This window comes from Erythrolamprus reginae, chromosome 1 (assembly GCF_031021105.1).
Source record: "Erythrolamprus reginae isolate rEryReg1 chromosome 1, rEryReg1.hap1, whole genome shotgun sequence".
Taxonomy (NCBI): domain Eukaryota; kingdom Metazoa; phylum Chordata; class Lepidosauria; order Squamata; family Dipsadidae; genus Erythrolamprus; species Erythrolamprus reginae.
Window position 1 is genome coordinate 215124322 of NC_091950.1, and position 288358 is coordinate 215412679.

The 288358-nt window shown below is 40.2% G+C and overlaps 1 protein-coding gene and 1 long non-coding RNA gene across 2 annotated transcripts; one reads left to right on the forward strand and one right to left on the reverse strand.

Annotated features, from left to right (window-relative positions):
• The first annotated feature begins 18411 nt into the window (after positions 1–18411).
• On the forward strand, positions 18412–206802 carry CPS1 (carbamoyl-phosphate synthase 1). Its single transcript, XM_070737805.1, has 38 exons — positions 18412–18537; positions 35011–35120; positions 47197–47341; positions 47923–48012; positions 48392–48448; positions 49352–49444; positions 57969–58058; positions 60177–60305; positions 63064–63170; positions 64988–65129; positions 66809–66886; positions 77590–77688; positions 79144–79239; positions 80866–81055; positions 81967–82124; positions 85379–85507; positions 88063–88207; positions 89982–90192; positions 91600–91798; positions 102389–102565; positions 108493–108611; positions 134529–134670; positions 149211–149276; positions 150634–150697; positions 151620–151801; positions 153615–153809; positions 154192–154259; positions 161064–161139; positions 168680–168757; positions 170320–170427; positions 172354–172443; positions 174257–174427; positions 178915–178989; positions 183107–183205; positions 199057–199116; positions 202203–202315; positions 202996–203125; positions 206480–206802. The coding sequence occupies exons 1-38, from the start codon at positions 18412–18414 to the stop codon at positions 206576–206578; spliced, it is 4506 nt and encodes a 1501-aa protein (XP_070593906.1). The 3' UTR covers positions 206579–206802.
• Positions 179296–193868, reverse strand: LOC139160191 (uncharacterized). The gene is made up of 3 exons (XR_011557896.1): positions 193719–193868; positions 190906–190988; positions 179296–179349 (listed from the first exon to the last, which is right to left on the reverse strand). It is a non-coding gene; the product is annotated as an uncharacterized lncRNA (long non-coding RNA).
• Positions 206803–288358: the final 81556 nt, after the last annotated feature.

Here is a 288358-nt window from a genome sequence, read left to right on the forward strand (position 1 = left end):
CGGGGGTCTTCTAGTCCAGGGGTCTGCAGCTTGGACCCGTTTCCCACAGAAAAGAAAACATCGGGAGCCACAAAACCTGGGTGAGCATGGCCAACTCAACATTACTCATTTCTAACCCAGTCACATGATTCCCCAGCCATGCCTACCCAGCCATGCCTACCCAGCTGGTCATTAGAACAGACAACTACTTGTTAAAAATCATTGGGAGCCACAAACCCCTTTTGATACTCCTCTCCCCCTCCCTCTCTATATCTCTCTCTCTGTGTGTGTGTGTGTCTACCTCCTCTCCCTCTCTATCTTCCCCTCTCTGTATTTCTCTCTGTATCTGTCTCTCCTGCTATCTTTCCCCCTCTCTTTGTATCTCTCACTGTCTGTCTCTCCTTGTATTTCTCTCCCCCCTCTAATTCTGATATGCACAGTGCACTTCACAATGGGGGAGATCAGGTCCTCTCCTCCTGGAGCCCATTATGACATGGAGCCACAATGCGACCTTGTCCCACTTGCCCCTAGCAAAAGGATGTGGCTTACAGCTCCGAGCCCAAAGTGGGTGAGGGCTGCCTTGAACCAAATGTGGCCTGAAAACAAATTTAGGGACAATTTGCTCTTGCACTAAGGTTCCCTCCATCTCTTGCCATGACCCCTCTCTGCACCCCCCCCCCCCGGCATCTCTTCAGCTGAGTGTGGTAGGCACGAGTTCCAGCCCAAGCAGCAGGAGGCAAAGGCTGCCTTGAACACAAATGTGGCACGAAGGCAAGTACAGGGCCACTTCGCTCCTGCATTAAAGCTCTATTGATGCTTCGCCTTCTCTTCCCTCTATTGCAAACCCCTTACTGGCTGTGGCAGAGCTGAGAGGATGGATACAAGTGGGTAAAGTCTCCTCAAGTGAGTGGACGGGCTCAGCAAAAGCACAGAAAATGTACACACAGGGCAGGTGGCCACTCGCTTGAGGATGGTCTCCCTGCCTGTGCACACCCTCCTGGCTCCTCCACAGCTGGCCAAGGTATCATGAGAGGAGAAGGAGCGGGAGGAGGAAGAGGGTCACATGAAGGGCAGCCTCCACCATGGCTTGTGCTTGTTCCTCAGCCAACGCAGATTTCCAAAAGGTTGCCAAGAAAAAAATAAAATGAGTAGCGAAGAACCTCAAGGAGAGCTCACTGGATTTCTGAGAGAAAAGAGACACAGAGACAGAGACAGAGAGAGATACAGCGATACATACACACACAAAACTTCCTCCAGGCGGTGAAAGTTTCTGTGCAGGTTTAAAGCCACATCTGGGTGGTGCGGTCCCATCCCCTTTCTGTTGTCCCCTCCTCCCAGATCCTATTCCCAACCCTCCAGCCCTCGTGATAGTCAGTTGCAGCTGGGTTGGCCAGTGTGCCAGGGTAGAAAGCATGTTGTGCACTTCCTCAGGACATGCCCAGCACAAACAACAGCTGGAAGAAGCTCCAGCATGAATGAGGCACCAGAGAATCAGCTCCAATTGCTTCTCCAACCCCTGCCATTGCCCTTACCTTCTCAGGCTAGGCAAGGAGTGACTGGGAGAGGAGGGTGAGGGGTGTGTGTAGCTTTCTCTTTCTTTCTTTCTTTCTTTCTTTCTTTCTTTCTTTCTCTTTCTTTCTTTCTTTCTTTCTCCCTCCCTCTTTCTCTCTCTTCCTTTCTTCATCTCTCTCTCTCCATCTCTCTTTCTCCCTTCCTTCCTCTCCTTTTCTCTCTCTCTTCCTTCCCTTTATCTTTCTTTCTCTCTCCCTCCTTCCCTCCCCCTCTCTTTCTCTCTTCCTCCCTCCCTTTCTATTTATATTTGTCTCTCTCTCTCTTTCTCTCTTTCTTTCTTTCTCTTCCTTCCTCTTTCTACTCTCTCTTTCTCTCCCTCTCCCTCCCTTTCTATTTCTCTCTCTCTCCCGCCTCCTTCCTTCCTTCCTTCCTTCCTTCTGTCCCTCTCACTTTTCCCCTCCTCTATTACTCCTTCTTTTTCTCTCCCCTCTCCTTACCTTCCTCTCACTCTTGTTTCTCTCCCTTCCTTCCTCTCCTTTTCTCTCTCTTCCTCCCTCCCTTTCTCTCTCCCTCCCTTTCTCTATTTCTCTCCCCCTCTTTCTTTTTCTTTCTCTATCCTCCATTCTCTTTTTCTCTCTCTTACTGTCTTCCTTCCTCCCTGTCTCTTTCTCTTTCTTTCTTTCTCTCTCCCTTCTTCCCTCCCTCTTGCTCTGTTTCTCACTCTCTTCCTCCCTCCCTCCCTTTCTCTCTATTTCTCTCTCTTCCTTTCTTCTCTCTCTCCCTCTCTCTGTCGCTGGCACGCATCTGTGTTGCCTCTCTCACCTGCTTCCGAGGCGATGCCGACACAGAGTCACAGGCAGAGTGCGTTTAGTTGCTCCATTGGCGGTGCCGGGGTGAAGGCCCTTCGGGGAGAAAAAATCCCAGGCAGAGACAGGCCCATCTTCATTTGCTGGGCCAGCTGCTGGCCGGATGGAGAGGACAGGTTTTCCCACCCAGCGCAAATGCTGCTCCATCTGCCAGCCCTCAAGCACAGCAGACAGGCTGTCAGAGGAGGAGGGGGAAAATGTCTCTGCTATTCTTCCCTTTCCTTTTCCTCCCCTTTGCTATCGCTGCCAACGGGAAGGTGTCGAGCCAGAGGCGAGGAGCAAGCACGAGTAGAAGAGGAAGAGGAGGGGAAGCAAGCAAATAAAAAGAAAGAAAGAAAAACAAAAGAGAGGGGGAGAAAGGCGAGAAGAGACACCTGAGGGGTTAATTGATGGCTGTGGGAGGCTGAGTGGGTGAAGAGCAAAAAGTTGTGGGGCCGGGGAAAGGCAGCCACAGGTGACGGGGTGGGGCTTGCTGGCGAGTGGAGCTGAGCTAGTGACAGAGGGAGTTGGGCGAGTCGAACGCTTCAGCCATGCCACCCGGGGAGAAGGAAACTTCGCTCTGTGCTTGGAAGAAGGAAAATTAGCTTCCACGCTGCCCAAAATCGGCTGATGCGGTGATCCAGCAATCTCCAGCCAGCGGCTTGTTTTTAAAAATTGGGACTTTTTAAAAGTGCCACAGGATGTGGGACAAATTGCTAAAAAGCGTGACTGTCCCGCTAAAAGTGGGACATCTGGTCACCTTATTCTATGTAGAACTGCTTTCAGTAAACCACCATGGAGGCAAACACTGTATAAATCACTGTGACCAAGTTATTCCTATGACGGAACAAATCACATTGACAAAGCAGCTAAAGCTGGGAAAAACACTCCTTGCTTTGGAAGTTATTTGACCCCCCATGAATAAATGTCGATCTAGGATTACCTTGGATTACATGGTTGCTTTATCTGCTTATGTGGGTAGATGAAGCAACCACATAGTCCAGGTTGCTTCATCCATAAGTACAATGTCATCTAGAACAAGAAAATTCATGGACAGAGTCATCTATCCAAAGTGTTTCTTTTAAATGCTCAATCTAGAAGGCCTGTTAATCTTGGACCCAAATATAAATCAGTGGATCAGGTATTGGGACCATCTACATTGGCACAGCAAGTGTAGCACGCCGTGTAAAACACCTGAGATCCAGAGACATTTGCTGAACTATTGCAAACTATCCAGCATGTTATTAGTAGATACAATCAATGTTTATTCTAATCTCAAAGTTCACATAGTCTGCAGTATGTATCTCTTAAGAGAGGTTATAATGAAATTGTGGGGCTAAAAAGAAAATATTTCACTTCATCACAAAAATTCCATTGACTTCATACAAATAGCTTATTAAAGGCTGTTTGTGTGAACTGTCACTGTTATCAGACATTTTTAAATGGAGAATTAGAAATTATTAGTAGTGATTATTAAAAATTATTTTGCATGCAAATAATGGCCTCTGTGGTGGAGGAAGAAAAGTTTATATTGCACTCCAGATGGAGTATAGATGTTTCCAGGCTGATCCTAACACTAATGTTGCAGATCTCTTCGTTTTTTCCCTTTTCAGTGGTGTTCTTTGAGATAAAAAGATGAAATAAATAGTTTGGAAAATATGGGGCAGTGCCAAATGGAAAATGACAATGCTTGGATCGCCCATAAAACTGTGAACCTGGAAATGATATAATAATAATAATAATAATAATAATAATAATAATTTATTAGATTTGTATGCCGCCCCTCTCCGAAGACTGATGATATGATAGTAGTGTGTAGAAATGTTCTATATCTTGGACACTGAATTGAAGAATGCATAAAAACTAAGATATGCCTTGCTTTGGATTTCAACTATAGCATAGTTAGAAAAGCTAATCAAGATGACTAAACCATTATATGGTTTGTTTGGTTTTAGATTAGCATAGTGTTTTATTAACAATGGTTTATAGCATATAAATGAGCTATAATTGAGTGCTTTTTGTGAAGGCTTTTTCACCCAATTGTTGTGAAAGAGCTCAGCTAGTCAATCAATCCAACAAGAATTGCTCTCTGAAAAGGCTTTGTTTGTCTTGAGCAATGTCTTTGTATAATCCAGGACTTCTTTAGTTCATGGATCGCCTTCATGAAATTTAAGATGGTTCATCAATCCCCAAACATTATATGACAATAATTTAATAAATAGTACTTTAAATAGTAGTACTATAAATAATAACACCATTGACTCCATGGGTAGACCCATTAACATTTGGGGTCAATACTGATCACTTTGGAGTACCCAGTCTCAAATTATGTTATATACAGACTCTCATTTATTTATCTCAGTATCATGGACTGGCTAAAACTAGCTTTGCAGCTATTTCTTAGAAGAAAAAGAAGACCCAGTAATGTTAAGAAAACAACATTACTGGTATGAGCCTGTGTAAAGATTATTTATTTCTTTGTTTGTCAAACATGTATAGGTTAGTAGTAGTTTGTACAAACAACATAAGTAAAAAGAAACAATAAAAGAGGACAATAGGACAGTAGGACAGGGATGATAGGCACAGTGGTACGCTTATGCACACCTCTTACAGACCTCTTAGAAATGGGGAGAGGTCAACTGTAGATAGTCTAAGGTTAAAGTTTTTGGGGTTGGGGAATAAATCACAGAGCCATGTAGTGCATTCCAGGAATTGATCACTCTATTGCTGAAGTTGTATTTTCTGTAGTCGAGTTTGGAGCAGTTTACATTTAGTTTGAATCTATTATGTACTTATGTATTGATTTGATTGAAGGTGATGTAGTCATTAACAGGAAGGACAATTTGGTATATAATTTTATGAACTACATTTAGATCAGATCAGAGGCAACGTAGTTGTAAATTGTCTAATCCCAGTATTTCAAATTTGATGGAATAAGGTGTTTTGTTGCAAGCGGAGGAGTGAAGGACTCTTCTTGTGAAATATTTCTGGGCTCTCTCGATTGTATTAATGTCTGATATGCAATGTGGGTTCCAGACAGGTGTGCTGTATTCTAGAATTGGTCTAACAAATGTTTTGTAAATTCTGGTTAGCAGTGTAATATTGCCAGAGAAGAAGCTATGTAAGATTACACTAACAACTCTTAGTGCCATTTTGGCAATGTTGTTACAGTGGGGTCTAGCACTTAGGTTGCTGGGTATGAGTACGCCAAGATTTTTGACAGAGGGTCATCTACAAGTTTGTTTCCTCCAAGTTTGTATTTTGTATTCTGATTCTTTTTACCAATGTGTAAGACAGAGCATTTGTTGGTTGAGATTTAAAGTTGCCAGTTTGACCATTCTGCTACATGTTCAAGGTCTTTTTGAAGGGTAGCAGCATTGTCAGTGATATTAAATATTTTAATATCATCAGCAAAGAGAATGCAATTGCTTATAATGTGATTACAAAGATCTTTACGTAGAGTATGAAGAATGTTGATCCTAGAATATTGCCTTGAGGGACCCTGCTATTGACAGGAGCAGGATTTGATATGACACTTCCTATTTTGACCACTTGTCTGTTAGACAGGAACGCGGTTATCCAATCGTAGGGGTACAGAGATGCCATAGGATTTTAATTTCAGAAGTAATTTCTCATGTACTACTGAATCAAAGGCTTTACAAAAGTCTATATAAATTGTATCTATTGTTTTACCCTGATCAAGTTGAGTAGTCCATATGTTTTTGCAGTGTAGGAGTTTTAAATTACAGGATAATATTTTCCTGAAACCAAATTGTTTGTTGGAGAGTAGGTTATTAGTTTCTAAGTGGACGGAAATGGATTGGTTTATGATTGATTCCATGACTTTGTAGGTGACATAACCCAAAGAGATTGGTCTGTAATTTTCAATATTACTTAGATCTCCTTTTTTGAAGATAGGGATGACTGTGGCTAGTCACCATAGGGTGAGTAAAATTATGCTTAAAAGTTCAGCCAAAATTGGGGAGAGCTTTTTAAAGAAGTATGCACCTAGTCCATCAGGTCCAATAGATAGAGATGGTTTTAAGTTGTGTAATGCCTTTCTAAATTAATCTTCCATATAACTGATTTGTGTTAGATTGTTGAAGTTGATTGTGGTATGACTAGGAAATATTGGGCATAAGCCATTGCTGTTTACAAAGATTGTACTGAAGAATGTGTTAAAGAGGTTGGCTTTAATTGTTTCATTGTTATAGTCTTTACCATTCCATCCTTTAAGGGGTGGGATGGATCTTGAGTCTTTAAGTTGGTTGTTTACAATGTTATAGAAGTGTGGACTTTGTGCATAGAAGGTTTACTTCTTGATTGATGTGATAATTGGTGCATTCAGTCTTTATTTGGTGACACAAATTTTGTAGCAGCCTTTAAAGTTTGCAACATAGCCTGTTTTATTTTTTCACCAAAGAGACCTTCTTTTGGTTTGGAGCTTCCTTATTTTTATGGGTAATTTATTTTACTTGGTTTTGTTGATTAGTAGTGGTACATATAATTTAATGACTCTTTGGGTTTCGAGCAAAAATATATTGTAGTAGTAGTCTTTGGCAGTATTACAACCAGAGAATAGTACATGCCAATTAAGAGATAAGAGGTTGGCATCTATGATATCATAGCTGGCTTTTAAAAAGTTGTAATTGTGGTTTCTGTAGGGACATACAGTGGTACCTCAAGATACGAACCCCTCGTCTTACGAACAACTCGTGATACGAACCCGGGGTTCAGAAAAATTTTGCCTCTTCTTACGAACTTTTTTTGAGTTACGAACCGGCATTTGGAGACAGCTGGGAAGCCGCGCGGCTATTTTAAAAGGTGACAGCCGGGCGGTGGGGCTTCCCAGCAGCCTCCCGAACGCCGGTTCGTAACTCGAAAAAAGTTCGTAAGAAGAGGCAAAATTTTTCTGAACCCCGGGTTCGGTTCGGGAGGTTGCTGGGAAGCCCTCCAGCCCGGCTGTGACCTTTTAAAACAGCCGCGTGGCTTCCCAGCTGTCTCCGAACGCCGAACGCGGAAGTTCGGCTTTGGCGTTCGGCTTCGGGAGACAGCTGGGAAGCCGTGCGGCTGTTTTAAAAGGTCACAGCCGCGCTGGGGGGCTTTCCAGCACCCCCCCGAACCCTGAACTTTTGCCGAACGTCCGGGTTCAGGGTTTGGGGGGGTGCTGGGAAGCCCCCCAGACCGGCTGTGATCTTTTAAAACAGCTGCGCGGCTTCCCAGCACCCCCCGAACCCCGAACCCGGAAGTTCGGCAAAAGTTCGGGGTTGGGGGGGTGCTGGGAAGCCCCGCCGCCCGGCTGTCACCTTTTAAAACAAGGTGACAGCCGGGCGGCAGCGGTTTTTTTTGCGGTTTTTTGTTTTGGTTGCACGAATTAATTGACTTTATATTCCTATGGGAATATATTCTTTATATTCCTATGGGAAACAATGTTTCGTCTTACGAACCTTTCGTCTTACGAACCTCCCCCTGGAACCAATTAGGTTCGTAAGACGAGGTTTGACTGTATATTGAAATAATGCTATGGTCACTGTTGGAAAAGGGTTCTTTTATTTATAGTCTGTAAATTGAGTGTAAACTGTTACAGAATATGAGATCAAGACAATTGTTGAGTCTAGTATTGTCTGTACTAGTTGATCTAACCCTAGATTGGTAATAGCATTGTAAAGGGTTGAACATATGGGTTCAGTTGTACATTTGTTTAGGGTCCAGTTTATATGAGGTAGGTTTAGGTCACCAAGAAATATAATAGGATGTGGATATTAGGCTGCCCTCGTTAGTAATGAGGTTAGCTTATTTGCATATGTGATGTTGTAATCAGTTCACAGATGATAGTTTCTGGAAGATCAAATTCATTTTTAACTTGCACCTTTTTTAGGTTCAGTGATTTCTTATAGAAGATTGCAACTCCACCTCTACACGTTTTGTGATCAGATTGGTAAACATGATAGTTTCTTACTGTGATAATGGAGTTGGGGAGCATTTAGCCATGTTTTGCAGATAAATATAATATCATATTTAGCAATTTTTAGTAAGAGAAGAAGTTCAGATATTTTGTTAAGGATGTTTCCTGAATTCATTAGTTTGCATTTAAGATTAGCAGTGGTTGATATTGTGGACGTAAGGGGTATGCATACCTAGTTTTGGTTTATGAGGGGTTGCTACCTAGGTAAAAGCCAGATTTCACACTGGGACAATTTAATTGATTATGCCTATGGAGTATTTCTTAAGATATATGTTTGTTTTAGGACAGTGATAATTTTTATTTTGAAACGGATCTCAGTCAACGATTGCTTACAATTTTTTAAAAATACTACCAACAAAACACTAAAAACAATTCTTTTAAAAATAAAAAGAATTATGTAATTTAGTACGATAAAAATGACATGGTAAACATTTATAATTTGTTATAAACGGTGGTGCAGCAGCTTAATGATGCTGGAATTGTCAGCCAGGAATTATCTGTGTTTCAGCAGTTCAAACCTAATTCCATGAGATAGAGTGAGCTCCCATCACTTGATTCTTAGCTCCTTCTCACCCAGCAGTTTGAAAGCATGCAATATTATGAGTAGATAATGCCCGGCCAGCGACTCACCCTCCGGCCCAGATTTGCAACAGGGCCAGGGCCGGGATCTCGTGAGATTTCACGAGATCCCGGCCCTGCCTGTTCATCGGCCATGGCCGATGATGTTGCCAGGGGCAGAGCCTGCCAGCCCTGTAAAAAGGGCTGTGCAAGCTCGGGGTCTCCTTTTCGCCCCTGACAACGAGCAGGTGAACACCCACCCACCCTCCCTATCTTTCAGTGTGCTAATGGGGTCACCCTTAGGGGGCCGAATAGGAATTTTTGGCGGTCTCGGTATTTTCTGCGACCGTTTTTTCCACCTATTCCACACTGCAATGCGGGATGGAAGGTTAGGGAGTGCTTCGCTCCCCGATTAGTTCTAATTGGCTTACCTCTGGTCATTGGGTTGACAGGTTATGGGTGGAAATTGGGAGGTATTTAGCAACTGCGTGTTCTCCGTTGGGCATCTTTGGGGATGATTGGCAGACTCTTTTTTTTTTTTTAATTATTTTAATTGATTTTTAACAATTTTTATATCACACAACATAAAAACAGTGCATAGTGAATTGTGCCCACCACCCCGACACACACACATACCCCACCACCAAATTGGGGGTGTTTCTTGTATAGTCCACTTAACCCAAGAGCAATATATCTGTTTACATATTATAGAGTGATTCCAATTTATTTCTTGTAGCTTGGTCTCGGATTCTGCTCGTCATATATCGTCTTACCCTGTCCCACCATCCCATCAGCTGTCCCAACTCAGTTTCATTATCCGAATTTATCCTTTTTTCCATAATTTCAAATTGAATATGGTCCACCATGTACCTATACCAATTTTGCATTGTCCATTTTGTCTCATCCTTCCAACCCAAAACTATTACTGTCTGAGCGCTTTCTATTGCTGCTTTTTTTATTTCTCTAAATTCTCCCATCACATTGCTTTTTACTAGTACTGCCATTTCCTTAGTGATTGTCCATTGTATATTTAGCATTCTATTGATATCCTCTTTCACTTTTTGCCAAAATTCCTGCACTATCGGGCATTCCCAAAACATATGCATAAACACTCCTTTGTCTTGACTCCCATGCCAACAATTCCCCCTGACATTCTGCTGAAAATGTGCGAATTGAACAGGAGTAAAATACCACTTATGTAATATTTTCCTTCTCATTTCCCTGATTCTTGTACAGTGATCCCTCTATTATCGCGAGGGTTCCGTTCCAAGACCCCTTGCGATAATCGATTTTTCGCGATGTAGGGTTGCGGAAGTAAAAACACCATCTGCGCATGCGCGCCCTTTTTTTTCTATGGCCGCGCATGCGTAGATGGTGGAGTTTGCGTTCCCCGCCGCCCACGCGAAGGGGAAACCCCGATTCGGCTCCTCGCTGCTGCTGCGCTACCGAGCAGATCAGCTGCTGGGCGGCTGAAGGAACCTTTCCTGGGTCTTCCCCCTCTTGCTGGCGGGCGGGCGAGCGGCGGGCATCAGCGAGGAGCCGGGGTTTCCCCTTTGCGTGGGCGGCCGGGAAGACCCAGGTTGGGAGTTCGGGGGGGTGCTGGGAAGCCCCCCAGGCCGGCTGTGACCTTTTAAAACAGCCGCGCCGCTTCCCAGCTGAGTCCTGAAGCCAAACGCGGAAGTTCGCCTTTGGCGTTTGGCTTCAGGACTCAGCTGGGAAGCAGCGCGGCTGTTTTAAAAGGTCGCAGCCGGCCTGGGGGGCTTCCCAGCACCCCCCCAAACCCGGGGTTCGGGGGGGTGCTGGGAAGCCCCCCAGGCCGGCTGCGACCTTTTAAAACAGCCGCGCCGCTTCCCAGCTGAGCCCTGAAGCCAAACGCGGAAGTTCGCCTTTGGCGTTTGGCTTCAGGACTCAGCTGGGAAGCGGCGCGGCTGTTTTAAAAGGTCGCAGCCGGCCTGGGGGGCTTCGGGGGGTGCTGGGAAGCCCCCCAGGCCGGCTGCGACCTTTTAAAACAGCCGCGCCGCTTCCCAGCTGACTCCCGAAGCCAAACGCGGAAGTGGGGTTTTTTTAATTAATATTTTTTTTTAATCGCGATATAGCGTTTCGCGAAGCTCGAGATCGCGAAACTCGAGGGATCACTGTATTTTTAATTTTCCTTATATCTTCCACTATATTTTCCATTTCTTGTACCTCTACTGGTATCTCATTTTGCCACCATTTAGTCAATCCCCTTCTGACTGCACTAGCAATTTGTATATATTAGTTGCTTGCGCCTTTATCCCCTCACTTTTTTCTCTTATTATTTTCTCTAACCCTGTCTCCTCCCTCCATAATACTTCTTTATTCTCCCTTTCATTAAGATATTTACATATTGCATTTATTTGTAGCCACCTTCCCTTACCTAAGCACCATTCTACACGATTTCTACTTGGCCTGCCATCCTTCTCATATAACTGTTCTATCTTAGTTATCCCTCTTCCCTTCAACTCTCCTATAACCCTATTTAAGTTAGTTTCATTTTCTCTATTTATTGCATAAAGCGATGACAGTTTAGATTTATATAATCCTATTTTCCCCTGCCGTTTTTTCCAAATTTCCATAGTCCCTTTCATTGGGCCTATTAATTTACCTAAGTCACTCCTATTCCACTTTCTAAAAATTAATTCTCTATTGTTCATCCCGTTTATCTGTTTTACCAATTTCGCCCATTTATTTTCACCTAATTGCAACTCCATTAACCTTTCCATTTGAAAAGCTTCCCTATACAGCTCCAAACATGGAACTCCCCATCCCCCCTCTTTTTCATTCGCAATTAACCACTTTTTTCTTATTCTTGGTCTCTTCTTCAATCCAATAATTTAGTTTTTTGTCCCACTCTTTAACCTTACATGCCGATAGCCTCCCCGACAGCACCTGAAATAGGTACATCATCTTGGGAGCTATCATCATTTTTAAAGCTCTTATTTTAGAGAGTCTCCTTAGCCTTTTCTCTTTCCAGCTCATCTGTTTCAACATTTCCCTCCATATTAATCTATAATTAATCTCTTCAATTTTCACTGGGTTTTTCAATAACCAAATTCCCAAATATTTTATTTTTTAAAGTCCTAATTTCAACCCTGATTCTTTCCTGATTTCTATCTGTTCTCTTGGATCTGTATTTAAACACATAATCTCTGATTTTTCCATATTAACTGACAGTCCCGATTCCTGCTTAAACTCTTGTAAAATATTTATTATACCTTTAATCATCTCCATCGGGGTCTGGGTCAATATAATTGCATCGTCTGCAAATAAATTTATTTTCATTTCTAATTCCCCTATTCTATATCCTGCCCAAGTGTTATCTTGTCTTATCTTATTAGCTAAGATCTCTATTGCTATTACAAATAATTTAGGAGATAAAGGGCATCCCTGCTTGGTGCCGTTTAATATTTTAATACTCTGCGTTCTTTGTCCATTCACTCTTATATACGCTTCATTTCCTTTATAAATCTCTTTTATAGTTTCACAAAATTTCCCCCCCATATTTAGTTCATTACATAATTTATATAAATAGCTATGGTTAACTTTATCGAACGCTTTATAAACATCTAATTTCAAAATTCCCAATTTCCTTTTAGTAGCGGTAGCATGGTGCATCACATTCATTACATTTCTAATTGGTTCACTTATTTTCCTTCCCTTCATGAATCCATATTGATCCTCTTCAATTATTTTTGGTAAAATATTTTCTAATCTATTTGCCAGTATTTTCATAAATACTTTATAATCCTGATTTGCCAAACTAATCGGACGGTAAGACCCAGGCTCTCTTAAATCTCGACCCATCTTCGGAATGGTAACAATTTCTGAAAGCTTCCATGTCTGCGGGATATCACGATTTAACAATATATTATTGAACAATTTCCCCAAATGCGGCAACAACACATAGAAACATAGAAACATAGAAGTCTGACGGCAGAAAAAGACCCCATGGTCCATCTAGTCTGCCCTTATACTATTTTCTGTATTTTATCTTAGGATGGATATATGTTTATCCCAGGCATGTTTAAATTCAGTTACTGTGGATTTATCTACCACGTCTGCTGGAAGTTTGTTCCAAGGATCTACTACTCTTTCAGTAAAATAATATTTTCTCATGTTGCTTTTGATCTTTCCCCCACATTCACATAAGTTTTATAGAATTCCCCTGTAAACCCATCCGGGCCCAGTGCTTTGGCTTGTTTTAACCCTTTAATTACTCTAGCAATTTCATCTTGTGTAATTTCTGCATTCAAAATTTGTTTATCTTCTTCACTTACTATTTTCCCAACCTTGAGGACTCCTATCTTCAATTGCTCCTCTTTATACAAATCTTCATAATATTCCTCATTATCTCCTCTAACTGGTCATTACCATATCTAACCACTCCACTAGTGTCCCTCAATGCTAAAATACATGATTTTTCTTTCCTCTTCTTCAGGTATCTCGCCATTTGCTGCATTGATCTTGTCCCCCAGCTCTGTATTTTTTGTTGCATCATCATTCTCATCTTGTTCCATTTGATCTCATCATACACCATCAATTGTTTCTTTTTCAATTTCAATAAACTATTCCAATCTCTACTTTTAGTTAATCTTAACTGCTCTTGTATAAAATCTATTTCCCTTATCTTCCTTTCCCTCTCTCTACCCCACCTCTTCCTAATATCTGCTTCCATACATATACATTGTCCCCTCATGAAGGCCTTACATGCATCCCACGCAATTGATTGTTTAATACCACTCACATCATTAATTCTAAAATATTCAGATAACTCTGTTTGCAATTTCTCTTTATCTTGTTCCCTAGCAGTTACAACTGCATTATATCTCCAAATTCTTTGATTACGTTCCTGACCTATTTCCAATTCTGCCAATAATGGGGCACGATCTGATATCCAAATACTGTACTTTTAATATCTACTTTTTAAACTTGTATATTGCCCCCCCTATCCATTAATATGTAGTCTATGCAGTTAAATGTATGATATCTTGCTGAATAATATGTAGCTCTGTTTAAAATATCTGCATGAAGATCCACCATATTAAGTCTGTTTAAATGTAACATCCTGCTATTTGCAGTCCCATTTGTTAATTGCATATTAAAATCTCCTGCCAAAAAAGTTGAGCCCTCCATAAAATTATCTAACTTCCTCTTAGTATTTATTATAAATTGTTTTGTTTTCACATTTGGGGCATAAATTGCTGCTAATGTCAGCTTCTTTTGATTTATTTTCCCTTTAACAAATATCGACCTTCCTTCTCTGTCTTTCTGAATTCCAACCTCTTCAAAATTAACCCTCTGATGAATCAGAATAGCTGTACCTCGGCTATTTTGTGTTCCTCTAGATTCAAACACTCATTTCCAATTTCTATCATTAATCAATTTATCCCTTCCTCCCCGTCTTTTATGTGTTTCTGTCAAAATCATAATATCCACCTTATATTGCTTAGCCATCCTTAATATCCTAAAATGCTTCAAATCCGATCCCAAACCATTCACATTTAAAACCATTATCTTACACTCCATCATAATCCAAAATCACCCTTTTCCCCTCTTGTTTTGCCCTTGGTTTATTTTTTAACCCCCCCCAACGTGCCTCCCCCCGTGCTCCCCCCACCAAGTGAGGAGAAGGCAAGAAAAGTCCTTGCCCGTTCATGAGGCACATTATCTTGATTGCGTTCTCACTCAACTAGCTCCTCTTTCAACCCTTTTTAATTGTAATAAAGAGAAATCTTCTCCCCCCTCCTTTCTCCTTTAAATAATTCCTTCTTTAATTTTAACTTCTTTAACCCCCTTTTTCTCCCCCTTAGACTTCCTCCACTGAATAACAAATATACAGGAATTCCAAGGCATCTCCAAGAAAGGGAACCCCCCCCCCAAATAATAATAATAATAATTTTCTTTTCTTTTCTCCCCTCCTCCCTTTTTTTTCTTTTTTTCCACAACAAGACAAGGAGACCAAACAACATCACTTTCTGGCTCTCTTCTGACGCAGAGCCCGTATTTTTCTCTGCTCCTTTCTGATAGCCTCCACCTGCCCGGTTAACTCCTTTAGCAGCTCTTCCCTTCGTCTTTCCTCATTGTCTGGGGTACTCCGACCGTCAAAAGCCTCTTCTCCTTCATGTGCTAGTGCTCAGTTTCATCAAACTTAATCCCCAGTTGATCCAATAAAGCCTTTCCCTCCTCCAATGAACGTGCTCTGTACATTTTATTTTCCTGGAATACCACGATAGCCACTGGGTAGCCCCAGCTAAATCTGGTTCCGCTTTGATATAAACGGCTTGCAATTGGTTTCAAAACAGCTCTCGCTCTCAGAGTTTCCCAGGAAAGATCCCTCAGAACCCTTATCTCATTTCCATCTTGTTTAAGGCTCGTAGAAGTCTTTAAAGATTTATAAATCATCTCTGCTTTTTTTTCACTGAGGAAAGCCACAACAATGTCTCTTTGCCTCCCGTCTCTTCTTGGTGCCACCCAGTGAACTCGCAATAAATCATCCAAGCTGACTTGTACGCCTGGCTGTTTATTTAACCAAGCACAGACTACTTCTGTTAATTTTGAATCAGAGGCAGAATCCATTCTGAACCCACGCAGACGCAAATTCCTTCTTCTCTGACGGTCCTCCAGATTAGCAATTCTATCATTCATTTGTTTTATTATTCCATCGTGATCCTTCACTTGTTTTTCAACTTTCTGTATCTTTCCAGCAGAGGATTCCTCCTCCTTTTTAATTTGCTTTACTTCTGAAGTCAGATCACCCATTGTAGTTTCTACTTTAATAAATCTCTGCTCAAATCCAGAACAAATGTCCAGCAATTTATCCAGTTTTTTTTCAATGTTCACTAAGCTGGAAGCGTCTTCTTTTTTCCCTCCCTCCGCCATTTTAAGATTTAATGTACTCACTTATCACTTCCTTGTTACAGCGAAAGCACCTCCGTCTTTGCTTGAAATTGTAAATCTTCAAATTCTCTTTGATGTCCGTAGATTCCTGTACCTCCTATTTTTTTCCTAAGAAGGATTTATAGTATTTTTAAGGGAGAGAAATCCCTTTACATTATATATTAGTTCGGCGCCAGAGGTGAAGCGAGTAAAATCCAAGTCCGCACATGCGTAATCTCCCATTGGCAGACTCTCTCCAAGGGCTCATGGTGCCTTTAATTCGATCTGAGCAATTGGGGAGAACCTGCCTTTGGGTCCCGCCTATTTCAATCCCCTTTCAGGGATTGGACGGCAAGACCTCCCACATGCATGGCATGGCTGGGATTCAGGTGAAGGCGTGGCCCCTTCACCTGGATCAGCATGGAGCTACGCCCATATGTTGCCCCGGAAGTTTTTATGTCGTCATTTCCGCCCCAGAAATAACTCAGTTGACCTCTGTAGGTCCATGTTAGATTGAATTAAATTAATTATAATTTAATTAATAAAAATGACCCAGTTTTAAATCCAGCTCTGTGTCCGCGTCGTTATTCCACCTCTGCTTCAAATGGGTACCACTTAGGTGGGAAAAACCTAGCTGCGTTCACATGTTCTTTAAGACCACAATAAGAATTTATAAGACTACAAGACCAAGCTTGTAGTTGCTAAGTTATCATTGGACCATTTTGTTTAATTTGTGTGAAATTAAATTGATCCTGCACAGAGAACACCCATCTGTCAAAGTCTCTTGAATATAAGCAGCTGAGAGTTATGAGCTAAAGGCAAATGATGAAGAAGGGCTAAACTGCAAGAGGAGAGCCCTTAGAAGTAAGTCTATTTGTAAGATGGTCCTTCCTGCTTTAAGCAGCTGTAATGAGCCACAACTGAGTTTCTGTGGAGGCATTTTTTATTTGAAAGAAATCTCATACTGAAAGAGCATCTACATTAGCCAGTTGACGTAGTAGTCTCTTCTTGGTTCATCTTCTAGGCCATGTGGTGTTACGTGACATTTTGCATGTTTTTCTCCTTTACAGAGCTGGCCTAAGTGTAACATGTCTGGCCCACGGACTGTCAGTTTGACACCCCTGTTCTAGACTCTGTAAATTGTCTCTTCCAGTTATGAGGCATTCCTATAGGGAATGATCATGGACCTAGTCTCATTACTTCTTTTATGTCCTATTGATTACATTTTATACCAGTAAGACCTTAACATCGTCTTTACCCCTCTGACCCTCTTATGCTGTATGTTAGTATTTTTCATGCATGAAAAAGGACAGTTATTTGCTTTGTTCCACTCCCTGAAGAAATCTATCAACTTTCACATGTGAACATATATGTGCTTTAAAGCATGAAAATGATACAGCCAATTTCTCTATTTAATGTTTAAATGCAGATCATACTATGGACCAGTGTTGAATATGTTATACAAAAATATATTGAAATGCTCAGTTTCCAGGAAAGCTCAATATACTTTTCTTCTTGAATTAGCCATTAACTATACAGTTTTTCTTGCTGGATATTGTCAGGTAAATGGTTAGCTCTGCATTTAGTTGTAAGCAAAAGTTACTAAAGTGTTTGAGGAATTTGTCCAATTAAGCACAAACTAAATATGCCTCAGTTATTACATTATTACCGAAGAGTACTGAGCTTTGTATTGTTATGAGGTTATAACAAGAAACTCCATAACAGCTTTTTTATCATTCCCTTTGGCCAATAAACACAATTCCAGTACTTATGTAGGAATGCAAAATTATAAACTCAGGGAAATGTTTGATATAGGGAGTTAAGCTGATGAAAAGCAAGTTTTGTCATTCCTCTCATTGGCGCAGCTCAGATTTATATTGTGCAGTTACTGTATTGTATTCAGGCTATTTGTGACTTCCCATGTTTTCACATTGCTACTTCCATTTTGAAAAATCTCTTTTCTCCTACTCAAACCCCCCATAATTTCTTAAGATGAAAAATAAGGACTGTGCATGTCTTTTTATTGGTAACCAGTGATGGGTTCTAAATCCCATCACGCAGAAGCATCCGGGATTGGTGGGTGGAGTTTCCCACTGCCGCTGCTACCGGTTTGTAGAACCGTATCATACCGGTAGCAATCCACTGCTGTTGGTAACTTGGAACCTGTGTCAAGTTAATATGTAATCTATTTTTCTAAACATAATTAGAATTAATCTGATTAAGTCTTGAATTAAATGTAAATAGAAAGTGGATATTGGGTTAATAGCTTGAATCCTTGAAATGCTGATTCTTAGACAAGATATTCCCCAAATTTGCAAATTTGATGTATCAATAGAACTCAGCAAGAATTATGTGATTTTTACATCTTAATAAATTGTAGCTGAAGAAAGCTGATACAACACTCCTCTGCATCTTTACCTAATTTCCAGCAGTTGGTGCTTGTTTCATACCTGTTCTAGGATTCACCTTTTCTCTATCTATTTCTGTAAGGATTGTGCTGGACCCTCCTTTAAGGAGGAGCAAGGAAGGTGGAGTCAACTTTTTTTAATGAAAGATTGAATAAAAACACAAAGTAATACATTTGAGTTTTTAACATTGTTTCTGTGCACACTTGTATATAATCCATCCTGGAAAAAAATAATCACTTTCCTCAAGATGACAAGAATGCTGAGAAGCTACAAAATTGTGAAAACTTTGAAAGGACGATTTGGTGGTGTCCATGGAGCCATTCATCATAATCAGTACTTTTCAAGAATTGGTATCCGGTCACTCTCTGTGAAGGTAATTCCAACTTCTCATTAAAACATTTGACCAATTCTTTCTCTCAATGCAGAGAAATTCTTGGCTGCAGATAATTTTTCTTAAAGCAAGCAGAAGAAAATTATTGAGCAAAAATAGGTTTCCAACTTCTGATTTATTAGACTGTTGGCTGCAGATATATTGACTTTACAAATACTAGCGTGTACCCTGAGTTTTAAATTATAGATTAAATTATTTTGAAAGGTGAAGGTTCACAGGTCCTGTTTAAATGTATAAAACTATGTACGGTAATCTGGACATACTGATGTTGAGATAACTGTTTTTAACAATAGGTTTAAAGTTAATATGGAATTATTAGACATAAAAGATTATATTTATGAAGTTTTTATACATTCATACTCTATCTAATACTGGAAAATATGATTGTAGAGTTTGCATTTTTTTTCTGGTAGAACCTGGATGTTCAATTCAGGATATTACTATGAGGATGTTCTATGGACAGCACTGAGAGTTTGGTAATTAGGAGTATATTGAGACAATTGGCAAACTATAGTTCTAGGGTATGACCTCACATATAATCATTTATATAATGAGTATTTATGAGATAATATGACCAATATGAAATTGTGAAATTTAGTAATTGGATTAGTGGGAATGTTAAACTTATTTTTGCTTTGGGTTATTCCACTTCCATTTTATAAAAGTCTTTCTCAAGTCGGTTAATAAGCATACCTATTTTTTCTATTATCTCAACCTTGCTGATAAATTTAGTCCAGGATTGAAGTCTCACTCTTTTCTTTATCATCCTCATCCTTGTAGCCAGCACTAACTGAGGCCCTGAGGTAAGATGCTTGTGTAATCCCATTATTGATTTTCTAAATCATCCTTCTCAGATGGATTACCTGTCTCAGGGCTAACTTCTACCTTTGTTCTTACACATAGTCAGAAAACAGTTTAAAAACCATAATACTTGGAGTTGTTGTTTGCAAAGCACTTTATTTCTTTTTAAGGGAACTAATATATTCCCCCATTTCCTTTGAGTAGTGAAAAGATTTTGGGCATAATGCTTATCTGCTTCCCTTTGGAAAAAAAAGCACTAGAAGCTTGTGGTATTTTAAAAAAGGGCTCCGGTCCTTGGGAATCAATCCCCCCCCCCCCTGAGATTTGCATGGCTCTCATTCTCCCAGCCTTTTGGAAGACACTGAGGACACATCTTCAGACCCTGATAAGACGGAGTGGCTGTGGGTTTTGCCTCCCAAGGACAATTCCTTCTGTCCGTCCATTACCCTGGGGGGGGGGGAATTATTGCCCCCCTCGGAGAGGGTCCGCAACTTGGGCATCCTCCTCGATCCACACCTGACATTGGAACATAATCTTTCGGCTCTGGTGAGGAGGGCGTTTGCACAGGTTCCCCTGGTGCACCAGTTGCGGCCCTATTTGGATAGGGAGTCATTGCTCACAGTCGCTCATGCCCTCATCACCTTGAGGTACGATTATGGCAACACTCTCTACATGGGGCTACTTTGAAAAGTGTTCGGAAAATTCAGATCGGCTGCGAGAGCCATTGTGGGGTTGCCTAGATTCGCCCACGTCTCTCCAACACTCCATGGCTTGCATTGGCTGCTGATCAGTTTCTGGTCACAATTCAAAGTGTTGGTAATGACCTATAAAGACCTACATGGCATCGGACCAGAATATCTCCGGGATCGTCTTCTGCCGCACAAATCCCAGCGGCCGATAAGGTCCCATAGAGTTGGCCTTCTCCGGGTCCTGTCAACTAAACAATGTCGTCTGGTGGGCCCCAGGGGAAGAGCCTTCTCTGTGGCGGCCCCGGCCCTCTGGAGTCAACTCCCCCCAGAGATCAAAACTGCCCCCACCCTCCTTGCCTTTCGTAAATTACTCAAGACCCACCTTTTCCTCCAGGCATGGGGGAATTGAGATATCTTCCCTGGGCTTATATAGTTTATGTATGGTATGCTTGTATTGTATGTTTTTTAATTGATGGGTTTTTAAATATATATTTTCTTTTAATATTAGATTTGCTAATACTGTTATTATTGTTATACTGTTATTATACTGTTATTATTGCTGTTGTGTATACTGTTATTATTGCTGTTGTGAGCCACCCCAAGTCTGCAGAGAGGGGCGGCATACAAATCTAATATATTATTATTATCATCATCATCATCGTCATCATCATCTTTGCCGGGAGACTTGGGGCTGTCGAGCATAGATATTCTCTTCCAGCCCACGCTATGACTGAGATATGGATGAATGTGATTGAATGGTTTTAAGACATCGGTTTTTAGGATTACTTACATTGGTTTTAGTGCACTTAACGGGTTTAGATTTTGAATTGTCTAGTTTTAACTTTGATTTCTAGTCTAGTTTTAACTTTGAATTAGCTATGTTTATGTACAGTGATCCCCCGCTCGTTGCGAGGGTTCCGTTCCAGGACCCCCCGCAACGAGCGGGTTTTCGCGAAGTAGCGCTGCGGAAGTAAAAACACCATCTGCGCATGTGCAGATGGTGTTTTTAACTTCCGCAGCGCTAGCGAGGAGCCGAAGATTGGGGGCGGCGCGGCTGTTTTAAAACGTCGCCGCCGACATGGGGGGCTCGCTAGCACCCCCCCGAACCCCCAACCCGGGTTTGGGGGGGGTGCTAGCAAGCCCCCCATGTCGGCGGGGACGTTTTAAAACACCCACGCGGCTTTCCAATGGGTCCCGAAGACAAACGCGGAAGTTTGACGTTTGTCTTCGGGACTCATTGGAAAGCTCCGATCGTTTTAAAACAGTTGCGCCGTTCTCCGCTGACTCCTGGCGAACTTCCCCGCTTTAGCAGTCAGCGGAGAACGGCGCGCCTGCTTTAAAACGATCGGAGCTTTCCAATGAGTCCCGAAGACAAACGTCAAACTTCCGCGTTTGTCTTCGGGACTCATTGGAAAGCCGCGCGGGTGTTTTAAAACGTTGCCGCCGACATGGGGGGCTTGCTAGCACCCCCCCAAACCCAGTTCCTCTGTAGAACTGTATCAGCAGCTCCTTGGGCAGTTTGAGCTTCCTGAGCTGGCGCAGAAAGAACACTCTTTGTTGTGATTTTTTGATGATGTTTTTGATGTTAGGTGACCATTTTAGGTCTTGAGATATGATAGAACCTAGGAATTTGAAGGTCTCTACTGTTGATACTGTGTTGTCTAGTATTGTGAGAGGTGGAAGGATGGAAGGGTTTCTCCTAAAGTCTACCACTATTTCTACGGTTTTGAGTGTGATCAGTTCTAGATTGTTCTGGTCACACCACAAGGTTTGTTGTTCAACCTCCCATCTGTAGGCGGATTCATCATTGTCTCAAATGAGTGCGATCACTGTTGTATTGTCTGCAAACTTCAGTAGTTTAACAGATGGATCATTTTAGATGCAGTCATTAGTGTATAGAGAGAAGAGAAGTGGTGAGAATACAGTCTTATTTACAAACATATACATGGCAACCAATGTTAATGATGTAAGTTAATTTGACAGTTCCCTATCAGGTTTTCAGAGACACAGCCTGGCTCCCTAGTGCTCCTAAAGTTTATTTTATTCCTGTTTCTTCTTTTAGTTTGTTTCCTTATTTTTTTTACAGACTAGATTGCACCATCTTAGCTCAGAGAAAGATAGCAATGGAAAAACCATGTCCCTACCCAAATATTTTCTAAAAATTCTCAAATGCTCAGCAATATCTATCTGTGATTGCAATTTCAAAGGATAGTTTTAAAATCATATATGAAATGGACTAACAGAACTAGATGTGTTGGCAACAGGTATAGTAATTTTAATTACTGCTATTCTAAGGAGCAATGATAAAGAAATTACCATTACATAAATTCTCTTTATCTTTCACAAGAGAGGATCATAATTATATGATCTTGCTTAGTACAATTATTGGTAATAATTGCTGTTAAGTATCTAAATCCATCTGAGATCTGTTCAGTAGTTTTGTGAAGTCATTTTTATATTTCTTTATAAAATGAATAATACCAAATGATTTAATAAAATTGACTTCTGATCCCACGCTGTGTGAAATATATTCAGTCTGAATTGTAATAGAATAAATCTCTAGGATTTGAAGCAAAATCAAAACCACATTTATTGCATTACATTCTTTCATTTAAAAATACATATTTCATATTCCCTGATAATTTTATGATGAGGCTGAAATAAGAAAACAGGCATGATTGTTTTAACTCCATTTTTATCAATTAATATTATTTCTAGAGCCAAGCAGGAGTATTATGTTTAGATTCCTTTTCCAGATGCAACCATTTTGGAAAGTTGTTCTATCAAATATTTTAATAACACTCAAAGAGAATAAAACAAGCTGTCTTTTAAAGTTAACTTTTATGTTTGAAACGAGTGAAATAAGGAAAGGATAAGAGCAGGAACAGAAAAGGAGCTATTGGATAGAGATGAAAGAGGTAAAAAGGTCAGTCAGTGGGCTGACCTTGCTTTTCCTACTCAAGCATCTGAAAAGGGCAGTAGAGACTTTAAGCAAAGGAGAGGGGGTGGGAGAAAAGGGTCCATATTGAAAAGAGGGATTATTGGAAAAGACCTCTTTCCCATATGTCAACCACTTGTCAAATGTTAATCAGTTAGGGAAAAGTAGGTAGCAGTGCCAGGTCTCAATTACTAATGGGAGGGTGAGATGAAATGACAGTTGCTGTAGGCAAGAGGGATCAGAAAATTTAAATGTGTCCATCTCAATGGAAAGAGACGACGGGAGAGGAGAAACAAACCACTGCCTACATAAAAACTGTTAGTGGGGGCTTGTAGAATTAAGATGCTATTCTTGAAAAAATTATACAGACAGGAAGAAGCATCCTAATCTCTAGTAACAGTTCCAATAAATGTATACTTTACTCAGTACTTCTAATAAGTACATTCTCATTGGTCATTGGTACACTTTCTTTTAGACAAGCCTGAGAGAAACTCTTAGTTCTTCTTGATTTGTAGGTCTTCAAAACTCATTGTTAGAACATTGGAAGTGGCTTTATTTGTTCTAATACTTCCTCTTTGTTTCCTCATTAAAGGAACCTTAATCAATCAATAATGATCTGGTATTGTTCTTCTATTCCAATTAGACAGCAGAAAGTTAATCATTATTAACAGGAAGAAGTGACTCAAAAGATTCAAGAGGGAAAGTCTCATTTGCATTTTCATGCAAAAAGGTGTGCTATTATATGTGCTCCCAGTACATTTATTTTTAAGATTTGTAAAGTGTAGATAAAATTATCCTGATATTGTTATTTTGACTTCCACTCATAGTCTATAAGAGATTGAAACCATTGCCCCAGAAGAGTATTAATTTAAGATTTTTTTGGTTTTAGACTACATTTTTTAAAAGTCAAGCATGAGAAACCTATTGTCTAAAGACTAAGAGAGGGGCGGCATACAAATTTAATAAATAAATAAATAAAATAAGCCATAGGTTCTTTCCACATGGAAAGGGGGCGGAGAGGGAAAACACCATAGTAAATGAGCCGCCATATTCCTATGCTCTGTGTTGTATTCATATTGCTGACATTAATTTTAAATAATGTAATTTAAAAATTTACAAGAAATGATAAGGATTGTATAACAGTAATAAGAGTACTCTTTTCTTAGCCCATATTACAATATAAATATTAGTGCATATGCCAATTTCATATGCAAAGATGAGCAGCTCAGTTCATCAAACATGATTGTACAGAAGACATTCCTGCCATGTGGAAACCACCACCATAGCCAATATAATTTGTTTTTTATATATTTTTTTATAATAATTAAGACCACATGCATTAAAAAAACAGCAGCATATCAACTGAGGGACTCATAAGGTCTTGTATGGTAAGGAAAAATAATTGCTTCAGCAATGCTGCATAAACAAGTCTGTTCTTAAATAATGATGCTAAATCAGAAACATGAAAGCATTTGCTTGTCTAGAAATATGCTAAGATGCTGTGCAAGGCCCTTTGGGCAATGTAGTAATAGGATCAAATAATGCAACCTTTTGCTTGTTGACACCAATCAGAATTTTATAATACACTTGTACATTTAGATTGTAGTTATTCAAAATAACTACTATTGATTTCAAAGGGATTTTCTCCGGGGAATAGTGCTGCTAACTCAGAAGAAAGATTTAGAAATTAAATCAGTGTAATTTTCATATGTATGAAAGGAGGGCATAAGAGGGAGACTCTGGTCATGTGAAGGTCACTGTCGATGAAAGTGAGTGGATTGAAATGGGAGCTTTCAAAATGTAAGGCCAATTTCTGATTCACTAGATCAAAGATATAATCTGAGGCTGCATGGAACTTGTGAAAATGATAGCTACAGACTCTGGAATTTCCAAAGTTTGCTACTTGATCACAGTATTGAATGTGACAGACTGGGAAAATAATAATATACTGGAGAGAAATTGAATTAACTGAATTATAATAATTAAATATAAATGTTATGCAAAATCACGTGATAATTTTTTTTTGCCTTGGTGTTTTGTTTTGTTTTTGCTATTGCTTTTGGCAATGTAGCTCCTGGCCTGCTTCTCAAAGATTTGCAACTCTTGGCCAGAATTTTGCACTTTGCCTTAGAGCACATAGAGCAAGAAAAATTGTGGTTCTTAGTGTTAGAACAATGCAGGATTACTCAATGTAGTAATGCAGATTTTGCCTATAGATGTTTCATGTTTTAATTCCTTAAGGAATTAAGGAAGGTCTTTGATTAAGAACCTGCAAATTGAGAAATTATTGTTTTTTCATTATTTTTTTATCCCATCTTTATTTTTATAAATAACTCAAGGCAATGTTTGAGGTTGGACTTGATGACCTGTAAGATCCCTTTCAACTCAAACAAACAAACAAACAAACAAACAAACAAACAAGCAAACAAACAAACAAACATGATAATACTCCTCCTATTTTCCCAAAACAATCACCACATGAGAAAGTGATGCTCCAAGGTCACCCAGCTGCCTTAAGCGGAACTAGAATTCCCACTCTCCTAATTTCTAACCTATAGCCATTCTTCCCAATGGAATATATCTCCCTGTCTTGCTTTTGGACAGATTAAATGAAGTCAAGCCAAGGAATGAGGTGAGAACATAAGCTTCTCTAGAAGCTGACATATACGTGTCAAACACATTATGAAACCTTTCAACAAAAAATAAGCACTGTAAATACCTAAAGGGTTTGTGCTTGTTGTAAATATGTGGCAGTCTCATCTTTGGCCAGGTGGAGATTTTTAATTTTATCTTTCCAAATCACATTAAAAAAAACCTCATGTGATTCATAAATAAATATATGATTCATGAGTACAAATGTGAAGCCATACCAAGGGAAGAAGGTTTTAAAAGTTTTATTCTATTGCTATAATGAATCAAAAAAGCAAAGTAAAACAGCAAACTACAAAATGCATATGTGCATATACAGCCCAAATAAATTCATTATATGATGCAGCCTCCTTATTGTAGTTTATACACCATAATCTGCCATACTGTCTAATGTGGCTTGGCAAATATCATTGGCCCAAAGCCAACATCTGGCTTCTGTGCCTAAAGGAGGACTGGAACCTCCGCCTTTCCACTCTTAGTGTAGCACGTCAACTTCTACACTAGGGATGTCAAACTCGCAGATAGTAATGGGTTCCTATGGGCAGTGTTCCCTCTAATTTTTTTTGGGGGTGGGCGGAAAAGTATAGTGTCTGAGCGGCAGTCCCTTCGGGACTGGGCGGCACTCTTTCCCTCTCACTCTTTCCCTCTCGGCTTCTGGGCAGGTTTCAAAAACTCTGAGTTGATGATGATTTTTAAGTGAGCCATTGCTCACTGCTCAGCTTAGAGGGAACTATGCCTATGGGTACAGTCAGGTATGCAGAACCGGTAGAAAAAATTTGAACTTTTTTCTTTTTTTCCCCTTTTGGGCTCTGGGTATGTTTTTCCTATCACAGTAAATGAGGTTGAATGTGTATAATTTTAGCAGAGCTGTGCATGTGTTTGTGTATGTACATACCTATACAGTTTATATAGTAGATAATGTATATTTTTGTGTGCCTGTGCGTAATATGTATGCACACATATGGCATATATACATAGAAATAAATAGCATACTTTGGATCTTCAGTAATAGTATATAGATAGGGAAATTGTATCTCTTTCAGGCGAGAAGAAGCCAGGCACCCTAACCCAAACCTTGATGTGAGTGATGACAAGTTGGCCCCCTTTAAACCAGTCACAAGACCTTTAAGCCACCCCCGGTCACATGATTATCAAGCCACTCCCATCTGGTCACATGGCCAGCAAGCCACACCCACAAAAGAAGCCACGCCCACAGTGAGGTAATTTTTTTTGCAGCCCTTCACTGCTCACAGCCCATGGGCTGGATGTGTCACATGCTGCCCATCCCCACCCCCATTTTAGTGAAGGGGAAAAAAGTCATATATCACGTTACGAGATGCTGTCAGTTTGACATCAGTGTTCTATATTATACTGGCTCTCGTATATGTATGTCCAAGCAAGGTACCACTCCCACGGTTCCACTCCCAATAAACAATATCAATATACAATCTTCATGCAGCAGCAGCTAATTATGTAATTCATTTTTTCTTCAACTTTTTTACAGAGATGATATTTGCTATCTTAAGGCTCAAATCTGGCTATGTATGCATTTGTTCTTAAGGCTTTGTCTTGCGCAGCTGGAATTAGCCCTTCTGTCTCTTATTTCAACTTTTTCATTCTTAACCAATGCCAGGTCTTGTTATTTGCTTTGCCTGCTAGGTTTTTTTAAAAAATGTACTGGCATGCAATACTTGCTGTATCTCTTTTCTGTTCATTATTTTATAGGTCTGTTTGGTTTCCTGTGGTTATATCTACCATTCTATCTCCAGGTTGGACAGAATCCCAATGTCAGCAATCTTAAATTTGCAACATACATTTTAAAATTTCAGATTAATCATCATATACATTGACCAGGATGAGGCTCAAGAAATGTCACACAATTATTTCCTGCACCAGCCATTGTCTTTTTGCAAAGTGTCAATATGGTCTGCATTTTTAGCAACAACATTTATTACTAAATGTCTGTAGAGATTCTCCATTGCATCTGGAAGGAGAGTCCAACATGGGTATTACTCCAATCCTATTGGTAGAGACTGAGTTAAAATTTACATATTAATTAAGCACCGCCCCCTCTGCTCTCCCCATGAGCCAGTTTTTAAAACTCAGTCACAGAGTAGAGACATGCTGAGTTTTTGGGCTAGATTAAAATATCTAGGAAATGTGTAAATAAACTGTTTGTTACCGTTTTAATCCTTTTTCTCTTGTCTTTCAGATGTGAAGCTTGAAGAGGATCAGACGGTCTGGGGTCTCTGCCCTCAGCGGGCACCACCCCCAACGACTCTCCTTAGGGGTCTTGCCTTCCCCCAGTGGGAACACCCCAGAGAGGAGCACCCAGCCTGGGGGTCCCTGGCCTCCGAGGCCATACCGTGGCTGTCAGCCGAAGGTGGGGGGGTCCACCCCCCCCCACTGGAAGGCTTGAAGGCGACTCGCGCGCAAGTGGGAGACGAGCGCCTCACAGCTGACGGAGAAGTCAGACCGGCGAGCGCTAAGGAAGCCACTGACGAAGCCGCAGCCGCCGAAACCGCCGCAGCCGACAGGAACGCGGCGTGGATTACAGCGGGGACGTCAGGAACCCTCCGGAGAGCCTGGAAGCGGCGAAACGGTCCCCATGAAGGGCGGGACCTGTAAACAGCCCGGAAAGCCATGGAGGCTGGGCAGCGCCATGTTGGGAGCGGCCGGAGCGGTGAGGCGTCTTTGGGCGCCAAACAGCTGGCTGGGCGGCAAAACTAAGCGCGAACGGGCTGGGAAGCCCTAGTGCACAGGCGCAGGTCCTGGGAGGCTGCGGGCGCCATTTTTCGGGGCAATACTGACCAGGCTGGCGAGAATCTAAGCCACCGGAGGTCAGAAGCAGCACAAGCCTGTAATTGTGACCAACTATTTGTGAGTACAATGGAGGAGCACCAAGCCAAAGAGCTTCCAAGTTCTCCTGCCCCCTCTAAGGATAAGGCAAAGGGGAAGCCCAAGGAGAAGGCTAAATCACATTCATCTGCCTCTTCTTCCTCCATTAAGGAGGCTGAGAAGCGCATCAAGGCGCTAGAGAAAAAGCTGGAAGCTGCATTACAATCTTCCCCAGCGGAGCTCCCCCCAGCTCAGAGACAATCATCTGAACCCAGGTCACCCCTAATGACCTTTGGGCCTACAGGGGCTGCAGCAGAGGGTGACTGGTCACCAGACAGGCAGTTCCTGCCCCTGCCCCAAGCCATGCCCTCACCCAGCACATCCTGGGCTACCCCTGAATCTGCGGGACATGCGGGAAGAAGTTCCCAAGGACCAGCGGCCACGTTTACCCCTACAGCAGCGGGCTTGCGATCCCAGCCCGGGGCGTGGCAGAATTTGCCCCCAGACTTGCAGGACTTTATTGTCAACGCATACTCACAGGGCATGGCTCCGGGGGCTCACCAGTATGGAAGACAGCAAGGTTCATGGTCGGCACCGCCCCCCTCGGGTTTGGGGTCCCTGTTAGAAGAGCAGGATCAGTTTGAGGACAGTGAACCGGAGTATGGCCTCTCCGAGGACGAGACAGCCCCAGAACAGACACCCACAGTAGGTCTGTTTAAACCGGCACTCTTCAGAACCCTGCTATATAAGGCCAAGCAGGTAATGAACCTTCCTGGCTCAGCTAAGACAACAGAGACCGCTGAGCCGGAGCAGACTTCAGCCTCACTGCTCGAGGAACCTCAACCCGAGTCCGACCATTTCCCTGCTTCAGGCATTTTTGTGAAGGGCTTAAAGAGACCTTGGCAACAACCGGCAGCCGCACAAGGGCCTTCCAACCTTGAGAGGCGATTCTATACCTTCGACGAGGAGGTGGAAAAGTTGCTCGAATTCCCCCCAATCGACCAACCGGTAGTCACGCTTGTCTCCAGCGCATTGGTTCCCTCCGAAGCCGGGGAATGCCTGAGACCGGAGGAGAGGAAAGCGGAGACATTGCTACGTAAAGCGCACCAGATCTCTGGCTGGGGGTTCAGGTCGGCGGCATCTGCCTCGTTCATCAATCGAGCATCACTAATGTGGATCAAGGAGATGCAATCTCGCCTGGGGCCTGAGGATGGTCGCCTCCGTCAGGACTTAAGTAAGTTGTTGGCGGCGATGGAATTTTCGGCAGACGCCACCCTACACGCGGCCAAATTTTCCGCTCAAAGCATGGCAACCACATTATCATCACGCCGCCTCTTGTGGTTGAGAAACTGGCAGGCAGATCTTAAGTCTAAGTGGCGCCTGGCCTCCGGTCCCTTCCAGGGCTCCACACTCTTCGGGGACTTGTTGGAAAAGGTCCTAGTGGAGGACAAGGACAAGAGGAAGGTCCTTCCTAGAGCTAACAGACGACCAGACAGGAGGTTCACACCTTATTCAAGGCGTCAGTCCTTTCGCTGGGACTCTTCTATGGGACCCAATCAGAACCAGCGCCCCTTCTCCCAGGGGCAGTACAATCAGCAGCCCTATAGGAGCGACCGAAGCTCCTTTCAGGACAGGCCGAGGGGCTATCAGCAGTCCAGACGGCCATTTCGTGGCAATTCCCAGAGAGGGTTTAAACGCATGAAATGACTTAGCCGGCCATCAGCCCATAGGGGGAAAACTGCAAAGCTTCGGCGAGGTCTGGCAGGCGACTTCCTCCGACAGATGGGCTCTGGCCACAGTTACACAAGGGCTCAGGCTGGAATTCTTTCAACCACCTTCCAGCCGTTTTATACGCTGCCCAGTAATAAAGGACTTTCAAAAGAGACTACAATTGCACAGGGAAATTACGCATCTGCTAGACATCCAAGCCATAGAACTAGTTCTGCAGCAGGAGGAAAGAAAGGGGTTCTATTCTATGATTTTCATCGTTCCCAAAGCCTCAGGAGGCTGCAGGTTGATCCTCAACCTGAAGCAACTGAACCTCTTCATAAGATACAGGAGGTTCAGGATGCACTCGCTGCAGACCATTCTCGCCTCCATCCGGAAACAGGACACTTTAACATCCATAGACCTCAAGGAGGCATACTTGCATGTTCCTATTCATCCGGAACATCGCAGGTTTCTCCGATTTTATACCGACGGAAGACATTACCAATACAGAGCCATGCCGTTCGGCCTGTCATCGGCCCCAAGAACGTTTACGAAGCTCTTGGACGTATTGACTGCCAGTTTAAGAGCAAGATCCATCAGACTCATGGCCTACCTGGATGATATAATCATTTTGTCCAGGTCCAAGCTAGCAGCAGAGAGAGATCTCAACGAGACAATTCATACGCTGGAACTCCATGGCTTCACAGTCAATGTGGAAAAAAGCCAACTGTTACCTACTACCAGGCTTCTACACCTAGGAGCGATTATAGACACTCAGGAGGGCACGGTGTCACTCTCACAAGAGAGGCAAGACAACATCAGACACTTGATATCCAGTATTCAGCGGGGGCCAGTCCCACTTTCACTGCTGTCAAAGATACTGGGAACACTAGTGTCAGCCATTGGCATTGTCCCCTGGGCCAGGTTCCATATCAGAACACTGCAGTGGTTCCTGCTTCCGGCTCAAAGGTCCAAGGTGAGCCATTGTCACAGACAGGTATACTTGCCCCAGAGGGTCAGGGAATCCTTGAGATGGTGGACATCCGCCGCAATCAGCAGAGGATCTCCCTTCCAGATAAGGGATCAAGTCATCCTGACCACCGATGCCAGTCTTACCGGATGGGGCGCCCACCTTGGAGCTCACATGGCTCAAGGCCTGTGGACGGAGGAGGACCTCACGTCGGTCAACATAAACTTTCTGGAACTAAGAGCAGTGTTCTTAGCGCTACAGACATTTGCACCTCTGGTTCATCAGCAGCACATGTTGGTGCTCACGGACAATGTGGCGACCAGAGCTCACTTGAACCACCAAGGGGGCACAAGGTCGCAGCGTCTCATGGAGGAGACAAAGGCACTATTCCGCTGGGCCAAACAGCATCTGTGGTCCTTAACAGCGGAACACATCGCGGGGATCAGCAATACACAAGTGGACTGGCTGAGCCGGTCCACCTTGGATCAGTCAGAGTGGAGGCTGGACCCGGCACTCTTTCATCAGGCAACGAGGTGGTTTGGCCTTCCGCTGGTAGACCTTTTCGCCAGCTCACAGAACACCCAGCTTCCAAGTTTCTACATACGGTTCCCACAGCTAGGGGCGGAGGAAGTCAACGCTCTCCGAACGCCCTGGCCGCCAGGACTGCTCTATGCATTTCCACCAACAAATCTTATACCACGAGTAGTGGAGAAACTCCTGCGAGAGAAAGCGGAGGTGTTGCTAGTGGCTCCACACTGGCCTCGATGACCGTGGTTCTCCGACTTCATGGAACTGTCGGTGTCGACACCTTGGAGAATTCCGGACCAATTGATATCCCTCAGTCAGGGGGAACTTCATCACCCAGATCCCCAGTGGCTCCAACTGACCGTTTGGCACTTGAACAGGTCAGGCTACGGGGATTGAAGATACCAGAGAAGGTCATCGACACTATGCAAGCTGCGAGGCGTCCATCTACTTCTCGGGTTTACCAGACGACATGGGCGGCCTTTTGCAGTTTTTGCAACAAACAAAACATCAATATTGGACAGGCTTCGGTCATCACAGTTCTGGAGTTCTTACAAACCGTTCTTGACAAAGGGCTAGCGCCCAACACGCTAAAATGACATGTGGCGGCCCTTGCAACCATGATACGAGTGGAGGGAGTCCGTTCCTTGGCTTACCATCCTTGGGTGAAGGATTTTCTACGGGGAGCATCGAATCAACACTCTCCACCGATTCGGAGGTTTCCATCATGGGACCTTCCGTTGGTTCTCAGGGCCTTGACAAAACCACCATTTGAGCCCTTGAGATCTATACCTTTGCGACTACTGTCACTTAAAACGGCCTTCCTAGTGGCTATTACGTCGGCCCGGAGAGTGTCAGAGTTAGCTGCCTTGTCGGTACGCCCTGACCTCTGTATCTTTTATCCAGACCGGGTGGTGCTAAGGTTGGATCCTTCCTTTGTACCGAAGGTGAACTCAGAGTTTCATAGGAAACAGGAATTGATTCTGCCAGATTTTTGCACCCACGGCAGCCACCCGTCGGAATTGAGGTGGCACAAAATCGATGTACGCCGTGCGGTCAAGATTTACATTAGACGCACAGAAACCTTTCAAAAGATGGAAAAACTGTTCGTTTCCTTTGCATCAGACAAAGAGGGACTTGGAGTTTCATCGGTTTCCATTAGTCGTTGGATCAGGGACTGTATTGCGGAGGCATACAGGGCTCGTAACCATCCGGTGCCGACAGGAGTGACTGCTCACTCAATGAGGAGTGCGGCGACCTCAGTGGCCTGGGCTACCCAGGCGTCCATAGATGACATCTGCAGGGCTGCAACATGGTTGGCACCGTCGACTTTCATACAACATTATAAGTTGGACTCCTTTGCTTCAGCAGAGGCGGCATTTGGGAGACGTGTTTTACAACGTGTTTGTGTTTCTCCAACGTCCCTGACAAGACCTTCTCCCTCCCACGGGCCGTAAATCTCTGGTATATCCCATGTTGGACTCTCCTTCCAGATGCAATGGAGAAGAACCATTGTACCTACCTGAACGGTCTTCTCAGTGCACTGGAAGGAGAGTCCAAACCCACCCGGTACAGTTATGGGTGCAGGGACGCCGGAGTGGACAGTTAGTCAGTTTGGTTGTTACAATAAAACATGGTTATCCTCTTACTATGGTTCTTCGTTTTTAAAACTGGCTCATGGGGAGAGCAGAGGGGGCGGTGCTTAATTAATATGTAAATTTTAACTCAGTCTCTACCAATAGGATTGGAGTAATACCCATGTTGGACTCTCCTTCCAGTGCACTGAGAAGACCGTTCAGGTAGGTACAACAGTTCTTCTCAGTCATCCAGGGCATGGTTGTCCCATAGGTGCTTTTTCAGAAGGCAACTGGACTTTCTTATTTTTTTTGAGGGGGGGGAGATGTTTTGCTTCTCATCCAAGAAGCTTCTTCAGCTCTGACAGGATCAGGATCTTTGTTCATGTTTCTCCTTTTTTCTCTGGAAAACCATTCCTAACATAAAAAATGTCATTAAAAAAAGCACAATAAAGAATGTTCTTTCTGCGCCAACTCAGAAAGCTCAAACTGACCAAGGAACTGCTGATACAGTTCTACATATGATACAATTCTGCCAATCTGTCTTCCATTGAGGACCTGTACATGAGTCAAAAAGAGGGCTGTGAAAATATCTACAGACGCTTCACATCCTGAACACAAACTGCTTCAACTCCTATCCTCAAAATGACACTATAGGGCCCTGTACACCAGAAAAACTAGACACAAGAGCAGTTTTTTCCTAAGTGCCACCATTCTACTAAACAAATAATTCCCTCAACAGTAAATCTATTTCCCAAGTCTGCACTACTAGTAATCTTCTCATCTCCTCCCACAAATGACATTATGACTCTAACTTTGTTGCTTGTATCCTTACGATTTATATTGACTGGTTCCTAATATGATTTGATTGGCTATATGCATCCAGTCTATCATTAAGCATTGTATCTTATGATTCTTGACAAACTTATCTTTTTAAATGTACAATGAGAGTATCCCCCCCCCGCACAAATTCCTTGTGTGTCCATCACACTTGGCCAATAAAAAATTCTATACTATTCTATTCTATTCTATTCCATTCCATTTTAATTTGGGATGAACACCCTTTGAATGGTGTGGGGATAGAAATGGATTTCCAGAGGGAAAAAACTCTGCGTACTACAGAAACCAGGAGCACTACTCAGGTGACCCTGAAGACACAGATAAATATCCAAATGCTTCTACGATCCTCTAGAAGGATGCAGATGACCAATTGCCTGTAAGAAATATGAATCCTTCCATTCCCCACCATCCTGTCAGGGCTGAAGAAGCTTCCAGGATGAGAAGTAAAACATCTTCAAAGAAAAAACAAGGAAGTCCAATTATTTCCTAAAGAAGCGCCTTTGGGACAATATTTATTATTCTATTACAAACAACCTTGCAGCATTTGTTATATTATTTAGGATTTATTGTTTTCAGTGTTGCCTGTATTGTATTATTGTTTATTTGAACAAATCTCATATTTCACGTGAGGAAGATTTTTTTATTTTATTTTTTAAAGTTGGCATAATGGAATCCAAACTGAATTTTGTTAAGGTATACTTAACGAATTTTATGTGCTACATTGACTTTTACTGGTATATGCTATTGTTAAAATAGGATTACCCCCCTCATCTAACTGTAAAATATAACACAGCAACAAAGTCTTCCATTTTCAGCTCATTTACAGATGATACAATTATAAAAAGTAGAATGGTATCACTTAGAAGTAATTATACATAGGTGGATAAAGAAATGCTGATTATCACAGGCTTTTTCCTCTAGACACAGACTGCCAGTTTGGTGTTGGAAGATGGTACTAGGATGAGAGGCTACTCTTTTGGGCACCCATCCTCTACAGCTGGAGAAGTTGTATTCAACACTGGTCTTGCTGGGTAAGAGCACATACCGTAATCTGTTTGTCATATTACCAGGATAATAAAATTGTATCCGCGGGGCTAGCCGTTCTGGAGGAAAAAGAGATCGCTGCTTAATAGCGATCCCTTGTTCCGGTCCCGTGAGCTCAAACTGGAGCCCTGGTGACGAGTGTAATCCGGGCCCTGGGCTCAAGCTGCTGCTACTCAATGCCAGATCGGTCGTGAATAAAGCTCTCCTCATCCGGGATCTGATCCTGGATGAGGAGGCCGATCTGGCATGTGTTACTGAAACCTGGCTGGGCCCAGAGGGAGGGGTGCCTCTCTCGGAAATATGTCCAGCTGGGTTTCAGATATGGCACCAGCCTCGACCCCAGGGAAGGGGGGGAGGAGTGGCTATTGTAGCCAGGGAGAGCCTCCATCTGCGTAGACTCGTTGCTCCTGAGATCGCGGGTTGTGAGTCACTCCTTGTGAAGTTGGACTTAGGGGTTCAGGTGGGCTTGTTACTCACGTACCTGCCTCCCAGCTGCGTGTCAACAGCCCTGCCTGTGCTGCTCAAAGAGGTGGCCGGGCTGGCGGTGGAGTTCCCCGGACTCATTGTCCTGGGGGACTTCAATCTGCCGTCGCTCGGCGGTTCCTCAGGATTAGCACAGGAGTTCATGGCCACCATGACAGCCATGGACCTGACTCAAGTAGTTCAGGGTCCGACTCACGAGGGTGGACACACACCCGATATGGTATTCCTCTCGGAGCAATTGAATAGTGGTCTGAGACTAAGGGGCTTAGAAGCATTGCCTTTGTCATGGTCAGACCATTTTCTACTGCGGCTTAACTTCCTGGCTCCAATCCTCCCCCGCAAGGAGGCGGAACCGATTAGGAGGTTCCGCCCCAGACGCCTAATGGACCCTGAGGGCTTTCAGAAGGCGCTTGGGGTTTTACCAGACTCGCTCGTCCACAGCTCAGCAGAGTCTCTTGCTGAGGCCTGGAACAAGGCTGCAGCGGAGGCTCTTGACCGAATTGCGCCACTGCGACCTTTCTGTGGCACTAGACCCCGTAGAGCTCCATGGTTCAACGAGGAGCTCCGGGAGTTGAAACGCCAGAAGAGACGTCTAGAGAAGCGATGGAGGAAGAGTAAGTCCGAATCCGACCGAACACTTGTAAGAGCTTTTATTAAGACTTACAAAGTGGCGCTCAAGGCGGCAAGATGCGCGTACCATGCCGCCTTGATTGCATCAGTGGAATCCCGCCCGGCTGCCCTGTTTAGGGTGACCCGCTCCCTTCTAAATCGGGGGGAGGTGGGGAACCCTTGCAGGGCAGTGCTGAGGAATTTAACTCGTTTTTCGCTGATAAAGTCGCTCGGATCCGAGCTGAACTCAACTCCAATTGCATAGCAGTATCGGCTGACAATGAGTCAGTTGAGGTGACTGGGGCTAAACGTCTTTGTCCATCTGTCTGGGAGGAGTTTGACTTGGTGACACCTGATGAAGTGGACAAGGCCATTGGAGCTGTGAGTTCTGCCACCTGCTTACTGGATCTGTGTCCCTCTTGGTTGGTTTCGGCCAGTCGAGAGGTGACACGGAGCTGGGTCCAGGAGATTGTCACCGCCTCCTTGGGGAGGGGGTCCTTCCCGGCTCCTTATAAGGAGGCGGTTGTGCGCCCCCTCCTCAAGAAGCCCTCCCTGGACCCAGCCGTGCTTAATAACTACCGTCCAGTCTCCAACCTTCCCTTTATGGGGAAGGTTGTTAAGAAGGTGGTGGCGCTCCAACTCCAGTGGTCCTTGGAAGAAGCCGATTATCTAGGGCCTCAACAGTCGGGTTTCAGGCCCGGTTACAGCACGGAAACTGCTTTGGTCGCGTTGATGGATGATCTCTGGCGGGCCCGGGACAGGGGCTTGTCCTCTGTCCTGGTGCTTCTTGACCTCTCAGCGGCTTTCGATACCATCGACCATGGTATCCTTCCGCGCCGACTGGAGGGGTTGGGAGTGGGAGGCACTGTTCTCCAGTGGTTCTCCTCCTACCTCTCCGGTCGGTCGCAGTCGGTGTTAGTGGGGGGTCAGAGGTCGACTCCGAGGTCTCTCCCTTGTGGGGTGCCTCAGGGGTCGGTCCTCTCCCCCCTGCTATTTAATATCTACATGAAACCGCTGGGTGAGATCATCCAAGGGCATGGGGTGAGGTATCATCAATATGCGGATGATACCCAGTTGTACATCTCCACCCCATGTCCAGTCAGCGAAGCAGTGGAAGTGATGTGCCGGTGCCTGGAGGCTGTTGGGGACTGGATGGGTGTCAACAAACTCAAACTCAATCCAGACAAGACGGAGTGGCTGTGGGTGTTGCCTCCCAAGGACAATTCCATCTGTCCATCCATTACCCTGGGGGGGAGAACTACTGACCCCCTCAGAGAGGGTGCGCAACTTGGGCGTTCTCCTCGACCCACAGCTGACATTGGAACATCATCTTTCGGCTGTGGCGAGGAGGGCGTTTGCCCAGGTTCGCCTGGTGCACCAGTTGCGGCCCTATTTGGACAGGGAGTCGTTACTCACAGTCACTCATGCCCTTATCACCTCGAGGTTCGATTACTGCAACGCTCTCTACATGGGGCTACCTTTGAAAAGTGTTCGGAAACTTCAGATCGTGCAGAACGCAGCCGCGAGAGCCATCGTGGGGCTTCCCAGATTCGCCCACGTTTCTACAACACTCCGTGGCCTGCATTGGCTGCCGATCAGTTTCCGGTCACAATTCAAAGTGTTGGTCATGACCTTTAAAGCCCTACATGGCATTGGACCAGAATACCTCCGGAACCGCCTACTACCGCACGAATCCCAGCGGCCGATAAGGTCCCACAGAGTCGGCCTTCTCCGGGTCCCGTCGACTAAACAATGTCGTCTGGCGGGCCCCAGGGGAAGAGCCTTCTCTGTGGCGGCCCCGGCCCTCTGGAATCAACTCCCCCCGGAGATTAGAACTGCTCCCACCCTCCTTGTCTTCCGTAAACTACTTAAGACCCATCTATACCGCCAGGCATGGGGGATTTGAGACACCTTTCCCCCAGGCTTATTATAATTTATGTTTGGTATGTATGTGTTGTTTGGTTTTTTAAATTGATAGGGTTTTTAGTTTTTTCTTAATATTAGATTTGTGCCTGTACAATATTGTTTTATCGCTTGTTGTGAGCCGCCCCGAGTCTTCGGAGAGGGGCGGCATACAAATCTAATAAATTATTATTATTATTATTAATTATTATTATTAGAATGCTTCCCACCCAAAAGTTTGGCAATTCTTTCTTGTTTTTTACTCTTGAATTCTATGTGATCTCAATTGTCCCTAGTTCAGTTTGGTAAATCTGTCTCCCTCCTCTCTAATTTCTCTATGAACCAAAACTACATCTGGACTTAAATAGCCAGAAAAAAAGAGACAATGCAGATGGCTTCCATAAATAGAAGTGGGAGTTTAAACCAGTCTGTTGTTGCTCTCTCCTCTAGAAATACTTCTGGAAGCCCTATGACAGTGATGGCAAACATTTTTTCCTCGTATGCCAAAAGAACGTGAGTGCGCACTACAGTGGAACCTCGACATACGAGCAGCTCTACTTACGAGCTACTCGAGATAAGAGCTGGGAGGGGAGCGACATTTTTGTTCGCCTCCCGAGCTCACATTCGGGATACGAGCGCCAAGGAGCTGTCTCCTGAAGCCGAAAGCTAACTTCCGCGTTCGGCTTCAGGAGACAGCTCCTTGGCGCTCGTATCCCGCGTGTTTTAAAAGGTTTCAGCCGGCCTGGGGGGCTGGGGGGGGGCTGGCAAGCCTTTTAAAACACGCGCGCCGCTTCGCAGCTGTCTCCTGAAGCCGGAACGCTAACTTCCACGTTCGGCTTCAGGAGACAGCTGCAAAGCGGCGCGCGTGTTTTAAAACGTGGCAGCTGGCCTGGGGGGCTCGGGGGCTTCCCCCCAAGCCCCCCAGGCCGGCTGTGATGTTTTAAAACACGCGCGCCGCTTTGCAGCTGTCTCCTGAAGCCGGAACGCTAACTTCCGCGTTCGCTGCACTAAACAGTAAAAAAGCTGTTTGGCTACGGGGTGGATTCTCCCTTCTTAACCGGGCAGTTGCAGCTTCTTTCTGTTTAGCGCAGCGTTCAAGCGCTAAACAGCAAAAAATCGGCAACTGCCCGGGTAAGAAGGGAGAATCCACCCCGTAGCCAAACGGCTTTTTTACTGTTTAGCGCTAGAACGCTGCGCTAAAGAGTAAAAAAGCCGTTTGGCTACGGGGTGGATTCTCCCTTCTTAACCGGGCAGTTGCAGCTTCTTTCTGTTTAGCGCAGCGTTCGAGCGCTAAACAGCAAAAAATCGGCAACTGCCCGGTTAAGAAGGGAGAATCCACCCCGTAGCCAAACGGCTTTTTTACTGTTTAGCGCAGCGTTCTAGCGCTAAAGAGTAAAAAAAGCCGTTTGGCTACGGGGTGGATTCTCCCTTCTTAACCGGGCAGTTGCAGCTTCTTTCTGTTTAGCGCTCGAACGCTGCGCTAAACAGAAAGAAGCTGCAACTGCCCGGTTAAGAAGGGAGAATCCACCCCGTAGCCAAACAGCTTTTTTACTGTTTAGCGCAGCGTTCGAGCGCTAAACAGAAAGAAGCTGCAACTGCCCGGTTAAGAAGGGAGAATCCACCCCGTAGCCAAACGGCTTTTTTACTGTTTAGCGCAGCGTTCCAGGCCGGCTCTGACGTTTTAAAACACGCTCGCCACTTCGCAGCTGTCTCCTGAAGCCGGAACGCTAACTTCCGCGTTCGGTTTCAGAAGACAGCTGCAAAGCGGTGCGCGTGTTTTAAAATGTGGCAGCCGGCCTGGGAGGCTCGGGGGCTTCCCCCCGAGCCCCCCAGGCCGGCTCTGACGTTTTAAAACACGCGCGCCGCTTTGCAGCTGTCTTCTGAAGCCGTAACGCGGAAGTTAGCATTCCGGCTTCAGAAGACAGCTGCGAAGTGGCGCGCGTGTTTTAAAATGTCAGAGCCGGCCTGGGGGGCTCGGGGGGAAGCCCCCGAGCCCCCCAGGCCGGCTCTGACGTTTTAAAACACGCGTGCCGCTTTGCAGCTGTCTTCTGAAGCCGGAATGCTAACTTCCGCGTTCCGGCTTCAGAAGACAGCTGCAAAGCGGCGCGCGTGTTTTAAAACATGGCAGCCAGCCTGGGGGGCTCGAGGGCTTCCCCCCGAGCCCCCCAGGCCGGCTCTGACATTTTAAAACACGCGCGCCGCTTTGCAGCTGTCTTCTGAAACCGAACGCGGAAGTTAGCGTTCCGGCTTCAGAAGACAGCTGCGAAGCGGCGCGCGTGTTTTAAAATGTCAGAGCCGGCCTGGGGGGCTCGGGGGCTTCCCCCGAGCCCCCCAGGCCGGCTCTGACGTTTTAAAACACGCGCACCGCTTTGCAGCTGTCTCTGAACGCTAACTTCCGCGTTCGACGGCAGCGGGTTTTTTTGTTGTTGCACGGATTAATTGACTTTACATTGTTTCCTATGGGAAACAATGTTTCGTCATACGAGCGTTCTGACTTACGAGCCTCCTTCTGGAACCAATTAGTCTCGTAAGTCGGGGTTCTACTGTATCGTGCATGTGTGAGTGCCCACATCCATAATTCAATGCCTGGGCCTGGCGAAAACAGCTTTCCTCGTCCCTCTGGAGGCCAGAAACGTCCTGTTTCCCAACTTCTGATTGGCCCAGTAGGCTTGTGTATCCCCCTCCCCAGGCTCCAAAGGCTTCCTTGGACCCAGGGGAGGGTAAAAACGCCCTCCCCCGTCCCCCAGGGGTTCTGTGGAAGCCAAAAATGCCCTCCCAGAGCCTCTGTGCAAGCCAAAAATCAGCTGGCTGGTATATACATGGATGTTGGAGCTGAGCTAGGGCAACTGCTCATGTACCAGCAAATATGGCTCTGTGTGCCACCTGTGGCATCTGTGCCATAGGTTCGCCATCACTGTCCTATGGTTAACTTTCCATGTTTTATTAAACCTCATCCACAAACATTATGTTTGTTAGGAGAACTTGTCACATTTTCTCCAAAGAGGGATAAAATATCCCATTAAGCTTATAGCAGCAGCTTCTGGTGATTTATTCACTTTTCTTTCATCTTTTCTGTATGAGAAGTTTGGAGAGTTGTCTGCTCAAATTACTACTCAAAAATGGCTTGACTTTCTTTCCAATTTCCTAATGAGAGGCTAGAGCAGACCTGGGCAAAGTGCGGCCCGGGGGCTGGATGTGGTCCGCCCGTTGTCTGTGACCGGCCCGTGGAGGTAGGAAGGAAGGAAGGAGGGAGGGAAGGAAGGAAGGAAGGAAGGAAGGAGAAATGAAGGAAGGAAGGAAGGAGAAATGGAGGGAGGAAGGAAGGAGAAATGGAGGGAGGAAGGAAGGAGAAGTGGAGGGAGGAAGGAAGGAAGGAAGGAGAAATTCTCTTTCCATGCCCTTTTGCAAAGGTCCAATAAATTTTTTAATTGTTCATTGTTTTCATTGGCCTTTCCAAGAAATTTAAAGCAACCCCCCCACCCCACCTCTCGGGGGGGGGGGGGGCGGGAAGGGAGGAGGAAGAAGAAAAGGAATCCAAAGCTACTTTCAGGCAAAGCTTCCACTATGTTTTCTCAACTGACAATGTAGGTCAGTTGAAGAGAGGCACCTGAAAGGAATATTTTGAAAGAGAAGTAAAGAATGCCCAAAAGCAGAAATAAAAGACAGAGAAAATCAGAGAGACAGAAGCTTCTTTCCATCTGGAGAAGGAAGGAAGGAAGGAAGGAATGAGAAATGGAGGGAACAAGGAAGGAAGGAAGGAAGGAAGGAAGGAAGGTGTAGGCAATTAATTTATAATTATAATATAAATATAATAATATAATATAATATAATTAATATAATAATATAATATAATCACTCATGCCCTCATCACCTCGAGGCTCGACTACTGTAACGCTCTCTACATGGGGCTACCTTTGAAAAGTGTTCGGAAACTTCAGATCGTGCAGAATGCAGCTGCGAGAGCAATCATGGGCTTCCCTAAATATGCCCATGTCACACCAACACTCCGCAGTCTGCATTGGTTGCCAATCATTTTCCGGTCACAATTCAAAGTGTTGGTTATGACCTATAAAGCCCTTCATGGCACTGGACCACATTATCTCAGGGACCGCCTTCTGCCGCATGAATCCCAGTGACCAGTTAGGTCCCACAGAGTGGGTCTTCTCCGGGTCCCGTCAACTAAACAATGCCACTTGGCGGGACCCAGGAAAAGAGCCTTCTCTGTGGCAGCCCCGGCCCTCTGGAACCAACTCCCCCCAGAGATTAGAATTGCCCCCACCATCCTTGCCTTTCGTAAGCTACTTAAAACCCACCTCTGCCGCCAGGCATGGGAGAATTAAGACTTCTTCTCCCCCTAGGCCGTTACAATTGTATGCATGATATGTTTCTATGTATGTTTGGTTTTATATATTAAGGGGTTTTAATTTGCTTTTAGTATTGGATTATTATTGTATATTATTCATGATTGTTGTTAGCAGCCCCGAGTTTTCGGAGAGGGGCAGCATATAAATCCAATAAAACTTGAAACTATCAAACTATTTTTCATATCAACAATCCTAAACCACCCCCTGAAAAAATGGATAAAAGGGGAAGGAATATGTTTTTCATAGCATTTAGCAGGTTGCCCCCTTACTGCTCTTCATCCAGGTTTATCTGATTATCTGATTTAGCTGCTGTGAAGCAAACTCCTTTCCTCAGCACTTTGCTCTAAAACATTCTCTCCCCAGCTGCTCTTCACCAGACCCAGAGATTAGGGCTGCCCCGACCCTCCTTGCCTTTCGAAAGGTCCTGAAAACCCACTTATGTCGCCAGGCATGGGGAAACTGATATGCCCCTTAGCTACTATGTTTTTTTATGTATGTTTTTTTAGGTTGTTTTTTATAATAAGGGTTTGAAATTCTTCTTTTAACATTAGATTTTTACATTATGTATTGTTGTTGTGAGCCGCTCCGAGTCCTCGGAGAGCGGCGGCATACAAATCTAAATAATAATAATAATAATAATAATAATAATAATAATAATAATAATAATAATAATAATTAAAATAAAGGTGGGATACAAATAAATAAAAAATAAAAATATTCAAAACATATTTACGGTTTCTTCCACCTTTAAATGATGTATGTTCAATTCTGGCCAACTTTTTTATTTCCCTATCTTTCCCTATCTAATGCTTTAGAAATATTTAATCTGATAGATAGGTTCCCCCATCTGGAACAGATCTTTGGAAATACTGCAATTTAAGAGAACCCAAACCATTTGATCAGTTTGGGAAGATAATTAAAACATTACTGCCACATTCTGTACAAACTGCTTTGTTATCAGTGAAATCATCACACCATAGAAAGAGCCTTCAGTACTCTCACTGGAATCAATAGCAGTAACATTAAAATATATAAATTTGGTTGCAAGGTTTTGCATCTGAAAATAATTATTTGTGCTTCTTTGACATGCTAAATACCAGTTCTTTTAATATACCTGCCAGCTCGCAACTGCTTCATATAGATCAGAATGATGGAGAGCACTACTAATTTTTCTACCGTGATAGATGATGGGTAATATATTTTGCTGCATCACCACTGCCAAGTTGCACCAGAAGGATTAATTTCCCTTCAAGATGATGGTATATTGGCAGAAATGTTGTTTGCAAACTATGCACGAGCTTGTTTTCAAATGCATTTGCTTCTCTGCTCCCCAAAATGGATCTCAGTTTCACACAGCTTCTCATGAACCATTCACTGTATTCAGAATATGTCTCATAAGAATCAATATCAGAGTTCCAGAAATTATAATAAAGTATATCCTGTCAATTTGGAGCTTGCATGAGCTGTTGAAAAGCATCTTTGGCACAATATAAATCCTGTGCTACACTTAGTCCACAACTTACAATTTGGGTTCTTGGCAACTGGGTTGTATTTATGATGGTTGCAACATTCTGGGGCCATTTGTGATCTTCCCAGCCAGCTTCCAACAAGCACAGTCAATGGGAAAAGGCAGATTTGTTTAATGACTGCATGAGTCACTTAACAACTGCAGTGATTCACTTGATAATGAGAAAAAAAATTGAACATGAACAAGGGCAGGCCACTAATTTCAGCCCTACTGGAACATGCTGGGAGTGCGCCTTGGGCGCACCCCTGTTCCTGGTGCGTAATTCAGCTTCTGCGCATGCCCACGTGCGGTTTTTTTTGCTTCCATGCATGCGATCAGCAAAACAAGGTAAGAGAGTTACCCACCATGCCGCGAGCCACCGCCATGCCGCCAGCCGCCACCACGCCCCTCGCCCTTGCTCCCCCATCACTTGCCATACTGCGCCCCTCACCCCTGCTTACCTGATCACCTCCTGCAGATGCCATGGTACAGGGAGCAGGCTGGGTGGCTCCAATTCTGGCTGTGCAGCCTGCTCTATGCTCTCCCATGCCGCAGGCTACGTGGCTGGAGCTGGGGCAGGGCACTTTTGCTGCTGGCCGCAACTGCTGCTCTAGGCACGGCAGTGAGATTTGGCTGCTGCCCATTTGCAGCAGCCAAAATCTCTTTCTGGCAGCAAAAATTGCCGGTTTCTTTGCTTCCGGGCATGCATGGAAGCAAAAAACTGGTAATTTTTTAACCAGAATCGCTCTGACTGCAAACACTACTGAAGTGGGCCTACATGCTCCGTTTTCCCTGGAGGAACGGGTGTTTTGCCCGTTCCGCCTGCGGCTCATGGCTGAGCATGACTCACTTTACAACTGCCTTGCTTAGCAATGGAAATTTTGGTCCCAGTTGTGACTGTAAGTTGAGGATTACCTGTATTGAGGCCGCATAGAATAAATGTAATGTAGCTGAACATAACAGGTATTAATACCAAGGCTAGAGCATCTTCCCCATTAGGAAAAACATAGAAACTGTAGTATAGAGAGGTATGTGGTCCAGGTATAAATTATAAAACCACATTTATTCAAATAGATATGCTTGATCTATTAGTCAATTCCAACAGACTCCTTGTGAGATTTCCTTGTTGGATGTGAACCAAAACCAATATACTTCAAATAACTCTTAAATAACTACAGAACTGGCTGCAGTTATTAAAGAACATGAAAAATGTGCCTGATAACCCACCCACTAGTATTTTGCCAATATGGTTACAAGCCACAAGCTTAGGAACAAGTTATAATACTTTAGGCACTGTGTTTCTCTACAATCTTAAGATAATCAACATTCAGAAAATATTTAGCCACTCTTTTGGGTCAGACACAGAAAAAAAGCTGATCTTCCCTGTATATAAAGAGACTTACTGTCTTTTTTAATACTGGATTTCATAGTACAGTATATCAATTCAGGGAGATCAGGGATGGGTTTATTTATTTGATTTTTTTGATTTTTTAGACTCAGGGCAGCTTACAACATGTTGGCAATAGTACTTTTTAACAGAGCCAGCATATTGAAAATTGCCCCCACAATCCGGGTCCTCATTTTACCCACCTCGGAAGGATGGAAGGCTGAGTCAACCTTGAGCCAGTGATGAAATCTGAACCTCTGACCTGAAGATCTACAGTCAGCTTCAGTGGCCTGCAGTACTGCACGCTACCTCCTGCGCCACCTCGGCTCTTCCTCGACTCTACCTGCTGCGCCACCTTGGGTTCTAACTTAACTCACTTCTGGGTTGCTTCCTCCTGTGCTGTGTGGCTGCATGCACATTGTACTTTGTGCATGTGCATGCGCAATACCCAAAGCTTGCAAAAAATGGGGGAAAAGCCAAAAACAAGATGGTGGCACATGTGCAATACCAGAAATTTGGCTTCTGCACATGGTCAGAAGAGGGAAAAAATCAGCATCCCCCCCAAAAATATTTATTTTCAAATCCTCTCCCCAAAAAGATGGTGAAATCTACAGACCGGCACCGACAGAGCTGGCTCCATGATATCACCAGCAGTTTGTTACCGGGGCTATAGAACCAGTGCAAAGTGGGAGCAACTTATCTCTGAGGAAAATACAAAAAATCATTGATAGGTATATTATATTGTTGGAATGAGTGGCATATAAATACAACAAACAAACAAACAAACAAGTATTCTGTAATGAGTTTTGCTTGACTGAAATACTTTTCTGAAATATAGTAAGAAGACTGAAAGTAGAAATGCAACCATACCTTTATTACAATAACTCTTGGCCCAGTGGCTATAATTAATAAAAAAGCATTCACACATAATAGGAGACCAGGTCTGCAGTAATAATTTTTGTAGTTCAAAGTTAGGAATTTTCCCTTAACTTCAACAGTATTACTTTATTATAAGCCTCCAGGGTTACAAAAATAATTCATTAAAACTAAGGACCTAATTTGTTTTAGTCGTTGGCAAAATCTGCATATCAAAAATTACAAAATCATAGTCTGACATATTTCATACCAATTGTTTAATCTGACACATAATTTCTTTCAATTGATTTATACATTTAATTGTTGATATCAGCCCACTACCACCCTGGATTAGTTAAAGTGTTTTCCCGTGTGCAATAATCCATCTTTTCACAGGGAAGTCTACATTCCATAAAAATGCCTCTTGCAGTTTGCTGATATTTGAGAAATAATATGGCACTTCAATTATATATAATTTAAATAACAATGAAATAATATCTATTTAGCCCGTGTAAATCATCCTGAAAAATGCTGGTGCCTTTACAAAGACACCAAGAATACTTCATTTTTGAGTACTGTGATATATATTCATATAAAAATGAAGTTTATGAGTTGGAGGGGAACATTTCTTAGTAGCTATCACTTGTACAAAATGTTGTATCAGACTGAATGGGAATTTCCCCCTTCAAATCTTTAAGTATATATTATTTATAGACAACTAATTGACTAAAATTTCTTTCATCAGTCAATTTATCATAATTGCAAAAATGGCAATATTTAACTTCCCTTCTTCAATTGGAAAAAAAGTGTTAATATTCCCAGTAAAATCAACAGTTCGTCAAAACCGTTGATCTGATTTCTTATATTCTGTCATCCAGCCTGCTGATCTGACAGGGAGTATTAATTTTGTGTGGATTTTAATCTGGAAAAATAATTTCCTATTGTGCTAAATCCAGATACACTGAAAGTCTGACTGACCCCAGCTACCATGGACAGATCCTCACACTGGTCAATCCCATCATAGGAAATGGTGGTGTCCCTGACACAGCTGCTTCAGATGAAATTGGCCTCAAGAGATATTTGGAGTCTGATGGCATAAAGGTAAGCAACAACAACAACAACAGCAAAAGCAACAATAATTCCCTAATGCCTCATTCAAAACCACCTTGTTTTATTTAAACAAAAATTCCTGATGGTGCCAATAGTGGAGTGCATTACAAATAGTCTTTGACTTGCAATCATTCATTTAGTGACTGTTGAACATTACAACAGCATTAAAAATGACTTATGACTGTTTTTCACAGTTATAACCATTGCAGCTTCCCCAAAGGTCACATGGTCAAAATTCTGACACTTGGCAATTTATTATAGTTGCTGTGTCTTGAGTCATTTGATCAACTTTTGTAACCTTTTGATAAGCACAACCAAGGGAGATGCCAGATTCACTTAACAACCATGTTGCTAACTTAACATTGCTTTTGCAAATGCAGCTTCACACGATTGTGTGCTTGCCTGCTGCTTGTGTGGCCTGGGCCCCAACAGGCCACAGGCCAGTACTGGGAGTTAGGGACCCCTACTATAGAACACGCCCTTAGTAAAACAGACTTAAAACTAACTCTTTACTGCTAAGCATTATTTTAAAACACTTTTAAAATAGTTCTAGAGTCACATTGTCTTCATAGGTTTCAGGCCTGCTGGTGCTGGACTACAGCAATGAATACAGTCACTGGCGGGCAGTCAAGACTCTGGCTGAATGGCTGAAAGAAGAAAAGGTGAGGTAGAATATATTTCCTATGGAAAATATTTTTATAATGTTAATAGTGATTTGTGTTTTACTGTATTGTAGAAATTCTTATTAGAAATTCTTATTTACTAGATTACAAAAACATTCTGAAAACTGTGCACTTCAGTAGACTTTTTGTAGGGTTTTTCTTAAAACAAAAAAAAAATCAGAGTTTTTAATCATTTTCTTTCTCTTTACATCAGTGGGGAAGAACATAGCTTAATATTACAACTTAGTCTTCTAGCATTTGTTTTATATTTATATTATATTTGTAATAAATGCATTAATTTCCATAATCAGATGGAACTACCAGAAGTTTCTATTTTTAATTTTTAATATGCTAGCTTTTGTTTGTTTCCCCCCCCCAGATACCAGCTCTTTATGGGATTGACACCAGGATGCTTTCTAAAATAATTCGAGACAAGGTAGAGAAAACCAAGTAATTGAAAAGTCCCTGTAGATGGCTGTTATAACAAAACTTTCCAAATTATTTTTGGATAAATGAAAACTACAAACTAGTTCCCAAACCTTTGTATTACTATAATTGTGATATTCTCTAAGTGGATATTAAACTAAAAAGCAAAATAATAAGGTTGACAAGAGAAAATGTTTTTTTTTCTATTGACACTTTTCCTGAACTAAATTATCAAGTTGCTTTTTTCCTGAAACCATGAAATCCCTAGATTAAAACAAATGCTTCAAAATATCAAACTGAAATGATTTAGCACATGAAAATAACAATCATAAACTTCCTTCAAATATGAAGTAAACCATACCCAGAAGGTTTAATATTAAATTTCAAAATGGTTCTTGCTTAGTTTAAGACGAGTTGAACTCTTTCACCTATATCCACCTATATAGAAATAAGTGGGCTTTTGAATAGAATTCAAGGCAAATAAATTTTTTCTTCTCTTAAAAGGGTGGGCAAATGGAATCATAGATCTGATAAGCGTCATAGGTCTATCCCCCAACTTTTCCCAAAATAATCTGTGGCAGATTACTTCTGCTCCTTTTTCAGTTGTCTTTAATTTTTATATAGAAAGATTAAGTAAGGCAACTATTTTGGCTTTTAATAGATTTTGGGTGCTCCACATGAGCACCTTTTGCTGACTTGGAACCAGGTTTGGACTATTGCAATTTCTTTATGCTGAATAATTTTGAGAATTTTTTTTCTCCCATTTATGGGAGGCTGAGACAAAGGTGATGTTTTCTTTGCAATGCAGAGTCCCACAGAATTGCGTTGGAAGTTTGGGAAGTAGAAAAATAGTGGTATGAAAATGTCCTTTGTCCTTAGATACCTGATAACAATATTTTTTTTAATTGAACAGGGAACTATTCTTGGCAAGATTGAATTTGAGGGTCAGCCTGTGGAATTTTTGGATCCAAATAAGAAAAACTTAATTGCTGAAGTATCAACAAAGGTAAAGATTCCATTCTCAATTGAAACATTGTAGCAGTACAGCAGTTCCTTCTGTTGTCCTACATTTGATTATCATGAATTCAGTATTGGGCTGCCCCCGGTACAACTGGGATCGCTGTTCCAGTAGCGGAAATGGGGCTGTCCGTGCAGCTCCATCACAGGTGGCCATGCACATGCCGTGCATGCATGTGGCCGGCAAGACCCCAGTGAAAATTGCCGGGTTTTTTGTTTCTGCGCATGCGTGGAAGCAAAGAAATTGGTGATTTTTGCTGAAATCTCACTGCGCGAGGGATGTGTGTGTGAGATTTCGGTTGCTGCACAGGCACAGCAGCTGAATCTCACTACAGCGCCTAGAGCAGCAGAGCCCCAGCCAGCAGCAACAGCAGCAGCCCCAATCTCCGGCCACGCGGCCTGCTCTGCACTCTCCTGCACCATGCCTACCTCTTGGAATGAGGAAGGGGGGACAGTCGGATGTGTGCCTGAGAGCCCCAACCAGCAGCAACAGTGGCTGCAGCACCACTGAGCTCCAGCCAACTGGCCTGCTCCCCGCACCGCAGAAGAGGCTGAAGGAGCAAGCAAGTGGCGGTGGCCTCTTCCCAAAGATAGGGAAAAAAGAGAACAGGCGGTGGGGATGCGGTGGGAAACCAAGAGGAATGGGGGCAGGGGCAGCCAGAATGAGCAGCAGGTACGCAGAGGGGAAACTTTTGCATTGGGGGTGGGGATGGCCAGAGGTCTCTTACCTGTGCAGGTGGGGGGCCAGGAGGGAAGAGAAGGCTCTTCTGCTCCCCTCTTGCCCTCCAAGCAGCAGAAGCAGCCATCGTTTGTTGTTTTTTGGCTTTTTTTTTGTTTCTGCACATACCCGGAAGCAAAAAAATGCCAAAAATTGATGAAATCTCACACACGTGTGTTTCCTCATGCAAGAGTCGGCTTCTGTGCATGCAGAATCTTATGCGAAGAGTGTGCATGTGCACTTTGCACACACATGCTCACAACATCTTACTGATCATGATGAAAATTTTGAAAGCTGGGTATAAGTTCTCATCATCAGTTTGTGATCCTTTTTTTCCTCTGAAATGAATTATCTTCATCCTGGAAGTGGGGGAGAATTTCTTCAAGTTTCTTGATAACTGGGCTGTGAAAGGAAGATGTCACAGGGAACTTTTTTTACTATTACTACACAATTATAAAACTGTTGAGAGTGGGGAGTAAACCTTTTGAATCAGAGGCTTTTGTCTTTGTTATAATGGACCATTTTCTATTGTATTTATTGACTTTTGTTTGAAAAGAAATATAATAGTTTTTATTCATGTCCTGCATCGAATTGAATGTCTTACTGAATACCATACCCAGTAATGGGCAGCCAAAATTTTTACTGCCACACTGTGGGTGTGGCTTATTTTGTGGGTGTGGCTTAATGGTCATGTGACTGGGTAGGAGTGGCGTGTCAGCCATGTGATTGAGTGGGAGTGGCTTGAACGATCATCATTCAAGTGAACTGTTAAGTCCTCAACTTACAACCTTACCAGTGTCGCTCGCTGGGGTGACAATTTGCTTCGTTTTCCCCTGCGGTCTCCTTCCTGTGTCGCCCCCCTGGCTCAGGCTGGGTAGCTAGGCGAATGGGTGCTGCCAGAAGCATAAATGCTGTCAGCACTGCTTCCACCATGCCTTCTGCTTGCACCTCATGCAGGAGACTGGAGTGGAGCCAGGCAGGAGAGAGGGAAGCTCGTCCAAGGCCAGGAAGGAGGAAAGAGGAAAAAAGCAAGGAACGCAGATGCAGCAGCAGCAGCAGCAGGGAAAAAAAGGAGAGCCAAACCTAGACCAGTAATCCAGGAAGTGACAGCTGCCGATCAGCTGGAGCTGCGTACACATCTTCATTTCCACCAGTGGAACTGCGTTCCACCCTGTCCTGCCTGCTCCACCCCTGGCCATACCCATGGTTTTATATACTACAAACCCAGAGTGGCTTATTTGCCCAAGCCTCTACAAAATGTATCACATGAGTAATACTACTTTGGTTACATTTGTTACAGTGAAAAGAGCCAAATCTTACTTTCAAAAATAGTCTGTTGTTTTTAAAAATAAAATGAAACTTTACTAAAACCTTCACTTCTGAAAACTATTACTCTAGACTCCTTTGAATTGTGCAACCATTGAAGTCAATGTAAAACTAAGTAAATGAGAGAATTTATAGGACAAAAGGAAATTCAAATGGATTCATTGACTTATTTGTTGCTTTTATAAGGGTCTTCCAGATATTTCTATAGTATCTGTTTAACATAAGCTAAGCAGTTTATGATTATGAAATATTTATGTTGGTGCTGATCTGATGATTTTACTTGTCTTATCTCAGCTGCAATTATGTGTTTATTGTTAAGTTATTGTTTATGGAATTTTTAATTGTTATTAGTCATCCAGAGTCATGGTTTTGAATGGTGTGCCATATAAACTGAAATAAATAAATAAATAAATAAATAAATAAATAAATAAGCAAGCAAGCAAGCAAGCAAGCAAGCAAGTAGCTAGCTCCTAAGGAAAATAGCTAGCTCCTAAGAAAAATCAGTCTTATGCATGAATTTATGGAGGATATGATTTAGTTATATCTATTCATGCACCTGTTTAGAAGACTGATCTAGCATGGGAAAAGAACTTATACCTGCTGAAATATTTAGTAAATAAACAATCTTGTGTGGATTTTGGAGTAATGAAACATGTCAAAAACTAAAAGATAATGTTGTTATATTAGTTTTGGAACTACAAATATTAATTATGTTTGCATAAAGGTATGGACTTATTAAAACCTTCAAAAATCACTACAAAAACCAACACAATTTTGTTTGTTTATTTATTGCAATAATTTATATTCAAATTTGCCTTGTCCTAGGACTGCTACTACTAATTACAATTTTGTGTGAACTATTCCCTATTATGTTAAGTTAGAAAAAGACAACATGGCAAAAGGGAGGCTTATTGCCAAGGTCTGTCCTGCCAAGTATAATGAGATAAACATTTTACAGAAGGTAAAGAATGGCACAGTACAAATTTATAGATACAGATCCAAAATCTGAAATAATTGCTGATTTTTATTCCAACCTATAAGATTATTAATTTCCCAATTAAATAATCTAAAATTAATTAGGGCTCTGAACTCATATTGAAAAATTTTCAATTATCCTGAATTAGAACAAATCCTGTTCTCATGGCTCGTCGGCGACTTACCCAGCCGGCGGTGTTTGCAGCGTGGACAGGAGAAGGAGGCTGCCATTGTGGGCGGAGCCTGCGGCCCCACGTCGGCACCGGGGGCCGCAGTGATGTCATCGGGGTGCGCGCGGCACCGATTGGCTGAGGGGCGATGAGGGAGGCAGCCCTATATAAGGGGCTGCCTCGTGGTGCCGTTCCTCTTTGCCCGGCTTTTGGGTCACCCGCCCACCCTCCCTCTGTTACAGGGTGCATATGATGGGTCACCCCTCGGGGGGCCGAGTAGGAATTTTTGGCAGTCACAATGAATTACTGTGACTGTTTTTTCGCCTACTCTACTCTGTGCGTGGGAGTGTGGTTAGGGGGTGTACTCACCAACTAGAGCCCCCCCCCAAGGCCGATAGGGGGCGGAAATGGGCGTAAGCAGCAACTGTGTGATCTCCTTTAGGGGCACCTCTAGTGAGGTGAGGGGCGATCTCCGTCTCGGATTACAGGGCTCGACCGGCTTGGGTGTGGGGATGGTATCACTCCTGGGGCTCGCTGGCTGGGGCTTACCAGAGACCAGGGGCGAGCCATCCCACACGCCATGAGGGCGTGGCATGGGGCAGGGGGCAGGTGTAAGTTTACCAATCCCCTACGCCCAGGCAAGGAGCTTTCGCCCGAGAGTTGCTCAGATGAGGTTGTTTGAAATTTAACTCCGCCCCCATTTGATTTATGCACCCCTGCAGGTCATGTGGTTTAATTGGTTAAGTAGTTAATTTAGATTTGGTTTAATAAAGTGACCCCATTATACCCAACCATCTGTATCCGACTGTTACTCCGCCTGCGCCGCAATAATTTCCCTTTCAATTCAGTATACTCCATGCAGCAAAATCCTTCATATAAGTGAACAGTAAGATGTAACTGTGTGATACATTTTGAATTATCGTGACAAAAATTAAAGTAGCCCCTAACTGTTCTGAAAAAAATGCAGATCTATACAATAAGTATAAATGTTTGTGACATAGAATTCTATTTTTTCAAAGTGAAGTAAATACAGCTGTGTGAAACAGAAGTATAATATCAATTATACATTTTAAAAAACAAACTGGGATAATAAGCTGGTTTCTTTGACATTTCCAGTTACACATATGTCATTTGTGAGGCCATATGGTTTAGTTCCCATAATCTTCAAAAAGCTTGACTTTGGTACTACTGATAAAAACCCCATTCAAGAACATTCAATCTGAGTCTTCAGTTATAGATTTATATTGAACCTGAAATGTGCCGGTTCATATAATTTTAAAGCTAAATCTCTTTCTCCTTTTTCTCCCAAATAACTTGACATCTCCTCATATTGGTTTTTAACCTTAAGGCTATTGTACTCAGAGATGAACATGTTGGAATGAGTGAAATTCAAAGAATATTGGACAGAAAAGAGGCTCTGTTCACCCAGTAGGATATACCATACATCTGAGGGAATGAATTTAATGTTTCCGCAAGTAGCTGGCTGGATTATTTTCACAATTGTATGTAGAACTGATTTCTTTTACCAGGTAAATGAGTATTCTAACAGTATCATTTAAAAATAATTAAAGGGTATAAGATGAAAAGAAGACTCTTTGAGATCTAAAAATATGTTCCAGTTTTAACTATTTCACAGAATTGGATGCTGCTGATAATCTGTGCTAGTGCAAAGAATGAGTGCCAAAAAGACACTGAAAAAAGCAGGTGTAGATGTGAGATGAAAAGAACTCCCATGATCTCATTATCTTTACAACTTTATTTTATAGAGTTATAAAGTAGCATCACAAATAAAGCTGACAATTAACCGAGCTATTCAATTATAGCACACAATGATCTTTGTTGTTTATATTTAGAGTTTAGAATTATAAGGCTGCCCAGCCCAGCACTTCCTCCATCAAGAAATACTTTTCATATAAACCAGCTTATGATAACATTTAAATTTTTTTATTATCAATAATAGGTTAGAGGAATGATAGTATTTTTAAAGAGGCAATAGGCAGCTCTTGTCAGAATATATTGAAACTGTAACAAATTATTTAATTTTCCTTCTTTCTTTTTCTGCATTTTCAGAGTCTGGGGACTAGAGTAAATTTAATAATTTCCTTGACATTTCAAAGGACTGAGGTTATTTCCACAGAGTATCAATGAAGGTCAGGATAGAAGTGATAGAGGCTTGCTTGTGTCTTTTTTTCCTTTTAATCTGGTTATCCATATATGAAGTTTGAAAAGTTTATGTCAAACAGTATAAACAGTTCAGAAGTAATAAATCTTAGTGCTTTCTGTTCTTTTGTATTATGTGGTAGTTGTCCTTTGCTAAGTAACATTTGAAAAAAGGAATGCTGTGTAGTATCTTCTTGAACTTACATTAAAGGCATCTCTTGGAAGTTCATGATATTACTGGTCTAAGTCCATTTGTGTCATTTCCTGCACATCAAGGAAGTAGAGATTTCAGCCAAAGATGTACAGAAAATGTAAATTATGTAAGAATTGTCACAGTAAGATGTCTCTTCTTTCTTCATAATAGGAACTATAAAGGTATGGGTCTGTAGTTGTCTAGGAATCATTGGAGACTTTCTCTGGCTTGGCATTCCAGATATGTTGGAAATTGAAGGGACTGAGAAGATCTGTATTGTATGGTTCAATAGACTTCTGGATGAGGCCCAAAATTTAAATTGCAGAGAGGACTTTACTAGTTCACATGTTCTCTTTAGGTTTGCTTCTTTCTTTTCCTCTGAGAAGCTTCTATTTTTCTCCAGAATAGTGGTAATTCACCTGTGAAATGATTCTGTTAAGAGATTATCATCTTTTCATGAAGCCTTCCAGCTGTGAAATATCAGTGTGCCAAAAGAGCCTGATTAAAAGGGGGTTATTAAACAGATAAAAATACTTTGCTCAGCAGTAGATCAGACATGGACTTTGGGAAATGTGCACTTAAAATCTCAGATGTCTTAGTCCAATGGATTTGATGATGATGAAGAATGCTGTTTTGCTTATTGCTAGAACAGAAACAAAATATAGACAGCCTTAAGAACTACCAATAACTTGTCAATTGATCTATATCAATGTGGGGACAGTAAGGGTGAACATTGAGCATATGATGGATAATTTTGCACAAATTTTCTGAAAGAATTCTATTTATAACCACATGAACATGGTTAGAACCAGTAGGACCAATAGGAATGAAAACAGAATAGGATAAAATGAATTCCCTTTTACTTTTCTCCTAATGGTAGAAGATAGCCACTCAGCAAAATTAATATTGGGCAGTAGATTCAGAAAAGATTTTCAAAGAAATGTGTGTTTGTGTGTATTTTGCACATTATGTAATTTCCATGAAAGTCTCCTATAGAAGATGTAATGAAATGATGGCTCTTACGGGTATGTATGTATTCATTCATTCATTCATTCATTCACTCACTCACTCACTCACTCACTCACTCACTTACTTATTCACTCACTCACTCACTCACTCACTCACTCACTCACTCACTCACGCAGTACCGGTAGCAAAATTTTGATTTTTTTTCCCCCTCTCTTTTTCCCTTCTGGGCTCTGGGTATGTTTTTCCTATCTCAGTAAATGAGGTTGAATGTGTATAATTTTAGAAGAGCTGTGCGTGCGTGTGTGTACATATATTTTATATAGTAGATAATTGGGTGCGCTACTGTCCGGACGGTGCGGAACGCAGTGGGGTAGTGAAAATGGAACTCCACCCCAGAGCACTCAGTTTGCACTGAAAGATGTTGAAACAAAATGCATAAGCCATGCCCACAGTGTGGTAGTAAAAAATTTGGTAGCCCATCACTGGATAGATGGCTCTTTTATAGTCTGGTGATGTCAACCAGATATCTTGAATTACATACTCTGTTATCTGTAGCAAATATACCTACTTTGTTTGGAGTCAAGAAATGTTCTAACTGAGCATAAAGTGGATGGGTTGTTACTAAGGTAAAAAGTGTAAAAAGCATTTTCATTAAGGTAACTATATACTGTATGTACTATGCATTTTATTCTCTTAACCTGCTCTGGAAAGAGGAAGTGGTAACTCACATAAATTAAATTAAATGTAAAAATGGTATGTATACATATCTGAAAGGGTTTAGAGTAGAGGATATAGGGAACCTTCAGGTCCTACTCGTGAAATGGATCTGCATAGCCATTCCAGTGAAGACAAATCGAGTGGAGATGGCTCCTCATTCTTAACCAATAGGATGGTACTTTCATTATCCATGCTAAAAACAGAAGACAGCAGTTTAAAATATTAAAATATGACATTCCCCATGTAGGGTGGGTTCTGGATTCTGCTACTGCTGGTTTGCTCAAAGATGCGCTGAATGGGCATGCGTGCTTTGCACACTGTGCACAAAGATGAGCAGTAGCTTCTGCACATGTGCGAAGCAAAGAAACCAGCTTGGAATTGTAGCAGGCCTGGGTCGCTGCCATTTCCAGCGATCCAGGCCGCCAAGTTACTAACAATTCTATAGAACCAGTCTGAACCAGTAGGAAACCACCTCTGTCTCAGTAATTACATATATCTTAGGGGAATTTCACAAACTGAATCATTAGGTAATAAAATGAAGAAAATATTGGAGAAGTTGCTGGGGAAATCACTTCTGTTTCTCATGATAGCTTCTGCTGCTTCTAATACTATTACTGGTTCTCTTTCTCCATGTCCTCTTCTCTTTTGTGCCAAAGAGGCTACAGGGATGATACTAATTGGAACCATACAGATATGAACCCTAGAAGAAGACAATAGCAAATCATTACAGTATTGTTTGTCAAATTCAACTAAAGGAAGAGATTAGCTTACACCTCTATCTATACCTGTGTGTATAAAGGACCTCTCAATATGATTGTAGCATGAACTGCATCCCCATACAATGGGGCATCTTTCTTCAGGCTGAGAAAGCCTACATTCTTCCAATATTTGAATTAAGGCTTCATTGCTATGTAAGCTTCTCAATAGAAGAGAACCATAATATGTATTACATTGTAGAATATGAAGATTTTCATGAAGTACCGTACTAATTTTCAATAAAAACAAAAAGCCCAAATAAATTCAGGAGCAATTCAGGTACAGAAAAAAATCATCAAATGCTTCAAAATAATATTGATTCTATCCTAACCTGTTTATTTGTTCATCTGATTTATACAGCTATCCTTCTCACAAATGTGACTCTGGGTGGCATAAACAACCAGTCTAATCAATTAAACGACAATTAAAAAAGAGTTTGATTTAGTGTGAGTTATCTATACCTGATGCAAATCTCTAGTTAACAAATAAGCATACAATAATGTTTTTCTTTTTCCTAATATATATGAAGGAGGTCAGAATATATGGCAAAGGAAATCCAATCAAAATTGTAGCTGTGGATTGTGGATTGAAGCACAATGCTGTTCGTTTGCTTGTAAAGGTAAATCAACATGTTCCTTTAAAAAAAATTGACTCCTTTTCTATGTATCTGTGGTTTATTAGTTTGTTCAGGACTAACTGGAAAGCTCAGCGTGTTAATTTCTCAAAGGGCATCTTATTGAAGTTGCAGCTATCTGAAATACTGACTGACACATTAAATTCTTATTGGAGTTGCTTGAATGTGTGTGTATTTGTATGTACATATGGACACATGGACACATTAATGGGGAGGAAAAGGCTCTTTCTCAGGATGGACTACCATATTGAAAAAGCCAACAACTGCGACCACTCCAGAGATGTGATCCACTTATCTGAGGGGCTCATACTTATATATAATGTGTTTTCACTTACTTTTGTCGTGAAAACAACCTTGCAAGATTAATTTATTTTAAGGACTTCATTTTAAATACATTACCGCTAGACCTTCTTCAGTGACTGCCTTAGACAATGACTGTTCGCAGTTACAATGGTGATGAAGTAGTAGATCCTTGGAACAAACTTCCAGCAGACGTGGTTGGGAAATCCACAGTAACTGAATTTAAACATGCCTGGGATAAACATATATCCATTGCAAGATAAAATACAGGAAATAGTAAAAGGGCAGACTAGATGGACCATGAGGTCTTTTTCTGCCGTCAGTCTTCTATGAAACAAATATTTAGTTTCAAAATCAACTTTGATACCAAACCTTTTATTGATGACCTCTGCAGGCCTGCAAAGCAAAAGAAAACTGGAGTAAAATCATGTGCACAGTCACAGTTTTACTTAGGTACTGTTTGCCTAATCACTTGCTAGTCCCAATTGTGGTCACTAAATGAGAACAACCTTTATTTAAAAACAATTAAATATACATTAAACCCATATTAAATAAGAACTACCTCTTTGTATATAGTTATTGTAACCTCTACCTCTAGTATACAATTAATCAATAATTCTTTATGGAGAAATGCCCTAGTAGTGGGATACTATTTTTGGCTATCTCTGAAAGTGAATATTACATTCAGTTATTTATACTTCACTTTCAGAGACAACCATAGTGTTTAAGAATAGAAAAAACTTTCCTTTTTCCATTTGCTTGCATATAGCCCCACCAAATCTAACCTGGCTATATTGGAGTGGGTTTTCTCATATTCAGACTCACAAATGTATCCTATTAGCCAGTAATGGGCAGCCAAAATTTTTACTGCCACACTGTGGGTGTGGCTTATTTTGTGGGTGTGGCTTAATGGTAATGTGACTGGGTAAGAGTGGCTTGCTGACCATGTGACCAGGTGGGATTGGCTTGAATGATCATCATTGTTCAAGAGAACTGTTAAGTCCTCACCTTACAACCTTACCAGTATTGTTCACCTGGGTGACAACTTGCTTTGCGTTTCCCACGCTCCCCTTCCTAGGTCGCCCCCCCCGCCTCAGGCTAAATAGCTAGGCGAATGGGTGCTGCCAGAAGCATAAATGCTGCCAGTGCTTCTTCCACCCACGCCTTCTGCTTGCACCTCAGGCAGGAGGTGGCAGCGTGAAACTGGAGGGGGGCCAGTCAGAAGAGAGGGAACTCATCTGAGGCCACAAAGGAGGAAAGAGGAAAAAAGCAAGGAGTGCAGACGCAGCAGTAGCAACAGGGAAAAAAAACAAGAGCTGAGCCGAGACCAGTAATCCAGGAAGTGACAGTGGCTGATCAGCTCTAGCTGCGCATGCAGCTTCATTTCCACCGGTGGAACTGTGTTCCACCCCGTCCTGCCTGCTGCCCACCCCTGCTATTAGCTGCATTGCATATAATACAGAGCCAGGGTGGTACAGCAGGTAGAGTAATGTACTGCAGGCCACTGAAGCTGACTGTAGATCTGAAGGTCAGCGGTTCAAATCTCATCACCGGCTCGAGGTTGACTCAGCCTTCCATCCTTCCGAGGTGGGTAAAATGAGGACCCAAATTGTGGGGGGCAATAGGCTGGCTCTGTTAAAAAGTGCTATTGCTAACATGTTGTAAGCCACCCTGAGTCTAAGGAGAAGGGCGGCATAAAAATCGAATAAATAAATAAATAAATAAATAAATAAATAAATAAATAAATAAATCTAGTTAATTGCATAACAACCTTTGATGCTGTCCATCCTCTTTTGTTGTCAGAGAGGTGCTGAAGTTCATTTAGTGCCTTGGAATCACGATTTTACCTCACTGGACTATGATGGACTTTTCATTTCTGGTGGCCCTGGTGATCCAACCCAAGCACCAGAATTAATTGAAAATGTCAGGAAGGTAAAATGTATATATTGGAATAAATGTTTTTGTTACAATGCTGTTGACTTAGATTACCCTTGGTTTGTTTCCTTGTTTGCATTTCATTAAAATATTACCCTTGAAATAAAGTTGAAGAACATGATGGATTAGAATAAAGCACTATAAAAGGAGTCATGAAGGCAAGTCATTAGAGGCATCCAGAAAAAAAAAGATTTCAATTAAGGGAGAAGAAATCGACTGATACAAAATGGAAAATAGTTTAACTGAAAGAATTCAAGAATATTTATTTATTTATTTATTTATTTATTTATTTATTTATTTATTTATTTATTTATTTATTTATTTAGTTAGTTAGTTAGTTAGTTAGTTAGTTAGTTAGTTAGTCCAATACATAATACACATTGAAGAGAATAGATATGTAATAATATAAATAAAGAAAAGAATAGTAGAAAAGATATAAAAGTATAGGTGAACATATTTGAAAGGAAGAAAAGATAAATGAGATAAGGAGAGACAATTGGACAGGGGACGGAAGGCACACTGGTGCACTTATGCATGCCCCTTACTGACCTCTAAGGAACCTGGAGAGGTCAATCATGGATAGTCTAAGGGAAAAATGATGAGGCTTAGGGGTTGACACTACTGAGTCAGGTAATGAGTTCCACACTTCAACAACTCGGTTGCTGAAGTCATATTTTTTACAGTCAAGTTTGGAGCGGTTAATATTAAGTTTGAATCTGTTGCGCGCTCTTGTGTTGTTGCAATTGAAGCTGAAGTAGTCATTGACAGGTAGAACGTTGTGGGCAATACTTAGATCGTGTTTTAGGTGACGTAGTTCTAAGCTTTCTAGACCTAGGATTGATAGTCTGCTTTTGTAGGGTATTCTGTTTCAAGTGGAGGAGTGAAGGGCTCTTCTGGTGAAGTATCTTTGGACATTTTCAAGGGTGTTGATGTCCGAGATTTGGTATGGGTTCCAGACAGATGAACTGTATTCAAGGATGGGTCTGGCAAAAGTTTTGTAGGCTCTGGTGAGTAGTGTGAGATTGCCAGAGCAGAAGCTGCGTAGGATCAGGTTAACAACTCTAGAAGCCTTTTTGGCGATATTGTTGCAGTGGGCTTTGGCACTTAGATCATTTGATATTAGTATTCCAAGGTCTTTTAGTATCTGACAATAATATACACAAAACTTTCTCTCAAAATTGTGTGTTATTATAAAAAAAGGTTTTAGAAAGAAGATAGAAAGGAATATAACTGAGAATCAGTCTGTTTTGGATACAATTTAAAAATGGCAGCCTACATTAATGATATGGACAAAAATGTTACACGGTATTTAGAAATTAAACCAGCTGATGTTTTAATAGCTAAAAGTAACAAATAAGTTACAAGACTGACTTGGATGTGTGTAGAGTTAAACTCAGAAGAATGACTTGGACTTGGAAAGAATAAATTGGACTTACAAAGGAGATGTGTAATGAAAGAATTCCTGAGAAAAGATCCTAGAGCCCACTGCAACAACATTGCCAAAAAGGCTTTAAGAGTTGTTAACCTAATCCTTCACAGCTTCTTCTCTGGTAATTTTGAACTGCTAACAAGATCTTACAAAACATTTGTCAGACCAATCCTAGAATACAGCTCACCTGTATGGAACCCACATTGCATATCTGACATCAACACAATTGAGAGAGTCCGGAAATATTTCACAAGAAGAGTCCTTCACTCCTCACAGCAAAATGCCTTACTCCACCAGACTTGAAATTCTTGGTTTAGACAAATTACAACTCCTTTGTGTCCGTTCCGACTTAATTATAGTTCATAAAATCATATACCAAAATGTTCTACCTGTTAACGACTACTTCACCTTCAACCGCAACAACACATGAGCACGAAATCGATTTAAACTAAATGTCAACCGCTCCAAACTTGACTGCAAAAAATACGACTTCTGCAACAGAGTAATCAATGCCTGGAATGCACTACCTAATTCTGTGGTTTCTACTCCTAATCCCAAAACCTTTAGCCTTAGACTATCTACAATTGACCTCTTCCCCTTTCTAAGAGGTCTGTAAGGGGCATGCATAAGCGCACCACTGTGCCTACAGTCCCTGTCCTATTGTCTTCTTTTGTTACTTTTTATCATTACTTATCTAATGTTTTATTTGTACAAATTACCACTCTATAATTGTTTGACAAAATAAATAAATAATAAATTAATAAATAAATAAACCAGGAAATAAAATGCAAAACAATAGAAATGTACGTGAAAGCAGGGTGATTCAAATATGTAGCACTAATACGACAAAACAATGCAAGCTCTAATTTGAATGGTTAAATAGCATATTAATTGATACTGCACTATGATTGCTTATAATCTAACAATACGCATATGCATTTTTTATATGTCAAATTTTCAGACCCTACTTCAATAGTGGTGGGGAGCACAAGAACTAGCCCATTTCAAATTAGGATTGCTTGCTCTGCTGCTTTTACAGAACTCTGCATGGAAATTCATGAAACCAGTAGTCTTCTTTAAGGCAGATTTTCTGCATCTCTTTGAACTAAAAAAGGTGTCCTGGTGCAATTTCTCTTTCCATAGTTATTAAATAGGTACAAATTACTGTCAGAGAAGAAGCTGGCACTATCATTTTAAAAAGGGGATTGTTTAGAAAACAATTTAAAATACTGTCTATAACCAGAAAGAGGGGTGGGTTTTTTTTTGTTATCTCTGCAGGTGAAAGCTCATTTTTAGTCATTTTTGATAGCAGTCTTTTCTGTCTAGGTTCTTAAAAATGATCGCCAGGAACCTTTGCTTGGAACCAGTATGGGGAATCTCATTACTGGATTGGCAGCTGGGGCAATATCCTACAAAATGAAAATGGCAAACAGGTATGAGACATATGTATGCACAGATTCAGGAACCAAGAGGCAGGAGTGTTTTTAATGATCATCCAACACCAATCTTTTGGAGAGAAACTCAGTCAAAGTATTCCATATTTACTAAAAAGCAATTTATGTACCTTATGAGAATCATGCTTTTTGCTACTTATTGTACATTCAGTTTCTTCTAAAGTTGATGTCTGGTCTACGCTTGCTATTCTTTTATGTTACAGGGAGTCCTCAATTAACAATTGTAATTGGGAATATGAATTCCATTGCTAAATGAGGCAGTTGTAAGGCTTAATGTCACAGGATTGTGTTTCAATTGTAGTTGTTAGGTGAAACCAGTGAAGGGCTATCAAAAATTTTACTACCACACTGTGGAGGTGGCTTATGCAGGATGCCCTGCATTTTTCCTTCAACATATTTCAGTGTAAATTGGATGCTCAGGGGTGGAGCTCCATTTTCACTTACCCCATTGCATCCCCCCCCCCGTCCAGGCAGTAGCCCACCCTTGACATGTCCCATTTGCCAAAAAAAATTCCACAATCTCCAAAAAAATTGCCCCCAACAATCTGGGTCCTGATTTTACTCACCTCGGAAGGTTGGAAGGTTGGAAGGTTGAGTCAACCTTGAGCCTGTGGAGAGATTTGAACTGCTGAACTACAGGTAGTTAGCTGAAGTAGCCTGCAGTGCTAACCACTCTGCCATCCCCAGCTCTTCTACCATACAGTAACGTCTACCCTGTCCTATTTCCATTAGTGCAGTAGCCATCACAACAATTTCCCCCTTCACTGCTAAAAAGCAAATAATCATGTAATAGTCATCTAGTGAAGAAGTTGCTATAATTTCAGATTTCAGTTGGCCGTGGGAGATAAAAGTAACAGAGATTACAAAGACACTGAATGACCAGAGTATAAATTGGAGAAATAATTTTATTTTAGGTTTAACATTTTTCCTGCAGAGCAGTAGCAGTAGCAGTAGCAAACAATAGAATTTCTGGCCTTTAAATGTGATTAAATATAGTGTTCTGCTGCAGAAAAATGACCCTGCATATTTATTCTATTCTATTTCTCATTCAACTTACTGAAATGAAAATTCCTTTCAACAATTTATTTCGAAAGAAAACATGGAAAAGTTCTCAGATGTGAAATGTGGTGTTCTTGTTCTTTGGTTAACAAAGTCACTACAAGACTCATGTGCTCTCCTGTTTCTCAGCAAGCAGCCATTTCTATAGGGTTATGCAACCGGCTTGCCATTCTTGGAAGAGAAAAAGGAGCTTTTTAACAGGCTGCTGAATAGGAGAGCCAGTTTGGCCTAGTGGTTGCATCAAGTTAGAGGCTAGGCAATTATTAGTTCTACTCATCCTAGGCCCAAAGCCAGGGGGTGACTTTGGGCCAGTCACTCTCTCTCTCTCTCAGGCTTAGGAAGCAGATAAGGGCAAACCATTTTTGAAAATCTCACCAAAAAAACTTCAGGGGTTATCCAGATACTTAGCAGTTACCAGGATTCAACAATGATTGAAAAGGAACCCCCCCACACCCAAGTGTGAGAAACAGAAATGCTTCAGAATGATGGTATTGTGATTTATGTAATCTCATCTTCTTTTACTTCCTCCAATGAAATCATCCCAAAAACTCAAAAGAAAATTGAAAGAATTTCTCAAGCCACTTGAGAATAGGGTAATAAAACAGGCCCTTTGACAAAGGGAAATTGCAAAGCAAAGATTGGCACAGTAGCAGTTAACTGTGGTCATCTTCCCTTGCCTTTCATTCCCCACCTGTGATTTCCTTAACAAACCATTCCTTCTCTCCCTGATTCTTCAGAGGACAGAATCAGCCAGTTGTGAATCTGTTAAATGGACAAGCTTTCATTACTGCTCAGAATCATGGATATGCAATTGATGGCAACTCTCTCCCTTCAGGCTGGAAGCCTCTGTTTGTGAATGCAAATGATCAAACCAATGAGGTAAGGAACCGTTGGCCGCTTTAAGGCTGGCGGAGTTTGCGGTGGCGGCGGGAGCACTAAGGATGCCGGCGGCAGTGGACTGGGAGGGTCGTAGTAGGTGCCCCACAGTATCCCCTGGGATAAAAGGGGTGGAGCACTGCTTGCCTCCCCTTTCTGCTCGATGCCGCTGGCCTGGCTTGCAGGCACCTACCCGCCCTCCCTTTTCCACAGTGTGACTAGTGGTCGCCTACGGGGGCTGAATAGGAATTTTTGGCAGCCATAACACTATTAGATTTCGACTGTTTTTTCACCTACTCCACACTGGTAGCTGGGGAGGGGCCGGTTAGGGGGTGTCCAGCTCCTTATTCTATAGGGTTAGGTCAATTCGGCCAAATTTGGAACTTTTACTAGAGCTCATATCCCTTTGGTCATTGGGAGGTGGTAAGAGGCGGAAAATTGGAAGTAACAGCAACTGTGTGATTTCCTTTGGGCACCTTTTGGAAGGTGATGGGCCCTCCCAGCCAGGATTACAAGGCTGGGCCAGCCCGGATATGGAGGTGAGATGCCCTTGGGGCACATCTCATGCCCAAAGATGACAACTTGGGTGGGTGAGCCTCCCCACATACATGGGCGTGGCAGGGAGCAAGGAGGGGTGTCAAATTTAAGTTCAAGGCCAAGGAGACCCTCGCTTGTTCAGCAGGGGGCTTCGCCCTATAGTTGCTCATAAATGTTTTGAATGGTAGATCCACCCTCTTTTGTTTTACCTCTGCAGGTCCTGAGTTAAATTAATAAATGTGACCAATAAATCTCAGTTGTTTATCCTTGTGCTTACTCCGCGTCCACCACAAGACCCAAGTTTCTCTGGGTATCTGATGTCTGCTCATCAAAGAACAAGCTGGCATCAGTATCAATCCCATGAATTCTTCAAGATTCTTTGCCCACCTCTCTCTGAAATATTTATCTTTAGTGAATTACTGGAAAATTATACTGGAATTATATAGAGAATACAAGGCAATATTTTATAGGGACCAGTCAAAAATCCAAAACAGTATCTAGCCATATGATTTCCTATTCATCTGCATGTATGTTGGAAAGGGAAAGAGGAGAGAGGAGAAATGCTCCTGGGCAGGATGGCAATCCCTCTGTAGTTAGTAAAACTCTTCAGTTGAAATGGAGGCATTTTATAGAGCATGCTTGATGGAAACTGAAGTTGCAGCAAGGCATGGGAAAAGGAAGATGAAGTTATTTCTGTTTCTTTGAAAGTTATTCAAGGTGCAGCCTATTTGCAACTCAGAGGCCTTTTCTGAAAAGCAGCTGGTAGTATTTCTCTTAGTAAACCAGGGTTTATTTTTAGATTCTGGACTCAATATACATAGGCGATTCTCCTATAATAGAAGTAGGATTGGGTAATATTTCTAGTAGGGTTGTATGAATGACAGATTCAAAACCTATGCAAAACTCAATAAAACTTACAGATGCTGTGATGTTCATTTCACGGATGAATCTATTGTAAATGTTCACTAGATTTGCTCATCTGTTTCTTGGACCAGTCTGAAGATGTAATAAATTTCAATTCTCCCTCTAAACTGTATCAAACACTTAGCCTTGACTATAAGTAGGGTTTGCTAAGAAGAGCATTTTAAAATTATTTTTGTTTTCAGGAAGAAGACTAACATTATTACTTATTTTTAATCCTGCAGGGAATTATGCATGAAACCAAGCCAATTTTCACAGTGCAGTTCTATCCAGAAGGCAATCCAGGGCCAACTGACACTGAGGTATTTGATGGGGTAATTAGGAGAAAATAATAATAAAATGGTCAGAACCTTATGCTGAACCTTATGCTGCGACAGTGCCTCCCATCTGAAATCAGATGTTGCTTATTGTGTGCATTCAGCTTCGTTCATAATTAAGAGTGTGAGCCCAGTGTTGCGGCAATGTGAAGGGTACGGTCATGCTTGGTGCCTGAACAAAGCTGGTTCAAAATATTTTGCATAGCATCCTTATCTAACATCAGGATGTAAATCTATGCATATTTAAAAAATCAGGTAGCACCATTCTATTATTTCAGAATACTGGTGTAGAAACATTTCTGCTACATGGACTACTGCAATGCTCTCTACTTGGGGTTGCCCTTGAAGACCACTTTGACAATCCAACTTTTCCAAAGTAAAGCAGTGTAAGCAGTGATGGGCATACCTTGATATTTTATGAATCACAAAGGTTGCTATTTTGTTTCTGGGTGTGGTTCAAGCTGCTGGCTAATACCTATAAAGCATATGGTGTGGTTGTTTAAGAGACCACCTGTCTTCTATAGCATATGCCTGGTTGAATCGATCTGGTAGAGTTGGCATACTATGGGTTCCTTCGATTGAAAAATGTCATCTCTCAGCAGGCCCCGGAATCATGCCTTCTCTGTCCAATTAACAATAGCATTCGGATCTCGACATTCCATTTTTCTATACCACACATTCAAAAAAATTTATGTTTGCAATGTTTTGCTGCTGTTGTCTTATCATATACACAGTCTAATTAAGAGTCCATTTTTTCTGGTGCATGCATTTCATAGGCAATTCTTCAATAACAGTCACATGACCATAGTCATTTTTAAAAAGTGTATGCAGATTTATATAATTCCATATATGTGAGACATACTCATCTGAAATTAAAAACTTTTAAGATGATCAATCTTGTTTATATAATCTAAATGGCATTTCCAAATTCCCTTGGCTTTATCTAAATGCCTTAAATTGACAAAAATGGAGTTACTCACTGCCAGGTAGACCATCCTATCTACTTTTTCCCAAGCTCTTTGTTTTGTTCTGTCTCTGTGTGTGATAGATTATGACAAAATGAGGAATGATGCATTTTATCTTAAAAAAAAGGAACCAAGTCTAGATGTAAGAAGTGTGGAGAAAAAGTGTTCTAAAAGGTCTCCATCTTAATTAACCTACTTTAACTAAGGTTGGAAATGTACTCTGAATTTTTTTTCAAGTTTCTGTATTCAGCCCAGCCTAGCAGTAAAGATATTGTCCTGAAATCTGGTCATCTTTAGATTTGCAAGCTATATGCAATTTGGTACTGAATTTCTCTTTTTTTCTGGGTCTAAGAGAATTTCTTGAGACTTCAGGAGAATTTTCTACTTGGATTGCAAGAAGGATGACCATGAAGTATTAGTACCACTCTGTAAAACCCTAGTAAGACTACACCTGGAATATTACATCCAGTTTTGGTCACATTTCCAAAAAGAGCCTTTGGAAAAAATACAGAGAAGAACAACTGGGAAGCAACTTATGAAGAACACTTACAAGAACTGAATATGGCTAGAATAGACAAAAGAAGGACTAGGTATGACTTGTAGTAGTATTCCAGTGTTTGAGGGGCTGCCACAAAGAAGAGGGGGGCAATTTATTTTTCAAAACACCAAAAGGCAAGATGAGAAACAATGGATGGAAACTAATCACGGAGAGAAGCAATCTGGAATTGAGGAGAAACTTCCTAACAGTGAGGACAATTGACCAATGGAACAGCTTGCCTTCAGAAATTGTGGGTGCTTCATCACTAGAGATTTTTAAGAAAAAATCTCCAGTGATGAAGAGCATAGCCACTTGTCTCAAATTGTATAGGACATGAAGATTTCCAAGCTCCCTTTCAGATCTATTCTGATTGATTGATTGATTGATTGATTGATTGATTGAAGCAGAATTCTGGCCTTAACTTTCCCAGTCCTGTAGTAGGTTGGTCATTAACAAGCTAATTACATAATTATAAATGACCAGCTAAGACAGGCCTATAATAGGAAGCAGAGCAGTAGACATTGGAGGAAAGCCACCACCAGCAAGAATGGAAAGAATTGGGGTTGTTTTTACTACCTCAGGCAAACATACGCAGCAGCAAGAGACAAGAGTATTTCAAAAACATAGCACAAATACCAAAATGGAGAGGAATTTCAAAGGTTTGATCAAATGTCAGGTCAGGGGATTAATAGGAATATGGCAACAGCTATGAAGCAACCAATAGCTGGACCAGAAGAATTGTTTACAGCAACCAGCAGCTGTAAGAAAGGGTGTAAATTTTCTATATTGAGCCTGATCCCAGCACACAATGGAGAACTATGAATCCTCATATGAATAGTAGCTTATATGTTCTTCTCCCAGAACCTGATCTTTCTGCTCAGTACAGTCTACTGACTTCATATGTGATTCTACATTTCTCCCAAGGTTTGGATCATAGAAACATAGAAACATAGAAGTCTGACGGCAGAAAAAGACCTCATGGTCCATCTAGTCTGCCCTTATACTATTTTCTGTATTTTATCTTAGGATGGATATATGTTTATCCCAGGCATGTTTAAATTCAGTTACTGTGGATTTATCTACCATGTCTGCTGGAAGTTTGTTCCAAGGATCTACTACTCTTTCAGTAAAATAATATTTTCTCATGTTGCTTTTGATCTTTCCCCCAACTAACTTCAGCTTGTGTCCCCTTGTTCTTGTGTTCACTTTCCTATTAAAAACACTTCCCTCCTGAACCTTATTTAACCCTTTAATATATTTAAATGTTTCGATCATGTCCCCCCTTTTCTTTCTGTCCTCCAGACTATACAGATTGAGTTCATTAAGTCTTTCCTGATATGTTTTATGCTTAAGACCTTCCACCATTCTTGTAGCCTGTCTTTGGACCCGTTCAATTTTGTCAATATCTTTTTGTAGGTGAGGTCTCCAGAACTGAACACAGTATTCCAAATGTGGTCTCACCAGCATTCTATATAGCGGGATCATAATCTCCCTCTTCCTGCTTGTTATACCTCTAGCTATGCAGCCAAGCATCCTACTTGCTTTCCCTACCGCCTGACTGCACTGTTCACCCATTTTGAGACTGTCAGAAATCATTACCCCTAAATCCTTTTCTTTTGAAGTATTTGCTAACACAGAACTGCCAATACAATACTCAGACTGAGGATTCCTTTTCCCCAAGTGCATTATTTTACATTTGGAAACATTAAACTGCAGTTTCCATTGCTTTGACCATTTATCTAGTAAAGCTAAATCATTTACCATATTACAGACCCCTCCAGGAATATCAACCCTATTGCACACTTTAGAGTCATCGGCAAATAGGCAAACTTTCCCTACCAAACCTTCCCCTATGTCACTCACAAACATATTAAAAAGAATAGGACCCAGAACAGACCCTTGTGGCACACCGCTTGTAACCTAACTCTGCTCAGAATACTCGCCATTAGCAATAACTCTCTGATGTCTATGCTTCAGCCAGCTGCAAATCCATTGAACTATCCAGGGATTAAGTCCAATCTTCACTAATTTATCTATCAGCTCTTTATGTGGAACCATATCAAAGGCTTTGCTGAAGTCCAGGTAGGCAATATCCACGGCACCACCTTCATCCAACACCTTTGTGACATAGTCAAAGAAATCAATGAGATTAGTCTGACATGATTTGCCTACAGTAAAGCCATGCTGATTTGGGTCCAATAAGTTATTGTTTTTTAGGTGCTGATTTATCCTCTTTTTGAGTAGAGTCTCCATCATTTTAACTACAACTGATGTCAAGCTAACTGGCCTGTAGTTACCAGCTTCTTCTCTACTGCCCTTCTTGTGAATAGGCACAACACTGGCCATTCTCCAATCCTCAGGAACTTCTCCTGTTAACAAGGATTGGTTAAACAAATCAGTCAGGGGGGTAGTAATGACAGATCTGAGTTCTTTAAGAACTCTGGGGTGGATGCCATCTGGACCCATTGCCTTATTTATCTTTAATCGTTCAAGTTCTTCTAAGACATCGGCTTCTAAGATCACTGGAGCTGAATCCGTACAGCTGGAAGCAATGCTATATCCCTCTATAGTATTATTTTGTACGGTGTCTTTTGAGAAAACTGAACAGAAGTAGCTATTGAAATGGTCAGCGATCTCTTTATTCCCATTAATGCATGTATTATTCCCGGTACTAAGTTTCGTGATGCTGCAGTTTTTCTTCTTCTTATCACTATTATATCTGAAGAAGGTTTTATCCCCCTTCTTTACAGATTTGGCAATTTCTTCCTCTTTTGAGGCTTTAGCAGCATATATTATCTGTTTCGCCTCCTTCTGTCTCATTTTATACACCTCCCTATCAGCTATACTTCCAGACTCTTTATACCTCCTATAGGCAGCCTTTTTTTCATTGACTATAGCCCTTACATCATTGCTAAACCATAGCGGTTTCTTCTTCCTTTTACCTTTAGTTATTTGTCTTACATACAGTCCAGTGGCTTTTAAGATGGCCTTTTTTAATACAGTCCACTGGGTGCTCGCTCCTGCCATTTTATCCCTCCCCTTTAATTCATTTTCTAAATATTCCCCCATTGCATTAAAATTTGTTTTTCTGAAATCCAATACTTTGGTTGCATTATAGGATTGCTCACAATTAGTTTTTACATCAAACCACAAACATAGATGGTCACTGCATCCTAAATTTTCTCCCACCTTGACATCTGAAACCCAATTCCCATTCGTAAAAACTAAATCTAGAATATTCTCCCCTCTAATTGGTGTCTTAACCAGCTCTGCCAGAGCTGCTCCTGTAAAGGCCTCTACTATATTCTTACTTTTGCATGTAAGGGCACTGGGGATATTCCAGTCAACATCAGGCATGTTGAAATCACCCATAACCACAATATCTCCCTTTACTGCCATTTGGGTAATTTCATCCACCATCTTGTTGTCATATTCCTCGGATTGCCCTGGAGGCCTATAGATCACCCCAATTCTAATGACAGAACCTTCTTTATTTTGCATGCAAATCCAGAGAGTCTCTAGATCTTGACATGTATTGTGAATTAGTGTTGTTTTTAGACTTTCTTTAATATAAATGGCTACTCCACCTCCCCTTCTCTCTATTCTATCCTTCCTATACAGTGTATATCCTGGTATGGATATTTCCCATTCATTAGAATCCTTAAACCATGTCTCAGTTATGGCAACCAGGTCCAAATTATCTCTATATATTATGGCCATTAATTCACAGAGCTTGTTGCTCAAGCTTCGAGCATTCGTGCACATTACCCGAAGAACATTATTTTCATTATTAGTTTGCCCCTTATCATCAACAACTACATCTATTTCATTTGCAGCTCCCTTTTCATAAGCTTCCAAAAACTGCTTTATCCTCATTGGTCAGGGACAGAAATCACCCACATCAGTTACATCTCTGTCCCCTTTACCTAGTTTAAATGCCTGTCCAAAAAAGTTCTGAATTCCTCACCGAGCACCTGGGTACCTCTGTGTGATGGATGCAAACCATCCCTCTTAAACAACTCCCTATTAGACCACCTACTGACATCATGACTTACATAGCCAAAACCTTCAGCATTACACCACTGCCTTAACCACACATTAAACTCTCTGATACACATTGTTTTATCCTCTTGGCCACAAACCGGTAACACCTCTGAGAAAGTCACTGAATCAGTTATTTTACCCAGCTCCACACTTAGACATTGAAAATCTCTTTTTACTACATTAACATTTCTCTGGGACAAATCATTTGTGCCAAGATGCACCACCACATCAACGTTATTACCTTTACTCACAGCCTCAACAATGTTTGTAATCCGCCTCCTGTCCCTGCTGGCAGTGGCCCCTGGGAGACACCTCAGCACCTTCACCACATCCTTGCTCTGTCCCAAATCAACACCTCTAACAGTCGAATCACCCACAAGATCCAGACCAGAGTCTGGTTACTTGACCTGGCAAGGCAGGAATTGGTTTCATACTATCAGGGCTACTAAAGTTCATACCTCCTGAGGAATGTGCCTCCTTCTCATACCCAGCTGTGTCTAAAAAAGTATTTTAAGCCAGAGCCAAGAAAGAAGTGGAGACTTTACTGATTCTCATTTTTCAAAGTCATTAGCTTTATTTTACAATCTTCTCTTATTTCAATCCTTATTTTTCTTTATAGAACTTTGCATAATTATTTAAGTTTGGGAGCCCAACCCTATTGGGGGTTTGGGCATTCTGTGTGTTTAGAATAGAATAACAAAGTTGGAAGGGGCCTTGGAGGTCTTCTAGTCCAATCCCTTGCTTAGACAGGAAATTCTATACCATTTCAGTTATCCAACATCTTTTTAAAAACTTCCAGTGTCGGAGCATTCACAACATCTGGAGGCAAATTGTTCCACTGATTAATTGCTCTAACTTTCAGGAAATTTCTCCTTAGTTCTAAGTGGCTTCTCTCCCATTGCTTCTTGTCCTACCCTCAGGTGCTTTGAGCATAGCTTGACTCCCTCTTCTTTGTGGCAGTCCCTGAGACATTGGAACACTGCTATCATGTTTTCCCTAATCCTTCTTTTCATTAAACTAGACATAACCAGTTCTTGCAACTGTTCTTCAAATGTTTTAGCCTTAGGTCCCCTAATCTTCTTCGTTCCTCTTCTCTGCACTCTTTCTAGATTCTTTACATCATGGTGACCAAAACTGAATGCAGTATTCCAAGGGTTGCCTTACAAAGGCATTATAAAGTGGTATTAACACTTCACGTGATCTTAATTCTATCCCTGTGTTTATGCAGACTAGAACTGAGTGCACATGTAAACAATACCAAGAGCAAGAATATGATCTGAGCAACTATTTCAAAGTGCTATAGTGGACCTATCACATTGCATCATATTAACTACAAAGGATTGGGTGGAACATGTGGCCTACTCCTGTTCTGATTAGAGGTGGGACATTTTTATTTTCTACATCAAGGCCCAGGAAAAAGTAGGTCACTTCAGCAGTTGGACTCAAGACAGCTTTGCAAAGAAGTTCAATTTGCCATTGTGCACAATCCTACAGTTTATACGGCCGCTGCTGATGACTATGCCCTGAATGCTGGATCAGAGCAGGAAATGCAAGCCAGTGTGGACACATTTGTAGCAGCGAGACAACTTTGGTCTCCTTATCAGCTAGCTCCAAAAGCCAAATACCAAGAGCCCACCATCACAGTGAAGGTACAAAAGCTGCAAACAGTGGACCAATTTACATACATTTGACAGCACTCTCTCCCATGCAGTGACAATGACCAAGGCAAGCTCTGCATTTGGCAGGCTACTAGCCAACATGTGGGACTGTCATGGAATATACTTTGTTGCAAAGCTCAAAGTCTACCGAGCATTAATACTAACTACCTGATATATGCCAGTGAGACTTGGACTGTATACAGGAGACATGCTAGGCAATTGAACCACTTCCACATGACCTGCCTCCATAGAATTCTGAGGATCTGGTGGCAGGATAAGGTGGCAGACAGAGAAGTCCTCTCCAGAGCAGGCCTGCCATCAGTTCACACCCTGATGATGAAAGCCGAGAGACCCTGGGCAGGCCATGTTGCTAGGATGCCAGACCATCGCATCCCTAATCAGCTATTCTATGGTGAGCTGTCTAAAGGAAAGCAATCACACATGGGACAAAGGAAGCAATACAAAGACATGTTGAAAGCCTCCTTCAAGTTCCTCCATATTGACACCACCTCCTGGGAAGCCCTGGCACAAGATCGACCAACATGGAACATGCTGATCCAACAAGGCTGCCAGACATCTGAGGACAAAGAACATTCATAGCAGAAGAGAAGCAAGCACTCCGCAAAGCCAGAGCTGCAAATGCTGTGACAATGGTGCCCAAACATGTCTCCCCAACATGTGGCAGAACATTTCGTGCCCTTATAGGCCTTACCAGACACATGTGGACACATTGTGGGCAGCCCACCTTAGATATCAAGGTCCTCTTTGAACACAATGGACGAACATCATACTTATACCTATTATCTTGTATATGTTTGACAAACAAAATAAATAAAATAAATAATCACAGTTTACAAGACTAAAATCAATGATTAAATTCTATAGTTCAATGTGTGGAAGTAGAATGGGGGTCCCAATTATTGATCTTTGTGAAAGAAATGTGGTATATTTCTTACTATATTTCTTTCTCCTTGAAAAGACCTATTACTTTTCAAATGCATTTTGAATAACTTTTCTTTATTGAAGTTGTAGAATTATGCAAATGAATTCACCTGCACATTTTCTTGTTCTCATATTTGAAAATGAAGCTTAATCCCCTGCCTATGATTTGTCCTGGTAATCCCACGAGCAATATGTTGAGTAATTTGGTGAGTGTAATAAGAAAACAGCTTCAGAATGTACAAGAAAGGTAAAAAATGGACCTAATAGTATTCACTGGAGTTATTGTATTCAAAAGACATTTTAGAAAAAATTGCATTTTAATTGCTTACTGGCTTTCTCACTTTACTGAAAAAAAGATTGACATTTATCAAAGACAAGGAATAAATGTGTTCAATGGAACAGAAAAAAACCTTTATAAATGTTGAGCTAATCCTCTAGTCTGAATTTGGGAATCTCTTTTAGACTGAAACTTTATATGATACTAGTAAAAGAGAAACATTAGTATAGGGGACGGAAGGCACTCTGGTGAACTTATGCACCAGATTTCTCTTCATCCATCACTCTTCTCTGCAACCCTCAAACTCAACTGTTTCCTCCACATTTAGAAATGCGAATTAGACATACTTTCTATCTATGGTAACAGTCTCTGTGATTGTTACTAAACTAAGAAGAACAGGCAAGTGGGAGTAAAGAACTGAACAAGGAAGCAGACCTGGAAAATTTGTGAAGCATTTCTGACTACCTTGACATCTAGATAGAAGAAAAGAAGTGAGAAAGTTATCTCCTGAAACAAAGATCTTGAATTCTTAAGGCTAACTGAAGCCACCTGCCTAGGAAGACCTATGGAAAATTAGTTCCTAAAACAAAACGGAATGGAAACGGAGGAATGACAAATACAAGGAGAAGAAAACCTACCTTCAAAACAAAATATATAGACCCAATCACCACTTTTTGCAAGATGCTCAAGAAAAGGAACTCAGTGAACTAAAATACTATTCACTGAAAGAGATTCTGGCAGATGCATTCACTAAGCCTTTACTCTAAGATTGGTATGACATCCCTCAATAAATTATGAGAATTGTGATTGGTGTATGAGTCAGTGAAATCCAGGGATACCAAATTTTCAGGGCACTTTATGATTTTTCTGGACACAGGTAGGACATAGTTAGCTAGGTTCCACACTTTATCTATCCCTGTAATATGTATCTTTTAAAATTAACATTATTTCTATCATAAAGCACGGTTTACTAATTCTTGATCAGATACTATTTTCATCCTCAAGAAACTCACTACACGGAGGACTTTAACCTGTGAGAATGAAGTGAATAAATAATGCAGTAAATTGAAGCCTGGGAAATATAACTAGGGAAATTTTTTGCAAGATTTGTAATGGACAACCACATTTCTTATTCAGTTTAAATTTCTGAAGCATATTGTTATTATACCTTTGCAATAAACAAATAAATTAGAAATGGGTAGATTTGGTTCATGATATGAGCAAGCTGATGTTATTGGCCAATAAAATCCCACACAATTGAAATCCACATATATATGAGAGACTATTGTAAATCAGCAGCTGAAGGTCCTAGATGGCACTTAGATTTTAATGGAGATTATATGAGAATGTATATTAAATTTCTTAGGCCCTTGGTTGTTTAATTTGCTTGGGATACAATGCAAAGAATTTATCTATTAATTAAGTTAACTATTAATTAAAGTAATTAGGTTCACAGCCTAATTATCAAGAGAATGCTCATGTTACTAAATAGCAAATTCTGGGGGGATAATTTTGCTGGCTTGTTAGGTTATTTTAGTAAAGACATAACATAATTTATGTGATACACTTTTTTATGTATATTCATTTGTGAAAAACAATATATCATCTGACTTTTTGTCTAACTGTTTGCTTTGATATCCCAAACTGGTCCCAAACTGACCAAAACTCAGGAAGCTTCTTGGATGAGAAGCAAAATGTCTTCAGGGAAAAACAAAATAAGTCCCGTTGCCTTTTGAAAAAAGCAACTTTGGGGCAACCATGTCCTGGATGATTGAGAAACTCCATAGTGTCCAGTGGTTCTCAACCTTTCTAATGCTGTGACCCCTTAATACAATTCCTCATGCTGTGGTGACCCCCAACCATAAGTCTAGTGCCAATTCTCCCAAAAGAGCTTTAAGCTGATTGACAGGAAGGTCAGAGGGACACCCCACTGTAAATGCCTGATTGGTCAGATTATAAAAATATGTTCTAAGGTGCCAGAATAGAAGCTTTAGTTCCTAACACCATGGGAAATTTGTCTTTTCCCATGGTCTTAGGCGACCCCCATAGCCATTTGTTTGCTTTTATGTTAAAATACTTGGGAAAAAATGGTAGGATAAGTAATCTGAAGTAAGATGGTGTACGTGGAAGTAGATAATTGACAAATAATAAAGATTAAATGTAATAGACTGAAACTGCCTCCTGAATGACTTATGTGGGTTTTTTCCTTAAATAATCAATATAGTTCTTTTGAGATGGCTATGCTTCATTGTTTATTTTTCTAGTTCATATTTGATTCATTTATCTCGCTCATCAAGAAGGGAAAAGGTATAAGCATTCCTTCAGTGCTGCCCAAAACCACAGGTGCAACTTCAAGAGTTGAGGTCTGTATGTTATTGTGCTTTATTTTATCTTTATCCGAAATATTAGCCATATTGATTGCTGTTATTGTATGAACTAGATAGAAAAATTACTAGAAATCTGCATAGCCAAAATTCTTTGCTAAAGTTGTCTTGATTTTGTTACACATGAAATTTACATTAACACTAGTTTTGCTCCAAATGATTATTAATATGATGTCTCTTTTGGTACTTCATCTCCTGGAGCTCCTCAGTAAACCAGGAAGCTTTCCTGGATCCACTGCCATGGAGAGGTCACAAAGGCACAATCCAACCCATTCCCTAGATGCCATCTTATTCCAGGCAAACTAGGGATTCAGACGGATTGTGGACAAGGGAGTCAGGTATCTCCCAGAGTTCCTTCTTGAGCCCTTCAGGGACCATTAGGTGTCTGGAGTAAAACCACTTAAGTGGCTCCAACTCCCTGTAGGGGTGGTGGTGGTGTTTGCCCTAAAGTCTAATCTCAGCAGGAAATGATCTGACCATGACAGGGGAGAAAGGTCTATACCCCTTAATTTCAGATCATATCTCCACTGCCCCGAGAGAAACATCATGTTCCCCCTCCCCCCATGGGTCCATAAGAGTTGTTGTAGCTTAGGGTTGAATTGTGAAGTACTTGGTGCTGTCTGAGTTTAGTAGTTCACATGCAGATATTTTGTAACTTAACTAATACCTTCAGTGCTGGAAGGCTTCATTATCTAGTCAGGTAATGAAATGTCTGCAAGCAAGCCACCATGTTCTGACATGAAACAAAATTAATGCTTTGAGGGTGAAATATTTTAATTCCTATTGGATATTTTCCCCCCAAAATGATTTTAACTATAGGAGGATTTTGTCAAGGGACAAAAGAGGGTCTACTTTGGATAATAATGATTGTTATGATGCCTTGACAGACACCACAAGGAATGCTTGCAAGTTTACTATTTGGCTGAATGTGTAGTTTTGCAAATACTTATTTTTCAACTTCAGAATTTTCTTATAATTTCTTGTTTGTTTCAGCAATGCAGCATGCTAGATTATGCTTTGGAGGGCAGAGGCATCCCCTCCTCTAATGAAGTGGTCTAAAGAAGTTTGTAGGGAACTTTCCACCCAAAAAGTACACTGTGTAGCTTTTCTAGATCACTTGAGGTTAGAGCTTCAAGAATTCCCAGCTATCTGACTACCCATAGTGGTGAATAGTATTTGAAATGCTTGAAAACTAACATCCTTCTCATTGCAATTCTATAGCCAACAGGAACAGAGTCAAAGTGGAAGCATCAATTATTCCAACTAGAAAGAAAGAAGTTAGGGCACAGCTTCATTGATTTAGAAAGACTGAGAATGTATGTGCTATTATAACACAAAATAATTGACTGAGATGGACTGCCATAGAAAATGAATGAATGACTGAATGAATGAATGAATGAATGAATGAAAACAGACTTTTCTAATTATTTTAAGGTTTCTAAAGTCCTCATCCTAGGATCTGGTGGTCTGTCTATTGGTCAAGCAGGAGAATTTGATTATTCTGGCTCACAGGCTGTGAAAGCCATGAAGGTAAGAACAAGGACACTGATATGTTGGCATGTGCCATAGCTATTCCTGCTCTTTCAGACAGGAAGATTGTATTCTGCTTTTATCAAATATTTGACACAATACAGAAGCATGACATACTAACTGTCTCTAATATTGATTGAGAATGAACTCTGTACCTCCCCTGAACTTCTAAGTGGACTCCATTATTAATAAGCATGCAATGAAATCATTCACATAAATGATTGAAAATGGTTTACTAGAAATGGTAAAGATAGTGATTGATTGTGAATAAATACATGTTATTATTTTCCAAGTTCAGCTTGGTATCTGTTACTTTGTTTTGAGGATGGAAATGCAAATAATATTTTAAACGATGTAGCAAATGACAGGTAACAGGACTCTGGGTTAACCAGAGCACAAATCACTATATAGGCTAAGTCTACTGAGATACTCAGGGTTTATGCCTGCTGTTACTGTACAATAAACTTCCAGTAATTTTTGTAAAGCAGTAAAAATAAAGTATTTTTGCAGTATTACAACTTCCATCTGCAACTTTGCAGATGGTACCTACCATATTTGCAGAAGCAAGTGACAGACTTTGAAAGCCTTGAATTATTTATGAAATATGATATCTTATAGGAAATAGCTTTATAAATAGGGTAATAATTAGATTTCTCACTGTACATGCATAAGGATAAATGAATCTTTTATCAGTGTTCATGTTTGGATTTTTGCATAACATCTTTCTCATAAAGAGATTAAAATTATAATAGCAGAGTATGAGGTATGGATTACAAAATTTCATTTTTCATTTTTATGTTTGAGAGAGAGAGAGAGAGAGGGAGAGAGGGAGGGAGGGAGAGAGAGAGAGAGAGAGAGAGAGAGAGAGAGAGAGAGAGAGAGAGAGAGAGCCTATCGGATTTCTGGTTAAAAAGAGCCATTCTCCCTTCTGAGAAAATGTGCATGATGCACCCAAGTAAAATATCATTTTCATTTCTAGCTATTTTAATAGGAAAGCTAAAGACTTTTAAATCCAATACCATTTAAATAAGTTTAACATTGTCTAAATATTTTTCTGTTACTTTTGTATGAGTTAAAGGTGTTTTTTATGGGATGTGTCACAAGGGTACTTGTCAGTCACAAAAAATCCTTTCTGCTAATAGTCATCATGGGGTACATTTTTCCCAATTTCAGGAAAACGTGTTCAAAATTGGGAAGCCCTGAATTCTCTAGGCCAATTTCAATGTCTGATTAAAGTGATACTTGGCTGATTCAACAAAAACATTAGTGAGGCCCTAAAATTGGCAAAATGACTGATAGAATTAAAGCTAGTACAGGAAAGGGCTACTTCACTGAGGATATGGTATCTAAAGATAGCAAATCAAAAGGGGAAAATGTATTTTCTTGATAACAAAAATAATCTTACTTCCCTCCCTTCTATTTTCTTGCTTTCTATTTCATCGTTAAGAAATATTCTGTTTTCTATTAATCTTGATAGCGTAACCTCTTTTCTCACTACTAATTAGCTGTCCAAATTTGCTGCTAAATCAGCCTTTCTAGAAATGACACTTATTCTTGGTGTCTTTACCTTTGGCAGCATGTTCTGCACCAGTAATGTAGTCAAGAGTATTTGTTTTGTTTTTCCAGGAAGAAAATGTGAAAACTGTTCTGATGAACCCCAACATTGCATCGGTTCAGACAAATGAAGTTGGCTTAAAGCAGGCTGACACTGTTTATTTTCTTCCAATCACCCCACATTTTGTTACAGAAGTCATCAAAACAGAACGACCAGATGGATTAATTCTTGGCATGGGTGGACAAACTGCTCTGAACTGTGGTAAGTTATGGTATTTCTCTAATGCAGCAGAGAAAATCCTAGGCAGGTAATCCTCAATTTACATCCATTTATTTACCAAATGTTGACTTGGTAAATGTGAAAGACTGACTTACGACTAGCCCTTTGTCCTAAGACTGTTACAAGTGGAACCATGATCAATACTTGGGGCCTTGGAAATTGGCGTGTATTTACAATCTTTGCAGAATTGTTATGTATAGGGTCATATGTGGCCATGAATGTGCGTCAGTTCTATTCCGCTGAATTTTGATTATGATCAGAAGATGAGGATTTCCTGTATCTGTAAGAAAGGGCAACAAAGACCATATGCAAACTATGGGAAAGAAAGAATTTCAAAGAGACGGTGTCTTAATTATGTGGCTGGGAATTCAACTCTTTCTGGAATCCATGTGGTTCTGTTTCTTTGGTTTGCCAGTTTCATGGGCTTGACAGGTTCCACCATTAAAGGAACGCCACCTTCATATACTCTGGCTTAAGCCTTCTTGGGGACTCTTCCTCCCAATTCTATTTACTCTCAGATATCTTGATTACCCACCCATCCTTCGCTACATTTTTAGAGTGATTTTAAAATGTGCTTGTTCAGAAAAGTATTTGGGGATGAGTAAAATCGTGATATCTGGAAAGATGTTTTAGTTATAATTTCATTAACCAATATTTGTTTTTCATTTTCAAACAATTTTATATGTTGCTCAGAATCTCTGGAAATGGAATGTCACATAAATTGTAGAAATAATTAACTCCCACTTTTCTTACATCAGAGCTGAATTGATGCACATTCATGCCAGCTGGCCCTATATGAACCTATATGTAATGGCTAAAAAAATCAGTTGTTAAGGAGAAAAGATTTCCAAACATTTGCGAATGCTAATTGTTCCAATTCATTCTGTGTACAGGAGTGGAGCTGTTTAAACGTGGCATTTTGCAGGAATATGGAGTGAAGGTCCTTGGAACATCAGTTGAATCTATCATGGCTACTGAGGACAGGCAGATGTTTTCAGACAAACTGAATGAAATTAATGAGAAGATTGCTCCTAGCTATGCTGTGGAATCGGTAAATCAAATTTCAAATAATAAATCTGGTGATTGTTTGAAATGGCTGAACTGGTGAATTGTCTAAATGTGGAGGCCATGTCATCTTAACTATGGGGACAGGAGAATTCTCCATTTATCATTGCTCTGAATATATTTTGACTCACAAATATATATGAAGGGAATATATGGCATCACATTTTCTAGGCTATATTTTGAAAGTGTTCCCTTTCAGTCTATCATTTGTCCCACTGTCTTTGCATGAATAATGGTGGTGCTGCAGCAGCAAACTTTGTCTCTTCGAAGACCTTATGAGTTGAAAGACAAGGGTGTCAGCATGTCATACACCCCAGTCTCTGACTTCAACCAGAGAGGGTACTATTTCTTCACACTCCTTCATCACAGGCAGTTCTGGTCAGAGGTAGGACAAGCAGAGAAGAGGCACTGCAGAGCCTATCCCTTCTCTTTTTCATGACCCCAACTCAGTTCTGTCAATGGTAGAGCCAGATAACTTGATTGAGCATTTGCTGTACATTAAATAATGAGGAACTTTAGATCTTAGATCCATTCTGACATTTTACTTGGGGATAATTGTTTTTGAGAAAATAATAATGTTCAAATCTCATCACCGGCTCAAGGTTGACTCAGCTTTCCGTCCTTCCAAGGTGGGTAAAATGAGGATCCGGATTGTGTGGGCAATATGCTGGCTCTGTTAAATAGTGCTATTGCTAACATGTTGTAAGCCGCCCTGGGTCTAAGGAGAAGGGCGGCATAAAAAAAAATCAATCAATCAATCAAACGAACAAACAAACAAGCAAACAAATAAATTTCAATTTCTAATATTATTTAAATGCTAACATGATTTAACAGTTAACTCAGAATAGTTTTTGTCCTACCAAAGTCCACTAAAGCAGTGTTTCCCAACCGGTGTGCCGCGGCACACTGGTGTGCCGCGAGACATGGTCAGGTGTGCCGCGAAGAAATAAGCTCAGCTTCTGGTCTCGCAACTTTTTGCGAAGAGAAAAAAGTTGTGAGACCGGAAGCTGAGCTTGCTTCTTTGCGCCTTCCAAGTTTTCCAGCAGCTGCGGCGCCCCGCCCGGCTGGAGCGTCTCTGTCAGCAGGTGAGCTTTGGGGCTTGGTGGGAGGGCAGCGGCAGCGGGAGGGCGGCGCGCAGCGGGAGGGTGATGACGGCGGCAGCGGCAGCGGGCAGGAGCCATGCCATGGGGCAGTGGCAGGGTGGTCCCTCTCTCTCTCCCCCTCTCTTGCTTTCTATTTCTCTCCCCCCTCTCCCTCTCTCTTTCTCCCAGTAGCCGTGGGGCGACGTCAGGGTGATCAGCTGTGAGGCGGAGCTACGGAACAGAGGAATAGAGGCACCGACGGCGGCGGCTGGAAATGCTGGAATTGCGTGGCTGGCTGGACCAGGACGGAGGCTCAAGCCCCACGTCCATGCCCAGCGCAACGCCAGAAATGTACGGCGTCTAGCCACCGCCGTCTGTGCCTCCGTTCTGGAGCTCCGCTTCACAGCTGATCACCCTGCCGTCGCCCCACGGCTACTGGGAGAAAGAGAGAGGGAGAGAGGGGGGAGAGAAAGAGAAAGCAAGAGAGGGAGAGAGAGAAAGAGAGAGGAAGAGAGGGGGGAGAGAAAGAGAGAGAAAGATATAGCAAGAGAGGGAGAGAGAGAAAGAGAGGGAGAGAGGGGGGAGAGAAAGAGAGAGAAAGAGATAGCAAGAGAGGTAGAGAGAAGAAGAGAGGGGGGGATAGAAAGAGAGAGAAAGAGATAGCAAGAGAGGGAGAGAGAAGGAGAGAGGGAGAGAGGGGGGAGAGAAAGAGATAGCAAGAGAGGGAGAGAGAGAGGGAGAGAGGGGGAGAGAGAGAAAGAGATAGCAAGAGAGGGAGAGAGAGAAAGAGAGAGGGAGAGAGGGGGGAGAGAAAGAAGGAGAGAGAGGGGGTAGAGAAAGAGAGAAAGCAAAAGAGAGAGAGAGAGGAAGAGAGAGCAAGAGAGAGGGAGAGAGAGGGGGGAGAGAAAGAGAGAAAGCAAAAGAGAGAGAGAGAAAGAGAGATAGCAAGAGAGAGAAAGAGAGGGAGAGAGAGGGGGAAGAGAGAAAGAGAGAAAGACAGCAAGAGAGAGAAAGCAAGAGAGAGAGAGAAAGAGGGGGGAAGGAGGGTGAGGGAAAGACAGAGAGAGGGAAGGAGGGCAAAGAAGAGAGGAAGGAAGGGAGAAACAAAGAGAGATGGAGAGAGAGGGGAAAGAAAGAGGAGGGAAGGGAGAGAGAGAGAGAAAGAGGGAGAGAGAAAAATAGAGCGAAAGGGAGGAAGAGAGATATTTTTTGTCTAAACTTTTTTTTACACACACACACCCGCCCCCCCCGCTCAATGTTCCCCAGGATTTTGTAAATGTGAATAATGTGCCGCGGCTCAAAGAAGGTTGGGAAACACTGCACTAAAGATTTTAAAGTAATGAACAATATTGATTATTAGGGTTAGGACAATAAATTTGTTCACACCTAGATAAATCATTCCAATTTTGTCATGACTTTTATTTTCTAATCCCCCTTTTTTAACTGCTAAAAAGAGTTACCCTCTCTCTTTTTTGGAATCTTTCTGCATGCTTGTTTTACTCCTGGGTTAGTAATAGTATTGCAGGTAGAAGTGTTCTGTGTGTGCACTGAGAGCAGATATCAAGCAATGATTTCACAATTATAACGGAAAAGAGATTTATTTAGGGAAAAATAGTCTAGCAGTTAGCTAATGATAATCTACCAGAAGACGAATGAAAGAATCTCTGTGTTATGGATAATATGCATGCGAAGAAAGGCAAAGGCAAGTAAGTAGAAGTTAGCAATTTCTTAGACAAAAAACAGGGGAGAATAATAGAGAAAGAGAGATCAGAAAGTAAATCCTTCAATCTCTACCTACCATTGCCCATTGTGCTCAATTAGTCCTAGGGCAATGAAAAGTCAGTGTCATTGAATCTTGTTATCTATTCCCATGAAGTGTGTACACAGGAATATGTAAAATTGTTCAATGAAATATTTTTATAAAAAATTGCTATGAACAAACTTAGTTTTTACTGATTTTTTTCAGGGAAGTTATTAGAGTAAATTTATCTACCATTGTGTCCTAACTGAACATTAAGTATTAACTTAATCAGCATCCACAGGCCTAATTTATAGCATGTTATGTAGTAATGTATTGATTCTCAAAAGTTTTAGGTTCAGAGAGATTTTCTATATACAGTACTTGTCTTATTTTCTGTTCATTTCTGTATTGTGGCAGATAGAAGATGCTTTGGAAGCAGCAGAAAAAATTGGCTACCCTGTTATGATCCGCTCAGCTTATGCCCTGGGAGGACTAGGATCGGGTTTATGCGTTGATAAGGAACGTCTCCTGGATCTTGCTACCAAGGTATTGTTCTGGTTGTTCTTTGGTAGTATTTTGGTGTCATACCTGAAACTCAGTGATTATCTACCTAGTCACCTGGTTAGCTGCCAAGGGTCACCTTGCAGAGAAGATGGGCAGCATAAACATTTAATAAATGAAATATATAAATCCAAGGTAGAAATCAGGGCACAGCAGGCAGAATCATAAGCCATATGTTGGACAGTGTGTATTTAGTTTCAGTATCTTAATAAGAATATCAAATACCAGCAGTACTTCCATCTGACTATTAGTGTAGATACTCAATATGATATAATATTATACAAATATATAACAATAAAACATGTAAAATTGGAAGTTATTTAAAAATCACTCCTAAGTAATTACAAAGATTTGAATAGAATGTTGTCAAATGATTTTTAAAAAAAATAAATTAATTTACAAAAGAAATTAGCGTTCCATTTTTTTTCTTTTTTAAACTTTATTAAATATATACATTAAAAACAAAAGAGAACAAAAGACAAAAATGTGTATACATATATACTGTATAAACATATAATACATTACAAAGAAAAAAAGAAAATCAAGAAAGAAAGAGCAAATAGTCAATAATGTGTCTATTTAATAGGCCCTGTCCTGTCACCTGTGGGATGGGGTAGCACCAGCAAGCTTAAAAGCAATCAGAAAACAATATGAACAACTGTCTAATAGCTATAGCTATGCTCTACCTATCTTCCTTTTTGAATTTTTGTCTGATGATTCCTAAGAGAAATAATTCAGGTTTTGAGTGGATAGTTAGGTTTTCAATTTTTTAAATTTTTTGCCAGTACAGGTAGTTTCTTGCTTTTACACAGGTCCACCAAACATGGTAATAGGTTCCTATTTCTTTTTTACATTTCCAACACATTGGGGAAAGATTTGGAAACATTTTTGCTAATCGTGCTGGTGGGAGGTGCTAATGATAGTACATTTTGTATAAATTTTCTTTGTAAGAAGTGGCCAATGTTAATTTGTAGTTAATATTCCAATTTTTCCCCCACTCATAGTCCATATATTTTCTAAGCAACTAGCAAAATTAACCTGAAAATTCATTTATCCATTTTCACTTTTTCATATTAACATATTTTATGATAATTAATTAATTAATTAATAAACAATCAGTATCCAATAACATTTAAAATCTTAATATTTTTATTATATTTCTGTTGATAGATAATCTTCTGTAGAATAAAACAAGTATTTCTGCCTAGGGAGTTTATAAAACTTGCTATCTTTGAAAAGTGATGGATCAATCTTCAGAACTGATGGGTTATGTGAAGGATGTCATTGGTTTCTGAAAATATGAACAAGAGGACAAGCTCAATAGATTATGGAAACACTTTCATTCTTTAAAGTTCTCATCCTTTGGAATAGATGAGCTTTCTCAGCTTTGGAAATCTTTGCCTTAACAACAAAAAAATTAGCCATAGGGAGGGCATCTGTCACTGAAAGATGTTAGGATCGTAGCCTGCTTGCAAAGAACGAGAGACATCTTTATTTAGATTATGTATGGGGACACTATTGTGTACTCATGATTATTAGAACCATACTATAAGAATTATTGAAAGGAAGCAGAATAATATAATACATTACAATATTTACATTATAAATAAAATGACACTATTAAGTTTTAGCCTCTGGAAATTTAAAGTCAGAAAGTTAGGTAAAGCATATTTATCATCTGAGTAACCTGATAAGCAGAAACCATCCCAAAGTATATTATTAGGCATTTTATTCTAGTTCAATATGCAAATAGCTGACAGTTGTATTTTTTTCCAATGCTGGCAAAAGGATAATGCTTTCACCATAGACTCCTGGCCAGATTAAGGCTTTGGCTCTCCACCATCTATGGTGACCACCACATTCTGCCTGATGGTAAGGTTAGATTTGAATACAATAAACAGGCTAAATATATCTCATTAACTGGGAAGAAAGCTGATGTTCATTTCCTGATGTTTATCTCTTGCATATTTTTAAATATAAAGTATACTATTGAATATAAAATATCAATTTAAGCTTCAAGGCTGGTCTCTATTGACAGACGTTTCCCTTTGTTTTTGTTCACCTAAAAGCCATCTAAATAGTGACTGATACAGTACCATGAAACTCTAGATTTGGAATGTATTTTGACTAAGAAAACTTATTGTGTTCACTAGTTTCATACAGTAGGTATTCCTTGCTTCATGCTCACTGATTCAGCAATCATTTCAATGGTGCTGAAAGAGCACATCCGTCTGTGCTTCGGAGGACCTATCCACACCACCCCCATGCTCCCTGCAGTAGCCACACACACTCTGAAGTCTTGTTTGTGGCATTCTTGCCATCCTGCAGCATGCACTCACCTATGCTTCATGATGATAAGCAGATTTGTGGAAAATTTGACTTATTTGCATTTTTAATGTAGCCTAGCTCTTCTTGCAAGTCTGTTTTTTAAAATAGAAATGGCCCTTTGACAGCAACTATGTTTCAAGAGTGCTAGGAAATGTTAATTTTTTAGCAGAACTTTAAAACCTGATGACTTTCTCTTCTCTATAATCATCAAGGCATTTGCAATGACTAATCAAATTCTTGTGGAGAAATCAGTGGTAGGATGGAAGGAAATTGAATATGAAGTTGTGAGAGATGCAGCTGACAATTGTATCACTGTCTGCAATATGGAAAATGTTGATGCAATGGGAGTTCATACAGGTATGTTTGCTTAGTTTGTTGTCATATTATTATTTAAAACTTTGTCATTGGATTCTGAAGGCTTAGTTCTAACATCTGTACGACTATAGTATTGATCCAATGTCACTAATTCAGTCTTAACACCAAATGCCCCCTTTAACCTCCAGAACCATCTTTGTCCAGAGATTGCCAGATAGGGATAGGGGAGGGTTGGTTAGTCTTTGAATCATTAAAACAGCCGTGTTGTTTGCAAGCTTGAGCTTTGTTTTGCTTGAGGTATATAAATAAAAGAGCTGCTTTAATTATTATAAAAAAGTATTTTAATGCACTTCCAAATTTTATGAACCAGTTCTTTCACATATTTGGCACAAATCTAGTATGCATCAATAGCTTCAAGGAACCTTGAAAAGATTTGAAATTGTAAGGAATAACTTATTCATCTGAAATGTCATTGCAACAGGTGTGTGTGTGTGTTTGTGTGTATAGGAGCTATGATGTTCCTTCAATATACCAGGGTGATTCGACACAAAAATATGTAACCATTCCCTGGTACAGAGCTGAAGGGATTGGATATTGTAGCCTAGAGGTTAATTCTCTGCCTTACAAGGCAAAGGTTGCAAGTTCAAGTCCCAGTGAGGGTATGGCTAGCTGATGAGGCCAAATAAGGCCAAAATAGATCTATCCTAGTCTCCCTTAATTTTAAAATTCAGCAAAAACATGTATATATATACACACACGCGATTAAGTTTTGTGCTAAACTGAAAAAATCTCTTGAGGAGACTAACAAAATGATTTGTGAGGCTTACAGGGACTCTGTTCTGTCCTACTCACAAGTTTCGAGGTAGTTAAAGGCCTTTAAGGAGGGTTGGGAAGAGGTTCACAATGAACAACGCTCTGGGCGGCCATCAAACATTAAAACCAACAACAATGTGGCTCGTGTTTGACAATTATTGGACTCTGACCGTCGATTGAGTATCAAGATGGTTGCCAGTGAACTGAACTTGACATCTACTGTTGTTTTTGGCATTGTTACTGAAGATTTAGCGATGAGGAAAGTATGCGCGAAGCTTGTGCCCAAGGTGTTGTTAGACGACCAAAAGACCAACCGAGCGAAAGTTTCAAGTGAACTGTTGCAACTTTTGAAGGGAGAACTTTTGAATCTGATTATTTGGACAATGTCATCACTGGTGATGAAATCTGGGTTTCTGAATACCACCCAGAAACAAAACACCAAATCTCTGAGTGGCACACTGACCAGTCCCCCAAATCAGGAGGGCGAAAATGGCCTCCCTAGGCTCTGGAGGCTCTGAGGGCCAGAAATAGGCCAGTTTCTGGCCTTCCTGAACTTCTGGTGGGCCCGTCTTTTGCCCTGAGCCTTCACACGGGCCCTGCACTTACCTGCATTCAAAACAGGCCATGTGGGGGCTCTGGGTGGGGCAAACCAAGAGTGAGATTAGGGGATTCTCCAAACTGCATAGAATCTTAGCTAGAGGTTCCCTGCAAACTCTTAGCAGCCCACCCCTGCTAATAATCCATGTGTGTATGCAAGCATGTGTGTATATTATTTGTACGTTGTCTACTTCCAAAGTCTCAATTTAAATTTTATTTTAAATTGTATCAAATAAATACATTTGCTTCCAGTACATCTATTCCTATGCATTTTAATTCTGTGCATGCTTATTGATAATCTATTTGTTGGCTTAAAATATGTCTCTAGCATTAATACAGACCAAATATTGCACGTTTAGAATAAATCATGACCACTGCTTTCCAATTCTTTTTCATCTTTGATTAGGAGATTCTATTGTGGTAGCTCCCAGCCAGACCCTTTCAAATGAAGAATTACAGATGCTACGGAAATCAACCATCAATGTTGTCCGCCACTTGAACATTGTGGGGGAGTGTAATATCCAGTATGCCTTAAATCCCACCTCTCTGGAGTATTGCATCATTGAAGTTAATGCCCGACTTTCTAGAAGCTCTGCCTTGGCATCGAAGGCCACAGGGTAAGGCTGGAAACAGTAATGGGTGGGCAGCTGCATAAAGGAAGCATTTGAATTGTGTGGGTTTTTTTTTAAAAGCCTTTCGAAATATTTAAATATGTAGCCAAATATATAGTAATTTCAGTTAAATTCACAAAAGCCTTTCTCATATATTTAATACATTTTTAATTCTGTTATGTTAAAATTAATAATTAAGTGAATGGAGAGACTTCTCAAGTCTGCATGCAGCCTTCACCCTCAGGCTGGACACTCTTGCTAGAGCAGCTTGATTATCAGTACGGTATGTCATGCATGTCGGCTTTGATGTCTTTTCTTCAAGGATTCCTTTCTTGCCTGGAGTTAAAATCAAATTCTGTAGGTGTACAAAGTATATTGTAACCTTAAGGGTTTTTTCTTCTTCTTCTTTTCCTCGGGAGTGGAAATGCTGAACACAGCTCAAGTAGACCATACCAGATATTCCCCAGAAATCATGAGGCAGGTAGAAAGATTCTCTAGCCTTGAAGAAATATATTGAGTAAAACAATGTTCTGTCTATCTTGAAGAAAAATATGTTGTCTGGTCTCTATGTGCTTATTGGACCAAACCTAAGCGGTTTGTGCAGCTGCTGTAGGGTTGAATGGGATCAGTATTTCTCAACTTCAGCAAGTTTGTAAGATGTCTGTACTCAGATATATGTACTCCAGTTCCCAGAATTCAAGCTGGTTGAGCAAATGCTAGCTGGGGAATGCTGGGAATTGAAGTTCACACATCTCACAAAGTGGCTGAGGCTGAGAAATACTGAATTAGATGATCCTTGTGATCATTTCCAATTCTACAGTTCTGTGATATGCAAAAAAGCCTTTGATGTGAGCCGGGGTTACACAGCAGGTAGAGTGCTGTACTGCAGGCCAATGTCATTTATATAAATAATTCTTTAAGTGTTCTATAAGTTTTCTACTAATATTTGGATGGTCTGAAAATTGCTGATTTGGGCACAGGGTTGAACTATAAGATCTCCAATACAGGTAATTGTTGACCATGCACTTAATAACCATTCAATGTTACAACGGCATTGGAAAAAGTGACTTATGACCCTTTTTCACACTTACAATCATTACGGCATTTCCATAGTCACATGATCAAAATTCAGATACTTGGCAATTGATTCATATTTAGGACCGTTGCAGTATCCCAGCAAAACCAATGGGGAAGCGAGTGTCATTTTACAATCATATTACAACTGCAGCAATTCATTTAACAACTGTGGCAATAAAGGTCATAAAATGGGGCAAAGATCACTTAATAATTATGTCACTTATCTACAGACATGTAAGGGCTCAGTTATGGTTATAAATTGAGGATTACCTACATATTTTCCAACCTACGATTTTGATTACCTATGAAAATATTTCTTTTTGTTCTTAATGCCAGGTATCCTTTGGCATTTATAGCTGCCAAAATAGCCCTTGGGATCCCACTACCAGAAATTGAGAATGTAGTATCTGGAAAGACCACTGCCTGTTTTGAACCAAGCTTGGATTACATAGTAACGAAGATACCACGCTGGGATCTTGATCGTTTTCCAGGTGCATCCAACAAGATCGGGAGCTCAATGAAGAGTGTGGGTGAGGTGAGTCCAATGCTTTCCTCATTTTCTGAAGAAATAATATTCTTCTCAAAATATTGAGATCAATTGGCAATGTTGAGGATAATGTTGGAAATGGGGAGAGGGAATAAAATGCAATAGTTCAAAATGTTTCTCAGACAAACCCTTTCTCTAGGGTTACTAGTTGTGTAACTCATAACATGAATTAGGACTCTTTTTTTTTATTTGTAGTTCTACCCATTACCCATTGCATTTTGCATTCGACCACAATAAACATCCTCTACCAGCAATAAATAACCCATTTCAGGCTCAGGATTGCTCTTAGTGAACTCCTACCTTAGAAATGTGTGTGTGTGTACTCTCAACAAGTGGGTGAGGCCAAAATAAAAACAAAAATGTATTTAAATATAATTGTATGATTCTCCACAGATTGAATTATTTCTATATCTAGATTACCATTTGGTGACCCTTTGGAAGACAATCTAGATCCATGGTTAGGGAATTGTAAGCTACATGAGGGAATACAACCCTCAAAAATGTTTTAGATAATCTATGTGAGATATCAGTGGTGGGGAAACTTTTAGAAACCAAGTGCCCAAATCAGGTGCAAGCATGCCCAAACTGAAAGGTGCATGCATGCAAGCAGGCGTGTGTGTGGACATGCGTGCGGACATATACGAATGAGTGCATATGCAAGGACGTGCTTGAACATGCACATGCATTAACATGCACATCTGTGAGGACATGCATGAATGTGTTCATAGATGTATGCAAGGACATGTGTGAATGGCTGCATGCATGAGCATGCGTACATGCGCAGCAGAGACCTGAAGACCAGCTGGCCAGCGGGAGGTGGGGTATTCTGACACAGAGGTAAAATCTTTTTCTTTCATGAGCTTCCATTTTGTCGTTTGCAAGAAATCAGAAGTTCATGAAAGAAACTCCATGGAGATGTGACTTGGGGCGATGGCACGCCTGCCAGCAGAGAGGACTGTGTGCCACCTCTGACAAGCGTGCCATAGGTTTGCCATCATGGTGATATAATTATGCTTTAAATAATTATAGCTTTCTTCCACATCAAAGTTTGTGAGATAAGGATTCTTCTTACCTGATTTCTCTCACAAAATTACCAGGGTTCCTAGGAATAGAGAATTACTTTCAAAGTCAAAGTGTGTAATGTAAAAGGTAGAAAAGAAAAATATTAGAATGCCACCCATTATAATTTATAGTGCTCTCAAGGACAGCTTGAGGAAAGGTGACTTAAGCTTTGTGTAGGGAAGAAATACTCTTATTAGTTGTGCCAGAAATAGTGGAAGGATTTCATCACTCTTTGTGCAAATACTGTATCTCTAAAATTCCAAGTTCTCATATTCACTGGTAAAATGGAACAGTTCAAGCCTGTCTGTTTATTGAAACTTATGATAGGAAAAGCTGTTTAATAAAAAGTCAATTCGTTTAGTCTGAGGACTGAATTCTCACTGAGTGTTGCATACATGAAGCAGAGCACAGTCTTCCCTTGTATATACATCCTATTGGCTTTTTCTTCCTCCCGGGATGGGTGCCTTTGTTGATAAGTTGTCATAGGTTATCTATTTGCTTTTAAGAGCTAGAAATGACATTATCTAATTTTACAGTTATTTTGCTGTTAATTTTGGAATGAATTCTTTTAAATAGTTCTTAATATGAATGTTATGCTTGGCTATTAATTCATTTTATGACAAGTTAATGTGCTGAATAATTTTGAGATAAGAAAGGTGACATGAAAGTATAAAGATAAATAGGGGCTCATGCATATGGTAATTTTTATTTAATAACAGTCCATCAAATACATGAATACTTAACAATGAGGACAATGTAGTTTCTTGTTACTTCCATAGATGAGTGAATAGGTTCATGAAATAACTTAGAATAGAGTTGATCTTTCGATAAATGTTTGAATTTTGTGTTATTTCAACTATTTCCAAACTGCTGGGAATTTCAGCATTCTTTAGAAATGCCTCTCAGTTTCTGTACTTTTTAATAAACGTGTAACTGCACATCACACTCATGCTTCATTCTTGAAGGAAGCATATTTTCTGTTCTTTTTTGAAAAAAATTACCTGTTGTTGCCTTTATTTTTCAATGAGAACATTATCATTCAGTCTATATTTCAATAGCCAAAAATTATGACAAGAGAAATACATTTTATTTTTTCAGACTTCCTAAAACTCTTGGGGAGTTTTCATCCTTACAGAGAATATTCAATGAATCTCTTCTGAATTTTACAAGTAAAAAATGGGAAGGATAGTTTTGAAAAAAATGAAATAACAGAACACTGTTGTTTAGATAGTCATGAACGCTTGCTTAGGATTAGATTTTTCCCATTTTCAGACCAAGCGCTTATTCTGAATGTTCTTGCTCTTAACAAGCCAAGTAAGGTTCTTTGCTGCCCTTGCTATTCCTTCTACTTAAACATCCATCCATAGGCATCTATTCCTAACTCTTCAAAATAATGAAGAATATTGTGAATCACAGTACAATGTAACATTATGATGCATGTTTCATCCCTTGTTCCCTGCCTCCACAGACATTGATGTATCTATTTTAGAATTATTAAAATGTATAAACAAAATACATTGAACAGACCTTATCATATATTGGAGTTGTAGCTTGGCTGTTGTTTCTCAAGTTACGATAGTCACAGAAATGTTTAGTGAATTTTCTTCGATACTAGGAAGTATTTGAGAGGACAACTTTCTATTTGATGGCAAGGTATGATGATTTTAGTAAACCTATGTGTGGTATGAGATTTGCTTAATATTTTCACTTTTTATATAGTTGCCATATCTTGAATGGTATAGGCCAGTGATGGCAAATCTATGATATGTGTGCCACAGGTGGCACACAGTGCCATATCTGTCGGCACATGAGCCACTGCCCTAGCTTAGCTCCAGCGCGCATGTGTGTGCCAGCCAGCTCATGCAGAGGCTCTGGAGGGCATAATAATAATAATAATAATAATAATAATAATAATAATAATAATTAATTGGATTTGTATGCCGCCCCTCTCTGTAGATTTTCAGCTTCTGGAGGGCCTTGGGTGGTAAGGGAGGTCATTTTCGCTTTCCCCAGGCTCTAGGGAAGCCTCTGGAGCCTAGGGAGGACGAAAAACGGGCCTACTGGGCTCATCAGAAATCAGGAAATCAGCCATTTCCGGCCTCCAGAGGCCCTGTGTGGGGAGCCAGGGGAGCCGTTTTTGCCCTCCCCAGACATTGAATTATGGGTGTGTGCGATAGTGTAGGTGCATGCACTTTCAGCACCTGAGGAAAAACAGGTTCACCATCACTAGTATAGGGTCTCCTTCTTGAACAGTGGGTTAGATTAGAGGACCTTCAATGTCCCTTCCAACTCTTGTTTTTCTGGCTTCTTAAGACCTTTGCAGAAGGAATACTTTGAATATTAATGATAAAACTAAATATCAAAATTCAATATTGTCAGAATATTTTTAACTTCCACTTTTCTTTTTTCTTCTAATAAAACGTTACATTAAACATAGTAGAAAGAGCATGGCATTTAAAATTTTAATTTAGGATTCTCTGGAGTAATATTGACACATTCATCTGTAAGTTTTAAGAAGAATGGAATGTGACATAACGGGTAATTAACTAATTATCTAACAGTTTTGCAAAATATACTAATTAATAACATATTTGCTTGTAGTCAGATTTTTTCTTAATGGTTATAAAATATATTCTTTGGCTGTACTATTTTGACATTCAAGGCTTTCTTTAGAGCATTAGGGTTTTTGTTTATTTTAAAAACTTCTTTCCCTTCTACCTCCATAGAAAAAAGAAAACTTTGCACAACTCTTTGTTGAGACTAACAATATACTATCTGAACATTAGGTTTACAAAAAAGGGTATGCAAAACATGTTTATGGTGTATAAATGGGTGTGTCAATCATCCAATTAACAGGCACAATAAAAGCAGGCATTTTCAGGAACTTTAAAATCCCAAAAGGAAGTCTTTATTGAGTACATCATTCCGGTACAGAAAAAAGCAAAACCAATTCTAAATTTTCCTGTGCAAACCCTGCATAGTTAAAAATGAGTTTCATCCTCTCGTCCTATGGAATGGGTCATACTGTCCAATTAAGAATTAGCCTTTTGTTTTGATAACAGTCCATGTCTTGGCTGATACCTGCAAAAGTGTCCTTGGCCTCTCATGGCTGAAGATTTTAGCCTCAAAATTTCCTTCCTTCCTCCCAGTTCGTTGGCAAGTTGAAAAGCAATAAGAGTCACAGGAAGCTTAAACATTTTTCAACCTTGACTTTGCCTCATTGAAACAGCCCTTTGATATAAAATGAAACAATGTTGTGTTTCCAATTGTCATAGCACAACTGTGTTGCTTTGATCTGTAATGGGGCTACTGTGACCAATGTTCCCTCTAATGTGCACAGCGCGCTGGGGCGCAGGCAAAAACCAAGCTCTGTTGTGTTTGGGCCTGGGCCAGCTGTTGCCCCCACAGATGGGGGAGACGCGGCACACAGTGACTGTGAAAGCCTGGCTGACAGCCAGGATGCTGCTGCTGACAGCCAGGAAGATGTAGCCGTCAGTCAGGAAGATGAGGCAGAGAGCCAGGACGAATTGGCAGACAGTTCAGGGGAAGGGGCTGGCAATTTGTCAGACAGTTTATCCTCTCTCAGCTCATCTGCAGGACAATACATCAATTTACGCAACTGTAGGGCTTTATAAAGAAGGGATCGCTTTAAGAAGTAGGATAAGCACACCTAGGCTGGGTGTGGTTCCCTTAATGAGGGCTAACAGCATAAAAAGGGAACGGGGCCAAGGCAAACTGTGGCTGATTATCTGGGTGGTTGGTGTGGCGTCGTTTGTTCCTGCTTTGAAGTTCCTGCTCAGCGTTGTGGGAGTTGAACACTCTGGGACAAGCTGCTGCTTTTGGGCTGTGAATATTCAGAGACTCTGGGACTATTTATGCTCCGTGACTTTTGTATTTGTTGGCTTTTCACTGAACTTTGTAGCTGACTGAATTTGCAACAAATCCTCTTTGTTTCTCCTGAAAGTAAGGACCATTTGCTTTAGACTTTTTCCTTTACTGTTTAATACAAGTTTGCTGACTAACTATCCACGTGTGTGTCTGACCTCCTTTTCTGGAACGTTAATCATTGCTTGAGGCCGGTCAGGCAGAACAAGCTCAGTCCAGAGTTTTCCATGCCAGCATGATGGAGCCGGCACCCCGTGGGCTCAAACACCACCCGACTTCTCCAACTCTGTCACTGCGTGCCGCTTCCCCGCGTGGCCTTGACGTCAGCAGGCCCCTGTGCTGCGGGGGGGGGCCATGTGCAAGCTCCTTGCCTCTAGCGCCTCCTCTTCCACCACCTCACTTCCTGAACCTGTTTACAAGGGGCTGGTGGAAGATCCGATGTCGCTTTTGCTCTTTTTTTTGCCTACCTTTAGCAAAAGCGACATCGGGTCTTCCACCAGCCCCTTGTAAATGGGCTCAGGCAGCGGGGCGGTGGAAGAGGAGGTGGTGGAGGCAAGGGGATTGCAAGCGCCCCCCCATGACACAAGGCAAGCATGGCGGTCAGGGCAGCAGGGGCCCCCTGACGTCAAGATCTGCGACCGCCAGCAAAGCCGACCATGGGCTTGATGTCAGGGGGCCCCTGCTGACAGCAACCACCTGGTCACTGTGAAGGAGTCTCAAAAGCCTCCTGAGGGGGTTTAAAGCAGGGCCTGGAAGATTGCCCCCCAACTGCATTTTGAAATGGAGAATCCTGCAGTCAAAAGAGATGCAAGTTGTCCATTGGGAGTGCTGAGACAATGGGAGGAGTTGTGAAACTTTGGAGAGGGGGGTGGGGGTTGGAGAGGGAGGGAGAAGCTTCGGAGAGGGAGGATGAAAAGGCGGGAGGGGCTGGAGCCGAGTGCCTGGCAGCACGTCTCTTCCCCACCCCGTTTCCCTCCAACATGGCCGGGTCCCCCCCTCCCTGTTTTGGAGTCAATGGAATATGCTCTGGGATGATATTTCCTTTATTTCTTTATTGGCCAAGTGTGATTGGACACACAAGGGAGGAGAGAGGAACAAATGAAAGCGTGAAGGGGGGAGAGAGGGAGAGGACGCAGGAATGAGAGAGACCTGGAAGGAGAGAATGAGAGAGAGGGAAAAGAGAGAGAAAGAAAGAAAAGGGAAAGAGAGAAGTGGAGAGGAAGGAAGGAAGGAAGGAAGGAAGGAAGGAAAAATGGAGGGAGGAGGGAGGAAGAATGAAATGAATGGAGGGAAAGAGGGTGGGAGGACTTTTTGGGGGGGGTAATTTTTTTTAATTTTTCTCTCAACATACATTCAAACAATACAGTGTACTATCTGATTTTCCATGAATAAAATGCAATATTTTCTTAGTAACTAATATCAATCATCCCAAAAGTTGCAAAAGTTTTTTTTTTCTAATTTTGTCATCCAGTTACATACATTTTCTTTTAGTTAAATTCCCTCCTTAATGTTCCTTCAAAAAGTACAACACCAATTATTTTTCTAACTTATTAACCAGTATGCCAAAGTGCTAAATTCAATTCAATTTATGCATTAATCCAAATCAGTATCACCTACTGCATATCTTATTATAATCAATACTTCTAACTTTATTAAAAACAGATCAGCAATTCCTAAATTCATATATCTAAATAGAAAAAATAGAGTCTACGGAGAGGGGCGGCATACAAATCTAATAAATAAAAATAATTGAAGTTAAAAACGAGCAAACAAAACAATACTCCAAGCTTAATCAACCCTTCTCAAACTCCAATTTCTTCAATCTGAGCAGAACTTTGAACCAAACCCTTTTCTTTTTTCTTTTTTGTATCCCCTTTTAATCCCCTTTTCCATTTTATTCTTTCTATTCTTCCTTCTAGGAAGAAAGGATTTTGTTAGAAAAATAAAGGGGTTATTGGATCAAACTTTGGACACTTGACAAGTTAGCTATGATGGTGGCCATGTCCCAGAGTTATGTGAACATCTTTTGGGATCTTCTGACATGCAGCTGCAGGGATTCACTTAACGACTGTGGCAAGAAAGGTGGTAAAGTGAGGCAGAACTCACTTAATAACCATCTTACTCAGGAGATAGAAACGTTGGCCTCCATTGAGGTCAGAACAGACGTCGAGGATTATCTGTCTGACCAGTGCACTCTTTTAGAAGCATATCAGCAGATCAGGAGTCCATTTTGAAGCTCCACAGAAAACATCTAGGGGGGAAGGCAGGTTGTCCTCAACTTACAATGGGTTCAAAGTCGCAACGGCCCTGAAAAAAGTGACCTATGCCCCTTTTACACACTTAGGACCTTTGCAGCAGCCCGATGATCGCAGGATCAAAACTTGGCTGCCGTTTCATATTTGTGACCATTGCTGTGTGTTCTGAGGTCATGTGACCCCCTTTTGTTTCTAACCTATCCACGCCCAGGCATGGAAATGTGCCGCTCAGACATTATACTTTTCTGCTCACACCAAAAAAAAATTAGAGGGAACACTGACTGTGACCCTGAATACAGTCCATATTGCCAAACTGAAGCAGGAGATCTAGGTACATGAATCTCATCTCCAGACATGGCTGAGCTGAGGAAGAACCAATTGTTTGCAGGAGCCAAGATGTCTAATTGAGGTGGATCATAACTAGTCAGCACAGATCCAGTCATCTTTCTCTTCCTTTGGGTTCAGTTTGCAGTGTATCAAATATTTCAGGAAAAAGTGTAAAAACAGTATCCATTGGATTCATCAATTGCCAGTTCTAGAGAATTTAATTCTGACACCTGTTTATATCAGGCGCAGAACCTGGGAGAAACATTTATTTCCAAATACGTTTTTTCACTTTTGGCAGCTTTTTAAATAAAACCTCATAGAAAGTGATTTTCGCTAAAGTGGATATATCTAGGAAGTTTCACTCTCCTGGTTTCAGAGCTGGAGATTGTTTTTTTTTTATTACCAAATTCTATTACAGTATGTGGAAATATGACTGCAGTTTTGCTTCCATATCTGTGACATTTTGCTGTATCTATATTTCAAATTTCTTCTAATATGGGTCATATGCATATTCTTCTTTGGAGAAGGGTGAAGGCAGAAGCAATTACTGAAGTTCTGTTGTGGATTAATTTCACATTTATAACCAGTGGACCATTAGCTACATAATTAAGAATACTTTCCTATCTTTTCCTGACTCTGAAAAACTGGTTCCATTTTCCTTTTGCAAATTTCAGAACGAAAACATTTTCAGACTTTGAAATGTCGTTTACTTCTATGCTATATTAAGTAAAACCCAGTCTATTCATGAAATGCTATCATTGAAAAATGTGTAGTGTAATTGCTTTCTTCCAGCATTGAGTGTCTTTGGCTTTTCATATGACTAGACTAGATGGAAGATAAGAACGGAGAACAATATATTTAATTTTCAATGACCCTAGTATTGCTTCCTCTTGGAGTGATAATGTTGGTGGCAGTACATTCTGACATAATTCACACCTTGCATAATTCACACATTGATTTTACCTAGTTCTATTCATGAATCCATGGCTTATTCAACCATTTTTGCTTAAAAATTATAATATGATGTATGAACCCAGCCACTATGTGAAGTCAGATACTATGTGACATGGCAGTGTGGGGAGCTGAGTTACTGTATATTATTAATGTGGTTATTGTGTATGGGGAAGAGGGTTGCTGTTAACTTTTTAACTTAGCCAGGCTGTTGAGCACAGAGCAGGGATGTACTGTATATCAATTGCCCATTTGCATGACTCGTTTACCAGGATGGGGGAATTTTGAGTTTTATGAAGACCCTAATTCAGGAATCTGACTTGTAGCAAGTGCTATAAACACCAGAGAAATCTATCAGGTTTTGGTTAACTCTCTCCAATCTATTGTGGTGTGCACAGTATTTATTGAGTGGTTTAAATTCCCTTCCTTGTTCTAATCAAGCAGAAAGCCAAAGACCTAAGAGAAGTGGTATATCCATTTCCACTTCCTTCTAATATTTGCCTTGTGCAATACCAGGAGCAATTAATAAAAAAGCAAAACAAAACAGAAAAGGGTGATATTGGTCTGCCATGGTGCCAACCCTAATTATGCCAGTGCAGGGTTTTTTATATATATTATTTTATTCTTTATTTTTAAAAAATAAAAAGGAAACCTTTTTTGTAGCTTACAGGATGTAAAAACGATTCATGCTTGACTGTGTCAGTCATCCTGGATCAACTAAGCATGCGTGAACTGCATTTGGAGTGTGATGTTCCCTTCCACGTTTTTAAAAATAGGGCTGAATTTTATCAGAAAAACTGAGGAAAAGTATTAACAATGTCAATCTCAATAAATGTAAGGAACAGAACTTGGTTTGCTCTGTCAGGCGTTCTATAGTTTCACCATAGGCTTTCTATAGTTTTTACCATAGAATCCTCATTAGCTATTATAACAGATTGATTTATTTCAATATTAAAAGGTATGTTGTTATTTTTGTAGTGTTGGTACTAAGATGATAATGATGATGACTTGGATCTTGAAATCGGCCAAGAAATGAAGAGGAACAGAGGAGACAGCAAAACTGTATTTGTTTCTAAATGAAAGTATTCAAAAGCCCTACCTGAGCTGGCTTTTGCTCCCCTGTTCTTTGGATGGAAACTGTATACAGTAGTGAAATGTTTCAACGTTGGTTTGAATTCTCCAAATTAATTAATTGGGGTTGTGGTTGGGTAGCAGAGCATGTCTGAATAAATACAACCAAAGCTACAAACAGGAAATAGAGGTTAAGGCTTCAGGTCCAAAAAAATAAGCAAAGTTTACTAAAAATAAATTTTACATGCTTCCAGAGAAAGCCTGCATCAAATTTATTCATAGTGGGCAAAGGGGAATATGGGAAAAAGGAAATAAGAAACTCTGTCCTGGTAGGAGAAACAGGCGGAAAGTCTTTCCCTTTGGACAGTGATGGCAGGTGTGCCACAGGTGGCATGCGGGGCCATATCTGCTGGCACGCGAACCATTGCCCTGGCTCAGCTCCAATGTGTATGTGTGTTCCAACCAGCTGATTTTTGGCTCACACAGAAGTTCTGGCTTCCACAGAGCCTCCAAGGGGATGGGGGAGGGTGTTTTTACCCTTCCTTGACTCCAGAGAAGCCTTTGGATCCTGGGGAGGGCAAAACACGAATCTACTGGGCCCACCAGAAGTTGGGAAACAGGCCGTTTCGGGCCTCCAGAGGGCCTCTGGGGGCTGGGGAAAGCTGTTTTTGCCCTCCACAAGCATTGAATTATGGGTGTGGGCACTCATGCATGTGCAATAGTGCATGTCCACTCTCTTTCGGCACCCGAGGAAAAAAATGTTCACCATCACTGCCTTAGGAGAAGGAAAGCAGAGATTTGTAGGCCATTTTTATATCTAATATCCTAGTTGGTCAATCAAGTTTTAGATGCAGCCTCAATGTATTAAACTCTATCTCCTTTCTTCAACACATGCATTTTTGCCAGAAGTCATTCTGGCTTATGCTGCTTCTCCTAATTTATTTTTAAGGTGGCAACTTCATTTTTTTCCTTGAGAAATCTGAAAAAGAATTTGTGCATTACCATGTTAATACTTTCTTTATTCTAGGTTATGGCTATTGGACGGACCTTTGAAGAGAGCTTCCAGAAAGCTTTAAGAATGTGCCACCCATCAATTGACGGCTTCACATCAGGCTTGCCAATGAATAAAGACTGGCTTAGGGAGGTGGATCTCAGAAGCGAACTATCTGAAGCCTCCAGTACACGAATGTATGCAGTGGCCAAGGTACTATGAGAAGCAATTGAATTTTCATCTTGTTGGTAGCTAAAAGATGAAGCATTGTTTTAACTGATAGATAGCAGCAAGATAAAGATCAGTACCTTCCATGTTTTTTCCCCTTAAGGTAATGTAATATTCAGTTACAGCATTTTCAGTGTGGCAGAATTCTTGTTTTAAAAGAGCAAATTATTCATGCCAAACAAGAGCTTTGTTGAAATTATCTCATGGTATCAAAATCTCCAGCATTCTTAAGTATTTTTTTTTATGATGATCAAAAACATAGGTAGTCTGGGTGGCAGCCTTTTACATTAAATCCTTAATAATTAAGAAGCAGGAACAACAAATTGTTAATTTTCTTTCTCTGCAATAGACTACTTTTCTGATTCCCCTAAGCTGTTATACAATCTGTTTATAGCACCAACCTAAGAAGAATAGACACTGATTCCTCCAGAATATGGAATTATTCAAATATCTACTATATTCTATTCTGTTTTGACATTTCAGCTTTCCTTACTTGTTAAAATTCATCTAGACAGCTGGAACTTGCTGGTCAGAAATCTTTTAACAATTGTTATGACACTTAAAGAATGAATTATTTATTCCTGTTGGTGCAGTGCCACATTAAGTCCATTTGCTAGGCTTGTCAAAAATCCTTTAACTCTCACTTTTCTCAAAATCCAACATTTGGAGATGGAGAAGGAGTCTTGACACTGTGCTTTGAAAAAATGTAGTTACAATCTTTGAACCATGATGTTACTTTCCTGTATTTAAAAAGAAGTAAAATAGAGATAGGACTAAACAATTGCAGAGTCACATTCAAATCACATGATTCATTACTACATGCTATGTATTTGATGATCCTGATTGTTTCTGACTGCCAACACTAGTGCTGTAGGACTTAGATGTTCATTATACTTCTGGTGTATATCACACTTGACGTAGAGATTTATATGAATGGATGCTCAAATCCCTGCACAAAGAAAACTAGTTTGCTATGAAGAAAATTAGCAAATACTTATTTCTTATTGGGCATAAAGTCTGAATAATTAGAGTCATAGAAACATAGAAGTCTGACGGCAGAAAAAGACCCCATGGTCCATCTAGTCTGCCCTTATACTATTTTCTGTATTTTATCTTAGGATGGATATATGTTTATCCCAGGCATGTTTAAATTCAGTTACTGTGGATTTATCTACCACGTCTGCTGGAAGTTTGTTCCAAGGATCTACTACTCTTTCATTAAAATAATATTTTACCATATTACAGACCCCTCCAGGAATATCAACCCTATTGCACACTTTAGAGTCAATGAAAAAAAAGGCTGCCTATAGGAGGTATAAAGAGTCTGGAAGTATAGCTGATAGGGAGGTATATAAAATGAGACAGAAGGAGGCGAAACAGATAATATATGCTGCTAAAGCCTCAAAAGAGGAAGAAATTGCCAAATCTGTAAAGAAGGGGGATAAAACCTTCTTCAGATATATTAATGATAAGAAGAAGAAAAACTGCGGCATCACGAAGCTTAGTACCGGGAATAATACATGCATTAATGGGAATAAGGAGATCGCTGACCATTTCAATAGCTACTTCTGTTCAGTTTTCTCAAAAGACACCTTACAAAATAATACTATAGAGGGATATAGCATTGCTTCCAGCTGTACGGATTCAGCTCCAGTGATCTTAGAAGCCGATGTCTTAGAAGAACTTGAACGATTAAAGATAAATAAGGCAATGGGTCCAGATGGCATCCACCCCAGAGTTCTTAAAGAACTCAGATCTGTCCTTGCTACCCCCCTGACTGATTTGTTTAACCAATCCTTGTTAACAGGAGAAGTTCCTGGGGATTGGAGAATGGCCAGTGTTGTGCCTATTCACAAGAAGGGCAGTAGAGAAGAAGCTGGTAACTACAGGCCAGTTAGCTTGACATCAGTTGTAGTTAAAATGATGGAGACTCTACTCAAAAAGAGGATAAATCAGCACCTAAAAAACAATAACTTATTAGACCCAAATCAGCATGGCTTTACTGAAGGCAAATCATGTCAGACTAATCTCATTGATTTCTTTGACTATGTCACAAAGGTGTTGGATGAAGGTGGTGCCGTGGATATTGCCTACCTGGACTTCAGCAAAGCCTTTGATACGGTTCCACATAAAGAGCTGATAGATAAATTAGTGAAGATTGGACTTAATCCCTGGATAGTTCAATGGATTTGCAGCTGGCTGAAGCGTAGACATCAGAGAGTTATTGTTAATGGCGAGTATTCTGAGCAGAGTCAGGTTACAAGCGGTGTGCCACAAGGATCTGTTCTGGGTCCTATTCTTTTTAATATATTTGTGAGTGACATAGGGGAAGGTTTGGTAGGGAAGGTTTGCCTATTTGCCGATGACTCTAAAGTGTGCAATAGGGTTGATATTCCTGGAGGCGTCTGTAATATGGTAAATGATTTAGCTTTACTAGATAAATGGTCTAAGCAATGGAAACTGCAGTTTAATGTTTCCAAATGTAAAATAATGCATTTGGGGAAAAGGAATCCTCAATCTGAGTATTGTATTGGCAGTTCAGTGTTGGCAAATACTTCAAAAGAAAAGGATTTAGGGGTAGTGATTTCTGACAGTCTCAAAATGGGTGAACAGTGCAGTCAGGCGGTAGGGAAAGCAAGTAGGATGCTTGGCTGCATAGCTAGAGGTATAACAAGCAGGAAGAGGGAGATTATGATCCCACTATATAGAATGATGGTGAGACCACATTTGGAATACTGTGTTCAGTTCTGGAGACCTCACCTACAAAAAGATATTGACAAAATTGAACGGGTCCAAAGACGGGCTACAAGAATGGTGGAAGGTCTTAAGCATAAAACGTATCAGGAAAGACTTAATGAACTCAATCTGTATAGTCTGGAGGACAGAAGGAAAAGGGGGGACATGATCGAAACATTTAAATATATTAAAGGGTTAAATAAGGTCCAGGAGGGAAGTGTTTTTAATAGGAAAGTGAACACAAGAACAAGGGGACACAATCTGAAGTTACTTGGGGGAAAGATCAAAAGCAACATGAGAAAATATTATTTTACTGAAAGAGTAGTAGATCCTTGGAACAAACTTCCAGCAGATGTGGTAGATAAATCCACAGTAACTGAATTTAAACATGCCTGGGATAAACATATATCCATCCTAAGATAAAATACAGAAAATAGTATAAGGGCAGACTAGATGGACCATGAGGTCTTTTTCTGCCGTCAGACTTCTATGTTTCTATGTTTCTATTAAGTCATATAAATGTATAGATTTTAATAGGCGACTATCTTTTTGTGCACAGATGGTCCATGGTCCTTATTTTCTGGAAAATATTTTTACCTTTTTGTTGGTATCTTAAAATCTAATTCAAAAACTTATAAGTAAGCAACTTTGTATAATTTAAGTAGCTACTATTAATCTTTTTCCTTGATTCCTTTCTCTGGAGAGGGGCGGCATTCAAATCTAATAAAAAATTATTATTATTATTATTATTATTATTATTATTATTATTCAATAAAAAGATGCTTTGTACGGATGCATATGTTTTCTCATTTGAAAGGAACCAAATGCTTCACTGGTCATACAAGATTTCATGACAAAGAAGAGATTGATATCAATAGATTGTTTACACACTTGACTGAGAAGAATGCTGTTGCTGTAGTGCCGAGTAGATAGTAATGTTTCAGTAGGGTCTCCTTAAAAATATAATACCATGATTGTCACATTTGTTTTTCTCAAGGAATATTTCCTACCTTGACAAATATGCCAACATTTTGAATTATCATCACAGAATCATGTCATATGAGGGCAGCTGGGCCATAATAGATCTGTTCACCTTCAGTGTTGCTAAAATACTTCTTTTAGTCTCCAGAAGTGCACTTTATATTGGATTCTTGAAATAGTGAACAAGCTGCCAATAAATAGCAATAGCATTTAGACTTTTATACAGCTTCACAGTGCTTTACAGCCCTTTCTAAGCAGTTTACATAGAATAAGCATATTGCCCTCAGCAATCAGAGTCTTCATTTTACCGACCTTGGAAGGATGGAAGGCTGAGCCTACTGAGATTCGATCTGCCAAACTGCTGGCAGCTGGTGATCAGCAGCTTGCAGTACTGCACACTAACTTCTGCACCACCAACAAAGTTGGTCTTTTGCAATTGATCTTTTTATAAGCAACCACTGGCCTCCCTAGAACTTAATTTGAAAGCTATAGACAATGTGTATTTGAAAATCAGTTTGTGGAAGAAATCTAATTCTAATGAGATTTAAACTGGTTTGAACTGAATTCAACACCGTGACCAAATCAATAGGCCAATGAAATGCAGAGGACCTCAGTAAAGCGTTTGATAAAGTGGACCACAACCTACTACTCTACAAATTGGAAAAAAAGTGGGATAGACTGAGGGGTGGGCTGCTAGCCAGAACACCTAATTGGGCTTGCCTCTGTGGTTCTGGAGGTACTGTGAGTTCGAGCGGAATTATGCTTCTGCGCCCATGCAGGTTGCAAAATTGCGCATGGAGACGCAGATGCGCCCATGTTCTGGTGAGTTTTTTTGCTTCTGCACATGCAGCTAGCAGCCCATCCCTGGATAGACTACAACACAACCAGCTAGATTAACAGCTGGCTGACCAACCACACCCAATGAGTAGTTGTCTCTTTTAGTCCTCAATGGATCCAATTCCACATGGAAAGAAGTAAGCAGTGGGATTTCACAAGGTTGTGTCCTAGGCCCAGTACTCTTCAATATATTTTTAATGACTTAGATGAGGGAATAGAGGGGGAACTAATCAAATTTGCAGACACCAAGCTGGCAGGGGTAGCCAATACCCCAGATGACAGGCTAAAAATACAGAAGGATCTCAATAGACTAGTACTGTGGGCTCAAAATAACAAAATGAAGTTCAGTGTAGAGAAAAGCAAAATCCTATACCTAGGTAAGTAAAACCTAAGACACACATACAAGCTGGGCAAAATCACACTCAGCAGTAGTGATTGTGAGAGAGATCTTGGAGTTTTAGTGGATAACCAACTAAATATGAGCCAGCAATGTGAAGTGGCAACTAAAAAAAGCCAACACAATCTTAAATTACATCAACAGAGGTATACACACTAAGACTAGGAGGCACTAATACCACTCTATAATGCCCTAGTTAGACCACTTTCTGATGGTGAGAGTGATCAACCAGTGGAAGGGCTTGTCAGTGGAGGTTGTGAACACCCCAACACTTGACACTTTCAAAAAGAATTTGGACCGCCATCTATCTGAGGTGGTGTAGAGTCTTCTGCTTGAGCAGAGGTTGGACTAGATGACCTGCAAGATCCCTTCCAACTCTAATAATAAATTTTAAAAACTATTGAATTTAAGAATTCATGGAACCTGCAAATCTTCAAACTAAGGCACAGGAAACATTTTGTTTCAAAAGAAATAGGAAGTTTTTCAACCTATTTATCTAATCTTTACTCCTTACATAATTCCAGTTAAAACTTAAAAATAATAATACAATATTATTAATGAAAGCTATACTGGGCTGCAATTACAATATATAGACCAGTTCATAGAGACTAAAAAAAAGTGAGTTTTTGAACACAAATGAATCTTTTGAACACAAGTTATAACGTCTGGAATTAGGATAAAAAGCATGCATCTTAAAGGAAACTGGAGCACAAATGTATTTTTAACAGAAAAAGTGAAGAACTGTAAATCAGAATTAAACAAGTTCAATTTACAGATGATATGGATTACAGTTAAAAAGTAGTCACTATTTATAAACTGTTACTGAAAGTTTTAGAAAGAGTGATATTTCAGAATAGATTTGAGAAAGAAGTAACTACTAAATATTTTTATTCAATACAGTGTTCAGAAAAAAGTCAGTTAATTCACAAAACCATGACTAATCAACATCCCTTTCTGATAGGCCTTGAACGAAAACTTCCCTGTAGATGATATCCATAGACTTACAGACATTGATAAATGGTTCATCTTTAAAATGCGTAATATCGTGAACACGGAGAAGAACTTAAAAGCACTTGATAGGTAAGTCTATTAAACTTCCTTTTAAAGACAGCTGAGCTGAGTACATTATATTGTATTACTTTAATGTCAGATAATTGCTTCTGTGAAAGTGCTGGTCAGCAAAAAAGGTCTGCATATTCCCTGCCCCCCCCTTTTTACATGGTTAACTGGTGTACTAAGGTTGGTCATGAGAATGCAACCATAAGAACATGGCTCTTGCTGAGTGGGCTGATTGAATTGCTGCTTCACTCTCTCCTCTTATAGTAATCCTCCTATTTGTATTACTCCACTGCCTTCTCTACACGCTATTTGAGATTTAGGTTTTACTCTTGATTTAGTCTTCATTCTGATGCTCTTCCATATTTATGTTTCCAGTAATGGATATTAGTATGGTCAGGGATTTATCAAGGTGTAGTTAAGGTCTTCTGTTGACCCATGGCATCCTATCCTTCGCTTCTCTTGTTTCCTCCTTTAGATGTGTCAGACTGAATCCAAAAAGGCAGGATAAGTGAGAGGGCAGCTTTGGCCCTGCCAAAAAAGATAAATTCATTAATTGAAAGAGGCTCATGTATATTGTATTTGTGGTCTCCAGAATTTCAAGTCTTAGTTATAGTTCAATCTATCATTTATTTTATGTGGTGCCTTCAAGTCTGCCTTATATGGTGCCTTCAAGTCTGACTACTTAGACAAAACCATCCAGTTTTCCTTGGCAGCATTTTCAGAAGTTGCTTGCCATTGCTGCCTTTGTAGGGCTAAGAGTCACCCAGCTGTTCCTAGCCTTTTTGCCTTGACCACTATGTCAAAGAGGATCTCCTATTTATTTATTTGTTAGTTTACTATACAGCATGTTATATAAGACTACTAACTATAAGACTACTTATGACTACTAAGACTACTAAGTCACACCAAAAAATTTAACCCAAGTAAATACTTTTCCAAAATATAATGTCCACCCATTGATCTGTAGCACAATGCTAAAAGTGCTGGATCCAAATTCTAGTCCACTATCAGTATGAAAAGTCTAGCCACTCCTTACTCACTTGAGTCTGGATTGAAAAGATTGAAAATTGAGGTAAAAATATGTGACCTCTTTTATGTACCTTCATTCCCAACCATTAGGATCCTAATTTTTGAATCATATTTCAAAACCAGATGTGCTAAAGATGTAAGATAAAAGACTTGGTGAAGGATGGTAAACTGATTGCATAAACTGACTTCACATAACATTCAGTTAGTCATGCTTACTAGCTTACTGTGTTGATAAACCCAGACCATAAGACCACTGAATTAATGATTCAGTGTAGATATGGCAAATGAGACAGGAGCAGGGTTCCATTGTAGCTGGGGCAGAGGCTAGGGAGCAGGGAGGAGAGACAAGTGTTAGCCAAGGGGAAAAATCACTTCTCTTTTCTCTGCTCCTTGCTACACTGACAGCAGCTGCAGTTTTGCTCAGGGGATCAAGAAATGAAGCTTTGCAGAGGAGGATAGTAGGAGTAGCAGGTTTGTAGTATTTCATGAGTTTGATATTCCCCTGAGCCCAGGAAAACATCTATGGTTGCAGGATAATTCTGTTTTTTTCTGGCAGCCAGAGCAGACATAGCCATGGAAATAGGAGTCATATAGGAGGGAGTGATCCTCTAGTGGGCTTGTAGATAACTGACAATCTTCAAGTTCCTTCTCCATGTGATATAGAAAATTATCTTCTCTTTGGGATGGGAAACATCACTATATTGATAGAGGTCCTGACATGGAGATGAATTCTGCAACATCTTGTGGTTTTTATTAAAATTAGGGAAGCAAAATCATGCCATCCCTCTTTCCCCATCATATGACATGATGGCCTGTTTTTATCATCCTGCCCATCCTGTGCATGTACTCAAGTAAATGACCACTCTAATCTAGGTCAGAGGAGCTGTCTAGATGAGCCCCTACTCTGGTATTTTAATCATCTTGCCAACCTCCTCTTTTGAGACAGTTAAATTGAAGATGTATTTAAATAGAAAATAGTATTTTTCTGAATAGAATAGAATAGAATTCTTTATTGGTCAAGTATGAATGGACACACAAGGAATTTGTCTTTGGTGCATATACTCTCAGTGTACATAAAAGGAAAAAAGTGATAGTCATAGGTTACTAATAAGCAATCAAATCATACTAAGATATAAACAGAACAATATACATCATAAAAATACAGGCAACATGGTTATAGTCATAAGTGGGAGGAGATAGGTAATAGGAAAGATGAGAAGAAGAATAGTAATATAGTCTTAGTAAATAGTTTGATAGTGTTGTGGGAATTAGATATTTAGCAGAGTGATGGCATTCGGGGGGAAAACTATCTAGTTTTTCTAGATAGTGTCTAGTTGTTCTGGCATGCAATGCCCTGTAGCAGGGGTAGGCAAAGTTGGCTCTTCCATGACATGTGGACTTCAACTCCCAGAATTCCTGAGCTAGCATGATTGGCTCAGGGATTCTGGGAGTTAAAGTTCACAAGTCATAGAAGAGCCAACTTTGCCTACCCCTGTCCTATAGCATCATTTTGAGGGTAGATGTTGAAACAATTTATGTCCAGGATGTGAGGGATATTTCCCTTTTTGACTCTTGCAGTATACAGGTCCTCAATGGAAGGCAGGCTGGTAAGCAATCATTTTTCTGCAGTTCTAATTATCTGTTGACATCTGTGCTGTCCTGTTTGGTTGTAGATCCATACCAGACAGTTATCGAGATGCAGATGACAAATTCAAAATTCCTCTCTAGAACTGAATCAGCAACTTTTGGGGAAGTTTGAGCTTTCTGAGTTGCTGCAGAAAGAAAATTCTTTGTTGGGCTTTTTTGGTGACATTTTTGATGTTAGGTATCCATTTTAAGTCTTAAAATATGATAGAACCTAGAAATGTGAAGGTCTCTACTGTTGATACTGTATTGTCTAGTATTGTGAGAGGTGGTAGGATGGGAAGGTTTCACCTAAAATCTACTACCCTTTCTACTGTTTTGAGTATATTTAGTTCAAGATTGTTCCAGTTACACCACAAGCCTAGTTGTTCAACCTTCTGTCTGTATACAGACTCATCGTTGTCTTGAATGAGGCAAATCACTGTTGTATCATGAATACAACAGTATTCAAATACACTGTGAAGCATGAATGCAGAAAATACAATATAGTAGAGAGTGGCAAACTAAAGATTAAGATTGTCAGTCATTGTTCTGCTCTGCTATTGTGATCCATCTTCCCTTCCCTTTTCCTTTCTTGTATTTTAGAAGGTCTTTATTGAATTATTGCCTGCATATTTAGGGCATTTTTCTAGAGATGCCAATAAATTTTGGCAGCCACATGAGGGCACCAGAAACTCACATTCTATCAAATAATTAAATAAATAAATAAATACATTCCACTGTCAGGAAGGAACTTGGCAGAAGATTTGCATTACTGTTATGAAAAAAGGCTTATCATCTAATCTTTGTTCTGCTCCTTTGACAATCTGTACATTTTTAATTGAGTAGTTTTCATTTTACTCAGAAAGTCAGCTGGAGCTTTAGCTAAGCTTAACCAACTATGGAAGAATAGTTAGATGGATAATTTACCATGCACAGATAGCTTGAGTAATTTCTCCTTTAACTTCTATGTTTTGTTACACCGTCTTTCTGATTCCGCTTAAAAGGAAATAGATATATGCATTTAATTATCCATATTTTTGGTAAGTTCCATTTCTTCCAGCCGCCCCGAGTCTTCGGAGAGGGGCGGCATACAAATCTAAATTATTATTATTATTATTATTATTATTATTATTATTATTATTATTATTAATATTATTATTTCGTTGGACACAGTGATTGATTATACTTAGCCTTTTGTATAAACGTGGACTCATAAATAAATCAAAAACAATTTGAGCTGTTTTTATTAATGCCTTTTCCATTGTGCTAGGCTATAAGATACATTTTAAGGAGAAGTAGTAATAATGCTATTTTCTATACAGGCACCAGATGTAAGAAAATGAATGGGCAAGGAATAAAGTACAAGCGTATGCACTAAACTAGGAAGGAGCAACTTAGGAGTGGACAGCCAGTTTGATTATTTTGGTTAACCGCTTTGACTCTCTCCTCAGTTGCTGCTGCTTAAATTCTATAGCACAAATATTATTAGACATTGATGCTTCTATAAACTATTCAGTTGCTTTCACATTTTTGAAAAATAATCTCATTTTGTTACTCACATGGGCTTTATTGGTGCTAGCCGCAAAATCCCACATAAATATTCACAAACACTTCTGAATGCTATTTTTTCCCCTTTCCTTTCCTTTTCTCTTTTTTCATTTCCTTTCCCTTTCTCTTCATTCCTCACTTCCTCCCATATTTGGACATTTTCCTAGCATCTTGGATAGCACTTTTGCATTTAAATTATTGCCAAAGAAAGTTAATGAAATTAACAAATTGTTTTATGGCATTTCTGTGTTACCCTAGTGTCCTGCTGATTTCATTCCAACCTTACCTTCCCAATTTACTTTTGTACTAGGTTTCCTGGAGAACTATTTTCAACATAAAAGTAACTTATTGTAAGATAAACTTTTTTTTAGATATTTTTGCAATGTTGAAATTGCTAGACTAGAGACACAATGGCAACTTCCTTACTGCTTGATCTGCATCTCTGTTATCTGCAACATTCTTGAAATGTCTATAAACCTGGAACATATAACTCTTTTTTTCTTTTTTAATTTTGGCAGCTTGTTTTGTTAGGTAGATAAAGTTAACGAAGAGATTAAATATAATGAAATGAATTACAGTAAGAAGAAAATGAATATTACACATATTATGCATGCTTGGCCTGTGCTATAGATGCTTGTTCAGTTATGGAGTTATAGTTTACAGAAAATTGGCTACTCTCAGGTGGTCCGTTTGAAATCTGTATCTCCTGGACCAAATCTACCCTTATCCACTTATTTTATTTTCTAAGGCAATTATATTCTGGAGGCTCACCAAAATACACAAAGTCATAGATATTGTGTTTATCACCTGTCTGCCACATAAATATACATTTAATTCTATGAATCATATACAGTATGTGTCCCATTAAGAATAAATCTTTACTACTCCCTGGCCATATTGTGGAACAAAATTGTCTTTTATATTTCATGCAACTATTGAACAAACAGAACAAGTATGACACATTTGAATTTCTATCTTAGAAATGTAAGTTTGGTATTACTGCTATACTGTCAGAAAGGTAACATGCAGATTAAGTGATTTTTCCTCCTCCTGAGGGTGTGTGTGTGTATGTATGTATGTATATGTGTATGCATTTAGGATAAGATAAATATATGTTTAGAATAGTTAATGTTTCCTCTCTGAGATTATAATATAAAAAGGGTAAATATATGAAATAATTTGGAAGAGGCAAAGAAAGGGAACAAAGTTTCATTTTCCACGTGAAATGTTTTTTCCTATGAGATGATGGATTCCACCTGAGGTCAACTGAAATGTATTTGGGACTAATGTGTATTTAAGTCATTCTGGACATAGAATCAAGAAAGTATGAATTGGGAAGTTTTATAAGAATTGAATAGAACAGAATGAATAAGCTGGAAGGGACCTTGAAAGTCTTCTAGTCCCACCCCCTTCCTGCTCAAGCAGGAGACCCTATACTATTTCAGATAAGTGATTGTCTAGACCAGTGGTTCCCAACCTTTTTTTTGGCCATGCCTCACTTAAGAATCTCAAATCCTGAGGCCTCCCCTCCCCTGACATATAATATTATTTAAAAAGTGAACAACTCATGCGGAGGAAGCCTAAAAGGCCATTAAGCAGGTTTAAACAAGGTTCTAATTACCCCCATTAAAAATGAAATTGCCACCATGTGGGGTGTGGGCCCCACATTTGAAACCAGGGCTCTAGACTCTTCTTAAAAACTTCCAGTAATGGAGTGCCCATGATTTTCGAAGGCAAGCTGTTCCACTGGTTAATTGTTCTCACTGTTAGGAAGTCTCTCTTTGATTAGTTTCCAAAGATTTGTTGTTCTGCCCTCTGTTGCTTTGGAAAATAAATTGACCCCCTCTTCATTGCGACAGCTTAAAGGAGATTATTTAAAGAAGATATACATTTAAGTCATCTCTAGACATTTTTATCCAGCTCCTGTTTGAAAATCACCAGTACGGTAGGAGTCCATGAATGTAATTGAGAGACAATTCCTCTGCTTAATCAATCCTTACAGGGAAGAATTCCATCCAATATTCTGCCTGAATTTCCTCCAAAATCATATTTCACTTGAAGTCTGTATTTGACACACTTCCCTTTTTAAAAGAGTTTTCCAGTATTGGGAAAGTCTGAATTCTTCTTTCCTAATGCTACTAGCATAGCTGGGGATAGATGCTACCTATTTTCTGTATTCTTTGGACCTCCTTTACAGACCTGATTTCTGAGAATTCTCCCTTGTAAAGCTAGTTTTAAGGGTTTCTGATTGGCTTTCAAAAATATTTGACTATTTTTTCCCATTTTCACTGATAAGAATATTATAATTGGTTGCACAGTCAGTCAGATGTTTAGATTGGATTTAGCATTTTATCTACTTGTTGAGTGGACCTGAGATATATAAATGTTATTGTTTGATGGTGTTAAAGGTATCATCACAAGATGTAAGCTCTTTCAAGTAACATTGCCTTTTGCAATTGACTGATAGTGATTTTGTGAATGCTGATCAATGTGTGCTCTAGTTGTTTTGAAATTGCACCTATTACTATTGGTACTATCTTATCACATTCAGAGAATGGTGGAAGCCTAATAAATCAAGTTCTAACCAAGGACCTAAAAGTTATTAAGGTAGTGTCTGAGAATTATAGGCAGTTTTAGCAGGGTTGGGTTTGTTTTTTTTTTGCAATGTCAGAGTATTTTGGTCCCATAGGTTCAAATGTTCCATATATTGAGGTTTTGTACCAACTCTACCATGTTCCTACACAATGATCTAACTTTCCCTTATTGAATGGTCTAGCTTTATTGCTTTGATTTTGGTGCACTCCCAGATAGGTTGAGAGAGCTAATTGCCAAACTTACATCTCCTGGAAAAGACCTCTCATTTTTGGCTTCATTGGGTTCAGGCTGGGTAGAGAAGATCAACTCAATGTAGCTTTTCCTGGGCACTTCTTTGTGCCATAGTTATGTTGCTAGGATTATTTCTAGTAGTGATTCAGTTAGCAGAGGTATCAGAGGCAGAGGGGTGCAGTGAGATACACAACAATGGCCAGGCAACAGGGAGGGAGGCTGGCACAAAGAAAGGGACATTAGTAGCTTTGTTTCTCTCCCTCTCTTTACTGAGATTGAACTGGTTCCAGTCATGCAGGATTTTAATAAAGCAGTTTGCAGAATTCTGATTGATTCACTGCATTAAAGTGGATTTCTGTTTCTATTCTCAAATTGACTTCAGCGTGGGATTGCTTTTTCAAAGGTTTGCACAACTCTATTCTATATCTTGTTATGTGAGGAGAGGAAACCATTGTGTGTGTGTGTGTGTGTGTGTGTGTGTGTGCTACGAGAATTGCTCCACGAGAAAGAGGTACCAGCTAGATAGAGAAATTGATGCCTGTGTGCAAAAGATTATCAGAGAAAAAGAAGTCAAAATGGGTTGGCCAATTTTATATTTCTGAAGGATTAATAATGCAATTTTCATGTTCTTGTTTTTCCTTATTTTCTCATTTATTAAATAATGTTTGCATGGAGCACTTAAAATGCATACTTGGCTGACTCAAAAGTAAGCAAACATGGCAATGATAGAGGAGAAATCCTCCACTGATTCAAAAAACCATTAGAGTACCAGTTGAATGCCATTGGCACTGACAGTCATCCTGAGTCAATTGCAAAAGGCAGCCTTGCTTGGAGCATTTGCCTATCCCAGGCCCTTGTGAAGGATGCGATGGGTAGATAAAAATACCAAACCCTGTCTAAACATTTGACTGACTCTATGAACAGCCATCATAATATGTTTCTGCTGAACAAATAGTTTTCCAGGGTTTTCAGGACTTCAATAATTTCCCCATGACTAATTTTTATTTATTCATTTATGGCTGGGTTTATCTTTTGATGAAATGACATTATTCCTTATTATCAACAAAAGGATGAGTTTTATACAGGACCTGTCAGTTAGAGGATCCTAATTTACTTACCATATTTTTCAGAGTATAAGATACACTGGAGTATAAGACGCACCTAAATTTTTAGGGAGCAAAAGAAGAAAAAACAATTCTGCCTTTGCCTACCAGCATCAGGATTAGTGGTGTCTTCACTTCCACTCGGATTTTGATAACAAGCAGCACATATATTATCTGTTTAAAACAAAACCTATCACCCTCTGGGCATTTAACTAGAGTGGGTGGAGTGGGGTGGAGTGATTTTCATGGGGGAAAGAAGAAAGACTTGGCACTAAAGGCTCCACTCCTGAGATGCTCCTGTCTTCATACCTATAGCCATAGGCATAGAAAGCCTGGCTTTCTTGCAGCAAGATCCAATAGAAACTCAGCACTTCAATGCTCCTGGATGCTGCCATCTCACAAACACATTGCCAGGCTTCCCAGCTAGCCTCCTGCACCCTTGATACCTTGATTGGAGCTTGATTCCTGAAGCAGGAGGTCAGGATTCATTTGGCAAAGGGGGCATTGCGTGACAGGTGTAAGGCAAGGCAGCTCACTACTTTGCCTGCCCCTTCTCCAGACAACCCAGGCAGAGGGTGGTTGGCTTCTCTCCTCTATACAGGAGATGGATTTGGCCACGAGGAAAGAGAAAACCCTTCCATCTTGCAAGCAGCTTTGGCAGCAGCAGAGTTCTCATGAAGCAAAAAGTGAAATGGAACTCAAATGGCTTTGGAAGTCAAGAGATGTGCTCACTCCCAACCTTGTCCAAACTTTCCTCCCTGATTCTAAAAACTTTGCTTTTGGAAGGCTGCTTTGGATCCCCCCATTCTACAGTCTCTTCCCTCTGCCCAAGCTCCCCCCCTAGCTCTTCCCCACCATGCATAGAGAAATGTGAAGCAGCCAGTGGTGGGGGAGAGGAGAAGTCATGTGGTGGGAGATTCCTCCATAGCGCAGATTACGCTCAATCTACTGGTGCCTTTCCCATTGAGGTGGAGCATGATCGTAAGGGAAGGCATTTCATTGTCCGCTTGAATGACTGCTGTAATAAATGGGTATGTAGGGAAGAGGGTAGCAGATTATCAACCAGGCATGCAGAAGCCAAAAAAATGCATTGCATTTCAGGGGGTGAACAGTTCCAGTTGGCGCTGCCACCCAAAAATTCTTTCCTATCCCAGTTGCCCAGTGCATATTGCAGAACTGTGCACCCTCCTCCTCCTTCTCTGCAGACTCACTTTCTTTTTCCTCCTGGCCAGATTTGTTTCCTGGATCAGGAGCAGAAGCCAACTGCCCTTGGCCTTGTGTTACACCTCTCATGCAATGCCCCTTTGTCAAATGAATTCTGACCTCCCGCTTTGGCAATCAGGCTCCGACTGAGGCAGTAAAGGTGCAGGGGCCTTCAACACCTATGGCTATAGGTAAGAAGATGGGGATGTCTCAGGAGTGGAGCCTTTCATGCAAAGCCCCTGTTCTGCCCCCATGAAAATCATCCCCCACCCCACTCCACCCACTCCAGTGAAATGCCCATTTCACTGGGTTTGTTTTAAACCTCCTAGTGGAAGTGAGGATCCCTGCCTCTTAGAACCACCCAAAAATGTGACATGCAGAGGCCAAAAACCTCTGAAGAATGGGGGTCAGTGGGTAGGTGGGTCTACATTCGGTGTATAAGATGCACCTAAATTTTCACCTTCTTTTGGGGAGTAAAAAAGTGTGTCGTATACTCCAAAAATATGGTAATTCAGCTTAAAAAACAATAACAAAAGGGGAAAGGATGTTCTTATCTTATTTATAGCTACTAGAGACTGGGCAATTAATTCATCTCTTCTTCTGCTTCCCTTAAATTATGCTGTAAATCAGACTGAAGATCAGGTAGCCAGGATTTAGCTGTTCTCACAGGTTTAAAGGACAGAAACTTTGAACTACTGTAATTCTTGTTAAAATATTTTGCAGTACAGTAGTACCTCTACTTACAAACTTAATTTGTTCTGTGACCAGGTTCTTAAGTAGAAAAGTTTGTAAGAAGAAGTAATTTTTCTGATAGGAATCAATGTAAAAGCAAATAATGTGTGTGATTGGGGAAACCACAGGGAGGGTGGAGACCCTGCTTCCTCCCAGGAGATTCCTAGAGAGGCCACACAAAGGCTTTTCCCCACCTTTTCCGGGCCTGTTTCCTCCCAGGAGATTCCTAGAGAGGCCCCACGGAGACGTCTCCCTGCCTTTTCCGGTTACAGTTTCGGTGGCTCGGGTTTGTAAGTGGAAAATGGTTTTGAGAAGAGGCAAAAAAATCTTGAATGCCTGGTTCTTATCTAGAAAAGTTCGTAAGTAGAGGTGTATGTAAGTAGAGGTACCACTGTATTATATAAGTTCCTTGTAGCTGACATTTCCATAGATATTCGTAAATCTGAGGTCTTAGGTCCTTATAGTCGCTCAGTTTAGAAGAAAGGAGCTTGTTCTTTCCATGAAGGCATGCCAAAGATGTCCCTTTGGGTTTTTTTATTTTTGAATAAACTCTGCAATTATTTCAGAGATTAGAATTAATGAAAGAAAAGAAAGCACTTGATAGCAGTCTTCCAGTACTTGAAGGCTGTCACAGAGAAGAGGGGGTTGACCTATTCTCCAAAATACCTGAGGCAGGACAAGAAATAACAGATGGAAGCTTAAGAAAGAGAGATCCAAGCTAAAACTAAAGAGAATTTTCCTAATAGTTAGAAACAATCAGTGAAAGAGCCTGCTTGCAGAACTTGTGGGCACTCCATCACTGGAGGTTTTTAAGAAGAGATTGGACAGCCATTTGTCCAGAATGGTGTGAGGTCTCTTGCTCGAGCATGGTGGTCGGACTAGAAGACCTTCATGGTCCCTTCCAACTCTGTCATTCTACGATTCTATATATACAAGATATTTTTTCAAAGGCTATAAAAGTTTTTAAAAGAGAACTATTCTGTTCTTTTTTCAGTTCAGAACCATTGAAATTTCTCACAATTATGAAAGTAATGTCCATGTCTTCTGCTATAAATAAATTGCAATTGGAGGATCATCTTGTGGCTTGTGGTTTGTGGCTGCTCCAGCAGGTTTTTAAGAAGAAATTGGACAGGGTTTTTTTTGTCTGAAATGGTATAGGATCTCCTGCTTGAATAAGGAGTTGGACTAGAAGATCTCCAATGTCCCTTCCAACTCTGTTATTCTGTTGTAGAGATAAGACAAAGAAGGACTTCAGATGTTTTGTTTTTATGTACAGGGTTATTCAAAAAGAATGAACCAATTTCATGACACAATATTTTATTAAGGAAAATTAATACAAAACTCCAGCCAAGTCACAAGTATTCTACTTACAATCAACCTTTATTTCCTGTTATACAAGTATTCAGTGTGGCCTTTACAACTTAGATAACTCCTCCTTTAAATGGTCACTGACTCATTACATGACGATGCTTGAGAATTGAAGCGATATGTCATGAAATCGGTTCATTATTTTTGAATAACCCTGCATATTGTCATTTTAAATAAAGTATAGAACAAGAATATTATAAAGCAGGGGCTGGTTTCTCCCCCCCCCCCAAGAAATGGAAAAATGCAAACATAGTTAGAAAAATTGAGAACTAATATTTATTTTCCACCTTTGAAACTATAGTCTGTCAGAAGAAGGAAGATCACTTATAAAACATTGTATTTTCAAGTTCTTCGATGTAGTGTAGACAGGCAGAAAGAAAGCTACCAGTGGATATAAATTCACTGCTAAGGATGAGAATATAATCCAAAATATTTTTGAACATTCCATTAATAACAGTTTAAGGCTAACCTTAAGTCAGTTATTTAATCAATAGATTAAAATCCTTTCTATTTCCTATTTTCTGGTTACTTTAAACAAACCTGTAAAGGAGTTGTTTTTGGTGGACTTTCCTGCTGAGAAAGGGGCCTTTCAAAACTGCAAAAATAGCTGATCTGGCAAATGCATTTTAGATCTATGTTTACTCTGTGTCCAGGGAGATGGTTGAGCTGACATAAAATCTATCTGCAGGTAAACAAGTGTGACCAGCCTTTTAAAATACTGCTTTTCAGAGTGATTTTGTATATGTATTGCTGTACAAGTAGAGAGGGAAAAGTTCTTCTTTACCTTAATATCACTGAAAAGTAATTTAATTATATTTATTATTATTATTATTATTATTATTATTATTATTATTATTATTTATTAGATTTGTATGCTGCCCCTCTCCATAGACTCAGGGTGGCTCACAACAATAACAAAGACAATGTAAGAACAAATCTAATAATTAAAAAAACCACGAAAACCCCCATTATTAAAAGCAAGCATAGACACAAACATACCATGTATAAACTGTATAGGCCTGGGGGAGATGTCTCAGTTCCCCCATGCCTGACGGCAGAGATGGGTCTTAAGAACTTTACGAAAGGCAATTAATTTAGATTAATAAGATTAATATTTTATTTCAGATCTAAAAAAATATAGAATAGGGATATTGCTTTTTCTCATTAATTTATTTTAACTTAATTTCAATGTGTGCGTGTGTGTGTTTGTATGTTTATATACTATCTATCTATCTATCTATCTATCTATCTATCTATCTATCTATCTATCTATCTATCTATCATCTATGTAATAGAAAGTCAGTCATGGAGCATTTAAATTCTTCTGTTTTGAAGTTCCTGAAATTAATATTTGCATTTGACTAAACAATGTTGTCTGGCGGGACCCAGGGGAAGAGCCTTCTCTGTGGCAGCCCCGGCCCTCTGGAATCAACTCCCCCCAGAGATTAGAACTGCCCCTCTCTCCTTGCCTTTCGAAAGCTTCTGAAGACCCACCTATGTCGCCAGGCATGGGGAAATTAATCTATCTATCTATCTATCTATCTATCTATCTATCTATCTATCTATCTATCTATCTATCTATCTATCATCTATGTAATAGAAAGTCAGTCATGGAGCATTTAAATTCTTCTGTTTTGAAGTTCCTGAAATTAATATTTGCATTTGACTAAACAATGTTGTCTGGCGGGACCCAGGGAAGAACCTTCTCTGTAGCAGCCCCGGCCCTCTGGAATCAACTCCCCCCAGAGATTAGAACTGCCCCACTCTCCTTGCCTTTCGAAAGCTTCTGAAGACCCACCTATGTCGCCAGGCATGGGGAAATTAATATACCCCTAGCTACTATGGTTTTATGTATGGATTGTTAGGTTGTATTATTGTTTTCCTTGTTATAATGGGGGTTTTAAATTGTTTTTTAATATTAGATTTTTACATGTTGTATTGTTGTTGTGAGCCACCCCGAGTCCTCGGAGAGGGGCGGCATACAAATCTAATATATTATTATTATTATTATTATTATTATTATTATTATTATTATTATTAATTATTATTAGTAGATTATCTTTGCTAAAGCACATCTACAATTCCTATTAGTTGGGTTTCAGCTTCTGTGACAACTATATTTATCAAAACAATATTCACAGACTTATTAAAATAGGTAGGTATATGGAATGATTGTTATGCCAGATTTTTAAAATTTCTAAATGGAAGTTTACTAGATATTTTTATGGGACTTGTATACAGAAGTGTGAAAGGGCAATTTAAAAAATAATGCAGTGCCTTTTGCCCTACGTGCTTTATGTAAAAGTGAAGTGTTGGGGAAACATCTCCCAATGTCCTTTGAAGACAGAATGCCTTATGGAGGACAGGGTCTGATGAGCTCAGCTGGGCCTGTCCCCTCAAAGAATGGACTTGAGAACATATCTTTTTAAATTATTTATTTACTGTCCAGGGAGGGAGGGAGGGAGGGAGAGATCTACAGCAGTCCAAGAACACTTTAACATCACTTTGTGAAATAACTAATAGCACTAGCAAGAGCACTCAGACTTTTTAAATAGTTTACAGAATCAGCATATTCAACAATCTGGGTCCTCATTTTACTTATCCTTAAGCCTAGTGAGGATTGAACTCCTGGCAGTGAGCAGTGAGTTAGCCTGCAATGCTGCTTTCTAACCACTACATAGCCAGGGCTCTAATTAAAAGGAAGGGATAGCTTTGGGAATTTTTTATTAACTTATTAATTAACTTTAAAATCATATTACATAAAGAATTTAAGGATTAGTGCATCGGTTAATTACTTCATTCAGCAATGGTACCAACCAAGATGAACTTTGCTTACCTTTTAACTTTTTTGCTTAATTTAACTTTTTTTCACCAAACAATTTGGTTTAAGAGATTATAGAACTACTTTGGGAAATAAGGATTTTTAAAATGAAACCTTTATTTCTATTTCTAAACTGCACATATTGAAAAAAAATCCTTCAGTATGAAGTTTACAAAGGCACAAAAATTGGAACGAAGATCCCAGATTCAGACTTTGCAAGATGAAAACAGTAGAATGAAAGGAAGATCAAAGGATCATCAATAAATAATTGCTTTTCCAATTGGGTGTCACACTGCTTTGAAAAAAAAATCAATTCTATATCTGCAAATAAGAGAATAAAGTAAGATTCGTCAGAAGGTCCTTGCTGATATTCTTGCCTCTGTATAAAAGAGTCCCATCAGATGGAAATAATTTTAGTTTTAGTTTCAGAGAAGAAACAGCTGTTATGATTGCTATAAGTGTGCGTCTGCTGTTTTACATATTTGGAAAATAACAGGGACTAAGTAAAAGGAGGAGCATGTTTATTTGTCTTAAGGAGAAAATGTATATTTGTCACTTCACTTTTCTCATTTACTACATGGGAGAAATCATGATTCAATTATATCCAAATGATATGATAGAATAATTATTTGGGGATGATATCTCAATCTTGTAAATGTCCTAGGCTCATGTACACAAGTGCGTTCACCTGCACATGTCTGAAATGCATTAACAAAAGGTTTTCCATGTTTGCCAATATGAATATAGTCTTCAATCATATTGCCATTTGTAGCTTTATTTTCTAAGCTATTCATGAACACCTAGATACTTTCTTTTAAATCTGAACTTTAAAAATGGAACAAAGAAAAATATACCCATTGTTTTATTCATTACTGAGATTATTTATCTGAAATTGAGATAATGTTAATGATAGTTGAGATAATTTATTTCAATGGGGGAAACTAATCCAGTGTCTATTCTATCAGCTAAAATTGGTTCCAAATTATTCAGTGATGAGGTGCAATCTAAAATTTAAATATTGTACAAGAGTTACATTACAATGTATGCAAGTTAAGAATATAGATTCTGACTCCATCATATCTGATTAAGATGTGGGATCCTAGGAATGGTGTTTGCTCCCTTCTTGATGAATATTTGAGACATGCTGTGATTCCTATTCATCCTTTACTACCTATGAAAACATGTAAATCTTTTTGCAGGTTACAAACCGAAACATTTTTCCACAGAGTTGAGGAACATAAAGCTTTCAGTATAATGAAGGATAATCTTAGGATAACCATATTTGCATATTAATAACTATTGAAATCTTTGCAATAGGAGTTAGTGGCAGAAGTTTAGCATGTTATATGAAAGAACCATTTCTACACTTATGGGTAAAAAGCAGCCTTGTGTATTCTTTTGTCCTTCCATGTATTGTACAGATACATGTACAGATTACTTGCCGACAAAGTCTACTCTTTGCATTCGAGGGGGGAAGAAGAGGATTGGGCCAATACACATTCACTATAGGAAAAAGTGAGAAACTACTTTTGAAAAGCCAGTTTTATCTACTTGTCAATAAATCACTCAATATATTTTTCTGTGGTGTAGATTATGTGATATTTTGTAACATTTGATAATAATTATTCCTCCCTTAGGTTTAGAAATCTGTTTGACATTTGATTGACAATTGATATATATCAAAGATTTCCCCATGTTTCAAAAAAAATAATTTTGAACTCCAAAATGAACACTTGGTCTTATTGCTATGCACTCAAAAGCTGGATTGGACTTATTATCAGGGGATGTCTTATTTGGGGGAGAAACAGGGTATACAGTATATTTTAAAAGTGTTAAAAATACAAACAAATAATTTTATGACTCAATTCTACCCAATTGTTATTTTACACCCACCCACCCCCATTACTGCAATGGGCCCTGACATAACCTGACAAGCTGTCTTTTAAATAAGATTCCCCTTGAGGAAAATAGTTATCCCTTGTCTCTTTGACACAATGAGACAAACAATATCTGCCCCAATTTCATTATTGTAATTGCTTATTCTAAAGTGTATGAAACATCCGGACCGATTGAGTAAATCCACATGAACCTCTGAGGAACAAGTTTGGCAGGAAGAAGAAAGGCAAGAGAATGCCTTTTTAAAAAACTTTTGTCTATCAGTTATTCAAGTTTTAAAAAATTGAAACTTGAAAGAAAATACTAGATCAGCTGCTGTGATATTATAATTTCTCTTTCCCTCTCTGACTTGGAGATTGGTGCATAAGCAGATGTGCACAGAAAGCAAGAGAAAGAAAATATTATGTGTGGGGTCATGTTTCCAAGAATATAAATTCAGTTCCTAGTATATTTGTTTATATTTGTTTATTATTTAAAGGTATAATATTACCCCTGTTCCAATTGACTCTGGATGATGTATAATTAAAACCGGTATAATATCTATCAAAACAAACTTTAAAAAGGACATTCTGTTGCATAATGTATCCTAGTCAAAATATACATCAATTGAGCATGCCTATCCCAGAGTTTGGGGGAAAAGAAATCATGGATGGGGGGATGGATGGATGAGTAGATGGATGGATGGATGGATGAACATGTATATGCAGAGGTTACATTTCCTGCAAATAATTTCACACTGGCTATTTTTTTGTCTGCTATCCCATGCTTCAAAGGAAGGAGAAAAGCTCTATTTCTGAAATACTGAGATGTTCAAGAATAGATTATTGTAGAATGTTGAAACCTTTCATATTCTTGTAATTGCAAGTATTTTGCCTGATTTATCCATCATTGTTCATGATACAGAGGAAGGGACCAATCACTGCTGCAGCTGCCCATCAGTTTCACCTTCTAGTAAATTCCTGGGTCTGATTAGATTAGACTTGAATAATATGTAGCTCAAGGTTAAACTGTTGAATTTTTGGTGTTCTCTGAGTGTGATTGCTTTTCTTTAGACATTTCATTTCAGGGAGAATGGAATTTGTTGGTTATTCCTATGTAGTAGCTTGCTCTTGCAGTCTTGGTGTGTGTGTGTGTGTGTGTGTGTGTGTGTGTGTGTGTGGCTTCCTCCTTAATTGTTCCTTGATCAAAGTAGAGTTTCTTCTCTGAATGTTTATCTCATGCTGTTTCCTCTTTGTTAGGTTGTTTTAATTAGAAGTTTTAAGTACAGTAGTAAAAGATAATGCAAGTGAAAAAGAAAAGAAGGAAGAAAGTATAAAAGATGAAAAAAGCAAGGAAAAGTAAGTTTAGAAAGAGAAAAGAAAATCTAAGCAATTCCCACTCCTATCACAACAAATATAAACAATCTCACAATCTCTTACCTCCTCTTAATCAATTGGTATAAAGTTCTTCATCTCATAAACTAATTCTCAACTATAGGTGAGTCCAAAAAGCAACATTTTTTCCAATGCAAGTTTCAAAAGTCCAAGCAGGGCCTTTAAATAATGCCATTAGTTAACAAATATAAAACTCATTTCACTCATCAGTCCATATCTCACCTCTTAACTATAAACAAATCCAATATACAACATATTCCAAAAGTGCTTCTCAAAAGGCAACTTTTTTAGTATTTATATTGAAAATGTTTTTCTTTTAAAACAATTCTGAAGAAATGTTTTAAAGAAAAAACTAAGAAATCCCAATTGCTTTTTGAGAGTATCCTTGGGACAACCTGGAGATTGAGAATTTCCACAGACAATATGCAACATCTTTTGCAATCCAGATATCAGCAAGTCCAAAAAAACCCATTCAACATAACAGCAGCCAGTTTAGTCTAGTGCTGTGACGGCAAACTTATGGCACAATATGTCACAGGTGGCACGCAGAACCATATCGGAGGGCACATAAGATGTTGCCTCATGCCAGTTCCAGTGTGCATGCGCGCGCTGGCCAGCTGATTTTTGGTCTTGGGAAAGGCCATTTTGCCTTCTGGATGCGTCAGTGCATTTTCTGAACTTCTGGTTTGCTTGTTGGGCTGTTTTTTGCATTCCAGGGCTTCAGGAAGCTTCCCTAAACACTCTGGAGTGCAAAAAACCCATCACAACGGGCAAACTGGAAGTCCATTTTTCCGAACTTCTGGTTTGCCCATTTGGCAGGTTTTTTTTCAAGTCTCAGGCTTCAGTGGGGCCTGTGTGCATCTGTGAGGATGGGGAAAATTGTGCGCGTGCATGGGGGAGGGGGAGGAAGGGGTGTGAGCACACCCACACACTCCCTTTTGGCACGTGAACCAAAAAGGGTTTGCCATCACTGGTTTAGTGGTTAAGGCACCAGTCTAGAGAACAGGACACTGAGAGTTCTAGATTTTCTAGTCCAACCCCGTGCTCAAGCAAGAGACCCTCACCATGGGAGACAAATGGCTGCCCAATCTTTTCTTAAAACCCTCTGTGATGGAGTAGGAAGGCAAGCCTTCAGAAAACCTTATAAATATACAGCTTAATTTTCTTCTATTAAATATTGAATGCATTTCCAGGCTTGTCATTTTGAAGGTGTCAAATTTCTTTAAAATAATTAATAGGCAATTTGCAACCATGATTAGCAAAGGAAATGCAAACTTAATGTCCTTTGAAGATTTGACTGCAGCTAGATCAGAATGGCAAATTCTCTCATCTCCCCATTCTCTCATCCTCTAGTGTGCATTGCTTTGGAGCAACTGTATGCAACACATACAAACTTACTTCTTGGGCAATCTTACTTATGGTTCTACTTATCAGCTCCTTCTTCTTAGGCACAATCATCAGCTCCAATCATCAGTATGCCATCTTCCTGAGAAAGCCTGCTTCATAAAATTCCAACACTGGCCATTTTCCCTACAGAATTCCAGTTTGTAGTTTCCTCGCAGAACACAAGTATTAAAACAAATGCTTAAAAAAAACAAACCCAAAGGCTTTTTAAAATATAGTTATTCTAAGCACTTGGTTATAGACTTGGGTCATATGTTCCGAGTTTGATAATTGGTCTGTTTTCTGCAGCGCCTCGTCCTCTTCCCTTATTAGTAATAACTTTGTGAAGCCCTTCAGTGTGGTGTGCTCAGTTGCATATTACAGCATGGTTTGGTATTACGCAGGCACCAGTGGATCAGATAAAAATCAGTCAAGCGGAAGAGAAGAGTGTGCTGCAGAGTTCTGGCTCCCCTCAGTAATTGCAATGCACCAAGCATTCCTTGAGTCAGTTAATAGATTTCCTCAGTTCCTCTGTACTACGTGAAAATTTCCTCATTAAGGAGAATTTATTCCATTTCCTTTTATCATTTATTATTGAAGACGAAATGTGAGTGGATGGAGTTTCAGAGATGATAGGGTAGAATTTTAAACAAAACAAAACAACGCCTTGCAGCAATAAAGATCTGTCCTCGAAGATGAAAAGAGAAGGGGGCTGTGAGTGTAAAGGGAATAGTCTGCATTGTTTATAAAGAGGAAAACACAGGAGGATTCTTTTTGTTAGAGACTAAGCAGCACCACCTAACCACTAAATGTTTATTGCAGTGAGTAAAATGCTTGATTGTCTCACTTAAGGACATTTTTTTAAGCCCCAAACTTCAAATCACCCTGTTGGGAGAAAAAAACGGTGCCGAACATATGGATCACTGCCTCTTAGCATTATAAAGGTTTAAATCAGTTACAAGGTGGAAAAAGTGGATTTAGCTTTATTAAGACAGTGACAGGGTGAATATGCTTGTTTATAAAGATGTAGTGAGCATATGCCATGTAAAGTGCCTGTAATAATGTTATGTCAATGGAATTGGTCAAGTTGATCCACCTGTATCGTAGAGCATATTTGGGAAGTGCTTACCTATTCCAAGCAATTAATTTCCAGTTAAGTTAGTGGTATCTTCAACAATGAAAAAGGTTATGTGATCAGAAAATCCTTGGCCTGAGACTGTGGAGAGCGTTTGGATTGCTTCTTAAATGTCTATTTAACTCTAATTTGGATTCTGCATTGCATTAAAACAAAGAAATACATTTTAAAGATATCAACTGCAGCAATGAGCTTTTTACACACTTTGTTCCATTCTTTGGCACTTCTCAGGATAATCGGGTAATACGGTATCAGATCTGGTGGTAGATAATGTAAGCTAATGCCTGGGAGATCTACTTTTTAATTAAAATTAAGGGATTCACCAACTGAAATCTGGTGCAAAAGGGATATACTGTACTTAAAATTACAGTTAGACTTTTGAGGCCAGGGATTTGCTTTGTGTTATCAGATCTAAGTAGAAGTTATAATCCTCAGTAAGCAGACTTTCAAAATAATTGGGAGCAGTGGGGTTATAATTTTGTTGCTCATACTATTAAACAATGAAACACCAAAATTATTTGTGTTTAAAATGTTAATATCTGATCTTTATGTGATTGTATCACATCATAGTTCATTGTTCTAATTTAATACTTTTAGTTTTAGCTGTGAATATTTATCCATCTATTTAACCAAAATAGGGATTGGAAGTGGGAGGTGTAGCCTTTTGCTCACAGCTGGTTGATTGAAGCAGCCTAGAAATCCTGTGAGTAAGTATATACAAAGATACATTAAAATTATTTAGTGTTGACCACTTTCAAATCAAACTTTCCAATGTACCTTGCTCTATCATTTCCCCATCCTCAATAGAGGGTATTCTGAGGTAGATGGAGCTGTAATATGACTGTGCACAAGTTGCTTCTGTCCCAGGTTCTGTTATTTGTTAACAGTGATGTCAAATTAGAAACTTAATCCACAATTAAGCCCAACATTTCTGTGGCTAAGTGACCCAGTTGGTAAGTGATTTTTTTTGCCCCATTCTACAATCTTTCTTACCACAGTTGTTAAGTTAGCAACGTGACTGTTAAATGAATCTAGCTTCCCTGTTGACTTTACTTGTGAGATGCTTGCAAAATATAATCACATTATTCTGGGACACTGCAACTGTCATAAATATGAATTAGTTTGCCAAGCCTCTTTTTTTTTGCCTTTAAAAAAAAAATATTTTTATTGATTTTATAATAACATACACGCAACATATAACAAGTGCTCAGTGATTGTGCCCACCACCAGACAAATATTTGTACCCCACCACCAATCGGGGGTGTTTCTTGTATAAACCATTTTAACCCAAGAGCGAAATATAATATTTACATATTATACAGTGATTCCAACTTGTTTCTTACAACTTGGTCTCGGATTCTACTCGCTATATATTGTCTTACCTTGTCCCATCGTCCCATCAGTTGTCACAAATCAGTTTCATTAATCAAATTCATCCTTTTATCCATAATCTCAAATTGAATGTGGTCCACCATGTACCGGTACCAATTTTGCATTGTCCATTTTGTTGCGTCCTTCGAACCCAAGACTATTACCGCCTGAGCGCTTTCTATCACTGCTTATTTTATTTCTCTGAATTCTCCCATCTCATTACTTTTAACTAATGCTGCCATTCCTTAGTAATTATCCATCTTATATTTAATATCCTATTAATATCCTCTTGCACTTTTTGCCAAAAATTCTGCACTATTGGGCATTCCCAAAACATATGCATAAACATGCCTTTATCTTGGCACCCATGCCAACAAATACCTTTAACATTCTGCTGAAAGTATGCGAGTTGAACGGGTGTGTAATACCATTTATGTAATATTTTCCTTCTCATTTCCCTAACTCTTGTTTTGTTAGTTTTCTTTATATTCTCTACTATATTTTTCATCTCTTGCGCCTCTACTTGTATCTCATTTTTTCACCATTTAGTCAATCCTTGGATCACGTCCTCGTCTGACTGCACTAACATCTTATATATATATATTACTTGCTTGCGCCTTTGTACCCTCACTTTTTTCTCTTATTATTTTCTCTAACTCTATCTCCTCCCTAAATAGTGCTTCATGAATAATGAATATAGTTTGCCAAGCCTCTTCATTTTAATCACACAACCATGTGGAGGCTGCCAAACTTGTAAATGTAAAAAAATAGTCATAAATCACTTTATTCAGTGCCGTTGTAACTTCAAACTGTCACTAAAAGGATGTTTGTAAGTCGAGGATTATCTGCACTTGGGTTATAATATTGGACACAGGTATGAAAGATGGGATTAGTGTTGGGATATCACAATATGCATTTCATTACAGGTATATGTCTATGAAGATTCTCAGTCATCCAGGTCATTGTTGTCTCAAAGGTGCTCCCCCACAAAAGGCAGCTAGACTTTGTTTTTCTTTGAAGACATTTCACTTCTCATCTAAGTCAGAACTAAAGAAGCTTCTTGGTTGATAAGCAAAACATCTTAAAGGAAAACAAACATAAGCACCTTTGGGACATTCATTATAGGTAGTATATATAGGTAGTGTACAGTGAATGAAAATTCTCTTGCATTGAGAATGTTTTATTCTTGAGAATCTATTTGTGGCAGCAAAAAGACAGGAACATAAAACCAAATGTCCTGAGACCATACTTATACCAATGTTAAGTAATGCATCACAATGAACTTTAAACTTACCTTAACAGCTAGTGGTGACCAATTTATATAGTGGTGGTTTTTTTTACTTTACTCATTTGCAAATTGTCATTCTATGTTACTTATAATATAAAGCCATCCAGAGCCATTTTGTAGCAGAGATGGGTAGCATAAAAATATAATAAATACTACTACTACTAATGAGGATGATGTAAGTTTCTAAATTATACTTTAATGATCAATACTTGGGGAATTGAACTTCAAACAGATTTAGAACTAAGTTCCAATCAGTATATGTGTCAATTGTTTTCATTGGGGCAGATTCTTATTAAAATACAGAAGGGAGATAATTCTAAGCATATTAGTCTACATTTGCTTTGTCTGAGTTAAGTGATACTTTCTTAGAAGTAAGGGTGAAATTGCACGTCTTCCAACTTTATCTAGTTTACTACTACTTTTACTAGTGCAAAAGTTGATTTGTCCTATATCACTTCCTTCACACCAAAGAAAAGACAATAGGTTGGTTTCTGTTATCTCTTTCCTTTTCCTCCAGGTTCATGTTACAATACCTGTGTGGTTTTATTTTATACTCCTGCCCATGCCACTTACGCATCATTTTCCATGTCACTAAACATCTACAACTTTATAAAGGAAGTCATTTTTTAATTGCATGTGTAGGAATATCTTACCAAAGGCTTTCATAAGCTTTTCAAGCTCCTTACCATAGATCTAAAGGAGAAAGAAACTGTAAGTAGTGAAGCCTATTTATTTGAAAGTTAAATTTCTAAGCAAAGATCTTCTTAACAAGAAGTATAAATAGCAAAAGAGCTCAAAATCTATGTGAACTTTTTCTTCTTCTTGTTAAAACGACGCTCCAAAACAAAACAAAGCAAAGCAGAACGGGGATAAACAGGAAAACAAAATCAAAATTGCTGATATTTGAACTCTTGTCCATTTTTTAAAAAAAAAATATTTCAGACGAAACAAATCCAATTTTAATATTTATGTAAAAATTGTTTGCACCCCGTCTCAACTCCCTCCCCAACATGATTGTTTTTCCCTGGATGTGCTTCTGTGGTTAATATTTTTCTTAAGATGTGGAACTTAGAAGAATTTCAGTGTAGCTTATCTAATAGAAAAGAACAGGAGAATTATTTCCTCTGGTCTGCGAAATGATGCTATTGTGAATAAAACCAAGAGTACATGATCTTTTTTAGCAGCCTCGTCTCACTATTTGCTCAATTTCAGATTATCTTCTATTACAGGTATCAAATCACAGGTAGTGTTGCCAAGGAAATTTTCTCTCATGGTTATGATTTCTTGTGCCCTATGACTGCCCTATGAATAAACTTTTCTGTCTAGCCTGAGCCCTGGCATTTCTTGGCTGAAGTCCTAAACTGCCTGACCCTACTTAGCTTCTGATCCCAGATAAGAAGAGGCTAGCTGCTAGAGCTATATTATCTGCTATACTGTATCTGCTAAGAACATTTATAAAATACTGAACAGCACAGGCTTTGAAACAAAATGCTATCATATTCTACTGAATATTTTCTTTCATATTAACATAGAGCCATTAATGAGAATTCCTTGAGAACACTTACTTAATCAGAGTTAGATACAGGATTTATTTTTAAAATGTGTACTTTACATGTCTTGTCTATAAGGATATCATGAAAAACTGTATAGTAAACCATGAACTCAAGTCCATAATTTACTACATTAGTAAATCTAAGTTGATTTATATACTCCTGCCATTTGGCATGATTTATTCCTAATACATTTATCTGGCTTCCAGTAATCAATGAATTGTTTCCTAGACAATTGCAGAGGTACTGCTTAATAATTAGTTCTAAAATATTGCCTTGTTTATAGTTTCTCTTTTTTTTGAGGATAGAAACAGAAAGTATCTGTCTCTACCGTTATTCTTACACCTTACCTATTCTACAAGATTTCTTAAAAATTCTTAAAAACGCACCTGTAAGCTCTTTCATCACCCTGAAACTGCTATTTTACTTTTACAGTGATTTTACAATGCAACAGCTGTGCATACTTGAAGTTGGTAACTTACCATAAAATGACAATTTAAATCTAGCAATTATTTCAGACAGAAAGTATGAGAAGGTGGAATCCTTGATTGGTGCAATATCATGAAAGAAACCGAGCACCATTTCAGAAGTTTTCATGGGCCTATTTCATAATAAACTGATGTAATTAGTATACAGTGGTGAGCTGCTACTAGTTCACCCCGGATCGGGTGAACTGGTAGCGGTGGTGGGAGGCTCTGCCCACTCATCCAGATGTCTCTGTGCATGCATAAAAGCACTGTGCATGCAAATACTCCCAATAGCAAACAAGTAATGAAGATAATTGAAACTACCGGTATACAATATTAATATGTTGGTGAATGCACAAGTTGTTCTTATATTGAACGTAAAAATTGTTGGTGAAAAGGAACTTATGAGAAAAGAACTGGATTTTAGCAACTAGGGCATGGGAGTGAGGGTGGGTTATATAAAACTGGACACAGATAATGATATTTTAGGGGAAATCTTTACATATTAGCTTAAGATTAGGTAAAAAAAATAACTAAATACAAATATACGAATGTTTTATTAAGGGGATTTTATACTATTTTTATATCATTTTTATTGATTGTATGCCACCAGAGTCTAAAAGGAGTTGGACGGCTCAAAAATCTAACAAATTAAATTAAATTAACTATTGGGTATAGCTACCATTTATGCTTTTATTTTAAGAGTGCAAACTAAATTTTGTAGTGTAGAATGTTTTATGATGCTTTTTAAAGCTCTATCTTGATGAATAAATCATTAAAATGGATAGTCAATATAATCTTTACCTTTTTGGAATTGAAGAGTATAATATAACAGTGGAATAATTCCTTCCAGAATTGCTTATTTGTGAGAGATACCCCAGGAAACAGTTTTGAATCTCTTGACAAGCTACAGGTCAGACTTGACCTCAGAGAATACTACTTGTATCCCAGATAATTGGATTAGCAGCCAATTATTGTTCTGGATCACATACTTTCTCCAAGGAAACAGCAATATTTTAAGCACTCAGCAGTTTAAGAGAATGGATGGGATTTATTGATAAGAAAATATTTGAGTTTGGTTCCCATTCCCCAACATTTTCTCTGCTTTTCACTTTATTCCATGTACATATCATCCTCCCCTGAGGCTGAAAAATATAGGAGCAGAACATGAAACCTCTATCCATTATGCATTCTTTTTTATGTTTTATGTTGATTACAGTGACTCTGTTCCAGAAGAAAGCCTGAGGAGAGCCAAGCAGATCGGCTTCTCAGATAAGCAGATTGGAAAATGTCTGGGACTGAGTGAAGCTCAGAGCAGGGAATTAAGAATCAAGAAGAACATAATACCTTGGGTGAAACAGGTATAAATGCATACCTATTAACTGCTGCGGTTATTGCTATTTTGCTGTAAACATTGAAGATATAACACAAACTGGAAGTACGTACATTTGAGAATCATTTATATAGTTAACTTCTAATCTCTCAAGAACAGTGTTGCTATTTACAAGAACCGGGTTGCACAGAATGTACTCATACTGCCAAATTGCCCTGTTATGAGAATAGGCTATCAAACATTGCCGGAGAGCAGAAATAGAAGATGACATCCTCTATTCATCTCCAGCATATTGAATGCAACCTCTTGCACAGGAGTCCCCAACCCTTCACTACTGGGCCATGGTCTATTTGCAACTGGACCGTGTGAGCGGTAGGCCAGCACACATTCTTATAGCTCAACTCACATGGGAGGCAAGTCGGCTTGCACATCGGAGGTGGGTTTCAGCAGGTTCTCACCAGTTCTGGAGAACTGGTAACAGAAATTTTGAGTAGTTTGGAGAAACAGTAAATACCACCTGACTGGCCCTGCCCCCATCTATTCTCTGCCTCCCAGTCTACGGAGAGGGGCAGCATACAAATTTAATAAATAATAATAATTGGGAAGCAATGGGGATTTTGCAGTATCCTTACCCTGCCACGCCCACCAAGCCATGCCCACCAACCAACACCATGCCCACAAAACCATGCCCACAGAACTAGCAGTACATTTTTTGAGTCCACCACTGATGCATGTGCACACGCAGCTCAACTTATGCAAGACAAGCTATATGCACACGTGTGTGCACTGGGCCACCCTCACATGAATCAAGATGCACACATGTGCACCAAAACGCCACTCATGCAGCCTGGTTACCCTCTCTTCATCCCAGCTGGGCCGTCAAACTGCAAAGGTTGGGTACTGCTGCTCTAGCAGTTGTTCTCCTGCTTTGCATTTAAGCATTCTGGCTTCTGGCAGCTCAAATGCTTCTGTTCTATTTATCCTCTTCAAGGTGTCTGATTGATTGTCTAATGGGCACAACAGCAGAAACACCCTTTCACAATGATGGCCAACTTTGCAGCTCTCTGATCTTTACTGAAGTTACTATTACCAATTTATTTATTTATTAAGCTTAGGCAACTCTAGATGCTATGCAAACATTTAATAAAAATAGCATATAAAACATTAGAACAATAAAATAGAGGCCATATATTTAAAATTCGGACCATGATGAAGAGCAAAGGAGCACAGGAAGGTGAGTCATATCTCAAATATTAGCCATCTCCACACCTTCATTGGAGCTCAAGCTACTTGGCAGAACCATGAAGGTCAAAAGACTTTGGGGAGCACATTGTTCCAGCAGTCAGAAGCCACAGCAGAAAAAGTCTCTTCTTCTGGACCCCACCAGCCAAAATTCCTTGACTGATGGGGTCCACAAGAGTAGTGTTCTGTAGCAGAATGGTTAGAATATTTGCTTGGCAATCAAGAATCAGTAGTTTGAAATGTTCCAGAAATGATGCTGTGTTTGGCTGCCTGGTTTTTAGTCTGGTTTGCCATTTTGGCCTCTTTACTGAGTCCTTCCTAAGGGCCTGGAAAAGGCAGATGTTGCTGTTTAATAATATTAAAAGTATTCTCATAGAATGAAAGCTGATAAAGTTACCTTTTGCAATTGACTGATGGTGATTTTTGTCCATGCCAAAGGTGCTCCAAATGTTTTGAAATTACAACCAATGCAGCCTTTTATTATTGGTGCTACCTTTGCTTTCTTTTGCCACACTCATTCTACTTCTACTTCTGGGTCTTTATATTTTCTTCAGTTCTCTGTCTTCTATTCGACTGTCTCCAGGTACTGCCCCATCCACTAGGCGGACTTTGTTCTGTCATTGACATTTATTAAGTCTGGGGTGGCAAATGCTTGTCTGTTTTAATTCAAAAATCCAAGAGCTCTTTAATGTCTTCATTTTCTGTTGCAGGTAGTCTTAAACATATGACTGGTCACTTAGTGACCATACAAAATCACAATGGATTCCCCCAAAAGCTACTTACATCCTAGTTTGGAACTTATGACAGGGTGTTGTGTGGCAGAACATGCCTGTTTGAATTCTAAAATCCCAGAGCTCTTTAATGTCTTTATTTCCTGTTGCTTTATCTATTTTGTGGTCCCATCAATTCTTACCAGGAGGCAAACTATATTTCTTGAAGATATTCCTAATGCACCATTGTTGCTACTTTGTCATACCATTATTTGTAGTCAGTCTGTGCAATCTTTTTATAGCAGCCAACAAGGTGGTCTACTGTTTCTTCAGCATTTTTTGCAGAGGTGGCATTTTCTGTCTGTTGCTGTCTTCCCAATTCTGGCTTTTTATGCATTTGTTTTTAAGCCTGGATCCAGTGCAGCCAGAATTAACACTTCTGTCTCTTTCTCTAAGTTTCCTGCTTTCTTCAAGTTTCCAAGCATTGCCAGGTCTTGTGGTTATTTACATATTAAATATGAGCTATTTAATCAATTTTAACAATAAATCTACTAGTTAAAATACTAGTTTTTTTCAAATGTCCCAGAAAAATTTGAGTGATCAGTTCTTGTAGTACTTTTTCATCTAGGTTGCAATTGATAGTAATTAAAAAACAAGCAGTTGTCAAATGTGAGGAAAAATGATGAAATAGGACACTGATGTATTTGTTTTAAAAAGAAAGGGAAATTATAAAAATAGAATGGAATAATATTTATGCTGGTTTCTAAACCAGTAGTCTTTCTCTTGACAGGGCAATATTATAATCACTATAATCACTATTGCCAGTTTTACATTTACATTTTTAATGTTTAGGTTTTTCTATTGTTGCTTTCATCATGTTATAAACCACCCAGAGTCACTTGATGGGTAACATATAAATTTAATAGACAGATGATAGATAGATAGATAGATAGATAGATAGATAGATAGATAGAGAGAGAGAGAGAGAGAGAGAGAGAGAGAGAGAGAGAGAGAGAGAGAGAGAGATATCTTACAGAAGCATCAGTGATTGACAGTGGGTTTTTTTAGAGAAAGATGAGAGAGCAGAAGGAAGGAGACTTGCTCAATAGAAATATTCAGGCTGAATACTTTGTAAACATTTCCCAAAAAAAATTATGTGGTTTAAAGTTCAGCTGTCATGACAACTTAAAGGTAAAGTGTGAAAATGTTCTTAGTCACAGCTCACAGACTATCTTGTGAGCCTTATGAATAAACAAGGTTTCTGTCACATATCTTCTTGGGAGTAGATCTCTAATAAGACAAGTATAGCCTGTGTTCATTCTTTAGAAATGAAAATTGAACTAATTCCTTATGTCCTCAGAGGCTGATTGCCTTTTGTATTGCTTCTTGGTTGTTTCAGATGATACTGTAAATAATATTCAGTCTTCCATTTGGGAACACATGGGACATTTTTGTGGCAGAAAGAAAGAAAAAAATACCCAAGTCTATAATTATCTTAAATGCTTCTCACTTTACTCTTTTTCTATCAGGTTAAAGAAAAGTTCTGAGTTATTAATCTTTCTCATATCTTGTTTCTTATCAGGCCAGATATGACGTGATCTGACTTGCCAAGTTTCAAATGCAACTTTTCTTTAATAACTCTCAGTAATGGATCTACTAATAGCCCTTTCACATTTTTATTTTCACCTAATTTCACAGTAACTGGGAGAGGGATCTTGGAGTTCTAATGGACAATGACTTTAATATGAGCCAACAGTGTGCTGGCAGCTGTCAAAAAACCCCAGTACAATCCAAGGCTGTATTAATAGAGGGATAGAATGAAGATCACACGAAGTGTTAGCATCATTTTATAATGCCTTGGTAAGACTATTCTTGGAATATTGCATCCAGTTTTGGTCACCACAATATAAAAAACCATGCTAAGGCTCTGCAGAGTGTGCAGAGTAATAAAGATGATTAGAGGCTGGGAGCTAAAACATATGAGGAAAGTTTGCAGGGAATGGATTTACTAGTCTACTGAAAAGAAGGACTAGGGGTGCAAAGATAGCATTATTCCAATATTTGAGGGTTGCCGCAAACAAGGGGGTTGACTTATTTTCCAAAGCACCTGAGGATGGACAAGAAGCAATTGATGGAAACTAATCAAGGAGAGAAGCAACCAAGAAATAAGGAGAAATGTTCTGACAGTGCAAATTAGCCAGTCCTCCTCCTCCTCCTCCTCCTCCTCCTCCTCCTCCTCCTCCTCCTCCTCCTCTTCTTCTTCTTCTTCTTCTTCTTCTTCTTCTAACAACAATAGCAACAATAATAATAAACAACTGTACTCTTTGGATATCATGGTTGTTGAGGCCCGAAGAGTACAGTTTATTGATATCGCTGTATCAGGAGATGGCAGAGTCAAAGAAAAGGAACTGGAAAAAATTACAAAATATTGTGACCTGGCCATTGAAACTACACGGATATGGATGAAACATGTAACAGTCCAACCCATTGTTATTGGGGCACTTGGTGCCATGTCCAAGAATTTCACAAAACACATCAAGAAATTGCAGCTTCCTGCAATAACACCAGCAGAACTACAAAAAGCTGTGCTACTCGGAACATCATATATTTTAAGAAGATACATGGTTGATACCTAGAACGCTGGCATTAGCACCAGTCAGTGGTATTTGTGACACATTTTAAACGTTCAATTGACATATTTAAGGAATAAAAGAGATAATAACAATAACAACAATTATAATAATAATTATAATAGCAAAATCTGTATATCAATTGCTTACAGTACTGTGCCTTTTTTCTTGAAAGAAACAATCACCTGCTAATTCCTGCTTCAATTTTTGCCATACAAAGTTTTTGAAGTAGACCCAGAGACAGGGTTCAAACAAATCGGTACTTTTTATTCAGCTCAGAGAACAAGTGACAGCTCAGCAAGGCAAGTGACAATTCAGCGAGTACCGACTGACTCTGCTTGGAGAAACCGCTTCTTTTATACATTTGCGGCTCCCGCCAAAGCAAGAGCCAGCCGCGTCTGAGCCAATCAGGAGCGACTTCCTGCTTCAGCTCAGACAGCGCTGGGAGACGGAATAAACTATTTACAGGAAATACATGGTAGCCATTTCAAGATACAACACCCCTCCCCTCATAGTTGGACACATCCATCACGAAAGCCACGTGACAAAGTCGTCCAATCGGTGGGGTCTCCGTGAAGCTCGCTCTGACCTGCGCAGTTCAATTTCTCCTTCGACACTGACTGTGGAGGATGGCTCGCCGCTGTTCTCCCGGTGCGGCGGACTTGGCCTGGCGGGCCCAACGAAGGCTTCGGAGGAGGAGGATGGCTCGGCGTCGCTGGATGGCTCTCCCTGGCCCGATAAGTCCCTTTGCGTGTCTCTTAATTCGGGCAATGTGTTAAAGTCTGTTGAAGGGGGAGAGTCCATGTCAGCGGGTTGTGGCAATTGATTTTCTGTTCGCTTCCGAATGTGGTCTATGTGTCGTTTCCACAAACGACCATCCTCTAGTTTTACTATATAAGTCTTTGGTGCATTTTGCTTAACAACAATTCCTTTCATCCAGTTTACACTTCCATCAAAACTTTTTACATATACATTTTGTCCCAAGTACATTTCTCTTTCAGGTTTTACACACATTTGATTATTATTAATACAGAATCTTGGGTTCAACCTATCTAGTGGTGACCTTAATTTCCTTCCCATTAATAACTCTGCAGGGCTTACATGTGTGTGCGAGTTAGGGGTGATGTGTTGGGTGAGTAAGAATTGGTCCAAGTTTTGTTGTACATCCCCAGGGCCTGACCTGCGCAATGCCTCCTTTGCCACACGAACGTAACGTTCTGCCAATCCATTAGCCCAAGGCGAGTAAGGCGAGATGAGGGCATGCCTGACCCCTAGGCCATCTAGGAACAATTCGAATTGCCTGGCTGTTAGCTGTGGCCCATTGTCAGACAGTAAGATATCTGGGCAACCATGGGTGGCAAACAGTCTACTCAAAACCTTGATGGTGGCACTTGTGGTTATGTTGTTCATTGCTATTATTTCCACCCATTTGGAGAACGCATCAACCACTATTAAGAAATACTGGGACCCCACTGGACCAGCAAAATCAATGTGGATTCTTGACCAAGGACCAGCAGGCTGCTCCCACTCAGCCGGAGTTGTTTTGGGGGGATTAGGCCGTGACTCTTGGCATGGTTCACACTTCGAAACCCAGCTCTCAATATCAGCATCCAGACCTGGCCACCATAAATGCCCTCTTGCTAGGCTCTTCATCCTGACAATCCCAGGATGGCCCACATGTAACATTTTGAGTACCTTTTCCCTTAGGCTTTTGGGGATGATCACTCTATCTCCCCACAGCAGACAACCCTTTACATAAGATAACTCAAGTCTTTTGGTTTTGAAGTCACACAATTCAGGTTTCACAGAATCATTTTGCCATCCCTTAAGTACACAGTTTACCACTTGTTTAAGGATTTGATCTTGCTGCGTGTGTGCAGCCACCTCTTTGGCCGTGGTTAGTGGGTTATCCTCGAGTTCTATCATTAGTACATCTGTGGAAGGAGCAGGGTCCTCCACTAAGTCTGTTATGGGGCACCTGCTGAGGCCGTCTGCGTGATTGATTTCCTTCCTCCCCTTGTGGGTGAGATCATACTGGTACCCTGAGAGGAAAAGAGCCCATCTGATCAGTCTTGGAGACATAAAAGGCGGAGTGGGCTTGTTGGGGGCTAGCAGACCTAGTAAGGGCTTGTGGTCAGTGACTAATTCAAAACTTCTTCCAAAAATGTAATTGTGAAATTTCTTTACCCCTGCCACTAAAGCTAGAGCCTCTTTGTCTAACTGGCTATAATTCCTCTCTGTGCTGGTCATGGTTCTGGAGAAAAGTGCTATTGGGGCCTCTGTCTTATTAGGCAGAATGTGAGCTAGGACTCCTCCTATGCCGTACGGTGAAGCGTCGCACGTGAGCCTAATGGGTAGTGAAGCACTATATTGGACTACCACACTTTTAGAAGTTAGTAATTGCTTTATTTGGAAAAAGGCTTCACGTTCAGTTTCCCCCCAGGTCCAGCGGGTTTCCTTCTGGAGTAAATGATGTAGAGGCTCTGCTACTGTTGCCTTCTGCTTTAAAAAAACGGAATAAAAATTAAGGAGGCCTAAAAATGCCTGCAGCTCATTCTTATCTCGTGGCTCTGGGGCTTCCCTAATGGCTCTCAGCTTCTCTGTTGTGGGGTGGATACCTTCTTTGTCTACTTTATATCCTAGGAATTCTATACTGTTGGTTCCCCAGACACATTTGTCAGGCTTGATTCTTAAGCCTTTATCCTGTAACCTCTTAAGTACTTCCCTTATTCTTTTGTTTACTTGTTCCTGGTTTTCCCCTGCAATTAAGATGTCATCAAAATATGGGATGGCCCCATTAACCCCTGACAATAGGCGTTCCATAATGCTCTGGAATATCCCTGGGGCTATGCTCACCCCAAACTGTAACCTCGTGCATTTGAAAGCCCCCCTGTGCGTTACGATTGTTTGTGCGTTTGCTGTTTGTTCATCGACCGGAAGCTGCTGGTAAGCCTGCGCGAGGTCGATTTTTGCAAACCTTTTCCCTTCCCCCAGGGAGTGTAGGAGTTGTTGTACCACCGGGATGGGGTAGGGGTGATGTTGGAGGGCCTTATTAAGGGTAGATTTATAGTCAGCGCAAACCCTTAAAGAACCATCTGGCTTCAGAGGCGTAACTATGGGAGTTTCCCATGGCCCTTGTTCCACAGGGACCAAAATACCTTGGCTTATAAGTTTATCAAGTTGCAGGTCTAGTTTGGGGAGAAGCGGAAGGGGGACCCTGCGAGGTTTTAGCCTGACTGGTGGGACCTTGGGGTCAATGGAAAATGATATAGGGGGCCCCTTATACGATCCTAAGGTGGGGCTGAACACTTCGGGGAACTCTTGCACAAAGTTAGGCATATTATCACAGTTTACATTACACACACCCGAAATTTCAATCCCCAAAGGTTCCATCCAAGCCAACCCCAAGAGAGAGTGCTTAGCCCCCGTTACAATAAGCATGGGTAGGGTACATTTGACATTCTTGAATACAATAGGTACATTTGCTGTTCCCAGGACCGAGATTACCCCCCCTTGAAAATCTCTGATCACTAAAGAGGTTTGTTTTAGATCAGATTTAGACAGATTAGGCATATACAGTTTAAACTTCTCCCAAGGCATAATGGTATACCTAGACCCAGTATCAAGCTCCATCGAGCATGGTTGGTTATTTAGTAACAGTGAGATAACAATTTTGGCCCCTTTTTTTGTTGCCGTGTTATTCACGGAAAATTGAGTGTTACCTCTATAGTAGTCGCGGTTAGCGGTTGAGTAGTTCCTTTGACCCGAATAGCGGAACGGTCGATTTTCTCGCGGTTGGGGGGTCTGGTTTTGTGGTCGTTGGTGTTGCGGTGTGGCGAATGTCTCCTCTGGTGCCGTTGCTCTGCATGCGATGGCGATGTGGCCTCAACGGTTGCAGCGGCGGCATGTGGCGTCTCGGAAGGGGCATCGATGGCGCTGGTGGTTTCCCCAGCAGCCCGCGCAGGGGGCTGGGTGAGTAGCTCTGTGGTGTCTCGGCTGGTCTTGTACCAGGAAGCAGTTGTCCCCGTTGTGAGCTGGTTGGCTGGGGTCGTCTGATTCCACGGCGCGGGGAGACGCGGAGTCAATCTTGGCGATGAGTTCTCGCCTTCCGTGTTCTTTTAATTCTCTAGCTGCTGCGTCGGCGGCTTCTGCGGTTTGCGCTAGTTTAATTACGGTTTGTAGAGTCGGCTCGTCTTTGGTGAGGAGTTTGTTCCTCACCGTGGCGCTTCTCATGCCAAAAACCAAGGCATCGGTGAGGCGAGCTTCCGGGTCTTTAAACTTGCATTGTGCAAGCACCGTCCGAAGTCGCGTTGTAAACTGGTTGATTGATTCTGTTTCCTTCTGAGCCATCATAGAGAACTGATGCCGAAAAACCATGGCTGGTTTGGTCGGTTTGAAATGGCTCGCTAACTTGTCTTGTAGGATGTCCCAAGCGACGGTTCTTGCTGGCTGCGGGTCGGTGAGAGTCTGGGCGAGGCCACGGATTTCTGGGCCGCAGTAATTCAGAAAAATAGCCCGTCTGCGATGGGCTTCGGCGTCCTGTATCCCTGCTGCCTCGAAGAAGATCTTGAAGGTAGCCATGTATTCGTCCCAGGACGTTTTTTCGGGGTCGAAGAGTTCTGGAGCCTGGCCGATCTGGACTTTGCTCATGTTGCACGCGATGTTTCTTCCGTCCGTTCGTCGCCAGTGAAGTAGACCCAGAGACAGGTTTCAAACAAATCGGTACTTTTTATTCAGCTCAGAGAACAAGTGACAGCTCAGCAAGGCAAGTGACAATTCAGCGAGTACCGACTGACTCTGCTTGGAGAAACCGCTTCTTTTATACATTTGCGGCTCCCGCCAAAGCAAGAGCCAGCCGCGTCTGAGCCAATCAGGAGCGACTTCCTGCTTCAGCTCAGACAGCGCTGGGAGACGGAATAAACTATTTACAGGAAATACAAGGTAGCCATTTCAAGATACAACAGTTTTGATTCCTGTCCTTTTTAAAATAAGGTTCCCATTTAATTATTGGCCCTGTGAATACTTATCTATAATTATTTCAAGCTACCTCTACCGCAAGCAACAGTTTCACTTCCTGATTAGTCAAATCCAGTCCCTGTTTTCATAAACAGTTTTCTTTAGTACTTACAGTGGACCATTGACATGCTAACTTGTGATTTTATTAAATCTGTCTAGAAACACCAAGACTGAAAGAGAAAAGCAAGTCTTATAGGTATACTGTAGTAGGTATATAGTAGTAGGTTTATATCCTACAAAAAGTAAGACGCCAAAGCCCAGTTAATAGAAGCATTCTGTCATGGAATGTCCTGACTTTGATAGAGGTATTCAAGTGCTCCAGCAGTAGTCTGACTTCACTTCTGATCTATGAAAGGCCTAGTCTGAAGAGTCTGATAAAAAAATCTACCATTGCTGAAATGCTCAGGGCCTATTTTAAGGGTGGACTACTTTTGGTGTACATGGAAGGGCCTGTTTTGAGTTCTGAGTGACAAGAGTCCTTTTCAAGGTCAAAAGGTTTTACATCTATCCAGAAAGCCAGCTTCCTGGCTGACTTTGTCCAGTACTACAAGCCAAGCGGCCTCTTTTCTAGTGGATATGAGACAATTAAGGGCTGTTGGCTATTCTGGAAAGTTACCAAAACACCCTGGGAAAGAGGCAATGGCAAAATACTTCCATAGTGCTGCCAAGAAAATTGTACAAGCACATCTGTTCAATATGCTTGAGGGAGCCTTTATATTTACAAGCAAGTCTAGCTTTTATTTTCAACAACAGAAGTCTCTCCTAGATAATAACTTCCCAGATTCAAACTGAAAGTGGGTGAAAGAATGCATGACTGGAAATAGTTGAAGCTTTCCAAGTAGGCATTCTGTGATTTAGCAACTGATCTAAATTATTTTTAAACCAGCCTTCAGTCTTGGGTAAAGTGACCAGACGTCCCGCTTTTGGTGGGTCAGTCCCGATTTTGAACGATTTGTCCCGCGTCCCGGGGTGTTTTTTAAAAGTCCCTCTTTTTTGAAAGAATGCAGGATCAGCTAGGGAGTGGCGGGAGAAATTTACACGGTTTTTATTTTTTCTTCCTTTTCATTATTCTAAACCACCTGGAGTAGCCTCATGGTGAGACAGGCGGATGATAAATTAACAAATAATACTAATAAATGCATCCCTAACTTTGCCTACGAACCGGCAAATGAAACAGCAGCTTTCCAAAGAGGCACAGAAAGACAAAGATAAAGAGCCAGCCGAGAAGGTGACTGCAGCCAGAGCGGCTTTGGGTTCCAGGCTGGCAGGCAAAAGTGAGCTCGGAAAGCGAAAGAGAAAGTGACAGCAGCGAGGCGGAATCCTTGGGTTTGGAGCTTAGAAGTGACATGGAATGGAGCTCCACCCAGCCACCAGTTTGGAGGCAACAGTTCACTCCAAGCCACCACCTCGTCTCCCTCACCTCCTTGGAATCAGGGCCCTGTCCTTATATGGAATACAGTGAACCCTCGAGTTTCGCGTCCTCAAGGATCGCGAAAGGGCTATTTCGCTAGTTTTCAACCCGGAAGTAAACTCCACCATCTGCGCATGCGTGCCCTTCCACGCATGCGTAGATGGTGGAGTTTCCCCGCCGGGCAGAGGCTTCCCTGGGTCTTCCCCCTCTTGCCCCGGTAAGACCCCAGCGGCGGTGGGCTGGAGCGCGAGCTTGGGGCACCCTAGCTCCGCTTCCCAGCTGGGAAGCGGAGCCGGCAACAGCGTGGGCGGGCGGGCGGCGCGCGCGAGCTTGGGGCAGCCTAGCTCCGCTTCCCAGCTGGGAAGCGGAGCCGGCAACAGCGTGGGCGGGCGGGCGGCACGCGCGAGCTTGGGGCAGCCTAGCTCCGCTTCCCAGCTGGGAAGCGGAGCCGGCAACAGCGTGGGCGGGCGGGCGGCGCGCGCGAGCTTGGGGCAGCCTAGCTCCGCTTCCCAGCTGGGAAGCGGAGCCGGCAACAGCGTGGGCAGGCGGGCGGCGCGCGCGAGCTTGGGGCAGCCTAGCTCTGCTTCCCAGCTGAGCGGATCTGGGGTTTCCCCAAGCGCGCGCGCGTTGCTGGGGCCGCTCCCCAGCTGGGGAGCGGAGCCGGGGTTTCTCCAAGCGCGCGCGCGTTGCTGGGGCCGCTCCCCAGCTGGGAAGCGGCCCCAGCAACGCGCGCGCGCTTGGGGAAACCCCAGATCCGCTCCCCAGCTGGGGAGCGGCCCCAGCAACACGCGCGCGCTTGGAGAACCCCCGGCTTCGCTCCCCAGCTGGGGAGCGGCCCCAGCAACGCGCGCGCGCTTGGGGAAACCCCAGATCCGCTCCCCAGCTGGGGAGCGGCCCCAGCAACGCGCACGCGCGCTTGGAGAACCCCCGGCTTCGCTCCCCAGGAAACCCCAGGCGCGAGCAACGGGGTGGGCGGGCGAAGGGCGGGCGGCGGTGGAAGTAAAAACACCATCTGCACATGCGCAGATGGTGTTTTTACTTCCGCACCGCTACTTCGCGAAAAATCGATCATCGCTTGGGGTCCTGGAACGGAACCCTCGCGATGATCGAGGGTTCACTGTATACCCAAAAGACATGGGGTGGCTTTGAAGTGATCCTGCAAGCCTCCAGACAGCACACCCTGAAATGGGTCCACTCAGGTAGGCAGGGAGGAAAGTCTTTGTATCCCCTGGCCACAAAGGCTTCTGGTTACAGGAGGTTTAGCAAAGCCCGGGGGGCCTTTGATCCTCCTCTAGCTCCTTCACCTGTGGCAAATGGTTGCTTGAAAAAAACGAAGATGGGAGTGTCAACAGACTTGGAGGCAGATGAAGAAAAGTGGGTTGTAAATAAAGAGTTTCTTAACATTTTAATGGGTATTTTTGTTCGTGGCAAAAGTAATGCTAGTTAATTAAATAAGTATTTATTTCCTAGACCAATTTTTTAACCAAGAACAGCCGCCTTCCCCGTCCCCCGGCAATGGTGTCCCACTTTACCTATGTTAAAATCTGGTCACTTTAGTCTTGGGCATACCTAGCAGTACATAGCCATAAATAGTCATCTGGCCTGCTAAATAAAACCAATACAATTCAATATTGTGAACATTGCAGTTGTTAGCCTATAGGATTTGTCTCCTGTGACTTGTCACCAAGGGATTTTTTCCAAGATAGTCAGCTGTCTCTTTACATTGTTTAATAACTGACCATCAGTCTACTTCAGCATGAGATCATTTCACATTCAATCATGCATATTCTTTGTCAAAATAACAATTAACATTAAATAAATTTCACTTAATGAAAGGAAAATTTGCTTCTCCACCACTTTGAACTGAACCTTCTTTAGTTTTAAGCATTGAAGTAAAAAAGATGATCCATTTGTCTTTGTGACCAAAATTTGTGCAAGTCCTTTTGCCTATCATTTTGTAGGATAATATTTTAAGTATTCAGATAATTTTAATATTTTAAGTATTCAGGTTATTTTAATATTTTAAGTGTGCAGGTTCATTCAAGTATTCATGTTGCTGTTCAGTTAAAGGTTAATGAAATCATTCATTCATTCATTAATTCATTCGACTTCTATGCTGCCCACTCCCAATGGACTCAGGGCGGCTTACAACAATATAAAAAAATACAGAACAATATAAAAGAAGTTGAATATTAAAACAATAAAACCTCATTATGAAACCTACAAAGACAACAATAAAATGAATGCTCTCTGTGCTTCTTCTCTCCTTCTTTTAAATAGATCATTGACTTCTCTTGAAGTTATTAGAGGATCCATATACACCTAAAACCTTGTTGTCCAAATACTGTCCCCTTTCTTGCTTTCATTATATTCTGGTCTCATTAAGATGGTGCTCTTGGTTGGCAGCATTGGTGACTGCAGTGTTCCTTGAATGACAAGCATCAATTTATCCTTTGACAAGTCTCTCTCTGACTCTATGTCTGTATGTGTGTCGGGTGGGGGAGGGGAGGAAGAACAAGAGAGGGCAAGGAAGCAAAAGATATTTAAAAAGGAAATTTATAGAGTCAGATAAAGATATTGTCTCTTACAGAGTCAGACTGTGTTCTACACTTTAAGAAGCAAGATGCATATAAAGAGTCAAAAGTTACAGAAGTAATATGGACCCCTGAATAACAAGCTGCAGCTGATCATGGCATAGGTTTAATGTTAAAACCACCTTGACTGCTGAGCATTAGCTTTGTTCACCTTAATTGAGAGCAAACCCCATTGAATAAAGTGAGACTTCCTTTTGAGAAATTAGGAATGTATTTATCTACATGAGGCAAAATGGTAGCTTATTAGGTTAGGTCTGTCCACAGCCTAAGAATGTAGGTTTTTGAAACTTCTAATCCAGATATCAAGAAAATAATTTGAAAGTTTCCTCCATAACTATTAAGCATGATTTTACCATGTGAGAAGCAAAAGAACTTCTGATCCTGCAAAATGAAATATTGTATATCTATGCTCGCAGCTGGAGGGAGCGGGGAATATTCTATTACCTGAAGTGTATAAAGCAGAAGGATGGTGAATGGTTAAACTTACAGCTTTTTTCTGCAGAAAACCCCCCTAGTCTTTCTTTTTGTTTTGATTTAAAATGAGACCAATGCTGCTGTGTGGAGAAGGATCAGCCAACCACATTCCAGGCTTATAGTTGATTCTTTGTCCATATTAGACAGTAACTTTGACTCTTGTCTTATTATTTGAAGACTTTGTTCTTGGGCAAACCTTGGCGGTCTTCACAGCCTCTTCTGCAAACATATTACGGCATATAGGCATCAGCAAGGAGGTAATGAATTTCAGTTAATGCTTAAATTGAAATTATTCGGTTAAAATAATATTTGGCTGATGGTTACTTGTGTTGTGTCAGTAAGTACCTCTACAGAGAGGTCATACACACACACACACACACACACACACACACACACACACCCTGGAGGGAAATAGGACAAGCAAGGAATGGTACTGCAGGAACCTGACAAATAGTTGTTGTTTTCATACTGACAATTCTCCCCTTTTGCAGATTGATACGTTGGCAGGAGAATACCCTGCTGTAACTAATTACCTCTATGTAACTTTCAATGGCCAGGTAAGTGCTGTCATTTATTAGGTTACAGCTATTGTGTATTATGATGTATTTTCTCCCATTAGTATCTACTGACCTTGCAACTCCAATTCATTCACTCTGTAGGCAGTTATAGTTTACAGCAGTTGGCAGAAACATAATCCCATTGGAGTATAGGTGGAAATGTTTTTTCTATTATTTTTATTGAGCAAGTAAAAATATAGCTGGGGGCATTAAAGTCCTGTTGAACAAGAAGAGTAGACAGATAAGGAATGAGAGTTTATCCTTGGCATCACAGTTTTGTCTTCTGTGAATGACTATAATAATATACATTCTTTCTCTTTGCTGTAGATGGCCAAAGAATGATAATGATTAGTTATTATTTATTAAATTTGCCACCCATCTCATTTCAAATTGACTCAGGGAAACTTACAGCCAAGGATCTTAGAGATATAAGTTTTATTTTCTAGTTTGCACTGTGGAAGATTCATTTCTTTGGGAAATTTAATCTCTTATTTGTAGAATCCAATACATTGTAAGTGCAATGGGTGGTTCTGTCCCATCTCATTCCATGCTGGTTATTGACAATGAATTGTATAATGAAAAAAGCTAATTCCCTTGATTTTTGTACAAATGGCTTTGATAAGGATGATTACTTCAAGAATTTGGTAACATTGGAGGAATGGAGCGGAATGGTTTTCAAGTGAATGACAAGAGTTTAGCTGAAGGGATAAATTCCTTACATAAAGATTCTGTAGGTAGTATTCTTTTCCAGGATTACCCTTTTTCTAGCATGCCTCTGAGCCATTAGGCATCCACAAAAAATACTAGAGAACCGTAATGCTAAATGAATCTGGGATTTATGTTTGAAAGAGTTTCAAACCAGTAATTAATTATTTAAGGGAAAGGCAACTGAATAGTGAAAGCAAAAGAAAGAATGGAGGCCATTGTTAGCTAAAGAAGCTGAAAAGGACTAAAGTACTGGAGAATGAAGTACCTACCATCAAAATTAGCAAGATGAATCGTGATAAATTTTCAGCCGAGCATGGCAGAGACAATTAATTTTTATGCAATATTCTTGTAGGCTGAACAGTAATTAGCCTAGCCTGAGTCAAGACCAGATGAAATGGAAATCAGTTAACATGGGTTGTCCCATAGGTCTGTGACAGTGGAGGTCAGAAAGAGAACAGCAGTCAATGACAATAACAGACCAAACACTTCTTTAAAAGGACCCTATACTAAAAATAAATAAAATAACACAAATGTGAACAAATTAAGCCCTTAAAGTTTTATTTTTAGATGAGTAACTATGAGCTAGAAATGTTTTATTCCCATGAGCCCAGAGGATATTGCTGAATTATTTTATTGTATTCTATTTTAGGAACATGATGTAAAATTTGATGACCATGGAATGATGGTGCTGGGCTGTGGACCATATCATATAGGTAAATCTTGCTTCTATAGCTTCTCCACATTTTTTCAACTGAGAAGCTTCATTAGTTGGAACTCTCTTGCGTAATATCTTTTATTTTAGTACTTGAATTCTATATGCCAAATAATTGCCATTTCAGTGTTCTCAAACATTTTGTTTTGTGGGTTTAGAATGAAAGAACCAGATGGAGAACTTTTAATAATATAATTTAGAAATCCAGACAAAGCTTGTACAGAAATAAATCTGTAGGACCATGAAGATATGATGATAGTAAATGGTCAAAGGGTCTTCTCTATCTCTTCACTTTTTCATAGCAATACCCCCTTTTGATTTATCTGTCTTTATACTTTAACAGTCTTGATACTTATATGTATGGCATTAACTTTTATTTCAAATAGTGTTAACTAGTATTACCATTTACTTGGGATTTGAAATGACTAAAAATGCTTTTATATTTCATTGATACGTATACTACATATTTTGAAGGACAGCTTCTCCTGAATCTATATCTGATTTCCTGAACTTAGTGCACAGTACATATATCTATATATGAAACCTGCTTGGAAATTCCACCAAAAATGTGGAGCTCAAATGTAAGACCAGAACCTATAAATATTTTCCACAAACATGGTGAATACCTGGGCAGAAAATATATTTATTCATTATGTTTTAGCTATGGTTTTAGATGAACATTTTCTATTAAGCCTGACCCATCATATGTTAAATTAATTTTAAGAAGCTGCTGTTCAGTGGATTTATTAACTATCCAAAAATTCACAAAGGCACTTCATTTATCAAGGTAATACATATTGTCAATGGATACAGGCGTGATGTTACAGTTGCAAACTTCCGTCCTCTGACCTTGACATAGCATTTGCTTTTTAAACCTCCAGCCTAATGTTATTTGTTAAAAACCCCAACTCTATTTTTGGCAGGAAGTAGTGTGGAGTTTGACTGGTGTGCTGTTTCTTGCATCCGTACCTTGCGTCAGCTCTCCAAGAAGACAGTTGTGGTAAACTGCAACCCAGAGACAGTGAGCACTGATTTTGATGAATGTGACAGGCTTTACTTTGAGGAACTATCGCTTGAGAGGATCTTGGATATCTACCAACATGAGGTAATTCATTTTAAAAATGGTCCAAATATTTTCAATGTAAGGAAGCTCAAGACCTCATAGAATAAGCTAAATCATTTGTCAAATCAAAGTTGTATTTCCTCTTTTAGAAGGGCATTTCTTAAAGTTACTAGTTTTAGATACTGACACCATATTTTACAACAAATAGTTAATCCTAGTAACTGTTCAATAATGAATGCCAAATAAATATATAACTGTGTTTCAAAGATGACATATTGCACAATTCTTATAAGCTAATTTAATTATTTCACAGTTATTTATGGCATAAATTGCCTTGCCCTTGCTGAGCTTAATTTCAACCTGTGACAGTGAAAGCAATTACACACGTGCTTAATTTTATGCTTGAGGACAATAGTGTTGATATGGATGTAATTTTTCAAATGCAAAATATAAACATAAAGACAATCACAGATGCATATATAAGTGGCATTATAATAACTTCATAATAAGTGTTGACTTTTTGTGATAGTCTTAGGGCTCCTTAAGATTATTATATTTTTTAAATGTAAATTGGTGGAAACAAACAAACATTGCCATGTTTTTGAAAGTTTCTCTACACTTGTTTCTTACCTGGTTGATCCTAAAAGGTTACAATGCAGTTCATAATACCTGCTTAGTTTTGTCCTTGTTTTCAGGGAAAACAGTGGAAGAGTTCTCAGCTTAACTATGTAAGAGAGGCCATTTGCAAATAAGTCCAACTGTTTTTTTGAAAAGATAGAGATGGATCATGTACTAAAGATTCATGAATCTTAGTTTCATTAAGAGATGCTTCTATGGTTAAGGGCAGGGGTGGGCAGCAGGCAGGACAGGATGGAACACAGTTCCACCGGTGGAAATGAAGATGTGTGTGCGGCTCCAGCTGATCAGCGGCTGTCACTTCCTGGATTACTGGTCTCGGTTCAGCTCTCCTGTTTCCCCCCTGCTGCTGTGTCTGCGCTCCTTGCTTTTTTCCTCTTTCCTCCTTCCTGACCTCAGACAAGCTTCCCTCTTTCCTGCCCAGCTCCCCTCCAGCCTCACGTGGCCACCTCCAGCCTAAGGTGCAAGCAGAAGCAGCATTTATGCTTCTGGCAGCACCTGTTCGCCTAACTACCCAGCCTAAGGCGGGGGGGGGGGGCAACCCAGGAAGGAGAGTGCGGGAAACACAAAGCAAATTTTCACCCCAGTGAGTGACACTGGTAAGGTTGTAAGTCGAGGATTTAACAGTTCACTTGAATGATGATGATAATTCAAGTCACTCCCACCAGACCACATGGCCGGCAATCACTCCTACCCAGTCGCATGACCATAAAAGCACACCCACAAAATAATCCATACCCACAGTGTGGCAGTAAAAATTTTGGCTGCCCATTACTGGTTAAGGGGATATAAGGATGGATATCATTAAGCCGCCCTAAGTCCGCTTGAAGAAGGGCGACCTATAAATTCAATAGATAGATAGATAGATAGATAGATAGATAGATAGATAGATAGATAGATAGATAGATAGATAGATAGATTCCCGAGCTATCCATACTATTATGGGATCTGTTCAAAAGAAAAATAAGATTTCATCATATTAGCTTACTGCCATCCATTTAGTTGCACTGCTTAGATATACCAAATATGCAGCTGCAACGAGTACCCAATCTTTTTGGACAGACTTTGGTGGGGGGAGGTGAAGGATTCTGCCAAAAGCAAGACAAGTTTCTTCCCTTGCTTCCAAACATTTCAAGAGACCGTCTGTTGGGGAAATGAAATGCTGCAATTGTTAGCAAATTTTGTATGTAACACTTTGTGTTCTCTGGATTGCTCCTAGGCATGTGATGGCTGCATCATCTCTGTAGGAGGGCAGATCCCAAATAACCTAGCTGTGCCACTTTACAGAAATGGAGTTAAAATCATGGGTACCAATCCACTGCAGATTGATCGTGCAGAAGACAGATCTGTATTCTCAGCTGTTCTTGATGAGTTGCAGGTGGCCCAGGCACCCTGGAAAGCAGTCAGTTCTTTGGTAGGTAGATCTATTTGGAAGCTGGGCTAGTCATTAGCTGAAGCCAACATCCATGACATAATTTTATCTGCTTAATTGTAAAGTTGCATTTATTCTTTGGCAATACTGTAATATAAATAAATAACAAAAAGCCTCCTTTTGCATAGGGAGAAATTTCAGCCACTCCAATTTATCAGAGGGTTTCCCTTAAAAAGGTAGAAAGACAGAATTATCAAGAGGATTGCAAGTCATGGGTATGAGCCTTATTGAAATAGCAAATGTTGGAGGATTCAAGTTTTCTGCAGATATATCCAAATGCCTTAATATGAAAATCTTCAGGATGGAGAAGGTTGAGTTTAATGTTACCAGTATTATAAATAAAGTATATTTTCCAATTCTATAGGAAGATGCTGTGGAATTTGCAAAGGCGGTGGGCTACCCTTGCTTGTTGAGACCTTCTTATGTTTTGAGGTAAAGCATGTTCTGTTAGCACAAGTTGAAATTCCTACATTGATTGATTGTATAGATTGTAATACTAAGAGTGCCATACTTAACAGTTTCACCATTCAGCAACTGGACATCTAATTAATGTAGAGACTGGCATATTTGTCCTGATGGTTGCTTTCTTAGGAAATATGCCTTTTAGATTTAACCCTGCTGTTGTGTTTTCATCTACTATACACTTGTACTGTTTTGGGTGTAATGAAATGTAACAATCAGCATGTAGCAAAAAGTAAACAAAATGAAAAAAATCCCATACTCATAGTAAGAACCCCTCAAATGAAGAAAAGTCAAGTTTTAGGAGGATCAAATAATGGTTCTAGTTCCATTTCTGGTGGTGGCTACCCAGATGTTTCTAAAAATTCAATGTGCAGCACATAAAGGCAATCATGCTCTTATACTCTTTGACCCCAGACATATCTGGCATGCAGGGGATGTGATCCAAGGATTGACTAAATAGTGGCAAAATGAGATGCAAGTAGAGGTGCAAGAGATGGAAAATACAGTATAGAATATAAGGAAAATCAAGAATACAAGAGTTAGGAAAATGAGAAGGAAAATATTACATAAGTGGTATTACACACCTGTTCAACTTGCACATTTTCAGCAGAACGTTAAAGGTATCTGTTGGCATGGGTGCCAAAATAAAGGAGTGTTTATGCATATGCTCTGGGAATGCCCAGTGGTGCAGAACTTTTGGCAAAAAGTGCAAGAGGATATTAATAGGATATTAAATATAAGATGGACGATTACTAAGGAAATGGCAGTATTAATAAAAAGTAGTGAGATGGGAGAATACAGAGAAATAAAACAAGCAGCGATAGAAAGCGCTCAGGCGGTAATAGTCTTGGGGTGGAAAGGCGCGACAAAATGGACAATGTAAAATTGGTATAGGTATATGGTGGACCACATTCAATTCAAGATTATGGATAAAAGGATGAATTCGATTAATGAAACTGATTTGCAACAGCTGATGGGGCGATGGGACAAGGTAAGACGATATATGGCGAGTAGGATCCGAGACCAAGGAATAAGAAACAAGTTGGAATCATTCTATAATATGTAAATAAATATTTCACTCTTGGGTTTAAATGATTTATACAAGAAATACCCCCAACTGGTGGTGGGGTATGATTGATTGTCTGGTGGTGGGATCACTGAGCATATGTTATATGTTATATGTTGTGTGTGTGTTCTATATTATAAAAATCAATAAAAATATTAATTAAAAAAAATATCTGGCATGCTAAAGGTCATTTACTCCAAATATAGCTACTTCAGAGAGGGACGTCTTCGGAGAGGGGCGGCATACAAGTCTAATAATAATAATAATAATAATAATAATAATAATAATAATAATAATAGATTAGATTAGATTTATTGGATTTATATGCCGCCCCTCTCCGCAAACTCGGGGCGGCTAAATAATAATAATAATAATAATAATAATAATAATAATAATAATAATAACCATAGGTATTAACATAATTTATCCATAAACGTATGTATGTGTATATTTGTATATACATGGGAGAGAGTTATTGGACAAATTTGTATACATATGATACAATAAACATCTAATGATATTTATTTCCACTCCTTTTTAATTTCCTTCTACCATCTTTGCTTCATTTTTTAGTCCCATTTACCTAGAACTTATTCAGAGCCATTCACTTTCTTGTTCTCTACTCACTTGCTTCACATTTCTCTGAGCAAATCAGTTTACACAAAGGAAGGCCTTTCATGATTGCTACTGACACTATGGTGTATCTGATGGCATGACTGACCAGGCCTTAAGAGCTTATACTGAGAAATTCTGAGGCCTTTTATGGCTTGAAACTCAAGCTGAAAAACAACAGCATCAAATTGGTTCCTATAAATAGTCCAAAAAATCTCTCTTTCCAATGCCAGGAAAGGATGATTTCTTAACTGGAAAATTGAGTTTTGTAGCTTCAAGGCCCTGGAAAGTACTGGCAATAAAATGATCATTCTCTGTAGCTAATGCTTCTACAGATGGGCTTATTTTGTTTATCTGATCAGCAGCTTATTTGATCTCTCAAATATCCATGACTATGTCCATTGCATAACAAGGACATATTGGGACAATATCTATCCTTTCCTGACTCATATAAACTTTACCTCTGGCTACTAATATCTGGAAAAGCAGCACCTTAAATAATAAATATTAATTAAGTTGCATATATAGAGATTCTACATATTATCCCCCTCCCCCAAAAAGGAAGGATTTATTTACAATTTATTATCCTGTTTTAAGGAAGCTGGATCCTACATCAAGTTTGAACCAAGTTTGTAGTTTTTCCAAACCAGAACTTCTATAAAGCAATCTAGGAAGGAACTCTGTCAATTTTGGGCACTTTTTTTTTGTAAAAAGTTTTTTTATTTTTTCACATATGTTCATAAAAATGTCAATGCATATACCTTACAAACATTAGATGTCAAGGTCTTCCTCGAACACGATGGATGAACAACAGCAAACATAAAAAACAGTGTCTAAATCCATGTTCCCAATCGTTTCCATATCCATATTTACACCTTTTTCTTAATAAATTATCAGTCTGCATTCAAATCTCATTTTCTCACTCCCCACATATACTTTCCATCTCTCCCATCTACCTTCCTTCCCCTCTCCCCAACCTTCCTTCTTTCCTCTCTCCTCTCCACCTTTAACCTTTTCCAAAAAAACTATTTCTTCCCTCCCCTTCTTAGCCATTCATTGAGTGATTTCTACTTTAAATAAATTTTTAAAAAAACCTTTTTACTCAACAGACTGTTAATATAGTATTTTAAAAAACCCTTATTTCCTTAGTATTTTTTCCTGTTTTAACATCATCTCAAACATATTTATAATTATCATTCTTAATTTTGGTATATACTTTAATAATAGTGTTTACTAAATCCATGTAGTTCTAATTTCATCATCCAGGTTAAATTATTTTTTATGTTTTGTATTAATTATATTCTTGACCCTAACTACATTCGCTTTCTATCAACCTTGCTCACGAAGGGGCCGCATTGAGAAGATGGCATGCAGTCTGCCACCCAGGCGGCCCCAAGCTCTGTGCTCTCCCACACTACAGGCATCTCTCGGTGCGGCAATGGTGCCCCAAGTAAGTCATGGCTTTGACAAGGCCATAACTTGCTCGGGATGCCATCACCGTGTGCGCCAAGAGATGCCTGCGGCATGGGAGGGCAGAGAGCAGGCAATGCGGTCAGAGCTCGGTGCATGCACGGTTTCTGCTACCGGAAAGACGTTCCCTACCGTAGGGAACAGTCCTACCCCTGCTCTTTGTGGACACTTGCTGTGCTTTCTGTACATTTAATATTATTTTGTTCTTACATTCCTCCTGAGCCTGAATCCTGAAGAACTACCTCTAAATGTCAACAGTCTTCAGCATTCTGGTAATTTATCATAGCATGCTATTAACTCATAAAAAGTGAGGAAAGGAGGAAAAGCCCTTGTGAATGATGATACCTTTGAAACAGCCCTAAGAATGTTCACATTCTCAACCCTCATCTTTCCACTTTCATTTCTTGCTGCCTCTTAGAAACAGGTATATCTACATCATGCTGACAATATTTTGAGTTCGACTATTTGAAAATGACCCCCACCCCATTACTATTTTCTGTCTAATACATGTTGTGGCAACTGCTTTTCTTCCAAGACATAGTTGACAAAAACAAAGAGAGGCAGTGGCAATGAATTGGATTAATGTGCAGGAATATTCTAAATATCCTTCTCCAAAGCTTAATGTAGCGAGGAGCTTATTCATAGATGAGAGGATTAGAAGAGAAATAGTTTGCTGAGCAAGTGCTAATGGGTATTGAAGCTTTCCAATAAGAAAAGTGAACTATCAGTCTGAAGGAGGCAACCCGGATACTGAATGAAGCAGAAAGAATATTTAAGCAGGAAAAGGCAGTTATGCCAGTACTGTAGCTAGGCACTATAAGGATGTGTGCATAAGGCCTTCAACATTCAATTAATTATGAATTAACTTTAAATAATTCAATCACACCCATTTTTAAACTGGTTTTTTACAGTAGTTCAAATATTTCTAAAATGTAAAAGATTAATCTACGGATTATTTAAAATTGTTTTGAAAAGAAATTCTTATCTTCACAAACGTATTTAAAACTCCACACACACCCCTGCTCAATTGTGTTTAGTTCTTGGAAATTACCTGGGTAAACCCTTGCAGTTTTCTTAGCAAGGTTTTCAGAAGTGGCTTGCCATTGTCTACTTCCTAAAGCTGAAAAAAAGTGATTGGCTGAAGTTGGCTTTGTGTCTAAGACGAGACTAGAAAATACTGTCTCCTGGTTTCTAGTTCGATGCCTTAATCATTATACTACTACAAATGACTCATTTGACATGTACCTTTAAACTAAATTTTAATTGGAATTGAAACTATAATTTCCAAATGGACTCCAGATGTACTTAAAAACAGCTTTCTATATTCTTATAAGCATTGTATAAAATATTACTTCTTATGCACATGCTGCAAATAGCTGGGTAAACAAAACAGATCTGCAATGCCAAATCTGTTTTGAATGCCTGTTTTCTTAGCAGACAGTTGGATTTGTTGTCTTGAAGTCAATGATCCACAGCAAGAATTAAATGTGCTCTTTGTTTGCAGTTGATTCCAGTGAGATTTTTCCATGTATTTCCCACCCCCAATGATTTAGAAGTAAACTAGCAGTAGATTTTCCCATCAACAAATTTTATTAAAAGACATAATTATTTGTGAGCTGCAGCAGATTTCATCAGTTGCCTCGGATGTACAAAATGTTATGTTTTTTAATAAAGTTTGTTAGAAAAGATGTTATCAGATTTCTTCTGACTTTTTTGTCACTAAACACCAATATAGCTCTTTTCCCACAAATCTCACAATTATTATATCCTTCTAATGCAGTGGTTCTCAACCATGGGGTTGAACGACCGTTTCACCGGAGTTGCCTAAGACCATGGGAAAAAACAAATTTCCCATGGTGTTAGGAATTAAAGCTTCTATTCTGGCCCCTTGGAACATATTTTTATAATCCGACCAATCAGGCATTTACAGTGTGGATGTCCTTCTGGCTCTCCTTCCAATCAAATGTTCTGTTGGGAGAACTGGCACTAGACTTATGATTGGGGGTCACCACAACATGAAGAACTGTATTAAGGGATCGCGGCATTAGAAAGGTTGAGAACCACTGTTCTAATGTACCCAGGACTTGCTGCCTCCCATACTAGCTGTAAATATACTAAGAATATATGACACGTAGCTAATTCTACCTTACTTAATAGGATTGAATATTGCTGAAATACTATCTGCTAAGTATTTAAAATTCTCAAAAATATAAACATAAACCCCAAATATCACTAATAATAATTTGGGAGGAGATAGCCATCTATATTTAAAATTTAGAAGAAATAATTTTCTTAAGAGTTTAAGGTTTTTGCTAGATATTTTTTCTTCCAGTATACCAAACCTGGTTTATTAATTTGGGTAATTGAAAGGCATTTCAAGATAATTGGTATAAGAAATAAAAAGAATGTGCTTTATCTGCAGAATGACAGATGGAATATGATTCTGAAACAATGCTTTATCTCTGTTCATGAAGTTTCAAATTTGTCCTCTTTACAATTTTAAAAGGAGGAAATTCAACTGAATCCAGGGAAACTTTTTTCTTACATTTTGAGGGATATATATATTCTAGATATATGAAGTCTGCACATTTCCGGATCTATCTTCTTTTTTTTAAAGGCAAAAAACCTATGGAAATTGCATATTTGGCTTGTAAGTTATCTGTCTATCTATTTTCCATAGTTTTTCAGAACCATCTCACCATGTGTTCCAGCTGACAAGACGTCAAATATGAAAATGTGTTGGCAAAACTATGATAATTTATTTTGGCCTTAAATTTTAATAGCACAATTATTTTAAAATTGCATTGACCAGATCTTATGTAAAGCCTCAGTGTCCTTAAGTTAGATCACATTTTACAAAGAAGCATTTCTGGCAAACATCAAATTGTATTTGAAAAGACTGAACAAAGAAGTTTTGCTAGGAAAGTTTTGCTCTCTCAAACTTTAGGATGTGTGGATTTCACTTCCAGAATTTTCCAGCAAGTCTGAGAAACCTTGTTCTAGAACAGTGATGATGAACCTTTTTTTCCTTGGATGCTGAAAGAGCGTGGGTGGGCGCTATCGTGCATGTGTGAGTGGCCACACCCACAATTCAATGCCTGGGGAAGGTGAAAACAGCTTCCAGTGCCCCCTGGAGGTCCTCTGGCAGCCAGAAAAAGGCCTGTTTCCTAACTTCTGGTGAACCCAATTGGCTTGTGTTTTGCTCTCCCCAGGCTCCAGAGGCTTTCCTGCAGCTGGGGGAGGGTAAAAACACCCACTCCCATTCACCCAGAGGCTCTCTGGAAGCCAAAATCACCCTCCCAGAGCCTCTGTGTGAGCCAAAAATCAGCATACTCATGAAGCTGAGCTAGGGCAACAGCTTGCATGCCAGCAGATATGGCTCTGTGTGCCACCTGTGCCATAGGTTTGCCATCAATGTTCTAGAATATCTCTGATGCAGTAGAATGATTCCCAGCTCCCACACACATGCACCATTTTTAAAATTATTCCTTTGGAGTATCTTTCACCCATTCTTACCTTAATGGTAAATAAGGAATAGTATTGCTTTTTGGGGAGTTCTTTCAGCTTTTCAGATCATTAGATATAAGAAATTTTTGTATCTAAAACTGTTTTATCTTTCTTATTAGTGGTTCAGCAATGAATGTAGTACATACAGAGAAAGAAATGAAGAAGTTCTTGGCGGAGGCAACCAGAGTTTCACAGGTATTATACCAAGTTTTTCTTCCTTTCCCACTTGTACAAATAAACTGTTATCTTTTCAATTAAAATATCCTCATTTTTTTGTACATTTGAATACTGATTATTTCAGGATGTGAAGTAGTTTGAGCACAATTAACATAATTATCCATTTCTAATTGATCCATATTGTTCTTGAGTATCTATATTTATTGAGTATTGTATTGCCCTTCTATCTAACTAACTCACAGGAAACAGACCTGATTTATAAATTTTTATTTATATTCTTACTAGCATGTTGGTGGTAAATTCTGGAGGGATCATCATATCTCAATCCAGAGTCATATTCCTGTTCCATATCTGTGCCTCAGGGAAGACTTTAGAAATTCAGCAATAACTTAGCTTCCATTTCTTTTATACACCATTCAATGATGCTGTGTTTCTGCTGAGTTGCTTCTGTAATTGTCACTGACATTGATGTTTTATGTATGATAAAGCTGTAGAATCGGTAGGTAATCCCTTAACATGATTAAGATGTCTAAGGATGCTTACCAGCGTAACCAATCACTAATTACCTGGACATACTGCTTTTGATCTGGCAGAGAAAGCCAAATCAGGCTAGATTATATAACAGTGTATACTACACCCTTTGGGAAATTCTGTGGTGGGGAATAACTGGAAAGAATTGTGAAATGTAAACATCGTCTCCCACTCCCCTCCACCCTGTTCAGAATCTACAGCTAATCCTTTACACAATGGAACAAATGGGATCCAGCTGTAGGACAGGGAGGCAATGTTTTCATTTAGAAACCTAAGAGAACTGCAGTACAAAGGTATTTTGCTTCAGGGTTGGCAGAAAGTTCTAATTCAACTGAACAGACCAACCTATTTTCATCCAGGCAGTCAGTTTTATAGGTTGGTGCTAGTTTGGAAACTTATGGCAGTTTAAAATCTCTTTAGGGAAATAATTGAGGAGAAGCTTGCTGAAGGCTAGACATGATTAGATGATTTGATACTTCTTGTCAGTAGGCACCAAGGAAGAAATGAGCCTCTTTTCTACCAGATTTGGCAAAGTCAACAGTGGACATTGCGAGCAGAGACTCCATAGATTTGGAAGCATTCACTTCAGGGGTAATAAACAAACTAATAAACAAAATCTATATTTCAACCCTGACACCGACGAATATTTAGCACTATTTTAAATATATCTTTATATTTATTTATTTATTATTTATTTATTAATATTAATATTATTTATTATTTATGTTACATTTTATGATAAACCACTTCTGTGTCATTGTGCTTATCTTGTGGAACATCTTTGCATGGAACAGTTCCTGTAGGCCTTTTGCTTGGTGTTAAAGATCCAAATGTTCCCACAAGCATTTGGGCAAGGAGAGGTTAAGCACCCTTCCTTATCTGATTGCATTGTCTTAGTAATTGGAAGATGTATGGCTTTTTAATCCCAGGGATCTTTTAGAGCCATGCTGTTTCTTAAAGTATGATCCTAGGATCCCTTCAAATTCAAATTGTCAGAGTACCACATGTGTACAATGAGATTGGATGAGTCTCCCTTTGTGCACTTCCCAACCCAATACAACTCACAGTGAAAGACACAAAATCCAAACCCAGGATCCTACTAACAAACACACAGTATTACTATGTAAGCTTATTTCACATCGCACCAGCCCCGCAAGTCAATCGTACTGTTGTTATAAAATTATTTTTCCATTCAGAAGTCTGACAGCCCATGGATAAAACGGTTCTTCAGCCTATTTGTACGGCTGCCTATGCTTCTATATCTCCTTCCTGATGGCAGGAGAATAAAGAATAAAGACCTCTGGGGCTCCCCAGAGATTCTTTCATCAACAATCAAAATTATTTGCCAGCCTGCGCTGAAAAATAATACAATATTAAAATAAAATAAAATCATCATAAGAAGTGAATACATCAGTTTCATTTTTATATGGTAAATATTGATAAATATAACCCCCAAAAATAAAAGCTCTTTTTGGATCCTTCAAAATTTTTAAAAGTGGAAAGGTATCCGGAGAATAAATATTTAAAAAACAGTATTTTAGAGCATGGTTTTGGAATACTGATTTTATGAACTACGTTTACGTTGTCCAGAATCATCTTAATGGAATATATGACCAAATAAATTGTTTACATGCATAGGCAGATGATAAGGTTATGTCCTTAGGGCCACTACTTGGCAGAAGATAAAAACATTCTCATCATGGACATATTTGGACTTTATTTTCTCTTGACAGTACAGAAGGTAAGGTTCAGATTAAAAAAATAGGCTTTCCAAGATTGACCTTTTGTCAGGACTTCAGCTTTCAAAAATGAGCCAGCTAGCAGCTTCTATCAAGCCACTTAGACTAGATTTTCAAGAGCTTAACATCCAACATACCAATCACTTTTGGACATCTGGTTCCAGCTGGGAGCACTCTCCTTTTTAGAAAATGTGGTGCTCTGTGTGATTGGCTTAGTGTCACACACTGAATGTGTGTTGAGAATCAGAAATACAGTTAAGATTTATTGAGGCTGTGCCTGCCTAGCTTCCTGGACCATGAGATTGCCATCAACGCTTTCTCACCATCACTGTCTCTTGACTGATGCTGTCAAGATTTCAGATATAAAGAAAAGTGGCAAACAAGAAATTCTGGCATTATTCAGATAGCAAGCTAGCAGGTAGTTCTGAAAAACTATTTGACTAAACATCATACAATTCTGAATGATAGGCCATGAAAATGTATAGCCATTGCAGGGCATCCATAATGGGGAGAAATATTGAGACAAGATTTGGGCAGGACCAGATTTGGGCAGGATATCAGTCTCTTATACAGTAGAATGAGTTTAGTATACTGCTGACTCAGCTTATTATATTTTGAAGACAGTAATTTAAATCTAAACATCTCATCTTCAACTCAAATCAGGTGACAGCATCTAGCCAATTTCAACTATTTTCTAAAGGCTATATAGGGTTATCACTTGAACAGGAGACCACTAGGAAATCCCAGGGATGTAAACTAGCCTAAGAAATTTTGAAAACAAAAATGAGTAAAGGCAATGGCAAATCAGCTGTAAATACTGTACTGCTGTGGAACTAAAACAGACCTAGGGAAAACTTTAACTACTAATATGCAGAATACCATTGTGCCATTGGGAAGAGAGGTTTACAACACACTTTCCCTGAATTTCCCTCATTATTTCCTATGTTATTTTTCTCATCCAGTCCTCATTTCTTCTTTCATCTCTCCTTTGACCTTGCCTTGCCACATCTCATCAGCATCTTACTTATTCTCAATCCTGCTAAGCAGAAGTGGGGTAAGAGTTATACCCAATCAGATTCCTGGAAGCTTGGCATGGCGTATCTTTTATTTCTTCAGCCAGATTTCTTTCCAGCCAGTTCAAAGAGTTAATTTTTCTTTAAAAAAAAAAAAAAAGACCATCAGTGCATTGGCAAATTAAAAAGGTGATATAAAAGTTTAAGAAAGATTATCAAACGATGATAAAGATCTGAAAAGTCAGGAAAGGGGGGTGGGAAATGTAGAAACCCAGGCAAGTCATAACCAAGCCATAGTCAGAAGATATCCTCCTACTTGATGCTAATATAAATATAACACTGTTATAACTTATTTTTGTACCCATCTTGAACTGTAATAGATGGAGGGGAAGGGGAGAGAGAGAGAAGAAAAGAGAAAACATACATGAGAAGAAGGAGCAATTAAAGCTGGCATGATCTATAATACTTGTGAAGTGGGCTGAACTTTATTAAGCCATGTAATTTACAAGCCCATCAACATTTATTGTGGTTTGTTAGAATCTCTATCTATACTAAACTTCTTTTTTCATTTCAAGAGAAATATTAAATATGATTTGTCTTTCTTAGATTTTAAGGAATATATTGCCCAATCCACTAATTTATTTGTGTTCTACCTCATGTTCTTCTGTATATCCTTTTTGATTTTAGAAGGACAGTTTTCAAAAATAAATTCCAGAATTCAATAGACTTTACAATGGTTTTGCTTCTAAAAGGAAATAGGAAGTCTAGTAAAATGCAAAATGTTAGCACATCAGTTTACACTCTTTAAAGAGTGCAGAAAAAACATTTACAAGTCAAAAAGAGGGCTGTGAAAATATTTACAGACCCCTCACATTGTTACAATTCCTACCCTCAAAACAATTCTATCTGCACACCAAAACAATTAGAGATAAGAACAGTTTTTTCTTGAACACTATCACTCTGCTAAACTAATAATTCCCACAACACTGTCAAACTACTCACTAAGGCTACATTACTATTACTATTAGTTTTTCTCATCATCCCTATCATCCATCTCCTCCCACTTATGACTGCATGACTGCAACTTTGTTGCTCGCATTCTTACGATTTATATTAATATTGATTGTTTCCTGATTGCTTATTTGTACCCTATGACAATCCTTGTGTTATAATTCCTGAAAAATGTATCTTGTCTTTTTAAATTTACACTGCGAGCATATGTACCAAAGGCAAATTCCTTGTGTGTCCAATCACACTTGGCCAATAAAATTCTATTCTATTCTATTCTATTCTATTTTATTCTATGTTAACCTCCAGGTTTTTCTTGGATATCCCAATTCCTGCCTTCATGTTTTTATAGTAATTATAGCCAATTATTCACTGCCCCACATTGTAATGAATTAGAGGAGTCATAAAATGATCTATAAGAGGTTTGTAGTTCCATCCCACTCTGATCTCTAATAACTAAACAGGAGACTAGAGGACTCATTCAGATACAAACTCCAGGGGAAGATCTACACCCTGAAATATTCAAATGTCACATTGACTGGTGGACTTCCTTACTTACAGGTTTAATTACTCATAAATAATTACCACCAAATTCCATCTGGTTGGGAGCTCTCTGCTGTGGTCCTCATTGACCAAAAGGGTGATAAGGGTATTCCATGAAATTATAAACTGATTAGTCTAATTGACATCATAACAAAATTGTACGTCAATTATCTTTTGTATAAAAGACACAATTTTGTACAAAAGACACAAAAAACCTGGGAAAATAAGAAATGCTTGCTATCTGAAAAACAAATTGGATTTAGGTCTGGGAACTCCACTATTGATTACTGTTTTACTTTATGTCATCTGAGAGAAAAATACATAGCTAAAGGAAGTCAACTGTTAACAGCTTTTATAGACCTCATTGCAACATTTGATTCAGTGAGCAGGGGCCTTCTTTGGAAAAAACTTACAGACCTGAGCATGGATCCCAAACTCCTCACTTTAATCAAGGAACTAAACTCATGCCTAAGGGGAGGCACAGGATCACATTGTTTCCCATGAGAGAAAATTAGTATCAAAGGGTTCAGACAAAAATGTATATTGGCTACATTTTATTTAATCTGTATATTAACCATGTACTAAAATCCCTTCATTTAACTGATATGCATATGCCTAAAGTTAAAAATAAACATGCACATATTCTGCTTTATACCAATGACATGGTATTTACAGTATGTCATATACCCTAGTAGGGATGAGAAGTCACAGGTTTAGTTCACATTATGCATTCAATTACTTGGTTATCAATACATCTAGGACCAAGGTAGGGTCTTTCCCCTTCAAAGAGGTGGGCTAGGTATAAGTAGAACCTGCATAGGGAACAAATATGTTACGCAGTAGTTATTTGCATAGCTGCTGCTGATTGGCTAATTTAGTGATAGGGGAATTAAACTCATGTCAAGGGTTAGCAGGCTTCAGGGAAGCCCTTAAAACCTTGGTTCCCAACGTGAGGCTCACGCTCCATAGGGGGGCAATTTCATTTTTAATGGGGGCAATTGGAACCTTGTTTAAACCTAGTTAATGGCCTTTTAGGCTTCCTCTGCATGAGTAGTTCACTTTTTGAATAATGAGAATTATATGCCATGGGGGAGGGAGGCCTCAGGATTTTAGAGATGCTAAAGAGGGACATGGCCAAAAAAAGTTGGAAACCACTGCCTTAAAAGCAGTTTCTCTGCAGCCTGCCTGCAGTCCATATTAGGTCTATCTAATAGACAATGAAGGTGCTGAACTGTTCCTGTGACTCACTTCTTCATTTATGCATGAATTTAACAATAGTTTAGGCTAAGTCATATTAATACTTAGAATTTGTTTTGTAGAAACAGTTTTTTGCCTCCCACAAAAAGCACTCTTTAAGGGCTATACCTTATACCAACACTATTCAGGCAGTTCACTAACCACAGCTACCAAGACTGTCTAATTCCAATAATAAAAATATATAACAGCAACAATTTTATTTATTAAATTTATATGCCACTCAATGTCAAGCGAATTTGATCACATATGATGTGCAGCTGTGGGGATATATAAATGCCTCCTTACTGGAATGGATACATTTAAAATGATTTGTGGAGTGGATAAATCTACTCCAACTCCAGCAGTAAGAGCAGAGCTGGTACATCCCCTATACAAAGCTACTCCAACTCCAGCAGTAAGAGCAGAGCTGGTACATCCCCTATACAAAGCCATCTAATAATTTAAGTTTTCAATTAATAGCTGAAGATCTTATCTATTGACTCAGATAGACACCCAAGCTCTGCTTCAAAGATCAACCAGTTGGTTGATCTACTCTCAGAGGCCACCTCACAGTGCGGATTCGCTATCCAATTGTCAGCCCAATCAGATCTGAAGGCCGGGAAAACTTTTAAACAACGCGTCATTGATGTGGTTGCCCAAGATGATTTTGCACTGTTTAAATATGTTAAGTCTTTGAAATGGCTGGCTCAACACAAATCAGCCTCCTAGTTACAGAAGTCTTTAACAATTAATAGGTTTCAATGTCTTAGAATACCGTTTTCTAGAACTTGCTTCCAACAACTAGACTCTATGGTAAGATGTTCAAGATCGGGGAGGTTTCATGGATTCCCATCTGAAAAAAGACTGGAACATCTTTGTGGAACATCTATTGCTGAAGTATCTTTTTGTCTGCAAATTATATTCTGCAGAAAGGACTGTTTACTTACATTCTTATTCAAAAATTAAAAATTTGTGGGGCACCTAGGAGATATTGTAAAAATGACTATATCATTTCCTACTGCAGTTTGTATATCGACAGCAGTTTGCATATCGGAATTATGAGAGGCAGACTTGAATTTATATTTTTCTTCCTTCTTCCCAATGGATGGATCATGAATCAAGAACACTGTGATGGTGGGAAAAGAAATCTCTGTAGGAATATAAAATTGAAGGCTACAATTGCCAATTGCACTCATGGTGAGGAGAGGGAGTGATTGACTTTCCGCAGAGAAAGAAATTTAATGCAGACTTTGACAGCGAAGTGTACACTAAGGTCTGCATTTCTTTAAAATTAGTGAGATGTGTGTAATTGATTTCAGTTTTGTTACAGTATTTTTATTTCCATTTTAAACTCCCTAGAGCCATTAAAGCTTTGTGAGAGCAATTTCCTTACACTTTTTTCTTTTAACTTTACTTCCCCAGTTCAATTAACTATTTCTAAAAGTAGTTATTAACTTGAATACTGAAAATATTCTCTCTTTATAACAGGAACACCCTGTTGTCCTAACAAAATTCATTGAAGGAGCTAGAGAGGTGGAAATGGATGCAGTTGCAAAGAATGGAAAGGTAGACGTTTTTCTGCTTTGCTTTTTCTTCTTAGGATTTATAAAATGATCGTAGAGAGACTTGACAAATGTTCCATTTTCAACTCTAGATAGTTCTTTACAGCTGAGCTAAACAAAGGTAGACTGAACAAAGGTTTTATACAACCACCTAGCCTTGAGAAATGTTTTGTCAGTAATCTGTTTCCCCCCCCAGTATGAGCTTCTTTAAAGATCATATTGCTTGCTCTTGCTTGTTGGAATTACTTTTATTGTTTTCAATTTCAGCAGGGAACATTGCATTTACTTAACATTGTTTGTAATGCATCGAAAAGCTGTCACCTTTGCTTATTTGCCTTTCATCTTCCCACAGTAAACTGCTGGGTGTAGTGTTCAGTGACAATAACCTTTCCCTTAACGCCTCACAAGGGCCATTAGATACTGGGCATCTTTCCCTGTTATAATGTATACCAGATTAGTCTGATAACTCACACAGTCCAAGATATTTATCATTACAACTGACCATAGCAATTTGATAGAATTCCCGGAATTTTGTGTACGGGGGAAAAAAACAACAACCCATACTGTAATCCTGGTTTAACCCTCCAGCATTGACATTCAGCATTTATCCTACTTCTGCTGATCACAGACTTTACAAAACATTGCTAACTTCATTTGCCAGAAAAATTGCTCCTTGAAGGACTACAGCTCAAATTCACAACCTAACTATTTTTCAGTTGTCTGGTTATCATGTTTTCTCACAGTTCTCATTCCTTGATCCCGTAACTCTCTTCTGCATAAAAAAGAGCCCTGCTTGAAATCCCCTAGCTAAGTCACTGAATCATACTAAGCAGACCATACATGTAAAGTACATAGAACCAAGCCCATTGAGCAAGTCAGGTCTATTAAGGCAGTGACCATACTATGACAAAAAATGTACCTCTGAGCTTTTTATTTGATGGTGAATCAAAAGAGAAGAAAGGAGTAAATATTTTTTCCAGACAGGAAAAGTGAAGCAGAGACAAATAAATGAAAGTGGCTGAATGAGCCCTCTAGGTCTCCCATTAATCCCTACTACTGAATAGAGCAAAATGTATGCTTCTGGAGACATATATTTATAAGTCCACCAATGTAGATTCATTATGCTTAGAAAGTACAAAGTCCTCTTTTGCTATTCTGACATTATCCATATAAAAAGGCCTTAGTAGATGTATTTGGTAGTAGAAGTAATAAGTATTATTGATGATAATAAACCATTATTGGTTTTTGAAATGGCATGCATACATCCTCTATCCCACGATGACGCTATAAAAATGTCAGTATCATTACAGGAGGAGGGAGGGAATCAAAATCACTTTTATAAGTGAGATGTGTGAGATACAAATTCCTTCATCAATTGCTCAGTTCCTTAACCCTTGTGCTAAATTACTTTTCTGAAGTTAGGAGACATTTAGAAAAATAATCCAGTTAGCCAGATGTATTCATATAATGCATGCATTTGGCTTCATAATAATTATTATAAATTGCATGTTTATATCTGACTAAACCCATCTAAAATGACTATATTTTCTTGGCTCTTTGGAACAGGTTATCTGCCATGCCATCTCTGAGCATGTGGAAGATGCAGGAGTTCATTCTGGAGATGCTACTCTGATGTTTCCTGCACAAACAATTAGCCAAGGAGCCTTAGAGAAGGTCAATAATATTTGGTTAACTAAACAAATCAAAAGGGTATCATGGAGCTAAAATGAAGTTCTAAAAATTCATCTGAATACTATTCAACTACAATATTTATCAGAATATTAAGCCAAATGAATGTTGAATAAAGTAATTGCACACTTTTTGGTGGTTAGTACAGCTTATACTGTAGGATTTTATTGTAAGTGATCTTGAGAACTCTCATTCCTTGGTCCCATAACCAATGTTCCCTCTAAGGTGTGCGGCTGCGGGGCCATGTGCGCAAAAACAACCCTCCTGCGCAGCCTTTTCCAAGGCTGTGCAACAGAGCTGGGTGTTGGAGTTGGGGCGGGGAGCGACAAAAGTGCGGAGGCCGGTGAAGGTTTTCCTTATTTTGAATGCTGTGTGGGCGTGCGTGCTTCCCATTCCCCTGCCAGCCCGCCGGGGGGGGGGAAAGGCCCCAACTGAGAGGCTCGGCACTGGCCCATCCGCGGTGGGCGGCTGCAGCCCCTTTCCTTCTCCCACTGCCTATGTCTACCTCCGGTGGCCGTCGCCGTGGGTTCCTCAGGTGGGAGCTGCCACTTCCCTCTGGGCAGCCCAGTCTGGGCTCCCTGGAGGGAAGTGGCAGCTCCTGCCCAAGGAACCCACGGTGATGGCCGCCGACTTGGCGGGAGGTGCCGGCGGTAGACATAGGCGGTGGGAGAAGGAAAGGGAGCTGCGGCCGCCTCGGCCCCCTCTGTCTCAGATATGCCGGTGCCGAGCCTCCCCGCCCCCCACACGTGCGACATTCAAAATAAGAAAAACCTTCACCGACCTCCACAGAGAAGAAAGGAAGAGAGAGAAACAAGAGAGAGAGAGAGAAAGAGAGAGAGAGAGAGAGGGCAACAGACAGAGCGAGATAGAAAGAAAGAGAGGGAGAAAGAAAGTGAGAAAAAGAGAGAGAGAGCAAAAGGGGGAAGAGAGAAAGAGAGAGAAAGCAAGAGAGAGAGAGAAAAACAGAGAGAAAGAGAGTGAGAGAGAGAGAAAGAAAGAAAGCAAGAGGGAGAGGGAAGAGAGAAGTGGAGAGGAAGGAAGGAGGGAGGGAGGGAAGGAAGGAAGGAAGGAGAAATGGAGGGAACAAGGAAGGAAGGAAGAATGAAATGAATGGAGGGACGGAGGAAGAAAGGACTGTTTTTTTGGGGGGTGTAAATTTTTTAAATTTTTTCTCTCAACATACATTCAAACAATACCATCTAATTTTCCATGAACAAAATGCGGTATTTTGTTAGTAACAGCTTCCCATATCTCCCAGAGGCCCTCTGGAGGCTGGAAACGGCCTGTTTCCCAACTTCAGGTGGGCCCAGTAGGCTCGTGTTTTGCCCTCCCCAGGCTCCAAAGGCTTCCCTGGCGCCAGGGGAGGGGCCTTCCCCATCCCCCCCGGAAGCTCTCCGGAAGCCAAAAATGCCCTGCCAGAGCCTGTGTGCAAGCCAAAAATCAGCTGACTGACACACACATGCATGCTGGAGCTGAGCTAGGGCAACAGCTTGTGCACCAGCAGATATGGCTCCATGTGCCACCTGTGGCATCCGTGCCATAGGTTCACCATTACTGGCAAACATAGCAGAATGAAATTAATATAATTGAATGAATGCTAAGTTTTTAAATGATTTTTATATTCTTTTTGCTGATATTTATTTTGTTTTATGTTTGGCATTACCAAGACATCAAATATTATGAAGTATGTTGTGACGTAGATAAATATGAAATCAAATCAAATCAAAATTAAAGATTTACAATTAGAATAATTGTAATAAGAGCTTTCATTGGATTTACATTCACATTTCTCAGGCTACATGGGTAAAATTAAATAGTTTTTTTCTCCTTCTGTTTCTATTTATTTTACCTTTAATGGACTTTTATTATTTGGCTGAATTAGTAATGAGGTGTTTTTATGTACTCTTATAGGTGAAAATTGCAACCAGAAAGATTGCTGATGCCTTTGCTATCTCTGGACCATTCAATATCCAGTTTCTCATCAGGGGAAATGATGTGTTGGTGAGACTTTTTTGAATGTAGAAAATAGTAAATCATAATAATTAATAGCACATTTTCTTCATGCACATGTTTCTTCATGCACACCTGGCAAAAATTGTTCAAGGCTGTTGCTGCTGTTTGCTGTACAGCTCAGGCTAGAGGAAGTTGTATAATACCTGCCTTGTTTGATGCCTCGTGGTTGTAGTATGCACCATTGATATTCTGTCATTCACTGCTGTATAAGGCAGTGTGATATAATTTTGAAAGAACGGCTCCCTTTGTCCAGATAATACAGTAATTTGAGGAGAAAGCAAGCTCTGTAGAATTGCCGTCTGTCAGCAAGCATGTTAGCTCAGCACTTGCTTTAAATCAGATCAGTACTAAACAAGATTTGTAAGAATATTATAACGACTCATCTTATTGGTGTGGCAGAAGTTTGACTCTGCGATATACAGAGCTTGCTATTTTTCTATCTTGAGTGATTATGGATAGCTCAAAAACAAATAGGTTAGAAGAAAATGCAAAGAGGACATTTGTCTGCCAGGTATTCTTGCTTACAGGATGGTTCACTTACTACAATATTAGGTCAGAGGTGAAATTTAATTTTTTTCCCTATCGGTTCTCTGGGTGTGGGTTGGTGAGCATGGCAGGGGAAGGATGCTGCAAAATCTCCATTCCCATCCCACTATGGGGTCAGCCAGAGGTGGTACTTGATGGTTCTCCGACTACTCAAAATTTCCACTACCAGTTCTCCAGGACCTGTATGAACTTACTGAATTTCACCCTGTGTTAGATACAATATTAACCGTAGGAATGGGAGACGGAAGAATGTCAGGACTGCAAAGATTATTTAGTACTTCCATTTCTCTGTGATTTTCATGGAACCTACACTTACTTCAGTTATCATAGGCATCAATAGAGAAACACTAGAGCTATCTATTTCTGACTATAATACTTCTTAGCTTTTCTCCAACCCACAGCCAGTGTATATACTTAAAAAAAAAATGCTTGTTGGTTGAAATTGGTTGTTAAAATTGCATTGGGTTTGTTCCACTACCCTCAGCCAGGATATCTTTCCCTAAAATCCAGGAAAGCAATTTAGCTACTGTCACACCTTCTCTCACTATAGATATGCTGAAGGCCCGCTTCAGTAAGTAGTTCTATTTCACAGCCCCACTAAAATAAGTCCATGGCATCAGTTGGAAAAACAAAACAAAAATAAATGTATGCTATTGCATGTATTCTTGGTAAGCTTGTACAATATCTTCATCATATACAAAGCTGCTTTTACAAACACTTGATTTTGCTTGAATATGGCAAGCGGAAACTTCAGAGTGTTCATGATGAAGCCAAAGCTTATGAGTGAGTTCTATTCCTCTCCTTTGATAATCCCTTTGTCACCCTTTTGCATGTATATTGTTATACTGTATACCTCATCTACAGTATTTATCTTCTAAGCTTGTTGTGTTTCTTGGAAGAATGTAATTTGTATAGATTTAGGAAATAATAAAAACCATGCTGGAAATGTTTTTCAGTATTGATTAACAATTTAGAGGCTATTAGTGACCGTCTTGAATGAATGTAATCTCAGAAAATGCTGGGAGTTTAAAATATTTTTTTCCATCTTATTGTATGCATCCATTGCGGATGTAGGTAAAGTCTGTCTTTTCATTATGTGTGTGGGCAGGAGGATAGAGAAATATATGAAAAATATTGTAATAATGTCCATAATTTGTAATATTATAAATAGTTATTGATATAAATGTGGTATTTATCTTTCTTTGCAATCAATATATAGGCAATCGTTAAAAGATTTTTCCCATCTCTCTCGAAGGTGATAGAGTGTAACTTGCGAGCATCACGATCTATTCCATTTATATCCAAGTCCCTTGGCCTGGATTTCATAGATGTGGCCACTAAAGTGATGACTGGGGAACAGATCCATGAATCCTCCCTCCCTGCACTGACAAATCCTATGATTCCATCAAATTATGTGGGCATTAAGGTATGTGTGGAGTGATGTAGAATAATTAGGTAATTACACTTATGTGACTTATAAATGTAACTTCATAAGGTTGAATTCTTTTTATCCATTCATTTAACTGGAGAGAAGAAATAAGCAAACATGCTCTTCCCATCGATATATACTGTGCTGAATATTAAAATATTACATTAAAAACCACAATCAGACATCCAAATCAAATGCATATTAACGAAGTCTGTACATTGAAACAAAGAGTACATTTAATGAATAGTATATTACATTTGGAAGATGGATAACTCAGTTTCCCTGTAAATAGGTTAGCCTTCACTCTTCTTAGTAAAATTGCTTCTATCTAAATGAAGCAGGTGTGCACAATCAGTGATGTCTGTATAATATACCATGTGTTTAAGACACTTAGCATTTTAGCTGAGAGCTAATGACTGAAAACATAATGTCATAAAATATTTGGTAGTTTACTATATATAATTTTCTTTGTGGGTCAAAATAGGGGTTTACTTTGGAACTCACAAACTCTTTAAGTTGGTCTCTTGTTTAATGTTTCATTGAAGGTTGGAAGTTTTCAGTAATAGTTGATGGGCCCTTTTCAGTAAATTTCTACCCTTAGTTTTTTTCAAGCAGAATGCCAACCTCCAGAGAAGGGTAAATTTATCCCTGATTGCTCCCCATTGTAAAATAGGTATTGTAATATTACAGTGATTTGCTACAATTATTTGCACAGAAATCTTTCTGTTCTAAACAAAATCTTTTTTAGGAATCCAAAAATGCTAGTAAATGCCTACAGCAGTAATTATTATTAAAATGCCAGAAATAATTAAAAAGTTCTGAAGAGGTCCTATGGGAAAACCTTTGGAATCATAAATACATTATTATGAATTAATTTTATCTTTTCCTGCAATGCTTTGATGAGCACCCCAATCATATCTTTTTTCCAGTTTAGAGTTGCTTTTGCATCAGAGGAAATAATCTTTCTCTAGAACATCTTGCCAGAAGGCAGACATATCAAAAACAGAAAAGTCCATGATTTCCTTCCATCTTTTTTCATGACCACAAAATGGGAGACTAGTCATAACTGCTTTTCTGGAATGGATTAGCTTGGTAGCTACATCTTCTCTTTCCCTCCTCCTTAATTGTGTCATTCAAAGCAAAAGGTGGGAAAGGGTCTGCAAGGAAACCTTCAGAATTTTTTTAAAAAAATTTACATTTAAAAACATACACAACATACAAAATATATAATGATGATGATGACGATGATGATGATGATGATGATGAATATTATTATTATTATTATTATTATTATTATTATTATTATTATTATTATTATTATTTTGTATTTGTATGTATTTGTATGCCGCCCAACTCACAAGGAACTCTCTCTATATAATATTATTCTAGGTATTTTTACTATTATTGGTTGATAATATTACCTATTTCCCAATATACCAAAAGCCCCTAGTCTTATTTAAAAACCCTTGAAAGTAATAATTGTACAGATCTTATAACATTCCAACAATTTCAGTAATTATCAAAATTCTTGTCAACATTAAATCAGATTTATAAATTATATAAATCTTATGTAAAAATCTTCTAAAATAGTAATTATTGATATGTTATAAATTTCCAACAATTCACTTACTATTGTATATTTATTCCCCCTTAATTCATCACCTTTTTCACCATCAAGATTTAATTCTAACCATCATTACCAATCTGATATAAAATTATTAACTAAAAAACTTTTTAAGAGAAAAATTATACAAATTTTATCACATTCTAACAATTGCATTTACTATAATATATCTTGCATCATCACTATTCATAAATTTATCATCACATACCTCTCTTCCATAAAAACCTTACACCATAATTAATCATACACAATTAATACCATTGATACAAATAAAACTATTAACATATATCTTATCACCCCTCTTCCATTCTATTAATCTCCCCTGTTCATCCATTCTCCTTGGTCTCTCAGAAATTCTACTTCCTGTGAGTTTTCCCCTTTCCTCCCCCTCTCTTAACTTTTTCTTTATTTTATTTTTATACATATACAGTCAAATCTCGTCTTATGAACCTAATTGGTTCCAGGGGGAGGTTCGTAAGACAAAAGGTTCGTAAGACTAAACATTGTTTCCCATAGGAAACAATGTAAAGTCAATTAATCCGTGCAACCAAAAAAAAAACCCAGCAAAAAAACCGCTGCCGCCCGGCTGTCACCTTGTTTTAAAAGGTGACAGCCGGGCGGCGGGGCTTCCCAGCACCCCCCCCAACCCCGAACTTTTGCCGAACTTCCGGGTTCGGGGTTGGGGGGGGTGCTGGGAAGCCGCGCGGCTGTTTTAAAAGGTCACAGCCGGGCTGGGGGGCTTCCCAGCACCCCCCCAACCCCGAACCCGGAAGTTCGGCAAAAGTTTGGGGTTCAGAGGGGTGCTGGGAAGCCCCCCAGCGCGGCTGTGACCTTTTAAAACAGCCGCGCGGCTTCCCAGCTGTCTCCGAACGCCGAACGCGGAAGTTCGGCTTTGGCGTTCGGCTTTGGGAGACAGCTGGGAAGCCGCGCAGCTGTTTTAAAAGGTCACAGCCGCGCTGGGGGGTTTCCCAGCACCCCCCTGAACCCCGAACTTTTGCCAAACGTCCGGGTTCGGGGTTGGGGGGTGCTGGGAAGCCCCCCAGCGCAGCTGTGACCTTTTAAAACAGCCGCGCGGCTTCCCAGCTGTCTCCGAACGCCGGTTCGTAACTCGAAAAAAGATCGTAAGAAGAGGCAAAATTTTTCTGAACCCCGGGTTCGTATCAGGAGTTGTTCGGAAGACGAGGGGTTCATATCTTGAGGTACCACTGTACCTTTTTTTTTCTGAATTCCTTTTCTTCCTTTTGAGTGTATTGTTCGTTGAACTCCACCTGGTCTCTTCACCCTATTACCTCCTCTATTTTTTGATTGGTTCTTTTGGGGGTAATACTGTTCCCTACCTACCCCTGACTTCTCACTGTAAATCCCAGCAAAATCATCTTGGTGGGTTTTTTTATTATCAATCCTTTTTTCTTCAACGTGCTTTCCTTGTTCTTCATTCTTATTTTCCAACACTGTTGGTTCTGAATATGCTTTCTCTACGAGAATAGTTGCACTCCACAAAGGATTTACCCAGACTCCCATGCTTTATATAGCTCTAGTAACGAATCAGTCACTATAGATTACTCGTAGTAGAGAATCACTTCCTTTTCCCATACAATTTCTGCTGTCTGCTCTGGAATCTAAATCTAGGATCTAACAGTGGTTCATTTTATACAAGGTCTCTCTCCTCCTCCTCCTCCTCAGAAATATTCTGCATTAATACCTCTTCACCCTCGTTCACTTTCTGCCTTGGCTGGCAAGGCTATGGGGCCAGGGCATCCAGACGGCCCTGGTTCTTCCTTGTCCTCATCATCCAACATTATCAAAATTGATCTACGCTCATTCATAACATGTATGTACTATATGTGATGTGTATCACTTACACACATAGACAAAGACACATGGGGATGAATAGTTGGTGTAGTCCATTATTAAGGAAGTATAATGGCATAAGTGTCAGGATTTAATATTAGGACTATTTCTTTTCTATCCTTTTCCCCCTAGCATTAGCTAGTAGTGGCATCACCTGCTATCCCGCTCCTAATTTCTGATTCTCTTTGAGAATAAGTCCAACTTTGAGGTAAAATTTGAGGCACACTTGGATTTGCCCAGCACATCCTCTGTCTGGATTAAAAAATCAAAACCTTTAAATAATATAAATTCTAAATTTTACTAGAATGCATAAAACACAAAGATCCTCCTGCCCAACCTCTACCCAAGGCAAGGGACCTTATGCCATCCAGAACAAATAGTTGTTCAATCTTTTCTTGAAAACCTCCAGCAATGGAGCACCCAAAATTCCTGGAGGGGAGCTCTTCTATTGATTAATTATTCTCACTATCAGAAAATTTCTCCTTAGTTCCAGGTTGGATCTCTTCAACCAGCTTCAAACCATTGCTTCTTGCCCTGGCTTCAGGTACTTTGGAAAATTATGTCAACTTCTGTGTTTGTGGCTTTCTCTCGAGTACTGAAAGACAGCTGTCATGTCATGCCTAATCCTTCTCTTTGTTATTTTAGTCATACTATACTTTAGATCTTTATCATATGGTTTAACCTTCAGACTGCTTATCATCTTTGTTGCTCTTCTCTGCACTATTTTGGATAGTAGCAATGCAGTATCCCAAGTGTGGCTTGACTTGTACAATATAGAGTGGTACTACCACTTCTTGTGATCTTGAGGAAATTTTGGCTATGCAAACATGTGTGATACAGTTTCATCTTCCACTAATATCCTGCCTTGTAATATTTTTCCTATTCTACCAAAATGTCAAATCAGGTTCTGATTACCAAAATGTTGCCCACTTATATCTTGCAGCTACAGTTTATTGTATTTGGAGAATTAATGTCGCAAATGATTTTACATTTCTTTCTCATTTTCTAGGCTCCAATGTTCTCCTGGCCTCGTTTGAGAGATGTTGACCCTATTCTACGATGTGAAATGGCATCTACTGGAGAGGTATCAACTTTTATGATGTTTTCTCACAAAAGTCAATCATTTCTATTGAGCTTGGATCAGAATATCCAGAAAATGATTCTTGAAGAACAGGCCACCTATACATGACACTACATTAATAATATTTTTATTAGTAAGTTGCTTTGTTTCTGTAGTGAAACAATTTTCAAAGTGAAAAAAAAAACAATTTAGAACTATTTTTTATTATCTGAAAACAGCCTTTCACATAAAAAATCTCAAACCTATCTGGTGGAATGTAACTTGTTTGACCACTGGATGTCTCCCTTCATTAGGTGTTTGAGTCCTATCTCTTTACAATAGTTCTTCCAAAAACTGTGACTCTCCCTTCTTCTCCTTCCACTCCTAGCACAAAGAAAAGTATCAGGTTTCAATAAACATTTTAGAATAACAGACACAATCGTTTATGAAATATTTCTTGCAATCATAGAATATGGTACAAAGTCTACATTAGGTTCCAGAGGCTACATCAGGCTTTAGAACATTTTTTTAATCCAAAAATGAACAAACAAACAAACAATCAAACAAACAAACTGGTTTTAGTCAGTTTGGTTTAACGGTTAAGGCACTAAGCTAGGAAGCAAGAGCTAAGTTCTGTGTTAGCCATGAAAGCCAGTTGGATGACCTTGAGCCAGCTCATTTCTCTCAGGGTTCTTGTGGGGGAACTTGAATGTGAAAGTAATATCAGGGTAATATTTATGTTTTCTTTGTTAAATCATGATGCATGATATAGAATGAGTGTATGTGGTAAACCTTCATGTATTCTACATGGATGTATATTTTTTCTAATGTTAGAATCCAAGATGTATAACCTCAACAGGATTCCAGATTTTATTTGGTTTCAGCCAGATATGTAGCCCCAAATATGCCTGATCCAGGAGCAGTCTACTCTTAGCGCAATACCAATACTTGTCTATAGTCCAGGCCTGCAAATGGTGTAAAATCACACAAAGTACATATTTCATCATACTACCCAATGGCGGATTTCATCTGTCTAGGATTGTGATAAACAAGTTGAACATTTGAGCTGAATATTTTTATTATTACTTTTTTACCAGCTGCTCCAAATGTTCCATTCTTTTAAGTCTCTCCAATTCAGGGACTGAATGTTTAGGTTCTTGTGAAAGGTACTCAAAATTGAGGATGGGAGGGAACAAACACTGCATGTACACAATGTAATGGTGATTAAGCATGGTAACGGTTCAAATCTCATCACCGGCTCAAGGTTGACTCAGCCTTCCATCCTTCCGATGTGGGTAAAATGAGGACCCAGATTGTGGGGTCAATATGTTGGCTCTGTTAAAAAGTGCTATTGCTAACATGTTGTAAGCCGCCCTGAGTCTAAGGAGAAGGGCGGCATAAAAATTGAATAGATAGATAGATAGATAGATAGATAGATAGATAGATAGATAGATAGATAGATAGATAGATAGATAGATAAATAAATAAACAAACAGTCTGTGTTTTGGGATTAGAATGTCTACGTGTATTCAAATAGGGATATCATTGAAAACAATGTCAATAGACTTCCAAGGTTCCTTCAAGATCTATTATGATTGAACTACATAGGATCAATATGAAGAGGTGCATCCGACTGATATGCATGAATATACTGTATACTGAATCAAAAGAAAGAATTTGCATAATTCTACCCTTATCATTTTAGTAAACATTCTTCAAAGAGAAAAATTACCCAAACCTCAAACTGACATACACCTATGTGTTTGTATTATGTGTATGGTCTCAGAAATGGGCACAGTTTATATTTCCTCCTCAGGAATTTTCTATACTTGCAACATAGCTATGATTAGTTTTGGCTTGAGCGAATATGATGATTACATTTATATGGGAATTAGTTTTAAAGTCAATAAGGACTGATGAAATGTTATAAATAAATTAGAGTATACTCTAAATTGAAATGAAGGGATCATTACATTGACCTTTATGATTCTAAACACATTTATGCCCAAGTGCTTCAAATACGTGATAAACACAGCTCTATTCAATAATAGATTAGTTCCAAAAGTGTATTATAGGATTGCAATATAATTATAGTGAACTTGATTGAATTACAATGTCCATTTTTCACATATAAAGGCCACATGAAATTATAATATTGTGTAGCTAATACTACAACATGTCCTATATCTTTCAAGAATTTTATTATCATTATCAGTCTGCTGCTGAAATTGAACTCAGAGTCACAAATGCAGCAAATTTTGCTTTGAGGCTAGTTAATGGAAAGAGAAAAAGCTGATTGTTCTTCTAACTTTTTGAAAGGGCTTCATTTCATCAGAAACAAAAGAAAAAAGGAATAATATTTTTGCCGGGGGATGATGATTATTTTTCTAAGTGTTAGATAGTGAGAAAGAATATTTTAGTCATAAAGGAGAGATTATTAACTTTTATGAGTTAGAAAGATCCATATTCACAATTGCCATAAAATAGGAAAATTGTGAAGGTCTTTTTTGCCAGTGAATAGAAGGTAATACAGTAACTTCACTGGTAAAACAGTCACTTTATTCTACAAATGCATTTTAAATGCATGGATATGAATAGCGATAGAAACAGAATGAGCTTAGATTTAAATAGGAACTTCCAACCACTGTGCCAATAGCAGCTTAAACTTTTGAGATAATGTTTCATTTCCCCATCTCAATATTTAATATACAAGCTTGATCATTTCTATTTTGAAAGTTGCATAAAAGTTAATTATTGGGGCCCATTATATTCAAGATTATTTTTTCTGGGTTTGAGTTAACATATTATATTTCCTTATCTATCATGATTAATAAAGTGGTTTATAGATTAGTGTAATACATAAACCTGATACATTCAAGGGAGAAGTAGAAGAGCAATTTGATGTAAAATTTTGCAAGCCAAAACAGTTCCATTAGTAAAGGTTTTGTTTCGTTCCATTTAGAATATTACCTAGATCTTGGTACTTCTTTTGTTTGTCTAGGACCTGGGTACATTCCACTGCTTTAATAATGTCTACAAAGGAAACCTACTGTATGTGCCTACTTCTTTCTCTTCCTGAGGCACTGAAACTATGAAGGTAGCGCAGGATGTCTCACTATTTTGGAAAGAAAATCTATGAAATACTATTGATAGAGTACCTAAATTGAAGACGTGGCCATGATTTGTTAAATGTTTGCATAATTTTACAATATAATACACTCTCTAAAGCATTAATGCTTGGTGTTCAACAGTGAATGATGCCTCTAATCACCCTTCATAAAGATACACTAGATACACTATTGCTGGTTTCATCACTATGCAATTGATTTGTTATTCTCTTTTCATCAGTTGATTGCAAAACAATACCTGCAGTAAAAATCAAATTCTATCAAGCAATAACAAAGAAATTGAAGGGTAACCTAACATATCAGATAGACTACATAACTTGGAAAGGAACTTAAATATCATTGGACTAATTTATCAAACAATTTATCAAAATGCTCAGAAGCTGACACTGGGCACCAACCTTGCTATTTTTTATTACTTGTTTCTATTACATCTTTTATTTTCTGGGAGTTTTTAAATTCTCAACGACTAATCCTTTAAATCCAGTATATTAAGCTATATGCAAAATGCATCTCATTCCTTTGCTTCCTACCTATACTTTTTGTGTGTTGTGTTGAGCTGAAACAGCTTCTCGAATAATCAAGAAATGTCTACACTCTCTAAGCAATTTTAATTTCTTATGGCAGGCAATATCATTCATTTATGGGCCCAGAGAAGCATTTATAATCCTCACTGTTATTTAAGCATTAAGCAGTATCAATATTCTGTGGAATGTATTCATGCTTATGAACCAGAAGCTGTGCTTGGCATCTACATCATTCATAGATGGATCCATTTAAGTTGCTCCATGGTGTGCTGTTTCAAAGTAACATATTCCTTATTCCTTCATTTATGCTTAATTAAAATATAAAATTCATATCTGCTGATCTGCCATTTCCTGGCTGGTTCAAGAGCTACAAATAGGAAAAAAGAGGAGAAATGACCTCCTTAAAATGTTATTGTTTCAATGCTCTTGATCAAACTATCTTCTTTATCTCTTTTGGCCCTCTTTTTCTGTTTTTCCTCCAATGTCCAGGTGGCTGGCTTTGGAGAAAATGTGCACTCAGCTTTCCTGAAAGCAATGCTCTCTGCAGGATTTAAGTTGCCACAGAAGGGAATTCTGCTTGGAGTCCAGGTGAGCTGCTGCAACTTTGAGTGTAGAACAAAGACATGTCATTGTAAAAGAGAATGGTCAATCTGTTTCTAGTCCTATTGCATCATCAGTATTTTTAATTGAAACAAAAACAATTTTTAAAATATGCTTTGCCATGAAATGTTCTTGACTGTCATTTTTATATTTACCGTGTAACATTTTTGAGCAAAGAACTATTTTCATCAAATTCTGAGAAATATACAATTCAAATGCTATGTTCAATCTATGGATGGTGCAGGGCAGTCTTCTTAAAATAAGGTGACCAGACGTCCCACTTTTGGCGGGACAGTCCCAATTTCTAACAATTTGTCCTGTCTTCCATGGCGTTTTTAAAAAGTCCCAATTTTTGGAAAGAGGTGGGACTCAGAGCCTGACATGGGAGTTGATTTGATGTGAGCCACGGCCAATCCGTAGCTTCCTTCTGCCCTCCTCAGCCTCAGTGGAATGAGTGCGCCTCACATGAGAGCGACGGGTCCTCTCCTGACACCAATCGTGAAAGGTGGGGCTTAAACCAGGCCTGAAGATGGGCAGGAGGGGTGTGTGTGAAAGAAGTGTTCAGCAACAAAGCCTCCTCATCCCTTTCCCCCCATTCCGTGTCGATGCTCCTTTGGATTGGCATCACGTGTGGTGGGCAGAGCAAAGAGAAGAGCGGGCCATTACGGGTCTGAGCAGCCAATGGTGAGTGCAGAGTGGTGGGGGACAGCCATCTAGAAAGAAATGAGGGTGGCAGAGAATGGGGGCTCGGAGGTTGGTCTCATGGAGCAGCAGGGAGGGGGGATGAGAGCCCACAGAGGGAGGAGGGCGTCATAGTCTAGTGCCCATATAGACCAAATTTTTAATCAAGAACACCCTCCCTCCCCCAGTCAATAGTGTCCAGCTTTACCAATATTAAAATCGGGTCAACTTATCTTAAAACATGGAACACTTAGAAGAACTTCCTTGAATGCTATAAGTACTTAGGTTCAGAAGGCCCACAGTTCAGAGTTGGCCCTTAGAATATTGTAAAGGCTGGCAGTTCAGAGAATAGAGTATATGCTTATAATATTCTGTAATTACAAGGATGCTAAGTTATCCTTGTTAATTTAAGAGTGTAGAGGGTGGGTGGGGGAATTTTAATCTCTGTGAAAAATCATGTATTTGCTCCAGTAAAGGGAGCAAATACATGATTTATTAACTAATATTTCCATTATTTCATACAATGGGAGTTAATAGGTTTCCTCCTACACTGTGTAGCTGTAATAGTTAATTCAAATGAAAGTCTTTTCTATCCAGACAAATCCAAACCCTATTTATTCTCCACTGCATCTGGAAGGAGAGTCCAACATGGTAATAAACCAATCCTATTGGTAGAGACTGAGTTATAATTAGCATAAAAATAGCTACCGCCCCCTTACTGCTCCCATGAGCCCCAGTTTTAAAAACTCAGTCTAAGAGTAGAGACATACTGAGTTTTACTCCTGAGGAGTTTTATTGTTTTTAATAATTTTTTTTTTTTTTACATATATATAACATTGAAATTGTAATAAATTGATTGAAATTGACCTGTTTAATCTTGTGCTTTGTCTTTCAGGAAGAAGGAACACAGAAGACAGATGAACAGGGGAAGGGGTCCCTGCCCTCCGTGGGCAGCACCCCCAACGATACTCCTTAGGGGTTTTGTATTCCCTCCGTGGGAACACCCCGTAGAGGAGCACCCAGCCTGGGGTCCCTGACCTCCGTGGTCAGACCAGGGCTGTCGGCTGAAGGTGGAGGGGTCCGCCCCCTCCACTGGGTAGCCTGAAGGCGCCGTAGCGAGGCTCCCAGCAGAGAGCGGAGCTGCGCCTCTCAGCTGTTCGGCGGCCGCCGAACAAGCCGCCGCCGCCGCCGCCGCCGGCTAGGAAGCCGCAGGGCGAGTAGAGCGCGCTCGGATGGCCGGGATCGGTGCCGAGGGCACCGGAGAGGCAGCGGACGGCTGCTATGGCCACGTTGGGGGCTGGAAGCCGCAGCGCTCCCCCCCGCGCCCCCCCCGGAAGGGTGGAAAAGCCGCGAAAGGCATGGGGGCCGCCATCTTGGTTGCTACTTGTGCAACCCAAAGAGCGGGAGCCGGAAGTCCTCCGACAACTGGTGGGCGCGAAGGGGCTATATGCCCAGTGCGCATGTGCAATTGGCCAGAAAGACGGTGGCCATTTTTCTTCTTGACTCTGAGCCAGCAAAATTATTGTGCACGAGCCTGCAGGCCCAAAGGATTCTTCAGTTACTACTACTGTGAGTACATGGAAGAACAAGTGGGAACCGAGAGGGCTACCTCCCCTACTATGGCTAAAGAAAAGCCCAAGGGGAAGGCTAAAGAGAAGTCTAAAACTTCACAGGCCTCTGCTTCGGCCTCATCCATAAGGGAGGCCGAAAAACGCATTAAGGCCCTGGAAAAGAAGCTGGAGGCAGCCTTACAGGCCTCCCCATCTACAGTACCACTGGGCCAGAGGCAGGCAACACCAGAGCAAGCCACCACGCTCAGTTTTGGCCTACCTGAAGGGGACTGGTCACCAGATAGGCACTCAGCTATATTGCCTCACACCATGTCTTCCCCAGGCCCCTCATGGAACAGACCAGGGTCAGCTAGCCAGACTGGAAGGAGTTCCATGGGCCCAACAGCCACATTTACCCCCACAGCGGCGGGACTGAGGGCACAGGCAAGCACCTGGCAGGACATGCCACCAGACTTGCAGGACCTTATTGCAAACGTCTATTCCCAGGGCATAACAGCCGGGGCCAACAGATATGCTCAACAACCATCTCAACCAGGACAGGTCTGGTCAGCACCGCCCCCCTCAGGCTTGGGGTCCTTATCTGAGGAACCACTTATGGGAGAGGACAGTGATAGGGAGTATGAGCTCTCTGAGGATGAAACAACTCCCGAGCAACCCCAACCGGTAGGCCTGTTTAAGCCAGCCTTGTTCAGGACTCTGTTGTTTAAGGCTAAACAGGTAATGAACCTACCAGGTACAACCAAGACACCGGAGGATCCAGAAAAGACCCCGGATGCTTTGCTACAGGAATCCCAGCCTGAGTCTGAGCATTTCCCGGCATCAAATATATTTCTGCAAGGAGCCAAGCGCCCTTGGCAATACCCAGCGGCGGCTCAAGGCCCATCCAATCTGGAACGTCGATTTTACACGTTCGACGAGGAAGTGGAGAAACTTCTGGAGTTCCCGCCCATCGACCAACCGGTAGTGACTTTGGTCTCCAGCGCCCTGGTGCCCTCCGAAACAGGAGAGAGCCTAAAACCGGAGGACCGGAAGGCAGAGATACTCCTGAAGAAGGGACACCAGATGGCGGGATGGGGATTCAGGGCAGCAGCGGCTGCTTCGTTTATCAACAGAGCTTCCCTCCGGTGGATACAAGAGATGCAATCTCGCATGGGACCGGAGGACGGCAGACTACGCCAGGATCTAGCTAAACTGCGAGCCGCGGCAGAATTTTCCGCAGATGCCACGCTACACGCTGCAAAGTTTTCCAGCAGGGGCATGGCCACCTCACTTGCGGCCCGCCGTCTCCTGTGGCTCCGTCATTGGCCGGCCGATCTGAAGTCCAAATGGAGACTAGCATCAGCCCCATTTCAGGGATCTATGCTCTTTGGGGATATTCTGGACAAAGTCCTCATTGAGGACAAGGACAAGAGGAAGGTCCTACCCAGAGCAGGCAGGCGGCAAGACCGGAGGTCAGCGCCATATTCAAGGCGCCAAACGCCACGCTGGGACAACACTGCAGGAGCAGGCCAGAGTCAGAGACCGTACACACAGGGTCAGTACTCCAACCAAACCTTCAGAAGCGACCGGGGGTCATTCCAAGATCGATCCAGAGGCTACCAGGGTTCAAGACGGCCCTTTCGAGGGAATAACCAGAGAGGCTTCCGCCGCTCAAAGTGACTCTGCCACCCAGTTTCCTCTCGGCGGGAAGCTCCAGCACTTCCACGCCTCTTGGTACGCCACCACCACAGACCAATGGGTCAGGGCCACGGTGGCAGGGGGATTATGCCTGGAATTTGTGGGTTTACCCCCCAGCCGGTTTATACACTGCCCGCAACTCAGGAAACCGCAAGACAAGCAGCGACTACAAAACGAGATCGCTCATTTGCTGGAAATTCAAGCAATAGAACCGGTTCCACAACACGAGCAGGGGAAAGGATTTTACTCAAGAATCTTCATTGTCCCCAAAGCCTCGGGAGGCTGCAGGTTGATTCTCAACCTAAAACAACTCAACCTCTTCATAAAGTACCGGCGATTTCGCATGCATTCGCTGCAAACCATTTTGACCTCCATCAGATCACACGACCTGCTAACGTCTATCGACTTAAAGGAAGCTTACCTTCACGTCCCCATACACACAGCACACCGGAAGTACCTACGGTTTTGTTCAGAAGGGATGCACTTCCAATACAAGGCCATGCCGTTTGGCCTTTCGTCAGCCCCACGGACTTTTACCAAGCTCCTGGATGCCCTGACGGCACACCTGCGATCTCAATCCATCAGACTGATGGCGTACCTGGACGATATCATCATACTGTCCAGGTCGTCAGCGCAGGCAACCAAGGACCTGAACCTGACCATACGAACCTTGGAGGATCATGGCTTTACCATCAATCTGGAAAAGAGCCAATTGGTCCCCAATACCAACCTTTTACATCTGGGAGCGGTCATAGACACCTTGACGAGCTCAGTCTCACTCTCCCCAGAAAGAATCGCAAATATACGACGGTTGATGGCCGAACTCAACCAAAGCAGACGGGTTCCCATGTCACTGTTGTCAAAGGTGTTGGGAACTCTAGTCTCGACTATAGGGATTGTACCTTGGGCCAGGCACCATATCCGAGACCTACAGTGGTTTCTGCTACCGGCGCAAAGGGCCAAGGTGAGTCACTCACACCGGCAGACACGTATCCCACAACAAGTCAGGGTTTCCCTGAGATGGTGGACATCAACCGCATTACTCAGAGGTTCCTCCTTTCAAACACAAGACAAGATGACCCTCACTACAGATGCCAGCCTTTACGGTTGGGGAGCTCACATCGGCCCCCACATGGCGCAAGGCAAGTGGTCGGTAGAGGAATTGACACCTATAAACATCAACTTTCTCGAACTAAGAGCGGTCTTCCTGGCTCTCCAAACCTTCCAAACTATTGTCCAGGACAAACACATACTAGTGCTTACGGACAATGTGGCGACCAGAGCCCACCTGAACCATCAGGGGGGTACCAGGTCGCGCCGCCTCATGGACGAGACGGCGAAACTTTTCAATTGGGCCGAACTTCACCTAGCGTCCTTGTCCGCAGAGCACATAGCCGGGACCACCAACACCCAGGCGGACTGGCTCAGCAGGGCTACACTAGACCCATCAGAGTGGAGGCTGGACCCGGCCCTTTTCCAGCAGATATCGCAAAGGTTTGGGACTCCATCTGTGGACCTGTTCGCCACTCACCAGAATGCGCAGACCCCAAGGTTCTATTCACGTTTCCAGGAGCCGAGAGCAGAAGGGGTCAATGCCCTACGGTCAGCTTGGCCGACAGGACTACTATACGCATTTCCCCCAGTGAACCTGATACCAAAGGTCATAGAAAAGATTCTCCAGGAAAGGGCAGAGGTCCTGATGGTGGCGCCGCACTGGCCACGTCGGCCGTGGTTTGCCGACCTGATGGCTCTGTCATTGGAACCGCCGTGGAGGATGCCAGACAACATCATCAGTCTCAGCCAGGGGAACCTGTTACACCCGGATCCTCAGTGGCTACAACTAACCGTCTGGCACTTGAAAGGCACAGATTGAGACATCAAGACCTGCCGGAGAAGGTCATCGATACCATTCAGGCTGCTCGACGTCCCTCGACCTCCAGGATATACCAGGCCACTTGGGCGGCCTTCTGCACCTTTTGTGACAAGGAGGGCAAGAATCCCACGGGAGCATCGGTAATTACGGTGCTGGAATTCCTGCAAGCAGGAATAGACCGGGGTCTAGCTCCTAACACGTTGAGGAGACAGGTGGCAGCACTGTCTACCATGATTCAGATACCAGAGGCTCGTTCGCTAGCTCACCACGCGTGGGTAAGAGACTTTATACGGGGAGCCTCAAACGCACATACACCACCGGTACGCAGATTTCCCTCTTGGGACCTATCACTCGTACTCAAGGCCTTGACAAAACCACCTTTTGAGCCTTTGAGATCAATTCCACTTAGGCTCCTTTCATTGAAGACAGCCTTCTTAGTAGCGGTCACATCGGCACGCAGGGTGTCAGAGATTTCAGCACTCTCAGTAAGACCGGACTTATGTATATTTTACCCGGACAGAGTGGTGCTCCGTCTGGATCCATCGTTTGTTCCCAAGGTGAATACTCTATTTCACAGGAAACAGGAACTTATATTACCGGACTTCTGCACACATGGAGACCATCCATCCGAATTAAGATGGCATAAGGTCGATGTACGGCGAGCTATAAAGATTTATATCAGGAGAACTGCAGAATTCAGGAAGTCAGAGACCTTGTTTGTCTCCTTTGCACAACACAGGATGGGACTTGGACTATCTTCCAAATCGATAAGCCGTTGGCTAAAGGAATGCATCATGGAAGCCTACAGAGCGGGAGGTCACGATCCTCCGCAGGGCTTAACAGCTCATTCAACCAGAAGTGCAGCCACATCGGCGGCCTGGACGACACAGGCCTCTATAGAGGACATTTGCAGAGCTGCTACCTGGGCGGCACCTACGACGTTTATTAAGCACTACAAGTTGGACTCATTTGCGTCTGCTGAGGCAGCGTTTGGTAGACGGGTGCTACAGAAAGTGTGTGCATCTCCAACGTCCCAGTTCAGACCTTCTCCCTCCCATGGGCAGTAAATCTTTGGTATATCCCATGTTGGACTCTCCTTCCAGATGCAGTGGAGAAGACCCGTTGTACCTACCTGAACGGTCTTCTCGATGCACTGGAAGGAGAGTCCAAACCCACCCGACTAGTTGAAGTTCAGAGATGTCGGAGATGGGAAGTTACAGTTAGTTGTATTAATAAAATTTGGTTATCCTCTTACACCTTTTCCTCGTTTTTAAAACTGGGGCTCATGGGAGCAGTAAGGGGGCGGTAGCTATTTTTATGCTAATTATAACTCAGTCTCTACCAATAGGATTGGTTTATTACCATGTTGGACTCTCCTTCCAGTGCATCGAGAAGACCGTTCAGGTAGGTACAACGGGTCTTTTAGCATACGAAATAGTCTGGTGTTACATAGCAGATGCCAACAATTTGTGTTATTAAGAGCACTACCTCTCCTGAATATTCCCATGGATCATGTCATCTTATTATCTAAGAGTATTTTGACATACCCGCATATTTGAATGAAATTTGAGAACACTCATTTTGCAAAATTAAACTAATCCTCAATCCCTCCCCCCAACTTTAAAAGTCTGCCCACCCCTCTCTTCCTTCACTGCCTCAGGGTAATTATAAGCTGCAGAAGATACAGAAGAAGAGTGATGCATTAATAAATCTCCTCAAGGCCTCTGTGTCTGTTTTCCAAATGATCAGTCACTGGATCTGAGATTGGAAAATGCTAGGGGTCTCATAAAAACAATTGATGGCCTTTTACAATCCTCCTGCTGTGCTCGTAATAAGCTTATACCCCGCATAAAGTCAATAAGAAAATAATTAAAAATAATACTGACCTTCCCAATCATGAATGATTATTGTAGATGGCAAGAAAGGATACGAGAATTAGGCCCCGAACTTTTAGCAACAGGAAACTGACCTGAGAGAAGAGCAAAAACAAACAAACGATAGGGTCAAATATCTTCTCAAATATGTCTATAAGGTAACAGTTCTATTACAACAAGTAAATCCTTTCCATTTATTTACTTCTCTGAGAAACAGGTGACTGAAGGGATAAAAAATTGGGTTCAACTAGCTAGCCAATCACTAATAAAAATGCCTGTGCATGCCACCTTATAACTTTAAACAGGCTTAAAAGTCATTCCCACCCCTGAGAGAATAAGCTCAGGAAGTTTTCTTGGCAATTAATTCATCCTTTAAATGAATTATATTGTCACCCAACCTTGATACGATCGGATATTTCTTTCAAGCAAAATAGTTCATTATGTTAGTCCCTGCTGTTCATTTTTGGGTTATTCAATATTTTACAAATGGGCTAGAAGCAATTCTTATCACTATAAGCTCTGTTGCTCCAGCTGTTGAGTTCTGCCACATATTCCAGTATGCTCCACAGAGCAGATGCTACTGCCCAAATTATAGTGGTATATCAGTCATTATGAAAGTGCTATGCTTGACCTGTGGATAGAGAATGCCCAGTCAAATTGCTTGCCCTTTTGGCTAATCCCCTAGTGATGATTAATGAGCATTGCATCTACTCTGCATGATGAAAGTATAGGTCTGTCTAGAAATGTCCTAAGGTCCTGGGAAGTAGAAATAAGTGTCAGGGTGTGAAATCAACTTCATTATTAACTTGCCTCTTCTTTTTTTTATGTTTTTCTTCATTTAACTGCTTGTGCTCAGGATGCCTCAGGAAAATAAAAGTGAATTCTATTTTAAAGCAGATGAAATTTGATTTTTTTAAAAAAAAGACACTCAAGAATGTTTTAGAATAAAAATGGATAGGTCAGTAAAACTTGTAGTAAATGGTTTAACATGTCAGGTAGAATTCTGCTAATAATGAATATAAAATGAACCAAAGAATTTGGATTGCTTAAGTTTAATAGTACACAATTAGGCCGAGCACTCCATTAGAATTAGGCAGTTAATCAATTTAAATAAATACTAATAATACTAATAATACTAATAATACTAATAATAATAATAATAATAATAATAATAATAATAATAATAATAATATCTTTTATGGCTGATAAGTAACAAGTAGGAATGACTGAAACAGGCATGATAGATACAGGTTGGGTAGGTTAGTTTTGTAATAACATTAGCCATTACTGTGATTATTTTCATTGCAGTGGACAATGGAACATACTCTCTTATGGCGAGGAATATTTGGTTTCCCTTCAAATATTTTTGAATATATCTAACAGCAAAATAATTAGGAATATATAGGCTGGGTCAGAGAAGTCCCCTTGAAAACTCTAACAAAAGCAACGTGAGCCCAAGATTTTCTAGGAGCAGAAATGGACACGTTTTGCTTTACTGCATCAAATATGAAATGACATAATAGTGCATAGAAGAGAAGAGAATATATTAAAATATATACTTGTAAGTACATAGAGGTGAAACTCGAAAAATTAGAATATCATGCCAAAGTTCATTTATTTCAGTAATGTAACTTAAAAGGTGAAATGTAATATATGAGAGAGACTCATTATATGCAAAGCATGATTTGTCATAATTATGATGATTATGGGGTACAGCTCATGAAAACCCCAAATCCCCCATCTGAGAAAATTAGAATATTACATGCGATCAAAAGGATTTTACATAGAACAATATCGGACCTCTAAAAAGTATAAGCATGCAGTACTTGGTTTGGACCCCTTTTGCAGCAATTACTGCATCAATGTGGAAGCTATCAGCCCGTGGCACTGCTGATTATTATGGAAGATCGGGATGCTTCAATAGCTGCCTTCATTGTCCAGTCTCATGCATTGTTCAGTCTCATGTCTCTCATCTTTCTCTTGGCAATGCCCCATAGACTCTCTATAGGGTTCAGGTCAGGCAAGCTTGCTGGCTGATCCAGCACAGTAATCCCATGGTCATTGAACCAGGTGCTTTTGGCAGTGTGGCCAGATGTGAAGTCCTGCTGGAAAATGAAGTCAGCATCACCATAAAGCTCATCCGTGGAAGTGCTCCAAAATCTCCTGGTAGACGGTTGCACTGACTCTGGACTTAATAAAGCACCGTGGACCAACACCAGCAGATGGATTTGGGATTTTCATGAACTGTATCCCATAATCATCACAATTATAACAAATCATGAATTGAACTATCTTGCTTTGCATGTAATGATTCTCTCTCATATATTAGTTTCACCTTTTAAGTTGCGTTACTGAAATAAATGAACTTTTGTACAATATTCTAATTATACGAGCTTCATCTGTACCTATAACAAACATACATTAATGCTGTGCCCTAAATTGCTATACTATTAGCCAAAAGGGCAAGCAATTTGTTCAATTTAATTGAATTGGGAAGCACACTAGAGTGCCTTCATCCCCTGTCCTATAGTCTCTCCTATATCTCGTATTTCTTCTCTACTATATCCTCTATAACCTTCATTGTGTATTATTGTGTATTGGACTAGATAGATAGATGATAGATAGATAGATAGATAGATAGATAGATAGATAGATAGATAGATAGATAGATAGATATTCCCAATCAGGTTCCAATAGCAATAGCACTTAGACCTATATAATGCCCCATAGTGCTTTACAAAGTACTATTCTCTGGGCAATTTATGTCAGTATATTGCCCCCAACAATCTGGGCCCTGACCTTGGAACAATGGAAGGCTAACTAACCTTGATCTCTGTCAGGATTGAATTCCAGGCTGTGGGCAGAGTTTGCCTGTAATACTCCATTCTAATCTTTACGCCATCTTTATGTCCTTGAGTTTAGATCATGGATTTCCAAACTTTTAAGCTCATCAACTCCTTTATGAAGTTTCAGATTATTCGTTGAGCCTCCAAAGATTTACTATAATTGAAAATAATTTAATAAATGTTATTTTGGCTAACAGTACTACAAATAACAATAATAACAACCCTTGGATAATCCATTGATCCTTGAGGATCCATATTGACTACTTTGGAGAATCCTGGTATAGATAAAGGAAGGTGAGGAAAACCTGACATTTAAGAAATACATACTAGTTGACTAGCTGTTTTATTATTTTTCTTAAATAGACTATTTAGTAAGGTTTATTGAAGACATGCTTTAGTACAAGTAGTATCCCTGTAGTAAAATGTTGCATGTTTACAACGTGCAGGAAATGCTTTATCTGTTCCTGAATTACTTGACACATATAGAATGTAAATGTGGAAGGGACTTTTAAGATTATCTAGTAAAATCTTCTGCCCAATATGGTCGAATGTCTGCACACTTGTTGTCAGCTTTATCCTTTGTTAGGCAAACTAGATACAGTATATTGTGTAGAAACTACAGTAAATATTTGCTTGCTGCTTCTGGGTATAGTACAATATGGGGACATGCTCTGAACAGATTTTATAATGCATGCATCCAATTTTTTTTAAAAAAACCATTAAAGTATGATTCATATTGAGAAGAGGCATAGAGATGAGGTTCCAGGTAAACAGACTGATTTTGTGGTGCAGGGTGAAAGGGTTAGGTTAGGCCACCTTTCCAACATTGAGCAGGCCTCTGCTACAAGCTGCAGCCTTTGCAGCTGGTTTTAGAAAAAGAAACATGAGGCTGAAAGAGATGCAGCCAGGAATCACTCCATTAACTAGACTCTTCAATCCTTGAAGAAAAAAATTAAATGGTTTCAGCACAAAATATAATTGGAAATGCACAAAAATAACTTTGTTGATTAATCTGTGCAGATTTATTCTCTCTCTCTCTCTCTGTACACACACACAAACACACACACACATAGAGAAAGATTGATTTCTGTACAAATTTGCTTGATTTCATATTCAATTTACAGCTAAAATTGTCTTAACAAGTGCAGTAGGAAAAGCTTATACAGCTTTTAGTACTAACTGAACTGGCATAGTTCCATAAAAACCAGAATCAGCTGAGGAGGCCTCTATTCATAGGATAATTATACAGTGTATGAAAAGGAAGTTGAAGGAAATGAGAATGTTCATTTTAAAATAGAACCCCAGTGTTTGCAGTTCTAAGCCAAGTTAATGCAACTCACTTTTCAGGAGTGAGTGATTTCTACTTCAGATACTTTCAATCAGTTTTGACATCTAGGACAGCTTTGATGACTACTGTAATTTCTCTCACTCTCTCTGTCTCTCTGTCCCTCAGAATCTCTTTTATAATTGTTCAATAATGTTTGATAGAAGTTTATCATTCTATTATGGAAGTCCAGACCAGAAGGTGGAGCAATTCCAAAGTTGAGAAGCTGCCCACTCTGTTGCATTAGACATTTATGTTTCTCTTAATTTAGAGAGCAGAAATGTCTTCTCAAGAAATGACCCTTGAAACTACAATTGGTTCATTTCCTTTACATATTCCTTGCTATATTTGTTAGGGTTTCTCAGTGTAAACCTATATCAAGAAATCCTCACTCTTTGTTAAAACTCAGGCAGCAGTGAAATGCTTTTAATTTGAAAGTCAGCATCTGCTGCCTTGGACCTGAATAAAGATCTGAATAATAGTAGAAAAGTCTTGCTAAACAACAGAATTAACTCACATAGAGGGGGGCATGGCCAAACTCTATGGTGACGCAGAGTTCCCCGTGCTCTGCGGGGGATTCTGATACCCACACTGCTTGGGAGACCTGGTTTGGTCAGAACCCAGTCAGAAGCCCAATAAAGAAGGGAGACACTGTCAGGTTTCCTGGGAGGGGTGGCAAACCCCCTAGGGAGCTGACAAAGAGGTCCTGACCAGCAACGCAGGGAAATGACTCATCGTCCTAGCCATGGCGGACACAACTGGCTGGATTGATAGTTTACAAAGATTGGAAGTCACTTGGGAAGGAAGATGTTTTAGAACTGTCTGAGAAAATATGAAATAGTGGACAATTTGTTATTGTCTTAAAGGAACATTGGCGCCATCTGTTCAGATTGAATTAACTTAAAATGAACTTTGAATGATTAAAGGCTTAAAATGGGCATTATACTTAAAGGAAGATAATTAAAATAGGTTGTGAAATAGAAATCTGTTTACAGCTGGATTTGTTGAAAATATTTGCAAATTGTGGTCTTGTAACTTTGACAATATGGAGCAAGAGGACTATATGGACATTGTAAATCTCCTTAAAGATTTAAAAAGATGCTTCCTGGAGTTTGCAGATTAAAAAAGAAACAGAGAAAGTATTAAAAGAGAATAAAGACTTTGAAAATATAATAACAAGGAATGAAAGTGGAGTGAACAAGAGACCAACAGAAAAGAGAAGCAGCACAGGTGGAAAAAGATGTGGAGATTCACAACGAGTTCTATAGTGAGAAAAAATAAGATATTGGAAATGGACAGATTAATGATTTTATTGAAATGCATGGTAATTATGATGATCACACTGAGCTTAATAGTGATAAAAAGAGAAGAGGGCAAGGATATAAACATTGGATAATATAAACTAAAATGAAGGAAAAATAGGGAAAAATGATTAAAAGGAATGAAAAAGAAGATTGATATTAACAATAGCTAGAAAGAGGAAAAAAGAGAGAGGGAAATAAGTACGGGGTGTAAAGGTAGTAGAAAGAAAAAAGAAAACAGAAACTTAGAAAAGTAGAATGGAAGCTTCAAAAAAATGGATGAATGCTTTATACACATAATTTAGCATATTTGTGAATATAGTTAATTATGATTGTTATTTGATTATTGATTACCTTATAATGATTTTTTACATAATGATTTTTTGGAAATTTGGGCTTCTAAATTATTAATATCTATTTGAAAATAATATTTGATGACAATTAATTTTGATACTGTTAATGAATAAGTTTTTACTTAAGTATTTAAATCTAAAACCTGTTGTTAGCCGCTCAGAGTCCTTTTGGAGTGAGTGGCATATAAATGCAATCAATCAATCAATCAATCAATCAATCAATCAACAAACAAACAAACAAACAAACAAACAAACAAACAAAATAAAACAATTATTTTAAAACTATTAATTATATAGTGATAATTATGGGAAGATATAATTGTATTATAGACTGGTATAAATTGGATTTGTTTAAATAAATTTAAAATGATATATTTGTAACAATAGATAGGAAGACATAGTTTAATGAATAATGAATGAATGTTTGAGTTTTGGAATGTGAATGATATCTGTTTTTCCTTGTATTGTAAAGGATATCAGTTAGATATAAGATAAAATATTTAATATGAATTGACAATAATAAGTAAATGTGGAATTTTTAGGGGCAGATGTGAAAATAGGGGTTAAGAAAAATGAATGATGACTAAGGAAGTAAAGAAATTAATGAAACATAAGCTTTAGATTTATTAAGCAAGAAAGAACAACTAGCAAAGGAAGTAAACAATAGCATTAAAACTTAATTGAAAGATGAAACAATTGGTGTAATCCGGGTGACAAAATTAGACAAAGACGGTAGCATGAGATTAATGACATATAATGAAGGTAATGGATATGGAATTAAGAAGTATTAATGATTATATTTAGTAGATGATATATGTTTATTAAGCTGAATTGAAGTATATGATAGGCTATGTATGTTTTCAGTGGGGAGAGAAATAATAATAATAATAATAATTATTATTATTATTATTATTATTATTAATTCAACTTCTATGCTGCCCAATCCCGAAGGACTCAGGGATAATAATAATAATATAATTAGAATCATCCCTTCAGGGAAGGATTTAGGGGGTGTAAGAGCAGAGTAGGAGAGAAGGAGAGAAAGGAGAGTAAGCAGAAAGGGATGCAAGAAGGAAGGAGGAGATGCTAGTAGGAAGGGGAGAGAGGATGTAAGAGGTAGTAGGAAGGAGAAAAAGAAGAGAAAGGAGAAGGGGAGGTAGAGAAGGGGGAAGGAGGAGGACATGGTAGTAGGAAAGGGGAGAGAAGGTGTAAGAAAGTAGGTATTAGAGGTGAATAGCCACCTGAGATAGAAAGAAGGGAGCAGAGGGGGAGAAGATTGAGATAGATTGAATAATAAAATTAAAATTGGAAGGTAACTGTAAAATTGTATTACTGTTTTGAAGCGATAATACTGTATATGCATATTAAGGTATATGTGATGTTATGTATGTTTTTGATGTTGAGAAAAATAATCTTTTTTTCAGAAAAAAGGAATTAATTCACATAATAAAAAATAATGTGGATGATGAGGATGACAACAACAATAATAAACGACAACTTTGTATTTCTACTTAAACTGACAGCCATCATTATTACAAAGGAGGTCCTAGGTGCCTCCTAGCTCTAAACCTTTATATTTGCATCACTGCATTTTCATTTTTTCACCAGCCATTTTCCACATGAGTTTACTTCTGTTCCTTTCATCAGTGCAAATAACAATAGTTAACAGAAGTGGCCTCTTGGGGAAATTGGAGTTAATAGGTGGGTACATAAAGTAGGGCAAGATGTACAGAGACCATCTCATGTATTAAGACATCATAATGGTACATAGTTATGAACATTTATATGCTAAAAGGAGGCTGTCTAGGCAGTCCTCCTGGCATAAACAGTATTTTACTAACTTGCATATTTCTGTTACAAAGCTTGCTTCATTTGGCACTTCTGGTATAAAGTATAGTTCATTTTTAGCCACTTTTGGCTCTTACTCCTTAAAGAGTAAGCTTCTAGATGTTATCATAAAGTAGAGAGACCTATACTTTTGTCAATTTCTATTAAATGTTTCAAATTAAATTTGAGCTTTCACAGGATATAGTCTCTGTTCTCGTCCTTCTGCCTGTTTTTCCTCTCCTCTTCTTCCTTTCCCTAAATTCCAGGGGTCAATGGGTGCTAGATCGGATAAAGAATTATGAACTTTCCTTGCCACTACAATAAAGCTCATGCACTGTATATCCTTCTATGACATTCATTTTTAAGAAGAGGCAGATGTCAAAGACTAACACAGAGCTTAACTGTGTACCCTGTGGTAAAAGCAGAGATTTCTTGTATATTGTGAATGATTCTCACTGCAAATGTTGTAGAACAAAAATGTTCTGCTTAGCTGATTTTTATTTTTCTTTCAGCATTCCTTCCGTCCAAAATTTCTTTATGAAGCAGAACAGCTGCATAGTCAAGGTTTCAAGGTAGGTTATTTGTTGTATGAGAACTCAGGAAAGGCTATTCTTCTTAAGCTAAGGGCTCATCCAGAATGATTTTGCTTTGCTCTGTCATCTCTTCATGTAAAACTCAATGAGTATAGGTGAAATACATAATAGAATCTGGAAACTTTGGGTAACAATAAGGCACATAGGCATTTTTTGGATTTATTCTGTGAACAGCTTCAAACATCTGGTTTAACTAATCAAATCCAAATCTCCCTACTCAGAGCAGGTATCAGATAGGCTAAACATTGTTTCTTCTACAGCAGATGTACCACATGTGTTTAGAAACATGCAAACTATAAGGAAAAGCTGTTCTGTGTGGGAAAACAGAGGAAATATTATCAATTTTCTGGAACTTCAGGTCTTGTAATAAGTACATATAATGATTTCATTATTATTAAGAGCAAGAAAAACTATATTGGCTAGACTGAAAAAATTAGCCCTTCTGCCTTTTATTTTTGTAAGCAATAATACGGCACTGTGAACATTGAGGTGCCCAATGGCTAAGTTCTTTTCTGACACCAATCAATACTTCCTTTTCACCTTTAAATAAGTCTGTTGTATCAGCTATTATACTGCCAGCTGGCAAAGGCTGAAATAACATGTGACAAAGTTACTTGCAATCTGTTTTGTAAAACACAAAATCCTGATTTGGCTCTTCGAAGTCCACTTGTTCAGTGCTGATATACAGATCTTGGTTCCACAGGCATAAGGGACAATATGCTATCCCTCATCTTTAGATTATATTCCCTTTATCCTATAAATAGAACAACATGAGCTTTCTGATCACCTCTGAGTTAAACTGTTATCCACCTGGGAATAAAAACTATATAATGACAGTGGGGAGAGAACGGCATTCTCCCCACTGTCAATCCTTGACCTGAATCTGTTTCCTGTTTCAGCTCACAAATTGGTTGCATTTTGTTTCCCATCTTGTTAATCAAAGTGATCAACTTTCCAGTCCACCTCTTTCAGAAAGTCAACTGCTGGTGGGAATCCATCCAATAATCACAACAGTGATGCAAAAAAACCAGGCTGAGAGGATGGCAAGTTTTCCATCCTGTTTTCAAACCAGGGATCTCCACTGAGTCTCCTGCTCCCATACGCTTAGGTGGCATTAAGAAATAAATGATGCACTATCCTGAAGTGGCCAATAGACTGAGGCTGACCCTCCTCTCAAGGATCATCAGACTGGCTCAGGGGTAAAATGCTCCAGGTTTGCTCATGCCTGTCGATCATTGGAGAGCCAGTCCCGAAGGGAGTGTGAGGCTCCGCCCACCTGCCCGGATGCCGTCATTTGGGTTCTTTTACCCTCTACGCATGCACAGAACACTTTGCACATGCACAGAGGGCAAAATTGAGGGTATCCTTGAAGAGTGTCCAGAGACTGCAGGTTGTCCAGAATGCAGCCGCGTGAGTCATTATGGGGGTACCTCGGTACATCCATAGAACACCAACGCTCCGCAAGCTGCACTGGTTACCGATTAGTCTACAGTCTTACTATTATATTGTATTTTTTTATATTGTTGTAAGCTGCCCTGAGTCCTAAGAGATTGGGTGACATAGAAGTCAAATGAATGAATGAATGAATGAATGAATGAATGAAACGAACGAACAAACGAATGAATGAACGAACCTAAATGGTGTTGTCTGGGCAGGTGGGCAGAGCCTCACACTCTCTGATGACTAACAAGTACAAGTGAACCAGGAGCATTTCACCTCTGGACTGTCTACCTATATCATGGACATTGAATGAAGTGCTTCAACTTGGCCATGGCATTAAAGTGCCACTGTTATCCTCTTAAGAGAATAGCACTATCACAGCTAAGGTTTTTATGTTGCCATAGACATACAGTAAGTGAGAAAAGGCCCACAAATATTTTTGGCATTTAAGCCACACGGCTTAAACATGTGAACAGATGAGAAGCGGGGGCAAATACAATAGTCATTCCCCACTGCATCCTTCTCTTTTCGTAGGTAGCAGCAGAAACTGTCTATCCATGTCACACTTGGTACAAGGAGGAACATGGGAAATCAATTTGTTCCTTACTTTACTTTCTCATCTGAAGTGTCTATGTGATTTAAAATTTCTTGACAACAGTTGTAGGCACCCAGATTCTTTCTCTCTTATTGGATGGTCCCATTAGAGAAGATACAGCAGGGATACGGATAGCCTTTATCACTTATCATCCTTGGGATCCTGGAACAAAAACTGTTCATGAAATCTTCAAGTGAACTCTGCCTAACAGCATGAAGTCTAATTCATATATAACAAGGACTCAATAGGCAGTTTTCAAAGTTTCAGGTCCTTTGGATAGGAGATTAATCTTTCTGTATAAACATTTCTAAGTAGGAGAAGAGCAATCTTCTAAAACAGGGACTGGTACAAGTCCTCAGCATGCCAAAACCTGGGCCAAGCAAACAAGCAAAGCCCATCCACAGAATGCAGGCATCACATGCCCCCTCTGGTCCATGGAAAAACCTCTCTCCACAGAACTGGTCCCTGATGCTTCAAAGGTTGGGCACTGTTCTAAAAGAAACCAATTCATTGATGGCATCCTTTATAATATCCAAATGTCAAACTTCCAATCCTGGAAGTTCTATATTATAGTCCAATCCAAGAGTCCAATCCAATAGTAGAAATAATAGAGCAATACTTCATTACTAAATCAGTAAAAAAAGGAATTCTTAATCATGGCTGAGCCTTAGTACTATGGATTTTTTTCTGGTTTATTTTTCCTTATCTTGTCATCTAATTTCTAACTGGAGGAGAGATAAATTAAATGGGTGGGGTTAGGATTAACATCCCAAACCATATTACAATATTTTATTTATTTATTTATTGGATTTGTATGCCGCCCCTCTCCGTAGACTCTTTTTAAAAACGCAGCAACTGATTCATACCCACTCAGGCTGCTGTCATTAAAACTCAACAGCAAGCTTGTCATTGATTTTCAGTTGCTCAATCTCCTATACTACCACTGACTGTTAAATGAAACCTTTTTTTCCTTATCATTACTCAGCATATACACACTTATGCATGTATGTACATAAATCTCTTTCTGCAGCTTTATGCTACACCAGCAACTTCAGCATGGCTCAATAGTAATGACATACCTGCTTCTCCAGTTGCCTGGCCTTCGGACGAGAATTCGGAACCCACACTTCCTGCAGTCAGACAGTAAGAGATCCAACAAACTGGATTCATAGTTGGGCAAAACTTTCATTAGAACCAGCAATGACAGAAAATGACTCATAAACTTTTGACTTTTTAAAGAATTCTTCATCAGAGAAATGGGCTCAATATAACTGGGTTTGTATTATCTGATCTGCCCACACCTACTTAGTATCAAATAGTAACTATTGAGCATTCTGAAATATTATTACCAATTATTATCTTCCTTGGTAAACTTACCAGTAGGTGGATTCCAGACTCTCATGAGCATGGAACTCTGAATCCAGTTAACTCTGCAGAAGCCACAGGTTTTCCCCTTCCCTGCCATTCCAATGGATCTATCATCCCAGATTAGTCTAAATTAAGCTGCTATTGTGCTTGTAATGGTTACAGCTAAGGCACAATTCTTATGGAGCTGAATATGGCTTAATGAGTTTGACACGTCTCTACTTTAACCCACTGCTGTGCTTATGTCTCACACTGTTTGCTTTTAAATTAGAACATCTTGAGTTGGACTGTAAGCAGTCAGTTTCAAGGTGCTTTAATACCTTTGAATCTAGTTTAGATTTGAAAAATAAACCCCAACTGAGTACAAAGATCTGTATTGATGGAATTCTAAAAAATGTATTTGATTTACTGGAGATAACTTTATTTGAGCTCTTAATCTCATATATGCTTCCTTTCAGGCTCATAAAGGATGGGACCATAGACTTGGTAATTAACCTTCCCAACAACAACACCAAGTTTGTGCAGGATAATTACCTAATCCGTAGGGCAGCTGTTGATGGTGGAATCTCTCTTCTCACTAATTTACAGGTATTTCTCATAGTCCCATTGAATTGGCTATTGCATCCTATTGAGTTATCCCTTTCTTTCTCCTGCTGCTGCTGCTGTATTGTATTTCACTATCTTGTCACTCTTAGTTTAAAAACCATTTTTATTTAATAAAAAGGCAGACTGCTGATTTTCAGAAAACACATATCCATAAGAGCTAATACACAGCAAAGAGATTGAAATCTGATCCAGAGATTTCTGGTGCATGTCTCTGCTGGATAGCCTTAGGCAAAACCTTCTCTTCCCCAAGCCTTATTCCTTAGCTGCAATACAGACCTAATGACAGCAGCCTATTTAACAGAATTGCTGATATAATTAGAACAAGAGAATGTATGTGAAGGCACACAATAGCAGCAGGGGAGCAAAGTTATTGCTCTCTTCCCCTTTCTTCATTCCTATGTACGTTGTCTGTGAGAGCACTTTACCTCTCTATCCCCCAGTGTTTGTCCTCTAGGCAATGTACAGCTCATAAGCATTTCAGAGAGAAAAAGAAACAGAAGAACCTTTCTCCCTCTCCTCTCTCTGCATCCTGCCAGGGTCGCTTTCTCTATCTCTACTTAGAAAAGGAAATGATAACATGGGCACTTCCACATGCCACACTCCTTACACTCAGATCTCCCCAAGCAATTTGAAATGGGCTGCCAATCCTTTTTGCCTCCCTTTTCTTGAATCCTATCAGCTTGTATTCCTTTTCACTTCACCAAAAGGAGCATGTGGGGAAAAAACCCCAAACATAATGCAATCGGTGTTTTGCTTAAACAAAGCAATAAACAATGTCCTCCATTCCCCACAAAAAAGAAATAAAGTAAATTGCAAGCTGTGCACATTATTTGCAAATGAACCTGAATGTTTTAATGGATGAAGCTGCCTTATTACTCAGCCATAATTCCTATTATAGATCCTATTATAAATTAGGAAGTTAGCATGATGTATCGTTGGTATTGCAAAACAGGCTCTTAATACAGTACACTACTTTCAATTTTGATTGTAGGCTGCAATTATGGCATATGGATCAATATGTTAAAAACAAAACACTGTACTCATTTTAGACTCTAGTAACTAGAGCCACACTATGCTAGAATAATACAAACCTTTTTAATACAAAAGGAGAAAAAAAGAATTAACTCACCAAATGGCCTGATGCTTTACATGTCTCCTTGTTTTCTGACCAAAAGAAGGATAAAATATAACTATTTTTAATTTTTCTCTGGGAGGCCTTCCAGAATGATGAAAACTTGCTGAGTGGGCAGAAAAGATAACTCTGATACTATGGCTGAAAAGATCTATAATACTGCTAGATGGCAGCATAAAGATAAAAGAAAACTAATTTTGAACTACCATAGAGGTCCCTTGTCCTTTTAGTGACTAACATGATAGGCATGGAAAATGCAGGAAATATTTCTCCAAGGGGAAATAGGGTATTTAAAGGCAGAAATAGGTAAAATAAATTATTCAGTTCATCTGCATTGCAAAAAGAAAGATTATTTGAGTTTCACTAAGCTCATTGGCTGAATTCATTTTATGCTCATCTGCTGAACTCAAATGAAATTGAAGATCTCTTTACATGCTTTGAACTAGCACAGAATCCTTAGGTAGCAAAGCCCTTTCTTTTTTGTAGAAGGAAGGAGCAAAGGGATTGGGAATTCCACATACATACATAAAAACATACATACATACATACATACATACATACATACATACATACATACATACATACATATCTATTACACCGCATCGTTTGTGGGTAAGCAACAGCATGCAAAATTTAGAAAAGGAACATTAGTAAAAAGAACCTGAAGAAATTAAAGATATGTGATAAGTAAATGAATAGAGAAAACAAACTAGTTTTCACAATACTACTTATATCTCTTCTTTCCTTTGAAAACATTTTGTTTCTTATCTATCGCATAGTTTGACTTGAACCAGAAAAAAAGTCTTAAATAAACAAAGTTACTTGAAATGTAGCAAGAAACGATAGAGAAAAGAGAAAAAAGAAAGAAAAATAACCAACTTTTTAAAAAGAATTAAATCACATGCAAACTTTGAATACTTTTTTTAAGGACCAAGTTTAAGCAGAAGATTTTAACTGGCTTTTGCAACATTTACTTATTTATTTTGACTTATAACCCCCTTTCTCCAGCAGTTCACAGAAGTCCATGTCATAGCTCCATGTCATTCAGTTTCTCTCCACAAAAATATTGTGAGATCTGAAAGAGAGTGACTGTCTCAATGAGTTTTCATGGTTGAAAGCAGAATTAGATCAGAATTTCCCTGGACCTAATCCAGTATCTTAACCACTGCAGCACATGGGGTCTCACCTCTTATTACAGTAGTAGGAAAAGGGAATTCTATGCCCATCACTACAGCATAACAGTAAACATAATTTCAGAATTTCTATCCCTTTTTTGCTTTTGGTCACAAGTTAGATTCTGGAATTTCATGTTACGCTACTGACATGTAGAACCATTGCTAAGGCAATGGTTGGATAAGAGACAGATTAGCTCACAAAAGGAATACAGACATGGAAAGTATCTCAAAAAGGGACACTTCCTACTTTCTTGAGCTATAAAGGTGGCGGGGGGAGGGGGAATATATTTTCAGACTTTCAGGATTCTATTGATATAACCACATAATAAGGTAGAATTAGTTCATCTGGGTGGGTTTCATGTCTAGCCAATTTAGCAAAGCTGATAGATAGAATTGGTATAGTATATAGCAAATTTTCAATAATTGCTTATGATATGATATGATATTTATTATATTTATTATATTTATTATATTATATTATAGTTTCCCATTTGGTGTTCAATTTAAACCTTTGGAGAGGGTGAAGCCTGGGTTTTTTGTTTGCTTGATTTAAGCAACCAAATTAAGGCTCAGCAGGTGGCATCTCTGGCCCACTGGGTCTGAACTTAGAACTTAAGTAGAATCAGAGTATACCAGGAAAGCAAGCTAGAGAAGGAATAGATGGGGGAGCATAACATCTCAGAAATTACTTCCATACTGTGCCAGGAAGAACCATATTGAAAGCACAAAGCATTCAGCTAAGCTCAAAGGAGACTGTATTTAAATCTTTCAAATGAGTTAGTTGTAATAAATGCAGCAAATCAGTCCTTCCTCCTTTAACCCCCCCTCCCAATCCTAAGATATAATGGTTATTGTATAAATTGAACACAGAATGAATTATCTTTTGCATCAGCCTTACAATAGATTCTCTTAATGGAAAAAAAAATCTGCTGAAAATAATTTATAAGTGACACTTAAATGGAATTTGCCTAATTCTCATTAATTTGTTTTGTTAAACATTTGTACTCCTCATGGATTTTATGGTTTTAGGTAGCAAAACTCTTCACTGAAGCTCTCCAGTATTCTGGAAACCTGGACTGTAAAAGCCTGTTCCACTATAGATGGTTGAATAGCAGCACTGGAGCATAGAAGAAACCAACTCCCAGCAATGAAGAAATGTCATTCCTGAATGAGATTTTTTTTAAAATTCTGTAAATCCTAATGTCAATTAATCTCTTTGCATCCAGTATTTTATCTTCTTTGGAGCTTTCCAAAACTGGATTTGTACTGCCATCATGACAGCAACCATCAAATTCATCTTTAGCCACCAGTAGATTAAGCTGGCCACATCCAGGTGATAAGAATTGAGATGACTTACAACAACAAAAAAACCCCTAGAAAACCCTCTAATTTTTGCTGTATGGGTAATTTGGAATTTTGCAACTTGGATATGGCAACTATGAATAAAACATGATTATTCCAACATATTTCAGAAATAAAAAGGTTATGTTCTTGAACTTTATTTCTCTATGGGATGACTTAATTCCAAAGTATCTTGAATATTGATTAAGTATGTGAAAAAATAAAATCAGTAGTTGTTGTAATTGTTTTAATATTCTAAATTCTAAGTATTCTAGTACAGGCAGATCTGTTTTGAGGAGAATTCAAGGCAACTTGCAGAGGGATTTTCCATGGTTTTATGTCCAGAGTAATAATCCTTTGAGGTAAGTTGTGTTGAAAGAGCTTGATAGGTCCTACATATAGTCTACATAACCAATAGTCTAGCATAGTGGTGGTGAACCTTTTTTTTCCTCGGGTGCTGAAAGCGCATATGCGCATGCTATCACACATGCGTAAGTGCCCACATACATAATTCAATGCCCGGGGACAGTGGAAATGATCTCCCCTGCTCCCCTGGAGGCCCTCTGGAGGCCTGAAACAGCCCATTTCCCAAACTCTGGTGGGCCCAGTAGACCGTTTTCACCCTCCCCAGGCTCCAGAGGCAAAAATACCCTCCCCTATCCCCACGGAGACTCTCTGGAAGCTGAAAATGCCCTCCCAGAGCTTCAAAATTCAGCTGCCCGGCACACACATGCACATTGGAGCTGAGCTAGGGTAACAGCTCACGTGCCAGCAGAAATGATTCCACGTGCCGCTTGTGGCACCTATGCCACAGGTTTGCCATCACTGGTCTAGCATTTAGATTTATATACCACTTCACAGTGCCTTATAGCTCTCTCTAAGTAGTTTACAGAGAGTAAGTATATTGCCCGCTGCAATCTGGGTCCTCATAGGGGGGAAGGCTGAGTCTACTGTGATTTGATTTGCCAAACTGCTGGCAGCCGGTGATCAGCAGAAGTAGCTTGCAGTACTGCGCTCTAACCACTGCATCACTGAGGCTCTGTACTTGCTTCCTCACTACTGGAAGACAGTTATCATGTACCCCCCACAAACCTTATCTTTGTTAGGAAAGACATATTTAGCTCCCTCAACTGTTCATCATTTTAATCTGCAGGCAATTTCTCATCTGTGATGTTCTTCTCTGCACATTTCCTAGAGTCTCAGCAATTTTTCTTTATTAGGGTGACCAGAACTAGATGCAATATTCCAAGTGTACCTTCATGATATAAAATGGTATTATCACTTCTAGTGATTTAGATGCTTTCACTCTCTTTGGCATAAAATGTGAAATTGCATAAGTTACTAGAGATTCCAATTTTAACAAAAAAGCTACATTCATTTCTCTCCCCAACCCCCTTCCCCAGTCACTGTTTGCTGGGACACTGTTTGCTCCTTTGGTCAAAGAACCTGTTCCTGCTGGTTTGAAAATATTCCTTTGCTTTTTTTTTTGGAAGATTCACCTTGTATATTCCTTCAGCAATCGGGGATACTTTCAGAAAATTCACAAGGTGTAGTTCAGAGCCATCATTTGAGTGTCATGTACTCTTAATCTATTTTCTTACCACCATGACTCATTCTGAAGAATTTCCTGCCCTCTCTTTTACAGCCAGTAATCAGCCTTCTACCACTTGATTTACCTCAGCAATATCGCAATCACTTGCTACTGAATATGATGAATGTGACAGGAACTCTTTCAAATAAAATGATGACAATTCCACTTTTAGGTAACAGCTGATGGCAGATAATACAGCTTTTTTTGTTTGTTTTTCATCTTGAATTGGCTCTCTGTCTTCTATACATTTGAGGCCTGATCCCAATTTATTTCATTATGTTGCATTGCAATTCCTCCACAAGTCTCCTTTGTAATTAAAAGCTATTCAAGTAAGAAGATTTGAGCCTATGCCAACCTCACAAAACAAAGGAGTTCAGAATACTTGTTGCTGTTCAGTCATTTAGCCTTTTTCCAGCTATTTGTATCTATGAATACTTTCTCACTTGGATTTTCTTGCCAGTAACAGCTTCACTGAGGTCTTGTAAAGCTTACATGCATATTCCTTGTAAAGATGGAGAAATTTACATTACACACACACACACAAAATATCTTAGACAAGGATTGAAACAATTCCAGTTAAAAGTCCATATCAACTTAAATAGACCAATGACTGATCTTATATGTCCCTATTTTGTTTGCCCTGGTCAAGTGACTACTTGGAAGTATGGGGAGGAGTAGGTGAGTACACCTTCAGTTTAAATTAATCATATTAAAAAGGAGGATTAAATTTCCACAAGAGTGTGGCAGGCTGTACATAGGGCTTCCCTTAAAGATCACTTCATAGCTATAGCTATTCATTCATTCATTCATTCATTCATTCATTCATTCATTCATTCATTCATTCATTCATTCATTTGATTTGTATGCTGCCACTCTCCAAGGACTATTTGCAAACCCCTTTGCCACATAGGCCGGGAGGGGTCCGCCTGTCCTTTCAGGCCTCTGCTCTCATCAGCAAAGGGCCTAAGTAGGCCTTTGCTGCCAAGAATGGAGGCCTGGATGCACATAGCCGTCCTGGATTCTGTTCTTGTCGGCAAAGGCTTTTTGCAAAAACATCAGGAGCCTATAGGGATGCAATCTCTCATCCCTGTAGGGCTTGGCAAGTCATTGTGACAGAGTCTGGAGAAGAGACAGCTTCATTGATCAATGAGATCTAGCTAAGATAAGTGACCTGGCTGGGCAGGATCAGGGGAGAAGCATGAGATATCTCAGTGGATCAGGGAAAGCACTAGCCCCCCACCCCCATGGCCTTCCTTGCCTGAGATACCTCATGTGCACTTAACGACCCCCACATTCGATTAGCAAATGCATAGGGAAAGCAAGGAGTGATCATGTTTAACTTATGAATCCTCAGGTTACGACAGTCTCCATCACTGTTCCCTGTAAGCTGCGCGGGTAAGCGCGCGCACACTCCAAAATACCCCCTGCGCACCCTTTTCCTCGGTCGTGCGCTCCCCATCCCCCTGCCAGCCCACGGAGGGGGAGAGCGGGCGGGGAGGGGGGCAGTAGAAGGGAGCCGTGGCCGCCCCTGCCTTTCCATGGTGCCTCCGTCCCCCTCGCGCTCCTGGCCTCTCGGCCCTGCCCCCCGCCCACCCAATCCGCCCCCTCTCCTCCTCCGCCACCCCCTGCCTTGGGGCGCGACTTCTCTCATGGCGGCCGCAGCTGCGGCTGCGGCTTCAGCTTCTCGGGATGAAAGCGCTCCCAGCCAGGGGGCTGCGAGAGGGGCGGGGTGGGCTTTCCCAAAACGAACGGAGAAAGCCCTCTCTCGTAGCCCCCTGGCTGGGAGCACTTTTGCTGCGAGAGAGGGCTTTCTCCGTCCGTTTTGGGAATGCCCGCCCCACCCCTCTCGCAGCCCCTTCGCTGGGAGTGCTTTCATCCCAGACTTCCAGCAAGGGGGCTGCTTCATTACCGAAGCCTGGCCGACTTTTCCCTGCTGCTGGATCCGTTTTTTCTTCATGGCGCAAAGCCACACAGTTCCGGGTGCTGGGGACGCCTGAGAGGGAGAGGGGGTTGATGGTTGCTGCCTCTTAGCTGCAGAGCCGGGCAAAGGCGAAGACAACGGTGCCCTCCACTCTCTCTCCGTCTCTCTCTCTCTCTTTTTCGCTCCTTTGCCGGCGTGGTGAATGAGAGAGAAAGAGAGAGAGAGAAAAAGGAGGGGAGAGAGAATGAGAGAGGAAGAAAGCAAGAGAGAAAGAGGGAAAGAAAGCAAGAGAGAAAGAGGGGGAAGGAGGGAGAGGGAAAGACATAGAGGGAGGGAAGGAGGGAGATAGAGCAAAAAAGAGGAAGGAAGGAAGAGAAAGGAAGAGGGATGGAGAGAGGGGGGGAAAGAAAGATGAAGGAAGGGAGAGAGAGATAAAGGGGGAGGGACAGATAGAAATCGGGGAGAGGGTGCAGTTAGATAGGGAGAGGGAAAAGGAAGGGCTTGGAGAAAGGCAGGGGGAGAGAAAGATAGAAAGGAAAGAGGGAGGGAGAGATAGTAAGGAAAGAGGGAGGGAGGAAAGGGAGGGAGAGATAGAAAGGAAAGAGGGAGAAAGGAAAGAAGGACACAGAGATAGAAAGAAAAGCAGGAGAAAGGAAAGAGGGAGGGAGGGAGAGATAGAAAGGAAAGAGGGTGGGAGGAAAGAGGGAGGGAGAGATAGAAAGGAAAGAGGGAGGGAGAGATAGAAAAGAAAGGGAGGGAGAGATACAAAGGAAAGAGGGAGGGAGGAAAGAGGAAGGGAGAGATAGAAAGGAAAGAGGGAGGGAGAGATACAAAGGAAAGAGGGAGGGAGGGAGAGATACAAAGGAAAGAGGGAGGGAGGAAAGGGAGGGAGAGATAGAAAGGAAAGAGGGAGGGAGGAAAGAGGGAGGGAGAGATACAAAGGAAAGATGGAGGGAGGAAAGCAGGGGGGAGAGATAGAAAGGAAAGTGGGAGGGAGAGATAGAAAGGAAAGAGGGAGGGAGGAAAGAGGGAGGGAGAGATACAAAGGAAAGAGGGAGGGAGGAAAGGGAGGGAGAGATACAAAGGAAAGAGGGAGGGAGAGATAGAAAGGAGGGAGAAGGGGTAGTAGGATAGGGAGAGGGAAAAGGAAGAGCTTGGAGAAAGGCAGGGGGAGAGAAAGATAGAAAGGAAGGGGGGAGAGATAGAAAGGAAAGAGGGAGAAACGAAAGAGGGATGGAGAGATAGAAAGAAAAGAGGGAGAAAGGAAAGAGGGAGGGAGAGATAGAAAGGAAAGAGAGAGGGAGGGAGAGATAGAAAGGAAAGAGGGAGGGAGGGAGAGATAGAAAGGAAAGAGGGAGAGATAGAAAGGAAAGAGGGAGGGAGGAAAGAGGGAGGGAGAGATACAAAGGAAAGAGGGAGGGAGAGATAGAAAGGAGGGAGAGGGGGTAGTAGGATAGGGAGAGGGAAAAGGAAGGGCTTGGAGAAAGGCGGGGAGAGAAAGATAGAAAGGAAGGAGGGAGGGAGAGATACAAAGGAAAGAGGCAGGGAGAGATACAAAGGAAAGAGGGAGGAAGGAAAGAGGGAGGGAGAGATAGAAAGGAAAAGGGAGGGAGGAAAGAGGGAGGGAGACAGAAAGGATAGAATTATGGATGCAAGAACTCGCTCGTGTGATAGCACGCACCCACACTTTCTTTCTTTCTTTATTCATTCATTCATTCATTCATTCATTCATTCATTCATTTATTTATTTATTTATTTATTTATTTATTTATTTATCTATACTTATATGCCGCCCAGACACTATACTTTTCCTCTCACCCCGAAAAAAAATTAGAGGGAACACTGGTCTCCATTACATCTAGAAGATATAGAAGACTAAGCCAGAGGACCAAAAAAAATGCAACCACAAAAAGGGTATAGCAAGACAATGATACACAATGATACAGTTTCTGATTCTGTTTATAAATTGGAGTGTTCTTATTTATATATTTGAAGCCACATATAAATCAGTCCCATTGTACAGGCTACATAAGACCAAATGCAATAAGCCAATGTATATGGATATATAGTGATATATGGAGACATATATGGAAAAAAAGGCCCAATAGGCACTATACTAATGATACATGTGATGGTATTGTGAATCAATGCATCTAACCACATATTGTGTGTAAACTAATAATTTTTACATGCATAAACACTTTTACAATATTTCCATTATGCTGTTCAATAAAAAGAAATTGTTGCATATCACCTAGAGTTACTCTCCATGACATGTACAGCCATTCACCACAGCCTATTCATCGCTGCTGCCACCGCCCATTCCCCACCACCGATGCTGCCCATTCACCACTGCTACTGCAGCCTGTTTGCCCCCACGGCCAATTCTAGGTTAGGTGATCAGTACCGCCTCGCCCCCCCCCCCACATAGATATTTCCTTCCACTTTGGGGGAGGGGAGAATGTGCATCTTACACTCCAAAAAATATGGTAAGTTTGATTAATAAATAAAATTAAATAAACAGGAAGTATATTTCAGATGTTCCAAGAGGTCCAACACATGGATTTTCAAAGTCTGTCCTACATCACCAAGAGGAAAAAGCAACACATGTGGAAGGAAATTAAAAAAATGTCAGTCTGCAAAGCAGACAGGACATGAGGTTGGCGCATGCAGTCATGAAATATTAGAACTAGAGGTAAAAAGTAATTTATTGCTTTTGGTATAGTCAGAATGGAAGAGGGAATCTATCTACATGGCTTAACTGCCTTAGCTGCATGCTACTTACAGAAATCTCTTGCTGTAAATGTAAAGCTGTCAGAGGTTGACAGTTTCTTAGTTTGCAGTTTTGTGAATAAAGAATTTGAACTAGTTCACAAGACAGTTCTTTTGTGCTGTGATTTTCTCTGTCTGAAAACAATTACAATCCCTTCCCACTGCTGTGGCAAGTCTTTCTGGTAGGAAATAGCTAGCTAGGTGCTAGAAGCTGTGATGACCCAGGGCATGGCACAGAGATAACACAAACAGCTGGCTGTTCAAACCAGTACTTTTAGTGCTCCAAATCTCCCCCAAACAAATCTCAAACAGCTTCTGATCACAATTAGTCCAGCCCAGTGCTGTCTGCACCAAGACTACATGGCAATAAACCCCAAATTTATCTAGCAAAACAAGAACAAAGCAAGGAGTTCATGGAGATACAGATAATCAATCCAGAAAACCACACAGGAATGCAAGGATTCTTGGCAAGTTCAAAAATTGGCACACAATGCTCCAGGAACTCAGTGTTTGTTCCCAACAAGTGCCTTTCCCCACAGCATCTCCTTAAGTCTCACTCTCATAGTGGTGGGGTACTCTTCTCATGTGTTGCCTCCTCTATCTGAGCTGATGCCACCTCCTCTGCATTCTTCAAGCTCATCAGAAGGGGGTGGTTCATGCTCCTTGGCTGAGGTTTGTTCCTACCTGCAGGCCTTGCTAATTCCAAACAGCCTGGCCTGGCCGGACTCTGCCCTTCCCCAGTTTCCTCCAAGGCCAATGGAGCTGCCCTCTCACTTGCTGTCAGTTCTTGTTTCAGCTCATATTCCACCAGAGAGTCAGGGGCATGACATAAACCTTCTTGTAAGGATAGTCCCCAATTTAAGAATGACCATTCCCTAAACTCATTGAATTTGTATTTAAATTGTAACTTACAAACTGCCAATTTCTAAAAATGGTGGATGGTGTTGTCCTTCCTTGACCCAATGAACTGCAATGCTTCCAGGAAATGCTAAAAACTGCTGAAAACAGAAAGTACATTAAAAATACATGGTTTCAATATTTCCAAAAGCATTGTGTGGCTTCAGTGCTTCCTTGACTCCAGGAAGGATAGCTGTGTCTGACATTTTTACTAATAGGCAGCCTGTTCATATCTAAAGGCTGTCCTTCAATCAGACTTTCCTAACATGGGAACTGCCTGCAATGTATTTCTTGAAAATCAATCTTCATTATTATAAAATATGCTACATAAATCATTGTTCAGGTTGGATTTCTGCTCTTTGGACCATACATGGGGAACACTTCAACCTCCAGCCTAAGTCAGTGATGGCGAGCCTATGGCGTGTGTGCCACAAGTGTCAAGTGGAGCCATATCGGTGGGCATGTGAGCTCAGGTGCGTGTTGAATGCCGTTTTCACCTTCCCCAAGCTCCTAGAAAGGTTCTGAAGCCTGGAGAGAGACAAAATTGGGCATGCCATTGCATGCTGGGAGCGAGGGGGTATGTCACGTGCACATACGCTGGGGAGATCTCATGGAATTATGAGTGTGGGCACGTGCACACACAAACTCCCCCTCCCAAGCTCCCCCCTTTTGGCACACAAACCAAAAGAGGTTCGCCATCACTGGCCTAAGTCATATTTGTTATTTTTCTGAGTTTTTCATTGCCTGACCCAAGTTCTGCAATTCCAGGTTATTTGTCTGTATTATTTCATGTTAAATAAAAGGCATTTGGAATAGTGTGCAAATTCCATCATAATTTTATGTCAGGCATCTGTTTATTACAGAACATGAACCCCTATCTGTTTCTTTGTCTGCTGTACATAATCTTTTTGTAAAAAATACAGGACCTATTTTAGAGCTGTGCTAAAACCTTTCCCTCTGCGTCAAAAAAAATATTCCTTAACTTTTAATACAGGGTAGAATTACTTGAGTTTATCAGTGAATGATACTTGTCAAATTGAATATTTTCCCCAAGTCTCCAGATTGTAGGGAATAAATAGCTTATCTGAACTTCATAGTTAATTTCTAGAGTACTTTAAGGACAATACAAAGTGCAAAGCACTAACAAAATAACTTTTCCATCAACCATATATAGAGAGACATTTTCTTGATTTGCTTATTGTCTGTAGAATATCTTCCAGGAAAGCAAAATGGAAGAAAGGAGTTGTAAACCCTGCTTACACCTCATCTTCCTTTACCTACACAGCTGAAAATACTTGAAACAGTTTGTACAGTGTCCATAGCCTCTCATACAAAGGAGGAGGAAATTAGCTGAAAAACAGATGAGGGTTGAATGCTCACTAATGGCTTGTTAATTGCATACCAGCATTGCCATTTTGTGTGCGTGCCAAACTTCCTGCAGGCACAGGTGCTCTCAGCACACTATCCATAGGTAATCACCTCTTTAATTATACACTATACCAAAGTCTCTCTGGCAACAACAATCTTGTGGTTCTTTATGGCCATCTCACTTTTTGTTCTAATTCACACAGAAAAGGGGGGGGGGGGGTTATTTACCTTTCTTTTGCTAAATGAAGCAGTATGTTTTAGAAAATCTTCCCTTCCTTTGCATAAGCAACATTGAATACTGAGGAAAAGAATAATTTTTGTCCTCAACTAGTGATCTAAAATTGTAGCTGTGTTCCACTATCTCCTCCTTCAGGAACATGGCTGAAAAAGGACTCTGAGAAGACTTGTACTCACAGCTATTGAAAGTAACACCATAGAGTAAGTGGGGCGGGGGGGGGGGGGGAGAAGGGAAAGGCAAGGCAAGCTGTTCTCTTTATTGTACCGTCTTTTTCTCTCATAAAAGTAGCTGAGCTTTTAAAAATAACTTTTATTCCACATGGGAAAATTGATGCAACTATAATGAATATAGTAAAGCAAATTACCTAGGCATTTTGGTCAACTGTAGAGAGGGTAGACAATAATGAACTTTCTGAGGATGGGAAATAATGATAAAGCAGATTTTTATCCATATATCATTTATAAGGTAAGAGTCAGAAGTAACATAAATGATATGCTCTTACTTAAATACAGCTAGTCCAGTAAAAGCTCTCTGGAGAAAGGAGAAATCATGAGATTGCCCACATGTATTCCTCATAAATAGACTGCAGGAATTGAGGTTTTTGCAGTTGACTTGTGAGCCGAAGTGCTGAGAGTTAAGGAATTCCATATAAGCTCACAGTTGTAAACGTAAGCTATATAGATATAAAGCTCAATTGAATCACATTTCTTAATCTACAAACTAAATGTAAATTGCTCCAAACTTGACTGCAGAACTTATGACTTCAGCAACAGAGTGATCTTCCCCTAACCCCAAAACCTTCAACCTTAAATTATCTACTGTTGACCTCTCCCCTTTTCTAAGAAGTCTGTAAGGGGCGTGCATAAGCACACTATTGTGCTTGCCGTCCTGTCCTTCTGTCCTATTATCCTTTTTAATCCCTTTTTTACACTTTGTTACATTAATACAAACTAGAACTCTCTGCTTGTTTGACAAATATAATAAATAAATAAAATTAATTAATTAATTAATCATTTTTGAAATACTTTTCTAATTTATTTATTTATTATTAATTGGACTTGTATGCTGCCCCTCTCGATGGACTTGGGGCGGCTAATCATATGCACTTGGTTAGTTTTCATTTTAACAAAAGTTTTAATACAAGTTTAAAGACCTAGAAAAATTTACTTTTACAATAAACAGCAAAAATGTGTTTAGAGTGTTAATTTTGGAAAGACTAAGAGTTCATATGGAATTGAAATAAGATTTGAAATTAAATATAGGAATCCTTGCAATGACATATTGTTGTTATTTAGATTCATTAAGAGGGAAAAAAACATGATAGGGCAAATCTTTGAAGGTTGGGACACAATGGAGCAAAATACTGTATTGTACTTTTAACAATTGATGTTTTGAAATAAGATTTGAAATTAAATATAGGAATACTTCCAATGGCATATTGCTGTTATTTAGATTCCTTAAGGGGAAAAAACCCATGATAGGATAAATCTTTGAAGGTTGGACACAATGGAGCAAAATATTGTACTTTTAACAATTGAAGTTTTGAAGGATATTTGTGAACAATGGTCTGCTCACTTTTAGGGATGTTTGTCATCAGAGATCAGTGATGGCGAACCTTTTTCTTCTTGTGTGCTAAAATGGGAGTTTGTGTGCACTTATGCCAGCACACAATCCCCACAAGTGCACCATACTGTGCAGGCGTGCATCCCTCTACACGCACCACCCCCCCCACATACCAGTTGAGTTATTTTTCACCCTTATGCTTCCCTGGAGCCTCCACAGTGCAAAAAAACAAAAAACAAAAATGATCCAATAGGCAATGGGTAAACCAAAAGTTCCAAAAACATGGACTTCCTGTTTGCCTGTTAGGCCATTTTTTGCACTCTTGAGGGTGAAAACAGCTTTCCCTAATGCTGAAAATCAGCTGGCCAGTGGGCCATGCACATTGGAGCTGACATAGGGCAACATCTTGTGTGTCCTCAGATATGATTCCATGTGCCATCTGTGGCATGCGTGCCATAGATTTGCCATCCCTGTCAATTATAATGCTTAGTAAAATTATTATTTAAAAGAAGATCATATTTGGGACTCACAATTCTATCAACTAAGCAATGAAGCTGTAAAGCACTATATTACCTGATTATATGATATTTGCAACAACAGTTGTGGCAGTCCCAGTTGCCATAGTTAGGTGAATCCTGCGTAGCCTCCAGCTGTCACATGATTGTCATTTGCAGTTTCCTGCAAGTTTCTCATTGATTTTGCTTCTTGGATATGCCGGAAAATGGTGCAATTTGCTGGTATCCAGCAAATGTTGATCATATGACTATCTGATATCATAATGTGAGCCTGTTTCTAAATGTTCAGATCACAATCACACGACTACAGAGATGCCAGAACAATTCCAATGATGAGAAATTATATAAGTCTTTCCATTCAGAGCTATTGTAACTTTGCATGAATGCTAAACAAGTTATCATTTGAGAATTCTCTGTAAGATTTTCTCCAACTGTTGAATATTCATCCATACAGCAAATTATTGTTCTGCTGAATAAGAAAATAGTATGTCATTCTAAATTTCTATGAGGACTCAAATTCCTGTATCACAGGAACCTGCAATGCTCCAAATGATCCTTTTTCTAGTTTTACTAGCTCCGAACAAGATGCATGAAAACGTTCTTGTAGAAAGCTTTAAAAACATTCAGCCAGGAATTTAATCACATTGGTTTTCTTCTTCTTTTTTCTGTCAAATAAGAACAGAACAACCATCTGACTCCATCCTAACAACTAAGCCAAATTACAGTAACCCTCTCAACATCTATGCCACATTGGTCCAGTTTGTCTATCATACTGAACAGGTAGCTTGCTCAGCAATTCATTTGGTTGCATTGTCCTCTTGCAGAGCATCAGGCTGTGATTACAATTGCACTCTTAAAACATGAATCACATTAAAGGTTAGCTGTGACCAATGGGTATGCACAATCTGCTCTACTTATTTTTTAGACAAACATTTTAAAAAGCCATCATCATTCTTTGACAAACAGAAAAATGTAATGCAACTACAGTAATCCCTCACTACTTCGTGGCTTATCTTTCATGGATTCGCTACTTCACGGGTTTTCAAAGGGGGCTTAAATCCATTAAAATTTTAAAATCCATTAGAAATTCATAAAATTCTTCTACAGTACTACTGTACTCTATTAAAGAAACTGGTAGGATATCACATGTAGTTCCAGCTGAGAAACATTATAGAATGACTGTTTAATGTAAAAGGTGGGTTTTAAAAGTCCAAATACTTATTAAATGCAGAAAAAATATATATTTCCTCTACTTCACGGAAATTTGTTTTTTACTGGTGGTCTTGGAACACATCCCCCATGAAAAATGAGGGATCACTGTATCTCAGTTATTCATCTGTAGTCACAGTGAAAATACTAATACATATCAAGAATGTGCACATTTCATATAACCATATCACTGCTTCCTTTTATTTATTTAAATAGCATACTTTTCTGCTCCCAAATCTGCAGCACTCTTTACAGAGACAGAAACCATTTTGTAAACCTAGCATAATTTCAGAGCCACTTTGTTGGTTAAATGGGTAAACACTGCAAAAACCTCAATACTGAAGTTCAATATTTTGTAACAGTTGTCACATAGATGTGGGGATTGGGCCCAAATTTCCCTAAAAGTCTTTGTAATTTTGTTTTGTGGATTAAGCATTCTATCAATATCTTACATTTCAAGGTCATTTTATTTCCCTCAATTGTGTTTTTCTGCATTTAATTTTTTCTCTCTCTGTATTCCAGTCATTGGATGCACAGCTAGAATAGTGGACTAGCCTCAAACAGAACTAAAAGCCCTGTGTAGGAAGACCAGAAAAACAATAATTAATCACGCCCTTCATCCAGACAGTGATATTGACAGACTTTACGTACCAAGGTCAGCATGGAATGTTACAAGTATACCAGACAATGAAGGGGGAAAAAAGGGCATTGGAAGAATATCTGAAGGACGATGAAAAAGATACATTGGAACTAGTATATACGATGGTTTAATGAATACTGAACATACCAAACTGGCCTAAAAGGAAGAACAAATGAAGAGTATAAAATATAGAAGAATATAAAACATAAAATATAGAAAGGAAACTCATCAAATTTGTAGACCTTATGCATTTCGGGGGGGGGGGGGGTTACCTAAGGGAAAACCCTACATTTCTCACTACCAAACTGCATTTTATTGGCTAGGGTCCAGGGTTCAAGTATGTCAAGATGTTTCTGTATTTTGAGCCTATCTTCTTAGTGGACAATTACTTCAGTATGAACCAGCAGGACAACCAATATTATCCTGGGCTGTATCAACAGAATCATAGTATCAAGATCATGTGAAGTATTAGTATTAGTACCACTATATACAAATAATGCTTGATTTAACAACGATTTGTTTAATGACTGTTACATTTACAATGGCCTTGAGAAAAATAATTTATGACCATTGCAGCATTTGGGTGACATTATACCAGTCTTCCAGTATTTGGCAGGCTGTCATAAAGAAAAGGGGAACCTGAAGGCAAGACAAGAGATAACAGATTGAAACTTATTAAAGAGAGATCCAACCTAGAAAAAGGGAGAAATTTCCTGACAGAACAATTAATCAATAGAATGGCTTTCCTTCAGAAGTTGTGGGTGTGGAGGTTTATAAAAAGAGGTTGGAGAGCTGTTTGTGAAGACTGAAGTATAGGATCTCTTGCTTGACAAGAGAGTTGGACTAGAAGACCCCCATGGTCCTTTCCAAATCTGTTTTGTGTATTTTGTAAGAGTAGAGACATGTACCTAGTCTTCAAGTCTGGGGTTCTTTTTAGCTTAAGGAAAGGTTGAATATTCCCTATGATTAAGTAGCCAGAAACAAATCCCACAGCTAGATCAGTAAATATTTGAAATCAAAACTATTCATTTCATGAAGTGTAAAATTCCTATTTTTAATGTGTTGCTAACTGAGTCATCCATGATTTGATATTTTAATGGCATATTTCTTTTGTGGTTTATTTGTCTAGTCAGCTGTTGTGAGTTGGTGAAGGTCAGGCCTTAAATAAAATGGAGAAGACTTATATCCAATTCTAACTTCAACTAATTATAGCTCATCAAGTGTCACCCTGCACTAATTGATGCTAGTAAGGTTTATTGAGCTAGCATCCCTTTGTCATTACCTGCAATCATTCTGCTGTCCTTTGAAATGCAGTTTTTGGTAAGGAGTTCTTCCATATTTCCCCAAGGGCTTACTGAAATAAACTCTTTTCCTTGTCCCTGCTTTTATATTATGCCACTTTGGTGAAACAAAATAATATTAAGAAAATAGATGGCAATAATTATTCAGAAGAAAAGGAAAGATATAAAAAGTATAAAAGGTGAATACATGATCACTATTATAAGATATACTGATTTTATATACTTTATATATTATATACTTTTATATAAAATTTCTATGTAACTCTTAATTGTAAAAGAAGAATGTAGAACATTTCAGATTATTTAAAAATGAATAGTAGAATTTGGCCATTGCTATATAGATGAATAATATAGAATACAGAATAATTACATAACTTATATTAATTAATAAGAATTCAGAATAATTACAAATAGTAACTATTGTTGTTCAAAGGATTAAATAGTAAAAAGTAAATATCTAGAATAAGTAGGATCAAACCAGTAAATAAAACCTGTACTCCCTCCTCTCTTCTTTGTAACAAATCATTGTTTAACATATTGTGCTTTTTTGTGGCTTTCCGACTAAGTCAGATATTGCAAATAATCTTCAACTAGATTTAGAAGAAAAAGGACATCACAGTGCTTCAACTATGGATTCACTGAATTAAAGTTCTGACCACAATATAGACACAATAAATGGCATTAGTTCTACTCAAATATTTAGGTCAGGAAACCTATACATTTCCATTCATTATCTTGCATCATTATCTCTATCTCAATTAAAGGCAATGAAAATGGTACACATCACCCCAGTCTCTTACAGCAGAGGTTGAAACAAAATTTAGCTTGAGGGCTGCAGCTGGCCACACCCTCAAAAACAGATGAGTTAAGATGAAAAACAAAGTTGAATTTGAAGAAAAATGACATTTTTCCTTTAAACTTTCTATAATTATCTATCTACAGTATCTTTCTATCTATCTAATTTATATGGCCGTCCATCTCACAGAAAGTGGGCAGCACATAGCGAACTAGTAAAAACAGTAAATAAATAAGGCAACCATTATTTTAAACTATTATATAATAATTATTAAACAAAATTGTAAATGCAGATATAAAACAGAAAAAGAAAACAATAGATGAAGGGATATCAATAATAACAGAACCACCTCATGTGTTCACCCATCCCCTGGGATCTTCAAATCTGCTGGCATAACTAGTCCTTAAGGGACTTTCAGAAGCTCAGGAGTGATGAAGCCAGCCTTATCTCAGGGGATAAGATTCCACAATATGGGCAACGTGACAGAAAAAATTCACCATGTTATACATTATTAATGCCAGTATAATATGTTATTATTTTGTTTAATTTGTCCTCTTGACACATTAAAAGGTACAGTTCAGCAACAAGCTTTGAAAGGGCTCTAGAACCTTATCCAAGACTAAGATACCTCTTCCTTGCCCAAATGGGGTTCTTAAATCTCAAGCCTGGAATATGGATGCTGCCTTGGAATATTTGGTTCCTGTTCCAGATGGAAAGTTTAGCAGAACCCAAATCAAAGTGCAATTTTTCTGAGATTGCAATAGTTAATGGAAAAGATAGATAAGAATAAGTCTGAATGTCAAGCTGAGAAGTGCAATCAAAATATAGATGACTCAACTTGTAATAATCAAGATGAGGTTCATGAGGAAAATCAAGATCCAGGCAACCAGCCCATTTAAAGTCTTTATCAGAGGGCCCAAGAAAGGATGCAAAGGAGACAATTACAGGAATACGCAGTGCAATATTTCCACAAACTGGCTGTTTTTAAGTATACAGTTTAGCACCTGGCTTGAGAAGTTACTCAAGAGCAACTTCTCTTCCTAATGTTTTTTATTCTCCAAGACAGAGGTGGGTTCCTCCCGGTTCACACCAGTTCTATAGAACTGGTAGCAAACTGATGGTGATGTCGCAGAGCTGATTCTGTTGGTGCCGGTTTCCTTTTCACACACTCAATTGGCATTTTAAAGAAAGGTCTTGAACTAAATCTAGCAATTGAGACAATAGCTACAATCTTGGGTACAAATAAACTGCTTAAGTCAATTGACTTCAGGGTTACTGAAGCAAACTGCATAGGATTAAAAGCCAAGACCCATTTCACATTTCCTTTGACAGATAGAAATATATCCTCATTCTGAAGCACAGCATGGAAAAGGCAAGTGAGAAATAGTTGTTTCATAACTAATTTTGTTCAATTCCTATATGTGAGCATTTTTGTGCCTGTGGAGGAAATGTTTATGTCAGCTTGGAAACTCACAGAAACTCTGTCTTCTTGTCTTGATTTTTGTGAAATCAGTTTTCCTCACAAACTGGATTTGTCTTTCTGGGCAAAATGCCAAGTTATGTGAAGAAATTCAAAGCTGCACATGAGGTTCGCCTGAAGCAGCATCACTTTGTTTTGTGGAGCCATCTTGAGTTAGAGTGAAGGAGAAATATGGTTTGAAATATTTGGCTGTTCTGCTGGAAGTCTGATGAAATATTTATTTATTTATTTAATTGGATTTGTATGCTGTCCCTCTCCGAGGACTCGGGGCAGCTCACAGCAAATAGAAATGAATCCCAAATTCCTGGGTCTTTGGCACTTAATAAGTAGCCTTGAAGATCATTTTTGACTAATGTCAAGCACCCCTTTGAGGTTTCTACAACCTTTCTGGTCAGATATTGTAGTTGTGTTTCATATATTGTAGCTGTGTTTCAATAACACCAGAAGAGACGTCTAGAGAAGTGATGGAGGAAGAGTAAGTCTGAATCCAATCGAACACTTATAAGAGCTTTTATTAAGACTTACAAAGTGGCGCTCAAGGCAGCAAGATGCACGTACCATGCCGCCTTGATTGCATCAGCAGAATCCCGCCAGGCCACTCTGTTTAGGGTGACCCGCTCCTTTCTTAACCAGGGGGGAGTTGGGGAGCCCTTACAGAGCAGTGCCGAGGATTTTAACACGTTTTTTGCTGATAAAATCGCTCGGATCCAGACCGACCTCGACTCCAATTGGAAAACAGAGTCGACTGACAACGAGTCAGTCGAAGTGACTGGGGCCTGTACTTGTCCACCTGTCTGAGAAGAGTTTGATCTGGTGACACCTGATGAAGTGGACAAGGCCATTGGAGCTGTGAGTTCCGCCACCTGTTTACTGGATCCATGTCCCTCCTGGCTGGTTTCGGCCAGCAGGGAGGTGACACGGAGCTGGGTCCAGGAGATTGTCAATGCTTCCTTGGGGAGGGGATCTTTTCCAACACCCTATAAAGAGGCGCTCGTGTGCCCCCTCCTCAAGAAGCCTTCCCTGGACCCAGCTGTACTTAATAACTATCGTCCAGTCTCCAACCTTCCCTTTATGGGGAAGGTTGTTGAGAAGGTGGTGGTGCTCCAGCTCCAACGGTCCTTGGAAGAAGCCGATTATCTAGGTCCCCAACAGTCGGGTTTCAGGCCCGGTTACAGCATGGAAACTGCTTTGGTCGCATTGATGGATGATCTCTGGTGGGCCCAGGACAGGGGTTTATCCTCTGTCCTGGTGCTTCTTGACTTCTCAGCAGCTTTTGATACCATCAACCATGGTATCCTTCTGCACCGGCTGAAGGGGTTGGGGGTGGGAGGCACTGTTCTCCAGTGGTTCTCCTCCTACCTCTCCGGTCGGTCGCAGTCGGTGTTAGTGGGGGGCCAGAGGTCGACCCCGAGGTCTCTCTCTTGTGGAGTGCCTCAGGGGTCGGTCCTCTCCCCCCTGCTATTCAACATCTACATGAAACTGCTGGGTGAGATCATCCAAGGGCATGGGGTGAGGTATCATCAGTACGCTGATGATACCCAGCTTTACATCTCCACCCCATGTCCAGTCAATGAAGCAGTGGAAGTGATGTGCCGGTGTCTGGAGGCTGTTGGGGCCTGGATGGGTGTCAACAGACTCAAACTCAACCCTGATAAGACAGAGTGGCTGTGAGTTCTGCCTCCCAGGGACAATCCCATCTGTCCATCCATCACCCTGGGGGGGGGGGGAATTATTGACCCCCTCAGAGATGGTCTGCAACTTGGGCATCCTCCTCGATCCACAGCTCACATTAGAGAACCATCTTTCAGCTGTGGCGAGGGGGGTGTTTGCCCAGGTTCACCTGGTGCACCAGTTGTGGCCCTATCTGGACTGGGACTCACTGCTCACAGTCACTCATCACCTCGAGGTTTGACTACTGTAATGCTCTCTACATGGGGCTACCTTTGAAAAGTGTTCGGAAACTTCAGATCGTGCAGAATGCAGCTGCGAGAGCAGTCATGGGCTTACCTAGGTATGCCCATGTTTCACCAACACTCCGCAGTCTGCATTGGTTGCCGATCAGTTTCCGGTCACAATTCAAAGTGTTGGTTATGACCTTTAAAGCCCTTCATGGCATTGGACCAGAATACCTCCGAGACCGCCTCCTGCCGCACGAATCCCAGCGACCGATTAGGTCCCATAGAGTGGGCCTTCTCCGTGTCCTGTCAACTAAACAATGTCGGTTGGCGGGCCCCAGGGGAAGAGCCTTCTCTGTGGCGGCCCCAACTCTCTGGAACCAGCTCCCTCCAGAGATTAGGACTGCCCCTACTCTCCTTGCCTTTCGTAAGCTTCTTAAAACCCACCTTTGTCGTCAGGCATGGGGGAACTGAGACATCTCCCCCGGGCATATACAATTTATGCATGGTATGTTTGTAGGTATGTTTGTTTAGTAAATGGGTTTTTTTAAATATTTTAAATTATAATTTAGATTTGTCATGAATTGTTTTATTTTGCTGTGAGCCACCCCGAGTCTGCGGAGAGGGGCAGCATACAAATCTAAATGATTAATAAATAAATAAACAAACAAACAAACAAACAAATAAATAAATAGATATAAGCACCCTTAGAGAACTTTTCTATGCAAGTCTTTAAAAGCAATTTGCTAAATATCCTCATTCCCTGTTATGTGAAGATCTGTACAATGATTACAATATGAGATTGTATCATTGTTATAGGCTGCCATTTCTTGAGATCACAGATAGTTTTATATAGTTCTTATTTTTAGGGAAACTGATGCAGAGGATATAGATTGGAACCTACTTTAAGATCTTTTCCAGGTTTTGCTATAGAGTCTTTAGTTAAAAATAGGTAGAGAAAATAGCATTTATTAAAAATGCATTTTATGAAAAATGTTCACAAAAATATACAGGGAAGTATGTAATTTAACTTTTTAAAAAATAAAAACAGGCACATTGGATAAAATGGGTTTACTGCTGACATATTACCAGTGATGAATAGATTTGCTTAACCCCAACTTTATCTCCAAGACCGCCTGCTGCTGCACGAATCCCAGCGACCGGTTAGGTCCCACAGAGTTGGCCTTCTCTGGATCCCATCGACTAAGCAATGTCGTCTGGCGGGACCCAGGGGAAGAGCCTTCTCTGTGGCAGCCCTGACCTCTGGAACCAGCTCCCCCCAGAGATTAGGATTGCCCTCACCCTTCTTGCCTTTCACAAACTCTTTATAACCCACCTTTGCCGTCAGGCATGGGGGAAATGAGACATCTCCCCCAGGCTATATAGTTTTATGCATGGTATGTTTGTGTTGTGTGTTTTTTCAAATAATGGGTTTTTAGATATTTTTTAAATATTAGATTTGTTTATTGTATACTGATTTTACTGCTGTTGTGAGCCAGCCCGAATCTGTGCAGCGGGGCAGCCCGAATCTGTGCAGCGGGGCAGCATACAAGTCTAATAAATAATAATAATAATAATATCTTTAATTGATTTGTTAATTCTCTCTCTCTCCCCCACATTAAGCTTAGTTTTGTCCATTTCTTCTTGAATAATTTAAAAATGGTTGATATAACCTTTGTCTGAGTTTCTGTTGCATTTTTGTATGAACTTTTCTTAACATTTTTTAAAAAAATAATTTGAATGCGTGCGAATTCAGTCCCTGTGTGTTTTGGAAATGAATCGGTCTGACTGCAGAAATCTTCCAAGAGAATCTTCCCAGAAAAAATGTAACTCAAAGGAGTAATTTTAATTAAATATAAGGTGGCTGATAATGTTTTCTTGCTTTTGCTTATTTTACAAGAAAGGCATCTTATATTTAGATTAGGACAGCTTCTAAACATTATTTAAATCTTGCCTACCTTGGACAGGAAAACAAAATAAGAGAAATAATTAGCACATTGAATTCTCATGGAACTTCTGCTTAAATGTTAATGTTTAACCAGAATGAGAGAAGGATGCTTCAGAACAAGGGTCAGTTTACACAGTTAATATTATTTTAGGTAGAGGAAGAGCACAGGATTCAACTTAAATCGAAACAACTGTGTACACTTGGGGACAGGAGCTTAAAGCGTTACCCCCAGATGCTTCAGTTCTGAATTGCCCTGCATACAAATTTCAAAAAAATGACTGATTGACATCCACTGATGTCAATCCTTTTTCATTTTTTGATGAGAACCATGTGCTTTTGTTAATTAAAATACAATCAAGTTTGCTATATGGTATATAAATAATGTGTGCTTTGGTCATATCAGAGAATCCATATCATACAGTTAGAAAGGTCTTTTTAAGCCATCCAGATCAGCTCTCTTTTCAGTGTAGAAAGAGATCCAAATTAAAGCATCTCAGCAAGATGGCTGCCTAGCTTCCTGGTTGGTAAGGACTGAGACAGCCAAGGCAAAACTCATGGTTTTTTTTGGTAAGCCTGTCAGTGGTGGGATTCAAAATTTTTACTACCGGTAAACATGGAGGACATGGTGCAGCTTGTGGGGCATGGCAGGGGAAGGACACTGTAGAATCTCAATTCCCTTCCCACTCCAGAGGAAAGGTTACTGCAAAATCCACATTTCCTCTTGATCAGCTGGGGCCCGGGAGGCAGAGAATAGATGGGGCAGGGTCAGTCAGAGGTGGTACCGGTTCTCCAAACTACCACTAAAAGGGATAAAAGGGAACATTTGGACAGGGACGGTAGGCACACTGGTGCACTTATGCAATAATAACACCTTTTTGGTGTTGTGTGCCGGCACCTGTAATGAAATGAGTGCCCACATTTGCACATATGACACAACCATTCCCGCACTCCCCCTTAGCTAGAAGGATACCTACCTCTGGATTTAATAACTCTTGATCATGGTTTTTCCTTTCAATTTGCAATGTTTTTTGTTCTTTCCCTGAATTGAGCCTGCTGCATCTATTACACCTCCAAAAGCATCTGAAAACTATTTCAGAGTTCCAGTGAGCATCTTTCAACTGTATGTATGTATAAATAAATAAATAATAAATAAATAAATAAATCTTATACATCTCTTGCTTCTGATTATTACTTCCATCCATTGGGCTTGCTCCATGAAGGGCTACCATTTTTTTTTACTACCACACTGTGGGCGTAGCTTATGCAGGATGCCCTGCATTTTCTTTCAACATCTTTCAGTACAAATTGGGTGCTCTGGGGTGGAGTTCCATTTTTGCTACCCCACTGCGTTCTCCCCATATCTGGGCAGCAGCCCATCCTTGGGTTTGCTCCACTTTGCTCAACACCTCCTTATGAAGAGTGGTTTCCTTTACCAATTTCTGTTACAGAGCCTCTTCCATTGAACTAGCTCATCCTTTTAAAAACATTTTACAAATATTTTAATTTTTGTGAACTACATGCTCATGGTGCCAATATGAATTTTCTATTGGCAGATCACACCGTTCCCTTTGAAAGGAAACCATAAATTTCCTGCATTTTTATTCACTTTATTTTGTCTTTTGTATCTATTAATGCAGAAAGAAATACACTTATTTCCCTTATGGAAAAACTAAGGTAGAAGTAAAGAAAGACTCAACAAAAAATATTTTTAGAAAAACAGAGTGATAACCTGTTAGGATTATTTTATGGAAGGTGAAGGAAACAAAGGCAAGAAAGAAAAAAGTTCAACAATGTCCAACTGATGAATCATAAAATAAAGTTTTGTTGCTGGGGCCTTTGAGTGAACTGGTATTTAAACATTATCTCTCTGAATGAGCCAAAGGAACAGAAGATGAACTGCTGTTAGGCAATGAAACCCCTGCTGTTGCTGTAAGGGTTTAATTACTTGCCACATTACAGGGGAGTGAATGAAGCTGGCATTGCAATAACTGAGGATTTATTTTTGTCAATGAAGGACAGAAGTGGCTGCAAAAAAATATTACAAAAAGGTGGCTAATAAACTAGGTTTTATTAGCTATACTTATTTAAAATGTTTATAGGCTAGCATGCTGATGGGCATTTGATGAGATTGCATTTTTTAATTGTGATCACGCTGGGATTACTAAACAACATGAAGCATGCCAGGAATCTGAAAAACATAATGTACGCATATGTGAAATCAAGATTTATCTATCCAGATTATACATAATCAGTTTGGCAGCTGGCATGCTAAGCTGCTGAAGCAGTTCTGGCATTGATCTAGTCTAATTTCTATGTTGTTTTAAAACAGGATTGGCAAGGCCAGTGCCATTCTCAGAACAGAAGATTTTTGTTGTCATTCAAATGCATCACAATACCAGCCAATCAGTTTGATCTTCTGTTATTTATGACTGAATGTCAACCCATGTCTAGACTGCTTTTTAGATAATCCTCAAGTTATGACCACAATGGAATGTGACCAGTATAGTCCTAAATTGGTAACATGCCCTACCCAATTATACATTTTGTGATGGTCATTAAGTACTTGTTGTTGTATTTGTTAAGCAAGCGGGTGATTATCAAAGAGCACAGTTTTGCCAAAAAATGGACATGCCAGTTTTGGTACAATTTGGTAAAATTGTTGTAAAACGCAGTCACATGTCTGTGGAGCACTGCAAATGATTGTAAATGTCCCTGTATTGTTGAATCTGAAATGCTGTCATGTGACTGTACTTCATTTCAAGCGGCTCTTTGAGGATTAAATCACCTCTGTAAATTGCATATTCCAAATCACTTAAATTGTGTATTCATTATTTTGGAAATGCATGGTCATTTGATAATTGTAAATGTGCATGGTGAAGTGGTATAATAGAACAATGCAAGTCAACATAATTATACTAAAAATTATGCAGCAACTAAAAGCAAGAATTAAGAATGATAGAGAATAGCCTACTTTAAACAGAGTATAATAGAAGTATAAAGACTGACTTCTACATACTTCAAGCAAGCAAAAATCCTTAGAGAAGAATCTTCACTGATGATTTAGAGATTTAGATTAGATTAGATTACTAGAGTTGGAAGGGACCTTGTAGGTCATCTAGTCCAGTGATTTTCAACGTTTTTTGAGCCGCGGCACATTTTTTACATTTACAAAACCCTGGGGCACATTGAGCGGGGGGGGGGGGGCTAAAAAAAGTTTGGACAAAAAAATTCTCTCTCTCTCTCTTCCTCCCCTTCGCTCTATTTCTTTCTCCCTCCCTCTTTCTCTCCCTTCCTCTTTCTTTCTTTCTCTCTCTCTCATCCCTCTTTCTTTCTCTTCCTTCCTTCCTCTCTTTTTTCCTCTCTTTCTCTCTCCCTCCCTCCCTCCCTCTATATCTTTCTCTCTCTCTCCTTCCCTCCCTCTCTTTCTCTCTCTCTCTTGCTTTCTCTCTCTCTCTTGCTCTCTCTCTTTCTCTCTCTTGTTCTCTTTCTCTCTCGCTTGCTCTTTCTCTCTCTTGCTTTCTTTCTCTCTCTCTCTCTTGCTTTCTCTCTCTCTTGCTTTCTTTCTCTCTGAGCTTCGCGGCACACCTGACCATGTCTCGCGGCACACTGGTTGAAAAACACTGATCTAGTCGATCCTGTAGGTTATTATCTATTATTGCAATGATATGCACACATATATTGCGAATAAAGCATTTCATCATTCTGAATTATTTAAAGCATAAAAATTATACTCTCTGTATATCTAACGAAAATGTTACATGCTTGTTCAGCTCTGGCTAACAGCAAAGGTCAAACCAACTATGATTGGATTAAGAAGATACGTGCTGGACAGAGACAACTCACCCCTCTTGATTAAGTTTAAGGAAATTCTTCTGTTTGTCTAGGGCAAAAACTAATTAAGATGCTCTCCTATTTATTTAGCTATCTTTGTATCCTGACAGGAAATTGTCTGTATCCTATGTGTCACATATTAACTATTTACATTGTAACTACATGTACACAAGAAACTGGTTATAAAAGAATAAACTTGCAAGTTCAGAGAAAAAATGACACACAGCATGATCAGAGAGAGAGAGGGAGGGAGGGAGAGAGAGAGAGAGCTTGCTTCTTAACATGGGAGAGCTCTCCTCAACCCAGAGAGATATTTCCAACCTGGACAACGCATTCTAGAAACCACGTGTCAGTGTCTGTGATTTCTACATTTCTACAAATCCTCAGCTCAAGCAGGAGACCCTGCACCATTTTAGATAAATGGCAGTCCAATCTCTTCTTGAAAGTCTCAAGTGTTGGAGCTCTCACGACCTCCACAGGCAAGCTGTTCCACTGGTTGATTGCTCTCACTGTCAGAAAGTTTCTCCTTATTTCCAAATTGAGTCTCTTCTTCGTCAGTTTCCATCCATTGTTCCTTGTCTGGCCTTCTGGTGCCTTGGAAAACAGTCTGACCCCTTCCTCTCTGAAGCAGCCCCTTAAAGATTGGAACATTGATATCATGTCTCCCTTGGTCCTTCTCTTCGGCAGACTGGCCATGCCCAGTTCCTGCAACCACTCTTCATATGTTATAGTCTCCAGTCCCCTAATCATCCTGGTTGCTCTCCTCTGCACTTTCTTTAGAGTTTCAATGCCTTTTTTGTAGTGTGGTTTCAAAAACTGGATGCAGTACTTTAGGTTTGGACTAACTAAGGCTTTATAGAATGGTATTAGTAGACTCCCTTGTCCTAGATTGTATCTCTCTATTAATGCAATTTAGGATTGCATTGATTTTTTTGGCTGCCACTGCATACTTCTGACACATGTTTAGCTGGATGTCTACAAAGATTGCAAGATCCCCCCTCTTCACCCAAATATTCAACAAATCACTAGAGTTGTGCTATGTTCCTTCCTGCTTCAAACGCTCGACTATCATCCCAGTGCCAAAGAAGCCCTCCATCAAGGAACTGAATGACTACAGACCAGTTGCTCTAACATCTGTAATTATGAAAACCTTTGAAAGGCTAGTGATGTTCCATTTGAAAGCCATCACGGATCCACTGTTAGACCCCCTGCAATTTGCATACCGAGCAAATAAATCAACAGATGATGCTGTTAATATGGCTCTACACTACATCCTTCAACATCTTGAATCTCCAATGACCTATGCCAGGGTCCTCTTTGTGGACTTCAGTTCAGCATTCAATACCATCGTACCGGACATTCTCTTAACCAAACTAAATCAGCTAGCGGTACCTGATCACACTTGTAAGGGGATCACAAGCTTCCTAACAGACAGGAAGCAGCAGGTGAAGCTAGGAAAAATCACATCAGATATATGTACAATTAGCACAGGTGCCCCCCAAGGCTGTGTACTCTCACCACTTCTCTTCTCTCTATACACTAATGACTGCATCTCATACGATCCATCTGTTAAACTACTGAAGTTTGCAGATGATACAATAGTGATCGGACTCATTCGAGACAATGATGAATCCGCATACAGATGGGAAGTTGAACAACTATCCTTGTGGTGTGACCAGAACAATCTAGAACTGAACACACTCAAAACCGTAGAAATGGTGGTAGACTTTAAGAGAAACCCTTCCACCCTTCCACCCTTCCATCTGTGTTCCGCTAGACAACACAGTATCAACAGTAGAGACCTTCAAATTTCTAGGTTCTATCATATCTCAAGACCTAAAATGATCACCTAACATCAAAAACATCATCAAAAAAGCACAACAAAGAATGTTCTTTCTGCACCAGCTCAGGAAGCTCAAACTGCCCAAGGAGCTGCTGATTCAGTTCTACAGAGGAATCATTGAGTCTGTCATCTGCACCTCTATAACTGTCTGGTTTGGTGCTGCAACCCAACAGGACCGACACAGACTTCAGAGGATAATCAGAATTGCAGAAAAAACAATTGCTGCCAATCTGCCTTCCATTGAGGATCTGTATACTGCACGAGTCAAAAAGAGGGCGGGTAAAATATTTACTGACCCCTCACATCCTGGACACAAATTGTTTCAACTCCTACCCTCAAAACGTCGCTACAGAGCACTGCACACCAAGACAACTAGACACAAGAACAGTTTTTTCCCGAATGCCATCACTCTACTAAACAAATAATTCCCTCAACACTGTCAGACTTTCTACTAAATCTGCACTTCTATTCTACTAGTTTTTCTCATCACTCCTATCACCCATTTCCTCCCATGTTGACTGTATGACTGTAACTTGTTGCGTATATCCTAAGATTTTTATTAATATTGCTTCTTCATTGCTTATTTGACCCCTATGACAATCATTAAATGTTGTACCACATGATTCTTGACAAATGTATATTTTATTTTATGTACGTTGAGAGCATATGCACCAAGACAAATTCCTTGTGTGTCCAATCACACTTGGCCAATAAAAATTCTATTCTATTCTATAAAATAGTTGAAAATGTTAAAATGGGAACAGTTTGTTACTGTAATTTTATTAGAAACTGTTGTAAATGGAGTTCTATTCCTTGAAAACTGTTATAATCAAGAGGGAGGAATCATAGGGTAAGGTAGAATTTTAGAAAAAACAAAATCCGGAAAGTGAAATTGTCAAAGTGATGAAACTAAAGCTGAAATACTTGAATTGAGGAATTATTAGTGCTAAAAGCCACCAAGAGGCTCTTAAGAACAAGAAGGGTGGGAAATAAATTGAATGAAGTTATGAATTAATGAGTGTGGGTCTTAAAAAAAAAAGAACTGAAAAAAAGAAGGAAAAGATTGACCCTTATGTCTTAGTGAAGGATCATATATAGTTTAGTTTGGGTGGGGGGAAGAAGGGAAATGACTGTTGTGAAGAAAAATAGAAACAAACAGTACACAAGAAGACTTTTTTCAAGATTGGAATAATGATCTCTTTTTTTGGCTTTAACTATAAATTTATTTTGTTAAAAAATGTCTACTATCTGCTTGAGAGTTTAATATGTTTTATTTAAATTAAGGGGACCAGTAGATGGCACTAAAGAAAGTTTTCTGCATCTCTTTGCTGCTATCTAATAGTAATCTAGATTTCACAGTCCATACCTGATAGCTCTGTTTAAATCCACTTTTCCCTTTTTCTAATATTCTAGACTACAAATTAGCCTAGAATAAAAAGCAAATACTAGTCTATTAGCCTAGAATAAAAAGCAAATACTAGTTTATTGGATCAGGGCTCTAAAAATCCATACAATCACTAGATGTGAGCAAAGAGATACTGGCTACTTTAACAATTTGGTATTATTTAGTTGTGTGAACTTCTGCATCCCAGATCCTGTAGCCCTGAGGTTCATTTCAACATCTAAGATATTTTTTCTATGTCAAAAGGGTTTGGGTTTTTGTTGATTAATGTCATATGGACCCCAGCAGCAGTTTGAAATGATGCGGCACATATGCTAGATTTATTACTTCGGTGGCAATAAGGCCTTGGAGAAAATAAAAGAACATTTGCATTATTATACATCAAGGCAGGTGAAATAATGATGGCATCAAGGAGTAAATAATGTTTATTTTCTTAGTTTTTTTTCTCCTTGGCACAGTTCTTCTAGGTAGTACTAACTGGATCCAACTATGAATAAAAGCAAAAACAAAACTGCTAACACGATTCAGAACAAATAGCTATGTTCTAAATAGCATATATTAGAGACTAGATTGTATCAGTTGCAACTGATGCCAGGCAGCCCATTCATAACCCCTTGGCAATTTTTATGAGTGCCAATTTTGCAATGAATAAGCATTGTAATACTTTTTTATCTTCTAGTCTACAGAGTTTGGCAGATCATTATGTGCTAATTTAAACAGCTGAAAAGAGGAGGGAAGGTACTAAGCACTGATAATTAAGGACCACTTCTGTCAATCTGAGTCTCAAAGTTAACAAAAAACTTTTTTTCTTATTTATGTGATTAGTGTGATGGTGATGGGGGCCATATGTGTTAACATCTGTATCAGGAGATCTAGGACTAATCATGCAGAATGAATGAGATTCACTCAATGCAATGCCATCTCCTTCCATATGCTTAGCTGAAAATTGCAAGTGGTTACTAGGATATTGGGAAAAGACATATGGCTTTACTATCTTCAGAGAAGAGCCTTTATTGGAATGAAAGAATGAGGAGAGTTAAAATATAATATTGCTAACACAGAAAAGCATATTCTCCCATAAGCAATATTGGCAATTGTAGTTTCACAATTACCATATTTGGCCAATGTCCTCTCAGCTTATGCTTTACTTTATCCTGCACAAACTGCTGTAACTTGTGTGGAAATTAAAAGCTGCCATCTAGAAGAGTATTTTTGTTTTGTGGATGAACGAAAATACTCTGTTTTGATTACACACTGTTTTCCTAAATCTTATTTATAATTTTTAAATGTCCCAACATTAGTTTATGGCTTTCAAAAATCTCTCAAAATATGTACTTAAGTTTGTAGAGTAAACATAGCCAATGTACATTTCTTGATGTATATATAATTTAAATAAACTACCAAGTAATGTAGTATTCAGATTATATAAAACAGGTGGATATTGCATACCTGTAGTCTGTGAGATAAAATGAAATAGTAATTTCCAAATATTATGTTTCTCAGATTTTCCCCTTTCTTTATCGTCTTCACAGAATTGTGCTGGCAGCATCTCAAGAAGAAAATAAGCAGAATTTTTTTCATAATGTTAATGAGAGTGAAAGAAATGTAGCCCCCAATAAAAACAGTTTGGTTTGAAAGAAGGCATAACTGGACTTCTTCCATTGTTTTAGAAGCAATTGTTTGAGTTACAATAAATATAACCTTCTAAACCCATTTAACATTTCTTGTGCTCTTAAGGAAGTGGGGATAAAAGAGGGAGCAATGATTAAAACAGGTCCGTTTATGCCCAGAGAATGGACTTCCATGGAATGCTCATCAATGTATGGTTTTCTTTCTTTTTTTACATTATATTCTATAATTTGTCATATGATTTTTCAAAAATTATAGAAAAGGACTAGTCTGTTAACCAAGTTTCTGTATTCTCAGCCTTTGAACTGTACACCAGTTGAAAGATTAAATAATAATAAGCTTTATCACTTCATTGCATTGTATGCTGTGTGTATGTATTGTACTATGTGTGCATTTGGGCATGTATATGTGCAACATAATTTCTCTTGTACACAATTTGAATGTGATGATGTTCATCCATCATGTTCGAAGAGGACCTTGACATCTAATGGGTTGTATGCTGTATGTGATGTGTCTGCAGGTGGCTGGTAAGGCACGAAATGTTCTGCCACATGTTGGGCAGACATGTGTGGGCACCTTTGTCACAGCAATTGCAGTTCTGGCTTTGCGGAGTGCTCGCTTCTCTTCTGCTATGAATGTTCTTCTGGCCTCAGATGTCTGGCAGCTTTGGTGGATCAGCATGCCCCATCTTGGTTGATCTTGTGCCAGGGTTTCCCAGGGTTTTGATATCGAGGGACTTGAAGGAGGCTTTTAATGTGTTCCTCTGTCCCCTATGTGATTGCTTTCCTTTAGACAGCTCACCATAGAGTATTTATTTATTTATTAGATTTGTATGCATAAATGCATAAATTGCATAAATTGTATAGGCCTAGGGGGACGGAATATCTCAGTTCCCCCATGCCTGATGGCAGAGGTGGGTTTTAAAGAGCTTACGAAAGACGAGGAGGGTGGGGGCAATTCTGATCTCTGGGGGGAGCTGGTTCCAGAGGGTCAGGGCTGCCACAGAGAAGGCTCTTCCCCTGGGTCCCGCCAAACAACATTGTTTAGTTGACGGGACTCGGAGAAGGCCCACTCTGTGGGACCTAACTGGTCACTGGGATTCGTGCAGCAGAAGGCGGTCCCGGAGTAGCTGATTAGAGATGCGATGGTCTGGCATCCTAGCAACATGGCCTGCCCAGAGTGTCTGGACTTTCATCAGCAGGGTGGTAATTGATGGCAGGCCTGCTCTGGAGAGGACTTCAGTGTCTGGCAACTTATTCTGCCACAGGATCCTCAGAATTCTACAGAGGCAGGTCATGTGGAAATGATTCAATTGCCTAGCATGTCTCCTGTATGCACACACCTGTACTCCTGTGTACTATTGTAAATACACACACACACACACACATTATTTTTCTTCTTCTAATTTTGTATCTATTTTACTTTGCAATGTACTTCAAATGCAGTTTGAGTTATTTGAATGGCATTTACAATGTTTTGTTTTTTTATTCTATTTTTGTTTGTACTATGTTTTTATGCAGAAGGAGAATCTCACAAAATTATGTATATTTTATCTCATCCCCATTACTATTTTCAGTTCAATTAAATTTATTATGATCCAAAATCAGCCAGAACAGGGGTGGGTTCCTCTTGGTAGCAACCCACTGGTGATGTTATGATGACACCTTGAACCAGACCAGTCGGTGCCAGTCCATGGGCATTGCTTTTTTTTGGCATTTTTTTCAAATTTTTAATTAAAAAAATATTTTTCCTTCTTAGTATGTGCAGAAGTCGAGTTCTGTCACAGTCAGGGATAGGCCGGAATGCTGGGAATGCCGTTCCAATGGTGGAAATGGAGCGTGCAGCCTAGCTCCATTACCGCCAGGCATGCACGCAGTGTGCACACCCAACCGGCCTGATTCCGGTAAAAATTGCCAGGTTTTTTGCTTCCGTGCATGTGGGAAAGCAAAGAAACTGGCATTTTTTGCTGCCAGAAGGAGACTTTTGCTACTGCACATGCACAGCAGCCAAATCTCGCTGCGGTGTCTAGAGTGGCAGCTGGGGCCAGCAGCAAATTCGGCCTGCCTGAGCTCTGGCCACGTGGCCAGTTTTCTGCTCTCCTGCACCGCAGGCATCTCTCGATGTGGCAATAGCGCCCTGAGTGAGTCATGGCCTTTGGGAGCAGCAGTGTGGCATGGGAGAGAACAGAGCAGGCCATGTGGCCAGAGCTCGGGACCACCTGGACTGCTCCCCACGCCAAGGCCCACTTTGTTGGTGCCCCGCAGAAGGTCACACAAGCACTGGAGTGACTTGGTAAGAGTGGGTGAGCAGACAGGCCGCTCAAAGTGGAGCTGCCGCAAGTAGTGCAGGGGGGAGGGCAAGCGGACAGGCCACTCATGGTGGAGCCAACACAAGTGGTGCGGTGCAGCGACAAGTCAGGCACTCAGACAGGCGAGGCAGGCATGCAGATGAACGGATGTCACTTATCTTATTTTGGCCAGTTTTTGAGACTTTTTGCTTCCATGCATGGTGGGAATGGTGGCTCATCGCTGGTCATGGTGCATGTAGTTGCCACCTGTTTTTCAGTTTTGTTTTGTTTTTGCATGGGAGGAAGCAAACTGGCAGCGAGTTAAGTTAGAACCCACCCCTGATTCCAGATCCCTCAGTGCCCCTTTTGGTTCCCAGGGGGCTGAAGGGAGGCTTTCTAGGCCCAAAATGGGGCATGGAGTGTACAGTACCCTTGCCCCCCTTTTGGCCACCAGGAGGTTGTAGGGAGGCTAGCCAGACCAAAAAGGTGTGCAAGGGGGCCTTCAAGGAAAAAGAAAGAAAGAACCCCTCACTATTTGGCGACCCCCACAAACACAGCGTTTGAGTTGAGTTGAGCCATTAAGAGCCAAAGGGTAGTATGGAATATAAAACATTAAAAATGCTTTGGGGAGAAAAACCCAAGACTTGTTAAGTTAAAAGCTGTCCTTGATATGTATATATGTATATGTGTGTGCGTGTGTGTGTGTGCATACTGTATATATGTGAGGGATATGTATGTGAGCATGTGACGAATCTTTAAATATTTTCACAGCCCTCTTTTTGACTCGTGCAGTATACAGGTCCGCAATGGAGGGCAGGTTGGTAGCAATTGTTTTTTCTGCAGTTCTAATTATTCTCTGAAGTCTGTGTCTGTCTTTTGCAAGATAGGGTAGCAGCTGAATGTAGCCTGCTGTTGATTTAAGAACATAAGAACACAAGAAGAGTCATGTTGAATCAGGCCAAAACCCATCAAGTCCAGCATTCTGTGTCACACAGTGGCCCACCAATTGTCCATGGGGATCTTGAGCAGAAAGAGAAGGCAAGATCCTCCCTTTCCCTTGACCCCCAACAAATGGTACCCAAGGAAATCCTGCCTGCTTCAACCAATGTAGAGGCGGCACTTGGACATCTGTTCAATAACCACCAATAAAACTTGGCATCCATGAATCTGTCTAATCCTGTCTTGAAGCTATCCAGGCTGATAACTGTTACGATCTCTTCTGGGTGAAGAAATATTTCCTTTTATTTGTCCTCACTTTCTTACCTATGAGCTTTAGGGAGTGCCCCCTCATCCTTAGAGATAATTTTTCTCTATCCATCTTTTCTATCCCATGCATGATTTTATACACTTCGATCAAGTCACTCCTTAAACACCGTCTTTCAAGGCTGAAGAGACCAAGGCGTTGCAACCTGGTATCATAAGGGAGGTGCTCCATTTTCTTTATCATTCTTGTTGCCCTTTTTTGTACCTTTCCCAGTTCCATTTTATCCTTCTTGAGGTGCAGTGACCAGAACTGTACACAGTACTCCAAGTGTGGTCTCACCATCGGTTTGTATAGAGGCAATACAACACTTGCCAACCTATTTTCAATTCCCTTCCTAATCATGCCAAGTACGGAATTTGCTTTTCTTACTGCTGCTGTGCATTGGGTTGACCTCTTCATTGAGTTGTCCACAAAACCCCCAAGATCCTTTTCTTGGGTCCTACATAAGTACTTCTCTTCTTTGCTTGCTCTTCTTGGATTATGCCATCTGTGCTTATTCAGCTTTGGAGCTTATCATTTAGATGTTTAGCATATAATTCACTAACAACACTCAAATGCTGATAGGTTTATAATTGCATGGATTGTTCTTATTGCCCTTTTAATAAATGTGAATTATTATTGCCAACCTCCAATTTTTTGGAACACAACCAGTCTGAGCTATGAATGTAAATAATGGGACACACCTGCTGAAATTCTTTTTAATTATTTCTGGCAAAACTGTCAACACCTGGAGTATTGTTTAATTTAAGGAATTCAATCTATTGGGTTACTTTTTGCCCAGAGATAGGGAGCCAATATTGAACTTGGTCCAGGTTGATCTCACTCTCATTTATCTTACAGGCAGAGCTTATGTACAACTCTCCCAGGCTTGATTCAGTACTTTTACATTGTGTAGCCCATTGTTTACTTTAGATAAACAAATGGAAATTTCAGATTTGGAAACATTAAATATCACAACCTCAAATAATTAAAATTAGGATCAGGAGCACCATTTTAAAGTCATCTAGTCTAACCCTCTGTCCAAGCAGGAAACCCTACATCTACATTGGATCGAACTCACAACCTCCTGATTGTGAGGCAAAAGCTGCACCTCTAGGCCACCGTGCATATTTGATTGAGTAAGGCCTTCTCAGCCTTTTGGTTAAAGTCAAGTGTAGCATCTGCTATGGATAAAGTTTCAAAATAAATTGTGAAGCAGAACATCATGACAAGGAACCAACATGAGTTTTTAAAGTCATATCAGACCCCCATCCCAATTAAACGTCTCTTTTGGTAGAGGAAAGTTGTGGAGATAATATACACTTTGTTGTTGGTAAAATTTATTTATTTATTTATTTGTTTGTTTGTTTGTTTGTTTGATTGATTTCTATGCCACCCAATTCTGAAGGACTCAGGGTGGCTTACAACAATAATATAAATGCAAATACAAATAGATACAGAACAATAAGAAGTCGAATATAATATCTAAAACTACAAAACCCCATATTAAAAAGAAGCCATTAATTATAAAACAGTCATAATCACATGCATTATCCCAATAGAGGATCAAAGTATATACATTAGGAAAAAAATTGTATTATTATAGCTTAAAGCAGCTCGCACTCATCTGGTGGTACAGTAGGACTTCCACCAAGTCAGATCTTCCTATTTCTGTGCTGCAACTGATTTTAACAATCCAAGGAAACAATCCAAGGACTTTACATGTCATAAATTATCAGCCGTACGAACATCAGGGGTAGTTGGTTCCATAGGGCTGGGGCAGCCACAGAGAAGGCCCTCCTGTCGACCCTGCATTGCTTAGTCGACGGGACCCACAGGAGGCCAACTTTGTCTGCTCTTACTGGTCTCTGTGAGGTATGTGGCAAGAGGCAGTCCCATAAATAGTCTGGCCCTGAGCCATGTAAGGCTTTATAGGTAATAACCAATACCTTGAATTGTGCCCGGAGACTAATAGGAAGCCAGTGGAGCTCGCGGAGCACAGGTGTTATATGGGTATACCAAGGAATACCCATGACAGCTCTCGCAGCTGCATTCTGAACTATTTGGAGTCTCCAAACACTTTTCAAGGGTAGCCCCATGTAGAGCGCATTGCAATAATCAAGACGGGAGGTGATGAGGGCCTGAATGATTGTGCGTAGAGCCTCCTGGTCCAAATAGGGCCGCAAATGGTAAACCAGGTGAACTTGGGCAAAGGTCCCCCTGGCCACAGCTGAAAGATGGTGATTAAAGCTTAGCTATGGGTCCAGAAGGATACCCAAGTTGTGGACCCTATCTGAGGGGGTCAATGTTCATCCCCCCAGAACAATGGACGGACGAATCATGGAGTCCTTGGGAAGAAATGCCCACAGCCACTTGGTGTTGTCTAGGTTGAGCTTGAGCCTGTTGGCCCCCATCCAGATCCTTACAGCTTCCAGGCACCGGTACATCACATCCACCGCTTCACTAAATTGACATGGGGTGGAGATGTATAACTGTGTATCATCAGCGTACTGATGGTACCTCACCCATGCCGTTGGATGATCTCGCCCTGCAGCTTCATGTAGATATTAAATAGAAGGGGGGAGAAGACAGACCCCTGTGGTACCCCACATAGGAGAGGCTGAGGGGTGGACCTCTGCCCCCCCACTAACACCAACTGCAAATGACCAGAGAGATAGGAGGAGAACAACAGTAAAATATGTCTCCCACTCTCAATCCCTCCAGTCGTTGCAGAAGGATACCATGGCCAATGGTATCGAAGGCTGCTGAGGGGTCAAGGAGCACAAGGATAGAAGAATGTCCCTATCCTGGGCCCACCAGAGATCATCCATCAGCGCGACCAAAGCAGTTTCTGTGCTGTGACCGGTCCTGAAACCAGACTGAAAGGAATCCAGATAATCAGCTTCATCCAAGGACCATTGGAGTTGGCGTGCCACCACCTTCTCAACAACCTTACCCAGAAAGGGCAGGTTGGAGACTGGCCTATAGTTCTCCAATTCAGCTGGATCCAGGGACAGTTTCTTGAGGAGGGATCACACAATCTCCTCCTTCAGAGGCTGCGGGAATGACCCCTCACTCGAAGAAGCATTAATCAACACCTGAATCCAGCTGTGTGTCACCTCCCGACTGGCTGAAACCAGCCAGGTGGGGCATGGGTCCAATAAACAGGTGGGGAATATACAGCTTCCATGGCCTTGTCCACTTCCTCAGTGGTTATCAGAATAAACTCTTCCCAAATAACAGGACTAAGAATGTCTGACGAGATCCCTTATGAAAATGCTGCAGTTGGTCTGCAGTTGCTGGGTTGGTCTAGATGGGATCCTGCAGCGGAACCAGAATTTTTGTCTTCTGAGCTTTCGGATTCATATTGGACTCCGTCTTCAGGGAACTTCTCTCTAGCAGCCTTATGATAATCTGATGTTACTTCAGGACCAACAAAATTTACCCAAAGGATGTTTGTAAGTGATTTTGAAGCAGAAACTATTGAGTGGGACACCTGAGGCATCTGTCCTTGGCCCCATCTTATTTAGCATCTTTATAAATGACCTAGAAGTTGGAACATAAGGGATAATTATGAGATTTGTAAATTCCATCAAGCTAAAAATATTGGCTTAGAGAACAAAATCAGAATTCAAGCTTGCTTGAATATGGGACGGCTGATAATTTATGACATGTAAAGTCCTTGGATTGTTTCCTTGGATTGTTAAAATCAGTTGCAGCACAGAAATAGGAAGATCTGACTTGGTGGAAGTCCTACTGTACCACCAGATGAGTGCGAGCTGCTTTAAGCTATAATAATACAATTTTTTTCCTAATGTATATACTTTGATCCTCTATTGGGATAATTTTCCTATTGAAGATAGAGTCCTTTCAGCTGCAGTTAAGATAATCAAACTAACATGTGTGTCTCTAGAACAAAGCACTCATTTTGCCAGCTGCATCTGATTCAGCATGTCAGCCAAGCATTTTGTTACAGCAATAGGAAACGGACATGAGGCTCCAAATTGGGACTGCAAATTTCTCTCTGCCTTTTTTTTTTTGGCTGTCATTCACACTGACACTTTAAAAAGAGTGACATTCTGATTAGTTGCAAGTGGGACAGTTGTTTGAAATGTGGAATGGGGAGTGGAATTGTGAGTGGCATGTAATAACAATTCCACAAAACTTGGCAATGAATAAACATCAATTAAATGATTCTGAAGTTATCAGTGACTGCTTAACTATTAGGAAACGGTATTTGAATCTATGATGGCTGTAACTGGTCATCCTCTTCTGGGCCTGATACCCAAACAGGTTACTACATGGTTGGGAAACCAGGTCTAGACTAGACAGAGTAGTTGGAAAAATATATTTCCAAAGAAAGCCGCGATGATACTTTTACATTGCTTGCAAGAATAATCCATGGTTGGGGTATTATTGATGGTCAATAACAATCAATTTGTCTTCATAATAAAAATCAACCTTGCTTCAAGAGTCATCTTATACTTAATTAATTCAAGAATTAATTGTAGCTCAGTAAGTAATCACTAGGGATTCTCAGAGTTAAAACATTTTTGTATTCAGATTTTGCAGGGTGTCAGAAAAGTCCAGGTTTTTACCTCTGTTGGAAGCAGGAGAAATGTTTGCTTGGTTCTGCAGTCAGTTATATGCTCAAGTCAGGGATGGCTTCTAACTTACCTCATTGCCAGCTCACTTCCTCCTGTGCTGCGTGGCCACATCATGTAGTGTACACATGCTTTGGACCTGTGCACATGCGCAGTAGCAAAAATAAATTAAAAATTGTAAAAAAAGGGCAAAAACAAGATGGCAACCACATCCACAGTGCTTCTGCGCATGTGCAGAAGGAAAAAAAACAGGAACAATTCCCCCTCCCCCCAAAAATTCTAAAAAAAATAATCCAAAAGCAAAAAAAGAGATGGCAGCGCCACAGACTGGCACCAACCGAATCAGTTCCATGGCATCATCATGATAGCCTAGCAAAAAGGAGGGCTGAGGGGCGGCATGTTAGCCATATACAGATACTTGAAGTGTTGCCATAGAGAGGAAGGAGTCACACTATTTTCCAGGGCACCAGCAGGCCAGACCAGGAGCAACAGATAGTTATTTATAGTTTCTCCACTGACCCTAATAATGTCTGCAGGAGCTTTTCCTTTATTTCTTTGCTTTTATCCTGCCTTTATTATTTTTATAAATAACTCAAGCTAGTGAATACACCTAATAACCCACCCTCCTCCTATTTTCCCCACAGCAATAACCCTGTGAGGTGAGTTGGACTGAGAGAGAATGACTGACCTAAAGTAATCCAGCTGGCTTTCATACCTAAAGTAGGATTAGAATTCACAGCCTCCTGGTTTCTAACCGGATGCCTTACAAACTAGACCAAAATGCTTCCATTTTGTATGCATGTACAAAAGAGGTAGGGCTTATGCACAATGCTGCAACTCTGGTTCTCTCTCTCTTTTTGTGTCTCACACATGCACATATATGTTGCAGACACATTGAGGGCAGCATTAGAAAATTAGATGGGCCCACTTTCTTCAAAACTTATACTAAAAAGATTACTTTGCCATGCAATTCTTTGTTCAAGAATTTAAATCATCAAGGCTTTCCTGCTTTTAATACCCACCCTGCATTACAGAAAATTAGTTCAAAAATAGCTGTAATTCTTTGGATGACATTCAAGATATAACAATAACAGGTCTGTAATCTCAAGGTCCTGTCCCTTGGCAATTCTTCAACTATCCCCAGTCAATGGTGAGGATAAATACATGGGACCCTTTGAAGGAGAATTGGTTAGCAAGACATGGAAAATTCCTTGCATCCCAAGGAAATTTCCCACTTGGGGATACAATATTTATTGGAACCTTGTAATGGCACTCAGGAAAGCTACTGCATCATCCTGGATTTGTACCTGTGTTTGAAACAATGTAAATGTGACTATACAAGTCTTGGTGCAAGGGTATTGCCATAAAGTGTAATCCATTTGTTGCTAACTTTCTCACTTTCAAAAGTATTGACTTCCCCCAAAGGATAAGTTTGAGGACTGGCCAATTTCAAGTAGATCTCTTGGCTTGAACTACAATTAAATGTTGCCTTAGGAAAGTTAACATTTTGTGGTGTTCTTCAAAACAAATTTCTTGATTTCTTGATGTTTAACAGAATGCCAACTATTATCCAAAGTACCCGAAAGCCAGAAAAAGAATAATGGATGGAAACTTATCAAGGAGAGATTCAACCTAGAAGTAAGGATACATTTTCTGACAGTGAGAACAATCAACCAATAGAACAGCTTGTCTTTGGAAGTAATGGGAGCTTTATCAATGGGAGCTTTCAAGAAGAGATTGGACTGACATTTGTCAGAAATAGTATAGGGTCTCCTGCTTGGACAGGTGGGTGGGTTGGACTAGATGATCTGCAGTATAAAGTCCCTTCCAACTCTATTAATCTGTTACTCTCTTGCTGGCAATGGACCCAACTCTCCATTTCTTTTACTGGTTTCTCGTTCTTTTCCCCTCTTATCCCCCCTCTCATTTATTAGCTATATAAAATTACTTTGACAACCCTCTCATTTTATGTGAGAAAAGTGGAGGCTTGGATTCAAGCCAACCCCTGGTGTTAATTTGTTGCTTGTGAGATAACAGAAAAGACTTTCTTCCAGTATTGAAGAGTTTGCATGCTCAGTAGCCATTCACCCCTACTGCTTTGTTACTATGTGGGAGTACAAGGTGACAGAAAACATCCTCTGTGATATGCAGTTCTGAGACTTTCCAAGCTTTGAAGAGCCTGATCAACCTCTCAGAGCAAAAGCACGTATGGCATAATCTCTAGCAAGACAGAATGTATTTCAGTCACCATTCCAAAGTTTCCTCTGAGAATAAGAATGAAACAGTTTTTTCAGAAGGAAGAAAAACTCCACGGCAACAGCTTCAAAGGCAGAGGCTTCTCCAGTGAGAATATTTCAAAATGCCTCTTAAGAAACCCAGCAAAATAAAGCACATGTCTTTCTCTAATATTTCTGCATTTCTGTACAGTAAGGTTTAAAAAATAATAGCAACAAAACAGAAAGAAAAACATTTTGTGGTGGGTAGGGAAGAACAAATATATCAAAAATAGCAGGGATAAAATAGAAATGATCTGAAACTATTAAAATCTTCATAGAAGATGAGCCGTGCTTGAAATAAAAGCTTGTTATTGTGTTGTACATTTCTTTTCACAGGAAAAGCAAGAGCCTGAACTGTTTATGACAAGATTGAGGAATTTCACACATTCTCTTCAAAACTTGTGGTCTGTTTTGACTGCAGGATGATGGTATTCTGTGGAGAATTATAAGGATTTAATAGAATTCAAATGCTTCCATGTTGGGTTAATTTGTCATTTTGAGGTTGCATATTATTGGTGCGGGGTTTCTGCACAACTATTTAATCCAATTTGATTAAATAAAATTAATCCACACAAATTAGCATGTAGGAATCACTGTGTTCATACTATTGACATGGAAAATAAAGGACCATCCATTTTTTAGTCATGAACCAGATCCAAGACTTGGTGATACCTTCCCTAATGTATATAATCCACTGCATAGCCAAAGCATTTAGAAGAAGGAGAAGAAGAAGAATTGGTGGGACCACAAAATACATGAATTAATAGAAAATGAAGAAACTGAAGTATTATGGGATTTTAAAATTCAAACAAATATCTGCCAAATAACACCTAATATTAACAATTGATAAAAAGGGCAAAAAAAATATGTCTGGATAGTGACAGTAAATGGAAACAGCAGAACAAAAGAGAAGGAATTGGAGACTAAACCTCTCAGAGGGCATCAGGCTACCTATCCTTACTTTATAGGAAAAAAGTATAGTGGAATAATATGAAATATATGGCCAGGGGGGAAGTGATATTGCTGGAGAAAGTGTAGAGAGGAGCTGAACTACACCTGTCAGCATCTTTCATTGTAGGCAGGGATGGGCAGTAGGCAGGACAGGGTGGAACCAATGTCCATGGGCGGAAATAAAGCTCTGTGCCCAGCTTTAGCTGACCATCCTCCCCTCCCATCCTCCTCTTCCTCCTCGGAAAGCGACAGGGAGACTAGCACCAACAGGTGTTGCAGGGGGTCCATTTCCTCCCCCCTCTTTTCTCAACAGCTGATCAGCACCTGTTTGCCTAGCTACCCAGCCTGAGGCAGGAGGAGACCCAGGAAGGAGAGCGCGGGAAACACAAAGCAAATTGTCACCCCAGACAGTGACACTGGTGAGGTTGTAAATTGAGGACTTAACAGTTCACTTGAACGATGATGATCATTCAAACCGTTTCCACCTGGTCACATGGCCAGCAAGCTACTCCTACCCAGTCATATGACCATCAAGCCACACCCATAAAATAAGCCACACCCACAGTGTAGCAGTAAAAATTTTGGCTGCCAATTAGTGATTATAGACCATGTTGACTGGGGCTGCTAAAAGCCATAGATTGGCAACATTTAGAGAGAGGCAAATTTCCTACCCAGATGTATGTATGTATGTATGTATGTATGTATGTATGTATGTATGTATGTATGTATGTAACATATTTTTGCTGAATTGAAAATGAAGGGAGACTAGTATAGATCTATTTTGAGGTTGTTTCTTCTCAACAGCTGCCCATACCCTTACTGGCATTTGATCCAGAAAATTAACCTCTAGGCCACAGGATCTCATCCTTTCAGTTTTGTACCAGGAAAGTGTTATATGTTTTTTCTGTCAAATCACCCTGGCATACCCAAATATGCGAGGAACTTAATGCTTCATTTTGTCTGTCGGCCCAACCCAGAGCCACATCCGAGGCATTAAATTAAATTGGTAATAATTATTTTTCTCCAGTCAGGATTAACATTTTTTCTTTATTTCTCCATTCCTAACAAACTTCATGATTGTTGAAAAGCCAGAATGCAGGACAGTGGGGAAGCCAGGGGAATATCAAAACCCTTGCTTTCCCATTATTTTATACCTACAACAGGATGGCCAATAAACAGTAATCAGGGTTAATGCAAGATAAGGATGCTATTCTCTTCTTTTTCTCATTCTTCATTTGCTAAATAAAAAAGTGACAGATTCAAATTAAACTAGAAACATTTTAAAATATGAGGTATCAAAATCAGTAATAATATTTTTAATTTTATTTTATCATAAAAACATATACCCTGTAAGTGGCATAGCTGGAATTTTCACCTACTAATAGTTTCTCCTGACAACTGCCTTGTGAGGTAGTTTGATTTAAGGGAAAATGCCTGTTCCCAGGTGAAGGTAATGAAATATCTAGTCTGTTTTTAGGTGTCCCCTTGTGAAGTTGTCACAAGGGCAGAATCAAACAGCTTAAAAACAGTCTATTTCTTTCTTTAAAAAAGAAAAGAAAAGGACAAGCAGAAACTGATCTTCCAGCCTAAATTATAATGGTGCAAGAATTTAAGCTTTGAGTTTGCTAGAAACAGAGCCTGTATTTAATAGTTGATGGAATTTTCTTGCCAGGGTTCATTTGTTTTTCTACATAAATCTCTTTATCAGAAGCTTTGTGTCCTTGAATGCTGCTTGTGCATTGCCAAGAGAAGCCTAAGAGTTAGACTATCTCCTGGTGAAATTCAATTTTATCCCCTGCAGGGATGAGGCTCTATTAAAATTGTGTTCTCAGATATTTATAGAATCCAATAGTTTCCTGAATATTCTGGGAAATTTTTCAGCAAGTAGAGTAGCCATTGGACAGTGAGAATAATAGCCCATTAATGTAGTTGCTCCTGAGTGCCTTTTCTAATGCTATCAAGTACAGACTGTTCTTTGGTAGACTGTGGAGTGCTGAACAATGAAGCAGATTGGACAGCACATAGAATGCTGATGATGAAGGGCTTGATATGACAATGCACATAATCATTATGGACACATGATGCACATAAATTTGTCAAATGCATGTCAGTGAGGACAGCAAAGGCTTTGCTGCTTCCATTGCTTCCATAAGAAGAAGCCCAGCAAAGATCTTCTGAACAGTATGGGATTTAGTGTCACTACCCTGGAAAATGTCCTTTTACAACCTTTGGAGACTTGTGAAAAAATGTATTGCATCTATATAATGATTTTGTTGCTCTCATTTTGTCATTCAGTGTCTTAAAATAAGCTGTCCTGTCATCTGACTATATCCAATTCTATAGAATAGTTTCAGTTTCTGTGACCTGAGTTATTGGTCAAGGTTTTCCACTTTCACTGTTCTCCTCAATTTTGCCCATGAGAACTAATTTGAGCAAACAACAGGGGATTGACTGAGAGATAGCAAATGGCGTCATTAATTTTAGCCTGCATTACAGAAGTAATGGGTGGATATTCATAAAAATTCCTCTCTTGTCATAGAAGATGATACCCCCACCCTGGTTATTATTTGTTCTTGGGTAATGTACTCAGAAGAATGGTGATAATCAAATTATGAACATTTCTGCAGCATTATCTAGGTTCGCTTTAGTTTGAATTCTAGCTTGAATATAAAATGAAATGAATCTTGGTAATCCTGACATGACATGGCTGGATCTGTCAAGTAACGTTTGATGTCATGACTGTACATCCTTCTCAACTGGATCTGTAGAATATTGCTATTGAGCCCAGATCCCAATACCATTGAGTATTTATAGGTTGAGCCCCTTGTGAACTAGTTGTGCAATACTGCTTAATGTCTGAATGAAACAATTGGGCACAGTGATTAGAAATATGTTGCTGATACCCAGAACTATATCTCAATGGCATTAGGTTAGACTTTTATTTAAAATTAAAATTAATTACTATATTACCGAGTCTGCGGAGAGGGGCGGCATACAAATCTAAATAATAAATTTTTCAGACTATAAGATACTCCTAGCTTTTTGGGAGGAAAATAAGAAAAAAAATCTGCCTGTGCCTCCCAGCATTTTGGCTTCTTGCAGCAAACAGCCTGGTCAGCTTCAGCACAGCCTGGTTTAGCATGAGCAGATGATTAGCAGTTGTATCTGCCTCCCAGAATGCCATCTATCAGCTGTTCCAGGCGGTGGGGATCACCACTGCCCATCGTTGCTTTCACCATCCATTTTTGGGCCCATTTTCAACATTGGCATGCCCCATTTTCAGCCTCATTTTGGGCCCATTCCAGGCAGCTGTGATAGGTGGCAGAAAAGGCCAAAATGGGGCACAGGGAGGCTGAAAACAGGATGCACAGAGGCCAAAAATGGAATGAACAGAAGCAATAGCAATAGTATATACCGCTTCACAGTGCTTTACAGCCCTGTGGTTTACAGAATCAGTATTATTGCCCCTACAATTTGAGTCCTCATTTTACCCATATGCCGCCCCTCTCCGCAGACTCGGGGCAGCTCACAACAATAGTAAAAAACAGTACATAGTGACAAATCCAATGCCCAACAATCCAATTACAATTTTAAGTTAAGAAATTCATAAAACAATCCCAATATATATAAAAAACAAGCACACAATCAATCAAATGGCAAAACAACATGGGCAAGGGGGAGATGTTTTAGTTCCCCCATGCCTGACGGCAGAGGTGGGTTTTAAGGAGTTTATGAAAGGCAGGTAGGGTGGGGGCAATCCTAATCTCAGGGCGGAGCTGGTTCCAGAGGGTCAGAGCCACCACAGAGAAGTCTCTTTCCCTGGGTCCCGCCAGACGACATTGTTTAGTCGACAGGACCCGAAGAAGGCCCACTCTGTGGGACCTAACCGGTCGCTGGGATTCGTGTGACTGAAGGCAGTCCCGAAGGTATTCTGGTCCGGTGCCATGAAGGGCTTTATAGGTCATAACCAACACTTTGAATTGTGACCGGAAACTGATCGGCAACCAATGCAGACTGCGGATTGTTGGAGTAATATGGGCATACTTAGAGAAGCCCATAATTGCTCTCTCAGCTGCATTCTGCACGATTTGAAGTTTCCGAACATTTTTCAAAGGTAGCCCCATGTAGAGAGCGTGGCACATCTAGGGTATTAATTAAGGTTCCTTATTACTTGTTGTGGTTAGCTCTGGCCCAGCTCCTGCCCCAAGGAATGTGGAGGTGGATGTGGGGGAAACATCCACATGCCACAGACCTGTTTTGCTCCCAATGGAATCTGCCGGCGAAGTTGCCTCTGACCAAGGAAGCATGAGTGACAGGGAAGAGGGGAGTTTTGCGGACAGCCCAGGAGGAGATCAATCATCTCTATCATCCCTGGATTTGGAACAAGAAGTTATGACACATCCGCGCATGCATAGAGTGATGCATAGGAGACAACAATTGAAGGATTATTACAGGAGATAAATGAGGCCACCTGTGGTTGGGTGGGTCTGCTGCAATTAGTGCTACAGATAAAAGAGCAGTCTGGTGTTTTAGCCTCATGGCAGTTTATCTGATTCATTGTTTCATCAAGATCATGGTTTTTGCTGTTCAAGATTGTGTGTGGACTCTCTGGACTTTAGAATTGGACTCAATTTCCCAGTTATTGGGTGAGCAATTGGATTGCATTTAACCTGTGCCTTGTGTGTACCAGAAAATCCCTTTGACAGTTAAAAAGGGAGTTGTTTCTGTTTTTCTGTTTATAAAAACTTTTGGGTTTTCCTTTTATCGTGCGGTTTGTGTCTTCCTGGACTAATTACCCTGTAATTACGGGCAGTTGAGACATGCTGGCAGAACAGTTCTAGTATTCAGTCTATAGTCCATCAAATTTCATGCATTAAATCTACACTATAAATAACAGGAGGCCAAGTTACTTAAAATTGTATCTTTTAACAGCAGCCTTCCAGGCATCTGTACCTCATAGGAAAACTTCATTTGATGCCACATTTTGTGAATTGTTGGCTGGTACTGATGCAGAGAATGGCCTTCAATATGTGTCCTAAGGAATTATTCATCTGTGATATTTCAGTGTCAGAAATGTAACTTAAGTGGCATTCACCTGCAACCTATTGCCTGCATGGGGAAGCTAGATGTTAGTAGAGAATTAAAAAAATTACTATATCCCAGACTTCTAGAATAGCGCCGGTGGACCTCACTCACCGGCGCCTTTTGCAGGAGGGCTCGGGCAGACACCAGGACACATGGTGTAGCCACCATGTTATTTTTGGCCGAAATCTCGCGAGATCGCGACATTTCGGCCGACGATCAGGCCAGGGTGGCCTGATCGATGACGTGTCCGGGCGGGGCCTGCCAGCCCTATAAAAGGGCGGGCAGGCCCAGGCTCAGCCTTTTCACCCGGACCTGTCTTTAAGAGCAGACACTCGGCTGGGTGTCTGCTCCTGGAAGCCATTTTGGGCGGCCTCGTGTTGCGGCTACCATTTTGGGTTTGCTGCGGAGATCTTCAGGCGGCTTGCGGCGGCACTCAGAGTGGTGGGGTCCAGCGAAAATTCCCCCTTGGATCCTTTCTCTGCCTGGCTAGGCAGAACTTCTGCGCTTGGAGCCTGTCCTCCTCGGGACCAAGGGGGACTGCTCCGAAGGCTGTCAGGGGGGGGGGGGCGTTTGTGGTCTTTGGCCCCCATTAGCCTTAGTTTGGGGGCTTTAGTTAGTAGGGGAGATCCCCATCACCTTGGGACCGAGGGACGTGGCGGGGGTCATTTAGGCCCCTTGGGGGGGGGGGTAGCAGCTTCACTGCTACCTTCCTGTGTCTCTGATGCCACCGGCCCCTCCCCATTTTAGGGCTTGGGCCATTGTGACTGGGCTTTGTCTTAAAAAATTTTTTTTTTCTAAGAACCAAAAAATAAGTAAAAAATAAAATACAATTAAATACATAATTGTTATACTACTTGTGATTAATAAATGGCTCCAAAGAAGTGGCAGGCTCTGGCCCCACCGGCTCAGCCGGTGGTGCGGCCGAGGCGGGCATTGAGGCCCTCGGCCCGGGCACTGGCTAGCCAGGAAGGGGCCCCTGTAGGGGTCCCAATGGAGGGAATGGGGTTTGTGACCCCCGGGTCTCAGCAGGACATGTCTTCTTCTCTCTATTGGGCCAGGGTCCTCGAGTGCTTAGATGACCTCGAGCGCTGGAGGTCTGGATCCGGCACGGGAGGAGCCTCCACATCGGCGCCGGCGGCCCTAGGAAGAGATCTGGAGGAAGCAGCAGCCCAGTCCGGGCAGAGGGCACAGCCTGGAAAGATGGCGACGTTGCCAGGCCCCGGGGTACCGGGGCTACCCTGGATGACTTCTACCCCTTTCGGGGCAGGTGAGGTCGCACCACACATGACATCCACTCCGCTCCTCCCTTTACCCGGTCAGGCCTTTGTCCCGCCGGGTTTTGGGAGTGGGGCCAATTTTTTAGGGTCTCTGGCGGGCACCTGTAGCCAGGTTTGGTCCCTGCCAGCACTGGCTGCAGTTGCCCTGGCCCTTGGGACGGTTTTTCCGTTGGGGCCTGGGGTGTCAGGGGCGGGGGGTTGGACCCCGCCGGCTCCTGCCGCGATAGCACCGGCCCCTATGATGGCTTACCCGTCGGGGCCGGGGGTACTGGGGATGGGGGCCAACACGGTGTGGGATCCCTTTGCTAGCATTAGGGCAGGGGCCATCCCGTGCGGGCTGCCAGCTACACCCTTGGGTTTCCACCTTCATCCATCGGTGAAGGAGGCCATTTGGAAAGGGGATTACGTGGACCTCTTTTCTATCTTGAATAGGGAGGTCCCGAAGAAGGATAAGGAGGGGGAGGTACCGGGGGAGAAGCCCAAGAAAACCAAGGTCAGTAAGTGTTTCAGCTCTTGGCTGTACGCTTACTTGACCTGTGCCACTGTTGTGCTCCAGAGGCAGCCGGCTAGGGCTGCCTCAATGCTTAAGTATATAGACCTGATAGCTAGGGCCCATTTTGAATATAAAGGGTCAATCTGGAGGCACTACGATAAAGCATTCAGGATGCGGGTGGCATTTGATCCCACTCTCCCCTGGGACATGGTAGTTCCCGACTTGTGGTTCCAGGCAACCTACATGTCCGGGAAAGAAGGATGTGATAGAACAGACAGTGGGCACTATATGGAGGAGGAGTCCCCAGCTTCCACCCCAGCTAAGGCTGCCATGGGGGGTGCGGTAAAGGGTGCCTCCCCCCCATGTCATGATTTTGCTGCAAAAGGGGCTTGTTTTTGCCCCTTTTGTAAGTATAAGCATGCATGCGGGAATTGCGGAGGTACCCATGCCGCTTCCGTGTGTCCCCGGCCTAAAAAAGGGAAGGACATGAAGGGTGGGGGTCCAGCGAAGCAGCCCCCACCTGTTGGGGGAAAAGGGGCCCAGCCCAATTAATCTTCCTGTACTTAAGGGTTGGTTAAAAAACTACCACCCTCGTTCGAGAGCGGATGCTCTCCTGCTAGGATTCTCCGAGGGATTTAGGATCCCTTATATGGGGGTTAGGAGAGCCTTCATGTCCGACAACCTTAGATTGGTTGTAGGACATGAAGACATCGTTAGGGCAAAGATATGAGAGGACGTGGCCGAGGGCAGGGTTCTGGGGCCTTTCCCAGAGCCGCCCTCCCCAACTCTAAGGGTGTCTCCTTTAGGGGTGGTCCCCAAAAAGGCGAGTGGTGAATTTAGGTTGATTCACCACTTGTCTTTTCCGAAAAGGGAGTCAGTGAATGATTTCATTCCTGACGAACTTTGTTCATCCTTTGATGTGGCCATGGCCATGGTTAGGAAGTGTGGGGTGTGAGCCCTTATGGGTAAATGTGACATTAAGTCAGCATTCCGGCTCCTCCCCATACACCCAGACGACTTCGAGCTCTTGGGCTTCCACTTCGAGGGTGGGTTTTATGTAGACAGAGCTTTGCCTATGGGTTGCTCGGTCTCGTGCTCTCTTTTCGAGAGCTTTGGCACCTTTTTAGAGTGGGCGCTCAAGAGGCGCAGTGGTCTGGGTCCGGTCGTTCACTACCGTGACAGTTTCCTGATGGCAGGGCCTGCGCGTTCAGAACGATGCTTGGCTCTAATGCGGGACTTCGAAGCCCTTTGTGCTCAGTTGGTGGTGCCTTTAGCCCCTGAGAAGACAGAGGGCCCTGCTACCAGGATTACCTTTCTTGGTATTGAATTGGACTCAGAGGAGCAATTTTCTAGATTGCCCCTAGACAAATTGGACAAGATTCGGGGTAAACTCGATCTAGTGTTGGGCTGCAGGAAGGTCACCCTTCGGCAGCTGCAGGAATTTGCGAGGATTCTGAATTTTGCCTGTCGGGTCATTGTTCCTGGCTGGGCTTTTTCTAGGAGGTTGTACAGTGCGACGAAGGAGCTCTGCTGGCCCCATCATCGTACCCGCTTATGCGCCGGGGTCAGGGCTGACCTGGGCGTGTGGTGGGAGTTCTTAGAACGCTTTAATGGTGGGCTCCCGAGCAGTGGAGAGAAGAGGCCTGCAGGGCTATGACCCTCTCAGTGGCACCAGGCACTCTGAGGGCTTACCAGCATGCAGGTAATGAGTTTGGGGATTTCAGGCAGGATAGGGGTTACCCCCATAGTTGGCCTGCCCCAGTAGAACACCTGGCAGAATTTTGTGTCCAGCTTAGGCAGCATGGCCTTTCAGTTAGGACAATCAGGTCCCAGGTGGCCGGTCTCGCCTTTCTGTCCAAGGCAGGGGGGGGGGGTTAGGGACCTTTCTGGTGACTTTCGCATTCGGAAGATACTGGAAGGCTGGGTGAGGGAGCGACAGGGGACCCCTTTGGATAGTCGCCAGGCTCTGATGGTGCAGCAGCTGTCGCTTATTAATCAAGCTTTGGACAGTCTGTGTACGAGGCCCGTCTCTTTAGGGCAGCGACTTGTGTCATGTTTTTTGGGGCCCTGCGGGTCAGTGAGGCTATGGCCTCCTTGCAGGCTGACAGGTCGCTCCGTGCCTTCCAGTTTGCTGATTTAGTTTAGCTGGGTTCTAGGGTCCGGGGTTCTGGCCAGGCCAGGCATTGATCCCATCGGCTATGGAACACCTTGTTCCATATCGGCGCCGCCACAAGTGCGGCAATTAGGGGTTTCTCGACACGGTGGATTCGGGAAATCGGCCGCTGGTGGTCAGCGGCCTGTTTAGAGTACAAACGGCTGGCTGAGGGTCCGGGGTAAGGTCTTAGGCTAGGTTCACCTCTATTGGCCCTCTTCTAGTTAGCCCCCCCCCCAGTACGAGACCGACGGCGTTGCTTTGAGGTCACAGCGTGACATTTTGGGGCCAACCGCTCAGCAACAAGAACCGCCGGGGGGACCCAATTGTCGTTGGGCTGACGGGTCACCGTCGTCTGGCTGGGGGAGAAGAGGCGTGCGGTGGGAAGGGTTTTTCTACCGCTATTGCTGGGAAGGCAGCATCCCATTGCTGCGCCCAGGTAGTGCTGGGAGGGCGGCATCCCATTGCTGCGCCCAGGTTGTACTGGGAGGGCGGCATCTCATTGCTGCGCCCAGGTGGTTATGGGAGGGCGGCATCCCATTGCTGCGCCCAGGTGGCAGGTCTTGCGCCCAGGTGGCTGGTCTTGCATCTTGGTGGCAATGACCTGTGCATGCTTGCAGGTCTGTCCTTGATCTGCCAGGCTCGCGAGGACCTGCGGAGGCTTCGCACGGTGTAGCCCACCATGCAAGTGGTGTGGTCTGAGATCCTCCCGAGGATCACTTGGAGGGACGCCGTTTCCCTTAGGGCCATTTACCAGGTTAGACGGAGAGTTAATAAGGCCCTGGGTCAGGTAGTCAGGGAGTTAGGTGGGGTTGTAGTGGCCCATCCCCACATCACAATAGATCAGCCGTGGCTTTACTGGGCTGACGGTGTTCACCTGTCAGAACAGGGGAACACCATCTTCTTACAGGACTTGCAGCGGTCACTGCGCGAGCTGGTGCAGTTAGAGGGGGGAGTCGGGGGGCCAAGATAGAGATCTGACCCCGCTCCATGGCAGGTTAGGGGCGGAAAACTGGGTGGTGGTTTAGCAACTGCGTGTTCTCCGTTGGGCATCTTTGGGGATGATTGACAGGTTCTCTCCAAAGCTTGTGGTATTGGCAACCTGAGCAGTTGGGGGGAACCTGTCTTTGGGTCCCGCCCATTTAATTCCCCTTCTAGGGGTTAGCCAGCAGGACCTCCCACATGCAAGTGCATGGCAAAGTCTCAGGTGAGGGAGGGGTCCCTCACCTGGATTAGCATGGAGCTACGCCCATAAGTTGCCCCGGAAGTTTATTATATGTCATTTTCCGCCCCGGAAGCAATTGTTTGACCCTGCGGGTCCTTGTTAGGGTCATAGTCAATTATGTTAGTTATGTTAATTTAATGAATAAATTATGCAAATTTATGTTAAATAAAAATGACCCAGTTTTAAATCCAGCTCTTGTGTCCATGTCGTTACTCCGCGTCTCCTGCAATAGCGCCGGTGGACCTCACTCACCGGCGCCTTTTGCAGGAGGGCTCGGGCAGACACCAGGACACATGGCGTAGCCACCATGTTATTTTCGGCCGAAATCTCGCGAGACCGCGAGATTTCGGCTGACGATCAGGCCAGGGTGGCCTGATCGATGACGTGTCCGGGCGGGGCCTGCCAGCCCTATAAAAGGGCGGGCAGGCCCGGGCTCAGCCTTTTCGCCCAGACCTGTCTTTAAGAACAGACACCCGCCCGCCCTCCCTATTTTGCAGTGTGCTATTCTAGGTCGCCCTTAGGGGGCCGAATTGGAATTTTTGGCGGTCTGGCCTCTTAGCTACGGCCGTTTTTTCACCTATTCCACACTGAGGAGAAGGATAAGTGGTTAGGGGGTGCTTGCACCTGTTAGGTTAATTGGCTTACCTTTGGTCATTTGGGTAGGCAGGTTAGGGGCGGAAAACTGGGTGGTGGTTTAGCAACTGCGTGTTCTCCGTTGGGCATCTTTGGGGATGATTGACAGGTTCACTCCAAAGCTTGTGGTATTGGCGACCTGAGCAGTTGGGGGGAACCTGTCTTTGGGTCCCACCCATTTAATTCCCCTTCTAGGGGTTAGCCGGCGGGACCTCCCACATGCAAGTGCATGGCAAAGTCTCAGGTGAGGGAGTGGTCCCTCACCTGGATTAGCATGGAGCTACGCCCATAAGTTGCCCCGGAAGTTTATTATACGTCATTTTCCGCCCCGGAAGCAATTGTTTGACCCTGCGGATCCTTGTTAGGGTCATAGTTAATTATGCTAGTTATGCTAATTTATGTTAAATAAAAATGACCCAGTTTTAAATCCAGCTCTTGTGTCCGTGTCGTTACTCCGCGTCTCCTGCAAATGGTGAACTAAACATGGCTCCATGAAAAGTAGAAAAAATAGAACCAATCACTGCAGCAGAATGAAGAATTCGGAAGATGACTGGTTCTTCATAATTTCTGAGATTGCCCACTAGTGCTCTAGACAGTTGCTCCTTATGTGGAGAATACAAGACAGCAGGTTTAGAGTTCTGGGAGTCAAGAGAGTAGCCATCTTGCTCAAATCATGGTTAGCACCTTTAAAAGGACACTGAATGTGCATACTTCTTTTTTTTTAAAAAAGTTATTAATTATTTACATTAAGAGAAATACATAAATACCACAAAACAAAGAGAAACAACAAGCAAAGACAAAAAACGACCTTTACGAACATTTAGATTTCGTCTTTCATAGTTACAATTATATATCAAGTCTTAAACACTCAACGATTTACACATTTCCCAACCTACCCATTGACATTATTGCTACAGCTTTTTTTAAATCAGCCTACTAGTTTTACATTGCTGTTATATATTGTTACCTAAATCATAAACTTAATTTCAATCATATTGTCTAAATCAGCGTTTCCCAACCGGTGTGCCGCGGCACACTAGTGTGCCACGAGACACGGCCAGGTGTGCTGTGACAGCTCCAGCTGGGTGGGGCGCTGCCGGTGCCTCCGACCTCCCGGCTCCTGCCCGATGCCGCGGTTTCTGGCGCTCTCCTGCTGCGCCCCAAAGAAGGAAGGCAGGAAGAAGGAGAGCTTCATTCTTCGTGCCTTTTTCCCGCCTTCCCTGGCGTCGGCGGCAAGTGTCCTTTGGGGCCCAGCGGGAGGGCACTGGCAGCGGAAACAGGCTGCCGGCTGCAGCGGCCCCGGCCACCGTTCCCTGTAGGCTGCGCACGCCAACGCACCCCAAAATGCCCCCCGTGCACCCTTTTCCAGGGGCACGCAGGGAGCCGCGGCCACCCGCCCGCCTGCCCAATTTCCCTCCGCAGGGCTGGGGACGCGGATCCACTGCCCTCGCCAGCCCGATCTCCCTCCACCCGGGTGGGGAGGTGGATTCACCACCCCCGCCAGCCCGATTTCCCTCCAGTGGCTGATCTCCCTCCGTGGGGGGGGGGCGACGAACTGACAACCGGGGACTGTCCGTCCGTGTTGGGTGGTGCAGGACAGGCACAGGCAGCCCCAGGGGAGAACAAGGGAGGGAGAGAAAGGAAAGAGAGAGAAAGGGAGGGAGAGAAAATTGAATGAAGGAGGGAGAGAAAGAAAGAGTAAGAAGTAGAAAGGATAGAGAGAAAGGGAGGGGGAGAAAGGAAAGAGGGAGGAAGGGGGGGAGAGAAAGAAGATATGAAGGAGGGAGAAAAAGAAAGAGAGATAGAAAGGAAAGAGGGAGAGAGAAAGGGAGGGAGAGAAAGGGAATGAAAGAGGGAGAAGGGGTGAGAGATAGAAAGGATAGACAGAAAGGGAGAGAAAGGAAAGAGAGAAAGGGAGGGAGAGGAAGGAAAGAGAGATGAGAGAGGAAGGAGGAGACAGAAAGAGAGGAAGGAAGGAAGAGAGAAAGAAAGAGGGATGGAGAGAGAAAGGAAGGAAGAGAGAGAAAGAGGGAGGGAGAGAGAAATAGAGCGAAAGGAAGGAAGAGAGATTTTTTCTGTCCAAACTTTTTTTAGCGCCCCCCCCCAATGTTCCCCAGGATTTTGAAAATATGAAAAATGTGCCGCGGCTCCAAAAAGGTTGGGAAACACTGGTCTAAATCATAAATTATCCAAAATTAATTGCTAAACAACAATTTTATTTTGTATATCTGAAATGAAAGGAGCAACAAAATTGCTAACATTTCCCACCCACCCCCTTTCCCCCCCTGTATACTTTCAGATTGTGAGAGATTTGGCTGTTATAGATATTTAGGCTTTTAAATATTGCTCAAATCATGGTTAGTGCCTTTAAAATGACATTCCATGTGCATACTTCTAATCACTTTTGGAAATTGCTTGCTAACTGCTTTCCAGCTATTAGGAACTTTTAAATTGACAATGTTTTCCAGTTACCTTTAATCCTTAGTGAAAGATATTTGAAATACAAGTTTAAGGAATTCATTTTTTAAATAAACAACAAAAGGAGAATTAAAACTTTGATTATAGGAAGTTACAAATGGACTAAGGACCAATATAAATTTGAAATAAGGTTTCAGGAATTAATAAGGAATTAATTAATTAATTAATTGTAAAGAATTCTTCCTATGGGAAAATACATCTGCTTGAGGTCTTTAAAAAGTTAAACATTATTAAACATTACAGGCAACTAGAAGGAACTAAAGATTACTATTAAAGAAGAACACTCAAATTCAACTTACTAATAGGGAATGAAGCAAAAAGTTTTAACATTGGAGATACTGAAGAATATATTTTTAAAAGAAATTAATTTAAAAGTGTGTCTATAGATAAACTGAATTTAAAAGATGCTATGGAAGAGGAACAAGTATTACTTGACTGATTAATCTCATTGATTGAGACTGATTTGAAAATGGATTTAAAAATTACAGACTGCAAGAATTAAATGAGAAAAAAGTTACACTGGACAAAGAAAAGAAATCTGCATGTTTTAATAATTAAATGATTTATACAAATAACAAACCAAAAGTATGACAATGTAGAATGATTTTCCTATTTACAAAATTGCTGAATTTTATTGAAAGAGACAAAGAAAAAATGAAAAGAAATCCAATTCTAGAATATTATTGAAGGGATGAAAGGAATTAAGATTGTTAGAAATAAAGAGAAGGTATATAAAATTGGTTTATTTGATGAAGGTTAAAATAAATATGTATTTATCCTTGTAAACTTTAATGAATCTTTGCCGGCATCAACAATAAAATGGCAATTTGTTTATAGATAAAAAATGGGATATGGGAAGAAGAAATCTTGCATTTCAAAATGAGGTCATAATAAAAGTTATTAAAATTGTTTATGCATGATGAATGGGACAGTCACTTTTTAACTTATTTTTTTCTTTACCTTTATTCTTTTCTCTTTTTTCCTGTTTTTTCCATTATGTTCCCTTTTACTTTTCTGCATCTTTTCTTTTTATTATTATTTTTAGTTTGTATTAGTTTTCATAATTGAAAATTGTAATCTTTAATAAAAATTACTATAAAGAAATAATTTAGTTTTTCTTCTCATAGAAATTAGCACTACTAACTCCTTTTAACTTTGTTCTCAGACATACCACCATGGATATTTTGCTTACTGATTCCCCTCCTGGAAGGATGATGTAAATATATTTTAAACTTTGTCAATTCTTTTCAGGGATTTCCATATACAAATCTTGTTTCTGTTGTACTGCTAAACCTGCTTCTCTAATAATTGTTCAATCAGATTCCCGCTATCAGAAATGCCATACACAAAGACTTTCCCTCTAACACTCAAGCTTTTGCATTTCAGGTTTCTTTCTATAAAGGCTTTCACCAGTTATTAACTTTTGGAAATATTGTTTTTTTATTGATAGTTTTAATTTTGCTTTAATTGGTTTCTAAATTATGCTTTTTTAATTACTGCAAACCTCTTCAAGATTTTTAAAATAAGAAGTGGTCTATAAATATTTAAAAAATCATAAATAATAGATACTACACTTTTTCTCCAATCTTACTATACAGTTAAATTCTACTGTACATGGGAATATCTGAGCGGGGTGGGGGTTGGCAAGTAATGACCAGACTGTAAGAAAAGTCCCACACTGAGTTTTGCTGTACACAGTCTCTCTCCCCAAGCTGCCAGAGCTCCTGGCTGAACAAAGCAGGCAACTAGATGACAGAAGCTCTGAGACACCTTCATGATGATTACTTGATGACAATTTCACAGGCTGTCAGTGACCGTCTTGCCTGAATAGGTTTCCTGAAGGGTAATGGGGTTTAATTGCCCTTTGGAGGAGAGAGAAGAGGAATTGTGGGAAGCATTTTTTAAAAAATAATCTTCATGAGACAAAGCTGAAATGTGGATGCTGACAGAAGTAGATTTACACAGCACTGGGAAACTGTTCTGTAAAACAAGCCTATCTGCAGATGTATTTAAAAATTGATCCCCCTTTCCCCTCCACTCAAATTTCCAAGATCAACGTTGAGCAGAAACTGCTAAGGTCCATGAAGGGTGATCTGCATAGGATTAAACAAATCAGCAAGCAAACAATCCTTCATTTAACTGTCTGTTCCATGGTGTCACATTTATTGGAAAGAGTGATGCTAGGCAAGGCTAAGCAAGGTTAATTGGTTCTTCAAACATCTCTTCATTTTCAGCTTGCTCAAGTCTGTTACTGAAAGGTGATCTTCAGCTAACATTTGAATTTCAGCCTTACTACGATTTGGCCCTGTTTGTTGCTCTCAGTAAAGGACTGGAAATATCAGAAAAGCTTGTCCGGTCCAGAGGAGTGGAGCCCTGATAAAATCACTGCAGGAATTTCCTTTACAAAGACAAAGGCTGGCAAAAGTCGAAAAGTCGATTGGTTTTTTCCCCATTTTGAATAAAAATAGACTTCCACTATGCTCTGCTCTGGAGAATCAATGCAGATTTGCCCTCCTGGAGCAAATGGTTCCAATGATAGAGCAAGGTCAGCTTGTACCCTCTTTTCCCCTTGCCCATTCTTTGACTGGCAAGATAGGCTCTGGAAAATCCAACTTGTTTGTTCATTTTCCATTCTTCATAGTACATTTGGAACTCTTAACTGGTAACTTGGGAAATGAGCTAAGCAACTGCTTCCTTGGATACCAGTTAGCTGACTGATTGCTCAGCCGTATTTAACAACTATCGTCATGTCTCTCCAGCCCTTCATTTCTCTAGACTGTCCAAACCCAAATCTTGCAACTGTTCTTTATATATTTTAGACTCCAGGCTTTCAATCATCTTAGTTGCTCTTCTTTACACTTTTTCCAAAGTCCTAACATCTTTTTTGTGGTGACCAAAACTGGATACAGTATTCCAGGTATGGCCTTACTAAGGCTTTATAAAGTAATGCTAATACTTCATATGATTTTGATTTCATTTTGTTGTATAGAGCCCATTGTTCAAGTCTATCAAGATATTTTTTGATCCTGAGCTTGTCTTCTGAGCTGTTAACTATTCCTGCTAGCTTAGAGTCATCTGCACATTTAGAGAGTTCCTCTTCTATTCCTCCATCTATGAAGATATTGAAGAGTGCTGGGCTTAAGACAGAGACTTGTGGTACCCCACTGCTTATATCTCTCCATGTAGATGTCGTACCATTATGGACAATCCATTGAGTATAAATTTGGTAGCCAGTTACAAATCCATTTGGTGGTGGTGCTGTCTATCTCATATTTTTCTAAATCCCCAAGAAATAGTCTTTGGTCTACTTTGTCAAGTGATTTGCTGAAGTCTAATTATACTATGTCCATAGCATTTCGCTGGCCTATTAATTTAGTCACTTCCTCAAAGAATGAAATAATCTTGGTTTGGTATGATCTCTTTTAAAGAAATCCATGTTGGATTTGAGTATATGCATTTATTATCTATTCTGTGGTTAACAGACAAGCAACTTATTTCTCTAACTTCTCTTAATTTTCAGTACGACTATTAATCTTACATTTTTTCTATATCCATATTTCTATACATATAATTCTTTCTAGGTATATTTCTTATACTATTATAATGCGGCCTCCTTGACTACCTAATTTTGTTGTCTGTGTCTTACATGTTTAACTTTTCATTTTCCTCTCATTTTAATCAGTGTTATTTGTCTTCTATTCATATTTTTTCCATCCAATCATAACATTTCCCTCAAATATTATAATATTCTGAATCCTCATTTTCTATAATTATCATTGTTAATCTATTCATCTCTACACATTCCAATATTTTCTTAATTGCCTCCCCTTCAGGTGGGGCTTTTATTGCTTTCCAATTTTGTGCAAATACAATTCTGGCTACTGCAATTATATGAATAATTAGATATATATTTTCTTTGTTAAATTTCTCTGGTAAAATATCCAACAGGAATATCTCTGGTTTCAGCTCGGTACATTGTGTCAAAATCTTTTCTATCCACATTTGAATTAAGCTCCAATACGCTTTGGCTTCAGCACAATGTTGCCATTGTCAATTTATAATTCTTTCCCAAAGCTGTTGCCATTTGTCCAATGGCATATATCATATATCCAAAATTTCTTGCCCATTTTATCTATACAATAGATAGTTATACAATTTTTTATTAGTCTTTCATCTGTTCCTGTGAGTATTTTATCTAATTCTGTTTTTTACTAAGTTAACACATTCTGTCTTAATATCCTTTTCATATCTTAATAAAACATTCTAATTTCTAGGGGTTCTGATGAGTGTGTTACCAGAAATACATGAACTGCAAAGTTAAGCAATCCATAAGCCAATTGGGTCAACTAATGAAGAGTCTGCCTTCTCTTTTTCTCTCCCTTTCCCTCCCTCCTTCCCTTTTTCATTTACTCTTCTAGATATATTTCAAGCTAAGGGTTTGTTATGTCTTGGCTGCAGGTGTGATCATACCTTTTACCTCAGCTTAAATAAAGTTTAGGGTCATATCTTATTTGTCTTATACATGGAAAGGTTAGGATTTATAAGAGTGAAGTGGTCTTCCAAACTGATTTTTTTCCTAAGAAAAATAAAAAGTGTCTCCAGTTACCAAAAGTATGAACTACTTCAGTATCAACCCTCTTATTCAGAATTTAGAGTAAAAATCAGGCTGTGAATAATATCCAATATTCTCAGTAATCACTGAGTGTTTGGAAACTCCTTCATTTATAATGGCTCTTCTACACCAGCCTCATACTGTTGCTTATAATAGCTTTATGGAGCCACATTGGCTGTTAGTAATGTAGGGGTTGTTTTCCATTTAAGAACCCCAGTTGAAAATCACAGGCTGTGATTGTTAAGATAAGGTCCAAGGGAACATTATTTATTTGTTTATTTGTTTGCAGGATAATAAAATATATCCTATCCATGTTTCTAGAAATCCATCAGTCAGCAAGTAATGGAATCAGAGCTGGTATCATGACCTAGTGACAATTCTAATATATACTTTGGTTAAAAAATTAGAAGGTAAAAAACAGGCAGAAATCTTATTTGGGTAAATGTCCCTTTAGAGAAGAACATTTGTGGCTCAAGGTTAAAAAGAAGGGTTCTTGGTGATCTCTGAGCTTGGTTGATTTTCTGCAGACATTTCATTACCCATACTAGGTAACATTACCAGTGAACAGCACTGAACATCATAGGGTGCTGATGATATTACTTAGGTTCTGGTAATGAAACATCTGCAAAAAAGCAACTCAAGGTCAGAGAGCACTGAATGACTTTCATGCATGATACATTTAGATCAAAATCAAGCAACCTCTGACTAAGTATACGCTACAATAGAAAGAAATTGGGTGGGGGGAGAACGAGGTAAAAATAATGACTATATTTCTCTGGTAAACCTTGATTGCTCAGTATTACTTAATTTTTAATTGTGCAAGTGACTATGTTTATAACCTTTAAAAAATAAGCATCCCAAGTAATGTAGCATTATCAGGACAATTGCCAAACTCAAGCTTACTTCTAAATAATAAACCAGAATCAAGATGGGTTTGAAGAACTGACCATATAGTTATACTCTTTGATTATTGTTGGTCGGTTGTTATTTTATTTATTTATTGTATCCCTTTATTATTTTTGCAAATAACACAAGTAATGAACATACCTAACACACATCCCATGTTTTATTTTCCTCACAACAGCCTCCTTGTGTGGTGAGTTAGACTGAGAGAGAGTAACTGGCCCAAGGTCACCCAGCTGCTTTCATGCCTAAATCAGAACTAGAATTCACAGTCTCCTGGTGCTTGAACTACTAGGCCAATCTCTCTTGGAAATATTTTAATCCAAGGGCTAGTGATTGCCAAGCATTGCCGCAAGGTCATTGAGATTTCTGCAACATATGCCCATATTTTCTTAGAACGTAGAATAACAGAGTTGGAAGGGATCTTGGAGGTCTTCTAGTCCCACCTCCTATAGGAGCAAGAGACCCTATGCCAGTGATGGTAATCTTTTTTGGTTCACGTACCAAAAGAGTGTGTGTGCTATCACATGCGCACATGTCCACATCCATTCCTTCCCCACACAACATGTGCAGCCCCTGCACTACCCCTGCACATGCACAATCCCCCCCCATTCCTGTGTATGCACACAGGCCTCACTGAAGCCTGGGATGGTGAAAAACAGGCAAACCAGAAGTTTGAAAAAAATGGACTTCTGGTTTACCCATTGTGCTGTTTTTCGCACTCCAGAGCCTTCAGGGAAGCTTCCTGAAGTCTCAGAGTGTGAAAAACAATACAACAGGCAAACCAGAAGTCCGTTTTCCTGAAGCCTTTGAAGGATGAAACAGCCTTCCCCCAAGGCCAAAAATCAGCTGACTGGTGTGCGCATGAGTGCTGGAGCTGACATAGGGCAACGCATCACATGCCTTCCAATATGGCCATATTTGCCATAGGTTCACCATCCCAGCCCTGTACCATTTCAGACAAGTACTATACCATTTCAAACAATATAGTGATTGTCCAGGGACTTTTTGAAAGCTTCCAAAGATGAAGCACCTTCAACTTCTGAAGGCAAGCTATTCCATTGGTTGATTGCTCTCACCGTTAAGAATTTGCTCCTTAATTCTAAGTTGCTTCTCTCCTTGGTTAGTTTCCATCCATTGTTTCTTGTCTTGCCCTTTGGTGCTTTGGAAAATAGTTCAACCTCCTCATCTTTGTAGAAATCCCTCAAATGTTGGAACACTGCTATCATGTCTCCTTCTTTTCACTTGACTAAACATACCCAATTCCTATAACTGTTTTTTGTATTTTTTTTAGCCTCCAGTCCCCTAATCATTCTTGTTATAGGGAGGTTGTACTAGAAGACCCTCAAAGTTCCTTCCAACTCTGTTATTCTGCTATGAAGAACTATTTTAGACCCAATAGAAAATGACAATGGTGTCTTGTGCATTCATATCAATGTTCTATTTCCAGTTCCAGCACTGTTAGTAGTTAATTTAGAGAAGAGAGATCTGTTTTCCACTGAGAAGGATAGTTGGAAGAAGCTGGCTGAGCTAATAATTAGGGTCAAGTCAAGATCTCTATGCCTTGTTCAAGAAGCAGATAAATTGTTACCCTCATGGAAGCAATTATGATGGCAAAGCAACAGAGAAGGGTTGGGTTTATTGCTCACATAATGGTTATCACTGTTGTGCTGGTTGCTGCAGGCTTAATTTTCCTTTCTGGATGCTCTAAATCCTTTAATCTAGGGTTAGAGAATTAAATGCTTTTACCTACTGTCCTGTTATACAGCTTATGGCGCATATAGCCATATTGGACCATTTTGATTTTGATGATGGGTATTTCCTTTTCATTCTGAACTCTAGGATATTTTTGTTTTCCCATAGCTATTTCATAGCTAAAAATAAAAAAACAGCTATTTTTTCCCACATTAATGGCTGAAATGGCTCTAAAATCAAATTTGTTGCTGAATGCGTTCAAACCATTTAACAGGAAATCAGTACCTTAGGAGTAGTATTCTCCCTATTTGTCACAGTAAGCTGAATTAGCTTTGCCTGTATTCAGCCAATCAATTTAAATGGACTCTTTTATAGTATACCTTAACCAAGACATTAATCAGCCAAGCTAATATCTCAATTGGTAAGTTCTACTGTACAGCAATATCCATGAATGGTTACAGGAAGAACCAGTGTTTGTGAGTGTGCCCACATGTTATTCTTGCATTTATTTTAGCAAGAAACCTACGGGGAAAAGACACTCAATATACAGTACTCAGATATAATATTGACATTTTAAGTTATACTGTAATTAAGTATACTGTATACTGATAAATACAGAGTACCTTTTGTTTTCTATAATGTTCTAAAGTAATCTAAATGTTAGATTGTCATCTTTAGTCAACACTGTATAAATATCATTGTATCAAAATAATATATTATAAAAATATAATATGTACTGTATGTACGTATGTGTGTGTTTTCAGTCTTTTCACCAGATGAGCTTTGTATTTCTTGTTGTTTTTTCACCCCATCAGAATCTAAACCACCTCTAAATTTTGCAGATATGGAAACCAAGGTAACATGTCTTCTTCCCACTTTCAGGCCCCATCTTTAGTAACTCATTTCCCATCTTCATATTAATTGCATTTATTTGATGCAGGATTCTCTTTTTTTTTCTGTCAACAGCTTTCATTCCTGGGAGGACAATGCCCACGCAAAACATCCAAATCATATGAGATATACATATTGGATTTCTTTTTCTTTTCTTTTTTAAGCTAAGTCAATGTAATATTCTGTTGTTAAGATTCATTATCAGCTTTGTAAATAAGTGTGAGACAACACTGTATGCAGTAACCCTTGATCTCCCTAAACATATTATTTCCTCAGATCACTTAGCTCACAGCTTGCAGTCTGGATTTTTAATCAGTTTTATACAGATGAACAATAAAGCAAATGTGGAAAATAAATCCATCTTGCTTGGTAACATATTGGTACTTTATTTTGTTTATATTAGATTGGAATATTTAATCTATAATTCAGGACATGAAAGATGGAAAGGGCGCCAGGCTGACAGCTTTATGACAAGATATGACCAAGGGCATTTTTGAGAATAATATATAAGCTTAGAAGATGATAAACACAAAGTCTTAAATTTGGCATGAATGCTGTGAATGTGGCTATCTCAGAGTTATTATTCCATTCAGTGGTGACAATGAGGCTAGGCCTATGCTCCTGTTTTAATTCATTTAGTACACCTTTGTTCTATCAGATAATTAAGATATTTAAGAACAATTTTGAAACATTAGGTTTTTTTCTCATTGGCTCTCTAGGACTGTGCAATGAGAAAAAAAAAGGGGGGGAGAAATATCTGAAAAAAATGGGCATGTAAAAGCATGTAGTACTGAGAACCATGAAGAGACATTGAGACTTATGATAATGAAATAATTGAATCTGTGTACAGCTTATCCAGTTTTCCCTCACATTTTCCAAACATCACTTGTAGCTTGCTAGTAAAACTCTCCTTCCTTCCAGATGTTTTTGCGACACAGATTTTTCCTGTAGATAACTTTTTCCTTTGTTCATTTCCAAAAGATGAAAAATCCATTTTTCTTTGTCCGGGAACGTCTATCCCTTTTCAGCCAGCAGCCTATTTTCTATAGGAGGGATTTCTCACACCATCACAAAATTTGTGAAAACCTTAGCAATTTCAATTTCATCAGTTATATTCTCCCTCTCCCACTTGACCAGCACACAGATTCCTGGGTCTTGTAGTTTGCTTACAATTGATCTGCATTTCCTCTCCCACCCACCTCTACTCTCACCTCAAAGCATTTCAAAGCGCTTTTTCCATACAGGTTAGCCTCTGCTGAAAGGTCACATTCAAAAAAACCTTGACCAAAGGTGAGAACTATTATATCTTATTCTATTATTCTGTTATATCTGGGGCATTCCTTTCCATTTTTTAGATTTAATATTCTTTCACCATCACTCTTGTACACTTTTGAAAAACCAGCGAACAAATCTAGGAAGTGTAGATCAAACTATAGATGTTGGGGTATGAGGTAGTGGTGATGAGAGGAGACTAGCATATTCTTTGCCTCTTGTGGAATAAGAATAGGAGAATTGTTGTTAATTCAAAAGCAATTGTTAGGGGATTAGAATCACCTGGCTGGTTCTTTTCACACTTGGTTTATCCTCTCATTTCTAAGGTGCATCTTATCTAGCAAAAAAAAAAAAGGCTTCAGATCTGCTTGGAGAAGAAAATAATGTGATCACAGGAAGGAAAAGTCCATTTGAGATGGTACTCAGTGCAGATAAGAAAGAGCAGGATTTGGGAAGGGAAGGGATTCACTAAGTTCAGGATGAAGGCAAGAAGAGTTCAATCAGAATAGAGCTGGAAGGGACCTCGGAGGTCTTCTAGTCTAACCTCCTGCTCAGGAGACCCTATACAATTTGAGACAGAAAAACTCGAAGTGGTAGGCTAGCCTATCTCTACACTAACACCAAGTGGCAGCCAAGCTGCCTGCAAAGGGTATTGTTGGGGCAAAAGAAGGAAGGATTAATACCACTAGCATATTTTTATTCCAAATAAAATATAAAATGTGAGTGGGCATGCTCTCAGTGTGAAATAAATGTAAGAGAGTGGCCAAATTGAATCAATCCTGGCAGGAGCTAAAGGAGGTGCAATGTTAGGACAGTTAGAAATGTTAGCTCAAAAAGGGAACAAAAGTTGACTTGAGTTCAGGAGAAAACTTTGCTGCTGTGCTTTGTGTCTTTGTGACATCACATTGCATGCTGCCTCAATTGCACACAGTATTATCATCACCAAGAATCCTCTCTGACAAGATATATTAGTTATTCTTTAAAAGTACCTGAAACAATATTTGTGAGTAAGCTAGCTTTCCACATTAACAGATAATACTATAATATTTATTGTTTTGATTTATATGGTCGCTCATTTCACCACAATGATTCAGGACAGCTAACATCAGATAAAAACTAAATTACAAAAATAAACTTCAAACTACAATGGTATAAAAGCCTAAAAAGACAGATGAGAGCAAACCCAATCAATAATAAAATAATAGCTTCTCAGGGGCTCCCACTAACCTGCTGATCCCTATGCCCGGGAACACATCCAGGTTGTTAAGTCTTTTCAAAAAGCCAACAGGATGAGGTTCAGTTTAATCTTGGGTTGGTGTGGGGAGGAAGGGGGCTCTGGCTTATTCCACTGTCAGTTCACCCCTTGACGTATTGTGTGGGCCCATGCACATTGCATGCCATGCACACGTATGCAGGAGCAGTGCTAAAAATAACTCCAGCTTCTGTGGACCTACACTGCTGCTGAAAGAACCAATTCAGAGGTGTGGCAAGCCTGGGTTACTGCTGGTTTCAGTGACTCAGGTTGCCAACTTACTACCAGTTCCATAGAACTGGTCCGAACTGGGAGGAACCCACCTCTGGTGGGGGGCTGTGGGGAGATGGTTTCTAAAGTGTAGTGCTATGACAGAAAAGGCCCAGGTCCTGGATCCTGCCAGATGACACTCTTTAATCAGTGGTTCATAAGGAGCTGTCATTTTTATCATTGATTGGGTTTGCCCTCAGTCTTTCAACTCAGCTGATGCATAAGGATTGGGCCAACTGTTTTTGGCCAAAAGAAATCACTAGTAGTGTCGTAGTTATCTCCTTCTTATGCCAACCACACATTCAGGAACAGTTGAATGTTTAGAAATAAATTTCTTTTTTATGACAAAGGAAAGTGTGTCCTAGAAGCACTCTTATTTTCTGGAGCAGAACAATATGAAGTGGAGAGTTATGTGAGTAGTCATGTGAGTTTGGGTTCTTTTGCAAACAAAGCCATGTAAAAAGCCACGTAGAAAGGATGCTAATTTTAAAAGAACAGCTGGAATAGTGATGCTTAATTTCTGCCTCCTCCTGCAGGTGATATAATCAAAATCCACCCCCCCCATTGCTTCTTTTCCATAAATGAAAAGCATTTTCATCTCCCAAAACATGAAAGAGATGTTACTGAAGTGGGGCTTAAGTTCCCTTTACCTTTTTAGAAGTTGAAGTTCAGAAAATGTATATATATTCAAGAAAGAATTATGGCAAGGGACATGATAGTTTGATTTTGTGATATGTGATATGCCCATGTCTGTGTGTATGTTTATTATTATTATTATTATTATTATTATTATTATTATTATTATTATTATTATTTAGATTTGTATGCCGCCATTCTCCTAAAGCTCGGGGCGGCTCACAGAATAAATTGGCAGCGCCGGACTTACCCGGCGGCAGGCTTTGCTGGAGGGACCGGGAGACACGGTCCCTCATGGCGGCCGCCATTTTGGATCCCGGGCGAAGTCTCGCGAGGCGAGACTTTGCTCGGGAGGTCAGGCCTGATTGGCCAGGCTTCTGATTGGTCCGGGCGGGGCCTGCTTGCCCTATATAAGGGCGAGCAGGCCCGGGGCTCTCCCTTTTTGCCCGGACTGCAGAGGCCACGAGCAGACACCCCCCCGCCCTCCCTATTTTTCAGTGTGCTTAGGGGTCGCCCTTAGGGGGCCGAATGGGAATTTTTGGCAGTTCTGCCTCTTAGCCGAGCTGTTTTTTCGCCCATTCCACACTGCGGAGGTGGATGTGTGGTTAGGGGGTGTTTGCATTTATTAGGTTAATTGGCTTACCTTTGGTCATTTGGGTAGGCAGGTTAGGGGCGGAAAACTGGGGTGGTTTAGCAACCGCGCGTTCTCCCTTGGGCATCTTTGGGGATGATTGACAGGTTCTCCGCAAGCTCATGGAGGGAGTTTCTGCCTGAGCAGCTGGGGGGAACCTGTCTTTGGGTCCTGCACCTTTAATTCCCGGATTCGGGTTAGCCGGTGGGACCCCCCTCATGCACAGCATGGCAGGGTCGCAGGTGATGGTCTGGCCCCTCACCTGGACTTGCATCGAGATACGCCCATGAGTTGCCCAGGAATGTTTTTGGCATAACGTCATTTCCGCCCCGGAAGTATTTGTTTGACCCTGCAGGTCCATTTCCGGGCCATAGTTGATTATGCTAATTTATGCAAAGTATTGAATAAATTATGCAAATTTATGTTAATAAAAATGACCCAATTTAAATCCAGCTCTTGTGTCCGTGTCGTTACTCCGTCTCTCCAGCAAATAGAAACAAAGCATACAAAACAAATCTAATACATTAAAAAACTACAGCTAAAACTCCTATATATTACTCAATCAGACAATCCAATCACACCATGCATCACATTTATTGGTCAGGGGGGCAAGATCTAATTGCTCCAGTATATTTTATATTGTATACTGTATATTGCATATGTATATTACATATGTATATTACATATGTATATTGCATGTATATATGTAATGTACAGTATAGGTATATAATAATCTTAGATTAACAGAGTTGGAAGCAGTGGTGCACTACGAGCCGGAACGCTAAATTGTGCTCGCCGCTGTGGCTCGTACATTCTTGCAGGACCAGCGTGATTTTGCTGCTGCACCTGTGGAGGTAGCAAAATTGCGCCCATGTTTCAGCGAGGTTTTACCTGCGGGTCCATCTGTGATTTTGCTACCTCTACAGGTACAGCAGCAAAATCATGCTGGTCCCGCAAGAACTTACAAGACATGGCAGCGGGCGCAGTTTAATGTTCCGGCTCTTAGCCCACTGCTGATTGGAAGGGGCCTTGTAGGTCTTCTTGTCCAACCCCGTGACCAAGCATCATTTCTGACAAATGGTAGTCCAGTCTCTTCTGAAAGCTTCCAGTGATGAAGCTACCACAATTTTGGAAGGCCAGCTGTTCCATTGATTGATTGTTCTCACTTTCCATCCGATAATAATAATAATAATAATAATAATAATAATAATAATAACCCCACTGATGGGTACACCTTGTTATGGTAGTGGGGCTTGTGTGCTTCAATGAAGCTGAGAGCTGTGCCAGCTGTAGTGTAAACTATTGGTATTTTGAGGAATACTGGTTTGGAAGATGAACATGGTTTTAAAACTAGAAGATATGTCAATAACTGAACATGCAAATTATCTAGAATCACTAGTAATAAAAGTCAAAGAACAAAATAAAAATGGACCAAGTTTAAATATAAAGATCAAAATAATGACTAACTGCAGCAACAAGTGTTAGAATCAATAATGAAAATATTGAACAGGTGGATATATTCTGATTTTTTGGGTCAAGTATGACAAGAAAAATATTGGTAATCAAGAAATATGATTCAGACTACCACTTGCCAGAGTAGCAAATTAAGATCGTGAAAATGATTTTCTAATGCTGGGCGCATTTTTAACTACAAAGCATAGAAATATACAGGAAATGATTTTCCCTTGACAAGATGGAAATAAAATTTGACTTTGAAGAAGCAGGATTAAAAGATACAATTTTTAACTTTTGCTGTTGGAAAAGACTTTTAAGAATACTATGTATAGACAACAAAACAAGTAAATGGATCTTAGAAAAAAATCAATCTAGCTTTCTTTTTTTTCCTTTTTTAATATATATTTTTCTTTATTTTATATGACTTACAAACATTTAGACATCAAACAATACAACATTAAATATTTACACTTGATATATTTACAAAATTTATTTTTTAACAATTCTATTTACTATACCTTTTTCTTAATTTCCACCCAGTTGTAAATTTTTCCCCACACTTTGTAATAGTCCTTATTTTGTTGGTTTTGAATTTCGTATGTTAATTTGCTAAATTTGGCGCAGTCTAATATTTTTTTAATTACCGTTTCTTTGTTTGGAATCTTATCTTGTTTCCAGACTTGTGCATATGCTAATCTTGCAGCAGTAAGTAAGTGATTTATTAAGTAGTAATTTTCTTTGCTATGTTTGCCTCTAATTATGCCTAATAAATACATTTCCGGTTTTATTTCAATTTTATAGCCCAATATTTCTTCCATCCATGCCCTAATTTGAATCCAGAATTTTTTGGCTTCGTTACATTGCCACCATATGTGGTAGTATGTTCCCACTTCTTTTTTACACTTCCAACATTTGTTACTAATGTTTACATTCATTTTGGCTAGGCATGCTGGCGCATAATGCCATCGGAAGAACATTTTATAAAGATTTTCTTTATATGGTGTTGACAAAGTCATTTTATAATTAACTGACCATAGTTTTTCCCAGTCTTCTAGCTGAATTGCATATCCAAAGTTAGTCATCCAAGATATCATATTAGGTTTAACAATTTCTTCGATGTTTTCATAGTTTAATAGATAAATATACATTTTGGTTATAAATTTTTTGTCAGATCCTGTCAATATTTTGTCTATTTCATTTTGTTTATTACATATTCCGAATTTTACCAAGTCCCTTTTATATCTACTTTGAATTTGGTAATATGGAAGCCAATCTATTACTATGCCTTCCTCTTTAAGTCTTTCTCTAGTTTTAAGACTTCCTTTAGTATTTAATAGGACTTCGTAGGTTATTTTTTGTTCTTGGCTAATTATATTTGGATGAATTTGAGCTTCTAGCGTGGATAGCCATCTGGGTATTTCATTATAGTGTTTTTTCCTGACTTTCCGCCAGTGTGTCAATAGTGTATTCCGAATTTGGTGTTGTTTAAACTGAGAATGTTTTGAATGTTCTTTTTCCCACAAATGTGCGTGCCATCCTTCATTTATACCGTGGCCTTCTATTGTTAGAATTCTAGGATTTTCAAGGTTGACCCATTCTTTAATCCATAGTAATTTAGTGGCTTGGTGGTATATTTCTAAGTTGGGTAAACCGAATCCTCCTCTTGTTCTTAAATCTTGTAGGGCTTTCATGTTTATTCTTGGTTTTTTGTTGCTCCAGATAAATTTAGAAATTATTTTATTTATTTTAGCAAAGAACGATTTGTTTAATTGTATTGGTGCTGTTTGGAAGCGATAGAGCCACCTTGGAAGTATATTAGACTTTATTGTATTGATCCTTCCCATTAAGGATAAATTTAACTTTGACCATTTTTCTAAATCTTCTTTTGTTTTTGTTAATAATTTCATATAATTTAGTTCTTTTAGTGAAGAATACCTTGTCGTAAACCAAATCCCTAGATATTTAATTTTTTTTTCTATTTGAAAACCTGTTTCTTTTATTAATAATTTGTTTAAATCTTGATTACAATTCTTGGTTAATATTTTAGTTTTATTCCTATTTATTTTTAAGCCGGCCACTTTCCCATAGTTCTCTAATTCTTTTACTAAGTATATCATTGAGCTAACTGGGTTCTCTATGAAGAAGACCAGATCATCAGCGAAAGCCTGCGTTTTATAAATTTGCTGTTTAATTTGGGTGCCTTGTATTGATGATTCCCCTCTAATTCAGTTTAATAGTATTTCTATAGACATTATATATATTAAGGGAGATAGTGGACAGCCTTGTCTCACTCCTTTTTTAATATTGAATGTATTGGTTAAATCTCCATTTATAATTATCCTTGCCTTTTGTTTGGAGTATATTTTATTTATTGTATTTTCAAAGTTCTCTCCTAAATCCTAAACTTATTAATTTTTTTTTAAAGTTCCAATTGAGGTTATCAAAGGCTTTCTCAGCATCTAGAAATAGCATTGCAAACTCCTTATCATGGCTTTCATAATATTCTAGCATATTTAATGTAATTCTTATATTATTTCTAATTTGTCTGTTAGGTAGGAAACCATTCTGATCAGAGTGTATTATTTTGTTTAATATTTTTTTTAATCTGCCTGCTATAATTGACATATAAATTTTGTAGTCTACATTTAACAGAGATATTGGTCTATAATTCTTAATATACTTTGGATCTGTGTCTTCTTTATGTATCAGCGTTATGTTAGCTTCTTGCCATGATACCGGGCATTCTCCATTCGTTAACATTTTATTATAAATTTCTAATAATAATTCTCCCGTTACATGGAATGTTGCCTTATAGAATTCAATTGGGAAGCCATCTGGGCCTGGTGTTTTATTATTATTCTGTTTCATAATTATTCTTTCCAATTCTTCTTTTGTTATTTCTTTGTTTAATATTTCTTTATCTTCTTTACTTATTAAATTGATTTTACATGTCTCTAAATATTTTAATTTATCTTCTTCCTTAATATTTTCTTCACTGTACAATTCTTTATAGTATTCTAATGCAATTTCTTTCTTTCTTTTTAACTGGTAATGTGTTGTTTCTTTTTTATCTATTAATTGTTGGATTAATTTCTTCTCTCTTTCTTTCCTCAATTTATACGATAGCCATCTGCCAGGTTTGTTTGCGTGCTCAAATTGATTTTGTTTTACTTCTCTTAGTTTCTTAGTTACTTCTTCTATCTCTATTAATTCTAGTTTGTGTTTTATCAGCATAATTTGTTGCCTTATATTTAGGTTTTCTGGGTCTTTTTGGGATTCTTTTTCTAATTTTCCTAATTTAAATATCCACTCTTTTTGATTTTGTCTTTTTTCCTTGTTTTTTCTTGATTTATAGGCTATTGTTAAGCCTCTTTGATAGGCTTTTGCTGTATCCCATAAATTCTGGAGGGAGGTATCTGGGTTGTTATTTTCTTTTAAAAATAATTTCATTTCTCTTTCAATCCAATCTATATATTCTTGTTCTTTTAATAGTTGTAGATCTAATCTCCAACTCCTATTTTTCTTCTCCTCCTCATTCCATATAATTTTTATTGGCTTATGATCAGCCCAATCATTTTTATCAATTTGAATTTGTTTTATTAAGTTTCCTATCTTATTATTAACCCACGCCATATCAATCCTGGACCAGCTTTGGTGTGCATTGGAGTAGAATGTATATTCTTTTTTATTTTGGTTCCTTGTTCTCCAACAATCCCTCAAGTTTAATTCTTCACACATCTGATCAAATGTTATTGGCAGTACTTTTCTTTTTTTATATCGATTTTTATTAGAACTTTTGTAATCCTTAATGGGATCAATAATACCGTTAAAGTCACCTATCATGCAAATGTCTTCTACTTCTAATTCAATCAGTTTCTGGTGCAAGTTATAGAAGAATTTTTTTTAATTTTTATTTGGTGCATAAATTACTACTAATGATACAAATACATTAACAATTTTAACTGTCATGATTAAAGTTCTTCCCTTTTTATCTGCATATATTTTCCTTGGATCTAATTCTTTTTTAACGTAAACTGCAATCCCTCTTTTTTTGTTATGTGATAAGGACGTAAATACTTTCCCAATTTTCTCATTTTCTAATTGCTTTTTATTTTTTTGTGGAATGTGTACTTCCTGTAGACAAACAATTTCTAAATTTTGTTTTTGTAATTTATTGAATATACTATTTCTTTTCATAAATGAGTTTAAGCCATTTACATTAATTGAGATTAATTTAATTTCTGTTCCCATCCCCCTTTAATTCCTTATTTGTCTTCTGTTTGTCCTGTTTTCCTTCTGTGCTCTTGTCAATATTCTTTCTTCCTCCTGTACTATATCTTTAGAGGTTCCTTCTTTCCCGCTATCTGAATCTATCTGGGGTTCTTCTATCTCTTTTTGACTTCCTGTTTCCACCCTCTCTTCCGCTATTAATTCATCGTAAAATTCCTGTGCCATAAGTTCATTATTTATTTTTATTTTTTTCCCCTTCCATGTGATAAGCATCCCCTCCGGAATTAACCATCTGAAGGTAATTTTCCTTTGATTTAACAAATCTGCCAACGGTCGGTATCCTCTTCAATTGTCCCTTACTTTTTTTGGGATTTGCTTAAGAACTCTGATTTCCTTCCCATTATGAATTATTGCTTCGTCTTTTGTAATTTTCAATATTTCATTTCTAATCTCCTTTTTTACACATCTCACGTGTACTTCCCTAGGAAACTTATGTTTTCGGGCATAGTTAGTATTCACCCTGTAAATCTCATCTATTCCATTAGCTGTTTCTTGTTTATCTTTTTGTAATATATTAGCTATCATTTCTGTCATTGTCTCTACTAAATTCTCATCTTTCTCCTCTTCTACATTTTTGAATCTGACATAAAATTCTGCTCTATCGATCTCAAAATTAATTATTGATTCTTCTAACTCTCTATTTAATTGCATCAATTTGTCATCCATTGTTACTACTTTTTTTATCATTTTGTTCTACTTTCTTTTCAATTTGTTCTATTCTTCTTTCATTTTTTCCCAAGATTTGATGAATTATTTCAATTTTATTATCCATTTTTTGCATATCTTCCCTCATTGCCTCATGGTTCCTATCTAATTTTTCCTGCAGTTTGAGCATTGTTTCTTGATTTGCCATTAATGCCTCCTGCGTTGTTTGTGGGGTGTTGCTAATATTACCGGTACTGCTGGCCTTTTCTGTAGCTAACATGCTAACTATTGATTTTTGTGTTGAGGGGGAGCCAGATGCTTTTTTTGTATATTTCTGGAAAGTTGCCATTTTAATCTTTTTAATTGATTATTAACTTGAATGTCTAATATTTTCTTGGAATCAGATAAGTCTAATATATAGGTATATAATGCGCAGTTAGACTTTTAATATTGAGCTACTTGTTGATGAGCTGTTATTGTTCTTTTCTTATATTCCCCCCCTTTCCCCCCCCTCTTCCTTTACTCCAATAGATCAGTATAATTCATACAATGTAATTCAATATATTCAATAGTAATATTAATATTATTAATATTATTAAGCTAATATATATATTCTAAGTATAGATAATGTAGATATGTTATAGCTGAGATAGAAATAGAAATACAAATTAATTACTTATTTCATTGTATCGTTAATACCATTCACTTCATAGGAATTCAATTCATCCAGAAAATAATAATAATCAGCCTTTCTATTTGTTGTGGGGTTTTACCTAATTCTTCGTCCTTAGATTTTTAAGTTCACATTCAGGTTCAGTATATCAAAGTTCAATCAGAGTTCAATCAGAGTTCAATCAAAGTTCGGTCAAATTTCTTTTTCTTCCGCTATAAATAGCAATTCATCAGTTAATCCGTTAATCAGGGAGGAAGTTAATTAGTTAATCAGTTAGTCAGTTTTTTCGATTTAGGGAAGGTAAAGAGGAGAGAAAAGAGATATAAATAAGTGCTTAATTAAGCTAACTTCCTCCTCTCCTGATGTTCCTCTTCTCTGCACCTTCTTTTGGCTCTTTCCGCAGGCTCCTTCGTCACTTCCAAGCACACTCCACTGCTGCTGTTTATTTATTCCTTTGGTCGTGGACCTCAGCTCTTTACCGTTTGTTCTTTAAACTTCTTTAAACTCTGGAGCACTTCCTCCCTTTTCCGATCTCCCAGCAACCTCCATATCTCTGTGTTTCCACTAATTCCGTAGTTCCTGCAGTCTCCATCGTTTGGCGCTTCCCCCCCCCCCCAAAAGTTAGTATTCTCCACCGTTTCGTTTAGTCACAAAACTTACAAACAGTTGTTAAGTTATTTAAGTTGTTTTTCATGTTTCTCCTCCACGGGGTGCTTGTTAGTCCACTCCTATTGTTTTAGGTTTTAACTCCAAACGTCTTCCGGGTCTTCCAGGTTTCTCAGTAGAATTTTCTTTTTGTCTTTTCTCCCCCACCGCTGAGTAGCCGCTAACGAACTTTGGTGGGTCCCACGCTACTGCTCTCTCTTAACTTAATCTTCCATTAATTTGACTATATTTGTTATCATACTTGGGTTCTTCTTCTTTGTAAATAGGATTGTAGTTACACTCTCTTGCTTCCTCTGTTACGCTGGGCTGTCACAGCACTAACGTCACCATGTTGGTTGGTGACTCTCTTGCTTCGAGGTTTGCGAGGTTCTCACTCCTGCACACGGGGTGCTTGCTTCACACCTCCATGCTAGGAGGAACCCTCGCTACTTCAGCCACCTCTCCAATGTGGTTGCGTCGAAATTCAGCCAAATTTCAACCCCCCGGACTGCAAAATCAGGCTTGGGAGAGTGGAGCTCTGCTCTCGCATGCCTGCTCGCCGTAGACCCACCCCGGAAGTCCAATCTAGCTTTCTGACTGAAGTAAAAATTAACCAGGATCAAAGTATCATATCTTGAACCTGTTATGTGAAGGCCTTACTGATGTTAAGAAAGGTGGAAGGAAATAAAAGAATGACCATCAGGAAAATGGATGGACTTACTTACTTATTTGATTTTTATTATGCCCTTCTCCTAGACTCAGGGCAGCTTACAGCTTATGTTAGCAATAGCACTTTTTAACAGAGCCAGCATATTGCCTCCACAATCCAGGTCCTCATTTTACCTACCTCGTAAGGATGGAAGGCTGAGTCAACCTTGAGCTGGTGATGAGATTTGAACCACTGACCAAGCTGTCAGCTTTAGTGGCTTGCAGTACTGCACTCTACCCACTGCGCCACCTTGGCTCTTATATTATATATTATAGCAGCAAGTGGTTACATCACTGGAAAACTGGAAGGACCTGGTTGGAGACAGAATCACCCCAGAGAACATGATTTATATGTGGCTTTGAAAATCTGATGCTATCTTGATGGCACATAATCAATACATTTTTACTTATTCCAAACCTAAAGTTTCCAGCAAAGTTAACTTTTCTATGTGATTTGCTAACCATGGGCAAGCAGTATTTCAGCAGTCATAATAATAAATATATTGTTTATTATATGCTGTGAGCTGCCCTGAGTCCTTGGAGAGGGGCGGCATATAAGTCAACAAACAAATAAACAAACAAACAAACAAATAAATAATTTGTTTTGTTTAGATAGAGCAAGCAGAGTGACAAAGAGGGGACATATAGTAAATCCATAGCGGACCCTTGTAGTCAGTATATCATGAGATCATCGCTATTGGATTTGGATATCTGCATATGTAACAGAAAGAACAACCAATTAGGAAAAGTGATAATTGGTTAGAGGGAGGATCATAGAAAGGTCTATGGTTGAAAACCGCGTCCTCAAAGACTCACAGGAAGAAAAGACTCATGCTTCCTTTCAGGGAAGAATGAGGTGAATCCACCAGAGACACTGATAATATTAGCATCTGGACAGCAATCAGGCCAACATAGCTGTCAAAACAACATAATGTATTTAAATCCAGGCAGAAATTTCATACAATCACATAATTTCAGGCTGGTTTCAGCATGGGAAACAAGCAACTTACTGTAAGTTTGCTGTGAGAAAGAGCTCTATCTTCAATTTTCAACAAGGATGGTCACAAGGGGCTCTGAGGGCTACAAAACAAAATGTATTGGACTACAGGTCATCCACTCCTAAGTGACAGGACAAAATAATTCTTATTTAAAAGAACACTACTAATTCAACTGCTATGATATGATCATTCCCCCCACCTCCAGTAAAATATTTTAAAACTCTGATGCATGATCTCCATGCAGTATAGTGGAGTCTCCATTGCTACTGACTTTTGAGCACACAGAAGAACTGGGCCTTTCATTTATATAGGTAATCAGCAAAAGTCAGGACAGATGAGAGTTCCAGATATGCTTTGCTCTCCACAACCAGAGCAATATATTTCTTGGCAATTCCACCTTTGACATAATGGTTACAAATTCCAAGTTCAAAGAAACTGTTCCTGTTGGACTGACCTGATGTCTTGTGTAAATAATAGTCCTCTATCACATTGCTGAAAAAGTGTTTCAGCTAAGTCCTTTGTTTCAAACAAATGCTATCATTCATTTTCTAGCTTGTAATCATAGTAAATTAAGTGTAAAATAAGAAAAGGTCCATTGGATAAAGAAATGAAAAAATTCATACTAATAGATAGAATATGTATGGGAGGTTCATTTATGGAAATGGCCTGATTATTGAAATGGGCAATGAATACTGTGAGGTCCCAGTAAATTCTAAGAAAACAGTAGGGATACCCCCACTGAGATTTTGATACATTGCCTCTTTAAATAGCTAATAAACTGGTTATATCCCTTTATTATTCTTTAATTGCTGATTTACTGTCTTAACTCTTATAACTCAAGTAGTTTGTCTGTGGTTTGATGTTAAAAATGCTAAAAATATTTATTGCATTAATAAAGCATCCATTTTTGTATATTAATATATAAGAAGGATCTAAAAAATGTCACTCCTGCAACAAAACAGCTCAACATACCTGCCTTAACATAAATAAACATATCACCACTTTTCTTCAAGATAATTCCTTGTTTTACTATTTCTGCCCATCTTGTATTCCCAAACCTGACTCCTTCAGCAACTCGTCTGATGACATCCTCACCCTAATAGCATTCTCTAAAACACAACAATCATACATAGAAAACATCAAACCACGGCTTGCTTCCATGGAAAAAACCATCCAAGATTTGATAAATGCAAAACCAGTAAAACAAATACCCTACACCATTCCACCACCACAAGTTTATACTCCACCAAGGCCTCCACAACCACTACCTCCAAACCCAACTGCCGACATCCCCACCCTCATTAAAGATGCCATGGAGCGTGAACAAAAGCGTCAGAATGCCATCCTATTTGGCCTCGAGGAAAATGGGGAATCTGATCTAACAAATATACGCAACATCATCCGCAGCCAGCATCCTCAAACAATTATCCCTGATGACATCTTAGAGGTCACTAGAAATGGCCCTGTACTCAGGTACAGTGATGGATCAATGGCTTCCCGTTTCTGTAGAGTTGTTTGCAAAAGTGAAACTACCAAACAACAGTTCATCAAGACTATGTACTCCATTGCCAGAAATAATGCCAACTACAGCAAACTTAGATCCAGACCAGATCTATCTCCACTTCAACGCATCCGCTCTCGTGAACTTTGGGCCGAACTTAAGAGACGTCAAAATCTTGATGAAACTAACCTATACATAGATTACCACAGTGAATGCATCAAAACCAAGACCCACAACTCTCCCTTCATCTTCCAACCATCCTATACTTCTATCCCTACCATCCCGCATCAGCAAATGGACATTCCTAACACTTCCAACTATGAATAGGGAAGCGCCCCCCTTACTACCTTAAGGCAATCCAATTTCAATCCAACTCAGCCCTATTTCAATCCAGAACCCAAAATCAATCTTAAATGTAAACTAATTAATGCAAGAAGTATAACCAACAAGTTGTCTTAATTCTTCCTATTACTAGACACCAACATATTTGACATAATCTTTGCCTGTGAAACATGGCTAAATTCTTCCTATCCTGACTCTATCATCACATCAAATAACTACCTTGTTTTCCAATCTGACCAAGAATCCCGCAGAGGCAGTGTAGCTATATTCTATAAAAAAAACACTCAATCTAAAAAACATCCAAATTGCAGATGATCTTATCCTCCCTGAAACCATTACATGTGATCTTTCCCTCAATACCATTCTCCACTTCCTACTATGCTACCGAGCTTCTGACTATGACATTACTCATGCAACCAAATTAGCCTCACTACTAATGTGGGCAACCTCTTGCTCCTACCCCACTATCTTCCTTGGTGACCTCAACCTACCACACATCAACTGGACCCTAAACAAATGCAGCACGGGACCAATCCATACTACCTTATGAAACGCCGTCACCAGCCTGGGACTTGACCAATTAATATTAAACAATACTAGACCTCATATTCTGTAATAGCAAAAGCACTATCTATAGACTGCATGTAAAGGAACCCTTTTCCAACAGCTATCATAGTATGATTAACTTCAATCTCAATCTATACCAACCTAATACCCATCTGAATAATGAGACACCTAAGCACAATTTCAGGAAAGCCAACTATGAACTTATAGATGCCAATCTCTCAATTCTTAACTGTCAAACTTTATTTTCGAACTGCAACACTATTGATGATCTCTACAACACATTCTTACTCCAAATTAAAAGACTTATTAGACTACATGTACCACTAATATCAACCGAAGGTAAAAGGAAAAATAACTTACCTGTCTCAATAAGGAAACTACAAAGAAACAAAAAAATCTCTCTGGCGTAAAAATGAAAAAGGCCAAGTAACCAACTTTAAAAGCCGCTACAAAAGCATATGCCAGCAAATAAAAGCAGAATGTCTCAACTATCATAGCAAACAAGAGGAAAACCTCCTTTGCACCAAATCTAACCGTGCCTTCTACAACTTTGTCAACAACAAGCTCAAAGACTCTAGACCTATCCCACCTCTCATTGGACCCAACAACAAAGAATACCATGATGATCCATCCAAAGCCAACCTCTTCAACTCTTTCTTTGGCTCTGTCTTTGTTAACAGTAATGGCTCAACCCCCATATTCACAAATTGCATCTCTAACCGACTCAACGACCAAACCCAAATCGACTTCATTGTAGACCGTGTTGAAAAAGCAATATGAGACCTCAAACCTTCCCTATCAGTCGGACCACACGGTCTTTGTGCATACTTCCTAAAAAAGCTTTCCTCTGCTATAGCTGAACTTCTAAGCATTATATTCCAAAAATCCTTCAGGACCAGCACACTTCCCAAGCTATGGTTAAAAGCATTAGTCATCCCCATCTTCAAAAAAGGAGAGCCTTCTCTCGTTGATAACTACAGCCCAATATCACTATGCTGTGTCTCATGTGAAGTCATGGAATCAATTATAAACCAATCAATTACTCTTCACTTAAAATCTAATAACCTACTCTCTAACAAACAATTTGGATTCAGAAGGAAATTATCCTGCAACCTACAGCTACTTCACTGCAAAAACATATGGAGTACCCACCTAGATCAAGGAAAATCCATTGATGCAATTTATATTGACTTCTGCAAAGCCTTCGATTCAGTGGTCCATGACAAACTACTCCTAAAACTTAAATCCTATGGCATCTCAGGATTCCAGCATTCCTGTCAAACAGACAAGTTGTCAAAATTGGAAGCGCCATTTCCACCTCCATCCCTGTTAAAAGTGGTGTTCCCCAAGGCAAAGTACTAGGACCTACTCTTTTCATTCTCTACCTCTGTGATCATATCACAAGCAACTGTGTTCTTTTTACTGATGATGTAAAATTCTTCAATACCATAGACAACACAGCTATTCTCCAAAAAGACCTTGGCTTCATCTAAGATTGGTCTAACACTTGGCAACTTCAAATATCAACTAGCAAATGCTCTGTCCTCCACATCGGCAAAAAGAATCGGAACCTCATATACAAACTGAATAAACAAAATCTCACAAACAACCCCCACTCAGTAAAAGACCTTGGAAAACTAATATCAAATGACTTAAGTGCCAAAGCCCACTGCAACAATATTTATTATTTGGATTTGTATGCCGCCCCTCTCGGAAGACTCGGGGCGGCTCACAACAAGTGAAACAAATCATAAATAATGCAATTAATTAAAATATTTAGAAATTTTAAAAAACCCATAAACTAACAGACACACACACAAGCATACCATGTATAAATTAAACATGCCCAGGGGGAGATGTTTCAATTCCCCCATGCCTGACGGCAAAGGTGGGTTTTAAGGAGTTTACGGAAGGCAAGGAGAGTAGGGGCAGTTCTAATCTCCGGGGGGAGTTGGTTCCAGAGAGCCGGTGCCGCCACAGAGAAGGCTCTTCCCCTGGGGCCCACCAACCGACATTGTTTAGTTGACGGGACCCAGAGAAGGCCCACTCTGCGGGACCTAATCGGTCGCTGGGATTCGTGCGGCAGGAGGCGGTCTTGGAGATATTCTGGTCCAATGCCATGAAGGGCTTTAAAGGTCATAACCAACACTTTGAATTGTGACCGGAAATTGATCGGCAGCCAATGCAGACTGCGGAGTGATGGTGAAACATGGGCATACCTAGGTAAGCCCATGACTGCTCTCGCAGCTGCATTTTGCACGATCTGAAGTTTCCGAACACTTTTCAAAGGTAGCCCCATGTAGAGAGCATTACAGTAGTCGAACCTCGAGGTGATGAGGGCATGAGTGACTGTGAGCAATGAGTCCCGGTCCAGATAGGGCCGCAACTGGTGCACCAGGCGAACCTGGGCAAATGCCCCCCTCGCCACAGCTGAGAGATTGTTTTCTAATGTGAGCTGTGGATTGAGGAGGACGCCCAAGTTGCGGACCCTCTCTGAGAGGGTCAATAATTCCCCCCCCCCAGGGTAATGGATGGACAGGTGGGATTGTCCTTGGGAGGCAAAACCACAGCCACTCCGTCTTATGCGGGTTGAGTTTGAGTCTGTTGACACCCATCCAGGCCCCAACAGCCTCCAGGCACCGGCACATCACTTCCACCGCTTCGTTGACTGGGCATGGGGTGGAGATGTAAAGCTGGGTATCATCTGCATAGTGATGATACCTCACCCCATGTCCTTGGATGATCTCACCCAGCGGTTTCATGTAGATGTTGAATAGTAGGGGGGAGAGGACCGACCCCTGAGGCACCCCACAAGGGAGAGACCTCGGAGCCGACCTCTGACCCCCCACTAACACCGATTGCGACCAGCCAGAGAGGTAGGAGGAGAACCACTGAAGAACAGTGCCTCCCACCCCCAACCCCTCCAGCAGGTGCAGAAGGATACCATGGTCGATGGTATCGAAAGCCGCTGAGAGGTCGAGGAGCACCAGGACAGAGGATAAACCCCTGTCCCGGGCCCACCAGAGATCATCCATCAACACGACCAAAGCGGTTCCCGTGCTGTAACCGGGCCTGAAACGCGACTGCTGGGGACCTAGATAATCGGCTTCTTCCAAGGACCGCTGGAGCTGGAGTGCCACCACCTTCTCAACAACCTTCCCCATAAAGGGAAGGTTGGAGACTGGACGATAGTTATTAAGTACGGCTGGGTCCAGGGAAGGCTTCTTGAGGAGGGGGCGCACGAGCGCTTCTTTATAGAGTGTTGGAAAATCTCCCCTCCCCAAGGAAGCGTTGGTAATCTCCTGGGCCCAGCTCCGTGTCACCTCCCTGCTGGCCGAGACCAACCAGGAGGGACACGGATCCAGTAAGCAGGTGGCGGAACTCACAGCTCCAATGGCCTTGTCCACTTCATCAGGTGTCACCAGATCAAACTCTTCCCAGACAGGTGGACAAGTATGTGCCCCAGTCACCTCGACTGACTCGTTGTCAGTCGACTCTGTTTTACAATTGGAGTCGAGGTCGGCCCGGATCTGAGCGACTTTATCAGCGAAAAACATGTTAAAATCCTCGGCACTACTCTGCAAGGGCTCCCCAACTCCCCCCTGGTTAAGAAGGGAGCGGGTCACCCTAAACAGAGCGGCCGGGCGGGATTCCGCTGATGCAATCAAGGCGGCATGGTACGTGCATCTTGACGCCTTGAGCGCCACTTTGTAAGTCTTAATAAAAGCTCTTACAAGTGTTCGATCAGATTCAGACCTACTCTTCCTCCATCGCTTCTCTAGACGTCTCTTTTGGCGTTTCAACTCCCGGAGCTCCTCATTGAACCATGGGGCTCTACGGGGTCTAGCGCCACGGAGAGGTCGCAAAGGCGCAATCCGGTCAAGAGCCTCCGCAGCAGCCCTGTTCCAGGCCTCTGCAAGAGACTCCGCCGAACTGTGGACGAGTGCCTCTGGAACAACCCCAAGCGCTGTCTGAAAGCCCTCTGGGTCCATCAGGCGTCTGGGGCGGAACATCTTCATTGGTTCCGCCTCCCTGCGG

Excerpts from the sequence above, each read along its gene's own strand:
- CPS1 (XM_070737805.1), top strand. The coding sequence starts at position 18,412 with ATGACAAGAATGCTGAGAAGCTACAAAATTGTGAAAACTTTGAAAGGA. Across the intron at positions 81,056-81,966 it reads ACAAACTGCTCTGAACTGTG|GAGTGGAGCTGTTTAAACGT; the intron begins GTAAGTTATGGT and ends TTCTGTGTACAG. Across the intron at positions 108,612-134,528 it reads AACTTAAAAGCACTTGATAG|TGACTCTGTTCCAGAAGAAA; the intron begins GTAAGTCTATTA and ends TGTTGATTACAG.